General features: G+C 39.2%; 2 protein-coding genes and 1 pseudogene across 4 annotated transcripts; 1 reads left to right on the top strand and 2 right to left on the bottom strand.

Annotated features, from left to right (window-relative positions):
- Window positions 1-3,895: 3,895 nt before the first annotated feature.
- On the bottom strand, window positions 3,896-10,636 carry FAM237A (family with sequence similarity 237 member A). The gene is made up of 3 exons (XM_053597949.1): window positions 10,567-10,636; window positions 8,502-8,917; window positions 3,896-4,031 (listed from the first exon to the last, which is right to left on the bottom strand). The coding sequence occupies exons 2-3, from the start codon at window positions 8,911-8,913 to the stop codon at window positions 3,898-3,900; spliced, it is 546 nt and encodes a 181-aa protein (XP_053453924.1). The 5' UTR covers window positions 8,914-8,917; window positions 10,567-10,636; the 3' UTR covers window positions 3,896-3,897.
- Window positions 10,637-36,790: 26,154 nt separating this feature from the next.
- ADAM23 (ADAM metallopeptidase domain 23) lies at window positions 36,791-209,600 on the bottom strand. 3 transcript variants are annotated; one of them, XM_053597754.1, is made up of 26 exons: window positions 209,070-209,600; window positions 207,712-207,929; window positions 166,932-167,008; window positions 123,518-123,581; window positions 111,945-112,027; window positions 110,826-110,889; window positions 107,474-107,546; window positions 106,602-106,675; window positions 100,326-100,391; window positions 92,822-92,893; window positions 90,530-90,693; window positions 89,415-89,499; window positions 88,275-88,365; window positions 85,472-85,520; window positions 83,338-83,437; window positions 79,649-79,720; window positions 78,957-79,046; window positions 77,591-77,671; window positions 70,929-70,979; window positions 70,106-70,169; window positions 68,395-68,500; window positions 65,732-65,851; window positions 63,648-63,816; window positions 60,666-60,777; window positions 51,964-52,054; window positions 36,791-40,279 (listed from the first exon to the last, which is right to left on the bottom strand). In XM_053597754.1, the coding sequence occupies exons 1-26, from the start codon at window positions 209,278-209,280 to the stop codon at window positions 40,231-40,233; spliced, it is 2,496 nt and encodes an 831-aa protein (XP_053453729.1). In that variant the 5' UTR covers window positions 209,281-209,600; the 3' UTR covers window positions 36,791-40,230. The 3 variants fall into 3 exon arrangements, with proteins under 3 accessions (XP_053453729.1, XP_053453728.1, XP_053453730.1); XM_053597753.1 differs by lacking the exon at window positions 51,964-52,054 and adding an exon at window positions 47,634-47,724; XM_053597755.1 differs by lacking the exon at window positions 51,964-52,054 and having other exon boundaries at window positions 209,070-209,593.
- A 15,082-nt stretch (window positions 209,601-224,682) lies between these two features.
- LOC128590553 (heterogeneous nuclear ribonucleoprotein A1-like) lies at window positions 224,683-225,642 on the top strand (annotated as a pseudogene).
- The last annotated feature ends 37,837 nt before the right edge of the window (window positions 225,643-263,479 follow it).

The raw sequence follows: 263,479 nt of genomic DNA, 5'->3' as shown, positions 1-263,479 counted from the left end.
TGTATGTCAGATTAGGTTACAGGTCCTTTACTTAATGTCCAAAGTAATACCTAACCATTTTTTACTGTTAGAACACTTAGTTGCTAAGCACTTTATATATACTATGTGTATAATTCATTCTTCACAACACACTAAGGTCAGTGTCACATTTTATGAGAAAACTGACGTGCAAAGAAGTTTAATAATTTGTCCAGTCATTTGGCCAGAATTTGTAATGTTGGGATTTGAACCCAGCTCCTGAGTCTGATTCTAACCACCATTTTGTGCTTTATCTCAATAAATATTGTTTTGATTTCAATGTTTTTGCCTATTCTTTGAATATATAATTCCTGATACTATTTACAGAGTGAAATAATGTCGCATTGGATGGGATTGGGATGAATCTTCCTATTCATTTTCGTCTTAAATTTTTTTTTTTTTGAGACAAAGTCTTACTCCGTCACCCTAGCTAGAATGTAGTAGTGTCATCATAGCTTATTACATCTCAAGCAGTCCTTCACCTCAGCTCCCAGGTAGCTGAGACTACAGGCATGCACCACTATGCCTGGCTAATTTTTTTTTTTTTTGTAGAGATGGGGTCTTGCTCTTCCTCAGTCTGGTCTAGAATTTCTGGCTTCAAGTGATCCTCTCATCTCTGCCTTCCAAAGTGCTGAGATTACAGGCAAGAGCTACTTCGGCTGGCCTCATCCTAATATTTTTTTTCTTTTTTTTTTTTTTATTGTTGGGGATTCATTGAGGGTACAATAAGCCAGGTTACACTGATTGCAATTGTTAGGTAAAGTCCCTCTTGCAATCATGTCTTGCCCCCATAAAGTGTGACACACACCAAGGCCCCACCCCCTTCCCTCCTTCCCTCTTTCTGTTTCCCCCCCATAACCATAATTGTCATTAATTGTCCTCATATCAAAATTGAGTACATAGGATTCATGCTTCTCCATTCTTGTGATGCTTTACTAAGAATAATGTCTTCCACATCCATCCAGGTTAATACGAAGGATGTAAAGTCTCCATTTTTTTTAATGGCTGAATAGTATTCCATGGTATACATATACCACAGCTTGTTAATCCATTCCTGGGTTGGTGGGCATTTAGGCTGTTTCCACATTTTGGCGATTGTAAATTGAGCTGCAATAAACAGTCTAGTACAAGTGTCCTTATGATAAAAGGATTTTTTTCCTTCTGGGTAGATGCCCAGTAATGGGATTGCAGGATCAAATGGGAGGTCTAGCTTGAGTGCTTTGAGGTTTCTCCATATTCCTTCCAGAAAGGTTGTACTAGTTTGCAGTCCCACCAGCAGTGTAAAAGTGTTCCCTTCTCTCCACATACGCAAGTCTATAAACGTTATCCACCATATTAACAGAGGCAAAAATAAAGATCACATGATCCTCTCAATAGATGCAGAAAAAGCATTTGATAAAATCCAGCATCCTTTTCTAATTAGAACACTGAAGAGTATAGGCATAGGTGGCACATTTCTAAAACTGATTGAAGCTATCTATGACAAACCCACAGCCAATATTTTACTGAATGGAATAAAACTGAAAACTTTTCCTCTTAGAACTGGAACCAGACAAGGTTGTCCTCTGTCACCTTTACTATTCAACATAGTGCTGGAAGTTCTAGCCAATACAATTAGGCAAGACAAGGAAATAAAGGGAATCCAAATGGGAGCAGAGGAGGTCAAACTCTCCCTCTTTGCTGACGACATGATCTTATACTTAGAGAACCCCAAAGACTCAACCACAAGACTCCTAGAAGTCATCAAAAAATACAGTAATGTTTCAGGATATAAAATCAATGTCCACAAGTCAGTAGCCTTTGTGTTCATCCTAATATTTTTTAATTTGCTTTTCAGACTATCATAAAATTTTATTTTGATTTTGTTTTTTAACATATTCACTCTCATTACCTCATGCCAGTTTGTTCCTTACAAGTATGATAAGCATGCCTTGATCAGTAAGCTACATCTCATGGGCCAAATTCTGCTCACTGCCAATTTTGTACCAGCTATGAGTGAAGAGTGGTTATTACAGTTTTTTAAATGATTGAAAAAATCAAAAGAATGATATTTTGTAACACCTGAAAATTGTGTGGATTCGAACTTCAGTGTTCATAAACAATATTTAATTGGAACACAACTGTACCCATTCACTTGGGTATTACAATAGCTGCTTTAGTTCTACCAAGGCAGAATTGACAAGTTGTGACAGGAGTTGATGGCCCACAAAGCCTTGGGGATTCAGGACCTGACTTGACAGAAACATTTTTCCATTGCCTTTTGTGGAGGGCCAAGGTGAGGGAAGAATCAAGGGCAGGTTCCTCTACAAGTTTATTCTCTAGGCTTGGTATCTTTTCAACAATTTGTAAGAGGTAATAATGAATTTAGGTGATGGTTTTAAGGAATGCAATGAGAAATATTAGAGAAAGTAGCATGAAAGCAAAATTATGAGGCTATATGGAGAAAATAGAACAGCAGTATTTTAATACGCTTATTCTCTTAACCTACCAAAAGCTGAAACTTCTCCCCCATCTTTCCCCACACTTCCTTTCCCTATTGTCAGGACTACCTAAACCTCAGATGAAATTTTGTTTTCTGATAGGAAAGGAAGCCCATTGCTTCCTTTGGACCTAGAAAAAGCAAAGAAATTGCTAACATATCTAAAATTCAAACTCAATGTCAGTCACTGGTTGTAATGAAATGATTGGAGAGTTGGGAATTAATAGAGATGACAATAGGATAATGTCTGAAACTCAAATAAATTTGCTAATTGCATTTCTCTGCTATAAACTTTCTTCGGGCCTAATCATTTTCCAGGAAAAAATTATGGATTCTTCTCTTATAATGTTCATTTTACTTTTATTTTGCATTTTAACACAAAATGTAGCCACTTATAGAGTTTTGATATTTAATCAAATAGCAAATATGCTAATTAGGAAACAATTTATACCTGCTTATACTTCCACTATTTTATTAGAGGCAGGGTCTTGCTAGTGGTAACATCAAACATTGAAATAAAGAGACTTCAGTAACATTACCTAAGGTCTGGAGCTTTTATTAATTTTGTTTCCATTGGAAGTATTCCTTATTTGCCAGTGTTTTTTTTTTTTTCTTTTTCTTTTTTGCTTCATTCCGTATTTAAAAATATTCTCTCAAAACAAGATTCAAGTATCATAGATTTATAAGTAACTATTAAATAATTAATATAGTCCCTTATGCACCTGTGCAATAGCTTGGAGGTCATGCAATGCATTCAAATTAAATGTGTGCACTCTAGTTCATTAACAATGTCAAGCACCCCCCAAAAAAAATTATTTAATGAACACAAACAATCTGAGTCTCCCAGTTCCCAAATCATCCTTGGAAATTATTTAACTCTTTTTTTTTTTTTTGGAGACGCAGTCTCACTCTGTTGCCCTGGATAGAGTGCCATGGCATCATAGCTCACAGCAACCTCAAACTCTTGGGCTCAAATGATCCTCTTGCCTCAGTTTCCCAAGTAGCCGGGACTACAGGTGCCTGCCCCAACACCCAGCTATTATTAGAACGGAGTCTGAGTCTTGCTCACGCTGGTCTTGAACTCCTGAGCCCAGGCAACCCATCTGTCTTGACCTCCTAGAGTGCTAGGATTATAGGCAAGAGACAACATGCCAGCCCTAATTATTTAACTCTTTGAGACTGTGGGATGGTACGGCAAGAATGTCATCATTTGAAGAAACATGCTAGCAGCCTAAAAGAGGAAGCTTTAAATAAGCACGCCAAAAGAATTTCACTTAATGTTTATCTCTAGACCTTCCCACTATTTAAAATTAATGGAAGAACAATAGTTAAGAAAAAATTATGTGCGTGTATATATATACATATAAATTCCAAAGGACGAGTTAGCTCTGAAGCTGGATTTATTCTCCTTTTGTTTCCAGGTTCACTTTTCCAATGAACGTAGACCCACTCTTGCGTACATGCATGCTTATCAAATCTTCAATCAATTCTTTCTTCTTCAGGAAAGGCGTTCTTAGGAGCTGGGAATATATACCTGAAAGTAGAAAAAAGGAACTTTCTAAGATCACCACATTACTTTCAGTTTAATCAAATATCAAGAGATTGTTTTTAGAAAGAAAGTTTGATGTTTCTGCCATTCTAGTATCAAAATTCTATATAAATTTATTGAAGGGGTATATTTATAAATTTGTATTTATTCAAAGTTTTGTGTTCTTTGTAGTTTAGTTATATAATCTAAGCCAAATGAATTATAATAAATACATATCTTGTCAGTTAATATACATTAAAATATTTGTTTGATAAAAAAATGGCCATTATATAATTTTAATATAGAAATATAAGGGAAAAAATTAATCCACCCATAATATAATTATCCAGAGATAGTCATGGTTTTTGTGCATACAACACTTTATACCATCATTTATTTAACCATTACCCTATCGTGGAACATTTAGATTATTTCTAGATTTTCTGCTGCTATAAATAATATTACAATGAATAGCCTGGAATATATCATTAGCTGCATCTCTGAGTGTTTCTTAGAATAGATTTCTAGATGGGTAATTTCTGAGTATATGGCTTAGAAAATTTGTTGGAGTATATCAAGTAAAAAAGTAAGCATTTGTGAATCTAATTATTTGTTTCTGAAGCATTGTTTTCTCCTTGTGTTTAGGGTTTAAACAGTAAGCACTGTGAACATTTGCCTGCTACTCAGACGCCAGCTTCAAATATTATCAAATTATAAATCTAAATTTAAATTGTCTCATTACAGAGGAAAAGAAAGACTTACAACTTTTCTAGAACATACGACATGCCAAACCCAGGAAGGTAGGTTTTTCTGTTTCTCTCAGTGGCAGAGCAAGGTTTAGTAAAGGAAGAGACCATAATCATTTTTGACACAAACTAGGATGTACTTCAAAATTTCTTCATTTGCCTTGAAGCCTTTATAAACTCATGAGTTAACTTCGCTTTTGTTATTTTCTATGTTGGAATTATCAGTGTACTCTTTCCCTAACTCGCTCTCTCTCTCTTTCTCTCTCTCTCTCTCCCTAACACACACACACACACAATCAGAATTTAGTGGTTAAACTTGAGTACATCCTCTTCACTCCTTCCTTTGGACAGTTCACCACTCAACAATTAGTCCATGTCTTTCTAGACTAAATGACAAAGATCTTTAGAGTCTTTCCTCATAATGACGTCTCTAACGTCCTTGCTCCTAAGCCTTCTGTTTCTGCTCATTATTATTGTAAGCAGCCATGGTGTCCAGGTTATCAGTCAACTTTTCTTGGGATGAAGCTCTTCCGGATTCTTCCCATAACTAAATAGGTGGTTCTTATAGCATCACAGAACATTAGAATGGAGAAAATGGAGAGATTTTATGGATCATCTACTTCTTTCCAGATGCTTCCTTTTCAGGCAAGGAAACTGAGAGCTAAATAAATAAATTAACTCCCTCAAGGTTACATAGCTATTTGGTATCTTTTCTTTTGATATTTGTTGACCCAATATTAGTGATATGATATATTAACGTGCAAAATTATATATGAGTTTTATGTGCTTAACAAAGCATGATTCACAGTAAGATTTCACAAGTGCATTTAAGCTATTTGATTTGAGGACATCAAAATAACAAGAACATTTTTGCATATTATGTAGATGCTTATTTTAGTTCTTCTTTCCTTCTGCCCTGATGATGTGATTTTACTGAGAACTATAGGGACAAACACCTCTTCACCTTCATTCCCATCCCAACGTGACAGCATATTATCCCCTGGGACAAAAGAAAAAATTATTGCAGGATCCATGCAGGTACATCCAGAGCCCCTTTGAACCACTAGAGATTTAATCAAGCCTCTTGAGATTCAATCTCAGTGTTCCTACAACTATTTAACTTCTGGACATGGTATCTCCTTGACCCAAGGCCCTCTTTGACTGTGATTAAACAAACCAAATGGAAAGTCTTATTTCCTGACTGTGTCAAACATTAAAATAACTTCAACAAAGTGAAATGCTCACTCCTTACACTTGTCTACTTGCATAGTAACTCTCCCTAAAATTTGCAAACCAGCTGAGTCAATAGGAACTCTATGGCCAAATGAAGGAAGTAGCTTCCAAAGCCAAACCTGTCTTGGAGAAAGATTTTATATATATACACACATATATATATATGTATTCCCATTTATATGACATACATGTTATATAATATATGTCATATAATACACGTGAGTGACATATATTATATATACATCTTTTTTTTCTTGAGACAGAGTTTCACTATGTCGCCCTCGATAGAGTGCCATGGCATTACAGTTCACAGCAACCTCGAACTCTTGGGCTCAAGCAATTCTCTTGCCTCAGCCTCCCAAGTAGCGGGAACTATAGGCACCCACCACAATTCCTGGCTATTTTTTTGTTGCAGTTGTCATTGTTGTTAAGCTGGCCCGGGAAGGGTTTGAACCTACCATCTTCAGTGTATGTGGCTGGTACCGTGACCACTGTGCTATGGGCACGGAGCCTATATATAACATCTTAATGTTCTGCTGAATACAACTATTAGTTTCATTTGTTCTGTAGACATTTCTTTGAGTTATTCAAAGTGAGTGCAAGATAGAAAAAAATGTTGATAATGATTTGAATAAGACAGCTAACTGTGATAAGATTGGAAGAAGAGGCCCTACAGATCATTCTTACAAGTACATAAGAAGAAATATATGGTTCTTACTGGTGCCAACGCTTAGGAAGCTTCAGTTCAAAATATTTTTTTTCTTGCAGCTTAATGTGAGGGTACAAAAGCCAAATCACAATATTTGAATTTGTTAGGTAGAGTCCCTCTTGTAGTTATGTTCTGCACCCAAAAGGTGTACCACATACCCCTACAATGTGCCCATTCAGTGAGAGCACCCCAAACCCCCTTTTCCCTCTCCCGTTCTTCCCTTATTCTCCCTCCTCCCCAACTTGAATTGAAATGAGTTTTTCTTCTATGTGGGCATGAATTAGATCATCTACTAGCTTCATATTAGTATTGAGTACATTGGATATTTGCTTTTCCATTCTTGTGATACTTTACTGAGAAGAATGTGTTTCAACTCCATCGAGGCTAATACAGAAGACATGAAATCACCATGTTTATAATATTCCATGTTATGCATACACCATGTTTGTTAGTCCATTCCTGAGTTGATGGGCATTTAGGTGATTTCCAGTTCAAAATATTTTTTAAATGTTGATAACCAACATTTGGAGAGATTCCTTTTGTATTTCTACTTTAGTACTAAAGCTGATGAAAGAATATTGTTTCTCATAAATGAAATTGGTTTTAAGTCATAGTAACATTTATCAAGATAGTAGACTTATCTATAAGTAATAGCAGTGGAGCACTGTTTACTCCCTGGGCTCTTTGACTGTGCTGCTGAGATTTTCTCTTCCTCTGTAGCCAATTGCCTTCTTCCTAAGCCATGGTTACTGGAGAGGACACCGTCCACACAGATGACCCAGAAGAGTTGGAACAGATCCCAAAATAGTACCCCATGCTTCAAAATTATCTGGTTTTTATGGATCAGCAAGTAAATCATGAGAATTTTTAATTACTGAAGTTAAAACAAACGATGCATTAAAGAGTTAATGCCATCCAAAAAGCCCTTGCTACAAGCTTTGGGAGACTCAGGTGGTTGAAATGACAGCACAAAAAGGGAATGAAAATAATCTGAATAGGGTTCAAGTATCTCTCTGCTTACTCACAGGGGTTTACTCACTTTCAATCTAATTCTATAAGGAATTTTCTTTTCTATATCCCTAGAGAAGACTATAATTGAATATAGTATTTACTTCTATAAAAATCTCTAAGTTTATAGGAAGTTCCAATTTACTAAACATTAATTACTCAGCTTGCTGGAAGTTAATTACTTATTTGAGAATCATTCAAAAAGCACCAAGAAGTGAATCTGCATGCCAGCTGATGGTTTTTACTCTTTACTTCATCAACTAAGTACCTCTCAAAGAGTCCCTCTATTTACATGAAAGCAAAGTGTTGTTATTTTGGGTATTTTTTTTTTTAATTTTAAAGGGACAAGAGTTTGTGTGTTGCAAATGTGCCCCAGTCTTATATTCAAGTCTTCCCAATTCTACAGCAAGTTAACACCCCGATGATGACCACCAGTATTCCTGCTAATTGTAAAAAATCATGTTGATCTTGAGGGATCCCTTTATACTTTTGTATTGTATTTTGGGAATCATACTTCTCCTAACTTGTCTTTCTGATTCGAACTTGATGCTGTTCACATGACATATGAGGATGTTGATATAAACAACTACTATGAAATTCAAATAAAGTTTCTATCACTCCTATATGCTCTTGGAGTTCACCCCTTGAGAGGAATTCCTACAATTCCCTTGACAATTCCCTAATTCCTGCAAATCCCTTTAGATTCCCCTAAAGCCATTTCCCTCTTCCTCACAATTCAGCTCACTCATACTTGACTGACATGGGAGCTCAGGTGACTACCTTGTTTACTCCCTGGGCTCTGTGACTGCGCTGCTGAGATTTCCTCTTCCTCTGTAGCCAATTGCCTTCTTCCTAAGCCATGGTTCCTGGAGAGGACACAGTCCACATAGATATCCCAGAAGAGTTGGGATAGATCCCAAAACAGTGCCCCGTGCTTCAAGTTCTCAGATGACTTCAGGTAGATCATAAAATTCCAGAAGCCTAAAACAGTGTTGGAAATGCGAGGCTTCCACATTTCCAGGAGGAGTATTGAGGAGGATTCCCAGCACTGAGGATCAGCTTGGTTCAGAGCCAGCAGATCTGTGTGGCTATGACAGAAGAAAGGAGACACACAGCACATTCCCACAATGAGCAGGGAACAGGTGAGGCTCAAGGGGCCGTGGATCCCTCCTCTGTTCCCAGCATTGGCCATGGCCCTAAAATGGTACAGGATGAAAATATTTTAATCAGTCTCTGCTTGTGCTTCATTCAGTAAAGAAAATAAGTATGCCCTAAGAACCTTAGTTTCAGCAAAGGAAACACATCATTTTCACTAAGTAGGGAACATCTTAGCCCAGCTCCCATAGCACAAACCCCATTCTATCTAAAATGACTCATTGCCAAGACAGGTAGTGAGTGTAAAACCAAGAGATTTAGGCTAAGAAATATTTGTTCCTAAGTCTTCCTTTTTAAGATGAATAAGTGAAACTTGTTTCCCCTGGTACAAAAGGAGGTAGTTTAAAACAGTATTAAGAAAACATATACAATCTTGATGCATGGCTTTAATTGTTCTATAATATCTCAATTAATCCAAGCTAGCCAACCTAATCTAGGACTCTTATTCAACTAATAATCTGAATACACTTTACCTTTGAAAGCATTCCTATTCACAGTGACTTAACTTTTTTAAAAAGACATCAGAATTATAAAATGTTATAACACAAACACCATGTAGGGTGCTGAAAGTATGGATGACCATATGGGAGAACCTTGGGGACATATGTTCAACCCATTAGAGTAGAATCAATAGACACTTTACACACATCTGAAATGGTCCGCAGTTCCGATATAACTTTTGTGAAGATTTTTTTCTAATCACTCTCTTCTTGCTATGAATCTCAAATATTTTAAAGAAGATATTTTCCTCTTATTCAACTTTTCTGGATCTCAATGCCTCTTGCAATAAAATCAAGGCATCCGTACACCACCTTGAAATTATTATGTTACCACTTTAGACAAGTGCAATGAGAAATGATGCCCTTAAAAAAATAAACTTTCTTTTTTCCAAGAAAAACTTTTATCTCCCTCTTAACAGACAATACAAAATGTATATCACACTTAACTCTAGCAAGAGGGGCACATGCAGCTCCCTCTCAATTTTATCTTGTATTTCCAAAGCTTTTAGATGTTAGGATCACAAAAGCAAGCAAGGGGCAGCTGAGGGAAATTTTCTCTGTATAGAAACATTTAATGACAGCATCATAAGGTTGAATTGTTCTCTTCTGTACAGCAGCAGGATAAATCTTTCAGAAACTGTCTTTAAACATGCCTGCTCCTGTTCTGAAGAGGCGTATTTGAGATACAGGTAATTGAAAGATTTCCGTTATCATTATTTATATATTATCTCTACTTTAACAAAAGCATATGTGTTGTGTTCTTTTCTGAACTAAAATGTCCAGGTCCCCGAAAGATTTCCCTTAAGGGATACATCTAGGCTATTTGCGCTAAGTTTTTAGACGTTGGAGGTCGGGGTGCTGTCCGGGGTGCTGAAGTTGCCACTGTCGGGATTCCGGGTCTGCTCGCGCCGGAGCGCGCAAAACCAGCTCGTTCAGTTCCCTGCCTCCGGGACTGGATTCCCCGAGCCTGGAGAGGGTGTTTCTCCAAACTCCTCAACCCTGGGTCCCAGGTGTGCCCTGATACAAGCCCCGCTCTGTGCTTGGGCGTGTCGCCCGCCGCACCTGGCTCTGCAACCTCACCCTTCCTCGGGACGGAGCTGCGGGGAACCCGCTCTGCTTCCTGGGCCCCACTCCCTCCTGACTCCGTGGCTCCGCTCCCAGGGCGCACAAGGGCGTCGCTGCTCACTCACCTGCCCGGCCCCTCTGGGTTCCCTCGAACGCGTGGAGAGGAAGTGCTCAGGCGGCTCCCGAGCGAGTGACTGTCCCCGGCTTCCGCGTCCTGAAGGCTACTGTGCCTCTTCTTAAACAGTGGGAGTGTGGGCGCCTCTCCAAGTCTACGTCAAAGCGCCTGGAAACTGCCGCCACCTCTCGCCTCCAAGTCCATCTCCCGCTCCCTCCTCTTCCCTCCCACCCTGAGGATTCCGGTTCGGGAAGCAGCAGGCTTGGCCACGCGCACCTCCCTGACCCTGCCACGCTCCCACCCTCCCCCTGGCGGAGCGGAGCCTTCGTGCAGTGAGACTTCCCGGCCCCGCGCCGGGAACTGGAAAGTTGAGGCCCAGCTCCGCGCCAGTCTAGGGGAAAGTGGGTCTCCCGGATTCCCTCACTCCACACGACCCTGCTCGGAAAATAAAGGGATGTGAGCGAACACTCTGAACTCTGAAGGGATAAGGCACTCTCCCCGCGACCGGTAGTGGCTCGAAGGACTTCAGGCCCCCAACCAAGATAGTCCGGGTGTGATTTTTCCCGCCTGACGGTGGCCCTGGGCTTAAAGAAAAACACCCCCGAGGCAGAGTGAAGTGGATAGGGACGTAGCGCTATGGACTCTGGCCTGGGTCACCCCAAGAGCCTCGGTGTTTGCTGGTATGGCTTTCACCAGCCTGCTGCTCCAGATTTCACAGCAGGGGTCTCTACTTCCCAAGAAGGGGAAGCGGGGACCTGGGAATCCTTTTGCTTCTGGCCTTACACCTAGTTAATATCTCAGTCCCGGTTTAGGTCTCCGTCGCTCACTGCACAAGAGCTCTGCCGAGCATTGGCACCACCTTAACTGAAGCACACCCAACCCAGGGGTTGAGGCTGAAGGCCACTCTGGGTTTTGCCCCATGCACTTGTAGTTTCGACTGAAGGCTTTTGTACCAGCTCAACAGTATCCATGGTTACCTTCCAGGGGGGCATGGGGCTTTACTGAAGCCAGTGAGAAGTGGCCCCCTCCCCAAGTGGCAGGAAGGAGGAGCTCTGAAGGAGTCCTGAGGGACTCTGAGCTGTTCCTCCTGCTCAGAAATGATGGAGTGCGTGTCAGTATCTCCGTCTGTGAACTGGGAAGACTAATGCCTGATTAGCTTTACCCCCTAGGGATGTGGGGAAAGACCAAGGGTGAAGCCTGGGGCTTGCTTCCGGAACTTCAAGGTTATCAGAGAAACAGGGCCTTTTAGCACAGTGTGTTGGCACAGAGATAGAGACTGATAAAGAACCTTGAGAAGAAAAAAGGGCAGGAGGGAGCAGAGAAAGCATCTTGCAAGTGACTGATGAACATCTCAAAGAAGGGATTTCACAGATGTGGGGAATAGTCTCCCCCAGGGGTAGAAGTCAGCACCAGCAAAGGCATGGAGGGAGTGCTCCAGCAGTTCCCTGTTTCTGGGGGAGAAAGTCAAGGTCAGGAGGGTAGACAGGAAAGGCAGAACAAAAGTACAGATATGGAGATTTAATTCTGGTTTGGGACATGTTGCTAGTTACATTGCTCTTGGAAACATTTATCAATGTCAGTTGCTTACTTTATTTTCAAGTGCTTATGTGTTAAGCACTATTTTACATGCTATGGATACAGAGGGAACAAAACAAAGTTCCTGCACTCATGGAAATTGTATTCTAGTTAGGGAAAAAGGAAAAGCAAATTTTATATTTATATTTTGCGATTATATATATATGATTCATGCTTCTAGTTTCTCTGTTGATGATGAGTTTACAGCTATGTACCAAAAACATATACACAAGTAGCTAAATAAATAAGCAGATAATGCCCGCATGAGTTAATGAGCCTACCTATCTTTCTTAAGCCCAATAAAATAATATATGTAATGTGTCAGATGCAATTTTTAAAATGCCACAAAAAAGATGGGGACTTTTATCTTTTAGATTTACCTGGAAGGATTTGGGGAACATTTTCCTAAGTATCTAAAGAATGGAAAATGAAGTATCCCATGTACTCAATACTAAGTTGGAACTAGTAGATTAACAACTACAGGCCCATGTGAAGGAAAAACACAATTAAATTCAAGAAGGGGAAGGGAGGAGTTTGGTAGGCTCCCACCTATTGGGTACAATGTACGAGTATAGGAAACACTTCCTGGGTGAAGAACTCATCTACAACTCAGATTTTACCTTATAAACGGAAACATTGTAATCTAATCATATGTACCTTCATATTAGCCAGAAATAAAAGAAAAAGTAAAGTAGGATTAGGATGGGATAGTGGATAAGAAGCTCTTAAACCCTTCCTGATGAGAAGATATTTGAATAAAGGCCTAATTAAATAAGAGAGTAAATTATGCATAGTTTAAAATGCTCCTGTTACAGAGTGAGAGAAGGTACAATGGCTTTGGGACCAGTGTGGTGTGAGAAGAATGTTTTCAACATATAGTGGCAGGACGTAAGGTCTGAGACGTGGTCAGAATTGATTTGGGTTGTTCAGAAGAAAACAGATTAGTGGGCACCAAGGTTTGGCATGCTAAGAGCCCAGTTGGAAGGGGCCATAACAATCCAGGCAAGATAAGATAGCAGAATAGATAAGGGTATTGGCAGTGGACACAAAGTGACCAGATCCTGAATGTATTTTTATGGTAGCAATGACAAGACTTACTAATGGACTTGATATGGACTACAAGATCAAGAGAAAACTGAAGATAATTCCGGGTTAGGGAGCTAAGTAATAGGAAGGTAGGAATTACCAAACTAAATGTTTTAAGGAATAGGTTTAGGAAGGTGAAATCAAGAATTTGGTCTGGGGGCGGCACCTGTGGCTCAGTGAGTAGGGTGCCAGCCTCATATACAGAGGGTGGCAGGTTCAAACCCAGCCCTGGCCAAACTGCAACAAAAAATAGCCTGGCTTTGTGGCAGGTGCCTGTAGTCCCAGCTACTCAAGAGGCTGAGGCAAGAGAATTGCCTAAGCCCAAGAGCTGGAAGTTGCTGCGAGCTGTGATGTCACAGCACTCTACTAAGGGTGACAAAGTGAGACTCTGTCTCTAAAACAAAAGAATTTGGTTTTGAACATGTTAAATGTGAGATGATTATCTGTATCTCAATGGAGATACTCAGTAGGTAGGGATGAAGTTGGAACTGGGGCCAAACATTTGGGATACAGTGTTCAGGAAGGAAACCCCAATTGGGGATTTTGTGGACCTGTAGCAATAGTTTAAAACATCAGACAGAAGCATGGAAAATGAATACAATAGTAGCCTGAGGATAGTATCTAAGACATGGCAGCATTAAAGTGATTAAGAACAGACAGATAAAAGAATTCAGAAGTGTGATATTGTGGAAGACAATCAGATAGGGCTTTTCACAAAGGGGATAAATCAACCACATCACAGAAACTCAGTGGGAGAGTGTCCATAAAATGAAAACAAAGAATTTCCATTGGGTCTAAAAAATGGAGGTCACTAATGAACTTATTGAGGGCAATTTCAACTGAGTGTTCAGAGAGAAGATATGGTAGGCTGAAGATGATATGGAAAGAGAAGACAGTGCCTGTGGATCATTCTCTATGAAGTTTAAATAACAATAATGAGAAAGATTGGAACAAAAGGTTAGGAGTTGGGTCTTGATCATGTTTATAGGCTGAGGGAGAGAAACCAACAGAGAGGGAGGAACTGAAGATCCAAAGAGGATGATTAATAATCTCAGATGAAACAATTGGGGGTGGGAGTTAAAAGGATAAGGAGGGGCCAGCATCTCATAAGAAGGGAGGGAGCTAGCTCTCTAAAATGAAGGGAAGAAGGGAGTCTCTCTGGAGATATGGACATGTCTGCAGGTAGTGTGGTGAGTAGTAGAGCAGGGGTTGAGAGACACAGCAACTGATGGTCATCCACTAAAAGTGAATGAAGGGGGTGTTACGTAGGAAGCTTAAAGAGAGTAGAGAAGTCTTGGAATAATTGTAGAAGGAAGGAACAGAGAGGAAAGAAGAAAGTGAAGAAAGGAGACAGACAAAAGAAACATAACTAAAAGCTCAGGGACAGTGGCTCATGTTTGTAATCCTAGCATCTGAGAGGCCAACGTGGGCAGATTGCGTGAGCTCACAGGTTCGAGACCAACCTGGGCAAGAGCAAACCCCCTTCCCTAAAACTAGCCAGGTGTTGTGGCAGCATCTGTAATCCCAGCTACTTGGGAGGCTGAGGCAAGCGGATCACTTGAGCTTAGTAGTTTGAGGTTGCTGTGAGCTGTAGCCCATGGCACTCAACCCCTGGGCAACTGAAGAAGACTCTGCCTCAAATAAATAAATAAAAATAAAAGCTCAGGTAAAGTTTGAGCCCCTGATTTTGTAATAAACCATTCTTTTTATGATGTAGAATAGCATAATGATAAAGACTATTGTGCTCTGGATCCCTACCAGCCAGGTTCACAGCGTGTATCCCTCAATCAACACATGTCATTGATTCTTAGACGCACTTTTTCGTACATTTAACATCACTGGAATCAGAATACATCTGTTAACTGATGGCATCTTGCAATTGCAGAATTTTCTATTAGTTATAATGGGAATCTACAATTGATGGCATCTTTGACTTGATGTCATACCTTGGGAACGTTACTTAACCTTTGTAAAACAGATTTCTTATCTGTAAAATGGACAAAAATTTTTCTCTTGATTAGTGAAGATAAAATGAGATTGTACACAGAAGACATTTAGAATGCTGCTACACATAGCAAGACTTGACAAATATTAATTATTTGCAGCACTCATATACTGAGTGTAGGGAAGAAGAATTGTCATTAGGGCACTGGTTTAAAGGGAACCCAGGGTATAATCAGGTTAGAGAAAGAAGAGACTAGGCATAGGGAGATGAGAGACTGGGAGGAAAGAGAAGAAACTGGAGGTCTCAATGAGGGGGCAAACAAAGGGGAAGCTGAACGGGAATTTCTTGTCAGGTAGAAGGAGATTCAAGATTCACCTTTTAAAGGAGGAGCAAATTTTCCAATTTTGGTGTCTGAATCCACAACTGCTGAAATGCTTGGCTGAAATGGAGTGAAAGTGAAAGCCATGGTATTCCTGTAAGTCTGAAGATAATAAATTGAAATGTCATCCCTGTTTTATAGAAGCTGATAGCATGTGATACCACTATCCCAACCAAATGGGCCAGAAAACTCTTGACAATGGTAGTAAAAGCCCTAAAGAATATTTTTTAATGTCTAGTAGGTGTGTGTTCATATATTTTTTCCTTTCTCAATTATAGTCATGGAGATCATTTCAGTCAATAACAGACTGCATATACTTTTGTGTTTCCATAAGATTATAATACTGTGTTTTTACTGTACTTTTCTAGATTTGGATACACAAATTCTTCCTATTGTGTTACAGTCTTCTAGGATATTAAGTACAGTAACATACTGTGCAGGTTTGAGTCTGTAAGGTGTGTGGCATGCCCTATCATCTAGGTTTAGATCATTCTGGAACTCTAGAAGATTCAAACAATGATGAAATCACATAATGACACATTTTAAAGAACATACCCTGGTCATTAAGCAATACATGACTAATAATTACTTGGAATGGAAAGGTCTGACCTTCAGTATACTGTCCTCCTTCCACCCTGGAATAGAATGCCCTGATTAAACATATTTCATAAATACAATTTACCAACTTACACTTGAAAACTAGACATCTCATTGAATTTTTAAATTTAGAATAAGATCCTAACCACTCCGTACTCTGTTGTAACATATATTTATATTCCTCAGTATTCAGAGCAAATTGGAGAGATTCTTGGGAAGGGGAATGTATGTTTTTAATCTTGAACCTCATTATCAGCTTGATAATTGCAAGAGGAACATAACATACTAATTTTTGCACCATCAGATCATTTGACTGAAATACTTCATATTCTGTTGAGCACATGAGGATGCCTAGTTTAATATCTTATCCTTCTGGTTTCATTTTCACAGACTAGACTCTCTCTAGCAATAACTAACATTTGGTCAGCACTCACATTTTACAAAATATTATTTTCATATACACATGGTCTCAGGTGATCCTAACAAAACAGCACTTTTACCCTCCCCTTTCCCTCAAATTTACTATTATCTTAAGGGATTTTCCTGGGGTCACCTAGCTTTTAAGAGTTAGAGCATGGTCTTGTTTCCAAAACTTAACTTTATTCCCTGCCAATTATCTGTCCTAAAAAGTGTACACATACCAATACTTGGAATATCTGCCATTCTTTATTCTCTTCACTGTGTAGTCTGTCTTAATCCTCCACTTGCTCCTCTATACTAACTGGGAGGGAGCATATGGTGGGTCCAGCTTGCAGAGAAAATATTTAACAAGTTGCATCTGGACTCAGTTCATCACATCTTCATTCTGATTTGTCTAAAAAGTATTCTGGAAACCAATGGGTCATTTAAAATTACATGATGCTAAATAACTGGTTTAACTGGCATTTGTCATCTAAAGAGTTGTTTCAACTCTATGCAGTGGCAGCTCAGGGCTAAAGGCTGATGAGTTGAGAAGTAAATTGCAATTAGCTGAATGTGCCCCATTTCAGCTAAAATGTGTGTAGATTTTCTGATTTTTGCCACTTGAAGCAATTCTCAAAGACATTAAAAAGGACTTCCGATTAGTTTTAATGAAATTCGACAGCAGTTACATAGTTTGCATCTTCAGCAGTGCATTAATTTGCAAATTATGGGGACAACCTTTAAGAATAGGGTGCTTCTTTAACATTTGGGATCAGATTGTAAAAATAATTATTTTCTTCTCATTCTTTTGTGCTTTTCCATCATTTAAAGATGGCAATAAACAAGGATAATTTCCTGGAATGCCCACTGGGTAAGTGGATGAGTCATTCCTTAAGTGTTATCAAATTCATAAGGACAAGTTGCAGTGAAGTAGTCAGATGATACTGGACATTGATTCCAAAATGTGTGGGGAAGGAAAGTTACTTGGGGATACAGGAATTGTTCATTCATACTTTCCCTGCTTGTCCAAATGAAGACACTGTAATTGTAAAGATAAGTGTAGTGGTGGTTTCATTCCAGGATATTATCAAGATACTTCCATCCTTTTCCCAGTCTTTCCAGTAGGTTGCAAAGCTTGCAAGCATTCCTAGGGCTTTGTCAAAAGTTGTGGTTATCTCTTGCAATTATCCCAGCAAGTTCAAGAATGACCATTGTAGGCACTGACTTTAGAATTGTCCTATCTTTTGGATATTTCTAAAGGCTACAATATAAGTGATTTGTTTACAAATTGGTGATCCACATACCAAGGCAAAAATGACAAAAATTTAAGGTTTAATTTGTTGTTTTTTTATTTGTTTTTTGAAACAGATTCTCCACTCTGTTATCCTGGGTAGAATGTCATGGCATCATTTTAGCTCACAGCTACTTCAAACTCTTGGGCTCAAGTGATCTTGCTGACTTAGCCTCCAGAGTAGCTGGGTCTACAGGCACGTGCTATAGCACCCAGATGATTCTTTCATTTTTAATGGAGATGGGTCTCACTCTTTTTTAGGCCAGTCTTGAACTCCTGAGTTCAAGGGATCGACCTGCCTTGGCCTCCCAGAGTGCTAGGATTACAGGCGTGAGCCACCACATCTGGCCCCAAAGTCTATGGTTTTGCAATTGTAAGTTTCTTTTTCCTAAGGCTTCAATGACGATGGAATCTTTATTTCAACATATAGGTGGAGCAGAAAGATTCAGAAGTCAGAAGTCCAAGGATTCAGTCACAATCACAGACATTGCCAAGAAGAAAACATCTATGAAAGGACGAGGATGAGTGAGCCATAGGGTCCTGGGATGATCAACTTCTTCTGTATTCATGTGTGTCTAAGGGAGTTGGTTCTGTAATGCTCCAGATTCTCACACAATTCTACTCATATTTTCCTTATTTGCTGACTAAATTCTGTTAGATATGTCTGTCTCTCCTCACCTTTCCCCCACCACTCCAGTTAGGCTGTGAGTCCCATTGGAGAGGGAATGTCAGACTGTTCTCAGCCTTACAGTCTGACACACATATAATAGTTTCTTAATAAGAATAATAATAATAAAATAAATGTTGATTGAATTTTTTATGAGAATAGCCCCATTTTATCCCAAAACTGAAGTAGTGGATGTAATTGACCCAACTTTGATGAATTTTCTTTCGCATGTCTGGATAATGGACTGAAATGTCAGTCAGCAGCTTTAGGCACTTTTTTCTTCATCTAGTGCCTGAAAGATGTAGGCTGAGGTCTAGAGGCGAGTGGAGATGTTCAGGCCAGTGTAGGAATCATGGTGAACCTGCCCTTTTCCCTTGGATGTCCGCTGAAAGATCAACTCACAATCACAGTAGATTAATAAGAGAAAGGTTTATTTCCAGATATCATGTGCATGGAGGGAACCATAAGAATGGTTAGCCAAAATCTCAGTGATGGTCAAAGACCTTTATAGATGCCTTTTGGAAGAGAATGTGGACAGTATAGGTGCAGCAAGTGGTTGCCAAGGGGGGAATGTGTATATGGGGAGATGTGTGTATGGGTGGAAACAGACTGATTTGTAGATTAACCTGAGAGACAGGTATTCTGCTTCAAATGGTGCTGGGGCCAACTCTATTAGCATGTAATAAGGAAGTCAGCAGCCTCTTTTTTGATTCTTGATCAGGTTACTCAGGTTTTATGTATAGAGAAAAGGTCTCTTTTTCTTTTTTTTTTTTTGAGACAGAGTCTCACTATGTCACCCTCAGTAGAGTGCTATGGTATCACAACTCACAGCAACCTCAAACTCTTGGGCCTAAGCGAGTCTCTTGCCTCAGCCTCCCAAATAGCTAGGACTACAGGTGCCTGCCACAATGCCCAGCTATTTTTGTTTTTGTTGTTGTTGTTGTCATTGTTGTTTAGAAGGCCTGGGCTGGGTTCCAACCCACCAGCCCCAATGCATGTGGCCAGTGCCCCAACCACTGAGCTATGGGCACCGAGCCATAAGGCCTCTTTCAATGCTTCCTGATCATAAATGGCCTTTAATTTAAAATATTCTTTATACCAAGGAGTCTTATTTTGGGGACAAAATTTCCTTAGCTCCTTCACCAGGTTTATTGAAAGGTCCAGTCCTCAGTGACCTGGGTAGGTGGTGCAAAAAAGGTGTCTTTGCCTAGGGGGCAGTTAGAGATCCCTTTTATATGGGGTGTTAGGGAGTAGGGAAATTCCAGTTTGCCCAGAATACTTTGGTGAGTTAAGATCCTTTGTGCAAGCTGAACTTCAGGGGTGGGGCTAACTAGGTCCTTTGTGCTCTACCTTAGGAAGAGGAAGAGGGCAAGAAGGAGGAGAGAGAGGAGGGGGGATGACAGAGGTGAGGGAGTAGGAGGGGAACGGTTCTTTGGGGCCACCTTAAGTCTTCCAACGTTGTCTAAATTTTTAATTTTGCTTTTGCTGAATGAAGATATTTCCTTAATATGATCATGGACACATCCTCTGAAATGGATGCTTTGATTAAAAGCTCATAATCTTAAACATAGATGCCAAATAGGAAAGTATAAAATCACTTTTCTCTGATTGCAAGAGGGACTTTACCTAACAATTGCAATCAGTGTAACTGGCTTATTGTACCCTCAATGAATCCCCAACAATAAAAAAAAAAGAAAAAAAAAATCACTTTTCTCTGAGGAATAAGAAATCACAATTTTTAAAAATTTCAGATGAATATAAAGGTATGCATGATTAGGTTGTGTTTGCATTTGTCAGGTAAAGTTCAGGTTGTATTTGAACCCTTCATTCAGGACATGTGCCATAGATCCCTATATTGTACCCAGGAGGTGGAAGTTTACTGAACCCTCTTTCCCTTTCCCCCATCCCCATTTCTTGAATTTGTGGGTCTGTCGGTGTTCATCTACTAGTTTCAAATTAGTATTGACTACATAAGATATTTGTTTTTCCATTCTAGAAATATTTTAACTAAGGAGAATGTTCTTCAATTCCATTCAGGTTAATACAAAAGATGTAAAGTCTCCATCTCTTTTATGGCTGAAGAGCATTCCATGGTATACACATACCATAGTTTATTAAGCCATTCATGGATGGATGGGCACTAGGGTTGTTTATACATCTTTGTGATTGTGAATTGAGCTGTTGTAAACATTCAAGTGCAAATGCCCTTATAGCAAAATGATTTTTTTTTCTTCTGGGTAGATAGATACCTAGTAATTGGATTGTGGGATCAAATGAAAGGTCTACTTTTAGCTCTTTGAGGATTCTCCATACTTCCTACTGAAAAGGCTGTATTAGTTTGCAGTTCCACCAACAGTGTGTAAGTGTTCCTTTCTTTTCACATTCATGTTAGCATCTGCAGCCTTGGGTCTTTGTGATGTGGGCTATTCTCACTGGGGTTAGGTGATATCTCAAGGTGGTTTTGATCTGCATTTCTGTGATGCTTAGGGATGATGAGAATTTTTTTCATGTGTTTGTTGGCCAGTCTTCTGTCTTCTTAGGAGAACATTCCTTTCATTTCTCTTGCCCAGTGATTAATTGGATTGTTTGCTCTTTTCTTGCTGATTTGCTTGAGTTCTTTGTAGATTATGGTTATTACTCCTTTGTAACATGCAAATATATCTTCTCTCGTTCCAAAGGTTGTCAATTTGTTTTGCTTATTGTGTCCCTAGCTATATGGAAGCTTTTAAGCTTGATCATGTCCCATTTATTTATTTTTGTTATTGCTGCAATCAGTAATGGGGTCTTCTTCATAATTTTTTCCCCAGGCCTACATCAGGCCTATAAGAATTTTTCCCTTGCTTTCTTCCAGAGACAGTTTCATGTCTTAGATTTAAATATTTTATCAGGTATAAGTTAATTTTGTAAGTGGTATAAAAGTTCAGCCTTTTACATGTGGCTAACCAGTTCTTCTAGTACAATCTTATTAAATAGGAATTTTTTCCCCCAGTGTATGCTTTTGTTTGATTTATCAAAGATCTGATGGCAATATGAGGCTGATTTCATCTCTAGGTTTTCTAATCTGTTTCATATATCTATGTCTCTATTTTTATGTCAATACTATGCTGTTTTGATTACTATAGACTTGTAGTATAATCTGAAATCTGGCAACATGAATTTGTTCATCCAAATTTGTTTTTATTTCTTAGGATTACTGGTTTATCTGTTTCTACATGAAACAAGGGGTTTATCTGGTTCTGTATGAAATAAAGAACTATTTTTTCAATACTAGTGTTTTAATGGGGATTGCATTAAATCTGTAGATTGCTTTGGGTAGTATATAGATATTTTAATAATGTTGATTCTTCTCAGCCATGAACATGATATATTCTTCTCTTTGGTTTCTTAACATCATCTGCTATTCCTTTTCTCAGGGTTTCATAGTTCTCTCTGTAGAGATCCTTCACAAGCTTTGTTAGGTATATGCCAAGGTATTTCATTTTCTTTGAAGCTACTTGGAAGAGAATTGTATCTTTGACTTAAGTCTCACCTTGCCTGTTGTCATTTATGAAGGCTACCGATTTGATAGCCTGAGATATTACTGTATTTTTTAATCACTTCCAGGAGTCTCATGGTTGAGTCCCTGGGGGGTTGTATCATCAGCAAACCAATGACAAAATTTTAAATTTCAGTCACTAGGAAATGATAAACATTCTAAATCTAGTCTGGGATAACTTTTGTAACATGGGATATCTGCTAGGAATACAAGCATCAGAAAACCTGACTAGAATAGCTTAAACAAAAAGGGCTTTATTTTTCTTATCTAATAAGAAGTCTAGAGACATTTGGCTACTGATGTTAGTTCAGTGTTCCAAGGATATCAGGTCCTATATTTTAATTCTCTTGACCTTCTCTAGACAAACAGGTTGACTGGCACAGCTTCAAACATCACATCTACATTACAGGCAAGAAGCAGGCAGGAGGCTGCTCTGGCCCAGCCACATCTGCCCCTTTTTAAGCAAGAAAGTAAAAGCATGTCTTAACACTTATCGATGGACTTAGGCTTGAAATTCATGTCCTATAACTAAGTCACATTGTCATTTAATGCAAGTAAGTCTGGGAGAAAGAATACCAGTGAGAAAAGTAAACTACTTTGTCCAAGGAGTTGGGAATGGCTGTTTGGGGGAGGCCATTGGCAAGATTAACCCCACAAGGCAATGTGAGCTGATGAGACACTATGTGTTGAATAAACTCAAGTTTAACTCTAAATTGGAATAACTTCTTTGCTGCTTATCTTTTTATTTTTCTTAGTCTTGACTTCTTATCTTAAAAATGGAAGTTTATTATTACTTACCAAACATTATCTATATGGGAATTGAACATTCTGGAAAGAATGTAGTGATGGTTCCATAAACTATCAAGAATATGCCTAAAAGTCTATTTTTGATAGGACTTTGAGTTAGTCATTTCATCTTTCCTGTTCCTCAGAGCTCTCCTCTGTAAATTGAGCAGGTCTAGATTCTTTCTATTCCTTTCTATTTAATAAATCCTATCTTATCACTGGAAAAAATAAATAAATAAAAAAGAAAGAAATTGAGCAGGTCCAATTAGACAATCTCAAAATTCTTTCTTGCTGTCTCAATTTATTATTGTATGATTTGTGTCACTAATCCATTAATTAAATAAATACCTCAAAATCCTGGTGTTTAATAAATTATTGAAATTAAGAATTAAAGTGGTAAAATCACTATAGAAAAGAGTTAAACATTGAGATTTCCCCCGAGTAGGCAATTTCACTCCTTGATATTAACACTACAGAAATTCTTGTACACTAACAAATATATACAAGAACATTCACAGAGACACTATTCACATAGAAAATACATAGAAACAAGTCAAATGCACAAGATAGGGAATTAATAAACAAATTGTGATATGCTTACACAATACATTATTTCACAGCAGTTACAATGAATGAAGTACAGTTAGTTGGAGCACTATGAATGGATTGCAGAAAATAATACTGAGAAGGAAAACACAACCCCAAAAGATTACATACAGAATGTCATTATGTTTTTATAAAGTTAAAACAACTAATGCAAAACCACACATTTGGGAAGTGCCTGTAGTTCAGTGAGTAGGGTGCTGATCCCATATACCAAGGGAAGTGGGTTCAAACCCAGCCCCAGCCAAGCTGCAACAAAAAATAGCCAGACATTGTGGTGGGCACCTGTAGTCCCAGCTATTCAGGAAGGTGAGGCAAGAGAATCACCTAAGCCCAAGAGCTGGATGTTGCTATGAGCTGTGACGCCACAGCACTCTACCAAGGGCAAAAACGTGAGACTCTGTCCCTAACAACAAAACCAAACCAAACCACACATTTATTAATAATATGTAAAAAAAGAAAAAAAGGAAAAAGAAAAGGCCAGGCACAGTGGCTCATGCACTTTGGGAGTCCTGGGTAGGAGAATCACCTGGGACCAGAAGTTCAAGGTTGCCCTAAGTTGTGATCACACCACTGCACTCTAGCCTGGGCAAAAAGAAACAACCCTATCTCTAAAAAAGAAAGAATTGTGCAAAAAAGGATATTAAAAATACATGTATATTTTCAAAGAGCAACAAAATGGTTATTAACAGAATCAAGGTAGTAATGACATCAGTGGAGAAAGGGAGAAATCAGTGGATATGAGGGAGATACCAGTTTATAACTGCAGTTAATTTTTTTGCAAAGGTTCTATTTTTTGTAAGTGTTATTATATGCAATGGTTTGGGCATAGAAAAGAAAATGTATTATCAGGCATAGAGAGAAATTTCTACATCCAATTAAGAGTAAATATAAGTGAAGACCACAGTGTTCTAAATGTAACATTAGCTATCCAACATCTCATATTAGGATACGGGATACCTCCCCCCATATCCTAATAACCCAGAAACTGTCAGTTACTGTCAATGTTCTAATTATCATGCTGGCTGGTAGATTCATAGTCATTTATGACTTTAAATATATAAGCAGTAAGTATATAAATACATATATACATACAAAAGGCCATTCTGTGCACCTAAATTTCAAGTTACAAAAAAATTAGAAGCTTGTTATCATCTCTGGAAGGTCCTTATGCTCAATTGATATTCTTCTTTCCTCAGGTAACACAGATGATGCAAAAACTTATTCACCCTAAATAGTGATATTTTCTTGGTTATTTAAGATGTTTTCTATTAGAGCACCTCATGACTGAACTAGCGCCAACAAAACAAATAGGAAACCAGAAATATATCGCACACTGCCCTGAACCCTCGTTTCTTTTGGGATGACAAAAGTCACTATTTGCTGTGACTCCCAGCCTCACCTTTATGTCCTTCCCTGGAGTGAGTCAGGACAGTGAGATGGGAAGGTCCATTTACAGCATCTTCCTGAGCAGAGAGAAGATTGTTGAGATGACTCAACACTTGCTACTTCAAAGCACAACCTCTACTGGGTGCCATGAGAGATTATCAAGGTATGTTTTAAAATACTGATGAATCCACAAGCTAATGGGGAATGCAGCAGACAAAAATAGGCAAAGAATAATGTGAATATAACACACACATCCAAAAAGCAATTTTTAAATAAAAGCAATTCATTTAGTATATGAATGCACACACACACACACACACGCGCACATGTGCCACTCATGGTTACGGACATGGGGGATACATCAATAGGAAGATAAGCAAAGTCTTTGTTCTCTTGGAACTTACCTTCTAATGGAGGAGTCTAACAACATGTAAGTAAACAAATAAACAAGATAATTTAAAAAAGCAAAAATGAAATGAAGGCAATAAAATCATGTTTTATGATAAAGATCAAGGAGAAAAACATTGTTTTAAGAGCACAAACAACTCTGATCCTTCCAACTTTTTTAGATCTTCAATCCATGCAAGCTTTGAAATTGCATCAATACTCATTTGAACCAATCACAACTTTAGATGCTTACAAATTTGACTTGTATCATTCAAATTCATGTCATTAGGCATACACATCTGAAGCCACTGAAACCTAACCAGTGTGTGTGTGGAAAGCATAAGCCTCTTCACCATTCAGTCCCTCTGCATCAGGCCCTTGCTTAGCATCCTCGTCTTCCTGGGAAATTTTCAGGAAGATAGGCGACCCACCTCTCCTGTGACAACTGGCAGCTACTGAAGAAGAGTAAACTTCTTTTAACAGGCCCACACTTCTGACATGTCTGAGAGTCACATCCTAGGAGAATTTAAATATACATGGAGAGGCATAGATTTTTGAAAAGCATGTTACATATTCAAAGAACTGAGTGATATATATTCGTATAAATGATCTCCATCCAGGCTGAGTGAGGTAGCTCACGCCTATAATCCTAGCATGCTGGGAAGCTGAGGCAGGTGGATTGCCTGAGTTCAGAAGTTCAAGACCAGCATGAGCAAGAGCAAGACCCCATCTCTAAAAATAGCCAGGTATAGGCAGGCTACAGGGAGGCTGCGGTAAGAGGATCACTTGAGCCCAAGAATTTGAGGTTGCTGTGAGCTATGATGCTATGGCACTCTACAGAGGGCAACTAAGTGAGACCCTGTCTCAAAATAATAATAATAATAATAATCTCCATCCCATCTAAAGATACCGTATGTAGGCTAAGTTTCATACCTAACACATACCTTGGTTCACTTATGCATACATGGCTTTAGCAATCCTGCAGAAAATTTTCTAGACTCTGAGTTATGACATCAGTGACATTTACAAATTCATTTACCTAAGTTTCATACAGAAATTTGTGATTTTTTAAACTTATAAACCTAATCCAGAGTTACTATCAGAAAATTGGCTACTTCTGCTTCAAATCTAATATCTGCATTTGATATCCAGCAGAGTGTATCATCCCCAGCAGAAAAATAAAGTTATTTTAGACAAGTTTCTTGAATTTCTAATTCAACACCTCCTCTTCACCAGTTAATAGTTGTATGTAGTAGTATTGTCCAGGAGCTCTATTATACAACCATCACATTAATCCATTTTAGGGCCAGCAAGATGCCAGACAACAGCCTATACTAGAATCATAATTTCATAGAATGTCTGGCTGCGTTTGGGGATCTTCTGGTTGTAAAGACTGTTGAACCTCTTCCTTACCTTCCCCACTTGTAAACATTTCAGACAGACAAAATCCCAGAATAGGGGAGGAAATCAAAAAGCAAACAAAATAAAGGTAAAGCCACGCTCATCTGCTAATAGACCCAAGGCTGCTTTCCCTGATCGTTTTTGAAAAGTCATACTGACAAGTATGACCCAACTCATTTCTTTTTTTTTTTTTTTTTTCTTTTTTTCCTTTTTTTTTTTGGCCGGGGCTGGGTTTGAACCCGCCACCTCCGGCATATGGGACCGGCGCCCTACTCACTGAGCCACAGGCGCCGCCCGACCCAACTCATTTCTAATCACTGTAATTTTAAGCATATTCTGTACAGACAATGGTCTCCAGTAGCTTTCCAGATACCAGACTTCACTCTTTCTCTAAAACCACTCCCACGGCAAGGGTTGACCTCAGAACGTATTCTCTAGGAGAGCCTTCCTCACACCAAACAGCAGGGGCGGAGGCATTCTCAGGACCTCATAATATCTGAAGACAGGGAGAGTGTTATACATGGTGGGGATTATTTTTCCCATAGGGAAGAATACCACTTGTTTCAAAACTAAGATTTTGCCATTATTTTTAGCTGCCAATCTCTTTTTCTGCAAGTAGGTTAGTTTCAGGTATTAATCACTTTTTTGTGAAAGAAACTCAAAAATTCATCTTACTATAATAAAATTCATCAAAATTCATCTTGCTATAATAAAAGTAAGTATACAAAAGATTTTCTGACCAAATGAGTTGAAAAGCTACTTGGCTATGAAAACACTGTAAGTCAGCCAGAGAGATTACTATTACTGTTACTATTGCTATTACTATTACTATTTGTAATAGTCCCCTAATGTGAGTAATTTGTGGATATAGCAATGGGCTGCACACACATAGTCAAAGGACTTCTTGGAGATGTTTATCTGTAATTCATTCATCTGAAAAAAAGCTAAAGGTTTTTTTTTTTGTTGTTTTGTTTTGTTTTAAGCTAAAGGTTTTTTAATGCCTTAGGGGCAGCTACTCCTTTGGTGTATTTCCTGAGAACAAAGCAAAACTGGACTGAATTGACTACATTTTCCTCCTTTCATCTGAGAGTTTGGTCTCATATAAATCCTGGAATACAAGGTTTTCTGAGATTTTTTTCAGTTTTAATAAAGAAAAAAATATTTCTTTACTTGCAATCATAGCAAATTAAATGCAGCTCCAGGCAATATATCACCAAGAACAGGGAGACCATACAACTTCCCCGGAAATCAGTAAAATCCATCCAGAGCCACCCTGGTTGCCTGTGCCCTGGCCTTTTTGCTTGAATTGCCTCTTATTTCTTATGTTTAGCTTTCCTTTTCTTTTTTTCCCCCAGGTCATTTATTTATTTTTTATTTTTGCAGTTTTTGCTAGGGCAGGGCTTGAACCTGCCACCCCTGGTATAAGGGGCCGGCACCCTACTCCTTGAGCCACAGGCGCTGCCCCTTAGCTTTCATTTCTATAAATACTAAGTACCTGATGAAATGCCTCAAGCTCCTCACCTTTTCTGTGTATGACACCAAGAGTGTAATCTGGAGACTCAGAAGCAATTACAGCTTCATGTTCTGCTCACGCCATCCATCTGGTCTTATGTCATAGTGGGAAAATGTCTTTTCTGCAGAGAAGTATTGTGATGTTATTGATGAACAACTACCCTACTGATAAATCAAACTTGGCTCCTAATAAGTACAGGAATGTCATTCTTATCTCGTGATCCTGGAATGCCAAAATCCTTGTGATTTCAGCTTTGGCCTCAAGAAAGTACAACTGTGGGTCTAGCAATGGAAGTAAATGCTCCTTTTTAAAAAACATTCTTTTGCTACACAGAGATGCCCTTTGTGACTTTGACTTTGTATTGGTTAGAATCATTGACTTTGTATTGGTTAGAATCGTGGCTGCAGCAGGAGGATCTGATTCACCCTTTCTTGCTAAATTCTCTCCTTAGGGCTACAGGTCTGCTGTCAGTAATCTTTTAGCACACATACCCCTCACTATACTTATTCTATATATTCTCCCAATTGCTTCAGCCCCCTCTGTCCTCCTCTCCCTTTCTTTCTTTGTGACACCTCCCTCAGACATTGCCTTTTAAGTTTTTATGGCTTAAATTAAGTTACGGCTTTAATTATTATGTCTTAAATTATGACCAAATGTTATGCCTGTAGGTGGTTCTCAAGTACGTCTATGATGAGTGCTATTTCCTCACTAGCTTGCTGGGCATGCTCACCTAGGCTTCTCACAGCCCTTCAACTCCAACACAGTCAAAATGGGACACATCTTTGCTCTGGAAATCTGGATCTCCTCTGGACTGGCCCCACTGTCTTGATCACTGAGTGTCCAACCCAGCCTTCATCTTTTACCCTTCCCTCTCTCTTGCTCCCCTCATCAGCCCCCAGTTGGGTTGATTCTACTTTGCACCTTCACTTTGCATTGCCAGAGCCTGTCATTCATTGTCCGAGATCTGTGGTGTGACCTTAGCTTCCCACGGGTTTGCCCTCCGCCTGCCCCTCTTACATAGTGCACCCTGTATTTACGGCCAGATTTCCTTACTCTGGGGCTCAGAAACCTACAGGATCCAGTCCACCTGGGATAGTTCAGTACCTCTACAACCTCACCCAAAGCTGCAGTTCATTCCTCACTTCCTTCCTTCCCCTTTTATATACTCTGTACTGTGGTGAGACCAAACTGGTGATTGTTCCAGATAGGGTTTCCCAGGAAACAGTCTTGGGACAGGGAGGAGCCGGCAGGAATCGGGTTAGGAGTGCTTTTCTGCCTTGGTGTGTGTCACACTTTATGGGGGCAAGACATGATTGCAAGAGGGACTTTACCTAACAATTGCAATCAGAGTTACCTGGCTTATTGTACCCCCAATGAATCCCCAACAATAAAATAAAATAAAAAATAAAATAAAATAATAAAATAAAATAAAGGAGTGCTTTTCTTCAGCTTTAGAAGGCGGGGCAGATAGGGAAATAGGATTGAGCCAGAGAGAGATGAGCTTCCATGCAGGCGCAACAGAGGCAGAGCTTTGGGAGCTTGAATGACTTTTCAGAGCTGTCTTGAGTTAGGGTGAGAGGGCTGGGCCTTTTGAGCCACATGTTAAGCCATCCATCTTTGGATGCAGTCTACTTTGAGGAAGGCAGTTTTCTTCAACACACAAATTCCCCAAAAGGCCAACAGCTGATGACAGTCTTTCCTTGATACTCCCAACAGATAGAGAAACAAACACCGTGTAACCCCTTTCTTCCTCAAAAGCAATCTGAGCAGCACATCATGGCATGCTCCCATTTATCCGCACCCACCTCCACCGTCCCCCCAGGGGCATTTTCTTTAAGCTCGGTGGTGGGCCGCTACGTCTCACTGCCCCTTTCTAACCTGTCTTTAGTAACACCACTCCCCTCAGTTAATCCTTTGCTTGTGTGACTGAGTTCTAACCTACGCATGTGATAAAGAGTGATCCATACAACTGCCCGATTGGTACCAAGGAGACCCGGTAGGCTTTCTGTGTCTTCTCCTTTCCCTCCAGCTTTGTGGAAGGCAGACCATGTGGTGGGAGCCAGAACAGCTCATCTGTTCGAGATGGGAGCTTGTGCTAAGAATTTCACAAGAAGATGGAAGGTGTGTGGAGGCATCAGACAGCTCTACATGCCGGAGCTGCTCATGCCAGAGATAAGAACTTTGGTCTATTTTAACCAGATGGTATTTTGGGTCACTGTTATTTCAGCTGAACTTGTATAGCCTACCTAACTCAAGCTGCAACACTTTTTCCCTCATTTCCATACCTCCATACTTCACTAAGTGTGCAGGAGTCAGCCAAATGCAATCTCCTCCATTGAATTTTGTTGATCTCTTCTGTACATCTCTAGAGCAGGAAGTGGGATTTTCCTTTGTTGACTTTCCATACCTATTTGCCTTTATTTTCCTTAGGAAGTATGGCATTTTCATCATAAATGAACTTATTTTTCCAGTTTTCAGCTTCTCTACCAAACTGCTATCTGGGTATAGTATGTTCTGACCCCTATGTCTAGCAAAGAGTCTTTTACTGAGTAGATATTTGAACTACTTATTGACTTGATGAAATTCTCATCAATTTTGTACAAATTGTTTCATTCATCAGAGGCAACAACAACAAAAAAAATCCTATTTCTTCTCTCACTTATCCTTATCCCTACGACAGAATGTGTTAAACTGACTAACATATTCCTTCTCAAGTGGAGTGGCCTAGGAATATATTTTCAACCTTTCCTTGGGTCTTACTATCTTCTCTCTCTCTCTTCCTAATAAAACATTAGAACTTATATATTAAGAGTTAAGTTTGCCCATAAAAGACCCTTTCGTGATGGCTGTGAGCAATATTTCCAACAGCAATGCCAGCAGAATTAGCCCACAGAGGTAGACAGCAAGGGATTCTGAGGATCTACTGTTTTTCTCCCTGGTGCACACAAGTGAGAAAGAGAGAGAGAAATGTTCTATGTTCTCCTGGTTCCAGAAAAGGATCCAGGAGAATTGGAAGCACATGGTATGAGCCTGGCCCTGCTACCTGCTAGAATGGGGATCTCAAGGAAGATGCTAAACCTCTCCAATTTTTGTCATCTATAAAATGGCAATAAAGTGATGTGATCAGAGTGTGGGCTCTGAAGCCTAAAATACCAGGGGTTTCATTTCAGCTCCCCCTTTCTCTGTATGTAATTAGAAAACCATGGAAAGATCAAGAAAGACTTCATGAAAGAAGTAGTAAATGTTTGGAGTGCATGGGAACTGGGGAATTGGGGAGTAGGGAGTAAGTCTTCCTAGCATAGGAACTAGGTTGAGTCAAGGACAAAAGATTTAGAAAGTACTTTTTTTTTTTTTTTTTTTTTGAGATACAGTCTCACTCTGTTGCCCTGGATAGAGGGCTGTGTTGCTATAGCTCACAGCAAACTCAAATTCTTGGGCTTGAGCAAATCCTCTTGCCTCAGTCTCTCCACTAGCTGGGACTATAGTATGGACCACTATGCCAGGATAGTTTTTCTATTTTTAGTACAGACAAGGGTCTCACTCTTACTCAGGCTAGTGCCAAACTCTGTGCTCAAGCAATCAGCCCACCGCAGCCTCCCAGAGTGCTAGGATTACAGGCATGGAGCTTCTGCGCTAGCCAGTAAATACTTCTTTGCCCTAAAGATACCATCCAGTCCTGGAAGGAGCCAGTAGAACACAGAACATGGCACATGGGATAGACACACTCATGGACACACATACCCACCCATACACACATAGATGAGCAGTGGAGGGGAAACACAGACCCTCTGAGGGAGCCACTGGCTGCTGGCCTTTGCAGGCTGCTTCTGTGATTGTGGGAAAGACTAAAGAAACCAATGTACTCAGCCCTACTATGAAACTAATTTATGGCTTTCACATGTAAGCTATAACCCAGTTATAACCTAAGAATAGGGGGAAGGGGGAATGGAGGGAAGGGAGGGAGAAAGTGGACAGAGGGAAGGCGAATGGTGGGATTACACCTGCAGTGCATCTTACAAGGGTATATGTGAAACTTAGTAAATGTAGAATGTAAATGTCTTAACACAATAACTAAGAAAATGCCAGGAAGGCCATGTTAACCAATGTGATGAAAATGTGTCAAACGGTCTATAAAACCAGTGTATGGTGCCCCATGATCGCATTAATGTACACAGCTATGATTTAATTAAAAAAAAAAAAAGAAAGAATGAGTCCAGAAATTAACAAAATATTAATGGAGATTATATCCTGATGATTAGACTATAGTGATTTAAATTTTATTCTTTAAATTTTTCTTTTTCTAAATATCCTGCAACACATGGGTCTTCATAATTATCAGAAATGAAGAACAATAACTTAAAAAAATGAAGTGGTTCCTGCCTGCTGAGTTTTTCAACCTCTGCATTTCTTTACTCCAGAATCTTTTCCTTATTTGCTTAGATGAGGATTAGTACATGGGGCCTCTGGATTAGCCAGATTGGCTGATTCATCCCTACATCCAATTAGCCTTGAGACAGAAAGACCGGTTTAAGATATGTGAGGCTCTAGCGAGGCACTTCTGGTTGCCAGGTAGCAGACATCCTTAATCAACCACAGCACTTTCTCTAACCAATGGCGGGTGTGGTTCAGTGTCCAGGCGGCCACTAGGCTGCCTTAGTGAGCCGTGGGACAGCTCGGTGGGCAGTGAGGAATGGGCCCCGATTTGCAGTTGCAGGTTTGGTTCATCTCCCACAAATGAGCACATGTGAATAAACTTAGCATACAAAGCACCATCAAAATAAATTCTTTTTTGGCAGGCTCTTTGATATTCTGTGGCTTTCAGAGGTGGCCGATTATCCACCCAGAACAGCAGTAAATGAATAGCAGGGAGGGTGGGGCTGGGGATGGACACACTCAGGAGAAAGCCTGCGACTCTTCACAGGGCAGTCTGTAACCCAGACTTGAATCAAGGCCACATCTTCATACTTATTAGTGCTACTGGACAATTTCAGGGGGCTTGATATAAAACGGTTCTACTATTTTATGCAGAAGTTACATACTAGGGACCAATAGACTCAATCCTACATAAAGACAGAGTCTGTTTTCACCATCTTGATACACAGGGTCTTAAAAATATAAACAGGCTTCACCGTTTATAAAAAGGGGAATTTTATATTAAAACCTAAATTTCTGGTAGCTGTGCATGGCAAATTGCACCAGCTAGTTGGGAAGCTGAGGCAGGAGGATCACTGAAGCTCAGGAGTTTGAGGTTGCAGTGAGATATAATAACATCACTGTACTCTATCCAAGGCAACAAGAGACCCTGCCTCAAAAATAAACAACAACAAAAAAATATTAACCAGTTGCAGTAGCGTGTGCCTGTAGTCCCTGCTACTCAGAAGGCTGAGGAAGGAGGATCACTTGAGCCCCAAAGTTTGAGGCTGTAGTGAGCTATGATCATGCCTCCACACTCTAGCCTGAACATCAGAGAGAGACTCTGTCTCACCTAAAACAAAAAGAAAATGATCTGGATTTCTGGCTTCTCTAGAAAAATATAATGGAATGGGCAATGACAGGCTCCCTTTTCCACGTGGTGACAAATGGCTGGAAGGAGGGGTTGCTCCCTCCAGGGCAGGGTGTGCACTGTCCAGCTCAGCTTGGCCTCTCCCTCCCCTCCTATCTCCCACACGACCCTGTTGCACTCATTTTGGTAACTGATTGGGGCCTGTAGACTAAGCTTAGGGTATGAGATCTTTGCTTTGTAGCCATTTTACCTGTGTAGAAAATGCAGTTTCAGGCTACTGCATACAGTCCGTCTGCTATCTCCGTGGAGGTTACAATCACTATACCGCACTGTCTGTCGTCGCAAAGCAGAGGCCCTCCTGATGTCATCGACAGCCCAAGCTGCCTTTTTCTGTCCTTCTCCAGAGCCCTGAAGGAGCTCTTCTGCAAGTTCATTTACCTCCTGGAGGCTGGAGGCTATTTAAAGCCCCAAAGAGATCTGAAGAACTCTCCATATACTCTTGATCATTCAGAAAGATATTTTTGTTTTGTTTTGTTTTGCCTTGTTTTTGTGGGACCAATTGATTTACTGGCCCAATTTGGCTTTTGACGATCATCACAGTTAGATAAATGTTCTCCTAAGGGTGGACTCTGTGGGGTCACAAGTACCGTCTTTACAGTCACACCAGAGCAACTGTGTGCACACACACAGTCAGCCGGCAAAGGAGTACCCACCAATCCCGCAGGAAGTCTGCCTTTCATGTGATGAAGAGTCATGGAAATTCTTTCTCTCCAGAAGCCACACGTGGCTGAGAACTTATTCTAGTTGGAAAGCCAGACCTACTAGTAAGTTTCTGAATGGACTGGGGAAACTCCAAGGCAAAACAGACATACCCTAACTTTGGTTGACCGGCAGTGTGTCTACACTTGGAAAATGATTTTGACCCCTAACTAATGGACTTACTAAATGATGCTTTAAAAGCTTTTATGGTTTTTCTTATGCATCCCCTCACTCCAGACTGAGATTAGCCAGGAATCGTTATGCTAACAAATATTAGCGACTCACAGGTCAGGTCAAGCTCTCTTAGTCATTACTGACAGCCCCGGGCATTTGAGACAGCTCTGTGATGAGCACATCAGTGGGAAATATATAAAATTCTAAGGTTTTAACAGACATCATAACCTTCACACAAACAAAAGGCACCCAGAGATCAGGAGTAGATAATTAGATATTTGCATTACTGGTTGTTCTACATCCAAGGCATTTATGAATGAACTTCCCACCATCACTGCAAAAAATGAGCAATCCTGGGTAACCACAAGGAATCATGGTATTAAGCCCAACTGTACGGGTGCAGCCTTTTGCTTAAATGCCACTACCTCTGTGAAACCCTCCTTGACCTTAGGACGAAGGATAAAATCGTATGCCCCTCTTCTTCTGAAGCATCTAATATTTATGTCTATTATGGTATTTATTACTTTGTATTTAAATGTTTCATCTTGCTTACAAGATTGAGAGCTTGTCATTGTGGTTCTGAGGGCCTAACCCAGTACTGTGGGATTCTTGCAGATCAAGAGTTTGTGAAAGGTAGAAGGAAAAGACGAAAGGAGGGAGGAGCTAAATGAATCCAGCATTTAGCTCTACTTACCCCAAGGGCCTGGGCTCCTCCTCCTGGGTCTTGGCTCACACACATTGCTTCATGTGCCATTTCATTAGACTGGTGAACTCTTGTCATCTTTCAGGGTAGTTCAGAACTCACTCTGTCAGGAAACCTTCCGGCATCCCTCTCCCACCTTCCCAACAGTTCTCTTCTTTTCACTCCCAGCACAAGATTGACTTACTTACCCCTTTGGAATCAGAGATGTTTTTTGTTTTAAACACATGTCTCTTCCTGATAAATTGTGAGCAAGTTTAGGCCAAGAGTTTTCTTTTGTTCCTTCCATTCCTGGGAGTTGTAGGCATGCCACAGAGGCATAAAAGATATTTGCTAAATGAATAAATTAATGATTGGACATGTCTAATCCTTGAACCTTAACCTAAAGGGCACCTACCTTAAATTTTAAAAGTTATTTAGGAATTCTAGCATGAAAATATAGATTATTTACTTGATTATTTACATCGAACTTTAACTGTAGGGCTGCTGTTCTTTTATCTAGGGAGTTTCTGGGTCCCCTTTCTCATGGAGCAGAACTCATTTCTATGTCAACCTCAAAAGCAGAATGGCCTTAAGGAAAACATAAAAAACTCAGACCATTCCTTTAAAACCAAATATAAATGTCACTCTGGTAAGTTTTTTTTTATTTTAAGTATAATGTTCACAGTATTTTTAAGAGTTCCTATGTGTGCCTTTTATTATATGAAATGACATTGGAACAAATGAATTATGGATAATGGACATAAAATTTAAATTAGATTATTCAGCCTTGGGTAGAGAGGCACTTTTAAGGAAACTGTAATTAGGATGACTATGAGAATCAATGGGGCCAGAAAAGCAAACAGGTGTGAGGTCAGGAAGGCAGGCAGAACTATGTCACTACTAAGTTTGGGCTTTATCCTATAGGAAATGAAAAGACCTGCAAGACTTTCATCGGGGGAATGGTCAGATTAGCGTCTGCACACGTCAGTGCAGTAGATCCATGTGGCTGTCAAGGTCAAACCAAGGCATGACCATCGGGATGGAGAGGAGACATCCTGCAGACGTTCATGAAGAAGGACTACGATGTGGCGGCCCACTACACATGAGTTGTAAGGAAATACCTTCCTTAGAATGTTTTTGATAACACAATTTATATCAATGACAAGATTTTCTTCTCCTTTCTTTGTTGCTTGATTATAAATTTGGTACCAGATCAAAAGTGTGGAGTCCTTCCTAGCCATCCGCTCTTTAAACTTGGGAAACAGACAATGAAGAGACAATTGATAGTGGTCTGATCCTAAAATGATTTTCCCCCTGATTTATAAAAAGCAAAGAATTTCCAACGAATCCTATAAAAGTGAATCCTAACCAAACGTGTCTGTATCATTAATCAGAGCTTTTATTTTGCACTATTGACTGCTTAAATTTTCAGTGAGCCTTTGATTGAGACCAGTACTAAAACGCTGATGGTATCAGGTGCATGGCCATTTAATCAACAACAATACAAGAGAAAACAGAACAAGGATTTAAGAGAAATGATCAACACATAAAGCTACAGCATTCTATGTTAAAAAAGTTTTAATACACACTTGACTAAAAGATGCATACAGTGACTCCTGCATCTCCATTCATAGGCAGCCAACAAGATACGAAGGAATTTAATAGCTTCAAACAAAACTGTAGGTTGTGCGCTAAAAGAATTACAAAGCACTCAAAAATTAAAATCAACTATGGAAGCAACAAGGACTATAAAACATGATGGGATGACTTTAAAGAAAGGGTTCAAGTATTGTCCGTAAAGTTCTTTAGACACTAGTCTTTGAAAAGTTTGTGCATTTCTCATCTTTGCATAGTAAAAAAATAAAAACAAAATACAGCACTTGGTAAAACTCCGCAGCTTGGTGTGATTCATGTTTGGTCACATGCACCGATGTGTGTACTCAGTTATCCCGTAGGTATAGCTCTAACTCGACGGGCTCATGCACTATCAGGTGAGCAATGAAGGCAGCGCATGTCTCCTCATCCAGGTGTCATTAACTAAGCAGCAAAAGTATAGCCGGTGAAATGGGAACTTGGTCATCACGTCACACTAACACTTGTTGGGTAACATTAAACGGTGATATACTTGTGCTTGGAGCTCAAATTAATAACAAGGAAAACCCACACCATAAAAGGAGGCGAATGAATGGCATGTACAAGAGAAAATAGAGCCAAGAGTTTGAAACTACATAACCTATACCACCGAAACTATTGCGATCCATTGTTTATAATTGATAGGGTTGCATTCTCCCTCATATTCATCCACACATAGTTTAAAGCTTGTGTATTTTACATATACACACAGGTAATTTAACATTGGAGCATAGGTGCAATTACCTATGAAACTGCCAGTGTAACAAAAAGTTACGCTGACATTTGCCATATGTACATAGTATTTGGGGACCACTGTGGTCTGATTCAAAACATAACATTGCACATTGACAATGTTGTCTGTGAAATGCTCAAAAGTTAATAGAGATTGGACGTGTTTTGTAGCCACCATGGTTTCGTTGCTGTGAGGTCATCACAGCGCCTCTGGAAGAGTGGTGAAAGGTATACAGTGTGCTGAGCACCAGCTCAGCACCTAGAGAGGGCAGGAGACACTCGGCAATGCAGCAACAGGAAGAGACGTCAAGTAATCTGAGTTTCCTTCAAGCTTCCTCCGAGCCGAAAGAGCCACTGCCACTAAGCAGAGGGATGTAACTGGGTCTTAGGAAGCCAGGGGCAAGGCTGAGAGACCGTGTGGATAGCCCTGTCACCACAGTACAGACACACAGCTAGTCCTAGAGAAAGTCCCCTACCTGTGTAGCACCTATTCCTCCAAAAGCAACAACAGCAGTGAGATGGGAGGTGACAGTCTATTGTCGCATATAGAAATCAAGGTTTCTGCTTTGCGACTATGATACTTACACAACCAAAGATACCTTAGGGGGAAAGTCATTGTTTTAAGCAGTGCATCTTTAGGAAATAATCCTTTCCAAAGTCAAAGAAAAAGTTCTAAAACTTAGGTCACGAATCTTGCAGCAAAGGGGACTTAGAGCTAAATCTAGCAATGGATTTCGTGTCATGAAGAAGTAAGTAGTATAGTTCCATGTCCTGTTCCTACAAAGAGGACATTAGTTAAGTGGGGGCCTTTGGGGGGGCCTTTAGTGAAGCTCATCTCTAGAAGGATGCTCACCAAAGTGATCACGTATGAGTCTGTGCATTCAAAACAAGGCTGCAACCACATTTCTTTATTACCTCAATTACATAACACTTGGACAGAAGCTATCTTGACCGTAAATAGAAAAACGAAATCGGTGAAAGTGCAGGAAGCTTAGAGGGACTTGAGAACCTCAGATTACATCTGCAAAATCTGCCTGATGGAAAGAAGACAACGGTGACTTTGTACAGAGTAAAGTCCCACTATAATCCAGCACAACCCGGCGTTCCAAGATTGGATGTTTTTGCAAACACAACACACAGAATGAAAGCCTATTATGACAAGGCTTTAACCAGGTGACTGCTGCTTCTGCCCCTCAACCACGTTTGCAATGGGCTCCTACCATATATATTTTGAGGCAGGAAGATGAAGCATGAATGAAATATTGACACTAACAGATACAAATAAAATGGAAAGCTTAATTTTCCCCAAGCTTTTAACACTTAAAAATTATTATTATTATTTTTTTATTTAAGGCTTTAAGTTTATCCTCCTTTCACATTAAAGACAGGGAAAGAAAGCTGAGAAAAATAAAATCATGAGCTTGGCACTTTTGTGATTACTTTGAAAGGGTTTCTACTTTCTTACATTATATACATATGTTTATCATGACATCGAAACATTTTAGAGACTTGTGAGTACACATATTTGCATTTACATAATTGTGTTTTTGATGCAGGTTGTTTTGTTTTTTCTCCCCCGCCCCCCCCCCCCCCGCCTTGTCTATTTTTGGTTACAAGCATACCAACTTTAAACTGCATCTATTTTGTGCCCAAACTCCCTGCATCTGTGGCTTCATGGGTCTTTTTAAGCAAGCCTGGTTGTCTTTGTACACGTTACAAGAAAGAGGGACAAAGTCAAAGAAAGAGAGAAAAGAAACAAAACAGATGAGAAGCAAACGTTAAAACAAATTCACAAAGAACCTTTACAGGAAAAATATTTCAATACAGATGAGTGAAAATGAGGTGTCGAAATCTCTTATTTCCATATTTACATTTATAAAAGAACTATACAATAGCATCAGTGTTCAAATTCCAGCTCCCATTTCAAAGGATGCTCAGTCCCGGGGAAATAACAACTGAAGAAAGTCGATCAACAAGTGCGTGGTCCATGGAGTTCTGCCATGGCCTGGTCTGGAGCGGGGAGTGGGGGTTCGGGGTGGGGGGCCTTAGGGAGTCGGGGGGTGGAGAGGCATTTAAGTGAAGAGACCCAGGCAGCGTGTTCGTCCGTCATCTTCACCTTAGGAATTCCGTTGCAGGGTTGCTGAGATTGGCTTGCTAGCTTGTTGTTGTAGATATGCCATGCAGTTTTTACCCTTTCAAGAATTAGATCTTCATGCCACTGGAGTTTTGTCATTGGTAGTAAAGGAAAACAAATCATGCCAAATCATTTAGGAGATATTAAGTGCCAGGCTGAGGGGAAAGAAATCATTTGCTATTTTTTAATGGTTCTTTTATTGCACTTTTTTGTTGTTATTGTTCCTTTTTTCTTTAGTTAGAAAAAAAGATTCTGAAACAGTTCTTTTTATAACATGGTCTTTTGCTCCCCTTTATTGACAGGTGGTGGGAGGGGTTCTTTGAAATTATTCCCAAAGGGGACAGCTTTCTTTTACACCATCCCTGTCCCCCCAACTTTAGCTGTGGAGTTGCTACCACCCCAGGTCCTTGTTTACAGACTTAGCAGTTCTGGCAGCACCGCTGTGAGTACGTGAGACCCGGCCTCCAGCCACGCCAGGGGGAGCTCGTCCAGGGAGGCTGGTTCAGATGGGGCCTTGCTGAGTGGGGTCGAACCTCCTCTTCTTGACATTTCTTCCAGAGTGCGTCAAAAGAAGATGCAAGGGAAGGGGAGGGAAATCCACAATATTAATCAGATGATGATGGGAGAAAGGGGATGAAATGACAGCGATGCTAGTTCCAGAGAAAAGCAATCAACTCACACAGAGGCAGTCTCGAGAAAAACCTGGATGTGAAATAGAGCAGCTAACGCTTTTGAATGTCTCCACGACACCCCCCTAGAGCAGGTTCTTCATCCTTTTGTGAAGATCAAAGAAGGTTCAAGCTGCTCATTTTAAATCACAGGAAGGCTCCACAGCCCAATTTTTCTCTTATGTCAAAAGTAAATAACATTGCTAATGCACCAGATTTTTTTTTTTTTTTTTTTTGCGGTTTTTGGTGGGGGCTGGATTTGAACCCACCACCTCTGGCATATGGGGCCGGCACCCTACTCCTTTGAGCCACAGGCGCCGCACCAGATTAAAATTTTTATAGGCAAGCCTCTTCTGCAAAGGGGGCTCTTGGAGATCCAAGGAAAGCTGAAGGGTTTTCGAGTTCTGGATCCATGGATCGGCCTTTGCCAAAGTGGCAAAAAGCCCTGCTCTCCTCATTTGTTTTGCTGCCTTGGGCGTGTGAGTGCTTACTCCACTATGGAACAAACACGTTTCATATCTAGAAAGTTGTAAAACAGGAGTGCACAGTAAGACGGCACACTCAAAGGAGAATGGACACAGGCGTGGGTTAGTTAAGCAATTGCAGCATTTAGCTTAGTTGAAAATAAGCAAGTTAAAATGCCTTGCTCACAGTGTCCAGTCTCCTAAAAAGTGGTTCCTAGGTTTGAAAAGAGAAAAGAAAGAACCAGCAAGACACTACAAGGCAACAACAGAAGTTGGTTGCAACCTCCCCATAGTCTGGCTTCATGTGGGGCACCAAGCAGGGGGCTCATGCATTTAGTTCTGCATACTGGGCGGGTGCAACGCTGCTGCCACCAGGGCGTCATGCAAAACTGGAGACCAAGGAGTCCCCAGATCCCTCCTTCCCCTGCCAATTCACTCTGGGCGAGCTGGGTACCCTTACAGGCTCAAAGTACCAAAAAATTTACAGTCAAGTCCTCCCCCTCCATAAGTAATTCAAAATAAAAGAACAGTACCAAAGCTTGAAATAGGTATGTAAAGACATCCTGCAAGGTTCTGCTTTTTCCCAAGATGACTCCTTTGATGTTTCTCTTGTGTAATATCAACCACAAAAGTCTTTAAAGTAAACTTCCCTTTTCTTTAAGTTTTCATGAAAGTGTCTCCTGACTGTCCTATGCGTGTGGCTCAGTGGCCCAGCAGGTAATCGCTTGCACCAAACACTACTTGCACAGAGCTATTTCCTTTTCTTCACCACTCCCACGTCACCCTCTTTAGAGGTGATGAAAGCAGACATGGCCAATGCTGTCCAGGAAATAGAGGTGAGGCCAAAGGGAAGTCTCCGTAATGAATCTCCTACCAAGTTGAGTCTGCCAGGCGGCAGGATGTGCACCCACACTCACACCCCTGAAGGCGGAGGTTTAAGGGACCATATTTGCTCTTGTGGGTCAGGGTTGAGAAACAGACATCCCTGACCTTATGAAATGGCCCTAAAGCACTAGAGGCCCAACCTCATCAGCTGTGTATCGCTGGAGCTCAAGAGAAATGTCAGACTAAGAACAAACCAAGCTAGCTCTGTGCACGCAAATGTCTACACTGCCACATCGAAATTTCTTCAAATGCAGGGAATGTCAGATAAATAGCCATCTCCAAGGTCCTAACGGCAATGAGGTCTGTTTTTAAATAGAGATATAAAATTCCATTTCATCCTGGCACGTGGGCAATTTGTGTCTTTTTAAAAGTTGGGTGTTGGAAGCTCAGGTTGCACTTTCATATAAACAATGTTCTACACGATTACTGGGTTCCCAGGTCAGACCATGAGACCAAACCCCCCTGCACAACCATCTTTCCAGAAGATTGGACTGTGCGCACTAACGGGGAATTCCAGGGCCTGGGCTTGTTGGCTGATGTCCCAGCGGGGGGTGGGTGAGCTGCAGTACCCAGAAGGGGCACTCGGTGATGAGATGGACACCCCAGGCAGGCTGCGAGGGCTCCTCACATATAAACCGCAAAACCACCAAGGACCACTGTACGTTCAGCAGGGCATGTCCTGTACTCTCTGTATGAAAAAAATTCTTTCTGTTTCGCTTTAATGTGAAGGTGCGACTATCATGAGTAGGTCTTTGCAGTTTTCCTTCCACAATCATTTCCTCTGAATACCCTCTGTCCGCTAGGATTCTGAAGGCGATTAACTTTCTCATCATAACCTGTAAGGTGAGTCTGGATCATTATAAAACACCAGTGGAAGCCAAAAACCTTACAGTGACATAGTTTTCATCTATTTTTACTACTTCTGAAAAATCTAGACTTTCTTTTTCATCTACAATATATTACATATCACACCCCTATACATCTATACAAAATTAAAACAAAACTCTTCAGGTAGCAATAGCCTTCTCACCACCTGTGAAGCCTGGAGAGCAGCGGTTCTCAACCTGTAGGTCCCACAGGAACTGTATTAAAGGGCCGCAGCATGAGGAAGGTTGAGAACCACTGCTTTATCTTCTTTCAAGGGCAGAATATTTATCTACTGCTATCGCGTTCTTATCATTCTATGCTGAGTCACCAGCACTTCCACTGAGAACCCCTCGCCCAGCCTCAGGGACCCTTAAACTGAGCTCACTTCCAAAGGCGGCTGAGTTAGGGAAATACCCTGCATCTTCCTGGCCAGCCTGGCACCACCACCACCTGCTAAAGTCAGTGAGAAGTGCCAAACCCACTTAGTTGCCCTTAGGATTCAAGGAATCAGGCTTCTTATTTTGGGACAAGGTTATGGAATGCAAGCAAGCAGTAATCTGGTTATCTTCTTCATGGAAAAACTAGCTAAAATTGATTTCATTTCCTAACTCCATAAAAATCGAAAGCCAAAAAACTCCCACACATTTACTCTTTTGAGAAGATACGATTAGCAATACTACATTCCTTTCAAATTTCATCCAATTTGACACCCAATTCAGTGAACCTTCCTGGTAAAAATCTAGACATAGTCCTTTAACTTCCATTTCTGTGAGGTCATGAGCAGTCTTTTCTTTATCATGTCCAACAAAATGGAACATCGACCAAACAGGATTTCTTAGATCCAAGTCAGGTTCTGTATGAACTACTAACCCAAGTAATTTCTCAGAGAGGAGAAAGCTCACGTGATAATTACACAGACTTATTAAATTAATACCATTAGCGTCAGCAGTAGCTATGCCAGGCCAGTATGGGCCCTGCTGGGGAGGAGGGAAAGCCACTTTGCCACTGAATCTCTGGACAGAGCGAGAGGACATGGTGACCAGCTTCTGTGGGCCAACACACTATAATCTGGTTGGAAGAGTGCAGGATTCATCCCTGAATCCTTTTGGTTGGAACTGTTAACAAATCGTCACTGCTACCTGCAGGCTCTTTTCCTACCATCACCTAGAACTTCTCTTTTTCTAACACAATCACCTACTAATGTGGATATAAATGACCACCTTGCCCACATTTAAATTCCTACATTCAAATTTAGGGAATGTCGCATAGTCACATCCAAGGTGAGAGGGCAATCCTCTTCATTTTTAAATGGAGATAGTAACTCTCTCTTCAGATACTTTTCACCTTTCCAAAGCTTTAAGGAAGATGCCGCTAAAATGATCCCTCGTCTACCCGATTTTCTCCAGTGTCCAGTAAAAGCAACAGCTGTCATCATGCAGCACTGGGTCATGGTCACAATTGTCCATGAGTCAACCAGGACAGAGGTTTGCAATCCTCTACACCCCACTTCACAACTCTATTCTCTGTGTGTCTGTGATGGGGAGGAAGAGGAGAATGATGAATGGAAATAGATGCAGATATGGGGAGAAATCGGACAAGTTGGCATGCCACATGCCCATGTTCATTTTTCATAGGATTTCTCAGAGAAAAGCCTAAGACCCTGGGAATCCACAAACTAAATCACCTCCTAGTATCCTCATACTTCTGGAATATGGTATTAAGCAAAGTTACTAAAGGTATACATACCCACTGCATTATCTAATATGTCAGAATATGCTTAAAAAGATTCCACCAAATAAACCCTATTTTTTAATTTTCAAGAATTCCACAACCTTGCTTGTGGAAGACTTGTTTACATTAACCAAAGGTTTTTGGCTCAACTCTTCTGCCACAAAAAAGTAGGTAATCTAAATTTGTATTATTTGTAGATCATGATAATTTCGATACATCTTCATTATCACTTTATACATAGAAACGTGCATACATTCACACATGCACACACGTAAATATTCATGCTTTTTACCACCCACTACAGAGGAAATATGATTTAAGAAAAGAACCATAAAGAATGCTACACCGTGTCGTAGCTCAGGGCATAACTGTATTCTCAGTTACACTTGAGCAGGTCATGTATGGTATGATACTTCTTCCATGTCTAAACTACTGAGTAACGCCTAAAGAGATGCGACATTAAGAAAAAGCAATCTTTTGCCAACTTTTCTTTCAGTAATAAAACATCGAATACCACAAGGGTTTCTTGGTAGTAATAATTAGAATCATCTTTTTTTATAAATTATTTTCGATTTCTGATTCTACGAGAATCTCTTTTTAAAAATTTACATTGAACTCAATGAAACACTCAAATGATACTTCCAAATTATCTTACACTAACAATCTCCAAAACTGACCAAGTGGTGGAAAACCTAAAAAGAAATCACTCAGCACCTAACGCATTTTACTGCAAGGTAGAAGTAGCTATTTAAAGCTCAATACAAATCATGTAGCTATTATTAAAATCTAAAGGCTCGGCGCCTGTAGCTCAAGGAGCTAAGGCCAGCCACATATACCAGAGCTGGCGTGTTCGAATCCAGCCAGGGCCTGCCAAACAACAATAACAACTACAACCAAAAAATAGCCGGGAATTGTGGCAGGCACCTGTAATCCCAGCTACTTGGGAGGCTGAGGCAAGAGAATCACTTAAGCCCAAGAGTTGAAGGTTGCTGTGAGTTATGACGCCATAGCATTCTATCCAGGGTGACAGCTTGAGATTCCCTCTCCAATAAATAAATAAATATAAATAAATAAATAAAATCTAAAGCAAACTATCAACCTCTTGTTGCAACCAACAGCACAAGAGGAGCAGTTTCTCCACATTTTACCTCCCAAAGTTGTATGTTCTAGAATTATTCTTAGTCTTCATTTTTCCTTTGCTTTAGCACATAAAATACTTCACCCTATTGTGTGCCCTTCTATAAAGTTTTCCCTTATAGTGATTGTGAGAGTCTCAGGGCGTGGGAAGGGGCTTGGACTCAACTCAGCAGTACATACTGGTCCCTACATAGCAACCTCCAGGCGGCAGTCAGCAAAGGCTCTTTCTCAACTCACTAAGTGAGCACTAATTGCCCACCTTTGGTTTTCTGCTCTTCTGATGATGAGACATCCCTCTCAGACATAAATAATCTGAACAGAGCTTAATCCACTTATATACACAGTGATAAAGGCTTTTCCACTGTTCCCCAAAGAAACATGCAATTCAAGCTGTGAGCTAGGCCAGGCCACTGTTTTGTGGTCCTGCTACAGAATAGTGTGCTCTTGTCTCCAAATGCTAGTAAGGTAAATTTGGCACTGCATGTGGCTGGATGGCAAAGATGCATAGTAGACTGTTTCCAGGCCTTTGAAACGGAGATGTCTTAATGCCATGAAAGTATAAGCCTGGGCGTGAGTCAAATTTATTTCTCTGGAGGCTTATTTATGAAAAACTTCAAGTTAGCATTATGCAATGGTAACAGAGCATGGCATTACCACAATGTACAATGACTTTTTTTATAGTAGTGAGAAACCAAGAAATGTTTTTGTTTGAATTAGCTAACCCAAACAAAGCTATACTTTTTATTAGATGCCAAATGAGCAACTCGCTGCCTGGGCACTGTCTTGTCAATGCCAAGACTAAAAAGTTCAAATGTAAGTTGCTCATATTATGTGTGTGTTTTTGAAAACACACTGATGCTAAAACTATTTCACTAACTAAGTCTAACTTTATAAATATCCAAATAGAAAAGAAGTAGCATTTGATAATACTTTTCTAAGTTAAAGTTACTCAAAAATTATAGGCTTGCTCACTAAATGTTAATATAACAAATTAGAAGAAAATGCTAAATTTATCAAAATAATTTTAGTTCGTTTTTCTTTTATAATCAGCTCCCAACAATATTTAGATGGCTTAAATATACTGAATTCAAGATTACAAATATAAGATAGAATGAAGTTCATAATTAAGGCAATTAATTATTCAGATAGTTCAGGGCAAAAGCTTCCTCTATTGAGTAACCAGATGGAGCCAAAGTGGGTTTTGGGTTCCGATAATGGTTTTATTTCCCATTTAAATTTGTTTCTCTAGATCTGGTTGAAACTTAATTTATCACAGGGAATATTTGGCACAGGAGGGCTTTTATCTACAAATCATCAAGTCACTTTAGCATAAAAAGGTATAAAAAGTGATTATCCAAATAATCACTTCTGGAGCTTAAAGTATCCAAACTGGATAAATCAGGTTTAAAATGTAATTGTAATTAAAGTTTATTTGTAATTATCTGGTGTATCTATTTAAACAATCTTGGCTGAGTGGTCAGTGCAATCCAAACTGAAAGGCCACTATTAAGACACAACAGATCTACCAGTCATGTCAATATTTAGCCATTAATTAGAAAATATTAAGTGTTACAAGGCCATAGACCTCAAATTCTAATTTGAAACCAATTCAGTTGATTGGGAAATCAATGCAAATATTTTTAAAATCTGTTTTTATATAATCAACCTTTCTACCCACAAAGCTACATAAAATATATTACAATTGAAAAAAATAGGTAATGACCATGTGGTTACTTGAGCAGTAAAATTTCAAAATATCAGTGGAACAGAAATCAGTTTCAGACAGGTACAAGGAATAAATTTACATTTATTTATTGCCAGCTAGGTGGCTTCCTCAGTGGCCCATGTATAAATCAGTGCATCTTAGAATGTTTGCTCTTTTAAGCCGGAATGCCTAATATTGAAGAACTTCCACTTTGTTTTCCTTAAAAGTGAATGTTTGCGAATTCCTTCAACATTTCCTTCCTGCCTGAAGATGACATTTTGAGGATTCATGTTTCTCCTTCTCTAACCCATTTCTGAATTCAAAGGTTTGCTTTTGCAGTTTGATTGTTAGAAGCTAAAATCTTGTAGCAGGAACTCAAAACTTGGTTATGTAAGCAGAAAAGAGAAGTGCCAGAGCCACCAAGAAGAAGACATGCGGCGTTGCTTACTTAAATCCCCAGCCTGTGCCCCCAAGGACAATAGCTGCTACCAGGATGGCACCAGCGATGGAGCCTATTATGAGATTGGTGGCACTAGGACCTGTGACAAAGGATCATGGGGAGAAAGTCATATGAACCAACCACTGTGTTACCACGAGGGAAAGGCAGTTAAGCGGTTTCAGGAGGTAAACAACCCTGATTAAAGATGGCTCAATGTTTAAATCGTCTTTATTTACTTAGCTTAATCACACTTTTAGATGCTATGATTAGCGACTGCTTGGATTTATATGCCTTTAAATCTCAAGTTTCTGCACCTCTGACAATTATGTTCCCTTAAATTCACCTGTCACAGGATTCGGAGCAGATTGGCCCCCTTTGCTACCGTTGTGCATCCTCTTTCTCTTCCCCTCTCCCAGGATCGTGAATCAGACGAGTAAAGCCCAGAGAACGCATGCTGCGTTAGAGTGAGCTCGACCTGACTGACGCAGGGGGCGTGGAGAGAAGGAAAAACACTCCACTAAAGCCGTCTTCCAAACAGCACCACAAACTGCTGAATGCTAACTTTTTTTAGTCCCCCACTAAAGGCAGCTGAAATTTAGAAGTCAGGAGGAGGTTACCAATAAAGATCTGACTTCAAAGACTTCCTCTGAAAGATACATTTCTTCCTGGTCTTTACAGTGTTAAATGCCATAATGGGGTCCCAAAAGGAAGATACAAACAAAGCATTAAACTCTTTGTAACAACCTGAGGGAAAGGGAAAAAAGACTCTTTAGATTCAATTGAGAATAACTTTTAAGTTCCTATTTATTACTAAAAGAAATTTGAAGCTCAAAGATATTTAAAAAATGAAGGGAGTCAAAAGACAGAAAGAAAGAAAATATAAGGTGGAGTTTCTGTTTGTTGTGGAGTAAGAGCTGATCAGTATTATAGTAGTTCCTCTCCTTAGTTCACCTTTAAATCTAAGCAATGTGAGATTTAGTGTAATACTCTAAATGTCACATCCTTCAGGATGCTAAGATGTGGGTACAGTGCCCCCTAGCAACAAAATACTTTCAGTCCTAACTATACATCCCTGTTCCAGAAATCACAAGGCCAATTTCGCTAGTTTCTCTGAGTTTTGTGTTTACACTGATTTCTGTGTTAAAAATTCTCTTTTCTGCTCACATCAGTGCAATGCCCTCAACTGTGTACATAAATGGATGCCACTTTGGGCAGCACTAAAATTGCATGCCTGACATGTTTTTCCTTGGAGACCACCCAGTGCTTGGTGGGCAGGTGCAGGACCATTGCGATGGAGTCCCAAAGATGCAGGTCTCTGCCAGCTCTGGGTTTGTGACACACTTTTAGGATTAACTCCTCAGACTCTACAGAACACAAATCTCAGTTGCCTTTAGAGCTATACCAGTGATAAAAAATAATAATAAGAGCAACTAAAGCAATTTATCTACTGTGTATTGAGAACTTACTATGTACCAGGCATAGTTCTGAGGACTTGATATATAACACTTCATTCAATGCTCAAAAAAACCATGAGGTAGGAACGATGACTGTCCCTGTTTAACAGATAAGGACACAGAGACTTCCGGAAAGTAGTAAGTGACAGAGGCAAGATTTGAACACAAATCTGGTGATTGTTAGACCCTAAAATGTATCCTATAAATCAAGGGTCAAATCTCTGGCCCTACTCCGTTTTTGAAAAAAAAAAAAAAATTGTTAACACAACCATGCTGTTCGTCTACATGTTGTTTATGGCTAAGCAGCTGTCGTCTAAGAGGTAAACTGCTTTACCATAAACAATGTCTTTTCATTCTAAGAGGGCATGGTAGAGAGGCTGTGACAGATACTCTGCAGCCTAAAAGCCAAAACTCTTTACCATCTGGCCCTTTACAGAAGATTTGCTGATCCCTGCTCCAATGAAACTTCATCCCATTCACATGCATTTCCTCACGGCATTTCAATGCAGAATCAAAATTTGAAACAAATATATTTACAAAAAAAATTTATATTACCATGTATATACTTCATGCTCTAGATAAAACTTGCACTGTGCTAGAGTCAGAAAATGCAGGCTGGAATTAGGATCTATACATAATCCACAAGAAATGATTTCTGATTGATAATTATAAACTAAGCCATAGAAATTTTAAAATTAAAACAAAAGCTCTTACCATGAAATCCTTAGTGACTAAATGAACATTACACTGTCAGTGTTAAAACAACTGACATTGTACTATATGAATTTTATTTTTTAAAAAACTGTATTTACTAGTTGAGCAATGGTGGCAACATTTAGATTTTGAAGGAAACCATCAGTAAGCTAATAGATAAAAATAGCTCATAAACCCAAAATCATAAATCTATTTTTAGGAAACAGTTATATCTATACACTTATATAGACTTACCTGTCAACACCAAAAATAGCCAGAAACCCAGAACACTGGAAACAGTGACTGACAATGAACGCTGCGGCAAGGGCTATGTCTTACAACAAAGGCCTTTTTGACTTTGCCTATCTCTAAGACTCAAAGGAAGGGTTCTTAAAATTCATCCTAATATTATGGCCAATAAATAATGTAAAAAATCTATTTTGGGTACATTATTAGAAAACTGTTCTTCAGGGAGGAATTTCACATAAATGTATGTATAGAATTGTCCCCAGGAAAAGACTATTCTCCCAGTGAACAGACCCACGGTGAAATTTCACAGGACAAAGTTCTCGTGTCCAAATATTTACCTCTGTTATATTCTTAATCTCTTTCCTCTCTTTCTATTATAGAAATAACCAGAGGAAGAAGACAATTCTATCCTTTAGCTTCTCCTGTGCTAGCTCCACAGACCATTCTGATGGGATAAGAGTTGGAAGATTCGAGTCTAAGAGAAGTTCTTGAAGCTAGGGGACAAAGGGTTCCCACCATGCTCAACGCAGTATATGATCTATAGACCTGATCCCCTCTGCGTGCTATTTTGGTGCCCAGGCCTCCCAATTCCAGGATGTAAGAAGAACATCCATGTGTTCCAACTAATGGGACTAAAGAGGGATGTGTCTGATATCGACAACATGCCATGATTTGGGCATGTTATAAAAATATCTGGTGATTCCTTAAGACATTAGTAATTTATTCCTGAGACTCTTGAAGTGTTACCACCACTACCACCACCACAGCAAAGAGAAAAGACAATGTAGGGCTTTGGAGGGCTATTTCTGTCTTTTACAAATGCTCTCTTTGTGATTAGACACAGAATAAAACTCCTGATAGTCTTTTAGTCTACAGGTTAGCAACCTCATGAAGCAGCATCCCATGGAGAACGGATAGCTATTCTGAGGACATGGTCCAAGTACAGAGAAAAACTTAAAGGCACCAGGAGATCTTTATTTCTGGGAGAGCTCAAGGGCAATCAACACACAATATATTTACTTATACACTGGCTGCTTTTGAAACAAATCCACCAGATGATTTGCAGGTTTTTGTTAAGGTTAGGCAAGTTTGTATTAATTCCAATCCAATGTTTCTGCCACCTGCATTCTCCCCAGCCCTTATTTATTTTGAATGGGAAAGAGGTTGGTGAATTACTTGAAACTCTCCTACAGTTTCAAAAGAGAAAAACATAAATATGAACTCACCTGATGATTTTATTATCTATTTTAGTCTACATAAAAAATAATTAAAGTGTTTTTATTTTTTGTCCTACACATGATCAGAAAGGATTAAATATATTTTCATTCTTAATGCTCCTTGCTTCTAAATATTTATGTAAACCTTGAATCTGAGTTATAAACCTGTTTTATAAGAAAAAAAAGAGGGCAGTATCTCAAATATCTCATTAAAGAAATTAAGTTGAAGCCTCCTATGTCATTCTAAATAAAAGGAGAAAACATTAGTGGCTGTCATCCTTATTACCTATAAAAGGTGCTACAACTGTTAATAATTCTTAGTGGTGTATATGGATCTATTTAACTGGTGAAGATTAAATTTATTATAAAAATCCTATTAAAACACTCACATGAAAACAATTTCTGCCAATAAATGGCTTAAAAAGAAGTCTATATTTGAAAATTACTTTTACAAAGTAGAGGAGCAGTGGAAGTTTTAGAACTGCTGCCTTAATTGTGAAGTTCTCACAAGCACCCCCAATATTATTGTATGCCCCACATTGTTCCAGACAGGAGAAGGTTCTACATGACACGGGAAAACCACAAGACACAAACACGTCCACACCACAGGTTACACGACCACAGGAAACACAGTCAATGGGACGAACACAGAAGGGTCGGGGACAAGTGTCACCTCACACACCAGGCACCATACAGAAACACTCTGAGATGCACAAAGATGCTTACTCTATTCCCCACCCTGTGCCTCCAAATATCACCCCCAGGGCCAGAATGGTGCCGGCCACGGCCCCTATGAGCCTGCTTGTGGCCATAATCACTGTGCGGAGGGAAAACGGAGATGTTGTAACAAAGGAAATGACACACTAAACATTCAAAACAATATACTCAGGAAATGCTGTGAAAGTCTGTTGGATACTGAAATCGTTGCCTTAAGATTATTAAGATCGACGCACACACTGAAGAGATCTGAGGATAATTTTGAATTTACCTTCATACTCCTCACGCCCTACTCAAAACATAATCTCTTATGTTTTAAACACATACATAATTCAGTTTGACTTATCATTCCTGCCAGACGTGAGATGAAATTAAATTATCATTTAAACAGCATTCACAGCCAATCAGTATTTCAATTACAAAAGTAATGAACCATTAGCCTATATTTCTACAAAATTCTCAAACTGTAAAATAGAAGCTACACCTTTTCAATATTTAGAATCCATTGTTCAGTTTCATGAAAATCCTTAGAAATCAGAAACAGAATAGAATTTATATTAATTGCATGCATTACCTGGGAAGTTACTGAAAACTAGATTCCAAATAACTCTGCGATGTCTGGATTTCTGTCATAGTACTTGGCCATTTTTGGTTTATAAATGATGCACTGACAGAAGTTGGTCTTTAGAAACTGTATTAATTGCTTCAGACCATCAATTGGTAGATTATTAAAGAGTGAGACTCTTCAATAGCCATATATCATTACATCTGTGTATAGATTTCATATATTGAAAAATGGGGCTGGAATGAGTAGAGCCCCCCAAGTTTGATGTTCAGGTAGGAAGGCATGTGTTTTAGAGTTGTGTGTCTGTATGCACACAAAAACGTGGACATACGTACTTTTTATCTCATATTTCTATATAAGTCAAAAGTGCTGGTTTCAAATCACCTTGCCAATGAAAACACAGATTGGCTTCGACAGGGCAGCTCTTGACACAGACTGTGTACTCTGAGACACAGCAAAACAAAACAGAGAACCAGGACTCCAAGGCACAATTCTTTTTTTTTTTTTTTTTTTTTTTTTTTTTGCAGTTTTTGGCCAGGGCTGGGCTTGAACCCACCATGTCTGGCATATGGGGCCAGTGCGCTCCTCCTTTGAGCCATAGGTGCCGCCCCCAAGTCACAATTCTTATAGGCTTAATATGGGGCTCACTCATCATCTTAGCTAAATACACTCCCAAAGGAAGAGCAAGAACCTGGGATCTGTGACACTGGGGAGCGAATGAATAATTACTTCATTTTATCACAGGGTAAACAATAGGAGTGAGGAATTCTAGTTTTATCATTTAACCACAATATGAGTTGTTCTTAGGAAAAAAACAAGAAAAGATGGGGGCACAACAGAAAACAGAGAAAGTCCATTGAGAGTGCTGAGGGGAAAGGAAAAAGACCAACATATAAAGGGCAGCAGTGTTATCCAGATAGGACGATACATAATAGTTCAAGTCATTGAAGCTAGGAGAGGCAAATATCGGGATGCGAAGCTATCCCAAATATTGCAAGACCTTAGAAAATCATTAATTTCAGAGTTCTTCAGTTCTTCCCCCCTTCCAGAAGCTCTGGTGCTTTTCTGTATTCCTTTCTAACTTCTATTAAAAGTCCTATTTTACCAGTAAAAAAAAAAAAAAAAAAGAAAATCATTAATTTCAGAATACTATACCAACTAGGATATGTTATTTAAAAACTTTTTTAATTTTTTTTTTTTTTTGCTTCAATTAGGCGCTGACTCTCAGCACTGTATAACGTAAGAGTCCTATTACTTCCTCAATTTTCATATAAGCCATATATGCCAAATATAGGGGGGAAATGCCCCTTTCCTTAAAATGTAATGTTAAATGAACGTGTTAATTTTTAAAAAATTAGAACTGCAGGAAAGATGAATAAATGTACCAATTTTGAAAGGGTTTTGTATTTGCTACGGGTGTTATTTCTCCCCACAGAAACAAGAGGAGACAACCCTCTGCACAGATGGGGGCAAGACATGATTGCAAGAGGGACTTTACCTAACAATTGCAATCAGTGTAACCTGGCTTATTGTACCCTCAATGAATCCCCAACAATAAAAAATAAATACATAAATAAATAAATAAATAAAAAGATTTTAGAAATAGCCAGAGGAACAAGACATTTCTATAGGCACTTCAAATAGATACTGAAGATAAACAGATATAGTCTGTAATCTCCACTGGGCAAAAAAAAAATTCCCTCCCCCTCCTTAACTGATAAGTACTCTTGACACTAAAGCAAGATAAAAGAAAGTGGGAAGAAAGCTTTTACAGAAGTGTCCCCTGCCCTCCTTGTTCTCTCTCCCTCCCACTTCTTTCATTTTGGGAATACTGCCAATGTGTGGAAAGTTCCACTTGATTCTTTGATGTTATACTTAACAGGGTTATCTCTTCCAGAAGCGATTCAACCTGTTTTCAAACTGGCCTAACTTAATTGAGTGGCTCACAAGTGGGTGGATTTTTACAGGGGACATTTGAAAACTGAATTTACAGCTGCTTTTCACAGCAACAAAGAATTTATCACCTCATTGAAAACAATTTCCTTGGACCTTTGGGGGCCTATAATCTAGTTTTACGTCTATATTAATTTATCTAGTCTCTAACTGGATTTTTGTATTAATTAATTAATTCATTATCTACTAAGTGCCTTTTCAGAAACGATGCTGGGCAAATAACACAGCTTATTTTCTCTTCATCCTACCAAACCTGGAGCTGGAACTCTTTAACCTTCAAGCTGGTAAGGCCATCTTTGTATTAGGGATGTAACTGTGTTCCCTAACTCTTTGACACACTTACCTTTCATTATAACACATTTGTGAAACCTGTTTATCACCTAGTAGTTGTTCTCACTTTTGTTGCCTTGTTTATTTCTGTCATTTGTTGGTTTATTATTATTTTTAGTTTTGATCCCTGTTATCTAGATTCACTTATGCCAAAAGGAAGAACTTTTGATAAGTATGTAATACCAAGATATAAACTATACATTTTCGCTCTTTCTTAAGATTTTCTGTTTTATATGTAGAATTCCTCTATAGAAACGTCATGTTTCAGACATTCTGAAATTGTGCTCTTTTAAAATTGAGTGGGGTTTTTTTTCTTATTTTTAAAGAGTTTCTGAAATAAGAAGGTGCATTATTTCACCCATAGGGTTACAAAAATGGCTAAAATCCTGTATCCTGAAATACTTCAAGAGTGACATCAAAACCATCATTTGGACCAAAGTTCTTTCGGTAGAGATTTATTATTCCACTAAAATTTAAGATTAAAGTAAATATTGGCTGGCCCAGCACTCATAACTCAGTGGTTATAATACTGGTCACAAGCACCAGGGGTGGTGGGTTCGAACCCAGCCTGGGCCTGCTAAACAAAAATGACGACAACAACAACAACAACAAAATAGCCAGGCATTGTGGTGGTGCCTGAGTCACAGCTACTTGGGAGATTGAGGCAAGAGAATCGCTTAAGCCCAAGAGTTTGAGGTTGTTGTGAGCTGTGACACCACAGTGCTCTATCGAAGGTGACAAAGTGAGACTCCATCTCAAAAACAAAAGAAAAGAAAATCTGGACTAGAAGTAAATATTATTAAATGCTTTATACTTTTTATAATAGCATTGGCATCCACCTCCATATTTCAATGCTACGTAGACATATAATCAAATCTCCTTACCCTTTTCCACAAAATAAAAGAAATATTTCAAGTTCATTTCTGGATACATGGAAAAATGTCTAAAAGGATGCAAAATAAATCATTTCATAATAGAATATATTTCAGACAGTTATGCTGTCAATGAAAGTAGGGAGTTTTTCTGAACCGAAGCAAAATAAACTCAGTTACTGAAAATTTGTTTATTTATTTGTTTATTTATTTATTTCTGAGACAGAGTCTCCTTTTCTTGCACCTAATAAACTGCCGTGGCATCACAGCTCACAGAAACCTCAAATTCTTGGGCTTGAATGATCCTCTTGCCTCAGCCTCCCAAGTAGCTGGGACTACAGGCGTCCGCCACAACACCTGGCTATGTTTTAGAGATGGGGTCTCTCTCTGGCTCAAGCTGGTCTTGAACTGGTGAGGTCAGGCAATCCATCCATCTTGGCATCCCAGAGTGCTAGGATTACAGGTGTGAGCCACTATACCCAGCCCTTGAAAATTTTAAAAAATTTAAAATTTTATTTATTTATTTTTTTATTGTTGGGGATTCATTGAGGGTACAATAAGCCAGGTTACACTGATTGCAATTGTTAGGTAAAGTCCCTCTTGCAACCATGTCTTGCCCCCATAAAGTGTGACACACACCAAGGCCCCACCCCACTCCCTCTGTCCCTCTTTCTGCTTCCCCCCCCCCCCATAACCTTAATTCCTTAAGTTATTGTTGAGGCATTGTTAATGAGAAAGATGCCTGGGTGACACATAGTTATACACGAGCATATCAGGTACGATAAACATAACTTCTCATACCTAATTCTCTGAACTACAAAATCAACAGTTTGTGTACTCACAAAGTCACCAGAAAGATACACTGCAAAAGGTAACTGTAAATAATACTCCTCAAGGTTAATACCTTAGAAAGCAGACTGAAAAGCTGTTATTTTAAAAATACTAACTGCTACTAATATAATACTTTCTTTTTTTCCTCTAATTTTATAAAAACAACCATGAATAAGTAATGGTCAGCTAATTAGTTTGATAATTGCTTGGTTATTGTTTTGCCCTTTCTACTTAATATTGTGTTACAAGAACTAGTAGAATAACTTAATGCTCAGCTTTAAATGAGGCAGAGTGGTATACTAGAAAAAAGTATTTGGCTCAAGGTCAGTTGATTATACTTTATTTTTTGCTCTGCCACTAACTGGCTGTTAATGCTGATAATTAATTTAGTCTTTTCATTGGTGAAATGGCAAGTTTGGACTGAATTGCTTCTAAGGCCCTTTCTATCTCTGACTTGATGACTATGATCACAATGAAAAGGTCCGACCAAAGCTTCCCAGAAACAATGTCTCTGCCTCAACATATCACTGACAACATCTGGCATGATCCAGTTTCTTCTCTTCCCTTTATAATGGTGATGTAAACCATCAAATGAGAAAAGTTCCATCATATTCCATAACAAGCACCATGTAAAGATGACGACAGAGTGACAAAAGTTAAAGGTACTTGACAAGGATCTCCCTACACTAGGTGGAAATTCTACACCTTCTAATAGAGTTGGAATAAATTCTATTCTTGCAGAATAAACCAAAATAATTTCCTTCAGTGATTTCAATGGAAACAAGGAAAGGCCAGAAGAGTTTTCAGATGTGAAATAAATGACCATGCAGAAAAAGTAAAGTAATATAGAAATCTTTTCAAAAAATCTTTGCTCACATGGTTTGTGTTTTGAGAGCCTTTCAATAATTTGGTTTGAGAAGCTGAAGTGAATCATCTAGAGGCTTGAAGCTGCGGCTCGATGGAGGACAAGTGTTGTTAAGTGCCCAGTGGCCACAGTAGTAATGCTATCAGGTATGCTGTTAGTCCCTACTCCAACGCATAGGCTCAATGTTTTATTCTCCTAGGAACTTATAGCTAAAATAAAAGAAAAACCCCAAACACATGGGTTTGTTCTGACATTCTCCAATCAATGAAAACAGAGTCACAGAATTTGCCTGTATTTTTGCTAATTTAGTCTTGATCCAAAGGGCAACTGGGTACAATTTATCTTTTCTGCCCATATTCATTACATAAAGGGTAATATTTTTATCATGATTCTTGTATTTTTTTCCCTATCAAAGAAGCACATTGAAATTAAATAAAACTAAACATTTCCAATACCCTCTCACTGCATCTATACAGAAAACCTTTGTCTACGATGTGACTGGCGGCTAGACCATCATGGGTGTCACTCATTATATGTGAACATTTGGGGAGGGCCCAAACACTGTGCCCAATAAGGCAAGTGCCAACTAAACCAACTGAATCATGAGAAAATACACACAGCATGGAGTTTCAAGGAAAACTCTGGCACCGCCCACACTGTTGAACCTACAGTTAATAGCATACTAATTGTTACATTATTTTGAGTTCATTACCTGTTACTCGTCAGCAAAGCTGGATATACATAAACTGAAAATCAGCACTATGATGCATTTCATTTCCTTTATATAAAGGGGAAGGATATGATATTTATTGAGTGTCTACTGTGTGCCAAAGATGTGCTACCTTTTAAATAGTAGACAGCCAATAAATATTTCCTAAATGGATTAAAATAAAACTGAAAGTATGTAGTTTCTCACTTAGCTTCTTCTTTTAACCTGAATATCAAAATTAAAATCATAAAATCTACAACAAAGCTTTAAAATGTTTAATATCTGTTGTTTCCCATTTTACTAGCACATTAAAAGAGTTTTCTCTAGAGGCAGCAAAAATATAAATAGATAAATATTTATAGACAGAGGTTTCACAACACTAAAATTTTTGATTTTTCTGGGAATGTAAGAATTTAAAGAACTATTTATTGAGTGACGTATTTTCAATTTAATCAAGATTATTAGAAATTCATAAGGATTTCAAGAATTTTAAAATGACTTCAAAAATTTTAAATGACTCTGTTGTCTTCATTAAGAATGAAAAATTAGCAGAAAGAGGGATGGAGGGAGGGGGTGGGGCCTTAGTGTGCATCACACTTTATGTCTTGCCATGATTGCAAAAGGGACTTTACCTAACAATTGCAATCAGTGTAACTGGCTTATTGTACCCTCAATGAATCCCCAATAATAAATAAATAAATAAAAAAGAATGAAAAATTAAAACATGCGATAGGAAAGAAGTATTGCAGAATGCTTACAACGATTATCTCTGAGTTGTGAGATTAAGGGCGATTTTTATTTTCTTTCTGTATTTCTTTTCTGTGTTTTCAAATTTTTCTACAATTGGCATGTCTTACTTGAATGACTGAAAATTTTTTGTTTTGTTTTTTTTTTTAGAAAAAGACAGTAGAGAACACTACCATGTTAAATGGGGAGAAAGCAGAACAAAGGCAGCTGTGAGTGCCCTTTTTCCTAGGAGGTAGAGCTGTTCATGCCTCCCAAGTAACTTTTCTAGGATGGGAGGGTGAAGGAATGGAAAATAGACAGAACAATAGTTAACAATCCCCTCCCTTCCCAAAGAAAGGGCACAGAATAGGTAAACTCAGCTCTGCTCATCTGTTCAGGCAAGATGCCACCACTTGAGGAAACAGCATCTAAATCTTAAACAAAAAAAATATGGAAAGAATGAACCTCTGCTTCTCTTGTCAGAGCCTAAATCTTCTCCAAATCTAACTTTAGAAGGTGGATCTAAGACTTTTGTGTTCTAAAGTAACAAAAGCCTAAGTATAAAAGTGGAATACGTTCCCTGTTAGAAATAGAAGGAGAACAAAAATAGACTGTGAGGAAGTGATTGTGATTCTTATAGAATCTTCCTATCATGGCCACGTTAAGCAAATGCAAAAAATGTGTTTCAACACACCCACTGTTAGCTGTTAATTCACAGGCACCTGAATCAGCCTGAGTCTCTTCAGGAACTGAGGACTGCAGAGCTTCATATGCCTTTCAAGTCCTGTTTTCCCATGTGAACTATACTGATGTTCAATTTAAATGAACTTTCATCCAAAGCTAAGCTGATTACTATGATACTATTCCTTTATTTATTTTCCTACCTGTAGGAGGAAAGCACGGTGGTTACTTACAAAGTACCATTAGCAGTATCATGAAAAAGAAGCTAATGTACACTGTCACTGCTGCTGTATCTAAATTTGTCCTAGTAATTTTTTGGTTTTTCAGGTATAGGCTATTGATTCTGTAGTAAGCCTATTGTGACTGACGGCTTTTCTAGGTATGTGAGAATCATCTTAGGGTTGGTAATGGAGAGAATAAGAAGAAAACGACCACTGCATACTCCATTATAAGACGATGTGTGATGGAACAGCAGAGAGCATGAGTCTGAGATCAGGCCCTGAGATCCCCACTTTCCTCCTGTTCCCTGAAAATGATGTCACCTGAGCTTAGGGCCCAGGCATTCTCATCCGCAAAATCAGAGGATGGTCCTAGGTAGTCACTGAGATGCCTTCTAATTCTAAAATTCTAATTTCTCTCCTCTTAATGATCGATTAAAACAAAGGTACAGATCTTTCACATTTTTCTTGAACAATTAAAGTCCTTTGAAAAATTCCAACTCCTTCCTAAGCAAGTGAGTATTTAAAAAGAGCTTGGAAGGTTACAGCTTCTCTCTAAATGGATTAAACTATGGAGAAATGACCAGAGTCTCATGTCACAGAAAAAGATTCTAGCTATTAGAAAAGTTGCATAGCGCCTTAGGCAAACTATAATGTAATTAGCATTTGTGAACATAGAAAAAGAATGATGTTGAAAGGAGGAACAAACTATCTTAAAGGAAATGAGTATATTTACTTTTTCCTAATCTCAGCTCTAGACAGAGAGGTAATTCAAACACATTTTTAAGATATGATCTATACAGAACACTTAATTCTGCAGTAACATGAATTATACATTTTAATGGTAAAAAGAGCTATTCTAATGCGTTTCCTCTCAAATCTATTAAAGAGTTATAATGGTATGCTGGAGCAGTGACAATGAGTTCCGTATGCCATGTATTGAAACTGAAATCACACAAACCCTTGGGTCCTTCATCCTTGGGGGGGTGAGGATTCCTAACTGGATCCCGGATACTGCAATCTGTCCCAGCCCAGGTGAAATCACAGATGCAGGTGGCTTCATTACTACACACCTGTGAAGAAAAAAGAACAGTGATAGGGCACCTTCACTGAGGTTTGTAAGGTCATGGTGACGCAAGTAAAACAGACAGGGGACAGGGAGAGGAAGCTTTAAAACCATTCAAAATATGTTTAAAAAGTTTCCCCTGGTTTTAAGCACTAGACGAGAGGAAATGATACACAGACTAAATTGCTGAATGATTATCTTTCCATTAATTATAGAAAAATAAATAAGAAAATTCTTGAATCTGAATGATTTGTGTTGATGTTAATTACATACACAAATGTCTGACATGGTAGTTTGTGGGGTTTTTTGTTTGTTTTTTTCTCAGCAGTAGCTGCTTCTAGAAACATAGTTTAAAAGCACAACTGCTTAACTCAATGAATCTTGGGCTCCAGAGGCTCCCGCAGAGGTACAAAGACCAGGAGATACACGTCACCAATGCACGATGTTATCTGATGGAGTCAAACATCAAACTCACTTGTTGTGCCAAACAAGCACCCTCCTGCCTTCCTGACAATTGTCATTCTGCTGCTCTCAGCCAGCCAGGCCGGAGACCCAGAACGATCTTTCTCTCTTTTCTCTCTTTCTCTGGGCACCCAGCAGCGTGCTGGAATGGACTTGTAATTTAGATGGAAAACAAAAAGCAAACCCACCTGAGCCCTTATCTCCCTGTGAAACACATTCAGAGACAGATTTTTAGAGATGATAAAGTGAAACTTAGAAGCTTTCGTAATCTTAAACGCTATAATGCAAGGATTATGATTAACAAGGCTGAAGGTGGTTTTTTGTTTTGTTTTGTTTTCTTTTAACAGATGAGAAAGTGGGAGTGGGAGTGAACAAGAACTTAGGGCCTTTGTATGCATTAAGTATTATGTTTTCAGAGCAAAAACTGAAATAACTGAAAAGACTGCCTGGTGATTTCACTTTAATATAGTAATTGCTGAGTGCTTGCTGTGCGCTGCGTACCTCTGTTAAATGCTTCATGCAAAGATTTCATGTAATCCTCACACCAGCACCATAATGGCTGAGAGAGGATTAAGTGATTTGAGCAAAGTCAAATGGGATGGCAAGAAGCAGAGCCAGGAATGCAGCCCCAGGATCCTTTCTCGCCCCCAAACCCATGTTCTCAATCACTAAGCTATCCAGCCTCCATGAGCCCATGATTCAACCAGAACAAAAACTCTGGATTGTTGCTGGGCACAAGCTTCATGGGCCTTGTTCTGCTCCACATCATGTGCCCATCTGTCCATTTGGGGTTATTCTTACTATTCTAGCATCTGCCTTTTATATTAATATTCTCAGTTTCTTCACATATCTTTATTCCATTTCTGAAGTCTATATACATTTTGAAAGGGTTTCTTTTTGCTAGGCCCAATTTAAACAATTATTAAATTTAATTTTCGATGGGAAGCCTAGGCTTGCAGTAAGGGCAACTAGTCCAAACACTTTGTTCACAGAATTACAGGTATATGCAAGTATGAAGAGGGACAGCATCTTCTCTTTGGGTAACAATGGTCCAACCATAACGGTACATCTCTACACATGAGAATCACGTCTGTGATTCAACCTCTAGTCTAGTGTAATCCTGTACATACAGACACTCAGTATGTGTACTGAGAATTAGCTCAAAGTGAATTAGCTCAAAGTGAATTACTGAGATGGTTTAAGTTAGTTGTTTTTTTGTTTTTTTGAGACAGACTCTCACTTTACTGCCCTCAGTAGGGTGCGTGGCGTCATAGCTCACAGCAACCTCAAACTCTTGGGCTCAAGTTATCCTCTTGCTTCAGCCTCCCAAACAGCTGGACTGCAGACACTCTCCACAATGGTTGGCTATTTTTAGAGATGGGGTCTGGCTCTTGCTCAGACTGATCCTGAACCTGTGAACTCAGGCAATCCACCTGCCTCAGCCTCCCAGAGTGCTAGGATTACAGGTGCGAGCCACAGCGCCCGGCCCTATTTAAGTTGCTTTGAATTGCACAAAATAGTCACATGGGGTTCCCTTAGGAATCATATCAGTTTTCTTCCAACTCCAGATATTGGGATAATTCATTTTACATGTCCAGGTGAGTAGGCCCTGATGCAACTATTTCTGGGCATGTCTGTGAAGATGTTTCTAGACAGGATTAGCATTTGAATCAGTAGACTCTATAATAAAATTCACTGCCTTTCTCAATGTGGGTATGTACCATTCAACCCATCGAGGGCCTAGAGACAAAAAGAAGAATTGAGGAACTTGCCTCCCTTTTTTCTCTGCCTCACTGCATGAGCTAGGACACTTCATCTCATCTTATCCAGTTGATGAGATTTACGTTATCAACTCTGCTGGTTCTCAAGGATTTGTACTCAGACTCAGTCTCCCTGCTACTCCCTCCTCCATGGGCCAGTTCTTTATCATGTATCTCTTTCTACATATACTGTATATAGCTATATTATATATATATATAGATATTTTTTAAGCAACAGGAGAGAGTTCATTGATGGCAAGATTGATAAGCATGATCAGCGAAAGAGGGGAAAGCAAAGGAGGGGGAACAGAACCACTGGCGGTGGTTGGGGAATCCAAGTGGGAAGCCCCCAGCTATGTCTCTATAGATCAATCTCCAATTTGTCCTGCTCTCTGAGAACGTTGACTAATACAGATGTCAAATTATATCTGGCGAATATAGAGAATACAAATAGCCAGCAATAAAAGAAATAACAAAAGTGAAGCTAAATTAACACAAGGTTTATTCTTACCAGATAAGGGTATGAAGAAAATTACCATAATCAGTATTAACAACAGCAATGACATGGGGATGGCAGAATTGGAAGTCTAACCACCGTGAACTTGGAGGATACCCAATAACGAAGGTTCCAGCTGGAACACTGACACCTACTTACCCCGTGGCCTGAACAGACTTTACCCTTGGAATCAAGCGGGCAGCTGCTCATATTTAGAGCTTGAATCTGTAGGCACTTCCGATCTAAACACATCATGGACGGGCCACATGGCGTTCCATCTTCCACATAGCCCACATCTGTATCATCATCTAAAACTACATGAGCACCACTAAAAGGAGAAAAATATCCATAAACCATTAGCACCACATTTAGAAACAGAACATCAGCATGAGGCTTGCTCTTCCTGAAATTAAAGAGACTGTCAGTGGACCTGGGTTTCTCCCAGCATGTCCCATTCTTCTCTTCCTCTTTCTCCTTTCTCAACTCTCTTTAATAAAGAGCATTAGGAAACGATCTTTCATTTTCATTACTACACTGCACATCATCAGGAAAAAATGGCATTCATATGAAGTGTATTCTAAATCTTCACTTGTTTTCAAGACCCACAGAAAGCGCAGGGGAGGAGGTGTGTAGGAGAACAGGAGCAAATATGTCATTAGCTCTCCAAAGCTTTCAGATGTGTAGAAATAAGCAGATATTGGGGAAAACAACAAAAGGAAATTATTATTATTACTTCAGAGGATTTAATTATCCATGATCAAAAAATTCCTAGTTCTTTTCTATTAATATTTACCGTCATGCCTCACTTAATGACAGGTTAAGTTCTAAGAAACATGTCACTGGGTGATTTCAACATTGTGTGTACTTACTTCCACAAACCCAGATAATAAAGCCCACTACACACTATAGCCCATTGCTCCTAGGTTACAGGCCTCTAAAGCACGTGACCATACTGATTATAGTAGGCAACTCTAACACAGAAGTATTTGTGTATCTAAATACATAAAAGGTACGGTAAAAATTATTGTATTATAATCTTCAGAGACCACTGTCCTATGTGCAATCCATCATTGACTGAAACATATTCTCTCACACTTTAGTGCATGACTTATGCTTGTAAAATTTCAAAATGAGAAATAACTTGAACATGAATGATAATCAATGCCATAATTTCTAATAGAATATCTTGCTGGATATTTTACAAATAATTCTTGTTTGGTTTACAACAATATAATTTAATAAGTCCATTATATCTAAAGACATATGAAAACACACCCATTGAAGAAAGGTTGTGTGCACCAAGGTAATTAGCTTTGAAGACTACAAGTTTATTCCAGAAAGGCTCCCTTGGAGTAAAACTCAGTTAGAATTGCCACCAGAGTCATTTAAAAGACAGAAAAGCAGTAACCATTTGACCAAGACAGTACATTGTCCAATTTGGAACCCAATCAATTTATTAAAATTTGTTCAAAATTACTTTTGGATAATTCTCTCATTTAAGGTGGAGCTTTGGTATTCTAAGAATATTAAAAATAAAAACTTTCAGATGTTGAAGGCAATTCTGTAGGCAGAATCCCAAAAGTGTTTTGAGCAATACCCACAGCATGAAGTAAGAGAACAGCATCTAAGAATTATGGCTACTTGGAAGGGGATAATCCTCATTTGGAATATAAGATGATGCCCTGGTTAAAAACAATAAAAATCATGCCACGTACTATTTACTTATAGACAAGTGGATACCAAATGCTTGCTTGCAGATATAGATAACATTTTAATAAATATTTTTCATCTGTTATTGGTATTTGATAACCCAGCTTCTAAGCCAGACACATGCTACATGATATGTACTTGAAACTTTTTTTGGAGGAAGGTGGGTCACAAAAGTAAAACACATAGTGTTCAAAGAATGCCAGTTTCCAATGCTCAAAAACTTTAACTACAGCTTAAAATAAGTATCATAATTCTGCTCTAAAGATTATAAGTCTCTTTACTAACAACTAGTAAAATTTTGAGCAAATGTGATTTTCAAATCAGTATATAACTACTTTTAAATTTACTCTCAACATGAAAGGTGATAATAAAATCTAAGCCAACTTTCCTCTTCTAAGAACTAAAAATAATCTAAGCCAACTTTCCTCTTCTAAGAACTAAAAATATCATTGATTATTGTTCTTTTCAGATTTTAATTTTTTTAATTTGTAATTCTCACATTTTATTAGGTTTTTCAACATATAATATGTTACCTGCAGTCAATCACCCGGCCTTGATGGTAGAAGGAAGTTGGGATGATCTCACCCTGAAGTTGACCAATCCGTGGAGCTCGAGTAAGATTGGTACAGAGTAAAAATCCACAGAACACATCACTGAACATGTTAAAAAAAGAAAAACAGACAAGTTAAAAAAATCAAAATTATCCAGTCCAAACATATTTTAAAAATTTAAATATCTTGTCTCTTCTAAGCAAAATCACTTGTTCAGATATCCTTGGCTGGCTATAACCCCCTCTTTGCTTAGTAAGATCATGGTTTCGTTGGAGCGGCAAAGTGCCCACCCCTGAAAGACAGGTTATGACTAGTACCTAAGCTGGTCATGGCACTGACTTAGCCTCCCCGCACTTTCCTATCCATGCCACTCCCTCCTTCCTAGAGTTAAGAGTGGCCCTTGTGCTGTAAAGATATGAGGAAAAGCCAGCCAGGAATTTCTGGGGCAATTTTGCTTTCTGACAGGGAGAAGATCTTTTTTTCCTATTCCTACTGCCCACCCTTGAATGTGCAGCTTCCGCATCGACCTCAAAGTCCTGAGTCCACAGCATGAGGATAAAACCTCAACACGCTAAGGATTGCAGAGAGGTAGAAATCACCTGGGTCCCAAGTGACACTGTCAAATGACTCACTCACCAAGTGGGTGTCTACCTCCAGTCTATCTGTTAAGCAAATAATAACTCCAAAAATACTTGTGGTGGCCCATCACAAAAAAGGAAATCCATGTCCAATAAATGTATGCAAATATGCTAAAGTCCATTTGTAATATGGAGAAATACATATTAAAAGCAGAATAATACAGCAGGTCACACTTACCAGACTAGTAAAAGTTTAAAAAGTCTGACAATAACAAGTATTGGTGAGAATGAGGCACAAGAAAATTCTTAAATGTGTAATACTGATGGTAGAGTCTACTATGCAGTCATGGTAGAAAGTAGTTTGACATCATCTGATGACACTGAAAATATACATTCCCTAGGTCAACTTTCTACCGGGGATAGGCCTTAGAGAAACGCATGCAAACGTATATGCACAGAATGTTCCTGAGAGCCAAAGCAAGGAAGGAACCCAAATGTTCACCAACACGGAACAGAGCACTAAATGGTAGTATGTTCATATGTGCATATAGAAAATAAAGCACATGAATGACAAAAATAAACAGACAGCTAAACACATCACAGAAAACTTATAAAATGCTAAATTTAAGAAGGAAAATACAAAATAGCACATAAAATATTACAGATAAAAACTTGGGCAATAAAACTGTTTTTTAAAAAAGGCAGGAAAGCAACTGCCAGGATGAAGTCAGGATGAAGGTACCTCTGGGACAGAAGGACCTGGGAAGGGACATTAGTTCTGGGGAACTGTGATTTCTTGATCCAGGAAGGGGTTACATAGCAGTTCACATCATAATTATTCAGTAAAAAGTCTATTTGTGTCACTCACTTGTCTGTTTATGTATTATCCTTCATGTTTTTTTAAAGTCTTAAAAAAAAAACACATGACTAATTTTCCTTCACTCATTAGGGGTGGGGGATTCTATTACCCGAGAGTCCAAGGCTATCTTTTACTATAATGCAAGGCCTCCCAAATGTTTTGAAGGCACAGAGACCCAGAGAAATAATTAGTCCTCCAGGACACGGAGGCAATGAATGCAGCTCATCAAGTTCAGAGGAGTTCAATCTCGTGGGTTCTGACTGCTTCAGACCCCCTTTCTTCCTACTTTCTGGAACCTTAAGGACTGGGGATCAGCATCTGGGAACATCTGCACCTCATCTACAAGACAACACATGTTTAGCTCTGTTCCCCATTATTTTGGTTGAATGTTAAAGATTTATTGCCTTTTAAGGCCTTATTCAATATCCAAGACTTGGAATTGTCAAGTCTCACAAAGAACAATGTACATATCACTGAACAGAGAAATGAAGCTGCCCATAAATCCTCGCTCCGCATCAAAACTGGGAGAAGAATCTTCCTTGCTATGGAAGGAAAATGGAGGAGCTTTGGCCTGTAACTTAATGATTCCACAGACCTAAGTTATTGAATTAACCTTAATAACCCACTAAATTAGATTTCTAACTTTCCTCACCTAATCCAAGGAAAATATCACCAAAGTGTCCTGAGGTAAAATGCCTCCAATATTCACTAACTAGATTCTTTTCAGATGGGGGGAAAAATATCTGGTATAGTCATTAGATGTCTGATTAAATGGTGTTAAACTTGTGAAATGATCAAAAATGTTATTATTTCACTTTGAATGGTCCCCAAAATATATACGTCCTATATATTTTGCCTCCTAAACTCTGCGTATACTATATAGGCCGTACATTCTAGCAAAAGTACACAACTAAAACCTAATATTAATTTGTTAACACTTTGGCAAAGTATCTTTTCAGAGTGAGAATCAAGTAAAATACAGCATGTGAGAAATTTTCTGAATTTTACAGAAATGCCATGAGTCGGTGGCACCGCAAACAGTTTAGTCCACAGCCATGGCCTCTAGATACACTAATGCACTTTCAAAATATATACTTTAAATTTTTGAATAATTCAAAATTCATAAAGAATCGGTAACTTTTATTTTTTGCTCATTTTGCATTTGCCAAGGGCTTCCAAGTCCAGTCCAGCCAGAGCTGACCACTCACTGTTTGCTGCACTGGACCCATCGGTCTCCGTCCTTCCCACAGTTTCCCTTCTCGGTGCCTTCTGTGTTCAGCTTCTCATAGCAGAACTTGTCAGACCCTGCAGCCTCTTTTGAAGATGGACAAGAGAAGAAAATTAATTATAGTTCTCTTTGTTGCCCCTAACCAGTAATGTGCCAGTGAAAGGTTAACAACTCATTCTCTGGAAAATGAAAACAAGAATCCTAATCCATAGCATTTGTTAGTTTCCATGATATAAATGTTCCACGGATGATAGAATATTTCAAGCTATCACTGTGACATCTACTGGCTTGTAAAATTCCTAAAAATTTAACAATTGGCTCTTGTATGCTAACACAAGCAAAACTCCAACACAACACTATTTTTAACCTGAGAAATAGAGTTCTTTCCAATTCTCTTTGGTGGGTTTGAAGGTAGGAGGTGGGAATAATTATTAGCAGGAATTAAAAGATTCTTTCTTTTTGAGACAGAGCCTCAAGCTGTCACCCTTGGTCGAGTGCCATGACATCACAGCTCATAGCAACCTCCAACTCCTGGGCTTAAGCGATTCTCTTGCCTCAGCCTTCCAATTAGCTAGGACTACAGGCGCCTGCCACAATGCCTAGCTATTTTTTTTTGGTTGTAGTTGTCATTGTTGTTTGGCAGGCCTGGGCTGGATTCAAACCCGCCAACTTTGGTATATGTGGTTGACACCTTAGCCACTTGAGCTACAGGCGCCGAGCCCAAATAAATATTCTTAATCCTGTTTTTTAATAATTGTAGGACATTGATTATAAAGTTGTAAACCATTAGATTTTATGTTGGTACCTGGGTTTTGATATTTTAACTTTTAAAAGACAAATGTGTCTCTGTTATCTTTCTTCTGGCAAAACTGAAAACGCCGATTATAAATCTTTTAGAGAAATGATATTTGCCAAACTCTGAAATCACTTGTGCCTGGGGCCCCATTTTCCTATTGTGTGCTTTCTTTTCCTTTGGGGGAGCCCAGCCTCAGCCAGCAAGGCTAGTAAAGTCCAAGGCTTCTCACACTTCCCCGCTGGCCCTCCTGACCAGGCGTTCATTGGAGAGGCACTGCAAGTGTGGGGAAGAGAACACGTGTTAATGTTTAGGCAAAGGACTGAGAGTCACAATCGTGTGCCTGTTGCACCTCGGGAAGTATCTGTATTTCACTTTGAACTGGTAGTGTAAATAAGAGAATTAAAAAAAAATAAGTCTATTACTCTCCTGGGACAAAAAAAGAGAAAGCTAACTGGTATGTGTTAGTGGGGAGAAGAAAGGGCCTAAAAGTTAAATCCAAGGTAGTGGATAATGAATATAACCTCTGCACTCCATCCACTCACTACAAGTGACTACAGACAGCGGTTCTAAACCTGTGGGTCGCGACCCACAGGAACTGTATTAAAGGGCCACGGCATTAGGAAGGGTGAGAACCACTGGGCTACAACATCCCTTCTCTGAGAATCACAGCCACTGAAGGACAATGTTTGGCTTTGATGACACATCCCAACTTAAGTGGTTGTTTTCTATAGTTTTTGTGACTAAGATTCACAGTTCTCTTTATTCTCACCCTTTTTAGCTTTTTTTTCTAAAATATTAATCCAAGCTGTGCATTTCTTTCAGCAAGACTGGCAGAGAAGAACAATGTTAAGAGGTAACTGTAAGTGTGACCACTGAGCAGGAAGATACGACCTACTTGGTCCCCAGATGTACTGGCACTGGTTGTCCCTGGTCTTGCACTCGCCGTTGTAGCAGCGGCCCTGAAGACAGAAGTGACATGTGAGGCACACGGAGTCAGCTCATTCTCCCCAAAATTTTTACCACGAGATTTCATTCTAGTTGACTTAGCTAAGGTTTCTTTTAATTCCATATCCTAATATAACCATAGTGACCAATAAGAATCACAAACCTCTTAAAGAGAAGCACAGCAGTTACAAATTTGAAACTCCTGCCCTGTTAGCACAGTAGGTAGTGTGTTAGTTTCACAGAACTCAGAATAGCCCTCCTTGTATGGCACTTAAAACCCAAACTAATCATCAAAAATTTTAAATTTTATGGAGAACAAAAATTGGTACATTTGATTTTCCATTCTTGTGATACTCTACCCACCTCGGGGGGAAAAATGGTAATTTCTTTGAGTGATATCAGAATCATTTTTAACTTCTTCTGTGTATAAATGCTTAGATTGTAACATAGCTTCAGGGGAAAAAAGCATAGAAAATTGCCATACGTCCCCACAGTAGACAGGCTGAAATTAATGAAAGATGGTCATGACTCAATAAATTAGTCAAAGATTCCTAATTCCTAATTCTTCAGCCATTACATTTTTTTTTCTTGTCTCTCAATCTGGATCAGAGTTAACTATATTTAACATTCAGTATACATGAAGGAACTGACTTTGAACCCCACTATAATGATTTGAATAAATTTCTCTTCAAATTTACATTTACCAAAAAGAAAAAAAAATCTTTCCAACTAATCCTTTTAAAATTACCTTTAAAACTTACAGCCCAGCGTACCTGATTTTGATTGCATGCATATCCATCTTGCTTATGAAGATTTGGTGGGCACTGAAAAACATATCTTTTTAGTTAATGTTCAGCATGCTAAATACCTTCAGATCATGTGCACAATATGTAAAAATGCATAAACATGCAAACACAGTGAATTAAAATTTAGGAACATTTAGAAAAATGCATGTAGCTCCTTAAGTAGGTTATCCAAATTGATTCTCCTGTTATTGGTAAAAATAAATTAGTCTCATACAGTAGATGCTTTTTATATATTTGTCTGTTTACTTGGAAGGAGACTAAAATAACAAATTACATTCGATTACCTATGGAGTTAAAAATAGAAGATTTAAAAGGGACAATGAAGGAAGTGAATCAGCTTGTTATACATAAGTGGACATATTCAAGAACTAATTTACGAGACCTCGCTTGGCACTGTGAAAATGTCAGTGCTTGACCTGGTGACATTCACCTATAGGTTACTGAAACCAAGTAAACCCTGGCCTTTCAGATCAATGTGAGAGCCATCTCTCTATTATATTTCTAATTTCTCAAACTATAGACTTGTTACTAGAACAGTCTGTGATGTGATGGTTACTTCTCTTACAGGTCTATTTACCAAATAACTTTATCAAAGAAATCATTTTTCACTTTTAGCTAAGATCAAGTGTAGATTTTATAAAAGGATACTTCATTTTCCCCAAAAGTTATCCCATGTAAGTTAAGATTTTTGACTCTGTGCATATTATTTACCACATTTAAAAGAACTAAAAGAAAAAGTCAGTCTCTACCTAGTGTTCAGAGCAAATATGAAGAGAAAATAATACACAGTCATGGCAAATAAATAGGAAACAATATGTACCAAGGTCCCCCCTTAGTCTTCACTATGTCAGTAAATGACATCCCATCCTTCCAATGGTTCAGACCAAAACCACCGTCATCCTCTGTCCCTCTCTTTCTCTCACACTGTCCCTCCATCCAGTCTGTCAGTAAATCCTGCTGGCTCTACCTTCAAAATACAATCAGAGTCTGACTACTGTTCTCCACCTCCACTGCTCACACCCTGTCTAAGCCACCACTACCTCTCATCTGGATTATTGGCAGTAGCCTCCTACCTGAGTTGCCTTTGAGTCTATATTGCTGCAGTCTCTATCACAGTGATCCCTTTAAAAATAAACATCGGATCATGCTGATCCTCTGTCAATACGCTCAAATGGCTTCCCAGCTTACGCACTGACCTTCGAAGTTCCATGTCATCCCCTCCCACCCACCTCTCAGCATCTCACTTTCTTTCTTTTTTTGAGTCAGAGTCTCACTTTGTCTCCCTGGGTAGAGTGCTGTGGCATCATGGCTCATAGCAACCTCAAACTCTTGGGCTCATGAGATTCTTTTGCCTCAACCTCCCGAGTAGCTGAGACTGTAGGCACCCGCCACAATGCTTGGCTATTTTTAGAGATGGAGTCTCCCTCTTGCTCAGGCTGGTCTTGGACTCCCAAGCTCAGGCAATCAACCTGCCTCAGCCTCCCACAGTGCTAGGAGTACAGGCCTGGCCTTGATCTCCCTTTCTACTTGTCCATGGATGAGGTGACAGCAGGTGGATACACCAGACATGCTGCCACCCATGGCCTTGGCCTTCACTTTTCCTTCCATTCTACCCCCGGATTTCTGCACAGCTTGCTCTCTCGCCTTCGTTGGAGCTTTGGTTAGGTATCATCATCTCAGAGAGGCATTCTCTAACTGTGCTCTGCAAAACTGCAACCCTCTCCCATGCTGGCATTCTCTGTTTCCCATCCTCCACACAAGCAAGATTTTATACATTTTGTTCCCTATTGCCCCTCCCCCCAAGGAGCATGCAGCAAGTGTGCAATTACCATCGGCTGACTATGAGAATGCACGAGTGACCTACACAGTTACAACTAGGTCATTCTATTCTGCACGTATCAAGCTGTTTATCAAGTTTACCACAGAAAGATGACAGAACTAATTTTGTATTCCTAAGAAGTGGTAACTTCCTCAAGAACACCTCAAGGTGAAGTGCTTTGGTTTTACATCTTTCCAAAGAATAACTGACTCTCATACAAGTTGCTTTCAATTTGATTGGGTCTATTCAAGGGCCGACTACAAAAACTTGGAGTGCACAAAACTGGGCCAACCGCACAAAAGCAGAAATCTCTGGGGCCTCTTCATCCATCCAGATCCACTCAAAACGCAATCATTTCATCAATCAACTGTTGTTAATATTCACTTACTCTTTGCAACCACAGTCAACAGGAATGCAGAATTAATTTGTTAGATTTCACTTTTGTGTTGTTTCAATGGAAAAAAACTCATAGAATTCTTCATTAATTAATAAAAAAGCTCTTATATTGTATACAGACTTTCATAGCCACAAGTGAGATTGCTAATCAATTAGTTTTTAGTTTAAGCTATTAAATGCCAGTTGCTTTCCATGTTTAACAAGGGAAATTATGGGACATCTCGTGTTCTCTAGGGACCTTTAAAACAGAAGAACCATAAATCTGTGTACTTTATTCAGCCTGTGAGTACAGCTTTGAATTCAGTCTCCACAGACCATTCCAGCCCCCATTTTTATGCCATACAAGAAGGTTCACTTGAGACAGGCAGGCTTCAATAGTGGTTGCACTTAAATGTGTTTATTTTAAATTGTGTTACACCATCCATTTAGATGGCATATTTCACAGCACTAACAAAAAACATTTCCCACATTTTTCAAATATCTTTATTGTATCAGCCAGCATTATTTGCCAAAGATTCCTCTCAGTTGCAAAAGTATTCTTAATTCTGTCATAAACTGTAAACTTAAAAAGTAGCTCAGAGGCATCAGTAAAATGATATCATTATTAAGCAAAGATAGAATAAAAAGATAAAGTCATGATGTCTCCAGTAAATACTGACTCTCAGAAAGGCAGAGATTCTGATTTCTTAATTATTAGTAGTATTAATTAAATTCAAAGTTCACTATCTCTTAGGAAATAAAAGGGAGGGCTAAAATCCTCTATTCCAACTATCTATTTTGGGTTCACTCTGATCATGGTAAGAAATTATTAGCAAGAATATTCTATTCTAATATACCACTGAAAAATTAATTTTACAGTATAATTTTCACTTTAGACACATGATGTAAGAACAAAGAAATGTTTTACTTAGACAATAGAATATCAGGTTGAACAAAGAGCTTTCATCATACAAGCCTTATTTTCAATAAATGTCAAGGCAAGTCAGGAGTTAAAGGATTGGAATGAAAAATAACCTTCTAAAAGGGCTGAATACACAGAACTAAAATCATATGTGGTGGATATAAAAATGGTAATATTCTAAAACTAAAAATGTAGTTCAGTAAAATGGTATATCAGGATTGTTGGGAAGCTTGTCACTACATACAGAACCCACAATTCATACATTATGTCACTATGTTATGGAAAAATTGCAAATAACACTATTTACATATAAGAAACAGATATGCATAAAAGTCACAAACACAAAACATTTGCCTGGACATATTTCACTGTACCATGTCTTTAAAAGGGTCACTGGAATTAAGCCTCAGATAATACACATCAAGACCTCTCAGAAAGGTTAATTGGGAACCGTTTTTCCTCCCTCCTGCTTCTTTCCAGGGAAGGTTACTGACTTACTGTAACTCCAGCTACGCTGCACCTTCACTCACACCCACCACTGGGCAGTGGAGGGACTGGCTGAGAAGCTTGGCGGGGAGAACTAGCACTTCTGCCATTCTTCTCTGGGGAGCAAGCCTACCCAATAAATCACGGTCTCCACTGCTCCCTACACTACACGTGGTGCGAGGGCCTGCCTCTTCAGGGAGAGGCTGTTCTGGACGCAACCTCGTCAGGTAACCTATTACTACAGCCTGAACTGGGGCCTGCAAGGAGACCCGCCCGGCACTCACATTAAGCTACGGCCTTTAATGTGCATTTCAGTAACACAACCTGGCAATAGGTAAGCCCACTCCTGGGAACTTACCCTAATCCTGAACAAGAAACATTCTTTTAAAAACGCACAAAGATGTCTACGTCCATACTAAGTAAAATAATAAAAAGCCAAACCTAAGCACCCAACTGATAAGTCCACATGTTAGATTCTCACGTGGTCGTGAAGAGGGTATTCACAAAGACCGCAGGAGTAGAGGGAAATGCTTTTGAAGTAATGTCAGAATGAAAATGAAAGTGGAATGAAATCCAAAATTTTCACCATGGTCTACAAGTGCCCCCCCCACCCCAATTCCTGACTTCCTTCTGGAAATGTTTCCACTATTCTCCAACTCTTCTTGCGTCCATGCCATTTATTGAAGGAGCCAAGCGTCTGCCCTCACTGTTTACTGACCAGCTCCTTCTTATCTGTGTCTCTCTGTCAATGTCATCTCCTCCGGGAAGAGACACTTGACCCCCCTGCTAACTCTTCACATCACCCTATTTTATGCTTTGTACTTACCACCATCTGATATTTTTGCTTACTTGTCTTTCCACCTCCAGCAGAAGGCAGTTTCCATGAGACCCAGCACGTGTCTATCTCCTTCCCCGCCATATCCTAGAGTTTCTAGCAGTGTTTGACACGTAGCAGGCACTCAATAAATATTCATGTGAATGAAAAATAAAGACTAAAAATAAAATAAATAAAAGCATAAAAACTACATAAAGAAGGAAGTCTAGAATGCCACATTAATGATGCTGTAACAATCTGAATGGGAAGAAAATCATGCCAAAGCCATGAAGTCTATGTGTGTGGGACACAGGTGGCAAAAAAGATAAGAAAGGTGGACTTAATTGGGACGTCCCAGCCGCACTTCGACCAGAGTAGTGCTGCGTGTTCTTTGTTTTCTACATAGGGTTTCCATCCAAAACGGGTTAGAAGAAATGATTTTGTGGTTTTAAAATACTTGAGAACTATACATTAACACTTTATCCATGTGAATATACTCTTTAAGATGTGAGGACCAGGAAAGAAAAATCAGTCAGTTGAGTATCAATCACATGAAAAGGACTAATTATGATGGGGAAATTTGAAGGAAAAGAAGACCTAGGACAGGGCGTGGTGGCTCAAGCCTGTCATCCTAGTACTTTGGGAGGCCAAGATGGGTGGATTGCTTGAGCTTAGGAGTTCCAGACCAACCTGAGCAAGACTGAGACCCTGTCTCTAAAATATAGCCAGGCATTGTGGCAGGTACCTGTAGTCCCAGCTACTGGAGAGGTTGAGGCAAGAGAATCACTTGAGCCCAAGAGTTCGAGCTCAAGAGGTTACTGTGATCTATGATGCCATGGTACTCTACTGAGTCTACTGAGGGTGACAAAGTGAGACTTGGTCTCAAAAAACAAGAAAAAGAAAAGAAAAGAGGACATCTAAGTCCAAAATAAACCACACCAAACTTTTCTAAAATAAAAGTATGGTGAAGAGCTAAAAATAACAAGAAAACAAAGTAAAGACACAACATAAAACAAAAAGAACCAAAGGATATTCACACATGTAACCTATACAGAAAGCCTTAAAATGTTTGAACCAGGTCAAACATCCCTAATCCTAAATGTGAGCTCTGAAATGCTTCAAAATTTTTAAGTGAGAACAAGATGGTGAAGACACTGTTAGCAAGGCAGGCGAAGTGCCTATAGACCGCATGGTGAAAATGTCTGGTGGGCTTACTGAAGGACTAAAGCAGTGTGCATTCATAACAAGATAAGAAATCATGTCAGTTTATAAAATCAAAGAGACAACAATTGTGTTAATGAAGCAGAAGAGTCTGGAGGGAACATTCAAAAAGGCATCCAGCAGAAAGCCTGATCAGCCCCCGAGGACCCACTTCCTAGTCCCTCAACTGCTTCTGTTGTTTCTTCTCATCCAAACAACTACAGTGTACAGAAACCTTTCAAAGGTTCAGAGCACAACATCCGCAGTGCAGACTGAAAGCCTATTGTTTGTTGTTGCTGTATTTTAACAGCTGATACGGGTTTCCTGGTTTTGCAACCAAGCTGTTTAGTTAGTCTGAACATTATTTTTTCTTTATATTAATGGTATGTCACATTTCTTTTTTTTTTTTTTTGATAAAGTATAATTTATTCATTTGTTCCAGTGAGCTTTTTCTATTTGATTAAATTGGCTAGTTTGTGTCATTCAAGGAATTTATTATACATTTATCTAATGTCAAACTTATTGGCAAAAATTTTACTTCACTTATTAGCAAAAATATTTTTCTAAAAGATTCCCTAGGTATGTCACATTTCTTAACATTAAGTACTTAAGTGTGAACTAGTGTAAGAAATTATTATCAGTAGCATATAAACTCAGAGTCAGGAATGACAGTGATGGCAAACCACCGCAGATAATCCACATGAGTGGCTGAGACAGTGACACCTGCATTCTGACAGTTCAGCAATCACAAAATTTGTTTCATGCAAAAAAATTATTTTAAATGTTATATAAAATTACCTTCAGGCTATATGTATAAGGTGTATATGAAACATAAATGGATTCTGTGTTTAAACTTTTGGTCCCAATGCCACATTTTTCATTATGAATATTCAAACATTCCATAATCAAAAAATCCAAATGTAAAATACTTCTGGTCCCAAGCATGACAGATAAGGGAAGGTCAACCTGTATTTACAAGAAAAACGTACTACCTAAACTACAGTTTGTCATACCTGGCCAGAGTCTCCAGTACAATATTCAGTAATATCACACCCATTCACAGCATCCCGACATTCATATCCTCGTGGTTGAAACTGCAAATCGAAATTCAATATGAGGAGTTAGTATTAACTAATATTTCGGGTTAGCATCCTTGTATTCACCATCAGTCATTATATTCCCTCATAACTATCACAAAATCCTTTTTATGAATGAGTGAGACAGTATAGAATAGAAACAAGACCCAGATGCTACCCTCTGTACTAAGGTGAATCATCAACCAGGCATCAAATGCTCAGGTTTAAAAACCTACTATCTCAAGAGTCTTATTTCGGGAAAACAGTATGATAGAAATTACATACAGAAGAAATTCTGATTTGGCATAAGACAAAAACAGCAGAACACTGTAACATATCTCTCTGAAGAACTGATATATACACCCAACTTTCCCTAATTTATCTATTTAGCTTGGATATTCATCTAGCTTTAGCTAAACATGCACAAATTCCAACGAATTCATAGGAATTATCTTCAGCCACACCAGAGAATGCCTGCTGTATATAGACTATTTAGTTTGTCTAGGGAAGATGTGGGTAAAAAGATGGAAAGGTCCCATTACCCTTAGGCAATTTATAATCTGGCTGAGGATCTGAAGCAAGTAGAAACTAAGCTAGAACCTTCTAGAATACCATAATGTATTCACCCTTTGGAATTGAAAAATTAATAAAAATTATATAATTTTATGGTTATAGGTAATATTACAGGTTTTATATATGAGAAAAAGGAAAATTAAAAATATTTTTCAAAAACCACTAGAGGTCTCTGCAGATGGAAGCCTCCATGTGTACACCACACACAGACTGTGTGTGCACACATATAAACATACATACCTGTATCACTTGTCTATCTAGCTTTCCTGCCTTTATAGGGTGCTTTAAAAGCCCAGTGGGAAAACATGAGCACCAGCTTCTATGTTCAGGGTCTAAAATAAATTAGAGTAAGTGTTGAAGGAAAATGTTATAAGTAGGTCATATTATTAAAAAGACCACAGGAGTTGTGCCTCTTCTATGCATCAATTTAATGTGGTTTTCATCCATTAAGTAGGGCAACTCTCAATGTTTACTTGGGAAGCAGTATAGTTATAATTTCTTAATGAGGCATTGGAGGGTAAGGTAGTTGATAGTGAATAATATAGAAAAGATAAATGTTGTGACCTTCAGAATTTGAATAGATTTATTGATTCTACAAAACTGCCAGGCTAGTATGTGCACCGTAACCAGCAAAGTTTGTGACAAGCTATAAAAATGCTCCGTGTACACATGGAGATAGTTTGGCTAATCTCTCAATTAAAAGAAAAGATGCAACTCTCAGGGAACTCACAAGACAGGACGTGTTGTTACAGCAGGGCCCGTCGCTGCAGTGGGCGCCGTTGGAGAGAGAGCATTTCTTACAGCACAACCCATAACATTCCTGGAGAAAATACTTCGTGTGAGTCAGTGAAGAACCGTACCTGGGAGTCCTGCAGTATTTTCTCCACACATGACACACATAAGCCAAATGAGTAGATTTATACAATGGTAAGCAAATATTTGGGGAATTAATTGCTTTCACCCATGACAGATTCCTTCCTGCCATATTTCTCTGCTAAGTATGATCTTCTATGAAAGGGCTTCTCTAGCTAAAAGGAAGCTTATTTTTTAGCAGATGACCTACCCCTGATTAGCTCTACTACATTATTAATACCCAATCTAGTTTTATAAGGACAAAAATAATACAAAGTACATGGAAAGAATGTTTGATGATTTAGTAAAACTTATCTTGAGCTGAATATGAGCTATAAATTTTTAAGAGGTCAGGAACCTGATTAAGAGAATCCATTAAGTTTTCTCAGACAAGGCCATAAGGACATAACTAATTCTAACATGTCTGAGCTGGGATTAAGCATTGATCAGTGAGATCAAAAAGGAAGCAGTGAGACCACAGTGAATGATAGCACGGCCTCTTATTAATGCTCTTCTGTCTGCTCTGGGTAAGCTCTTGTGCTGCAGGTGGGGAAGGTCTCTTATACCTACCACGTGGAAGCCACAATCACATTCCTCTCCAGCTTCTACGTAGCCATTGCCACATTCTGTGGGCTCAAACAGCTGAAAGACATCAGAGAAAGAAAAAAAAGATTTTTCAATTTATTACAGATAATCAACACACTATCCAGGCCACATCCATGGTCCTATAATCAGCTACCAGATGATATTCTTTTGTGATCTGTTGTTACGGCATCTTATAAGTGATATCTGTGCAGAATATACTGTTCACCTATTAATAATACTTTAAAAAATATTTGAAATGGGGTAGGCTGAGCATGGTGGTTCACACCTGTAATCCTAGCACTCTGAGAGGCCAAGGAAGGTGGATTACTTGAGCTCAGGTGTTCAAGACCAGCCTGAGCAAGAGCGAGACGCCATCTCTACTAAACAAACAAAAGGTAGCTGGGTATTGTGGCCGACACCTGTAGTCCCAGCTACTGGGGAGGCCGAGGCAAGAGGACCACCTGAGCCAAGAGTTTGAGGTTGCTGTGAACTATGATGATGCCACAGCATTCTACCCAGGGTAACTGAGACTCTGTCTCAAAAAAAATAAAGAATATATCTCTTGGTGGGATTCTCTGGTGATGGGCTCTGCAGACAACCTCTAGCATTAGAGGTACTTTCTATGGAGATAAGGAATAGATCATTTTTCACATTTGCTAATGGAGCTAAAATGCATTGCTAATAAGACTCACAGATATCTAATCTGCTGTCTTGTCTCAAGGCAGCTGAGAAGCCATAAAAATTGTCAAAAAGAGAAATATGCTTCATTTACAGCCAAATGTGATATATATAATCAAGTAAATGCAAATAAATATACAAAAATTTTTTGCTAAAAACACAAGCCCATCATCGTCACTGAAAAGAAATCTGCACTGTCTGAAGCATATTAAAACACATGTATGGACACAGAAAAATCTCTCCATCATTCCAGAGCAGTGGAAAAGTCAAGTTTCTGGGATAATCCATTCTGCTGGTGCCGTGGACTTGCTTGCCAAATAAACCCAACTGTGGAAGTAGTTAGTTGTTTATGAGAAACGTGCCTATTTCCCCCGCAGCTAGGGGGAAGGATTTCTGTGGGCATGATCACCACATCTGAATGAAGACTGGAGAAGCACATCCCTCTGTGGTATTTAGAATGGCAGGCAGGAGAAAGCGGGAAAGAAAAATGCTGGCTAGAGCATGACCAACCACTCTGGACCCGGCCTCCCAATCTCCCAACTCTAAGGACTCTTCCTCTGTGCTGAGATGAGTCACTGTCACAAATATGGCAGTGGGAAAGATTCCCAAAGCACAGAAAATAGGCACAAGGATAATGTAAAAATCACATATAAAACGTGCATATACATACATTCCCTGACTAAAAACACTTGGGGAGAAAGTCTGTTCTTTGAAATACGCATATGAACTACTCTACTGGAATCCACAGAGTTTTTTAATCACTGTGGTAGGTAGTTTAAAACAAGAAATAACTCCATATCTACTAACTTTTGGAATTAAAGATGTATAATTATTGTTATTTAGTTCCCAAGTTATTGTAATAATTTTCTTCTGACTCACAGGCAATTTCAGAAATCCACTGATGGATCGTATGTGTCTGTGAGACACCTTAACCTTTGCAAACAAGTTACAGTTGTTTCTTCAGGCGTGATGTTTATAATTGCCTGGTAAGCTGCAAGGTAGGGACAATTAGTCTTGTATACTGCAATTCAAAAATGCCAGCAGCTCATATTAGTTCAATATCACTTATTTCACCTATTTTAAACACTCGGAAGCTTTCAGATTTCTGCTGCATTGAGATCAATGCCGTGAAAGGCAGGCGGCCAATTTTAATGAGGCAAGGTCGCTTGATAAGTCCTGTTTCTTTTTCCACCTTCCTGAGATTTTTACACAGATGTCAGACATCAAACTACCATCTTCTGACTGCAGCAGTATCACTTAATTATGGGTGTATAGGAATAAATTATTCTGTCAGTTATCCACATTAGTCACTGATTATTTTTAAAAGGTTAATATGGTATCACTGCTCTCTCAATTTGCAGAGTATTAAACATTTTATATAGCAGTAAACTATGTTCCAGTAATGAAGTACTATTTTAAAAGGAAATACGAAATTTGCCATTTTAGAATTTCTATACTATCTGCGAATTAGCATCAATCCTCTTTTTTTGCCTCTTGAGCAGCTTCATCTCCAGATACGCTACTATAGGTCTATAATCCCTTATTTGAAAGCTTTATAGCCGGTGAGTTTGAGAATTCTAGCTTTGCCAAATTTTGTAAATCATGATGCATTTAACGTGTTCTACATAATAGTCCCAAGGGAGGCCAGGCGTGGTGGTTCACGCCTATAATCCTAGCTCTCTGAGAGGATGAGGTGGGAGGATCTCTTAAGCTTAGGACTTTTGAGACCAGCCTGAGCAAGACAAGACCTCATCTCTACTAAAATAGAAAAATCAGGCTCGGTGCTCATAGCACAGTGGCTATGGTGCCAGTCACATACACCGAGGCTGGTGGGTTTACAACACCATTGTTGGCTAAACAACAATGACAACTGCAACAACAAAAAAATAGCTGGGCATTGTGGCGGGCGCCTATAGTCCCAGCTACTTGGGAGGCTGACGCAAGAGAATCACTTAAGCCCAAGAGTTTGAGGTTGCTGTGAGCTGTGACACCACAGCACTCTACCAAGGGCGACAAAATGAAACTCTGTCTCAAGAAAAATAAAATAAAATAAAATAAAAAATAGAAAAATTAGCCGGGTGTGGTAGTGGGTGCCTATAGTCCAAGCTACTCAGGAGGCTGAGGCAAGAGGCTTACTTGAGACCAAGAGTTTGAGAGTGCCGTGCTGAGGCCATGACACTCTAGCCTGGGTAACAGAGTAAGACTTTGTCTCCAAACAAAAGTAGTCCCAAGGGGCCTCACTATACCCTATAACCAAATGCAGTAATACTTCTGCAGTGAGATTTATGAATATTTATACTATGAGATATAAATAAAGATTTTCCGTTTAGAGAAGTTGTGCTGTCAAAGGTATTTTCTGCAAATGCATAAAAAACACTTTCGAAAGTTTTTAGAATTTTTTGAATTAAGGATTTGTAGATAAGGTATTGTTGCACAGCACATACAAATTTTGATGAAATGCCACTTGACAACACGAGCCTTTCCAGGTAAAGATACGATGTAATATAAATACATACACATGAGATCCATAAATACTTGGGCCATTTTTTGCCTGGCTGAGACTAATAATGCCACCTTCCCAGGAAAACAGACCATTAAAAAAAAAAAAGTCAAGAAGTTAGTTAGGCCCTTGGAAAGAGTATCAACAGGAAATGGGATTTTTATCAGCAAGATAAAGTAATATTTTATCTTAATTTAAGCAGCAGAGTAAAATAAATTAATACGAAAATTTCAAAGATATTTTGAAGGGATATATATAGCTGTTTGTTTGTTTTTTGAAGGGATATATATGGCTGGCACTGGAAAACACTCAGAACACTGAATATATAGTTTGTCATTCATTTAAACCAGTCTGAGCCTTCAGCATGATATAGCTTTTTATAACAAAATACTAATCTGATTGACAAGAAACCTACTTTTCAAGACAAGTATCTGATAATCAACACTGTTCCACTGTAAAACACTGGAGACTTAATTACACTTGGTAAGTCACTAACCTTTGTTGGCCTGTTGAAAAGGCAAGCTCCACCCCCTCTCTGTAAGAAGTCTCTATACTCCAAAATGCTGCACTTTGAGAATTTTCGGGAATGGGATACCCTGAAGAAATAAAGAATCAATTATGTAAATAATTTACCAAAAGCAATCATCAGAGAAGAAAATTAAAACCTTTGGATTAGAACAAAATGTTCACTCTGGAGCTAGATACACAAATTTTGACAAGGCACTTATGTTCAAATTGTGAAATAATTGTGTGTGGCAGAGTTCGCAAAGATAGGAAATCAAGGAAAATCACAGATTTGGGGACTAGGTTACAATTTCCTCAGCTGTCAAGACCTTTTGTGACCTAGCTTGAAACCGTTTTTGAAAAGCTCATTACAAAACCTTTTCATCTAAGCTGTATTTTAAAGTGCAGTGATTTTGATTTGCTATGACTCAGTAAAAGCAAGCACTTTTTTGTCTCTGTTGTGAATAAAAGAAGCTCATGAACCTACTAGGTTTCACGCTGGCAGAGAGATTTGTGAGGGCCAATTTATTAAAAGCTATGTGATGCAGGCTTCAACACTGCAACACAGGTAAGCAAGGAGATGGTACAGAGATGTGTTAGACCACATATGTAGGGTGTGTACATACAAGTAAAAATTTTTAGTGTGTAATACATACAAGAATTAAGGCAAGCTCCCATGAATAATAGCTCTTTATTCTCAATTTCAAATACTATGTAGTAATATTCATGATTTAGCAGGAATATAAAATGAGCCTCTCTGTGATATACTACCTCTATTCAGTACACAGGAGACTGTCCTATACATACATGGTCAAGATTTAAACTGAATCACACACACCTATTCCTTGGGAATAGCATGATTTGAGAGTGAGCAGGCCACATTTTCTAGGGTGTGATCCAATAGTTTTACGTATTCTGCTGTATGAGGATAGTTTACAGAAGTAGGAAAAACTTGCCACTTATTCAAAGCGCCCTCTTACAAGAACTATACAGAAATGTAGACTTGAGAAAATATATACTAACTTTAAATAGTTTTATTAAATCCTATGCATAGTCAGTCCAAAAACTCATTTGGAAATTGAGAGTTTAGAAGATATCCTCCTATAGAACCAATGTTAGAAATGGTGTCACCTTCCCATAGTAGTCCTCACAAAAGCCAGGTTCAACCATAAATTGCTAATCGTAATTTATAACATAAACTTATCAGACATAAATTACTACTAGCAATAGTAAGGGGACCATGGAAGCTAAGAGTTTGGGGTTTAAACTACTTTTCTAGAAAGGTGTTCTAATGCAGAATGGCGGCCTGCGTGCAAACCCTCCTGCTCACTCGCCTCTTCCCCCAGGGCTGGACTCGTGGGAGGGTCTGGTGGAAGAATAAGGATGTGTGTGTACAAGGAGGTCAGGGCCTCTAGCAACCGGGGCTCAGAGGATGGGAGGAGGACCAGAGGGCATCTCTCCTGTTACTGTAAGTGGGTGATGGCTTAGGGGCCTGGGGACAGTGGCTCCCATGGGGCAGGGGTTCCTGGGAAAAGTGGCAACGTTTGTAGACAGGTTCACTGAGGGCCTAGCAGTTCTGGGGCAGCAATTCTAGTTCCCAAAGTATACACACAAAAAGAAAAGACGAGTAATGGAATCTTCAAATGTCTGTCCCTAAAAGACTTCCTAATTTAGATATAATAAATGTCTTAATTTTTCAAAAAAGCTTTATTGATTATATAAGCAGTAGAGTAAAAATTTTATTATTGTAAATATAGATATTTACGGGTTCCTTAAAATGTAAATTGATGACTAAATTGATTTTCTCTGCTTCAGGTAGACAACCAGCTTTTATTCTAAGTGTACTAAAAAATTAATGCCTTTACTAAACTTAGATGCATCTAAATAATGTGCTTCCTTCCTTTAAGAGTTAATAAGAAGTAGTTAATACATTTTACTGTTATCACCAACCTTACATGGAAAATTAAAATATGAAGTAAATTAGCCCTTTCAGTTTTAAAATATCAGATAATTCATTACTGAATTTATACTGTACTTAGCTTAGTACCTGCAAGATTGCGTTTCTAATTATATTCGGCAATTTTAGTAAAAGGCATATATCAAATGCACATACGATGAAAATTTACCCTGTTTCCTCCATGATGCAGCCACCCCAGGATTCTGTGCAGTCACATTCTAGTCCAATGAAACAATAAAAGCAACAGAAGAAAAAGGAAACAACAAAAGTCACCTCTTTAATCTGCATTACACCTCCTTACAATAATTCTTAATTACCAATTCCAGTCAGATAGGTACAGTGTGTGAAGTCTCATAGAACAAAATTTATTTTTTTTAAATCAGTATTTCCTTATTATTTTTCAGAAGCACCGGTCACTGCCTTAAAAAGATAGTTCACAAGAAATAAAGTTGTGCCTCTCTTCATTTTTCTAACTCCTACACCTCAATTAGGTTCGTATTTCCTGTGTTTAGTGACAAGCACCCTTGTCTAGGAACTGGAAAGCCTGAGTTCGAGGCCAAGTTCCACCACAGGAGAGAGTCTGATAAGCAAGTGACTTCATGTTTCTTGGGTCTCAGGTTTCCACCTGCCTGTCTCCCAGAGTGGTTCCGGGGTCCACAAGAGATGGTGTGACTGTGTGCTCTCCGTGACTCGTAAAGCTCTCTGATACACAAATGCAACAAATCACCATTGAAGTTTTCTTTTCTTTTTTTTTGAGACAGAGTCTCACTATGTCACTTGGTATAGTGCCCTGGCATCACAGCTAACAGCAACCTCAAACTCTTGGACTTAAGCGATTCTCTTGCCTCAGCCTTTCAAGTAGCTGGGACTACAGGTGCCCACCACAACGCTGGGCTATTTTCTTGTTGCAGTTGTCATTGTTGTTCAGCAGGCCCAGGCCGGTTTCGAACCTGCCAGCCTGGGTGTATGTAGCCAGCGCTGTAACCACTGTGCTACAGACACCAAGCCACCATTGAAGTTTTCTAACAGAGCATATCGTAAGTTAAAGAAAAGAACTCAATTTGCTAGAGTCAAAATGACAATCGGCCACAGACTTGAAGAACACTATGCTAAAACATTTAGTAAAAGAGAGCAATCTAAAACAGAAGTGTAGACAGTCAAGTAACAATCGTAGACCTAACTTAAATACCAGAGACCAACATACTGATATTGTGATGGGCTCTTTTCACTCGGTTTTTCCTATTCTCTTTTCTATCATTGACAAAGATATTTTAAAGAAAGACTTCCAAGTGAATTTCTTTTTAAAGGTGGCTTAACATCACGACTTCTTTTTCTTTTTTTTTTTTTTTAATTGTTGGGGAATTCATTGAGGGTAGGAAGAACCAGGTTCCACTGACTGCATTGTTATGTAAAGTCCCTCTTATAATTGTGTCCCTCCCCCCAAAGGTGTGTCACACCATGATCCCCCACCCCCTTCCTCCTTCCCTCCCTTTGCTCTTTTAAAACAAACTTTATAACCCATGAAATAGTTACTTAAACAAACAATTCACAAAGGAATAAGAGGAAGAAACTACAGCAGGCATTAGGAAGGAATTCTGTTTCTCACTCCACTGCACCATCCAACTCAGTAACCTCTCTCACTGGTCTCTCCTCCAGGCCCCAGGATTTCCGATCAAGCATGTAAACCTAGTCACACTCCTTTTTGATTTTAAGGTATCTACGCCAGCTGTTGAAACTCTAAACCTCCTTTAGTGTGAACTGGGTGTTTCTTTGGGAAACCAAATACTCTGAGCCAGATAATAAATGAAAAGTCTCTGGGGATTTGTAAAATTCCAGCAGACACTTGTGCTAGCCACGTTACTCAAAGACCTCATATACCTTTAAAAGGCATCAAGAAGTTTGTTGATATACATTTTATTTCAGTTTTTTTATAATACTCTGCATTAATGACAAAAAAGTATAAAATGTAGGGTGATATTAAGGTCAATTTTGTCCTTTTCTTCTTTAGTGAGGTTGGGATAGAAAGGGAGGCCTGCCATTTTCACAGAGGGATTTCCACTTAATTTCTAGTTAAATAAATAATATGAGTGAACATACTGGTTTCTCTTTCCACTGGAATACACTTACGTGGGCTTAAGGTATTCAACCATAAAATGTATGAAAAATGTGTATTTTACTACTCTGTGGGCATAAAGAGGAATATAATCCAGCTTTGATTTTAATCTGATTTTAAAAGCAACTAAGAATTTTCAAGGACCCCTAAAATTACCGTGGGCCCTTGACACTTAGCCCACTATACAAATCAGCCCTATTTTTCCACCTACCTCTCATATGATTAATGAAAAAAGTTAACATCTACCAGTCTTTGGCCATGTTTTTTACTGGCTGAGATCTGTGGTCCTGTTTGTACTCCCTCTTGGACGTGCCTGCCCACTAGTGGAGAATCCTAGTCTCTTCCACTTGTTTCCATGTTTAAAAGACTCTGGGGGAGGTTCCGCCTACTGGGAAGCCGCCTTCTCCAACTTTTCTAGTGTGACTAGATGGGTATGTTTAACTAGAATTTAAATATAAACTTGTTTTTGACTCTAGATCTAAGCTATTTCTCAATGCTATTGTAACTTGACAATTATGATGGAGCCTCATCTAGCATCTTTCGTCTATATGCAACTGTCAGAATCCAGAGGGTGATTACTCCCCACCCCCAATCCCAACATTCTGCAGCGTAAAAAATTGCTGAGTCACACCCTGAGAAACTAAGATGATTTTATGGATCTAGAAAGGGAAATATTTCTACTACCCAAAGATATTAAGAATGATCTCTAGTTGCTCCTTTTGTAAACTTGTTTTAGAAGAAGGAGCTATACTACAATTAAACTGTAATGACTTGAATGAAAAATATCTAGTTACTGACTGGACATGCATTATACAGAAGAATGGCACATGAAAGTGAGAAAGAAGGTCGATATACATACTTGGCTTTCTGCTAGAAGGTTCCCATTGGATTCCAAGGTTTTGAGCCAGGCTCTGCGATAACACTTGTGCCACTGCCATTGGAAGACCATACTGTTTTTCAGAGTTGGAAGTGTGTGGGAAACATTTGAGAGAGTGCACAAAGCTAGTTATTATTTCTTGTTAGCACACATCATCTCAGTTCCCTAAGTAGAGCCTCACAGCATCTAAAGATGGAGTATACTCCTTCTCACTTCCTCTTTACAACTGTGCCCAAGAAGCAGAAAGTCCCCTCTTACGAGGTGGCAGCTCTTAGAACTTAAAACTCTCACATGGAAACATAAAATACAAGTCACAAAAGGCTGGGCTCCAACAAAATATTGCTGATTACTGTAAATTTCTCATACCAATTTAAGAATAATGTCAATGTACAATAAATACATCAAGTGAGGTCACCAGTAAATGATGTCTATTGGGATAAACTAGTATAAATAGGCCAAGATTGACCAGGGTTTAGATACAGATGGTTAGGCTCTTGGGGGCTGTTGCCACCTGAGAATTTCCTTTATAACAATAAAGGTATTAAAAGTCAAATAATGAGATTTAAAAAATATTTGAGTGCTGTTGCCACTTAAGTATTTCATTTATACTAATGAAGGTATTAAAACTTAAGCAATGAAATTAAGAAAATATTTGTTTGAACTCATTCTATAGATAGGTGGATAGATGTTATAAAATTGAAAAAATATACAGAGGGAAAAAAAGAAAAGATATATTAATATCATAAGCCCTTTATTTAAATGAGTTAAATCTAACATGGGCAGAAGAGCATTTACAACTAAAAATAAAAGTTATAAAAAGAAGGATTAATAAGCTTATAAAAACTTAACATCCTATCTACAGAGCCTAAAAATCTGTGGGCCAATCTTCAGCTTGCATGTGCCTGATAAATCTGAAAAACGATCATTATAATAACCAAAGACATCATTATGAATCCAAAGGACCATCTGGGGTTCTACTTATTAACAACATAACCCACTCGTGCTACATAATTGATGTCATCATCCTAAACACTCATGAGAAGAAATGTAAACTGGGCCACAGGGAAGAAAGAGAACAGATGCTAAGATAAAGCTCTACTTTAAGAAAATGATCAAATTTACCTCATTCACACCAACTCCTCTTGTGCGAGAACAGACACCTCCAAAGTAACTCAGACTGCTTCTCTTATAGTGGAACGTCACCCGCCTTCCGAAAAAGAAGTGCTATTAGAACACCAAGGTGGTGACCATCAAATAAACTCTCCCCAAATATACCTACTTTCCTACACTGAACACTCCAGAACCATCCTCTTCCAAGAAATCAAAAACTGCATGTGAAATACCTTTAAATTTATGTTGTCATAATTACCTTTCAACTGATGTGATGTTAAATAATTTTGGGTGAGCAAAGATTAACTGAGTAGCTACTGAGCATCGTGTTCTGGCATAGGAATTGAAAACACAAACATAAACAGACCACAGCCCTTGACTTTTTCCTAATAGAGAATATCCAGTAGTTATACAAAATATTACTGATTATTGTAAGCTGTTGATTAAAGACTGAAAGAAAAGAAAGTACATGTTAAAGGTAGAAGGAAAGAAAGGAATACTTTGGTTAGTTTAATTCCAGAACAGAACCCTGAAGAATTGTCTGTAAAGAGCTTTGCTATGAATGCAAAAGGGAACAACTTATTATAGAAATATAATTATTAACAAATTATATTATTAAAAAGAAAATACAGAACCCTTCATCCTAAGTGATCGAAACTTAATTTCATTCAATGGTTCATCTAAAAAAACCATATTTCTAGCCTCTCTTGCAGCTAGGAATGTACATAGTACTACAATATACGATGCTGATAAAACTGATGTGTGTAAGCTTACAGGAAATCTGCTTTACAGAAATTGGCTTGGCTAAAAGGAGCACCCTTTTGCCCTTCTCCCTGCCTGTCATTCCTGTAGCCTGTCATGAAGACTGGAGCACCAGCAACCTTCTCAGATGGTGAGTTGACCCTGAAGGTGGAAGTTAAGTATGTGCTCTAAAGGTAAATCTAATAGCCACAGAATCACCAGCATCCCAGCACTGGACATCTTGTCTCCGTCTTCTTATATAACAGAGCAATCAACAGCAATCTTGTTCAATTCACTATTTTCTCATTTTAAACTTACTGACACAATAAAGGGGTAAAGATAAATGTTAAACTGAAGACTGCAACCAGAGCTTACGCGGTACATACGAGATGAGGTGCACAGCATCGGCATGCTGCTTGATGCGCTGCCGGTATTTGGAGAACTCATGGAGCATCTGCACAGGGTTGGTGGTGATGTCAATATGATCCTTCTCAGTCCAGGTCTCCACAGCCACCAGGACGACCCTGGTGTTGAGCTGCTCCTTGTAAATCTGAGGGTAGACAACAGGACAGGTGCAGGAGGAAAACACTGGGTCAAACATGCACATTCAGTGAGTCAGAGTCAGTGGAAGGACAGGAAGGGGGAGGTGAGAGGGGAACATGGTCACATCATTAGCTCATCTCAAAGAATCTGCTCTTTCTTCTCTTTTCGAAGAACAGAAAGAAAGCACATCACAATTCTGTCTCATGTCACCAACTCTCCTTATAAGGTTATTTCAATCACAGACCAAGACATTGAAGGACCTGGCATCTCACTAAGGGATAGAAAGCAGGGAAGCTTAAATCAGAACATAAATTGAAAACAGGGCTCCGACCAATCACCCTTCCAGACCTCATGGAGGTTAACAGTTTGGCGCCTCACTCATGAGCTCTGAGTAAGTAACCATTTATTCCTGCAGTATTGGGACAGGCCACTAAACCTTCAGACAAGCACCCAACAATCTGGCTGGCTTGCCCTTCAAGGTCAAGTTATGTGGAAAGTAAAACAACATTGAGAGAAAGCGAGAAAGAAAGAGAGAGAGAGAATTACGGATCTGAGGCCAAAAAAGAGTAGATTTATAATCATTCATCTTACCCTTGCCACAGGGTGGGATCACTCAAAATATTTACATTGTCACCTTTTGTGGTCTTTCTTTACTTTTGGGCCCAGTAGCTGAATAATTCACACAATTTAGCACCTTCAAATAATGCTATCATTTTGTCCTATTTTCAAGCTAATTAAGAAAACATGGATGATCTCTAAACGCACTGGGGAGAATGTCATTATGCCTAAATCAAACTGAAGCTATGATGACTTCACAACAAAAGCAAGGTAAGTCTTTTAAAATTAATGGTCAGCTTCAGAATCCTATAGGGTAACCCAAAGTAAAATTTACACTTCGCAAGATGTGATTCTATTTAAACATGCTGAAATGACTAAGAAAGAAATGCTACCAAGAAAATAGCTTTCAGAGGGAAAAAGACGTGTTGAAGATACTTTTTTCCATATTCACTTATAGTTTTCCTCTGAGAAAACTTACGAGAGCTGAAATTTAAAAAAATTAATAAACCAGGTATAAACCGGGTCTCCAAGGGTTTAGTCCCAACTCTATACAGTGTAATCTGTGCATATCCGCTCATATCGTACTTTGCTCAGTTGGGCTTACCAAGCACATAACCTACTTATGAATATTTACGTGATCACAGGTTGTTGGACTTTTAAAAGGCAGAACAGAAAATATTCCTTTGGGCTAAATAAACATCATTTAAGTGTTTGGAAATTTATAAAAAGATTCTGTTTCCCTTAAGACAGAATATATAATAAATACCACATAAAAATATATTTAGCTGAACAAAACAGCACTTCAGAATATATAAAGTAGTATGCTATAATATTTAATTTATGACTAGTTAAACTGTTTTATTTATTCATATTATGGAGTTCCTACCTAAGGCATGAAAAAGGATGAAAATCTTAACCACCATTCTCTGTAACTTACAAAATGGGGGGACATGAATATTGATGATTTGCGTATTTAGAAGTCTTCAAAAGGAAATACATATTTTATTGTTTCAAATTAGTTTTCATTTGGGATTGACTGATATATTACATAATTTTGTCAACTAGAAATAAAGTCTGAAACATTTCACTAATGGGAAAACTAAGAACATGAATTTGTGTCATTTAAAAAAAATTTTTATATTATCTATATTCTCTAAACATACTCTGCCTCAGTCTATTAGTTCTTCTCTGTTAACAACATAAATGTTTAAACATATCAACTGGTTATTAACCAAGTCTCACTTACCAAGTATAATGTCTACTCTTTTTCTAGCAAATTTTCCATTGTTTTGTCCCCCATAAACTCTGGTGATAATAAAGTCTCCCTGTCACTTAGAAGCAACATTCATGCATTTGGGGGATTCTGAGGATAAGTCCACAGTCCTCTAAAACTCTGAGAGCACTACTCTTTGTAAAGCAGATCACCTTATACTTTCTTAGCCAGATGAGCTTAAGGATCACATGTTTACTTTTGTCTAAGAAATAATTAAAGTAACAAGTAAGCCAATAGAGAGAGAGAGAGATATAAACCATTCCATCTTGGTAAAAAATAGGTTCAAGAAAACTAGGATACTTACGGAATCCACAAGGTTGACCACAGACTTTGCAAAGTTGTTGGTATGCGCAGGAGAAAAGCGATGCTTCTTATACTGGTGGTAGGGGGCAAAAAGATATGCCAGTCACTGCCAAATCATAATTTAATGGTAAATTTCAAAATTCTGCAAAATCCAAAACCTCACAGCAAGAATAGATAATGAGGATAAAAAATACAGAATTTAGTAGCATTTAGTTTGTGCCATATTGGATATGGTGGTGTTCTTTTTTTTTTTTTTTTTTTGCAGTTTTTGGCCAGGGCTGGGTTTGAACCCACCACCTCTGGCATATGGGGCCGGCTCCCTACTCCTTTGAGCCACAGGTGCCGCCCTATGGTGGTGTTCTTATCTTATTTCTTTGTTAGGCAGCAAAATTCAGACTATCCAAAACACCCACGATGTCCTGAGTAATGGAAAGGGCCTATGGAAATCCATGTGAGAAGCTTTACAGTCGAGAAGTAAGTTTTTAATTTCATCTTAATGTCTTTTGTTTTCACAGCTTATACCAAAAGCTTCAACCAAAAAACATGTAGTCCCAACTGGACACTTTCATGTTAAACTCAAGGCCATCAAGAAACTTTCTTAGGCAGCACACTAGATACTATCCATAAGATGGAAAGTGTTTGTTACACACTTAGTATATCCCTTGGGAAAAATGCCTCCACTAAGTGAAGCCTTTTCCTTTTGACGAAGAGGATACTAGTAAATATGAGGTATGCTGACAGTTTATGGTTGTTTACAATTACTTAAGAAAATGTATGAAAGTAAATTAATAGAATACATCTAGAACAACATCTGGAAAGCCACGTTTTTAGCAAGAACAGTATACTTTGCTCAATAATGTCTTCAAGAGGACATCTGAAGTCTACCCTAGGAAGATTACGCCCTCTACTGGTCCATGAGGCTATTGTTATTTTTACAAATCAGGAAAAATAAAAATATACTTAAAACTACTGATTCAGATTTGCACCACACGTCTTTGAAATTTGTTTTCAGTTGTAATTATTAACATAATGCATCCTTCATGAAGATTAAAAATATTCTACATTGGAAAATCATGATATTCTTTTTTTTCTTCTTTGCCCACTTTCACCCCATAAATGTGTCTGACCCCCTCCATTTCATTCTCTCTCTACTCTGTGACTATGTTTTTTTTAAATAAAGAATATATGTCTCAACGCTTACATATCTGATGTTTACCTTTTATACTGAGAATATCAATGACACATTATAAAAATGCAATAAATCGATAATACTGTGCTAACAGTAGTGTTCATGTATACATAACTACTGGTATAGCATTACTGTTACTGTTCATGTTATTGCAAACACTGTGCATCATAATCTAACCCAAACTATCTTTATGTGTACTTCTAAAGTAAACTTTAATATATGCATGTAACTGGGTCCTAAACATTGTATTCATCTAAAAATTTTCAAGCATTTTATCTGGTTCTGTAAACTTAGCATAAAGAAGTTTCTATAGATAGCTCAGCATTTTAAGTTGCCTAGAAAAATTCCACAAGCTGAAAAGTCTCAAAGATACCTGTAAGAGTAAAAACAAAAGTGTTAAACATTAAGTTCCTATGGGGTGATTAAAATGTTTTAGAATAGACGGAGGTAACGATTGTACGACAGTGTGAAGTACTAAAAACTACTGAATTGTAGAAGGAAAAAGAAGGAAGAATATTAGCTGATAGCTCCTATAATGCAGTGGTGTTACACTGTCATCTATTAAGATCAATTTTATTTTGCTTCTGAATATTACTTTGTGGTTTTTTGAGACTTCTCTTTATAGTATAAGCACAGAAAACACAACATCCGAGTTTAAAAAAATAAAAGGAAGCCTTTTTAAAGTCTACCAAAATGAGACATCTTTCGTTTATTTCTTATTTGTAATTTTCAAACCTTAGACGTTCTTTTTGGAAAGATGATTCTGCCTGATGCATGGTGAGTGAATTAGAGAGAGTCAAGAATGGAAGCAGAGATGTTTGTTGGGAAACTCTTGCAGAAGTCCAGGTAAGAGGTAAGCGAGGCTGGATGATTGTAGAGAGAAGTGAATGGATTCAAGAAATACAGGGGCAGAGTTCCAAGGCTTGCTGACGAAGAGGATCTGGAAGGTGAGGAAAGAGAAGATAAAATAGATGGGGGACGGCGGTGCCATTTACAATAGTGAGAAAGACCAGAGGAAGAGAAGTTCAGAACTAAGAGTTCTGATTTAGAAATGTCAAGTTGTGAGATGCCTATCCAAGCCAGTATTGAAATAAAGTTGTCAAGGAGACAGATGATATATGTGTTTGGAACTCAGAAGGCTAGAGGCATAAAGCAGAAAGTAATGAATTCACAGTCGAGTTAACTATTTAAAGACGTGAGCTTGGAAGCTGTCACTTAGGGAGAGAGTATAGAAAGAAAAGAGAGCCCTGATCCAAGCCATAGGACACTCCCATAATCTAGAGGTCACAACTAAAAGACTTACACAAAATAGCCGGTGAGGTGAAAGAGATATTGTCACAGAAGCTGAGAAAATATTTCAAAGAAGAAAGTAATCAACAGTGTCCAACATTGTTGAAAGAGTAAGATAAGGACAGAACAGTGGCCACTAAATTTGTTAACTTGAAGTCCATTTCACTGAGCAGCTAGGATATATTAGGAACTATGATATATGTTTCAGCTGTGGGTAGTGGCTCATGCCTGTAATCCTAGTACTCTGGGAGGCCAATGTGGGAGCAGTGCTTGAGCTGAAGAGTTCAAGGCCAGCCTGAGCAAGAGCAAGACCCCATCTCTAACAAAAATAGAAACATTAGCTAGGTGCGGTGGCACGTGTCTACAAGTCTTAGCTACTCAAGAGGCTGAAGCAGGAAGATTTCTTGACCCCAGGAGTTTGAAGTTGCTGTGAGGTAGGCTGAGACCACGGAACTCTAGCCCAGGCAACAGAGCAAGACTCTGAAAAAAATTATATACATATATTTATTTATTTATTTATATTTCTCCTATGACAAATATTTACTCCTCATAACTCTATGATATGGATTTTATTATCTCCAAATAACTTATCCATCATCACTCAGCTGGAATTAAAAGTCTACTCTGAATTGAGAGAGGAGACAAATTTGTTCCATTTAGCAATTCTTATTAAATGGTTTATGTACATTACTAAAAACCATGATTATTAATGAGAATTCGTAATTTGTTAGGTATACATAAAAATGTAGCGATTTTTATTAATGAGTCATCATCTCACCCTAGTTAGGATGATTATTACCAAAAACACAAAAAATTACAAATGCCTGGCAGGATGCAGAGAAAAGGGAACTCTTTTATGCTCTTAGTGGAAATGTAAACTAGTACAGACACTATGGGGACTCATAGATAAGTTCCTCAAAAAGCCAAAAACAGAACTACCATATGATCTCACAATCTAATTGCTGTGCATTTATCCAAAGGAGAGGAAATCAATATATTGAAGAGACATCTGCACCCCATGTTTGCTGCAACACAATAGTTAAGAGATGTAATCTTCCTAGGTGTACAAAAACAGAGAAAGAGATAAAGAAAGCGTGGCATACACACCCAATGGAATATTAGACCATAAAAAGAAAGAAATCCTCTCAATTGTGGCAACAAGGATGGGACTGCAGGACATTATGTTCAGTGAAATAAGCTATCAACAGAAAATTAGACACTACGTGTTCTTTCTCATATATGGAAGCTAAAAAAGAAAAACTGACTTCAGAGAAGTAAAAAGTATAACAGAGCATACTGGAGAATAGGAAGTGTAGGGAGAAGGGAGGAGGAAGAAATGATTTGTTAAAAGATACAAGTTACAGCCAGACAGGAGGACTAAGTTCTAGTGTCCCATAGCACTGCTGGATGCTGTAATGAACAATAACATTCAAGTAGTTAGAAGGATATTCAAGGTTCACAACACAAAGAAATGGTAAATGTTGGAGAGGGTGACATGCTAACTACCTTTAGCATGATCACTACATGATGATCACTACACATTATATGTCTTGTGACATCTCTATGAATTGCATGAATATGTACACATATTACATGTCAATTAAAAAATTAAAAAGTGGTGGTTTTTAAGTAAGAAAAAACAAATGAGGTTCCAGTTGAAAAACTTTGAGTAATAATCACATAGTTAGTCTTACTGACTCAAACTTTAAGAAAATTGTAAGCAAAACATTCGTTTTTCATGTATTTTAAAATATCTCAACCAATTTTCTATTAGAATAAGGTTTTTACTATTTATTTTTTGGTTTATGTGGCTCAAAGAAATGTTTGCAGACTCTTATCAAGGATATAATTGGCTTGCAAATGAGGTTCTGCCAGCCAGGTACTGAGATGCTTTCCATCAAATTAAGGGATTTTTCTTTCCTAATTGAAAGCCACTAATAATGCTATGCCTATTCAAAATAAAGATATCTGCATTTTTCTTCTTTTTGAGATAATCAGTAATAGGCTACTCTGAATTAAAGGGGTAAGTTTGAATGCAAATGTAGGTAGAATGTTTCTATTTCTGCATGAATGAGAACTAATTTTGTATATAAAGAAAAACGTGCAATCTCCATTTATGATAAAACTTACTTTTACATTTTCCAATCATTAAAAACAATTTACATTTAAGCTGGAAAATTTGCTTTTCCTTCCTGAACAAATGCAATCCGCAAGAAATTTGCCTTTTGAAAAAAAATTAAGATTAGAATTTGATTTTCAACCCAAAGGTAACAGTTATCAAAATAACTATGCTGAATCATACGATTTCAAGATATTAAGATGATCACTCTCAGTGGGACAATTATTCCAAAGCCAAAAGCAAATCTTCAAAAATGAATGTGTTAGTTATTCTAGTTCAGTTTGACTTTCAAATGTGAATTTAAGTACTCTGACCCAAGTTCTGGTTTACTACTTTTTTGTGTCAATCAAATTCAAAACTTATCTTTACATCATATAAAGCATACTTCATAAAAGGAATTTTCTCAACTGTCAAAAGAAAAACAACTCTTAACAGAATGACATACATATTTGGGAACATTATAGACTAGAAAGCAACCTGGTCTTCAGGCAAAGGGAAGTCTTCTCTGATAGTTCTATCAGAAAAGAAATAATAGATCTTTAAATAGTAGAAATCTTCTTAGATAATTTCTTTCTATTTTAGACATAATTTCCACCCCAAAACAAAAGCTTTCAATTTTTTTTCCTTTCTTAACAAGTATTTCCTTCAAATTTACCAGTACAAATTATGGTTCTTTTTTTCTGCTTTTAAAAGTAGATGAACATATGGGTGGCACCTGTGGCTCAAAGGAGTAGAGCGCCGACCCCATATACCTGAGGTGGTGGGTTCAAATCCAGCCCCAGCCAAAAACTGCAAAAAAAATAATAATAAAAAAAATAAAAGCAGATGAATGTATCATGACTATTTCTCATGCATTTTAAGAATAATAATATAATTACCAAGATTTACCAGTGAAAAATTTTGATAGCCTGAATAAGGTTAACTTTATTATAAAATATGTAATATAATGTGTAAGACAATATTTTAAGAAGGATGCTATTTTATTTTTCATAAAATAAAGACAAGATTTAAATGTCTACCATTTAAAGGGTTAAAAAATTCAAAATATATGATGTTTTTAAAAATTATCAAGTTTCCCATTTTGCACAGTTACCTGTTATGTGCTCTCTGAATGAATGCTTCATGTACCTTCCTGATATATTAACAGCATAGTGGAACAAGAGATTTAGAAATGCAAGTAATGGTTTGAGTACTGATTTTATCAATTACCACCCATTTGGGAATGCACTTTGTACATTTGCAGACTATGTTTGTATCTTAATTATCATTTCCATTACTTTAAAAGTATTTATCTAATGGATGTTGGAAAACGTGAGGCTTCAAAAGCCATAATTTTGCAACATGCCGCAATGCTTAGGACTTGGAAGTAAGCTTGAAAACAAAATCTCAATTTTCCAATCAACAAAAATAATTCAGATGAAAAATTATATTTGGGTTTTAAGCAAATTAATTTTCTTTAGGAAGTCATATTTTCGCCTTCATTGTCTATAATGACTGCCTACACATTTAGTTCTCCTTCCCACCAGGAAAGACCTCTCCCAAATTGTATGTAATTCTGATAAAATAAAATCTACTTCTTACTAATGTATTTCAAGCAATGCTTTTAAGGACTACTGGTACAGAAAATAAATCTTCATGCAAAGTAAGAGGTGTTGTATTGAAAAACTTTATATTCAACATAATTGAACTGATTATCACTCAAAAACATCCATTAAGGTAGAAACTCAAAAGTTTAAATACAAATTAAGTCACCATTTTTTAAAATGTATAAGTATGGGTCTGCTGATTAGAATTTCACACAGTCATTTCAGCATGAAACACAGCTTTGTCATAGTCTACTAATCTAATTTTGGTTTAATTAAAAGAAAACAAGGGCTTAAAGGTATTTGCAAGGCAATGTCAATTTTTTCCCAATGTTTTTCCAGAAATGTAACTTTGTTTTCATTAAAAACAATTACTCTGTCTTGTATGCAATTTTTAAAATTCAATTACATAACTACAACAAAAGTGACAACAGCAGAAACAGTCTGAAGAGTGTGGCAACAGTGGCTGGTACCTCCTCCCACCAGTTCACAAGAGCCAACTGGCCACTACTTTTCCTGATCCTCATTTGACGATCTCACTTTGATAGCTTGAAATCAGGTATAGTGGGAATATTTACACCATGGATATCAGCAAAAATTATAAATCAAGAAAGCTAAGTGCTAAAATTTACCCGTATACCATTAGTATTAGGTATACTAGCATGTAACTCACTGACCAAGACTCTTATAGGCTTCAGTCAAGACATTTTATAATGGAAATTATTAAGTAGAGTATAATTAACAGAGTTTCTACTTTATCTTCAAGAAAGGCCAGTGGGGAGCAATGATTGTTTTTCATTTTCTTTTAAGTGTTACTGAAAATGACATATTCAATCACCTTTTACTTCCACAAAAGTACCATGATATTATTCATCTTTCTAATATTTAAAGAAGATAAATCATCAGTTAAAGGTAGACTCTTTAAATAAAAGGGTCTCCTGTAATTGCATCTACCACAAATCATAATAATCGGTAAGAAAAAATAACATATTGGCAGAACAAAGGCATATAATAAAATTAGAAAGCAGTGACCAGCTACACAGATAAAGAAAGGCAGAGAATAAGAATTTTAAGGGAAGACAAGTGCAAGATGCCAAATAGCTAAATCCATTAATTACAATTATTATTAAACACAGGGAAAGTTTAGAGTTATGAAAATTTTATAAAACCCAGTCTCTCTAAACACCAAGAAATGAATGAACGGATTTATTCTCTCTAAATATATTGGATTCAATAAGTAACAAATAATGATTAACTATATAGTGAAATGTATTCTTTCTTAAGTAGACTATTGGTCTAAAACCCACTGACTCTATAATCTTACCGTTCTGTGATCATTAACAATCATAAGTTCCAAATACTTCATTTCTTCAAATACACCACGAGATGGCTATGAAAAATGAAAATATATCGTCAGAATGGTGATTGATATAGAATATCTCTAACGCTCACTGTTAATCTGTAGATCAACTTTGAATTTCAGAACTCTTTGCTGTCTACTTCATAAATATCTTAGAAGAATGTTGGTCAGGGAAATCAAAAAAAAGTGATCTTAAAATGTGGGTAAACATACTACGCAAAATTATTTACAGATTCAATGCAATCTCCATCAAAATACCAATGTTGCAGTTCACAGACCTAGAAAAAATAATGCTGTGCTTTATCTGGAACCAGAAAAGCACCTGAAGAGCTAAAGGAATCTTTAAGCTAAGCAAAAAACTAAGCTGGAGGCATCACATTAGCAGACTTCAAACTATACTACAAGGCTATCATAACAAAAAACAAAGCATGATACTAGCACAAAAGCAGAGTAGACCCATGGAACATAGCAGAGAATCCAGATACAAAACCATCCACACACAGACAACTAATCTTTGATAAAACAGACAACAATATACACTGGGGAAAAGAAGCCCTACCCAATAAATGGTGCTGAGAAAATTGGATAGCCACATGCTGAAGAATGAAATAGGATACGTATCTCCCACTACTCATAAAAATTAATTCAAGATGGATAAAAGACTTAAATATAAGGAATGAAACCAGAAGAACATGTTGAAAAACCTCTTCCAGAAATTGGCCTAGGCAAAGAATTTATGAGAAAGACCCCAATGGCAATCACTGCAGCAATAAAAAATGGGACAATGAGACTTTATTAAATTAAAAAATTCTATGCAACTAAGGAAACAATCAACAGAGCAAACAGATAATGTACAGAGTGTGAGAATATATTTGCAAGTTATACATCTGATAAAAGAATTTACAAAGAATGGAAGCAAATAAGCAAGAAACAACCCACCCCATTAAAAAGTGGGCAAAAGACATGAACAGAGGCTTTCCAAAAGAAGACAGACAAAAGGTCAGTTTAAAAAATGCTCAACATCACTAATCATCAGGGAAATGCAAATTAAAACCACTGCGAGATATCATCTTACCCCAATTAGAACAGATTTTATTAAAGGTTCAAAAATAATAGATGTTGGCATGGATGCAGAGAGAAAGGAACACTTATACATGTTGGTGGGACTGCAAATTAGTACAGCCTCTAGTGGAAAATAATATGGACATTCCTGAAAGAACTAAATAGTAGACTTATCATTTGATCCACCAATCTTACTACTAGATATTAACCCAAAGGAAAAGAAGTCTCTTTATCAAAAAGACACCTGAATGTGAATGTTTACTGCAGCACAATTCACAATTGCAAAGATGTTGAGTCAACAACCTAAGCGCCCATCAACTCATAAGTGGATTAACAGAATGTGGTAGAGGTATAGTGTGGAATACTACACAACCATGAAGAAGAATGAATTAAGGCTTTGGCAACAATTTGGATATTCCTGGAGACATCATCCTAAGTGAAGTACCTAACCAATAGAAAAACAAATGTCACATGTATTCACTATCAAATTAGAACTAACTAATGAGTATATATGTACACAGAGGGAAGTAAAACTCAGCAGTAATCAAGTGGGGAAATGAAAATCTACCTAACAAGTGCAATGAACACTATCTACAGGATGGGCACACTTAAAACCCTGACTCAAGCATAACAAAATCGACACATGTAACCAAAAGCACTGTGTGCCCATAATATTTTAAGATTATAAAAAAATTCATTTAAGATTAGAAGGTAAAAGTATTCTTATCTGTAAAAATTAAGATCAATATTTCTAAAATATTTTGCTACGTAATTTATAAGATTTCCTCCAGGTCTCAGATCCTGTAATTCTAATCAACACATAGAAAGAGTTTAAATAAGATAAAGAGATATATCAATATGTTATCAATATATCAATAGTTGGTTATTGCAAGATTTTATGGATTTAAGAAACCCATATTTAGTCTGTACTCTTTTACTTAAATTTTGCTTTCATGATATTTTAGTGAAAATATTTGCTGGAATAAAAGTAGGTAAACATTCAGTATTCAGAAAAGAACTGCATTTAATTATTATTAAAGTGCTCATCAAGAGTTCATGCTTCATGAGTAAAAATATTCTGGAGAAAAATTTACAGAATAATTCTGTTAAAATAAGAAAATTCCAATTTATTTCACATTAAAATGTGATAAACATTCTGTTTACCAAAACTTTAAAGGAAAATCTACATAAAATTCATTTAATAAGAATAGCATAAAATTTTTGGCACACTGGAGGCTCGGGCTGTTGCCCTGGGTAGAGTGCCGTGGTGTCACAGCCCATAGCAACCTCAAATTCCTGGGCTTGGTGCTGCCTGGACCTCCATAAGATCTGTGCCACAACCCCGCACCAACCGAACCTCCACATGCCCTGACCAGGAACTGCAGGAGCCGTGCAACCCTGTGTCCTCCCTCCTGTGTCCTCCCAGCCTCCACACTGGCCCACTCATCTGGCCAGGGATACTGGTAGCTGCGTGCCCTCTGGAGCCCTCCCTGCCTCTATGCAGAGCCCTTCTCCTGGCCAGAGACTGCTGGAGCCTTGGGCTCTCTGTGCCAAAGTCACTGGGTGCCAGGCACTCCCAGGACTGTGCACACCACCTCCCACCCTGTTGCTGGATCCGGGTGTGTCACACGCTGGAGCTGCTTCCACAACCAGAAGTCCCTAGCTGGAGCAGCCCCAGAGGAACTACACAGTGTCACTCCTTACAAAGATCAAGCAACAATAGAGTGATCCCACTGGGATCTAACCTTGGAGAGACACCTACCCAACTCTGAGGACAGCCAGAGGCAATGGTGAAAAACAATCATGAGGCGAAATCAACAGAAAAACTCTGGCAATATGAAGAATCAGAGTAGATCAACTCCCCCAAGGATCAATGGGGCAGACACAGCACAAGATCCCATGCACAAATAGCTGAGATGTCAGAAATCGAATTCAGAATCTGGATAGCAAATAAGATTGAATTAGAACTCCAAGCAGTAACCCAAAAGATACCTCAAGAATTCAACAAATTCAAAGACCAAATGACCAAAGATTTTGACACATTGAGACAAGAAGTTGCAGCCCTCAAAGATCTGAGAAACACAGTAGAATCCCTCAGTAACAGAATGGAGCAAGCAGAAGAAAGGATTTCTGACATTGAAGTTTTCGAACGCTCCCAAACTCTCAAAGAGGATGAGAAATGGAGGGCAAAAACAGATCACTCTCTCAGAGAGCTCTGGGATAATTCGAAGAAAATCCATATTTGTCTTATAGGGATCCCCAAAAGTGACGAAGTGGCTTCACAAGGCACAGAGTCTCTTCTCCATGAGATTATGAAGGAGAACTTTCCAGACATGCCAAGAGAGTCTGAAATTCAGATAGCAGACAGTTTCAGAACTCCAGCACGACTCAACCTGAATAAGACATCCCCCAGACACATCATAATCAATTTCACTAAAGTTAATATGAAGGAGAAAATTCTGAAAGCTGCCAGATGAAAGAAAACCATCACCTACAAGGGCAAGAATATTAGAATAACTGTAGATCTCTCTGCTGAAACCTTTCAAGCTAGAAGAGGATGGTCATCAACTTTTAATCTCCTAAAACAAAATAACATAGTAAGTAAAGCAAGCAGACAGCCCTCAGAATGGGAGAAAATATTTGCAGGTTATACCTCCAATAAAGGTCTAATAACCAGAATCCACAGAGAACTCAAACATATTAGCAAGAAAAGAACACGTGATCCCATCTCAGGGTGGGAAAAGGACTTGAAGAGAAACTTCTCTAAAGAAGACAGATGCACAATCTATAAACACATGAAAAAAAGCTCATCATCCTTAATCATCAGACAAATGCAAATCAAAACTACTCTGAGATACCAGCTAACCCCAGTAAGAGTAGCCCACGTAACAAAATCCCAAAACCAGAGATGCTGGCGTGGATGTGGAGAAAAGGGCACACTTCTATACTGCTGGTGGGAATGTACACTAATACGTTCCTTCTGGAAGGACGTTTGGAGAATACTTAGAGACCTAAAAATAGACCTGCCATTCGATCCTATAATTCCTTTACTAGGTTTATACCCCAAAGACCAAAAGTCACAATATAACAAAGACATCTGTACCAGAATGTTTATTGCAGCCCAATTCATAATCGCTAAGTCATGGAAGAAACCCAAGTGTCATCGACCCACGAATGGACTAGCAAATTGTGGTACATGTATACCATGGAATACTATGCAGCCTTAAAGAAAGATTGAGACTTTACCTCTTTCATGTTTACATGGATGGAGCTGGAACATATTCTTCTTAGCAAAGTATCTCAGGAATGGAAGAAAAAGTATCCTATGTACTCAGCTCTGCTATGAAGCTAAATTATAGCTTTCACATGAAGGCTATAACCCAACTATAGCACAAGACTATGGGGAAAGGGCCAAGGAAGGGGAAGGGAGGCAGGAGGTTTTGGTGGAGGGAGGGTAATGGGTGGGGCCACATCTATGGTGCATCTTAGAATGGGTACAGGCAAAACTTACTAAATGCAGAATACAAATGCCTACATACAGTAACTAAGAAAATGCCATGAAGGCTATGTTGAACAGTTTGATGAGAATATTTCAGATTGTATATTAAAACCATACATTGTACCCCTTGATTGCACTAATGTACACAGCTATGATTTAACAATAAAAAAAATTAAAAAAAAAAAGAATAGTGTAAACTATAATAACTTCCAGGTATATACCTGAAACAGGTAGAGTCAAATAAAAACGTTAATTTCCTGGAGTGAAATTCTAAAAATAATGTACCAATTTTTAACCACACTTGTAAAGCACTGCCAATTATCGTATTCTAAAGTCTTCTAAATTTTAATAATTACTAGATAATCCTTTAAGAGTATTAAGCATTTTAGCACTCATTTGTACTTCTATTTATTGATAACAGTTGGAAAATTAATAATGGTGGGTCTTCTCTATGTACATAGTCACTGAACAGTTTATATTTGATGGAGGTAGACTGTAGCAGAACGAACAGCAGCCCAGTTAAACTTACTAGTACCAAGCACACCTTCAAGAGTAAGCAAACAGATCTCTAAGTATCCTCTCACCACAAACGTATCCACAATCACCATAATAAGAAGTTCATGAAATAAAGGATGATTTAACCCGAACTTACGTTTTCTGTGGTTGGTAGCCTAATTTTTTCACACACACAAAAGAACACATTCAGCAAAACATTATCTAAAATGTGTAGTTTCTACAATAATTACTCATTAAGTTATCTAGTAAATTACTATGTAATCCATAAACTGTGGGATTAATTCTGAGTTACACAGCATTCACCATGTAATTACTAAACAGTCCCCATCATTAAGCTTCCTAACCTACTATGAAAAAGACTAGAAACATAAATTTCAGTTACAAAGCCACTATACATTTAGCAATACGTGTGCGGTATATGACAGTAGTTGATGATATAATTACAAGATCTTTATTTAATTACTCTTCATATCACTAATGATCAGATAAATTCATTCTCTTCTAAAAAGCACATCCAGCTTCAAAGTTTGGTGTAAAAGAGTTTTTTAACTTGAAAGAAATAAAAATAAGCATGATTAGGCAACATTTCAAAACCTGATTCTACTTTTTTGTTGTTGTTGTTGTTGTTAACAGAAACATTTCATGTGATGTTATATAAGCCATGGGGGTGGGGAGGACCTGCTGCACTTTAAATAGAAAAAAATACACTGCGATTTTCATAAGAAAGCATTTTGTAACCTGGTTTATTGTACCCTCACTGAATCCCCAACAATAAAAAAAAAAAAAGAAATAAAAGAAAAGAAAATTAACTACATGAATGACAACGGAGTAAATACTCCAATTAAAAAGTAGAGATTGTCTGAATAAATAAAAAAGCAAGATTCAACTATAAAAAAAAAAAGAAAGTATTTTGAAAATAAAGCTGAGACAATACACTCTTTATAAGGCATCAGGATTCATTTGTTTCAATCATTAACAGAGATGAATAAAAAGCAGTATGTTGATGAAGCTCAATTCATAAGAGTTTTTTGTTGTTGTTTGTGTTTTTAAGCAAAAGTTCCCCAAATCTAAACTGTTTGGGGTATTCATAGACGCAGTGTGATGATAGGCACACAATTTAATTGAGTAACACAGCCCCACCTGACGCTCAATGGCACACTCACATTCACTGCTCTCTTTCTTCTTTTCAACCACTGTAATTCAGATAGAAATGGCCACTGGTCACTGCCTTCCATAGCTGTGTAAAAAGAAAGGAACACGAAAATTTGTGTTTGACTCTATTGGAATAGCAGTGTTTTAAAAATATTATGTGAAGGAACAGGGGCACTGATAGTATCTTAAAATCAAGATAAATGAAGGTAAAAACCAAAAGGACACTGATCATTAAACACTTCACACTCTCATGGTCACAAAGACACCTCAAATGTGTACTTTGCTTCCAGACATCATGAAACCAAAAACAGTTGTTCAAGGTTCATTAGAAGATACATACTCAACCTACAACCACCTGACAATATCTGAAAATTTGAGAGAATGCCACTGGGTTTAATTCATTTTAAAATTCAAAATAATATGTGCCATCAGCTTTTGCATAAATTATTAAAGACTTTTGACATTAATATACAACAACATCACATACCCCACCAATCCCTGAGAAGCTTATACCTACATCAGCCTGCTTGAGATGCCTCAGAGCAGAGCATAAAGAGGAGGCGATCCAAGCAGGCTACAGAGCATCAAACTGCCAGGACAAGTAAAGGATGAACCTCACTATAAATCTCTCTACTAAATTTGACCCCATTCTCTTGTTCCCAAGGCAGCTTTACTCCTGGGCTTCAAGTTTCCATTTTTCTGTTGGATATGACTCTCCAAGCCCCATTACATGAAAGCCACAGTCCACTCCAATGCCCATCCACCCTGCTCACCCCAGATCTCACGCCAATTCCACCTCCCAAGTACCACGTCTACCAAGTTCCGCAAGTTATAGCTCCCATTACATTTATAAAATATAATAGCTATTTTAATTTAAACCTACTGAGATTCTTCACGTGCTTAGAATATTGTCCCGCCAAGGTTTTCTGGATTATATGTGGTCGACCTGTACTTTTCTGAAACAAAAACAATAATACAAAATCAGAAAGCAAGATGTGAACAAGTCTCTGTGAATTATTGTTAGAACTTTCTCTGATGTCCATCCTAAAATGGGAGTATTTATGTGGCAATCTTTTATTTACCAAAAGTGAAAGGTATGTCTTACAGAAATTTTAATTTTTTTATTTAGAAATTTTAATTTTAAATAAGATACAGCATCATCCAATTATCTCAGCTTAGATAAAAGCATAATTTTATTAGCTACTCTTAAACCTGAGCTTTCTTCAAAGGCATGAATAGGAAGTTCACCAAGAAACACAAAAGGTCAATAAACAAATGAAAAAAAATGCTACACACTTTAATAGTCCTTCAAAATGGAAATTTCTTAACACAAAATATCAATTTTTGCCATCAAACTGGCAAAGGTCTAAAAATTATGATGTCCATAGTTCACTACTTTGCAAGGCAAAAAGCACTCTCATGTTGCTGGTAGGAAAAAATTGGTAGCCTAGTTTGAGAAAGAAATTTAGCAATGTCTACTAACAACCTTGAAAATATTCATATCCTTGCCCTAGAAATTCTACTTTCAGGAATGTTTTCTTACCATTACCGTTATTTCTATTAGCTTCCATTACTGAGCACCCAGTAATTGTGCCAGGCACTGTTAATGTATATATTATCCAATTTGTTACTCACAAAACCCCCATATTTTCATATTTTATCTTCATTTAACAAAGATATTGGGGCTCAGAGAGATACATTACTGGTATAAAATGACATTACAAAATAATGATCCAATTTATTAAAAAAATATGTATGGGAATATATCTCTGAAAACTGGCAGAATACATACTGCAAGGTAAAGACAGATATCTCTCTTCGGGAGATAGAAAAGCAGACGATTACTATTTAGTTAAGTATTTGTTTATTTTGCTTTTCCAAATTTCCTGTAACACAGTGTGGGTTTTATGATCAGAAAAATAGTTACACAAATGAACCTTCTTAACAGGTTACATATAAGACATTACAAGTAAGAGTTCTGCTATTCATTTCTTTCTTGAGCGATAACATGAATTTCCATTAGAAGTACCTACCAAAAGTACTTAACTTACTGCAAAGCATACTAACATTAATAATAATAAAGATAGAAAAATCTAAATGCAATCACAGTAAGTGCTTAACTCTGGTAACAGATGAAAAGAGTAATGAAATTCACAACTGGATCAGCAACACAATTTTAAAAGAGTTTCAAGCACTGACCCTTTCCTTCTATCTAACCTAACGAGGATGAGGACAAATCATTACATGAATAAAGGCAGGTAGCAGGAAGAACAGACAATTAGCATGTAATAATCAGCCCCTGAATAATACAATCACAGAAAAATAATGCAAAGCTGCAAAAGCAATGCTTTGTTATGATAATAAGCTGTCCTAATATGGACGCATTAAAAAGTTATCTCATTTTATACATTTAAAAAACTCTAAGCCTTAGAGAGTTTCTATTCTGGTTTCTGTGTTTTGTTCTTTGGACATTTGGGGTTTTGGGTTTTTTTTGTTTGTTTGTTTGTTTGTTTGTTTGTTTGTTTTTTAAGTAACAGGGCCATTAAATGCAGAGATCAAAGTCTGACTTTTGTTAAATGAGTCCAGTAATTTTGCCATACACAGGTTATCAACCAACCATTGGATTAAGGAAAAAAATATTTTACTTAATCAAAATACGCTAAGTCGTCTTGCCCTCATTATCAGGTAATTTTTATAATGAATTGTTACAAAATGATACAGGTTTATTCAAATATTAACCACTTAAAATTTAATGTTTTTTCTGCTTCAAATTTAAAATTTATTCTATATTCATATACATATTGCCACGACCAAGAAACTAAAATTTGTCTGCTCAACTGTTATTATTGGTAGCCTGGATGACTATTACCTATTCCACAATTTACTTTATCCAAATTTGAAATCGCTTTTAAAGATGAAAAAATGTTTTCTGCTCCAATTCAAATGGCTGCAATATTCTGATATCACACTCAAAATACTATTTTCCCGTTAGAGTTCTTTTCCCTGATCTGACTTCCCTTGCCCTGCTGCTACCTCTCAGCGCCTTTATCTCCTGCTATTCTCCATCCATCACCTCTCTACATCCTAATGAGCTTACCCCAAAGCCTGTAGAACATTCCAGGCACACTCCTGCCCTGGGGCCTTTGTATTTGCTCATCTCTTGGAATATTCTGCCAGCTCTCTAATTTCTATAAGCTCTTTACTCACAATTCACCTCCTCTTCGTAACCTTCCCTAGACGTAAGCTTATATAAAAGTTTAACTCCCCCCCTTCCTGGCTTCATTTTTTTTTCCTCCTTAGCATATAGCACTGTCTAACAGGTCCTATATAATGCCACATTCATTCTGTGTATTCCCACCTGCCCCTTACAAACTGTAAGCTCCATTAGGCTCGGGCTCTATGTCCATTTTGCCACTAATGTGTTCCCAGCATCTAAAATAATACCTAGCATGTAGTAAGCCCATGATAAAATATCTGATGAATATCTATTGCATTTTAAATGTGGCTATATTCTATTAGCAAGCAACACTATTAGAGCATATGATTTCTTGTCTAAATCACTGACTAAATCACATGACTCTAAACATTATTTTTTTCTTATCTCTAAAGAAAACTAAACATTCTATAATGTAACCATATTTCAGCCCACAAATTTCCCCACTGAAAATTCTCATAAAAGTTAAAGACATGCTTATAGTCATTATCTGAAAAAGAATAAAACCCGGTTTAAAAGAAAGAAGCTGACCTGGACTAAACAAAATGAGCTCTCTGTTCTCCCCACACTGGGAAGAACTGGCCTTTCCTTCAGAAAACCTAGGTCCAGTGCCTCTTATCAACCCTGACTGGTGTGAGGGCCTGGCTGTGCAACTTAAACTTCAAAACTCATGATACCACTCTAAGTTTGAAGTAAGGTAACTTGTATTATTTACAGGGCACAACTACAACTGAGACTTTACCTAACAAATGCAAACATTATAACCTAATGGTTTGTACCCTCGTATTAATCTGAAATTAAAAAAAAAAAAGGAAGAAAGAGATTTATATTGCTTTTCCCTTTCCTGCTCAAAGGCAAAGATGCCAGAAGAGTAAAAACACCATCAAGAGAGTGTTTCAGGGCAGCGCCTGTGGCTCAAAGGAGTAGGGCGCCAGCCCCATATGCCAGAGGTGGCGGGTTCAAACCCAGCCCCGGCCAAAAACTGCAAAAAAGAAAAAAAGAAAGTGTTTCATAGACTCACCTCTTCATGAATCAGTTCCAGCGGCTCTATCATGTACACATAGGTGTTGTCTTCAAACATACCACTAGAACAAAGAAACCGCACAGGGAGGAAATTTAAAAATACAGCAAATGGCAAGAAATAGCAGGTGAGCTTCATTCCTGTGCCTTTAAAATAAGAGATCCCTTCATAATCCCCCAAATCTAATTCATTTGTCTGTGGCCCTAGCACTCCCTACTAGATAGCATGTATGCTATGAAAATGATAAAAGTACAGACCAAGAGCACATAGGTTATACCCAATATAATTAATTTTTGAAATTAAACAGACAGGAGATTAATCTGGGATGGGGTGATTCATACAGGGATAGTACCTAAGTTGTTATTTCCAGAACAAGGTACAACTAATGCAAATTTCTGGTTAGGCCAATCCAGCATCATCTAAATGAAAACATATGGGTCCTTCATAGATAAGAATAATCTAAAACCATCTGATTCTGAACAGGCACACAGAGGTATCTTTAGTCTTATAAATTGTGAATTTCCATCAAGCAGTGTGACTGAGTCACACAAATCACACTTAATTTTGAGAGACAGGGAATTTTTATAAAGGGGTGAAAAGAATTTCAATTTAAGATCTTTTGTCATCACATGGCCCAAACTAGTTCTTTACTTGAGGTGCTACCGTGTTTGGGTGCCTACAGAGAGTCTTTTTAGAACCTGCCTCTGTGTCAATGCCAGAGTATGTCTCCTCACCTGCGCCCCCACCCTTGCCTGGCTAACTCCTACTTATCCTCAGGTCTAACTGATGTAGCTTCTGCAAACACCTATGGGAATCTCCCTGGGCCAAGTTTGATAACTTCATAAGCCCCTGTTCACCCCTGTTCTCGCACTTTGCAAAATGGTAACTAAATACTAATCTATGTCATCATTTGTTTAATCTCTGAACCTCCTACAAACGCTAAGTATGAAAGAGGACAAGGACTTTGCGTTACTTGTGCGCCACTGCACGTGTAGTCCTCAGCATGGGAGAAGCACAGAAGAGTCACTAAAATAAATATCTATAAAAGACAAAAGGAAAAGGGTGGACGGGTAAGAGCAGCCTTGGAGGAGAGGAGGACCCAGTAAGAGCCTCACATACTGAAGTCCATTGCAGGTCGACAGGGCCACCTTGGAGTCCTTGACGCCTCTGATGGTTCCGTGGTAGTAACAATGCTCTCCGCCCTACCAAGCAGAAGGTTGACTGGTTAGCGCTTTGGCATTGCAATTCATTCTTTGGATGCTTCAACAAATCAAAAAGAAATTCAAAGATGGGAATGTATGTGCGCTGTGTACTGACAACCCTAGAAACTCCTCCTATACCAGAGGTTCTCAACCTGTGGGTCGCGACCCCTTTGTCACAATGAAGATACATCCTGCATATCAGATATTTACATTACGATTCATAACAGTAGCAAAATTACAGTTATGAAGTAGTAATGAAAATAATTTTATGGTTGGAGGTCACCACAACATGAGGAACTGTATTAAAGGATCGTGGCATTAGGAGTCATTAGGAAGGTAGAGAACCACAGTCCTATACGAAGTCACAAATAGGACCAGGCAATTTTTCAACTTTTCTATAACGAATATGTGTGTATTAATGAAAGAAAAAAAATTTAAAAGGAATGACACCGATACCGCTGATAAAAATTTATGCGTACTTCCCAAGCATGTTATTACAGGGGGAGGCAGTTACCAAACATTGTCAGGGAACAAAGACCTGAGACCCCACAAGTGTTGTTTATAATCACTTTCAGTGATACATAGTTTGATGGGAAACTATACAAAATCGTATTGCTTTCCTACCTTTTAAAATTAATTTTAGAGGAGTTTTTAGAAACAATATATGAACTTACTTTTCCAAGTTTTATTCTTTAGAAAACACAGCAGTTGTCTTTCTCCCTCCCTCCCCACCCCCAAGGCAACCATGTTTCTTAACTGTTTCTTTTGGAGTTTCCCTGTTTATTTTTGAATGGAATATTTATTTTCCTGGGTCCTAATTGATTACATTTTAGAAATTATCTTCCTTATATAAAATCTTAAAAACCCCTCTCACCCCCAATACATTCCAATATGGATTACGAGGTTTTGGTTAAATTGATATATAGTTTACATTATGAGGATGCAAATATTGTTCACAGCTGTGTCACTATAAATTACATTTTCTTTCTTGCTCCATTTTTAAATTTTTTGAGAATTTTTGCTTCATTTTCTTGTTTCCTTATTTTTTCACATAGCACTGAAACAGTCCCTATTACCTGAGAATATTCTAACACTCTGTCAATATGGTCAAACCAGATAACGTGTTACATCCATTTGTCCCTGGAGACACCCCTCTTATTTCCCTCCAACCTCCTGCTTTCGTCCACCCTTGCCACATCCTAGGCCCCATGCACAGCTGCTGAGCAGGACTTCTTTGCGGCCTCCCAGAGCTCTACATTGTTTCTGCATTGGATCCTAGATCTCACATCTTCCCCATTTACAGATCTTGGCCCCCTATTTTGGAGGCACATAGCCTCTGATACTCTCTTGAAGAAGTGTATCTTTCATGGAAGATAAATGTGCCGAGAACCTGCATGTATGAAAATTCCCCTTTCTGTCCTCACACAAGACCCATAATTTGGGTGAATATAAAGTGCTAGGTTGGAAATTATTTTCTCCTTGCCTTTCAAAGGCAGTGTGCACAGTCTTCGAGTTTCTAAAGCTGCTGCTGAAACTTGGATATTATTTTAACGGTTGACCTTTACTATAAAATCTGTTTTTGCCCTTTGAGAAGACTTCAGGAAATTCTATGCAGCCCCAAGTGTGTGAAATCTCATAATGTACCTGCGTGTGGGTCTTTGCTCCCCTTCATCGTACTGGGCACTCTGTTTTCTTTTAATCAAGAAAACCATGCATTTTAGTTCTGAGAAGCTGTTTTTTATTATTTTTCTCAGAATTCCCTCCTCTCCATTTTTCGCCATAGACTCAGGCCCCCTCGCAGACTAGGAAGGGGTAGTACCTGCTTTATGGGGTGTGGAGTAAATCACAGATTTAACTATTTACGCTCATGTAGCCTTTCAAACCTCTTTCCACTTTCAGACGCCTTCAATTCCTGAGCTTTTCTGGGATAGTGACCTAAGTTGAGCTGCTTCTTCTTAGTTTCCTCTCCCCTACTCCCTGGTAGAATTTAGCACAGCCAGGAAAGCTCAAAGTGAATAGTCACCACTTTTCATCTGCTTTCCAACTCCTGATGTCTTACAGACACTTCTCACCTGCTGTCTTCTCTTCTCTTGTTTTTGTTCTTGTTTCTTATATCCTTCTTTAGTCTTTAACTGTTATTTAGGTGGGTTATTAGGAGGAAATAGAGATATACACCCATTTATACAGTTGTCCCTTGGTGTACACAGGGATTGGTTCCCAGGACCCCACATATACCCATATCCACACACACTCAAGTCCCGCAGTCAGCCCTTCAGAAGCCACATATGCAAAAAAACAGGCCCTCCATATATGCAGGTTTCACATCCCACATCGTTTCATTGAAAAAATCTCCTCATGTAAATGGACCTGCACAGTTCAAACCCATGTTATCAAAAGGTCAACAACATATACATACTTAATAAAGGCTGCTTTTCTGTTCTCAGTAACAAACTTGCATATAAATGTTGATTTGTATGTGTTAGGTTTCATTTGCGTATGCAACTCTGGAACTTGTAAGGACAAAATGGATCACACATCTCAGCAAATTGAGAATCCAAGTTAATATTCAGCCATTAAATTTCAGACTCTCCACATGATTCTAAAAACAGCCATAGATAACTGTAAATTCCATCAAACTAGCTATCTAGCACTTACATCACACCAAAAGGCCATCTTAAGTCAAGTGATTGTTAGAAGTAAATGCCCAGCAAACTGTCATATTTACTTGACCTTTCTGAGAAAAGCTGTTTCCAGATTTTCCTAAAAATAGTCATCTTTTCCTCAGAAAATATTTCCAATTTTTTTCTTAGATATAAGCTTTATTCACTTGCAATCAAAACCAAAGGTTGATGCTTTCCCACTATCAGGGTCATCGTTACCTACCTGAATTAAAGGTAGCATATTATCTGAAGGAAAATGCATTATCTGAAGGTGCAACACTGTATTTTCTGGACCTTACGCATTATAAGACTTGAGGTAACATCCAATCCCTGATGTTTCCCACAAGAAAGCTTTAATACAGTGGTTCTCAACGTGGGTCACAACCCACAGGAACTGTATTAAAGGGTCGCGGCATTAGGAAGGTTAAGAACCACTGCTTTAATACCTAAGCAATTCAGCAGCTCCTAATTTAGTACTAGCAAGAGTAGCAGAGGATTTTCTGAATTTCTTATTATGAAATTTATACCAAGATTTCTTGAAGTATTACAGAAAAATACTATTTGGCAACTCTTCAGACCTATGCGGCAATTTATAAATACTACTGCAGACATCTCGTATAAAATAAACCATTAGAGAGAAGAAGCAATCCCTCCTGGGTAACAAGCACAGCAGTAGTGGGCCAGCACAGACAGCCTATTTCCAGAGGATGTCAGCAACCGTGACTTTGGATAGTCAGCTCCAGGGGTCCAGCCATCTTGAACAACCCTATTCACAGTCACCCCCATCTCCACGGACAGCAGGGAGTCAGGCACCAAGTGCTAAAGGGCTTTGCTAGTTCTTTGCTCTTTGCCAAGACAGGAAAAAAAAAAAAAAGAAAGAAAGAAAGAAAGGGGTTTACCAGAAACAACAAAAGGCCAAAATGAATCTCACATCTTCAGGTTCTCAAACTACTGTTTCTTTTTTCGATGAGGAAGGCCTCAGACACTTTTAGAAAGCTGGCTAGTGTCACCACATGTGAGTGGGTCACAGACGTGTGACTTGGCAAAGGGTAGCAGGGAGAACCAAAAAGGGCTAATTCAGCACATGACACAAGCCTCTGTGCATCCCCACAGACATCGGCATTTAATTAAATTCAACAAAAATGGAGCATCTGATAAGGGGAAGTTATTGGCTATTCAAAGGAAATTAAAAATCCTAGTCGTGGGCTTGGCACCTTTCTCCACCCACCATTTCCACATAGCTGAACTCTCCACAAGCCAGACAAAGCTCAAATAATAACTGCTCCACAAGTTTACCAAGCTCAGAATCCCTCAAATAATGGAACACCAAAGCCATGTGCATCTTTTTTTTGAGACAATGTCTCTCTTTGTTGCCCCCTGTAGAGTGCCATGGTGTCATAGCTCACAACAACCTCTGACTTTTGGGCTCAAGCTATTCTCTTGCCTCAGCCTCCCGAGTAGCTGGGACTACAGGCGCCCGCCACAACGCCCAGCTATTTTAGAGATGTGGGGTGGGGGTGGGGGGTTGTCTCACTCTTGCTGAGGCTGGTCTCGAACTCGTGAGCTCAGGTGATCTGCCCACCTTGGCCTCCCACAGTGCTGGGATTACAGGTGTGAGCCAGCACACCCGGTCTGCCATATGCATCTTTTAAAACACTTCCTACTCAGAAATGGCTGAGGATTACAACTTTGTGACATTAGTGACAACAACTAGGAGGGGGGAAAAGATTTGTCTCCCTGATAGCACTAATCTAGTAACAGGAACTGTTTGATTCTACTTTAATGGAAATAGAACAAATGATTTCGATTTAACTTTTTTAAATTTGCCCCACCTTTGTGTCTGTTTACTTACCTTATTTGCTTCATAAAGTTCAGTCAGCCAATTCTTATTATGTTCATAGTTTGATTGCAAGAGGGACTTTACCTAACAATTGCAATCAGTGTAACCTGGCTTATTGTACCCCCAACAATGAATCCCCCTCAATGAATCCCCAACAATAAAAAAAAAAAAAAAGAAATTCCCATAAACTTGAACATACATAATGACCAAGCACTGATATTTTCAATGGACTCCTGAAAGTCTAGGTAAACATTTCAAAAGAAACTACACAGGCCTTCTCTAGGAAATGTGTATATTATGATATCCAGGATATTCATATGGTACAATATCCATAATATGTGATAATATGATAATATATGAATATCCATATTCAGAATGCATATCTTTAAATATTTCAACCTTATCAATTAGCAGGATGTGCCAATTTATTTTAAAAATCAGTGAGAGGATAGCAAAAGAGATATGGAAAAAAAAAAGATATCTATAATTAGACACATATACCCAAATACTGCAAAATAAGGAAATGAAAAAAATAATTTTAGAGAATTAGGGAACTTGAGACTTGAACACCAAATTTAATTATTTACCTTCATTAAATTCAGTGGGGGGAAATGTTCTTGCAGTAGTTTAATAAAGTATCAGAACAGTTTGGCTGTACCAATGCTGCATAAATTTTTAATAGTTCATATAAATTATACTATTCAAACTTAAAATAGCTTTGTGAGGAGCCAATGTCATGTTCTCTCTTGATTTCATGAGGCATTTTTCAATCCCTTGTTTCTTTCAGATTCCACAAATATGCTTAGACTGTTGCCTGGAAAGGCAATATGTTGAATGATGAGCAATAATTATTTCTACTTTACACTCAAACTTTAAATAACTGATAATCTTGCAGTTTAATGAGTGGTTTGGTGTGGGTAGTTATTACTCACTGTTATTACTTACATGATTTATTATCTACCCAGTGGTGAGCAACTTCAAAAAAAAAAAAAAGGGATATAAATTCAAAGACTAAGGAAGAAAACTCTAGTATACACAAAAGTAGAAATGTCATTTTAATTTAATGTAAATTACAGACTTTAAATTATCTAATTTTTTGGTAAAGAAAGGACACACAAGCATAAGTTTTTAACTCTAATTTTGGCAAGCTGAAAGGTAGGAAAAGAAGAAAGGAAAATGGACAAAGAAAAATAGTCCGGGAAAATTCACAAAATAGTAATAAAGAAAGAGGGAATGGGGGAAAAGGAAAAGATGCAGAAAAAAGGGAAGAAAGAAAAAGTCAGAGAAGGGAAGCCAGGCAGACCTAGGTGGCTGTCAATATCCCGATCAGACTCAGGCAGCTCCACCAGCTGCTGCAGCGCCCACCCTGCCCTCACACATGGAGGCAGCGGGGTCCTCACAACCCTCCCTCTTCAGATCTCAGCACAATCCCTGCTCTCCTGCTGCCAGAAAGCCTGAGGAGGGAGCTGACGCTCAGATAAGACGGTGTTTGATAAGGGAAGTACAAAGAACATTCTAAAAGAGCATGTGGTTATAGAGATAAAGAAAAGAACAAAGACAAGAAGAGAATAGAGAAGGGGGGTTATCTGTTTGATTCATTGATACTACATCTAGAATCTAGAATAGGAGCTAAACTAGTCATAATAAGAGCTAAAGCAGTATGTTTTTTGATTTTTTTTTACAAATTATATATATCTAAAATACACAACACGATATTTTGTTATAGTGAAATGATTACTATCGTGAAGCAAATTAATGTCTTACTACCTCACGTAGAAGCCTGTTGTGTATGTGTGTAGTAAAAGCACTTGAAATCTACTCTTTTAGCAAATTTTCATCATATGTACGTCTGACTGCAGTCTTCATACTGTACTTCCCATCACTAGACTTACAGCCTGCATATCTGCAACGCTGTGCCCTTTCACCTACCTCTCCTCATCCCTACTTCTCCAATCACCCCTTCTACTTGTGCTAATCACTGTTCCCTCTGTTTCTATATATTGGACATTTTTTATTCAACATATAAGTGAGATCATGCGATATTTTTCTTTATGTGTCTGACTTATTTATACACATACACACACATACATATATATACACAAAAGAATATTATTGAGCCTTATAAAAGAAGGAGATCTCACCATTTGCAACAACGAGGAGGGCATTATGCTAAGTAAATCCACATTTGTTTAATGAATGAATAGGAACTGTTTATTCATGAGCATCAGTGACAAGACCACTCTTAAAGGATTCCAGTTTGATGAAGGGAGTGAGTAAATAAAGTCCTGTTCCCCACATAATGGTTTTTTTTTTTAGATATAATTCATAAACCATAAAGTATACTTCTAAAGTATAAAATTAAGTGGTTTTTTAGCATATTCGTAGAGCTGTGCAACCATCATCATTAGCTAATTCTGGATTGTTTTCATCAATCCAAAAAAGAAAATTCTGTACCCATTAGCAATCATCCCCCGTTTCTCCTCTCCTCTGCCCCACTAGCCCTTGGCAACCACTACTTTCAGCCTCTGTGGATTTGCCTATTCTAGACTTTTCAAATAAAGCAAATCATACAATACGTGGTTGTGTAGGGCTCCGTTCACTTAGCATAATGTTTACAAGAGTCATCTATGTTATAGTATAGATCCATACTTCATCCCTTTTTATGGCTGAATAGTAATTCCATTTTGTGAATATACCATATTTTCTTTATTCATTCTTAAATTGAAGAACAATTGTTGGTTGTTTCCAATTTTGACTATTGTGAATAATGCTGCTATGAACATTCATGTAGAAGTTTCTGTGTGGACATATGTTTTCAATTCACATGGATTATACCTAAAGTGGAATTGCTGTATCATATGGTAACTCTATGCTGAACTTTCTAAGAAACTGTCCAAATGTTTTTCAAAGCAGTCACACCATTTTATATTCCCATATGCAGCACATGAGGGTTCCAATTTCTCCACAATCTCATCAGCATTTGTTATTGCCCATCGTTTTAATTATATCCATCCTAGTGGGTGTAAAGTCGTATTCACCCAAAGCACAGGCAACAAAAGCAAAAACAGACAAGTGAGACTACATCAAACTAAAAACCTTCTGCCTAGCAAAGTAAACAATCCACAGAGTAAAGAGACAACCTACAGAATGGGAGAGAGTACTTGCAAACCATACAGGTGATAAGGGTTAATATCCAAAATATATGAGGAACTCAAACAACTCAATAGCAAGAAAACAAATAGCCTAATTAAAAAACGGGCCAAGGACCTGAATAGACAGCTCTCAAAAAAAAAAAACAGACATACATACAATGGCCAACAAGGACATGGGAAGGTGCTCAACATTACTAATCATCACAGAAATGCAAATAAAAACCACAGTGAAGGCCTGGCTCAGTGGCTCATGACACCAGCACTTTGAGAGGCCAAGGCAGGAGGATCACTTGAGGACAGCAGTTCAAGGCTGACAACATAGGGAGATCCCATCTCTATAAATTTTTTTTTTAATTAGCCAGACATTGTGGCATACCTATAGTCAGCTACTCAGGAAGCTAAGGCAGGATGATCACTTGAGCCCAGGAGTTGAAAGCTGCAGTGAGCAGTGATCACACCACTCTACTCCACCCTGGGAAATGAGATCCCATCTCTTAACAAAATAAAACACACTCAATGGGATAACACCTCACAGCTGTTAGGACAGTTATTATCCAAATGACAAAAGATTACATGTGTTGGGGAGGAGGTGGAGAAAAGGGAACCCTTGTACACTGTTGGCGGGAATGTAAATTGGAACAGCCATTATGGAAACAAGAGAAAGGTTCTTCAACAAATTAAAAATAGAAAGGAAATATGAATGTCAAAGAGAGATCTTCACTGCCTTACTCATTGCAGCATTATTCACAATAGCCAAGATATCAAAACAACCTAAGAGTCTGTGGACAACTTACATATACACAGGTCCTTAAGTTGCACATCTTAAATGTATATAATTCCTATTTTCCAATCATACCTTGATAAAACTAGAAAAAAAGAAACCATTCACAAAGGCCCACATATTATATGATTTTATTTATGTCCGGAATAGGCACATCTATAGAGGAAAAATTAAGTAGATCAGTGGTTATCTACAAAGCTGGTGAGAGAGAAGGTGAAGAGCAACTATGACTAGGTTGGAGGGGTTTCTTTGTGAGGTAATAAAAATGTTCTAAAATTAGATTATGTTGAAGGATGCATAGTTCTATAAATATACTAAAAACTAATTATACACTTTATGGTATATAAGTGATGTTTAAATTTTTTTATTTAAACAAAAGAAAAATAAGTAAGTTGCTTTTAAATTTAGTTTTTAAAAAAATCAACAAAGTTGTTTCATAGCATACTGTGTTCAAAGCACTGGTTGGAAGTATGATAAAAGTTATCAGTCTGTTTGGTGCAAAACAAAAACAGCTTCCTTACCAATTGCCACCTAGTAGTTATATTTAGTATACTTAGTTAAATTAGTATCCTTAATTTTTTGACCTGTCCAGTTCCCATATATAGTTCACATGAAAAGAAACCCCTTTAACTCACTTCTGCCCAGTAAAAGCCAAGGCATTCTTCCTAGCAAGAACTGGGAGCAAGGGAGGAGCTTCGTAGTGGGAAAGTGGGAAAACCTATACACTCGTCTTTTCAAAATGTGACTTTTGTTTGAAGCTAATTTCCAGAACATTGTCACTGTCCACATTTATATTTAACTTCATAGTCAAATAGGCTGTTTTTCTCTGGTCATGTGAATAACACTTGTGTGTGTGTGTGTGTGTGTGTGTTTTTCATGTACATGTACTTTAGCTGAAATAGCTTGAGATCTTTGGAAGAAAGGCTGAATAATGTGTTTATTCTCCAAGTTTATTCTCACCATTCTTACATATTAATTTCCTTTTCTTGTACTTCTGTACAAAAATTTTCCTAACTAACATGGAAGGCCATTTTCATGGAAGTTTATTTAAACATGCTTTAAAAATATGTCTGTAATGGTAGTGAATTTATATCAACTTTCAGAAAGAAAATTTGTTAATAATATGTGGTGTAAATACCAAAAGCCTTCAAAAAGGTACCAACTCCTTGACTCAGAAAATTCCATTTTCAGAATTAATCTGTAAGCAACCCTAAGGATATATTCAGAAGGATTTGGAAGGCCTTTCCTTAGAGTTATTTGTATAGCGAGGCACTAGAAACAATCTAAGTGTAAGTATGGAATTTTAAAACAAATTATAACAAATGAATTAGAAAATTATCAAGCTTTTAAAAATAAATGTTTAGAAAATTATTTAGTGCCTGCTGAAGTATTTATAACATTGTTAGATTTTTTAAATCCTGCTACAAGACAGTAGCACCATGTGATCTTGGGGTTTGGGGCTATGTGTATAAATAAAGATACATAAAAAGCAGATGTTCATTCATTATCCATGAAGCAAGTATGTTTGGATATATGAACTGTTGGGGAAAATGGGTCATCTGTGAGAGAAGAGCAGTGAACACAAACATAAACTGCCAGAGTTGAAATGCTTTTTGTTTGAAGTTTTAGTTATAATGTCTATGAAATTTGAACCACCTTATTAATAATAAAGGCTCCTGTTGGGACCTCAAATGACCTCTGGAGGCCAATTGGCTAGTCTGCTTCTTAAAAAAAAAAAAAAAAATTGACCAAGCTTCTTAGTGAGACATTTGGATCAGGTTACTGCGTTCTGCAAAGGTGGCTCAGTTGCTGAGTCTATAAAGTTCTGTGCAGTCTTGTCTACTCCAAGCTCATGATTCAGCAACCGCAGTGTTCAGGGCCCTGGCACAGCTGACAGAAGCTCTGGCTTGTACAAATGCCAGAAAGCTCCATCTTGCACTTGACTTAGCATTTCTGCTCCCTTTCCACAGCATTAACTTTGAGGGAAGTTCACCAACCCCGAAGATGCAACTTCAGGCAAGAACTGACAACTAGGAAGAATAATATATGAAAGATCTCAATCTGTGGTATGAATTCCAAGTCTGGAACACACTTGAAATTATAAATATGTCAACTGTTAATTAGACAGTTACAAATCCTGAGCAATGCTATGGCCTCCTGGGCAATATTTACTATTAAGGCCACCTATACGTATCGGTTAAGAAGCTGTCAGACTGAAAATTTCAGTTCTCTATGCTGCATAACTCGGCAAATCCATATGTGACAAGTACTACTTTTATGCCAACACTTGTTAGCAGTCTAAAAAAAAACATCCGGCCATTTTTTGGGTTCCCATTTTGTTTGTTTCCCTCTGTTTCCTCTCCCACGCCCCTGGCATCTGTGGATACTGCTTAGGGTGGCACTCTTGTTGATTCCCTAAAAGTCAGAGTTCCCTTACAGATCCATTCCAGAGATTTTCACCCTAATAAAGATCAGGGTGTTTCTTGCATACACTCTCTCTCCTACTTTAATCTAAATCTACTTGCTCCTTATTGATCCTCCATGAAGAGAAGAAAAGTTAATCCCCAACTGAAGGAAATTCAATTACCTTTATATTACAATGCTCAGTGGTGCTGAGCAAGTTTATTTGCCCTCTCTTTGTCTCAATTTCTTCTGTTGTACAAGGATAGTAACAGTCACCCCACTGTTCGGAACATTAGGAGGAAAATACTCCCCACATCTTACTTCTCCACCTGTTCTCTGCCCTTCCTGGTAAACAGTCATTCTAATAACCCACCCACTCTTCTAGTGCAGATTTGATGACCACAAGCCTGGTCCTTCTTTATATCACAGTTCTTTATATCATCACATAAGGCACCCTATGTATAACTAAAACAAACATCTCTTGATTGTCCTAAAATCTCTAATGTTGTCTCAAACATTTGTAACTTTTAATAAATTTCTCTGCTATGTCTGAGGCAGGTGATTTTACTGAGATAGACAACAGAACAAGGTCGTGTGCATTGATCAGTTCCAGGAAAAGTACACCACAGGATTTCCAGACGCTAGTAACCGTACCTTAGAGTACTGCGGTTTCCCATTTTCGTAGTGAATCTCCACATAATCAGAAGACAACAAACCACTACAAAGGAAAGAAAATAGAGTGATTTCTGCATCTATGACACGTGGAGGTTTAAAAATAACTAGCTCAGTAAATGAACATGAGCAGCATGCAAACCACAAATAGCTGCAGTCCACAGCTAGTATGAAAACAGGTTAGCAGCGGCAGCCTCAGACTCCATCCAGGAACAAACCATTCCCCCGTCGGTTAAAAAAAGGTAAGATGTAGATGAAGTAAGGGTGAACTTTCATACACAAACTATTCCGTATCTAACTGATACATTAATTAATATGGAACAAATCAAAGGGCAAGTGACAGGAAGAAATAGACCCTGTTAAAAAAATCAGACAATTATGCTTTCATTGAAATTCCATGAAATGTAATCACTGAGGAAGAATACAGAACAAGGGTCCTCGGGTTGTTTCTGTAAAGGCCAGAGAGTAACTCGTAAGGTTTTGCAGGCTGCGTGGTCTCTGCTACAAGTACTCCACCCTGCTGTGATGTCATAAAAGCAGTGACAAGCAATACGTGACCAAAGGAGCACAGCTGCACTCCTAGAAAACCCGATGGACCCTGGAACATGAATTTCACAGACTTTTCATGTACCGCGAAATGTCATCTTTCCTTTTATTACTTTTAACCATTTAAAAGTGTAAAAAAAAACCTCCTTAGCTTACAGATTGTATAAAAACAAGTATAGCCAGATTTGGCCCATGGGTCATAGTTTGCCAACCCCTGGTCTACAGTAATAGTTAAGAACAGACTCTGAAATCAGACAAAACAGGGTTTAAAACCTAGCCCAACCCCTCACTCGTGGCGGGAGCACATTCATGTGTCAAACAGAGGCAGTCAAGAGTGTGACTCTTGCGGGACATTGTGAGGTTTATAGGAAACCACAAGTAAGTAACAGTTCATCCAGGAACTAGCACAGAGTGCACAGGAACAGGCATTGAGGATGTCATTATTTTTATTTTAACTCTACTTACTAAGACATCTTTCTCCCTATACAATGTGGAAATACAAAATGTGCCTGCTAAAGAGTGTTAGACAGTTATGGCATCTAGTTTCCTGTTTGGGCTCTGCCACTAGCAATACTGATAACAAATGATAACTCGCATTTCCTGACCACCCACTAAGTCCTGAGCACTGTTCCAAGGGCTATAAAGGTACTAACTCATTTAATCCAGCTGGTAACTGAGGACAGTTGTATGTCCTACATTTGAGTCTTTATTTCCTCTTATGCAAAATGAAGGATTGGAACAGAAGACTGCTAAAGTCCCTTCCTGCTCTAACAGTCTGACTTTCTATAATTCTGCCTAGTAGTAGGCTTTCTATATAGGAAACCTGGACGCTGATAGGAGAGGAAGGCTTTAAGCAGGAGACTGGGAAACAGCAGGGAGAAGAAGGGGGAGGGACTTCTTTAGAGCAAGCTGTGCAGCCATTGGTCACTGGCTGTTGCTAGGCCCCCCGCAATGCCAGGGGAGGGACTTCTCCTGGGGATTGGGCAGAAAAAAAAACAACAGCACAAATAAAGGGCTAATCAATAGAGACCAATTAAGATGTAAAGAAACCAATCAATGTTAAGTCATGAGGTTTGAAGGACCCAATCAGTGTTTGCCAGCAGGTTAGGACGAACAGACAAAGAATAAAAGCCCAACCCAGCCAAGCTGCCAGGGCAACCAGCTCCTGATCCCTGCTTCCATAGTGCTGGAAGCTTTCCTATCTTCTAATAAACTATTGCTCTGTTGCTACTGCTTGCCTGTGGTCCATGATTTCATTCTTCTATTCCTGAGACCAAGAATCCCACCAGGAAGAGAAAAATCCACTATCACTACTTCTTTAGCTGACTCAATGATTTTGCATCATTTTGAGAGCTGCGTCAGATGCACTCTAAAATAACACAGCAAAGAGGGCTGGAAAAGGGGTGCCTAGCGCCAGTCAGCAGAGTAACAGGGAGTCTCCTGTGTACATCCAGCATGGTTTCCTGTGTGTCCCAAAGCACCTTTACAACCAGCAAATGCTTATACTTTAGACATGTTTTCCTATTGCAATCACAGATCAAATGTGTATCCATTGATATTTTATGTTTGAAACTAAATTATGGAATGTCTACGCATTCTCTTCTAAAAATCTAAGTAATAGTAAAAGTAATGACAATACTTAACTCTACATACATGAGAAAACCTGAGAAGATGCAGAAACTTCTTTCACTGTTTGTTAACTAATTCAGCTACCAGCGCTGTGAAAATACACAAACAGGGCTGTGGCTGGTCACCTTCCTCTGAGGAAAAGTTCTGTTACACCAAAAGGCAGAGAGGTTTCCCTAACTGCATTCTAATTACATCTCTTTACAGGTAATTCATTATTTTCAAAATATTCAACCACACAATCACTGGAGCAATGTCTAAGAGTTGGAAATAAAGTTATTTTAGATCACCACTTTTGCTCCTAATTACAAGGGTAATTCTAACCATCATCATCAAATCTGATAAAGGTTATTTTAATCATCCCATTCCCCCTCTTAAAGGATCGCTTTCTCCCACGGATATTTCTAGTATCTTCTGCATTTGAGAATCTTAAGGGAGAAAAACAGCTACTGTTCAGGGTGCCTGTGACAAGCAGGGAGACAGCGCCACACCTTATGCGCCCTCCTCCTGCACCTGTCCACTCTCTCAGCTCCTATAAATAGCACACCTCCCTTCTGCTCCAATCTTCCCTTCTGTCTGACCACAACCAGCCCTTCCTTGAAACTGATCTTTTCCCTCATTGCAGTGTTCCCACCTGCCATAATGCCCAGTGCATAGCAGGCCCTCAATAAATATTTGCTGAGGGAGCAGTGAACATCTACCAATACCCATTGCATGCCAGGCCGATGCCATGTGCTGGGAAAGAGATGAAGAACGCAACCCTGTGAAGTTGAAACGAAGCACACTCAGCACAAATGCGCAAGATTGGTCATGTTACTCTAAAATATTATTTGTAGTCTCTTTGAAACTAAAGTAATGCCAAATGAAATGTGATCTAATTAATTATAAGTAATTGAAGTAATGTTGAGATGAAATTTGGGATGATGGACAAATATTAGTGAAAAGGAAGCACCGCATAGTTGATTATGCCGAGGTATCTCTCCAGCCCCACCCACCAGAGACGACACGGGTAATCTCCTCCTCCGCGTGACTGAACTCCCTGCCGCAGAAGCTGAGTCCTTTCCTCTGCCTCTGTTCTCTGCAGTTGCTCCAGTAGAATTTTCTGCTAGAAACACAATGTTCTAAATGCCAATATTCATCTGTTCAGCAACTGGGGACCCAAACGAAAATTGGCATTTTACTTTGTTGATCAGCCAATGGGGTATTTGGCTCCAAAGTCTAATAATCTATGGGAACTGATAAAAAGCAGCTCCTGGACATGCCAAATTCTAAAATAATCTTTTTTTAAATCACTTAAGTTACAGAAAAGCTATATGCTAAAGTTACTACCACACTTCTCATGTAGGTTTTGTTGTAAAAGGGGGTGACCTCTGGAAGTGAACGGATGATAAATGCAGGGTGGAAGTTCAAAGCTAGGGGGAAGAGAACAGACAAATAGGAACAAGAAAACACTCGAATCTACACACTGTGTACCTTCATGGTGAATTTGCAACACCAACGTAGTGAAAAGAACAGGAGCCCTAGAATCGAACTCGATCAAACTAAATGTAATTTTTTACTCAAAATATGAAGAATAAGGATGATGACCTTTAAGATGCCAAATTTTAAGAGCAAGAGTATGGTAAGACTATTATAGAAAAACTTGACAAATGGTCAATGAAGGGGCCTGTGGCAGAAATAATGCTGTGTATCCACCAAACGCCGTTTCATTCCTCCCTTCCTGGCATGATACGACCACACTTCATAGCTTCCCCGGCTGGTAGGTTAGGGCCAAGAGAATGGATTATAGCTAATAAGAGAACAGGAAAGTGATGTCTGTCTCTCCAGTGTGACCATTCAAATCCCTACAGGATTATCCAAGCTCTCTCTTCCATGGTAACACTGGAAGCCAAATACTCCAGATGGCATCCGTGCAAGATGGAAGCAGCCTAGATCCCTACATCACGATTTGGAAAACAATGGCCTAAAAGAGTCTCTCAATTGGTATTAGACCATAATGTGGGAAAGAGATGAAATTTTATAGTGCTACGTCTCAGATTTCATGTTTGTTACTGAAACACCTCCTAATTTCAGGATTTATCACAAAGAATTCTATTAGAAATTTATGTTCAAAGAATTTTTCAATCATCAGCAAATACACAAACGTAGCTGCTATTATATTTAGACATTTCAAATTCATACACAGAGAAAGATTTGCCTTAGGAAGGTTCTGCCTATACATATGTGTGTATATTTATAGCAAAAAATATATGTGTAGGGCAGTGCCTGTGGCTCAAAGGAGTAGGGCGCTGGCCCCGTATGCCGAAGGTGGCGGGTTCAAACCCAGCCAGAGCCAAAAATGGCAAAAAAAAAAAAAATATATATATATATATATGTGTGTGTAAATGGATATATGTTTATTGGAGTCTTTGAGTTTGAGAGTTACATGTTTAACATAACTAGACACACAGATAACAAAGTGGTCAAAAGTTTATATCGCCCATTTCAGGTGGGCTCATTACGCAGGAGCCAAGACTCCTAGTAATTGGAAAAGTTACTTACTGAGATTCCCTAGTGCCTAAAAAAAAAGTTAGTAACCAAGAAAGGTAAAAACTTCCAGTTTTTTAGAAAATAATTCAAAATGAGTTATTTTAAACAAAGAATCATATGCTTTCTTCGGAGCAATTCTGGTCAGTAAAGTTTGGGGCGGGCTAACCCAGCAAAATAATAGCTCAGAATGAGATAGCATGGATGATGGGGCCGTGGGGTACATGGAAGGCTACTAGAAAAGACATACATTGGACCACACAGGAAACCATCGTTCAAATGAGTTAAAATCATTCACTTCCTTGTAAAAATTAGTTGAACTATTAGTCTCCAGAAGTCCTTTCAAGTTCTAAAATCTGCATTCTCTGAAGTTATTACATTAAGCCCTCAAGCCACCTATAATCAGGAAATTGACTGAGTTGCCAAGAAAAAACAAGCTCTTCTGCAGGGGCATGGAGGCCAGCACGGTGTTCCTTCACCCACACACACAGGAGGATTTTAGGTGTGCTGTGAAAAATTTTAAAGATCAACAATTAAATTATTTTCAAAAGAAGTCCAAAGCATAATAAATATATTATTGTTTCTACTCTTTTTTTAGATCAACATAATTTAAGTGTGCCATAGAAGTTTAACTACAGGCTCAAGTGCGCCAGGAGATAAAAAAGGTTGGAAAACACTGGTCTAGATGAATTGGTAGCAAGCTTAACACCTGGATGGCCACATAATTTATTATCCAAACTAGGCCACATAATCTATTATCCATTTCTGGGAATGAGAAGAGGCCTATTAATAATTATGCCGGGACAACACAAACATAAATCAGGGTGGATTTTCTTGGGAAAACTGGGACACATGGTCATCCTACCTAAAGGCCAAATTTATGGTACACACATCAAGTTCTACATGGAGGGTCAGACTAGTCTACAAGGTGAAAAGTGCTCCAAAGCTGAAGGCTGCTACACACGTAGTCTGTATGTCTTCTCCTCCTGCGGCTTTTGGGTTCTGTGATTGTGTTTCATATGGCCACTGTTTTAGACCCTCACGCTCACAGTGATAACGTCCGTAGGTCAATCTGGAGGAGAGGAGCCAGCAGTCTGAGGTGTGGGAGTCGGGAAGCTACGAGTCAACATTCACTGCAAGGCAGGGGACTCATGAAGTCATGAGCAGCCACACTCCTGGCCACACAATGTCTTTATTCTTAGGTGAAGAGTAGCACAAATATCCTAATTCAATTCTCAGTAGTAAAACATGAAAGTAACTTCCATGTGTGTTCAGATTGCAACTGGAACAAAGAGTAAAGAAAGTAAGTGATATCAAGAAGAGGCGTTCCAGGGTGTCCATTTCCATAACACAAATTCAGTCGTCTCATTATCTTCTGCTAGACAGTGCTTAACTTCTAGTACTGAGAACCCTGTGCAAACCCGCTGGCCCTGACAGATTCATCCAGGAAGTCCCCTGCCCACCCCCCACGTGGTCCACATTCATCCACTTAATGACTAATGTTGTCATTGAGGAGGACCTTGACGTACACAGCCTTGTGATCAGAACATCATACGTGAAGTACCATGCCCATTCCCTCTTCCCCCCTTTTACACACATATTTTTTATTTATTACATAATGACCATAAGAAGCAATAAAAACAAAGAATTTAAACTCGATACATTCATATGTACATAAGCTTGTAACCTACGATTATGTTTCTGTCACATAGCTTCCCTTTTTGAAAACAACAGACTTAAAATATACAACAGGTTTTCCATCACAACTTTTCCAAGTTTTTTTACAAAGTTTATACCACCTAAAATAGTTTTTATACCAAAAGTCATTTCAGCTAAAAAATATAGAATCCTTTGAATGTAAACAATACAATAAGACTTTTAAGCTATGTTGAAAGACTGGAGACAGGAAGAGGTTGGAGTTTAAGAGTATAGCAATGACACGGTAAGTGAGTGAAAATAATTATAGATTGAACAGAGACTGTGTTAAGTCAGACAAAGACGGCACGCTAAGCAAGGGCTGGGAGAGTGGGCATGATTCATAGGAACAAAGCTGTGGGCACAGAACATTCCTAACACCAACGAGCTGTTGCGGTTTCAGCTTCTCTGAGGTCACAATGGGAATTTAATGAGTTCCTAACCACAGGAGAGATGGCAACAGAAATTCAACATGTAGGAAGTCCTGCGTTTCAGGTGATAGTCCCCTGAACCATAATGCAGTTTAGAAAACCTAGTATAATGAGGACAAGAAACAGACAGGGCTGCAAGTTAGAAGCGGAGAAAAAAAGAGTTAGGAGAGAAATGGGGGATGGATTTAAGGTGTTAAAAGAAAAACAGAGAACCCGGCTCTGATAGCTTGATCAACCAATTAGAAACAAAGGAGTCTTCGCATCTGAGAAGGTGGGATCATAAAAAAAGCCTTTTAAATAGAAATTAAAAATGTCCAATTTCATTCTCCTAACTTAAAGCCGGACCATATGAAATGGTAGCCACATTTTTCGTTGTGGCTACCAGTGCTTCTATAAGTATTCCAGGAATTCTGAGATTTCTTTATGATAGAATCATGGATACTTTCACGATTTAGTCACACCCCCAGATATGATGAAACAAATGAAAACTTAAACGCAGGGAAAACTGAATCCAAATAAAGACTCTATATCTTTTGAAGAAAATTACAAATGACTACAATGCTATGATCCACAAATTTCAAAACTATAATAATGAATATTATAGTTTGCTGAATATGGCTCAACTATAAACCAAATATCACACACAGTGAAACCATAGAGGATGGACAACCACTCATTAACAACCTTGTCTTTTGGTAACCCTATACAGAAGACTCTTCCAAGTCAAGTTCTTGCACATTCTATCAAAGAATTCCCTACTTCTTTCATTTTTCAGTCCATACCAAAAAACGGCACATTCGTTTATATAGGTTCTATTCTTCCCAGGTATGTATGAAATGCCCAAAATTTTTAAAAGTCAAATGAAAAACTATCACAAATGATAACAGTTAAGTCAGGCGGCTGTTTATAAGACAAATACGCAGAAACAAAATATATTCTGCATGCATCAGCAATGGAAATAATCTGAAGGGAAAAATTTCTACTAACAACAACAAATTTTATAATTTTACATCTATAGATGGATATACACACACATCTATATCTGCATATATATGTATAACGTACATGGAGGTACGTACAATGTATATGTGCATATAAGCATATGCATACACATATATAAATAATCTAAGAAAAAATCTGGGTTTAAATACACACAAAGACGTGTATATGAAGAAGTAAGCTGAAATGCAAAAGAAGTTGTGGCTGACTGAATCATAGTTTCTGATTCTTTGCAGTAATATTCAATGCTATAAAGATGTCTATTACCCTCAACCTACTCTGTAGTTTTAATATAGTTTCAAATGAAATATCAGAAAGATTTTTTTACTTGATAAAATAACTCTAAAATTCATCTTTAATGGAGACTTTACCTCTTTCGTGTTTACATGGATGGAGCTGGAACATATTCTTCTTAGTAAAGTATCTCAAGAATGGAAGAAAAAGTATCCAATGTACTCAGCCCTACTATGAAACTAATTTATGGCTTTCACATGAAAGCTATAACCCAGTTATAACCCAAGAATAGGGGGAAGAGGAAAAGGGAGGGGAGGGAGGGGGGAGGGGGGCGGAGGAAGGGCGATTGGTGGGATTACACCTGCGGTGCATCTTACAAGGGTATATGTGAAACTTAGTAAATGTAGAATGTAAATATCTTAACACAATAACTAAGAAAATGCCAGGAAGGCTATGTTAACCAGTGTGATGAAAATGTGTCAAACAGTCTATAAAACCAGTGTATGGTGCCCCATGATCGCATTAATGTAGACAGCTATGATTTAATAAAAAAAATAAAAATAATTCTAAAATTCATCTTTAAAAATATGCTTAAGACTAGTCCAAACATTTTTTTGAAAAAGAGGATTAATAGTAAAAGTACATTACTACTACAGTAACTAAACATACAGAACACTGGCCTAATTAGATAGATAGCCCAAAGGACAGAACAAAAAGTCCATAAAAAGACTCAAGTTTCTATCAAAAACTTAATATATAATAATAATGGCATTTTAAAGCCATAAAGAAGAGAATAAAGAATAAATGTGGTTGGGACAAGTGAATAAACATTTTGGGACGGAAAGTAAGATCTCTAAATCACGTTTTACATCGAAGAATGGTACAAATGTTAAATGTGCATGTGTTTTAAAATAAATCATAAATTTACTCTCAAATTATAGCTGAAAATCAGAGAGAGAGGTTTCTTAAGAAGTCATAAAGACAGATAAGACTATAAAAAAAAGTTTAAACTTCCATGAATAGTAAATAAAAAACATAAACAAAGTTTCAAGGCAAACTGAGAAAAAACATTTGCAAAATACATGAAAAACAAAGGGTAACTATCCTAACATAAAGAGGATAGGAACTATTCTTGCCATAAGAACTAAAACCAAATAAAAACAACAACCCAATAGAAAATGGACAAAGGACACATCCATGGCATAGAATATGCAACTTGTGGAAAAAGAAAACAAGAAATTCTAATGGTGATCAATCATCTACAAGGGTACAGTTGTACTAGCAATAAAAGACCTATAAATTAAAATAATGTAAGAGACCATTTTCCCCTGACAGTTTAGAAAATGAAAATGAATGATAGTAGCCAGAGCTGGCAAGGATATAAAACTGGCATTCCAGAGGGCAATTTGGCAACGGGTCTCAAAGCCCTGAAAGCATGTTCACCCTTTATCTATGAGTACTACTTCTATGAGCTTCCTGAGGAAATGACTAGACAAAAACAAATTCCACATCTAGGTCAGAGCAGCTTTCACTGTGCTTTTAAAGACACTCGGAAAGATGTTCACAACACCCAGCAGAAAAAAACAAATGAGAGAATACTTCAGTAATTTTTTAAGTATGTTTATAGGTATATTCAGATATAGAAAATGCCCGAAAAGAAATACACCAAAATGTAACTGAGAGCTACTGCTTCTTATAAAAACTTTCAACAGTTTTTATTTTCTTTCTTTTGCTTACGTATAATATAGTTCTTAAAATTTTTTCTTAGGAATCTATATTACCTTTTTAATTGAAAACCACAATACAAGCTATGTTTTTTTAAAGGAAGAGAAGCCCTTTAATAAAGGAATTAATTAATGTGTAATATAAGGTCCTGGAAAGTCAAGGAACCACAGACCTTGACAAAACCGCTACCCACCTCTGCATCACCTCAACTTGATGAGATGGGGGTTCCCTGAACATCTGGAAGCTCATGATGGAGGGAGTGGGCAAGGACAGAAGGAAACAAAATGCATTCCCACCTCGAGGTGATTATAATCTCGTAGCTAAAATAGAGCATAATCACCTAAATAAACAACGTATCAAGCAGCCACCCAGGGGAAAATTAATTTCAACTAGTATGATCAGGAACTCTTTCGTAAAGAAGCAAGGCTCAGGCGGGTTCCATGGCACAATGTGGACAGGCAAATATGGGTAGCAAAGAGCAGATGCTATAGACGGGGATCAGTCTGTACACACACGTGGAACAGTAAAAGGCAGGCAGGCACATTCAAGGGAAAAGCTAAAAGGCCGCTTTGGCTGGGGCATCACTGATAAGGAGCAACGGTGCTGAAAAAGTAGGTTTAGAACCACAGTCCACTGCCTTGAGCATGGAGTTCAAAGGAAAAGGCACTCTAGGAGCAGGAACTCAGAACTTGGAAGGCCATTTGTAAAGGCTGGGCCTGGGAAGGGCTAAACATAGATAAGATTCTCTTACTGGGTCAATTAGAGCCATCAGCGAAGTTATTAATGTGAGCAGCAGGAGAGAACGGCAAGAGACCAGCAAAGAAGCCTGTCCACATATGAAAACCTGCAGCTTTAACTTTCCCTCACTCATTCAATTAGTGGTGGGAGAGACTGAATGAGAGCAAAAATAAAGAAGATGAGAATTAAAGAAACATTAAAAAAGTAACATAAAAGTTACTTTTTACCTACATGTTTTCATTTCTTTAAATGTTTCTTGCCACTGTAAGTTATGTTGTCTTAAAATTTGTTACGCAAATGCTAATAACTGCTTTCAAATTTCATGCTGATTTAATAAAGGAAGGGTAAAATTTTGAGGAACCACAACTGTCTTGTGTGTGCTCTCTTCCTCCTTTTTTGCCAACCTAGAAGGAGCCTAACCCTTGATTCCTCCTGCCCTCCTACCAGGCCTGCTGGCTGAACTGAGACACAAAACTGCAGAGCAAGTCCCCACGACACAGACAGAGGACAATCTGCATAGCCCTGTGAAGGAAAAGGCTTTTGAAAGTGTCACCCTAGAGTCTCTGTACCATGCAGAAAACATTCTGTGCAATCATGGTCCCCTTCATACATAGAACACAGGTATTTTGGAGATGATAATGGTAGTCCTTCTTAGACAATAGATTAAGAAATTGTCACAGTGTAAAAATTAGAAACATGCTTCTGCAGTAATGTCAAATCCTTATGGCAGATAAGGGGAAGGAGGAAAAGGAAGTTAAAAAGAGGATTTTCTAAAGGTTTCTTCAAGCAAGTAAAAAAATTACTAGCCTACAAAATAGCACCTATTTTTTAAATTGCTATTTAGAAAAATGACCTTCAAACAATTTCATTTTCTGGGCACATTTCATGGAATCAAAAAGTATATATATTCACTGGGCGTTCAATTGTTTTTTTTTTTTAAAGTCGTATTTGCCTAAAGCACAACTTATTTCTTTAACCAAAGGGAATTTTCTTTCCTCCAAATTATGAACCATTAAAATAAGAACAAGGCAAAAGACCTTGGAAAATTATAGAATTTATTGGAAAAACTACCATTTGTGTACACCTTGGAAAGGGGAAATTCTTCCATCTGGTTTGGGCTTTCAGATTCAGCACAGCTTATTAGAGTACTCACTAGGATTTCTTCATTTTGCTCACTGTCGTATCCTTGGTTATAGAAAAATGCCTGGACTAAATGGGCTCTCAGCAGCCAACTACCTCTGAGATCTGGAAGAAGTTCTTAACAATGTGGACCTAGATTTCTCCCTTACAAAAAAAAATAAAAGAACATTGTATTATACAATTTCTAAGGAAATTCTAAAAGAGTGAACATGACTGTCATCAGCCCCTTCCCTAAATATATACCTGTGCTAAGCTGAAAGTTGGGGTTTTTAACCATCTGTCTTATCTGTGCTATGTCAAACAATTGGCTATTGTTATACTGGGATAACTTCAAGCCAATCTTTTTCCAGAAGGTGCTGAAATAACAGTTCCATCCGTATTACCTATATACTGAAAAGAGCTCCTTGAATGTTTTTCTAATTCTACATATTTCTATGTACTATTTGGTACATATGGTTCTCTTATGAACCAAAAGAGAACACCTCAGTTTCTAAGAAGTGATCCATTCTTTACCTGGATTAATGATTACCGAAATTCTTTCACAGGGAAACTAATCTGAGAGCTGATGATCAAGATCTACTAAAGCTACATTTGTATTAACAGGTAAGCGCTCCGCTGAAAATCAGACAACACAATTACAAAACCATTTCTTAACTGTAACTAAAACAAATCAAAAACTCTACAGTCATACTAACAATTTTTTTATCATAAAGACAATAAGAACCAAATATGACAGGGAAAAATAAGTACTCCTCTTGCAAAAGTATCTAATAATAAGCAAATTTGATGACGATGGATGTCTCTTTGTAATACATGTATAAAATAGTGATTAGAGGTGGGTAATTAATCTATTCCCATCTAATTACAGACTCTAGATATTTTGCATAATACTAAAACTGAATTTTTATCTTTCAAAAGCTACTCAGATCATTTGCACTTTATTCTCTAACTATGTCATAAAATCATTTTAAATAACTTACAGGCAGACATATTTCTTCTACACTAATTAAATACGATGTGGCAGCAATAAAATCAAATCGGTGGTAGAAAAACACAGAGCAGATCTATAAATCAGTATTTTAATACAATTTCTATAAACAAGACAATGCATGAGATGGTCTTAAAATTTTAAGTCCATATAGGAAATCTTGCCCACATTCACAAAGTGCCTCACAATGTTTGGATCAAAAGCAAAACCTTTATAAGATTCTAGAAGCAGCCAAATCCCAGAGAAACTGACACAGAAAAAAAGGAGAAACTATTCTATTTAGGTCTTTCAGTGGGACTATTTTTAATTTAATCTTAAAACCAGACATTTTTAGAATCCTGGTAGAAATTCTACCATTAACTGTATGTGATCCATAGTGCTGAGTTACTATCAATATAAATGGCAGGACCCTGAGTGGTTAGGATTGGAGATGTTGGGAAAAGAGAAAAATCTTAGAGGAACTGATTCACATCCAAGAAAGCCATAGCAAGGTTGGTAACTCATGACGGAGGTAGAAAATGAAGTAGACTCCTCTGGGAAAATTCCAGAAGCTTGCAGTCTGTTAGCGTCACAACCCTGGGTCAAGGCTCGGTGCGTGGCTCATGCCTGTAATCTGAGCACTCTGGAAGGCTGATGGATGGACTGCCTGAGCTGAGGAGTTCCACCAGCCTGAGCAAGAGCAAGACCACATCTCTATTAAAAATAGAAAAATCAGCTTTATGGAAGGACTGAGGGTGGGGGTGTGATTTTTTAATGAGCTATCTATCATCATTAGTAAGAGAAGGAAATGCTGCTGGCACATATCACCAAAGATCAAGAGGAAATAAAGTCAGAAGAAACTGCTGCCCTCAAACCAATAGAACATGATAGGAAATTTCCCATGATTCCTTGTAACATCAGACAAGGGTATGCTGCGTGTCAGCCAACTGAATATTTGCATTGCAGAGGTTTGAAATTTTCTTCTTACACTAATTCTAATTTCAGTAAGACAACATAAATAATCAACATCCATCAGGAGTGTTATTATCAATCAAATGTTTGTGCACTCCCAAGATTCATATACACGTAAAAGCTCTTACTCTCAATGTGATGGATGGTATTAGGAGGTGGGGCCTTCAGGAAGTAATTAGGTTTAGATGCGGTCAAGAGGGTGGGGTCCTCATGATAAGATTAGTACTCTTTTAAAAAGAGATCAGAGACCTTTCTCTCTCCCTATCTCTCTCTCTACCACCTGAGGACACGGCAAGAAAATGGCCATTTGCAAGCCAGCAAGAGAACCTTCACTAGTAACTAAATCTGCTGGTGCCTTGATCTGAGACTTCCCAGCCTCCAGAACTGTGAGAAATAGACGTCTCCTGTTTACGCCACCCAGTCTATGATATTTTCTTACAGCGACCTGAGCAGACTAAGGTAAATGCTATTCCTCCTCTCAATCCTTAACAAAAATTTTCATAGAGTGCTGGGAAAAAAACAAGCATCTACATTTTCTTTTATTTTTTTCCTGAAAATTCTATTGTTATTACTTTGATCACTATTTTGCCTTTTTTTTTTTTTTTTTTGGTAAAAATTCTCAAATCTCCTACAGGAGGAGAGGTTGTCTTGGTAGGAAGGGAGGACATGTGACAGAGAGGCCACGTGGACAACTTCAAAGACATTAGTAATGTTCTATTTCTCAACTTGGTTAGTGGCTATATATGAGTGTGCTTTTTATTATTCTTCTTTAAACCGTCTGAATATATTTCCCTTTATGTGTATATTTCATAATTGTAGTAGAGGAAAAGAAACCAAAATATCTATAACTGAAACAGAAGAGCCCAGTCTAATTCTGACATTAAAAATTTTGACTCTGAGACAAATTGAGCCAGAAACAGACCAAGGGGGAAAAAAACCCTCTGGAATTAGAAAGCGGCCACTACTCTAAGACCAGAAGGGAAAAAACTCCATAAAGAACGTGTGGGAGGTGACAAGCACCGAGAGAACAAAAGGCAGCTTGTTCCTTCTCTTGAAATAGCAGGCGCATTAGGCCACTTTTAGATGCCAGTGTTCTTGTAGGAGTCTATTTCTATAAAAAGAGTGAAACTTCTAAGAAAAAAGTTGTTCTTGGAGGACACCAAAGTATGGAAAACTAACGTTGAGAAATTTCATAAAATAATGGACAAAACAGGATTCAAACTATATCTGACTTTATTACCAAAATAGTGTGCTCTCCTACTAGGGAGCTGAAGGACCAGAAGATTAACAGGTGGGACAAACAGGATCCTTCCCCAGGCTGGTTTTCCACAATGCTACCGTGGATTCAATGCAAAACTGGATCCAAAATAAAATGGCAAGGGATATTAGCCTATCCCCTTCCCTGGAAGAACCTACAAACTTAAATTATTTTTTAAAAAAATACAGGGACCAGCCATGGTAGCTCGTGCCTGTCATCCCAAAGCTTTGGGAGACAAAAGCACCAGGATTCTCTAAGGCCAGGAGTTTAAGACCAGGCAGGGCAACATCGCCTATAGTCCCAGCCAGCAGAAGGGTGAGCTGGGAGCACCGCTTGAGCCCAGGAGCTTCAGGTTACTGTGAGCTATGACTCTGCCACACAGCCCAGACTGGACCACACAGTGAGATGGTGTCTCTTACAAAGGAAAACCTCATTTTCAATCAATAAAACTGTCATGGCTACAAAATATCACTCGTTTGTTTTGATAATCATTTTAAAACGTATTTCTGAGTTCATAATGACAACAAATGTCTTCCCTTTATCACTCTCCCATTCTCCCTATTAAGGATGGGTTTGTACGCCAGAAGGTAGAGTTCATAGATAATAACACCAACAGTGAGTCTAAGGAAAAGCAAGACCCCTGACCACGATGACAATGAGTTATAGGCATACCTTGGATATCCTGCAGGATCAGCTCCAGGACACCACAGTAAAGCAAATACCACAATAAAGTGAATTCCACATGTTCTTGGTTACCTGGTACATGTAGAAGTTACATTTACACTAGTCTGTAGTCTTTTAAGTGTGCAACAGAATTATACCTAAAAGTGCAACGCACATACCCCAATTTGAAAATACTTTATTCCATGACTAAAGCATTGTAATAGTCATCCATGCAACCAAAAATATCTGCACCCCCATAATACTTTGAAATAAGAAAAATACTTTATTGCTAAGCAATGCTAAGATCATAAGCCTTCAGCAAGTCATAACCATTTTGTTGGTGAGGGTCTTGCCTCCATGTTGGTGGCTGCCTGATCAGAATGGTGGTCGCTGAGGTTGGGAAGTTTGCTAATTTCTTAAAATAAGACAGTAGTAAAGCTGGCTGCATGGACTAACTTCCTTTCATGAAAAAATGTCTCAGTGGCATGTGATGTTTGACAGCATTTAACCCTCAGTAGAACTTTTCAAAATCAGAGGTAATCCTCTTAAACTCCGCCACTGCTCTATCAACTAGTTTATGTGACATTCTAAATCCTTTGCTGTTATTTCAACAATATTCACAGCACCTCCACTGGGAGTAGATTCCATCTCAAGAAACCACTTCCTTTGCTCATCCGTAACAAGCAATTCCTATACACTAGAGGTTTATCATGAGGTTACAGTTATCTTGCTATTTCCACCACATCTGAAGTGACTTCCTCTACTGAAGTCTTAAACCCCTTCAATATTATGAAGGTTGGAATCAACTTCGTCCAAATGCCTGTTAAAGTTGATATTTTCAGCTTCTTCCAAGAACCATTAAATGTCTTTAATTGCATCTAGAATACTGAATCCTTTCCAGAAGGTTTTCAATTTACTTTGCCAATATCCACTATTAGAGGAATCACTCCCTATAGCAACTTCAGTTTTATAAAATGTATTTCTGAATTACTAATACTTGAAAGTCCAAATTACTCCTTTCATGGGCTACAGAATGGATGTTGTGTTAGCAGCATGAAAACAACATTCATCTCCAGCAGAGCTCTCTGGTGACCAGGTGCATTTATGGTCAATAATATTTTGAAAGGAAATCTTTTCTGTCTGAGCAATGGTTTCCAAGAATCGGCTCAAAATGTTCAGTAAGCCATGCTGTAAACAGATGTGTTGCCATCCAGGCTTTATTGTTTACAGAACACAGAGTCGATTTAGCCTAATTTTTAATGGCCCTAGGATTTTCAAAATGGTACATGAGATTGGCTTCAACAGAAAGTTACCAGCTGCATTAGCCCTTAACAGAGAGCGAGCCTGTCATTTGAAACTTTGAAGCCAGGCATTGATTCTTCTCTCTCGCTATGACAGTCCTAGATGACATCAGCTAATGGAAGGCTGTATTGTCCACCTTGAAAATCTGTTGTCGAGTGTAGCCACGTTCACCAATGACCTTAGTTAGATCTTCTGTAGAACTTCCTGTACTTTCTACACCAGCACTTGCTGCTTCACCTGGCACTTCTATGTTATGAAGACAGCTTTTTCCTTAGGTCTCACAAACCAGCCTCTGCTAACTCCAGACTTTTCTTCTACGGCTTCCTCGCCTCTCTCAGCCTTCCTAGAATTTAAGAGAGGCATGGTGTGGAGTAGGCTTTAGCTTAAGGGAACATTGTGGCCAATTTGATCTTCTATCCAGGCCACCAAAACTTTCTCCACACCAGCAATAAGGCTATTTTACTTTCTTGTCATTCATACATTCACCAAAATAGCATTTTTAATTTCCTTTGAGAAATTTTCCTTTGCATTCACAACTTGACTACACATCTGGCACAAAAGTCCTATCTTTCAGCCTATCTCAGCCTTTGACACGCCTTTGTCACCAAGATTAATCGTCTCTAGCTTTTGATTTAAAGTGAGAGAGGTGTGACTCTCCTTTCACTTTAAGAACTTAGAAGCCATTACAGGGTTATTAACTGTCTAATTTCAATGTTGTTGTGTCTCAGAGAATAGAGAGGCCTGAAAATAGAAAGAATGGCTGGAGAAGGGCCAGCTGGGGAAGTGGTCAGCACACACGCTGCTCTGACCCTCTGTATTCTGCGGGTGCAATTCACGAAGCCTCCCAATTAGAATAGTAGCACCAAAAGTAACTGATTAAGGATCACCGTAACAGATCTAGCAATAGTAATAAAGTCTGAAATAGTGCAAGAATTACCAAAATGTGACACAGACACAATGAAGGGAACAAATGCTGTTTTAAAAAATAGCGCTGTTAGACCTGCAGGGTTACCAAAAAACCTTCAGCTGTAAAAAGTAGTGTCAGCAAAGCACAATAAAGTAAAACCTGAGGAAACAGGTATGCCTCAGAACTCACAATATACAGTTCAAGTCACTTGCAGATGTTCTTTGCCCAACAAAAGAAAGTCTTTTTCAAACTCCCCATTTTCCATTAAAGACAATCTATGATGGTGTTAGAATAGTTAGAACATCCAATAATTCTGAAAAGGGTTATTGTAGGGGAGTTTTCACATGCATGCTTAGAGGGTCAGATCATTATTATAAATTACTCTACTTTTATACACAATTTTTTTAATCCAGAGGCCATGTAATGGCACTTAATAGCCTTTTCAGATGACTATAATATCTAAAACTGGAGGACATTTTTGAAAGGGCTATTAATTTAAACACCCACACTAAACTGCCATCCAAAATCAGAAAGGATGAGTGAACTAATAGCTTAATGAGGGTTTTTTCCCTTTCTTCTGCGCCTCATGCCTAATCATTGCTATAATTCATCACTAGAAAAGAATTTCAGTTTGCTCATCCTTTAAGAGGATATTACATAGCTCATTTCAAAAATTAAAATAGCTCTGGTTTTTAACTCCACAACCTCAGATAATATGCATGTGGATATGCGTTCTCTTTAGCTCCTTTACTTGGGTTCTAGGCATTGCACACCATTTCCTAGAGTTACCTGAGTTTCACCAAATGTGCCTTTGAAACCACCTTCTAACTACCCCCAAATCCCAGATCCTCCACCTAGTGCTGGATAACTCAGTCAACGCTCCTAGTTAACAGACCCTCATTGCTACCAAGTCACACAATGCTGCCGCCACTGTAACGTAACTAAGAAAAATACACACTGGTCAAAGTACTTCCAAGGACTGAGAATTTTTCCTCCTTCTCATTTTCTGTCTTAGATTTAGACTCATTTTCTGAATTTACTTCTATCATTAATTTTTCCCTGTTCAGATTCCTTTCAAAGATAAGCTCTTACTAAACAGTAACAAAGGAATAAAAAAGAGGAGCAAAAACCTACTGCACATTCCCTATAAAAAGAAATGACCCTAATTTCAAGTTACCAAAGCTAAATACTGTGAAATCTAAGGCAACACAGATCTCCCCAGAATCTGAGCAGGTCAGAGGACCTTTCTGTGGTGGAGTGAGGGAAGGTGAAAGTTCAAACACCTGCACATCACAAAGAGCTCCAAGGAGGCTCTGCTGTGAACTCCAGAGACCTGTCATGCCCCCTCCAGTGGAAGAGAAAACAGACTGCTGAAGAGAGAGACCAAAGAAACAAACCCAAAAGGAGCACCTCCTCCCCATTGGCTCTCCTCTCTGCACTCTGCTTCAGCAAACAGCCGTCCTGGGTGTGGATGAATCACAATGAGAAGAAGAGAACAGGGACCTAGGCATAGATCCGCAGGAAGAAAAGAAAGAAGGAAAGTGGCAAAGCCCAGCGGAGATGAAGGAGCAGCAGCACCAGAAACAGAGGATAGGTTCAAATTCTATGGCCTCAAAGAAATCATAGGAATAACCTCTTTTTTTTTTTTTTTAAGGAGCTCAAACATCATAAAAGATGATAAAAAGTAAGCTGGCAAAGCTCAGGAAGAAAAACATAAAATAAAAATAACAAGGGTGCCAACCAAATTAGAGGGAAAAAAAGGAAAAATGTGAAAACACAGTAATCAAGATAAAGTGGTACAGAGATAATAGACAAATAACATGCACACATTGCTATTGCTCCTGAATAAAAGAATAAAATGCCTGGAAGAAGAAAAATAGGTAAAATTATAATAGCACCTAAATTTCCCAAAATTAAAGGAGGACTGGAATTTGTAGGTCAAAACCTAAACCACGTTCCTGAAAAAAACTGGTAAGGCACCATTAACATAAGCAGTGTTATTAATCCTGGTGAAGTTACTGATAAGGAAAAAAACCACACGATTATCTAAGTCTGAAAAAGCAAGGTCTCTAGGAAAACTAGGTTGCTTCAGAATTACTGAACAATTTTCAAGTTCAAAGGCAGTGAAGCCATTTCTATAAAGTCCTAGGGAAAGTGTGATTCAAAATTTCATATCCAGCCAAGTTATTCCCCAAACATTCTCAAGTGTTCAAGAACTTGTGAAATATAGCACTCAGATGTCTGTCACAGACAGTCCACTTTTTAATTAATTCCAGTCAAGCTAAACACAAATAACCTAGAAAGAATGGTGATACCATGGTAAAAAGACCCATGATGAACCTTTTAAGTTACTTTGAGTTAAGAATTAATATTGGTCAGGTAAGGTGGCTCACACCTGTAAGCACTTTAGGAGGCCAAGGCAGGGTGATCACTTGAGGTCAGAAGTTGAGACCAGGCTGGACAACACAGTGAAACCCCATTTTTACAAAAAATTTATAAATAGCCAAGTGTGGTGGTGCACACCTAAAGTCCTAGCTACCCGGGAAGCTAAGGCAAGAGAATCTGTTCATTTGAGCCCAAGAGTTCCAGGCTGCAGTGAGGTGACAGAGCAAGACCCTATCTTTAAATAAGTAAATTTTTAATTTAAAAAATTAATATTTATTGTGGGAATTGTGGTTACTAAACAAATTACAAATCTTACAAATCTTGCTGATATAAAAAGCATATTCTAACTGACGTGAGGATGAAGGAAAACTGAAGAAGTATTAATATGTTAATTTCTTCCCTTTGTAAATACATAATCTAATTAAGACATTTCTTTTTAAATGACTTCTGATCATTTCCTTCAGAACTTTCATTGGATGTTTTTAGGAAATCATATCTTTTGTTATGAAGAAATACAACGCTCATCTGACCTTCACCATTACTTTTAATTTCACTTGTTTTGTTTTCTTTTAAATTCATATTTATTAAATCAAAATTTTGTTAATCCTTCATATTTAAATATCATTACAGAATAATCACATTTTTGTAAACTATCTACCAAGTCTTCCATCACTAAACACGGAGATTTCTCTGAATTAAGTCTATAAACATTACTAAGTTCACTTTGGAACAGCAAATATACTTTTCCTTATTTTTTTTTTGTATTGACTTGAAATTTTATAATGCACAGTATCATTTTTACAAGAATACAATATTTTTTTCAAAAAAATTACTTTCAACTTTGCAGCTACCATTCTACGTCTCAGAAGTACCAGGATTGCTGACAATGAAAAGGAATCTAGTCTAAATATCCACCATTAGCTTCTTTTCATGTGGGTCAGTAACAACATGTAGCTTCAATAGTGTGGCTGAACAAGTAACTTAGGATATCCGCTGCTTCACCATGGCAAGCACCATTTTAACAAACCCTTGCTTTTGGATGGAAATTGGTAAGACTAAACATTGCCAGAGGTCTCAGAAAAATTGATGGAATTATCCATGGAGCTTCTGTTACAAGTCTTACATTGTTGCTGCTGTCTCAGAAATAAGACAAGGTTTTTATTACTCAAATACGAAATTACTACTTCAACACCTAGAACTTGGTAAGTGCTCCATGAATAGTAATGTCTAGATTAAGTGATATCTGAAGATAAATCTTTTACTTGTCTAAGGCCAGTTAGTAAAATAAATTAAAATGAACTAAGTAAAATTTTTAAAAAGAAACAAAACACAGTACCTCTTCATCTCCTCCCATTCCATCATATCCTTACCTACATGGGAAAACGAGACTCAGAAATGAAGGAAGACCAAGAAAGCTACACGGTGATCACTGGTCTGCACCTTTGCACTCCAATAATCGCCATCTGTCCCCAGCTTATAAATACAAGGACTGGAATAGAATTTATCAGGAAAAAAGGATACTCCTGCAAAACTTAAAGACAGTTAGAAACTTAACAGTATGCTTGCATTTTTTATGTCAATGAGACCAAACAAAAACATAAGACTGTAACTTAAAAATACACAGCAGTGGACATTTAGACAAAATCTTAAGAGAAATGCACTTTGGGCTCAGGGCCTGTAGCTCAGTGGCTAGGGCGCCAGCCACCTACACTGTAGCTGGACGGTTTGAATCCAGCCCAGGCCTGCTAAACAACAATGACAACTACAACTAAAAAATAAAAATAGCCGGGCGTTGTGGTGGGCGCTTGTAGTCCCAGCTACTTGGGAGGCTGAGGCAAGAGAATCGCTTAAGCCCAAGAGTTTGAGGTTTCTGAGGGTGACAAAATGAGAGAGAGAGAGAGAGAGAAAGAGAGAGAGAAAGAAAAAAAGCACTTTTGAATAAAGCATCTGGAGAAAATCCATACAACAAATCCTACTACGTAACCAACTTACTGCAACTTGTCACAGCTTTATCCACTGTCAAAACTTTAAATATACTTTCTTATAGTTTATAATTTAAAAAGCCCTACCTTTATTTCTTACTATGTTAATGTTGAAAGCAAGACTCCTTAAAATTGATGTGAATCTTCTTTTATTGCAAGATGAGGCATAATCCAATCCCACAATGTTTTTCAAATCCTCTGAGCACCTCTTGGCATTTTAAAACGTGATTTCAGCCATGCCACCCTTTTTTATTAATTTTGACAAAGGCCTGCTGTTTAATGTCAAAATACAAGTATGACTAACAGGAAAAGACGATTTTTCTCATTCCACTTAGTCAACACTGAGGGTCATAATGACACACCCACTTAATGAATTAGACTATATTGTAAACAGCAGAGAAGTTAAAAAAAAAATTTGTCAAGTAATAATTAATCATGAGAGCCTATGTCCTTCAGAAAGCGACTGCTCACAAAAATAAAAACACTGCATCTGCAATACTAGAAGGTAAAATTCAAACGAAGGTAGTCTGTTCGCCTTGACAATATAGATTTCAAGCTGTAAGTGAGGAAATGTCTGCAAGAGGAAAGGTCAGAGAGTGGGAACCTAGGAATATTAAGGTCCATGACAGCCTGTATTGTGGGTAGAGGGACAAGCCCTGGAGAAAGACTTCTAAATGAATGTTGTCTACCTAGCAAAGCATCAGCCACAGTACAGGTGAAGCTTAGAGCAGAGGCTAAAGACCATCACATTTCCCTTTCCAGCTGAAGTAACTACCTTCTGCACCCTTACCCTTCTCCCCTTTATCTCCCCCGACCATACTGAAGGGCCCAGAGTCAGAATGTGGTAATTTATCCCTTCCCATAAGCCCTTTCCTCTGCAAAACTTGCTCAAATGTGACATGTACAAAAAAGACTGCCTTTTGTTTGAAGAGACCGTAGTGGTTGAGAACATCCTAATTGCTTGTCTAGAGTCTTGGTAAGAAATTCCACAGAGCCTGGTGGACATATGAGGGGCATATGTTAATTTAAGGGGAAAGAAATGATTACATTTTGTATGAGGAGTCTAAGCTCTAAAGCTAACCCTTCTTAATGTGATGATCTTTTTTTTTTTTTTTTTTAGAGACAGAGTCACTCTGGGTAAAGTGCCATGGCATCATAGCTCACAGCAACCTCAAACTCTTGGATTCAAGCAATCCTTTTTGCCTCAGCCTCCCAAGTAGCTGAGACTACCTGCCACAAGTCTGGCTATTTTTTAGAGACATGGGTCTTGTTCTTGCTCAGGATGGTCTTGAACTCGTGAGCTCAGACAATCCACCTGCCTGGTCCTCCCAAGTGCTTGGATTACAGGCATGAGCCACAGCACCCAGCTTTGATGATCCATTTTAAAAGTGTCAACACACAACTAAAGAAAGGTCAGGGCTTCCTGGGAATCAGTGTGAATTTGTATTGCCCCCATAATACCACAGTCTTTCTCTTGAGAAGCTAAAGCTGGGTAAAGACCTGGATTTCCTTTGCACTTATAGCTACATGAGGCTGCCTCTTTAGAGGTCAATGGAGCTCTAGAGCTGACCAAAGCCCAAGGCTATCACTGCATAGATGTGCAAGCTTAAGATGGGAGGCCTAACACCTCCATGTCTCAGGGACACAGGGATAATAAGAGTAACTATCTCCAGGTTGTTGTGAGGATTAAACGAGTTGGTTACTAATAACATAAGGCACTTTGGACACAGCAAAATGCACACTGGAAATGCTCAATACATTTATTGTTATAGCCATTTTTGTCTAAATTCCAAACCCTGCTTAATCTGAGCTAAAATTTTTATTCTGTTCCGATAATTTCAGAGGTGAAAACCCAGACTAAACTATCATTGTTAGAAACTCTAGTTTGCAAATAAATACTCACTTGCAAATTCTTTTATTAGTAGGTTGGGTAGCCCCTTCTTGCACTGCAAGCCACCTGCCTCTACTAAAGTCAGAAAGAGGAAGGCTGATAGGAATTAAGTCTGGTATTAAACACCTTGAAACCTACATTCTCAGTCCCAGAACCTTCATCAAAGTTCTTATATAGTCATTTAATCTTCACTATTTAAATATTCTGAAATATTTAGGTACAGAGAGTACAGTTTAATAATTCCACAAACATAATCTAAAGCTCACATGCAAAAGAGCCCTACAGGCAATACTCTCCACAATAGGGAAGAAGAATGATGAAGACTATGGGATGGAAGTCCACAGTCCTAAATTCTAGGGCTCAACACATTCCAAGGTGACCTTGGGCAAAAGAGTCCATTACCAAATCTCAAGGTCTTCATGTGCAGATGGTAGAATTGGGTGCAAATTCCTTAACTCTACAGATCACAAAGTATGTAAATTAATAGCTATATTTCTAAAGTCATTCTGTTATAAAATAAAATAAAACCCCTTGTTTTCTAGGCCTCTGATTCCTGATACTCCTGAGCACCTGGATCATGGCCAGAATCCATGATACAAAGCAAAAAAAGGCTTATGAGGTCTCCAAAATCCCTGGGCAAGCCATTGCTAACACTTAGCCCCGAAAGACCTCAAGTCTCTATTCAAGTTACTAACTCTTGATTTACATAAAATGCCAATGATTTTGGTTATTTTTTATTCTGGCCCTGAAATATTAAAAAGGAACAAACTAACCTGATATAACAGGTTTACTAAGCAAAAATGATAACCCAGACAAGAATGTAGTTACAGAGCCTCCGACATCACTGGCCAAGCAGGCACAACAGTGACCCTGCATACTAAGAAAGTAAAATTACATCTAATGTACTCTTTCCAAGAAACATGGAATTATAGAATACCTTTTAGAGGACTTTTTCAGAAATGACTCTTTCTAAAAAAATAAAATCAAGGGTATATCACGGATATATGAGTTATATCAAGAAATACACCTTTTACCTAACAAGTGCATAGTAACTTTATTGTACCCTTGTATTAATCTGAAATTAAAAAAAAAAGAAAGAAAGAAACTTTAGTCACCTGGAAAACTCAGCTAATGGGGAACAATCCATTCCCAGAAACCATGTATAAAATGAGGCTTCACAGTATAAGAACTTTTGAAATAGTCCTTTATAGGTTTTAGGAGATGGGGGGGGAAATAGGTCAAAATTTACATAGCCACAGCGTATACAATTGTGTAAGTGAAGCCACTATAATCTTGAGTGACTTTTAAATAGAACCTTACTATATTTTCAATCGTTTCCATGAGTAGCAAAATAGAAAATAAGAGACTGTTTAGAAACTCCCAAACTTGGGACAGTTTTGCAGGAGAAATTGATTACTGCTGATCAAGCAATAGAAAGCATACTTTGCCAAAGGTATAGAATGCCCTATTGAGTTCCTAGGACACGCCAGTCCCTTCACAAGCTGCAGCTTGGGTAGCTCTCTGTCAACCTCAGTTCATGGTTTCATAAACTGAGGCTCAGAGTGGGCTCATGATTTCCCCTAGTGACAAAGTGAGAATGCAAATCAAAATATTTAGCTATAAATTTACAGCATACTTTCCCCCACACCACACTATTACCCTGTTTCCCTGAAAATAAGGCATCCTCCGAAAATAAGACCTACTTACAGGAAAGATAAGACGTCCCCTGAAAATAAGACCTAGCGCATCTTTGGGAGCACACCTTAAAATAAGACACTTATTTTCGGGGAAACAGGGTAATTCATTCGTTATACACATATGGAGTGAGCCTCTACCCTGAGCCAGGCACAGTTTTAGGAGCCAATGGGCAATGTATTCTTTCTTCCCTCTTCCTTTTCTCACTTCATATCTCCTCTCCTCTCATCTAAATTTCAGACAAGTGCCTTCTTAAGTTGTCTACTACAAGAAATCATCCATTCAAACTTGTATTCTTATTCCACACATACCAGGGGCTCTCTTGGCACATAGTCTGACACCTGGCTTTAAATAAGTATGAGCTGGGGCCAGGTGCAGTGGCTCATGCCTGTAATCTCAGCACTCTGCAAGGTTGAGGCAGGCAGATCACCCGAACTCAAGAGTTCGAGACCAGTGTGAGCTACAGAGAGACCCTGTCTCTAAAAATACCCAGGCTAAAAAAATACTCTGTCTAAAAAAATAATAATAATAAATGAATAAATAAAAATATAAATAAGTATAATAATGAATACATAATAAATAAATAAATAATCCAATTCTTTAAATAGGTGCCTTTTTTTTTTTTAAAGAGACAGAGTCTCACTTTGTCGCCCTTGGTAGAGTGCCATGAAGTCACAGCTCACAGCAACCTCCAGCTCTTGGGCTTAGGTGATTCTCTTGCCTCAGCCTCCTGAGTAGCTGGGACCACAGGCGCCCGCCACAACACCTGGCTATTTTGTTGTTGTTGTTGCAGTTTGGCTGGGGCTGGGTTTGAACCCACCACCCTCAGTATATGGGGCCAGCACCTTACTCCCTGAGCCACAGGCACCGTCCAGGTTCCTCCTTTTTAATTATGCTAACTTTTCAAATTCACACCATGACACCATCAGACAACAAAGGCACTAGATGAGTAAAAGTCCACTGCCCTAAGGATCGCAGTGGCCTGACTAAATTAATGCAGTCCCAAGGGAACTAATTTACACTAAAAGAGATGCTCCTTCATATCATTTCATCTTAAATTTCTGAAATCATTAACCAATAAAAATAAGCAATTATCTTTTCAACAGACAGAGAATAGCTATGCCTAGAAAAAAACAATCACTAGGTCCATCTTCAAATAAATACTAGATTTGAATACTCTACTGAGCATCATGCTTTGCTCATGCATAAACCAGGGCAGCCTTTCTAGAAGACAACCCCACAGCAGTACCTCATCCAATTAAGTGTACACCTGTCCTAGATACTATAACCCAACAATCCTGCTTCTGAGAAATTCCTACACAGTTTCCTGGACCATATGCATACTGATTTATACATATATATGACAATATGACTTGTGGTTGGAAAATGACTAAGGAACTCTAGATTTCTCCCCTTAAGAAAATTATTACTCTGACACAGATATAAAAGACACACACAGTTTTAGCCATTCATCTTCAAACACTGTGTTGAGCAGAAATCTACACCGTAAGACTGCCCATATGAAAAAAATTACATGCACAGAAAACTATAATAGACATTTTTATAAGAACACATATAAGGCTGGACACAGTGGCTCAGACCTGTAATTCTAGCACTCTGGGAGGCCAAAGCAGGAAGAGTACTTGAGCTCAGGAGTTCCAGATCAGCCTGAGCAAGAGCAAGACTCTGCCTCTACAAAACACAGCAAAATCAGCCAGGTGTGGTGGTGTGCCCCTGTGGTCCCAGCTACTCTGGAGGCTGAGGCAGGAGGATTGCTTGAGCCCAGGAATTAGAGGATGCAGTGAGCTATGACACCATGGTACTCTACCCAAGGCAACAAATATCTCAAGGAGGCAAGAATCCCAAGGTATTTTACATAATCTTTTAGGTGTAGGTGTTCATTTTTTTCTCCCTCCCTCCCTTTTTTCCTGCCTTTCTTCTCTCTCTCTGTTACCCTGGCTAGAGTGCAGTGGTGTCCTCCTTGGGATATGGGCAGAAAAAATAAGAAGGTGACAGGAAATAGATAAGAATAAAAACATTAAATAATATTGGGGCCTTATGCAGATCAATGATGTAATATACCATGAAGGAGAAACACGATTACTGCAAAATCCTCAGTACCTGAAATTCACTGCAAACTAAAGGACTGTCAGCCATAGTCACCCAAACATGCTATTTACAAGTGCTTGACTTCTTTTCTACCGCTCTTCAAAGTCAATGGGAAATGCCACCAATATCTGTATTACACATTAAAAATTCAATGAACAGCACATTATAATTATGAAACAAAACACGAACATACAAAAACCTTTCAAATCCCCCCACACACAGGAAAAGTTTCTGCAGGCTCACAGATAACACAGGAGAAAATAACTAGAGTTACTTTCAGGATGTTTTCAGATGAAGTCTTCAGAAGGTGACCTATTTTGACCAAAACAATGACTAGACAGTTTAAACAGCATGCCCTTATACACAGGTGCCTGCTGTGTGCACACAAAAACTGAGTTTCCAAACAGATTTGGATGTCTTATGTGTTAAGAATAATAAGTAATGATTACAAAAAATATGGTATGTCATACCCATGGTTTCTGTATTATTTTATGTGCCATGATCACTTCCCAAATTAAAGCCAAGGTTGTTAGTACATTTTTTATACCATTCTTCCCAATACAATCAGATCAAATACAGATAAACTTGAGGCATCAAATATGATTTTTACATTAGCCTAATAACTTTCTCTAAAGAGACACTAAAAACATATTTAAGTTGCTATATTTCAATTCTAATTGAAATGTTAAAATATTTTATCACATTTCCATGCATTATTAGAAATAAAACTAAATTATATTTAACACATTGGATTTTACATGTATTAATGGATAGTTATTAACTGTTCTCTTAATGGACTACATTATGTTCAGCTCATCTGTAGAACTCATCGAGAGCAAAAATCTGGAAAAATTCAATCTGAGATTGCTTTCAGATTGCAGAAAGTTCTTGTGGACTTCAAAATATCCTTTTGCAAATTAGAAAACCTCTTGCTATTTAATAGCATTGAACACTGGCAGGGAAAAAAACTGTAAATAGCTTCTTACATTCTTAAAATACAGTATTTTTCATGTATTAGAAAAATTCTTTTTATAACTTACCAATCTTTTCTTCTTAGAAAATGATGTATATTCTTACTTTGTATTCTAGGGGAACACATGTGAACAGAATTCTCTATTTTTTATTTATATTCTTTTTTAGCACAACAGCAATCTCAGGAGTCAATTTCCAGAAAGTGCTGATAACTGAATGAAGTAGACTCACATTCAGTCTCCATGAGCAGGTGGCTCTCAAATGCAAAAACTGGGACAGGGATAAAAAAAATTACAGAATGACAGAAAGAAAAAGGACTTGACAGTGGTCAGCACAGTCAGAGAATCAGCTGTTGCAGGCTGGCGGTGTACCGGAATATTCCAGAAGAGTGTTCAATGGGGATAAGAAGGGATTTGAAAATCAGAGAGCTGGACTGCATAACTTTTAAAGGTTTATCTAACCTCAACATCTCATGATAAAAGGAGGCTCCTTAAAGAAGCTATAAGTTGTTCTTAGACAAAGGAACCAAATACACAAATACACATGTAATGCTTTTGCACTAAGGTGTCACAACTAAAGCTTTTTTCATTGATCAGCAGTCTTTATAAATCCTTCCAACTTCAAAGTGGAAGATTCAAAAGTTACACACTTAGCCAAGTCAAAAAAGGTAGATGCTCCCCTGACCCTTAACCTCCTTTCATAAGAGAAATAAGACATTTAAAAAGAAAATTTGTGTCTTGACTTCAAACTTAGAAAAACACCAGGGCCAAAAATATCCCATGGTTAAGTCTTTGAAAAGACAAGTTGTGCCATGCTTTCTTCAATAGTAAGAAAATGTTATCTTCTACTTTAAAAACAAGAAAAGTGTGAGGTTGTGATATTCAAAGGCCCTATCAGAAATGGAAGATGATGGAGGAGGCGTCAACAGTGGATGCAAATGCTGGCAGGGAGTATCCCCCAGCTAGCCACGGGCCTCTCTCACAGGTGGAAGCAGATGGCAGCAGAAACACCCTCAGGTTCTTGAAGATTCCCTGATGACAAGGGCAGAGCAAGGTCAAAACTGAACCTCTGGATAGTGCACAAAGGAGAGGAGACGGGCATCTAAAGTGCTCTACAAAAAGCGTTGCTTGTAGAGCTGTTGGTAAACTAAGGAAAACATTTTGGTTCCAGGCCCTGTATCATGCACTGCTAAGGCAGACACAAATCCCGCGAACATAAAGGGTTTTATTTCCTTCATATCAATTTCTTTATTTTCCTTATTACCTGCATATCTGTGTTTCACACATGTGGCATAACCCACAGGAACTCTGTTCTTTCTGTACTTAAGAGCCATGTAATTTAATTATTATTTACCAGGAAGTGGCCTCCAAAGAAAGCCAGATATATTGGTTTTCTTTTGGCTTTCTGTATGGCCTGGCTATATGATGATGAGTATGGCACAGGACAATGGGTATAAGCTACTCTATGCTGACATTAGTATCTGATAGACACAATCAGATTGCATTAAGCAAATCTTATATTCTGGGCCTTACAGAAAGAAAAAAAAATTTTCTGCATTAAAAAAAAAGCAAAAATAAATTTTCACATTCATGCAATGTTTTAATCATGAAAAAGAAATACTTCCAAACAGCAAACCTTGAAGAGAGATATAAACTCAAAACAAGGAAAATGTAGTATGGGGATTCTGTTCAGGGCGCTGGGGTGCAGTAACAACATGCTGCCTTTAATCCACAGCCCTGGAAACCTTGCCTCAAACTGCTTTTATGAAAAAGAATATCTAACAGCACCTTGCAGTTTGCTCACGTTTTATAGTTCACCAAATCAAAAACAGGGACATAAAATAAAACCCAGAAATTCACAGGGAGACTTACTATTTACTTTTGAAAGCACTATTGTCACTAAATGTCTACACTCAGTCATCAGTACATTAATGATTTCATATGAACGGAGCCTACTAAACGTCTCAAAAGAAGAAGGGCACTACACTCTTAACCTCAGTTAAAATATCAAGACGACTTCATTTTTGCGGCTTATAGAAATTTTGGCTGTTAAAGGGGTATCAGGTAGAGATACTAGTAAGGAAAAGATGCAAACTAGCTACCTTGTGTCAGTAGCCCACCACGTGCATATATCCAGTGAACACTCCCTATCATTGACTCCCCAGCAAATATAGATGCTCAAAAAGTTATTAGCCCCCACCACCTCTAAACGTATTGAACTATCCTTCCCTGAATTACTCACCCTTCAAAAGAGCTCAGCTGCCCCTCCTCTTTGTCACTTTCCCTCATCCCGCCACAGATGCTGGGGGCCTCTTAAAGGGACAGCCTTTTATTCTTGTTTCCCCATAACCTAGCACAGTGCAGAGAGAGGCAGGGGGAGCAGGTGCTAGCAGTCATACAAAGAAACCCTTTACCACTGTCTGAATAGCTTTACAGAGCAAAGCATCTTCTTAGGGTCAAGCACCAGCTAAGCACCAGGTCAGTGCTTAATGAATAAACGCTAACAGTAATGAGGAAGAGCCTCAGACACAACTAAGTCTCCAAGAAATCCTTGGTTGGTCAGAGGGTTCCAGTTACGTAGGATGAGTGAACACTGGGCGTCTAACGCACAGCACGGTGACTGTAGTGAATAACACTCCATTGTATACTTGAAATTTGCAAAGAGAATAGATCTTACATGTTCTCACCACAAAAAAGAAAGGAAAAAGATAACCGTGATGGATATGCTAATTAGCGGGGATAGTTAATTATGCGGTGATCATTTCACAACATACCCCTGTATCAAAACATCATGTTGTACACCTCGGCTATGTACAATTTTTATTTCTCAATTACACCTCAATGAAGTTGGAGGGAGAGTCTAAGAAAAGAAAGAAATCCTATAGATTTATAAAAGATATGGTTTGTCTTTCTGTTGAGAGATCCTTCGAGTCACACAGTTTAATCTGAGTTGCTGGATGTGTGAAGTCACTTGGGCAAAAAGAGAAATGAGCCCTCTGCAATGTGTTAAGAGACTTTCATTCTCTTCTTTGAAAAGTATTCCTGTTTAAAAAAAAGTTATCTTTTTGATCATTTTAACTTCAAGTACTTGAAACGTTTTGCAGAAATGGTTTTATTTACAAGGCTGTGTAGATTGTTTTGTTTTTAATCACAATCTAAGTATTCACATAACCATTATGGTAGATGAATTAAAACTGGCATTTTATTTATTTATTTTTACTCTGTACTGAAAATAAGTAGTTTATTTTTTTTCCTTTTTCTTATTGTTTCAGGTTAATTGAGGGTATAACGAATTAGGTTACATTGTTCACATTTGTTAAGGAAAGCCCATCTTATAATTGCATCCTGCCCCCAACAGGTGCGCCCATTAGTTGGCGCACACCCATCCCCCTCCCCTCCCCCAGCTTCCCTCCTTCCCCTTCACCTCACCTGGAATTGATTTGAGTTTTCCTCTTATGTGGGAGTGTATTAGACTACTGGCATTTTAAAGAGAATACTTTTTATAAACAACTCATAATAAACCATAGTTAGGATTTTAATATTGGGGATTCTAAATTACCATTAATTTTAAAACATGAAGGAAAATGCATCTATCTGATGACTCTAGTCTATGAATCATCAAAAAAAAATGGTTCTAGAAATAACATAATTCTTATTGGCAGGAAATGACCAGTGAGAATCTTACTGAACCATTTAATGTGCTATCAAGACCTTACTGTATACAAATCTATACAGAATCATGAGAAAAATTTAATGAATTATTATTTGGGGCTAGTTTTATGTAAAGAATATTAGTAGTGAGAATAAAGCAGACTAAACCAAAAATGAGATAAAGGCTTTTATTATTTCTCTAAGGTTCACCTTTGTAGAACTTTTCAAACATACCTTCAGTGAAATTTCCTTGTCATTGAAAATTGTCTGCTGTGGTCTGAATGCATGTGCCCCTCCAAAATCACAATGGACCTTAAACCCCCCAGTGTTCGTATTAAGAAGTTGGGGCTTTAGGGAAAGATGGGTCCATGAGGGGTCTACCCTCACAAATGGGATTAAGGTCCTTCTACGAGTCTTTAGGGACATCTAATTCTCTTTGCTTTTCAATTTTTTGCCATGATTCACTTCGGCTGGGATTTTTAAACATCACTTTGTCTTCAAAAGACCAAGAAGTGCTCTGAAGAATGAATCAAGCTGAGGTTTTACTTGCCAACATTTTGCATTGCAGTGGACCTTGCTAAGGGTCTTCTTTTATCCGTCAGTCAAGAAATAGTCTCTTGATTCACTAGATGGGTCTTTTATAGCCTAGATTGTGGGAGGTAGATCAGCTGACTCTTCAGCAGAGTGCCCTGCCTCAATTCCAGGGTAACCAAGGAGAACGCCTGCAAGTGGGCAGTTCCTGGGGGTTCTTTAGAATCATAAAAAAGGAACAGAATCTGAAGGCCCATGCATTTGAGAATCAACAGATGGGAGGGATCAAACTCTTTTGGAATATTTAGTTAAACTAGAAAACCTGGTCTACTTCCCCTACCTGAACAGAACGAGCTTCTCCTGCCTTCTCTTATTTAAATACACCACTGGCTGTTGACCAACCCCCTGCCACTTACTCCGGCTTTCTAGGAACTTTCTAGGAACTTGGGATTCTTTCAACACTATCTTTTGCATATGAACCTTTGTTAAAAACGAATAAAAACCTTCTGAAGAAGCCAGATGGTGCTGCATTACCTTGGTCTGCCCAGCCTGAGTTAGTGTAAGCCATCTCCAGGCTTCCTCAAAATTGTCTTTCCCGAAAACGGGTGTTGAGTTAGGTATTTCCAGCGTCATTTCCCAGCTGGCATTCAAACCAGGTCAGGTTCACATATCGACCCCCAACACTAGACAATATAAACAGTACAATGTGATCACACTGATAATTAGATACCTTTGATTCTTCCAGAAATTATTAGTTGCCATATTTTTTTTCTCCTTGGTGCCAAGGACTATAACCATAGTCTTCTCTCTCTGGATAATCACGGTTTTCTCATCTCCCAGAACTCAGAAAAATCTAGCACCTATGGCCCTCCTGATTTCCCCAGCCTAGTGTTTCATCCTCCTGGGTCCCGTTCCTCCACAGTAATTACTGTCAGCAGGCAACGGGGATGGGGTAAGGAAGTCCCCACTATACTTACTTTACTACTCAGGAGTTATGCTAGACCTTGTCCATCTGTGAAAATCAAGAATCAGTATATAAACATCAATGGCTTGGTTGTGATTTAATTTGTAACATAATACTGTTATTTTGTGTAAAATTCATTTTCAAACCACTCTGAAAGTAGGTAGGATATCCATTCTAAATAAGAACTGGAACCTACTAAAATTTCAGGAATATTCGTTTTATTTTAAATTTTTCAAAATTTTTATTTTAAAATTTTCATTTTATTTTAAATTTTTCAATGAAACACCAAGCTGGACCTGATCTACCATTAAAAAAAAAAAAAGAGTTTTCAAAAATAAATAAATAAAATAAAATAAAAATAAATGAGTTTTCAAAAGCAAACCAAAGCATCCAATATAGGCTTAACTTTTTGACCAGAAATGCCTGAGATAAGATCTGATGAGGTACATACCTGACCAATGAAAATATGGCAAAAAGAAGAGCTACCTGGTTCTGCAGAATCGAAATTTTTAGAACTAGAGAGAAAAGGATGCCTTTGGGAGAGAAATCCCACATCAACTCATTCCTACCAGCACTAGAAAGCTGAAAATACTGCTGGGCCTCAAGGACGTATAAAATGCAATATTCGCCTACATAATACCACACAGGGCACAATGGCAATCAACATTTACAGCAACTTTGGGGATCTTTGCCTCTTAAGATGTTTTATTATCAAAGAAGCCTTTTCAAAACCACCAAAATAGTTCCAATCTTCCTAAAGTGCCTACTTGGAAAAGATCATAATCTCTCAAACCAGTACTTAGAAATTACAATATAAGAGACAAACAGATTTACCATTAACAAGCAGCACTCGAGGCTAAATGTTTCAGTGCAATAAGAAAGCAATAAATGAATGAGGATGGTGTATTAGTTTGCTAAGGACGTCACAAAGGACGTCAGGTAGAAAGCGAGCTGGATCTAAGTCCTGTCGAGAAACAAACTGAGTGTGTTTCCTGTTTCATGTAGCATGTCCTGGGGTTATTACCAAACAAGAATAACCCATTCCAAGTTTTAAAGTAAAAAAAAAGGCAAGAAGTCATGTGGCCAGATTTTTTTTAAAGGAATAAAAAATAAAATGAAAATACAGAATAATCAAAATAAAGTATGTCACAGACTGGCTTAAACAAGGGAAATGTATTTCCTCGCAGTTCAGGAGGCTAGAAATCCAAGATTGAGCGTGGGCAGGGCCGATCTCCTTCTAAGGCCTCTCTCCTTCACTGGAGGGCAGCTGCCTCCTCACTGTGTCTTCACATGGTCTTTCCTCCCTACACTCGAGTCTGTGTCCAAATTTGCTCTTCTTATAAGGACAAGGCCCTAAAGACTTCATTTTAACTTAACTGCCTCCTAAAAGACCTTATCCCAAACACATCCTGAGTTACCAGGGGTTAGGACTTCAACTTATGAATGGGGTGGGAGCCAATAACAGGTGGTTCTGCTCAGCAAACAGGATTATTTCAAAGCCTAGTGGGTCTGTCTGCATTTTCTTTATATTGTTAAAAATTGACCAATAGTAGTTCCATTCTTGTTCTCAATGTGAACAGATCTGCAGTCATTAGAATTACGCCCAGCTCATCTGTGAACTGACAGTCCTGTGCTGTGACCACAGCAGCGTGGGGAAGGAGGCTGTAGGCAGAGAGCCTGCACCGATCCCAGCATGGGACCGAACCTCAGCAGGCCTCAGGTTACTCAGCAGTAAGATGCGGATGATCATATCTTTCTCACGGGGTTATTAAAGGAATTTAAATCGGAAAAGATAGGTAAAGGGCTTAACACGGGTTTATCACCATCATTACTACTGCAGCAGAAAGCCTTCCTTTGTCTGTAGAGCCCTTAAAATTAGGAAATAAAGCATTTAGCCTCTGAGTTAGCAGCCTTGTAATGACTCTCTGAACTGGAGAGCAATGTGCACATCACCTACTCCAACCCCTCCGGACTGGAGGCCACAAAGGCCCCCCACCCCCCCCACACACACACCCCACCCTACCCCCCCGGCACCTGAGCTGAGACAAACCCCCAGTTTGATGCCTTCCCAGATTCCCTTTCCCGGAGGTGGGAGGAATTTTGGCAGTGAGACACTGGGGCTGGCGATGACACACAGCCAGCCAATCTGGGCTCAGGAGCCACAAACTCATATGCTGAGACCTGAGGAAGACAACCACCTCGCAGCCTCAGGCTGGCCCAAGTCCCCAGCCACATCCGCTGATTTGGGTCCTCCCACTCGCCAAAGGAAAGCGTGGCGGGAGGTCTGCTGCTTCTCCTCATGTTTCTTTGTACAAAGCAAGTTAAGTTTAATCTCCAAATCTGCAGAACTAAAAAAAAAAAAATACGAAGAATGACGTTGAAATTCCCCTGTAGAACCTAGGGAATCCCCATCGGTGGTCTGCCTTCATCTGCTGCTCAGCAGCTCGAGCTTCTCTGGGGACTCGGAAGCCTCCATGTACTCCAGGGGTACGGCGCTTTCCTGCTCCCACACCTTTGCCACCACCAGCCCAGGTGGTGTGCACCTCCCTCCCTCCCAGTCTTTCCAAATGTAAGGAAAGAAGACCCTTGGCCTGAAAGTGTTATTTTCCTACCCAGGAGGAAGTAGGAAAGAGTTAGTGCCCTGAAAGTGCCCTCAGCCAGTAACAGACTGGCAGCTCCCTGCCTCAGCCGGCTCCTCTCCAGGGTGATGTGATCCTCAGAGCCCCAGGGCTCCTCAGAGGGATGAGCCGCAGATGCCCAAGCAGCAAGCAGTTAGGACTCAGTCCTCCCTGGCTCCTTTCTCTTCCCCATCTCACTTTCCCACTCCCTCTCAGGCATGTTCTGGAAGCTTCACCCAGGGTCTACTATCAGAGGTTCCAAAACCAAGAGTATCTGGCAAGACCCCCACCAAAGTCCACCTTCCCCAGAGACCCTCCCTCCTCACCAAGGTCTCATAAGTCCCTTTCCATCATGTTTTAATGCTATTCGTAGACATTTTCATCTCCTTCCCCTACCATGGGCTCTTGGAAAGGAGGAATTCACGCCCAGAGCTCTCAGTTCCGTGTTTCTCAGCACAGTATCTTATGCAAATGGGATGCTCAATCAATGTTTGTTGACTGAATGACTTAAAGTGCCAGTCAGCAAGAAAGCTGGACCTGAACCCAACTGAAAGGACATCAAGAAAGCTAGACCCAAACCCAACGGAAAGGACATCCAGTGTGGCTAGTTTCTTCTTTCACAAGCACAGCATGAACTATTTTTAATGAGAAAATTACTGTGCACATTTATTTCTTTAAATAAGCATCTTCCAGATATTCCATCTTAAACACCTCTGATTCCCAGAAAATCAGAACAAAGATCTTTTTCCAAATTCAGAACTGCTTTACTTGTCCAAGTTGTCAGTCCACGCCTCAGTTTTAGGTCTCAGCCACCCAATGTGGATGTTGTCCACTGCTCCCACCCCATCAGAGTTCTCCCTGGGCACCAGTGGAGACAAAGGGACAAGAAGGCTTGCAACGCCCCCACATGGTTGCTCCCTTAGGAACACGCTGCGACCTTATTAACCAAGAAGGCCTTGCCCTTGATGCTTGGTGCATCCTGAGAATGTGTCCCTCTCTATACAGGAAAGAGGCTAACAGAAGCACAGGGATCTCACTTCACACTAAACAGGACAGCACGCTGAGGGCCTGTGCCTTCACCCCAGACCCAGGCAGATGGCCTGGAATTTAAATATCCAGAAATGCACTGGCCTGCAAGTTTTGCCACGTTCTTTGCTGGATGTGTAGTAGGCAGCTGTAGGACTGCTGGAGAAGCACCAAACGTATCCCACACATACCTTCAGTTCAGTGGAGATATGTCCTATGACCTGGGCTGCTCTCTCTAGACCACGAGCCCCATGAAATTAATGACTCGTATTCAATGCTGCATCCCCCATCAGCCAGTCCTGTGACTGCCCAGCTGCACTGACAACAGTTAGCTGTAAATACAAATATTTATTGATCATGCCCTTCTGATTAACAGACACGTGGAAGTACCACACATCATCTCATTTAATCCTTATAACCACCTACAACTTCAGAAAGAAATGAAAGCTTCAAAAGTTAAGGATAGATCCCCACACAGGTGTATCATTCAGCTACAACATAGATAATCCTCGAAAACATTATGCTAAGTAAAAGGGGCCAGTCACCAAGGCCCCACATTGTATGAGTCCACTGATGTGGAATGTCAAGGATACTCAAATCCACAGGAACAGAAGAGCAGAACAGAGAGCGACAGGAGATGGGTAAAGAGTTTCTTTGGGGGATGATAAAAATGTTCTGGAATTAGATTGTGGTGACAACTGCACAACTCTGTGAATATAACTAAGAACCACTGAATGGTGTGCTTTAGAGGGGTGCGCTTGTGGGGACAGTGGTAAAAGTAATAGAGAAGAAAAGGAAGAAGTTAAGAAACTTGCCCAAGAGCATACAGCTAGCAAATGGCAGGCCTTAGACTCAAACCCAGGCCTGTTTGGCCACAGAACCATACTCTCAACCACTATGCAGCTCTGATCAAGTGTTCCCAATAAACACTTGCTGAAGAACACCAGCAAAGATAGTTTCATAGGCTTCGGCATAATTCCACTCATACACACAAAGGAGGCACGCTCAGACTCCTGGACTTCCAAGGACTGATACACAGTAAGAATTGTTGCTCCAATGTCAATCATACCACCTCAATAAAATGAGTTTTTAAATAAAATTTTTTTAATTTAAACTGTTTGTTTGACACCCCAAAAGAAGAAATAGGGACTTAGAAGTCTTTTGAAAACCTACGGTAACTTGGAACAATGACTGTTCTGGAGGAAAAAAAAAATAAAAATTTTTAAAGAGAGTATTCTAACAGGAGCATGACTAACGGTCCTCTTAGGCACAACTAGGTGCTCCTGGGCTAAAAAAAAAAAAAGAAGAAGAAGACCCAGCTGTGTCACTCCCACACTTCTTGCCCTCCAGCTTCCCACCCAAACTCCTCACCACAGCACACAGTCCTGCACAGTCTGGCTACACAGCTGCTTCCCCTCTGATCTGGGCTCCCCGGCTTCCCACCAGCCTTGCCCCTCCACTGCACTCTAGTCAAGACAGCCTCCTTCTAGAACATTCTGTGTCCTTAGCACCAGCTGCCTTGCTGTCCCAGCTGTGTGGAATTCTCGGCGTCTCAGCGTTATGTGATGGCTCCTCTTTACAACCAGATCCTCAGCAGACAGGCCTCTGGCTTCTTCCGACTCCACCTGCAGTTCTCCCTCCAGCCCAGTGGTTTCTTCTTTAAGGCACTCACCTCCGCCTGCCTCCTCCTCTGCAAGGAGGCTCTCTGGGGACACAGGAATCTTGTCCTATTCCCATCAATGGCAGCACCTGTAACGCTCACAGGCATAGAGCAGATGCTCACCCAGCATTTGCTGAACAAATGAGTAAAGCACACAGCACTTCCTTGAGACGCCTCCTTGTTCACTCAATCAAAATACCCATAAAGGCTCTTATCCCAGGAACTTACATCAGGATAGGCCCCACCAGCTGGTCTTCCAGGCCTGGGAGGTCACGGGCGGTGTGGATGCTGTGGCCAGTGCCCAGACCAGCCCATGGTAACATCTTTATGTGCTCATTCCTCCACACACCAAGCCTGCAAACTTACCCTGTACCTCTGCCTTTCCCTCTTCTGGTGATTTAAAATCATTGCCTATAATGTGCCTTCCATGGTGGAAATGAGATTCCTCCTTCCCCAGAAGTTCTTTTGATTCATCCATGACTCATTTAAACATTTTCTTGACTCTTTAACTTTAGTCTAACATGGACCAGACTTTTTAATCACTTAACACTAGAGCCCACCCCCACAACACATCTCACTCTGTGACACCTGCTCTTCTCTCCAAGTCACTGCAGCTGTATCGCACGCCCATGTTGTACTCAGAAGGCTCAGGACCACCCGGAGAGGTACCACACAAAGCCACCCTCATGGCCTCCCTGCCATGCATTTATCACTCCAGAGACCTCTGTTCCCTTTCTTCCCCAGACCAGATCCTGATAGTAACGACCTGAGTCACTCACCAGTGTACCAAGAGCTCTGCCTGCACAATTCTGTGCTACCACAAAAAGTGGACCCTGGGTCCACACCTCAGTCTGCCTCCTTCTCTCACAGGAGCACCCTGCTCTTAAAGTGGTAACAGGAGCACCCAGCTCTTAAAAAGTCGTAAATAATATTATGTAAAAATAAAATTTAAGTAGTCCAGGTGTGGTGCCTCATACCTGAAATTACAGGCCAGGAGTTCCAGACCAACCTGAGCAATATTGCAAAACCCCATCTCTACCAAAAAGAGAAATAAGCTAGGTGCAATGGTGCATGCCTATAGTCACAGCTGCTCACAAGGATGAGGCAGGGGTATCCCTTGAGCCCAGGAGTTAGTGGGTACAGTGAGCTACAGTGGTGTCACTCACTGCCCTCTAGCCCAGGTGACAGAGTGAGACACTGTCTCTCCCCCACCCTCCAAAAAATAAAAAATAGACAAAGACACACATCTGACACAAAGGTGCTTCATGGTCTTTAATGAAGGTCACGCCTACATTCTTTAACATGGCCCTGGTGAGCTTCCTCACCCTTTCCTCCCAGCAATTAGTACAAATTTTCATCATTATCCTCAAACACACCATCCCTCTTCATCCCAAGCCCTATGGCAAACAATGCTGTCTCCAAGAAGAACATCTTCAGAGACATGTTTCTTCAACTCCATCTCCTCACCTGCCCACACTCCAAAGCCTTTATAACCATATAGGATGAGCGGTCTCTCCTGGTTCAAAACTAAATTCTGCCCTTGTGCTCTGATCTCGCTCCCTCTGCCTGCACCCAGCTGTTGCCCTGTGGGTTCTCTCCTCTCTCTCCTGTACCTTCAACCGCTCACCCTCCTCAGCTCCGTCTCTCAGTCGACCCACTTGCTCCATGATCACTAAAAAGCTGCACCTTGGACCCCAACACCACCTTCTAGCTCCAAATGGTGTGGCTGTCTCCACATCATCCCTCTCATCCCCTCTCAGTCCCAGCCCACTGGGACCTAAAACTGCCACTTCCAGACCACAAGTCACCACTTACTTAGCAAATCCAAAGGGCAATTTTTGCACTAGATCGTTCGACTGCTATAAATCACCTTTCCATTTTGAAACTCCATTTTATCATCCTCCTGATTCTCTTCCTCTTCTCTGACCACTCATTCTCAAGTCTCCTTCATGGGTTCCTCTTCCTCTCCCCCCTCAAAACTGTCTTTCCAGCTTCTCTCTGCCCTCCCTGAGCAACCTCATTCACAGCCAATTTGCCTCCAATACTTATTATAGAAAATAACTCTCAAGTCTTTTATCTCTAGCTCCCACCTCTCTTCTGAGGTTGTGGCCAGCTACTTCCCAGACATGGTCTCATGTGTGTCCCAGAGCCCCTCAGATCATGTCTTATCTGACGTCACATTCTCTTCCCTCCACCATTTAATCTGTCCGTCCTCTGGTGCTGCCCAAGTTGGCCAAATACCACACCCTCCACCCAACCGACCAATCAAGGCCCCTCTGTCATCTTTAACACTTCTCTCTGCCTTGCCATCCACACTGAAGCAATCCCAATGATGTTTATCAACTTATGATTTCTTAAGAGTTCCCTCTCCCTGCATCTCAGCATTTCCTGAGAAATAGAACTCTGCTTATTTCCCAGACTTGACTGTTCACAGTCTCAGAGATACTGGCCAAGAACTTGAGCATGAAATACCAGATATTCTAAGAGCTGACCTGTCCCTCGGCCTACCTCTCCCAACCCATCTCCTTTTGCCTCAACCTTGTCATTTACAAGGAAGCTTCTGGAAAAGACTCGTGTTTTTGCAACATGGCCCTGCCTCCACAGACACAGCACCTCACATGCCTACAACACACTTCTCCAACATTTAGTTCAAGCATTGCCTTTTCCCAGATGCCTTTTCACACTCCTCTACCCAGAAGAGCTGCATCTCCTAGGTGCTGCCATAACATACCACATTAACTTCTAGCACATTTCATTTCTCACTCTTCTAAAATTACATCAGTATCTATGAGACTCTAAATTCCTCAAGGCAGGGACTACGCATAATAGGTGCTCAAGTTGACTCCTTCACAGGATAAATGTTACTGACAAGTAATATCTGACACATTTCCAGAACACTAAGTCCCTGGAAATCCCTTATGACCCTAATGATCTAATATCTGATTGGGAAATTCTGCTATGACTGTGATATTTTATTGTTCAAAACACACAGCAGTGTTGATTGTTGCCATCACATTACAGTTTGGAATAATGGTCTCCACTGCAGTAAGAGTTAAAGGAATAGAGGACTTTAACTAAAATTAGCCATGTCCTGCTATTTAACATAGTCTAAGATTGGGCAAGACAAATTTCTTAGGCAGGCACACTGCTGACACAGCGTGGTGGAACTGAACTCACCCAAAAGGAAAAACTGCAGTACCTTCAATGCAGGGAATTCTGAGTTCTGCTGATTCACTCTGACTTGAAGCTGCAGTAACACTTGAGTAAGGAGCACCCAAGCTGACTTGCATTTTTTTTCTGCAGAGCTCACAGAATTTGGCATATGAAAAATTTAATAGTTGTTCTTTACAATCCTGTGCAATTTCTCAGATATTGGCTGTGACCACCTATAGTATACAGCGTTTGATTGCTTTAAGTGGTATCTTTCTTGCAAAGATGAAGTCCTCATCGACATACTAATGAGAGCTTAAAATACTGACTGGAGTTTTTGTAACCCAAGAAAACCACACAGAAAATTGTTTACACCCAAGAAAGGCTCTGAGTTAGCTCTATTTGAGACTGAAGAGCTCTGGCTCAGTCACCAGCTCTGGGTCACACCTTGTACAAAGATGTCTGTACAACTGGTTCCAAGCGCATTTAAATGTAATGCATGCTCAGAGACAATCAGGCAAATTTTCATCAGGAACAAACTTTCTAAGAATCCATATGAGAGCAAATTATAAAGCAAAGAATCTTCTCAAGATAGGTATTTGCAAGTCATCACTTACCTGGTTCTTCCTACAGAAGTCATGGGAATTGCATTGTAAAGGGTAAAATGGAAGAAGTTTCTTGACCGAAGTTAAATTATATTTTAATCAGTAGTTTTGCATGCTTCTTATATACACTGATGACTATAGTTAACATTTAATTAACTAGCATTACTTCAAATATTTATTCCATCTAAAATCATAACATTAGCACTGCATTTGAGATATTTAACACAGTAAATGTTAAATGTCTTTTCTTTCAAGGAAAAAAAAATCATTGTTCAGACATTTATATTTTATTTTATGTGCCGTGTAACATATGATCAGCTAGAAAATATCAGTTGCATCAACAACAGATGTTATTCTGACTAATCCAATATTATAAAAATGAAGTTTTGTTGTACCAGGTTTCTCAGAGGATTATGACTAAATACTTACTTGTTCAGTATGAGGTCAAGAATGAATTTGGAGCCAAAGGCTTCAATCTGGAAACTTGCCTGGGCCAGGTGGACGGCCTATGGATTGAAAGACGGAAAGAACCTGCAGTTACTTTCCTGTCTTTAAGAAAGATTATACTCACATTAAGAATAACATTTAACAGGAATAACTTTTATTGATTCATTTCCTTATAAATCTTTATGGAGCAATTCATTTCTTTAACAGACTAGCTACATTGTCATGGCTTTGCTGGGAAGATCTAAGTATCTGTACCAAAAAGAACTAATAAGATGACTGACCACTCCTTTCAAATGAACTCATTCTGATAAAATCAAGAGCATATTCTGCTGGACTTCCAAAGTGATCATGATGAATTATGCAAAAGTCTGTCTAATTAAAGCTTGATTTCAGTCGATTTTGTGTACAAGGCTAACCAATTCTTTCTGCACACCTAAGTAAAAAATCATGTCTGTGCTCTGCTCTTTAGCAGGAATTGGATCTTTCTCTGGAACTTTCTCTAAATGATGTATCAGCAGAACGTGACAGTAAAATGGGATAGCGCGACCTTCTAACTTCAGAAAGCACTTGGAAGCTGGTCCTTTCTGAACACTCAGAGTTTATGTCTCCCTTTAAGAGTCACACATTTACAAGGGTTGCCATTATTACATCTTCATTTAAAATACAAACATAATTCCGTCTAAACATAAATCTTATTTACTAGGTGTTAAAGATTAGTATAGCTCACAGAAGCATCTTGAATAATGTAAATTAACAAATCAATGCATTTTCCTCAAAGTATTATCCAACACAAAATTCTCCTTTCTCACTCTATTAGAAAAAAATAAAAAAAAAGAACAAGGATTAGTGCACACCTATGCCCTCTGCCACCTCCACAAATTTTGATTCTAAGGCACAGTGGACACCACACAGACACACCAGGCTTCCATTCCCAGCACATTTTTTTTCATTACATATCTTTTGTTTGTTTGTTTTCAGATGAACATGGGTATAAACAATTAGGTTACAATGTTCGCCTTTGTTAGGTAAGGTCCCTGTGGCAGCTGTGTCCTGCACCCAGGAGGTGTGCCATGTGCCCTTACTTTGAGCCCATTAGGTAAAAGCATGCCAGTCCCCCTCTCTTCGTCACTCCGCCCTCTCTCTTCCCCCTCCCCCGAAATTGAATTAAATTGTGCTTTTCTCTTGTGTTTTCCCGGCACTTTCTGTTCCCACCTCCTTCAGGACAACCCCATGCTCCTCTTTACCCCCCCATTTTTGATTATCAAAGCCCTCCCCATCCTCCACAGGCATCTCACCCGCACTACTGTCCATTAAGTCTTCTTCATTTGTACCTCCTTTTGTCTGGCATGAAGCGTGCGCCCTTCCCATCCCTCCCCGGGCAGAGAGCTCCACAACACACATCACACAGGGCTTACAAACAGGGCACAGATTAATGAGCCCGCCCCCAAATATCTGACCTTCCAAATAATTCACCAAATGTTTAGTGTCATGGTTATTTTGTCACCCCAAACCCATAAAACTCTATAAGCAAATAGTGACTTCAAACAGTCAAGCACACTGCTGAGTCAGATCGCAACTCAATAATAATAAATAAAATCTAAGAAGAAAAATCAACAAAAATTAATTTTGTTGTTGTTGTTGCTGCAGTTTTGGGCCGGGGCCAGCACCCTACTCCTTTTAGCCACAGGCGCCACCCCAAGAATTAAATTTTAAATAAAAAACAGGGAGAGAGAAGACTCCTGAACGTTTAACGCCAGGCAGGGAACACCAAGTCAAACTCCAAACAAGTGTGTAGAACAGAGTCAACCATAGTGGTCCTGGGCTTCCTGCATCCACACTATCCCAAAGAAAAGGAAACTTCTGCTGTGGCAAGGGTGGGCGCCACCTTGGGCAGCAGAGCCTCTGTGCATTCAATACAGATATCCATTCGTCTTTAATGTAAACTCAGTCTGTACCTTGAAGCATTAATTTTTGCATAAAGGTATTCATAATGACAAATAATTTGTACAAGGAGAGGTTTTTCAGTTCTGGATCCTAAACTTAAAAAAAAATTGCTAAAACTTACTTCCTGAGCATAAGACAGGTCCTTAAGCATATTTTTTCTTGAGAATACTGTATCACAGAAAGCGTTCACTAATGGCAGCCTGGCCTAAACGAGCTGATAAATATACCTCCTTGAGCATCTTTTATAGTCACTAAGGACCTGAAAGTGACCCAGTAAAAGGCTCATTTACAGCAAAAAAGCAATGGGACAAATACAAGCACCACGAAGCTCCTGCTACCGAATAAAGTCGCCTGGTGGAACTGCAGTACCTCCCTTTCACTGAATTACTAGGAGTTACACAATTTTATAATGGTTAAGGTACGTTTATACCAAGTCAAGGCGACACACTTGCATTAAAAGAATTTAATAAAAGAGGCAGCAAATAATATTGGGTTTTCCTTTTGTTTTTTTATTCACTCATTCTGCACACATGTATTAAGCCCCACCTCTCTCCTAGAGAGAGGACAAGGACACAGCCTGACCTCAAAGGAGTGACAGTGTCCAGAGAAGCATGTAGAGGTGCTGGCCTCAGCTTGTCCACGGGGCCACAGGGCCAAGGCTGAGCCCCGGGGAGGAGCAGAGGCGCAGAGAGGCTTTACTGACAACGTGCTATCAGGAGAAAATTCTCAAAGATGATTAATAATCCACCTGTCAGAGGAAGAAAAGACATTCAGGGTATGGAGTAAAACATTTACCAAAACAGACTCAAAGTGAATGTGGAAAAAGAAACCTTAAGTTTTTAAAAAATAAATATGGCCCATAGGAAAATGGCTTTCAGAAGAAATAAAAATGTGAAAAGATGAGCTGGAGACTGGAGAGCTTTTGTGTGACGAGCTCTGTGATAGGTATAATAGCAGATACATACATGTGGCTGAGACAGTGAGCTTTCCTCTAAATGCCCATTCCCCCCCTTACTCGGGAACATATCTGGCACATGCATTACCACCACCACCATTATCACTGTCATCATCATCACCATCAACATTATGGTCCAAACATGTGAACAGATTACTCTCCAGAACAATCGAAACAACATACAATGCCAGCAACATAAGAACCATAAGAAAAAGGAATCTGATTTTATTATCTTTATCATTAAGAATATTCTAGGGGCCATGCCTGTGGCTCAAAGGAGTAGGGCACTGGCCCCATATACGGAAGGTGGTGGGTTCAAACCTGGCCCCAGCCAAAAACTGCAAAAAAAGAAAAAAGAATATTCTAACATTGGGGTGGCTCCTGTGGCTCAGTGAGTAAGGTACCGGCCCCATATAGCAACGGTGGCGGGATCAAACCTAGGCCCGGCCAAACTGCAACAACAACAAAAAAAAAAAAAAAAAAAAATAGCCGGGCATTGTGGCGGGCGCCTGTAGTCCCAGCTACTCAGGAGGCTGAGGCAAGAGAATCGCCTAAGCCCAAGAGCTGGAGGTTGCTGTGAGCTGTGACGCCACGGCACTCTACCCGGGGCAACAAAGTAAGACTCTGTCTCAAAAGAAAAAGAACATTCTAACATTTTAATTTAATTCTAAAAAGCAGCACATTTTCTATAAAAATGATGTAAGATTGCTTCACCATATTCATCTTTGCACACGTTATCAAATGGAGCAGTATTTTCACCTACTACATTTGTATCCATTTTAAGTCATTTTGATGCATTAGTGCGTTTTTTTTACATTCTGTTTCTCTTTCCATTTCTACATATTCCACAACTATGGAGAGAGTACAGCGTCGTCCCTCTACCAAAATAACTACCTGACAAGTGCTACTTTTCTCTATCATTCTGCTCTTTCCCCCTGGTCTTAAACACAATTAAAATAGCTTTTAACTTCTGGATTCTGTTATTCCATTTAAATTCATCACATTTTCTTTAACAAAATACTATATGGTTTTGATAAATTTCAATTTCAAATATGTTTTCAAATCAAGTAAAGTGAGTCTTCGCCATTATTGCTTTATAAATTACATTGTTGGTTATCTCTTTTCTCCACAGAAAATTAGCCCATTCTTCCAAATGGGCTAATTTAGAAAATTTAGAAAAATGGCTGAGTACAAAGTTTTGTAATATATAGCCATATTACCCATATTACTTTTGGTTGATATAATTTGATTTTAGAGCTGATTTGCCGACCAGCATCACTAAAAATACAGAAACTCCCTACAATATCGTTCCTCACTACTCCGTGAGGTTTAGAAATGTAATATTCAGTAATACAAAATCAGATCTTAGGAACACTTTAGAGAAGAGTTCATGAACCACAGACATTAGGACATAATCAATTATTTTCTCCTTCAGGATATCTATAAAACAGCATTATTTTTATAAGGATATTCACTAAAATAGCACTGTAGAAGAGTGCAGGGCCTTGCAGCCAAAGAGCATCATTTCTCAAGAATGAGCACATCCCGGGGCTCAGAACTACCCTGAAGGACAGAGAACAGCTGTTGCCTAAGTACTTCGGTATTTTTCTTTTGACTCAGAATCTGGCATAGGGAAATTACAGGAGCTCTGTAAACAAAAACAACGAAGCTCAATTATATACACAAACCTCCTTCACTGAAGAACAATTTACACATCTTAACAAAGTGCTTTTGCTTTCTATTTCTAGTAGACAGTGCCTAATGGGGTACTATTAAATAACTTTAAAAAACTGTTAAGTTCCCCAGCTAAGGCTTATTTTGTGCCTCATCATCAAGGAACGTTGTGCTATCAGGCGATCACACAGCTCCACTCCGTGTGTGGCGATCCATCACATAAGCCCAAGAGACAGTTATGTTTTCTTGGGAGTTATACTCGAGAATAGCTAATACAGACCCGAAAACAAGAAAAAAAACTACTTACAGAAATAAAAAGCCAATATTCACAGAGTATACATGTTTTCCTCGAGTATGCTTCACACGTACTAGGTGTCAAAAGGAATTCTTTGCCACCTGGCAAGGATTTGTGAGTACCCACAACTGGAACTAAAAACATGAAATGAAAAGTCTACACTTTCCCAGAATTCAAAATATATCGTGAGACTGAATTTAATAATTAAATAGAAATCAAGCAAGTTGGAGAACTTGCATCTATGCTGTGAATCACCACATCCTCTGAGCATATATTTTACCCAAGTATGCTCTAAACTCTGCATGATCTGGGAAAAAACAAAATTCGGAAGTGGTTTCCCTGCTCTTCAGATACACAAGAATTTATTTTGTGAGCTATTCATGAAAGTAATGCAGAAAATATGCCCAGAGTAGCCACAAAAACACTTTACAAATGCAGGTTAGCAGCCGTTTCGGGTAGCAAGCAAGCCCACTGCTTTCAGCTCTGCTCCCTAAAGAAAAAGGCTGTGGATGTGGGCTTCTAGGAGGAATGGTGCTAAAAAGAGCAAAAGGCACCAAATTGGGGTTAGAAGCCAGGATTACAGAGCTGTCTTCTTTGCTGAAAGCCTTCGTGATTACCAGTGAGACAGCAGATAATTTTTCTCTTGTTTTTATTTTCCTTGTTGTTAGGATAATGCGATGTTTATTCTATGTTTATTAAAATATTAAATACAGCCGAGCACAGTGGCTCGCGCCTATAACCTAGCACTCTGGGGGCCGAGGCAGGTGGATCCCCTGAGCTCAGGAATTCAAGACCAGCCTGAGCAAGAGTAAGACCTGTCTCTAAAAATAGCCAGGCATTGTGGCAGATGCCTATAGTCCCACCTCATTGGGAGGCTGAGGCAAGAGGATCGCTTAAGCGATCCTTGAGAGTTTGAGGTTGCTGTGTTATTCTACAATTCACTCCACGGCACTCAATCCCAGGGCAACTGAGTGAGACTGTCTCAAAAAGAAAAAAAATGCTGAATACAATTTATATGCTGTGTGAATGTGCAGGCATGTGTGTAAACTATAACGATTTCAAAAAGTATTTTCCTTATCTTGTTGAATACAGTCACTTCCTTTGCTTACTCTTACGGTTTTTGAGAAACCCTTCAAAAATTTCTACTCCATTTTCTTTAAATACAGTGAAGAAAGGAAGGTCACGGAATATTAAACAGCACCTTCATTTGAGGTTTAGGACATTGTATGATGTTTCAGAGAAAACAGATTTGGAAATGTGCCAACCATTGAGATGGGAGGAAGAGAGCCGGTTATCAGACGCTAGAAGGAGCCCGTCTTGCGGTGCCAGGTTGAGCTGCTGAAGACGGAGAAAGACACGTCACGGGGAGCCCTTGGCCAACGTGTTGCTTTCGTATGTTTTTGTTTTTTACGTAAGTAAAACAAAACAAGAGACACAAAACCCAGTAACTCAAATAATTAAATGCCGATGAGAAGTAAAATGTAAGTTTAAATTCAAACAAGTTTGAGGAAAATAAGTCATTTTCTTCAGATTGTAAAGGCTTTTCTAAAGACTAGTCCGGATCTACCCTGCAGCTGGAGAAACACCAAAGTCCAGCTTGTGGATCTTTTCCCCGCATAATGCAAAAATCCAAGTATGTGAATATACCTTAGGAGATTTAAAGTCCACAAGAAAATATTCAGCCTCTATTTTTAATTGCAATTTGGTTCTCATCCCTTGCTCAAAGTCAGAACATTGTTGATCACACAAATACATGTTATAATAAAAATAATAATGTCGTATATTTCTTACGTTTTGATCATCTCAAAATACTGTCAGGTCTATCCAGAATAATACAGCACCCCCTGAAGTGCGTAGGGCAGACATTTTTATTTCAGTTTAAAGAATAAAAACATTTTTAAAAGGCACAATGAGATGAAGTGGTTTTGTCCAAGGTCATACATCAAAAAAAAAAGAAAAGAAAAAAAAAAAGAAATATGAGGTGTTAGCTTCAGCTCAGGGAGAAAAAAAACAGCCAAGTTTACATCAAAAGTGCTCAAGCTTCAATGTCCTGGTTATTAAAATATAAATAATAATTGATCACCAACAGGATGTATGTGAGGATTCAGTTATACAGTATTGTAACAAGAAAGTTCCTAGAAAAGACTGGCCACGGTGAAAGAGCGCAAAAATACAGGAAGAGGCAGTAAAGCACAAAGAGAAAGCAAAAAAGAGAAAACTAACGTAGCCTTTTGGAAAGGGTACCTATCAGCCGGTTCCACCTGAAGAGCCTCCCAGCATAGCTGGCCACCTGCTAACAAACTCCACTGTGCATTTACACTCTGTAAAATTTGAGAATTTTGTATTTTTTATTACTAATTACCATTGAACATTATGCTTTAACCTTCTACAAGTAGCCGTGTCTTTAAAATAATATGAATCATTTTCCTAAGAAATGAAACAGCTGCAAATGTGACATGAAAGCAGTTTTGCAAATTAAGGTAATTTGCTGAACATTCTTGCCAGGATACATTTAAATATCATCATGTTCCCTTCCAGCATGTTCCAATTCTCAGTATTACGGGTTAATCCATGAGCGAATTTGCATTGAATACCCACCTCGTATGAGACATCGTGGCAGATGTTAGGATAAAGAAGAATTAGTATTTATACCAAAAAACACTTACAATCCAGTTGGGCACATGAAATGAGAAAGCACAAAGAGTGAAAAAATACAACATGTCAATTAAGTAATAATAAGTATTATTTATAAGGATGCCACATACAATTTATGCATGATTAATCGCTAAATTTGCAGTATGGGCAACAAGTGTATTTGAATCTGTGGAGTAAGACAGCAGGGGGCTGGAGAGAGCTGAGAATGGCGTATGGCAGAGCCCTTCTCGGCATTTAAAGATAGATACAGGCCAGGTGCCGTGGCTCACGCCTATAATCCCAGCACTTTTAAGAGGTCAAAGAAAGAAGATCACATAAACCCAGGAATTCAACACCAGCCTGGGCAACAGGGCAAGACTCTCACCTCTGCAAAAAAAGAAAAAGAAATTTTAAATTAGCCAGGCGTGGCACCAGGTGCTATAGTCCCAGTTACTTGGGACATTTAGGTGGGAGGATCACCTGAGCCCAGGAGTTCAAGGCTGTATGGAGCTATGATCACACCACTGCACTCTAGCCTGGGTGACAAAGGTAACAAAGGAAGACCTCTGACTCTTAAAAAAAAAAAAATTGAACAAGCTCTAGCATTGATTTAACAGGATGAAATTGCAAAGTGTTTCTAAGTGTTTGCTAACAAATAAAGATTAAAAAGCATGCATGTGAAGTAAAACACAGGATGCCTTCCATTCTGGAGTGTTACGCTGCACTCTGGATTGTGCTGAGACTTAAACATGATATTTTATTATAAAATAAAGCATTTCACAAAATCAGCAAGTAATGTGAACACAGATGCGTCTGAAAAACGGTAACGTATTTTGTAAGCAATCTGTCTTTTCAGCCTTAAATTAAGAAGCTGAAGTTGTACCCTTTGAAGACAATTACAGAAACAAGACAAAAACATCAGCAAAGGACATTCTTCTCTCTGGCCACAGATCTGCATTTCCTAATCAGAGAAGCAGGTCATGGTCTGACTTTGTTCTCTGTGCCGACAGAGCCAAGAAAGATGGAGTTTCTCTGAAAGAAATCTAGCCAATATTCAATTATCCAAAGTGATGATATGGGAAGAAGGGAAAGATGGATTTATGCAGTTGGGAATTTTAAACTCCTGATCCAATCTTTTACAAGTGCTCTTTTCTAAATAAATCCATTTTTTAAAGATTCTAGACTCATCTTCCTCCCTTTTCTTACCTTCCCTCAGTTTGAGGTCCTCTTAAACTTAGACATATACAAAGGACAGACACTGAGGGGAAAGAAGAACAATAAGTCAGGTTAGCTGTGCTAAAATTTTCTTTTCAAAATTCCTCATGGGCAACCAAAAAAGAGAAGCTGTATGTTTTTAATATGTGGTTGGGGGGGGGGCAACCTTGAAGGTTTCTGTAATAATACACTTTCGCTTTTGTACATTTACCCTTAGTGATTAACGGTGGCCGGATATTAATCTGACAGTGCCAGCAAAAGAAAGATTAAATCTCAAGTCTTCAGAGCACTTGGCATTTGAAAATGCATAAGGCAATACAAGTCTCACTATAGCTGTATTATTTAGCTTTCATATATTTTCTGAAAGATGAGTAAAATATACAGCTATGACAACAGTTACCATGGAAGCGGTTCCTTTCTGCTGCCTTCCTGAACAGTAACATTTAATTTGACGCATTAATCTTCTAGCTGAAGTGTGATTCACCGTGTTCTTTTCCCTCATCAGTCCCTACATCACCAAACTGCACAACTCCGAGGAGTGCTTTTCTCCCTGCTAATGCTTTTGTCATAAAGCAAAAGCATATTTTTGTCTTTCTAGCCAGAATTACCAAACACCCACTAAATAATTTAAATAAAGGAATAGAAATAGGATATAAGTTGTGGAAAGCAAAAAACATAACCAAGATCCGCACTTAATGTCTGTGACTCATTCCACAACAGATTTTTTTTTTTTAATTTGCTTCTATAATGTTAATACTATCCTGAAAGAAAAAAGCCTCCTTTAAGGTAAACGCTCCAGGAGGAGTCCTTCTTCCCTCCGCCTACTCTGGTCCCTGGAATTGGGCTATGACAGCGTAGTGGACTCAAGTTAATTCAAATATCTATCCAGGGCAGAGGAAGTTTCTTGAACTTAAGTCTTTATGACCACATAAGGATTAGTTAAGAATGAATAATTCTGAAATATAAAATGAGGATTACAGCACAGCAATTACACAGTTCACTTGAGCGTTGATATGTCCAGCAAACCATAAATGATACAGAGTAGATTCAAATATTAATTTCCAGTTCTCCCTAAGAAACCACTGAAAACACACACAACCAAAGGCTGAGCAGTCCTGGTTGATCTCTCTTCTCCTGAAATACCTTGATTCCACTGATCCTCATGGATGGGTCTCATCCTGTTCCTGCCCAGGGATTTCTGCTGCGGTCTCTATACCAGGGCTATTATTTCTGCGTGCAAAAATGTTTCAGGCACTGCTTATGAGATGGCTCAAAATTCATCCTAAATCTATTGCCGTTTGGCATCTGTACTCCTAAGAGGTTTTTACTTTCCTCAACTTCTGCCAGCAAAATGCATGTCACCAGTTACGAATTACTGGGCAAAGCGTCCTTTTGTCCACAGGCACCCACAGCTACAAATTAGAGAAAGTCATGTTTTCTCTGGTCCTCAGCTATGCCTGGTTCTATCCTTTGTTCTGAATTCTAACCTTATCTAGGACCACGGATGGGCTGTATTCTGCCCCTCTGGGTGGAAAGAGTAGCTTTCACATTGGAGGTCAGGTCAAAAATGGATTTCCCAATTTTCCAAAACTGCAGGTGCCATTAGACTTCCCAAATAACACCATTAAGGCCTGTTTGTAGACAGAGAGGCTCACATTTTTCCTGTTTCACAATTTTACTCTAAACAAATATGTGTACCAAATGTACTTTACCCTGAGCTAGACGTATAAAAGCTAATATTGATGTGACCTTGTGTTCTCTAACATCCACCTTCCGTAGAGTTCTGCAAAATATCAACCACTCAGCTTGCATTCATGCAATTTTCAAATGTAACACTACAATATACACCACTATGCAGAACGTCTTACCCAGCTGAGCAAACAAATAATAGATCTTACCACTTCCATGTAGTGTTTGGGATTTATTAAAACTCCATTTTTATTTCCAAGTAAGAACCCAGAAATTGTATGGAGTCTTGAAGACATATAAAAATAAAAATAGTACTGTGGAATCTGTTCATATCCTCAGATTATACACTACCTTGCTGCTTTCTATATCATACATGAAATCATTTAGTCATACAACAAATAACTACGTGTGCCTACCGCATTTCAAGCAGAAGCCCAGGACTTTAGGAGTTTTCATTTTATTGTGTGTATTTGGGGGTGGGTGGGTAATACAACAAACAAATAAATTTAAACCAAGTTAGACAGTGGTAAGTGCTAGAGGTGAAACAGTTAAAATAGGTAAGAGTCGAAGGGAGTTAGGGACTGGCAAACACAGGGGTGACAGTTTTAAACAGGATGGTGAGAGAAGTACTCTTTGAAGAGGGGGCATTTCAGCAAAGATTCGGAGGTGAAGGTGCCAGCCATGGGAATACCTGGGCATAAGAACAGTGATTTGTGAGAACTCTGAGCCAGGGTCACACTTGTAATGGTCAAAGAATGTCAGTGAGGCCAGTTTGAGCCAAGTGGAGGGAGTCAGGGCAGTCTGTTAGACGCTAGAGAATGAATGACAGGTCAGTCACGCAGGAGTGTGCAGGCCACTGCAAAAACTAAGCAAAGTCAACAGGAATCATTCACAGAACAGATACTGGTTATGGATGAAACAGAGGAAGGCAAGGAAAACTCAAGTTTTGGGCCTGAGTAACCAGAGAAGAAAGCAATTCATCGAGATGGGGACACTGCAGGGGAAGGAGGTAGTGGCAGAGATGCAGGGCTCTGTGTGGGATCCATTAAGTTCGATGTGCACATCGTACATCCAAGTGGAGATGTGGAATGGGCAGTTAGATCTAAAGCATATATCCTTTATGCTACTTGTATATGTATCCTTTAATCAAAATCATTTAAATGAAGACTTCAAGCAAACTTTTCTTTCAGCTTTCCATGCCAGTGAACACTAAATTAGCCAGCTTCCCACAAAATAAAAATTACAGCATCTGCAAGAATGCTGTAGTGCATATGTTAGAGCAGTAAAAGGCTCTTAGCTCAATGTGCAAATAGATATAATGTCAGAAACAGAAAGATAATAGATGCCATTTTCCCAATTTACAGGTTTACTAATTCAATTGCCGGATCTCTCAAACTCAGCACGATTAACGTTTTAGGCGAAATGCTTCTCTGATGTAAGGGTACTGTCCTGTGGACCGTGGTGTGTTTGGCAGCATCCTCACCCTCTACCCACTAGATGCCAGTAGCATCACCTTACCCAAGGGGTGACAAGCTCAGCTACCTCCAGACACAGCCAAATGTCCAGGGATGGGGGGCTGGCTCTGACTGAGAACCCCAGGTCAGAATGAATAAGAGACATGTGGATTTATATAGATTCCACTGTATTGTCTTTATACAAATGTCTATCTTATTTTCAAAGCACATTTGCAGCTGTCACCAAAGCCCTTGAAACAAAACAGCAGGAAACAACTGATACAAACAGAATTAGAATTCTTCTAACACTTAAAGTACATTTTTTTCAACCAATACATTTTTTAAAATGTATACTCACAGAAGTCCCCCCAAATTAAACTACAGCTTTAAATCTGTCAAATAAGCTCACACGTATCCTTCAGAAAATAACGAAGGAAGAAATATTGCAACTATCTACGCAGTCCAGAAATTTGATCTTTTAACAAGCTGCTTAATAATGTTCTCTTTCCTCCCAAAGTGGCAGCTCCTTATTATCTTTTGAAATGTCATTGGTGACTCAAAAGAAAACAACTGTAATTTAAACAGCAAGCAGTGAGAGGGAGTAAGTTGTACGTGGCCTCTGTTGGAAGTCGCTAAGCCGTTTTTCCATGACTCATCCGATACACTCTGTACATAACATTTACCTGCTGAGGGCTCCCACGTTTCCATCTCATCCCCACCTTCCCCTGGGCCCAGGGCCAGTGAGATCAGCAACACAGGCACAGAGACGACCTACAGTCTCCGACAGGTCCTGTCCTCTCAGCTTTCTACCAAACCTCCTTCTTCAGCCCTTCCAGTGGGAAACAGGAGTGCGATTCCCCAGGACAAAGCTCAACAGTCATTCTTGACTCCTGCATTAGTTTCCTATTGCTGCCCTAACAAATTTCCTTAAATTTTATGATTAAAGACATCACAAACTATTATCTTACATTTATAAGGGTCAGAAGTTCCCAATCAAAGTCTAGAGTTTAAAGTTAAGGTGCTGGCAGGGCTGGTTACATCTGGAGGCCTCAGGGAAGAACCTGTTCCTTCATCTTTTCCAGCTTTTAAAGGCCACCTGCGTTCCTTGGCTTGAGGGCCCCTCTTCACAGCATTCAAACCTCTGCTTCCAACATCCCATCTCCTTCTCTGAATCTGACATTTCCAGGGGCCCTGGTGATTACACAGGGCACACCCAGATAATGCAGGATGAGCTCCCATCTCAGGGTCCTCAATCACATCTACCAAGTCTCTTTTAACATAGGTAACATATTCACAGATGTTGGAAATTAGGATATGGACATCTTAGGGGGACCATTCTTCTGTCTATAACTCTTCTACTTTTCTAGGCCACACAGCCCCAAACCATCAGCAACGTGGAGGCTCCACCTCCAAAATATACCCCAAATCTACTTCCCTGCCATCCATCTGTTCCCACCCCAGCACAGGCCACCTGGTCTCTACCTGCACAACCTATCTCTCTGCAGACACTCCTGCCCCCTCCTAACCACCTTCCATAGAGGTGCTAGAATGATTTTTCTGAAATATAAAGCAGGTAATGTTATGTATTTCCTTATTTAAAACCCAATTGCAACTTTAGGATGTAACCAGGATAAAACTCTAATAGGCCCTTCAACCTCTGGTCCACTTTTACCTTTAAAAAAGAACAGAGCAGGCAGTGTGCAAATTTTTCCTCCATAAAATATCTCTCCATCCCTCACCATCAATCTTCCAAGACTTTGTAGCTAAGAAGGAGCAAATCTTCAGGGGAGGTTCTTGGGTTCCAGCTGTTCTTCCTGGGTCTTTAAGTTTACTTTTCTCCCCAGAGGTAGAAGACAGCCTCCTACCTCATAGTTCTAACCCTAAGTCCTGTCCCTCCAAGTCCATTTAAATCATTAAATGCCAGAGAAGGGCCGAGTACGTTGGCTCAAATCTGTGATACTAGCATTCTGGGAGGCTGAGGAGGGTGGATTGCTTGAGATAAAGAGTTCAAGACCAGCCTGAGCAAAAGTGAGATCCTGGCTCTACTAAAAATAGAAAAACTAAGCAGCCATCATAGAAAAACTAGCTGGGCATTGTGGTAGGCACCTGTAGTCTCAGCTACTCAGGAGGCTGAGACAAGAGGATGATTAGAGCCTGAGAGTTTGAGGTTGCTGTGAGCTAAGATGATGCCATGGCACTCTACCCAGGACAGCAGAGTAAGACTCAAAAAAAAAAAGACTGTGAATACCACCGAAAATGCATGATATGTAAGAAGTAAAGATCACCAATCATCCCTTTGAGGATACAGGGAGTCAGCAAGGGATTTCTGGACCCCAAGAGGAAGATAAAAACACAGGAAAACTGGGAAGTGGTTGCGTGTGTTCGACTGACCTAATCCCGCTGACAGCCGTAAGTACAAGCAGCAGTGAAACTAAAAACTGGAAAGGCCTTACCTGTGAACTGTTTCAGTGTTTTTGGACTTGGCACTCAGTTGAACTGCCTTGGGGAGAGCTTGAGCAGGAGTGCAGAGAACTTTGGGCATTGTCTAGGGCCCCAGACTGAGCCGCTGAGCCGGACGGAGCTAACAGTGTTCCACTGTGGGCCACAGGGAGCCATTGTGAGAGAACTGCCTCGGCAAGCTCCACCCTCAGGGTCGCAGAGCAAGGATCGGGTGGAAGATAGTAATCCAGTGACTGAGCAGCCTAAAGGCGAGGAGGGGACGGAGCTGCCTTACAGGCTTACCCCTCAGGGGCAGAGTGAGAACAGTTTTGGCACACTGGAGCATCAGGCTGTTGCCCTGGGTAGAATGCCATGCTGTCACAACTCATAACAACCTCAAACTCCTGGGTTTGGCACTTCCCGGACTTCCATAAAAGCTGCACGGCAACCCCCGACCCACGACCCCTGCCCGTCGGGCCTCCACATGCCCTGACCAGGAACTGCGGGAGCCGCGCAACCCTGCATCCTCCCTCATGTACCCTCCCTGCCTGCACACCAGCACACTCATCAAGCCAGGGACTCTGGTAGCCGCGTGCCATCCAGAGCCCTCCCTGCTTCTGCGCAGAGCCCTTCTCCTGGCCAGAGACTGCTGGAGCCTTGGGCACTCCGTGCCAAAATCACTGGGTGCCAGGCACTCCCAAAACTGTGCACACCACCTCCCACCCTGTTGCTGGACCCAGGTGTGTCACACTCCAGAGCTGCTTCCACAACCAGAACTCCCCGGCTGGGGCAGCCCCAGAGGAACTACACAGGGTCACTCCCTACAAAGATCCAGCAACAATAGAGTGATCCCGCTGGGGTCTAATCTTGAAGAGACACCTCCCCAACTCTGAGGAGGCCAGATGCAACGGTGAAAAACAATCATGAGGCAAAATCAACAGAAAAACCCTGGCAATATGAATAATCAGAGTAGATCAACTCCCCCAAGGAACAATGGGGCAGATACACCACAAGATCCCATGCACAAACAAATAGCTGAGATGTCAGAAATCAAATTCAGAATCTGGATAGCAAATAAGATCGAATTAGAATTCCAAGCAGTAACCCAAAAGATATCTCAAGAATTCAATAAATTCAAAGACCAAATGCCCAAGAATTTTGACATATTGAGACAAGAAGTTGCATCCCTCAAAGATCTGAGAAACACAGTAGAACCCCTCAGTAACAGAATGGAGCAAGAAGAAGAAAGGATTTCTGACATTGAAGACAAAGCTTTGAACACTCCGAAACTCTCAAAGAGGAAAAGAAATGGAGGGCAAAAACAGATCATTCTCTCAGAGAGCTCTGGAATAACTCAAAGAAAATCAATATTCGTCTTATAGGGATCCCCAAAAGTGACGAAGTGGCTTCACAAGGCACAGAGTCTCTTCTCCATGAGATTATGAAGGAGAACTTTCCAGACATGCCAAGAGATTCCGAAATTCAGATAGAAGACAGTTTCAGAACTCCAGCACGACTCAACCCGAATAAGACATCCCTCAGACACATCACAATCATTTCACTAAAGTTAATATGAAGGAGAAAATTCTGAAAGCAGCTAGATGAAAGAAAACCATCACCTACAAGGGGAAGAATATTAGAATAACTGCAGATCTCTCTGCTGAAACCTTTCAAGCTAGAAGAGGACGGTCATCAACTTTTAATCTCCTAAAACAAAATAACTTTCTACCCAGGATCCTGTACCCAGCTAAACTGAGTTTCATTTATGATGGAGAAATTAAATACTTCAATGACATTCACATGTTGAAGAAATTTGCCATAACTAAACCAGCTCTCCAGGATATTCTCAGACCTATCCTTCATAAAGACCAGCGCAATCCTCCACCACAAAAGTAAACCCACCCCCAAAATTTTGATCAAATTCCAACTTCCACAGTTGCAAAATGATTAAAAATGTCCACCGGACTCTTGAAAGGCTTATCAATATTCTCAATTAATGTGAATGGTTTAAATTGTCCTCTAAAGAGGCACAGGTTGGCTGCCTAGATACAAAACTCAAGCCAGATATCTGCTGCATATAAGAATCGCATCTTACATTAAAAGACAAATATAGACTCAAGGTGAAGGGATGATCATCTATACTCCAGGAAAATGGAAAGCAGAAAAAAGCAGGCGCTGCAATCCTATTCGCAGATGCAATAGGCTTTAAACCAACCAAAATAAGAAAGGATAAAAATGGACACTTCATATTTGTTAAAGGTAATACTTGATATGATGAGATCTCAATTATTAATATTTATACACCCAACCAGAACGCACCTCAATTTATAAGAGAAACTATAACAGACACAAGCAACTTGATTTCCTCCAGTTCCATAGTAGTTGCAGATTTTAAAAACTCCTTTAGCAGTGCTGGATAGATCCTCCAAAAAGAAGCTAAACAAAGAAATGTTAGATTTATACTTAATCATTCAACATCTGGACTTAACAGACATCTACAGAACATTTTATCCCACAAAACTGAATACACATTCTTCTCATCAGCCCACGGAACATACTCCAAAATCGACCACATCCTAGGCCACAAATGTAACCTCAGCAAATTTAAAAAAATAGAAATTATTCCTTGCATCTTCTCAGACCATCATGGAATAAAAGTTGAACTCAATAACAACAGAAACCTGCATACCCATACAAAAACATGAAGCTAAACAACCTTATACTAAGGATACATGGGTTATAGATGAGATTTAGAAGGAAATCACCAAATTTTTGGAACGAAACAACAATCAAGACACGAATTACCAGAACCTCTGGGATACTGCAAAGGCAGTCCTAAGAGGGAAATATATAGCACTGCAAGCCTTCCTCAAGAAAATAAAAAGAGAGGAAGTTAATAACTTAATGGGACATCTCAAGCAACTCAAGCAACATTTCAACCCCAATCCCAGCAGAAGAAAAGAAATAACCAAAATCAGAGCAGAATTAAATGAAATTGAAAACAAAAGAATTATACAACAGATCAATAAATCCAAAAATTGGTTTTTTGAAAATATCAATAAAATAGATAAACTTTTGGCGAACCTAACCAGGAAAAAAAGAGTAAAATCTTTAATTTCATCAATCAGAAATGGTAATGATAAAATAACAACAGACACCTCAGAAATTCAAAAAATCCTTAACGAATACTACAAGAAACTCTACTCTCAGAAATATGAAAATCTGAAAGAAATCGACCAATACCTGGAAGTACGCCACCTACCAAGACTTAGCCAGAATGAAGTGGAAATGTTGAACAGGCCTATGTCAAGTTCTGAAATAGCATCAACTATACAAAATCTCCCAGGACCAGATGGCTTTACATCAGAATTCTACCAAACCTTTAAAGAAGTACCTATATTACTAAACCTCTTCCAAAATATAGAAAAAGAAGGAATATTACCCAACACATTCTACGAAGCAAACATCACCTTGATCCCCAAACCAGGGAAAAACCCAATAAGAAAAGAAAATTACAGACCAATATCACTAATGAATATTGATGCTAAAATACTCAATAAGATCCTAACAAACAGAATCCAACAACACATCAAAAAAATTATACACCATGACCAAGTGGGATTTATCCCAGGGTCTCAAGGCTGGTTCAATATATGTAAATCTATAAATGTAATTCAGCACATAAACAAACTAAAAAATAAGGACCATATGATTCTTTCAATTGATGCAGAAAGATCATATCCAGCATCTCTTCATGATCAGAACACTTAAGAAAATTGGTATAGAAGGGACATTTCTTAAACTAATAGAGGCCATCTACGGCAAACCCACAGCCAATATCGTATTGAATGGAGTTAAATTGAAATCATTTCCACTTAGATCAGGAACCAGGCAAGGTTGCCCATTGTCTCCATTGCTCTTTAACATTGTAATGGAAATTTTAGCCATTGCAATTAGGGAAGAAAAGGCGATCAAGGGTATCCACATAGGGTCAGAAGAGATCAAACTTTCACTCTTCACAGATGATATGATCGTATATCTGGAAAACACTAGGGACTCTACTACAAAACTTTTAGAAGTGATCAAGGAATACGACAATGTCTCAGGCTACAAAATCAACACCCATAAATCTGGAGCCTTTATATATACCAATAATAACCAAGCTGAAAAAACAGTGAAGGACTCTATTCCTTTCACAGTAGTGCCAAAGAAGAGGCAATATTTGGGAGTATACCTAACAAAAGACGTGAAAGATCTCTACAAAGAGAACTATGAAACTTTAAGAAAAGAAATAGCTGAAGATGTTAACAAATGGAAAAACATACCATGCTCATAGCTGGGAAGAATCAACATTGTTAAAATGTCTATACTACCCAAAGCAATATATAATTTTAATGTAATTCCTATTAAAGCTCCACTGTCATATTTTAAAGATCTTGGAAAAATAATACTTCGTTTTATATGGAATCAGAAAAAAACTCGAATAGTCAAAACATTACTCAGCAATAAAAACACAGCAGGAGGAATCACGCTACCAGACCTGAGACTATACTATAAATTTTTTTTTATATACTATAAATTGATAGTGATCAAAACAGCATGGTATTGGCACAAAAACAGAGAAGTAAATGTCTGGAACAGAATAGAGAACCAAGAGATGAATCCAGCTACTTACCGTTATTTGATCTTTGACAAGCCTAAAAACACTCAGTGGGGAAAAGATTCCCTATTTAACAAATGGTGCTGGGTGAACTGGCTGGCAACCTGTAGAAGACTGAAACTGGACCCACACCTTTCACCATTAACTAAGATAGACTCTCACTGGGTAAAAGATTTAAACTTAAGACATGAAACTATAAAAATACTTGAAGAAAGTGCAGGGAAAACTCTTGAAGGAATCGGCCTGGGTGAATATTTTATGAGGAGGACTCCCCAGGCAATGGAAGCAGTATCAAAAATATACTACTGGAACCTGATCAAACTAAAAACCTTCTGCACAGCCAAGAACACAGTAAGTAAAGCAGGCAGACAGCCCTCAGAATGGGAGAAAATATTTGCAGGTTATACCTCCGATAAAGGTCTAAGAACCAGAATCCACAGAGAACTCAAACGTATTAGCAAGAAAAGAACACGTGATCCCATTTCAGGGTGGGCAAGGGACTTGAAGAGAAACTTCTCTAAAGAAGACAGACGCACGATCTACAAACACATGAAAAAAAGCTCATCATCCTTAATCATCAGAGAAATGCAAATCAAAACTACTTTGAGATATCACCCAACCCCAGTAAGAGTAGCGCACATAACAAAATCCCCAAACCAGAGATGTTGGCGTGGATGTGGAGAAAAGGGTACACTTCTACACTGCTGGTGGGAATGCACACTAATACGTTCCTTCTGGAAGGATGTTTGGAGAATACTTAGAGACCTAAAAATAGACCTGCCATTCGATCCTATAATTCCTTTACTAGGTTTATACCCAGAAGACCAAAAATCACAATATAACAAAGGCATCTGTACCAGAATGTTTATTGCAGCCCAATTCATAATTGCTAAGTCATGGAAGAAGCCCAAGTGCCCATCGACCCATGAATGGACTAGCAAATTGTGGTACATGTATACCATGGAATATTATGCAGACTTAAAGAAAGATGGATACTTTACCTCTTTCATGTTTACATGGATGGAGCTGGATCTTATTCTTCTTAGCAAAGTATCTCAGGAATGGGTATCCAATGTACTCAGCCCTACTATGAAGCTAATTTATAGCTTTCACATGAAAGCTATAACCCAACTATAGCACAAGACTATGAGGAAAGGGCCAAGGAAGGGGAAGGGAGAGGGGATGTTAGGGTGGAGGGATGGTAATGGGTGGGGTCACACTTACGGTGCATCTTAGAATGGGTACAGGCAAAACTTACTAAAGGCAGAATACAAATGTCTACATACAATAGTAAGAAAATGCCATGAAGGCTACGTTGAACAGTTTGAGAAGAATATTTCAGATTGTATATGAAACTAGCACATTGAACCCCTTGATTGCACTAATGTACACAGCTATGATTTAACAATAAAAAAAATAACAAAATAAAAAAGAAGTAAAGATCAGGAGGGAGAGGAAAGAAAAGAGAAAGCACACCCTCCTGGGACTTCCTCTTCACCTTTTATAGCAGGTGAACAAAAGATAGTATCTTAGGTTACAAAGAACTGAAAAGAAAAATGTAACAGACCGGGAGAACTAGGAGAGTAACTTTCACTCTTCACTCTGTCCCTTTATAAATTCTGAATTCTTAGGCCATTTAAGTAAATACATTAGAGTAACTACTAACTGTAAACAACATCTTTATAATTCTTTTATAATGTAAGTATGCGCGCTTATGCAAATTGGTCATCAGTTGCTTGCCTATGTAGCAATCCTTCATTCTGGTTTCCAGCACTGTTCTTTGGAATTCTCTCACCAGCCAATTGTCTTGCCAAGGATTTATTGGTGGCAAATCAGGGGCAGTATGATCCCATCCACAGCCTTTCTGCTGAAAACTGTTCCTTAGACCCTCCCTCTGCTTCCATTTTTCAAAACCTCTTCTTTCCCTCAATCTTCTCACACTAACCACTTCTGAAGCCAGCCATATTCATTTTCCAATATTAACTGCCTACACTTTATAATTCCTGCTCTCCATCCAACATGCCTGTATCTCAGGAGGCAGCTACTCCACCAAGTGAAGTCATTATAATCCTAACTCAATGTTGTCCCATTCCACATTTCTTCCCCGATGAAAATCCATCACCTCTTAGTGGAGAATATCTCCATAGAAATTTAGGGCCATAAGAGGTTCTAAAGAATGGTTCAGTGCCTATAACTCAAGCAGCTAAAGCGCCAGCCACATACACCAGAGCTGGCAGATTTGAATCCAGCCTAGGCCTGCCAAACAACAATGAAACTACAATCAAAAAATAGCTGGGCATTGTGGCAGGTGCCTGTAGTCCCAGCTACTTGGGAGGCAAAGCAAGAGAATTGCTTAAGCCCAGGAGTGGGAGGTTGCTGTGAGCTGTGATGCTACACACTCTACCCAGGGTAACAGCTTGAGGGTCTGTCTCAAAAAAAAAAAGAGTTTCTAAAGAACAAACACACTCACATCAAAATAACCTGAGAATTATAAAAGTACAAACTGCTGGACCCCACACAGACCTGAAAACTCAAAATCTTTTCAACAACTTCCCCCAGGTGGTTCCAATGCACACTAAAGTTTGAGATCCCCAAATCTAGTTCAACTCCTTACCTTTAAAATCAGGACATTTTAATTCACAGATGTAAGTGACTTGCTCAAAATTGACTACCTAATACACAGCCAATTAATTTTTCTATGCATGGTCTGGTTTCCCTTTTAAAAGAACTTGTGAGACAACCATGCAAAAACCAACAGAATAAAACTACCTCAACATACATAAGCCATATATCAAAAACCCATAGCCAGCATCATACTCAATGGTGAAAAGCTGAAGGCCTGTCCTCTAAAATCAGGAAGAAGGTAAGATGCCTGTTTCTGCCACTTACATTTAACATAGTAGCCGAAGTCCTAGCCAGAGTGATTAGGCAAGAAAAAGAAATAAAAGGCATCCAAATTGGAAAGGAAGACACAGGGGGGAGGAAGCAAGAAGGCCAACTGCAGCCAGCTTTCCATAGAGGCTCCCGTCCAGAAGGACAGAAGTTTATCAAGTAAGCTGATGGTTTGGAGCTGAGCCAAGAGAGAAGATTGAAGAGCGCACATCACCCCTGATGAGGTGAGCTGTGACCCAAAGGAAAGGAAGACATAAAGTTACCATTGTTCACAGATGATTTTATATGTAGAAAACCCTAAAGACTCCATTTTAAAAAACTAATGAATAAATTCAGTGAAGTTTCAAGATACAAAATCAACACTCAAAAATCAGTTCTAAATCTATACACTACTAACAAACAATTGAAAAGGAAATTAAGAAAACAATTCCATTTACAATATCATTGAAAAGTACAAAATATTAGGGATAAACTTGGTGAAAGAGGCAAAATATACTGAAAACTACAAAATGTTGCTGAAAGAAATTAAAGAAGACACAAATAAATGGAAAGACATCACATGGTCATGAATTAGAAGCATCTTACGTAGTTTGGATATTTGTCTCCTCCAAATCTCACATTAGAATTTGATCTCCAGTGTTGAAGGTGGGGCCTGGAGGGAAGTGTTTGGGTCATGGGGGTGGGTGGCTTGGTCCCCTCCCCACAGTAATGAGTTCTCCCTTTATTAGTTCATGTGAGAACTAGTTGCTTAAAAGAACATGAGCATCGCCTCCCCACTCTGGCCCCCTCTCTCACCATGTGACTTGCCTGCTTCAAATTTATCTTCCACCTTGATTGGAAGCTCCCTGAATCCCTCACTAGAATCAAATGCTGTTGCCATGCTTCATGGATAGCTTGCTCAATTGTAAGCCAAATAAGACTCTTTTTTATTCAATTACCCAGCCTCATGTATTTCCTTCATAGTAATGAAAATGGACTAAGAAAATGCCAATATCACCCAAAGTAATCCATAGATTCAATGCAATCCCTATCAAAATCTGTGACCTTTTTGGCAGATACAAAAAAAAAAATCTATCCTAAAATTAATATAAAATCTCAAGGAACCCCCAAACAACCAAAGCAATCCTAAAAAAAGAAGAACAGAGTTAGAGGTCTCACACTTCCTAATTTTAAAACTTACTACAAAGCTACAATAATCAAAACAGTATGGTACTGACATGAAGATGAAGACCAATGGAATAGAAAGCCCAAAAATCAACTCTCAAATATATAGTCAAATAATCTTCAACAAAGATGACAAACAAGACCTTTCATGAGGGAAAAGATAGTCTTTTCAACAAATGATGCTGGGAAAACTAGATGTCCACACACAAAAAGCTAATGTTGAACCACCACCTTATACCACCTAAGAATTAACTTAAAAAATTACTCCATGGCCTAAACATAAGAGCTAAAATAACAGAACTCTTTGAAGGAAATGTAGGGGGAAAACTCTTTGAAGGAAATATAACACAACAGGATTTGGCACTGAAATCTTGAATATGACACCAAAGGCACAAGCACCAAAGAAAAAGCAGATAAATTGGACTGCATCAAAATTAAAAATTTCTAGGCCAGGTACAGTGGCTCACATGTATAATCCTAGCACTCTGAGAGGCCAAAGTGAGAGGACTGCTTAAACTCAGGAGTTTGAGACCAGCCTGAGCAAAAGTGAGACCCCATCTCCATAAACTAGCCAGGCATTGTGGCGGGTGCCTGTCATCCTGGCTACTTGGGAGGTTGAGGCAAGAGAATTGCTTTGAGCCCAAGAGTTTGAAGCTCTTAATAATACCACAGCACATTACTAAGGGCAACAAAGTGAGACTCTGTCTCAAAAATAATACATAAATAAACGAATAAATAATAAAAAATAAATTAAAAATAGAAAACTTTTTGTAGTATTCAGTGAGGTTATTAAGCTTATTAGAGATCTTACTTTTCTGATTCTGGTTAATCAGGCCAAGGGTTTATCAATTCTATTTATCAAAGAACCAACTTTTTGCTTCATTAATCTTCTGAATGGTTCTTTAATTTCATTAGTTCTAATGTGATTTTGGTTATTTCTTTTTTTCTGCTGGGTTTGGGATTGTTCTTCCTTTTCCAGTTCCTTGAAATGATTCATTAGGTTGTTGATTTGTTCTTTATGATTTCTGGATGTGGGTATTTAATGTGATGAGGCCAGGCACAGTGGCTCACTCCTGTAATCCTAGCACTCTGGAAGGCCAAGGCGGGTGTACTGCTGGAGCTCAGGAATTCAAGACTAGTCTGAGCAAGAGTGACACACCAGTCTTTACTAAAAATAGAAAAACTAGCCAGACCTTATGGGGGGCATCTGTAGTCTCAGCTATTAGGGAGGCTGAGGCAAGAGGATCACTTGAGACCAAAAGTTTGAAGTTGCTGTGACATATGACGCCATGGCACTCTACCCAGGGTGACAGAGTGAAACTCTGTCTCAACAACAACAACAAAAAAAGTGATGAAATTTCCCTCTAAGAAATGCTTTTGTAGTATCTCACAGGTTTTTATAACTTGTGGCCTGATTGTCCTTTTATTCAAGGAATCTAATGATTTCCTTCTTTATCTCCCCTGACCCAGCTATCTAAGTAATAGGTTGTTTCCATTCCAGGACTTTGTGTGGGGATGAGTGTTTCTGTTGAAACTGACACCTGGTATTAATTTCTAATTTTTTTAATTTGTGTCCTAGGATATACTCTATCTTGGAGAGCTATCCACAGGCTGATGACTAGAATGTATTTTCAGTAGTATTAAAGTTACATGTTCTGTTGATATCTGCCAAGCTCATTTGTTCTAGAGTCGTTTTGGAGAACATTCTCCTAAGCAAAGCATCATAAGAATGAAAAACAAGCATCATGAATACTCAGTACTAAATTGAAACCAGTATATTAATAACTACAAGCTTGCATGAGAGAAAAACTCAAGTAAAGTGAAGGAGGGAGAGAGTTGGGTAAGTTCCCACCCAATGGGTACACTGAGGGGTATATGGTACACACTTCCTGGGTGAAAAGCACAACCACAACTCAGACTTTAACCTTACAAAAGCAAACTATGTAACCTAATCATATGTACCTTATATTAATCTGAAATTTAACAACAAAACAAATAAGCACAAATACAGGCGATTGCACTAATGTACACAGCTATGATTTAACAATAAAGAAAAAAAATAAGCACAAAAAAATAAACAAAATAGAACAAGGAGCTGGGCATTGTGGTAGGCACCTCTAGTCCCAGCTACTCAGGAGGCTGAGGCAGGAGGATTACTTGAATCCAGGAGTTTGAGGCTGCTGTGAGCTCTGATGATGCCATGGCCTCTAGCCCAGGCAACTGAGTCAGACTCTGTCTCAAAAAAAAAAAAAAAAAAATTGTAAACTTTCATTCATCAAAGGACTCTATCAAAAGAATGGAAGTCAACCCACAGAATAGGAGAAAATACTTGTATATCATACATCTGATAAGGGATTGATAACCAGAATACAAAAATAACTCCTACAACTCAATAACAAAAAAAAAAAGCTAGATTAGAAAATGAACAAAGAATTGAACAGACATTGCTCTGATGAAAATACACAAATGGCCCATAAACACATGAAAAGATGTTCAACATCACTAGTCATTAGGGAAACACAACTCCAAATAAAAATGAGGTACCACTTCATAGTCCTTACGAGGGCTAATACTTTTTAAAAAACAGAAAATAATAAAAGTTGGTGAAGATGTGGAATAACTGGAACCCTTGTGCATTAATAATGGAAATGTAAAAATGGTACAGCAGCTGCAGAAAAATGTTATGGTAATTATGTGATCCCTCAAAAAATTAAAAATAGAATTATCATGTGATCTAGCAATTCCACTCCTGGGAATGATCTATGAGCTGAAGAGAATAATACCCAAAACAATTGAAAGCGGGACACAACAGATATTTGTACACCCATTTCACAGTAGCACAATTCACAAGGGCCAAAAAGATGGGAGCAACCCAAGTGTCCATCAATGGATGAGTGAACAAAACAAAATGTGGTACACACATACAATGGAATATCATTCAGCCTTCAAACCTTAGGAAATTCTGCCATATGCTACAACACGGATGAACCCTGAAGATACCAGGCTAAATGGAACAAGTTGGTCACAAGAAGACAAATAGCATGATTTCACTCATATGAGGTACTTAAAACAGTCAGTTTACAGAGACAGAAAGTAAAATGTGGTTGCCAGAGGCTGGGGAGAGGAAGAGGGAGTTAATGTTTAAGGAGTACAGGGTTTCTGCTGGGGTGATGGCAAAGTTCTAGAGATGGATGGTGTAATGGTTGCACAACATTGTGAATACACTAAACGCCACCGAAGTGTACACTTAAATGGTCAAAATGGTAAATTTTAATGTTGTTATTTAACTTTGCCACATAACACAAAGGTTTTACATCATGCAAAAACTGAACTACTCATCCTTCTTTATTTCAAACATTATTCTCACTTGTTTTATTCATCTAACCAAATCTCAACTTCCAGCATAACACTTCCAAATATGCTTTTGACCAACTTGCTTTTCAGAACTTCAGCTTGTCCCCACCTTTCTGTGGCCATCATCTCCCTAGAAACACAAAAGCTTGCAGTACAATCTGTTTCCTTAGGCCATAAGTGGCCCCCTTCCAAAAATTCTGTAAAAACTCTTGTCACCGCCATGACGCACCTCTTCTTTGATCTCAAGTAAATCAAGAAGAAAATGCCACTCTTCATGGAAATAAAACTGTGATACTCACTTCTAGAATAGCAATAATCCTTTCCTTGTTTAGTTCACTGTTTGCTGAACTCACAAGCCATCATCTCTATACCTCTGGGAAATAAGAAGGCATAATCTTTTGACAAGCCATTGATAGATCAAAAGCATTTTTTGGACAACAAAAAAGTAATTTTGAACATGTCACAACATCAATGAATATGTTTGGGTGTTGTTTTTGTTTTTTATTAGTATAATAAAAATACCTAATTCATTTTAATTGCCTTGTCTATGACTTGAAAGTAGAAAAATCAAATTTTTTAATTAAAATGAATGGGACAAAGTAGGCAAGTCCTATTTATTAAAATATTTTTTTTTTTATTGTTGGGGATTCATTGAGGGTACAATAAGCCAGGTTACACTGATTGCAATTGTTAGGTAAAGTCCCTCTTACAATCATGTCTTGCCCCCATAAAGTGTGACACACACCAAGGCCCAACCCCCCTCCCTCCGTCCCTCTTTCTGCTTCCCCCCCCATAACCTTAAACCATCAGTGAAAGGGATACTTTATTTCTTATTAAGTAGGTATTTAAACATACAAACATAAAAAGCACTTCCTGCTGTCCAACTATAACAAGAAGTAATAATTTTCTTCAGTGACTACATTATGATTGGAGGGGGAACAAAGTCACTCAGAGTAGATGGGAAACCCCTGAACGCTGAGCTGAGAAGTAACGTGATTGGAATCAGAACTTAAAAGGATCACTCTGCCTGATATGAGTTAGGCAGCTTGGAGCAGAGTGGTGGGGGCCAGACAAAATCAGCAAGAAGAGTCAGGAAGACATTACACAAGAGATGATGGTGGATGAGACCATGTTGGCAGCGGTGGGGAAGTGGCCAGATTCTGGATAGCTTTTAAAGAACAACAATATTTGGTGGCTAACAGTGATGCTTGGGAGAAAGAGAAGGGGAAACATTCTCGGCCTGAGCAACCTGAAGATGTATTCCATTTACCCAGGTAGGAAGCATGTGAGAGGGGCAGGCTGGGGGCAGGCAGTACTAGAATCAAGAGTTCCATTTTGGACATATTAGGCTTGAGATGCCTATTAGACATCCAAGTGGAGATACAAGATAAACGCAAGTCTGGGTGTCAAAGGACAGATTACATTCTGTGCAGAAGAACGAAGATTCTCAAATGGCTACATCGCAAACGAGCGTTTCAAACAAATAAGTCAAATACGTTCATAAGCTTTTAACCTAGTAGCGTGAAAACAGAAAATCCAAAAACTCTGGAAAGCTACAATGGAGGCACATATTGAAGATGTGATAAGCAGACAGGATAGTTTATACTATTTGGTTAATAATCCTAAAAGTATCAATAGGTCTTTAAAGGATTCATGCCCCCAAATAAAAGAACAAATGAAAAGAATAGAAGAATATATACAAGTAGTTAATTAGAAAAGGAAAAAATAGTAATTAACCATTTCCAAAAACTATTTTCCACACCACTGCAAAGCCACAAATAACAAGATGACATCATCCCAATAGCACAGTGGTTCCCAGGGCAACAAGTGATGGTGTTCAGACAGCCCAACAGTGACAAATTCTTCTAACTACAGTGGGACATTCCGCAGAGCTGAAAGGCCATTAAGTCATACAGCACAGCACAGGGCAACTAGTGAGAGCTTATCAACTGTTTTAGCCATAATTTATAAGAGGAGGAGAATCACTGTATGAACTCTTCTTCATTAAAACAGTTAAGACACAAAGCCCAAGACTTGACTACATCCTGGTCACAGCACGTTCAATTATATCCCAGCATCCAAATAAAAACAGAATTGCATATCTGACATTTTTACTGTTAAATTTTTTCTGCTTGGGAGGTCTATCTCTAATCTATTTGTCCCCGGTTTTATAATTGTTACATTTCATTCCAAAGCCAAACAACTATCAATGGCAGATAAAAGTATTTCTTGGGGCGGCGCCTGTGGCTCAGCGGGTAGGATGCCGGCCCCATATGCCGAGGGTGGTGGATTCAAACCCGGCCCCGGCCAAACTGCAACAAAGAAATAGCCGGGCGTTGTGGCGGGCGCCTGTAGTCCCAGCTGCTCAGGAGGCTGAGGCAAGAGAATCGCCTAAGCCCAGGAGTTGGAGGTTGCTGTGAGCTGTGTGACGCCACGGCACTCTACCAAGGGCGATAAAGTGAGACTCAGTCTCTACAAAAAAAAAAAAGTATTTCTTGGGTTTGTGTTTGGTTGGAGAGTTGGGGGAGAGGGAGAAATGGGTTGACATCTAATTGGGGTACTTCTTGGGTAAATTATCATCTGAATATGTGCTGTTTATAGTGCAAGTATTTGGGGCCACACCATACCCACCCTTGCCAATTAGCTCCATGAAGAAAATGGCTCACCTTACAACTCCCTAAAATGCCTGATTTCCAAGCATGTTCTGGGGTGCCCTGATTATTGGCAAAGGTTTAAGGAAAACATCTACACCTTCCTTTTTTTATACAAATCCTTTATTGATAACAGAGCATTTTACAACTTGGGTTCCTGAGGCCTCTGGTCAATAATGAACAGGTAACATTTCCTGTGTACCAGGCACTGTACACACCGCTTTATGTGGGTATCCCGTTTGGCACAGGCACAGCCTTTGGGGTGGACACCATTATTATGTCCAAGTGATCCATAAGGAAGCTGGGGCCCAGAGGAGGCAAGTAACCTGCCCAAGTCCAAATAGCAGGTAACACCAAGTCTGTCAGGCACCCAGACCCTTGACCCCCAACATTATTCTGCAGGATCAAAGAGGAATTTCTAACATTCTAAACGGCCCAGCACAAATCATATTTAACCCACACATAAATGGCTAGACTGGATCATTAAAATGCCAATTTACTTGCTTTGCACTGAACTATCACAGCAGTGTAGAAACTGGTCCCACTATGTTTCACATGCTGACAAAAAGTTTAAATTGAGTATTGTCATTTCTTTAGTTAAAAAAAAAATTAAGTGTAAGTTAACTAGCTCTTGGGCGGCACCTGTGCTCAGTGAGTAGGGCAGGCATCCTCAAACTGCAGCCCGCGGGCCACATGAAGCCGTGTGAATTGTATGTGTTCCTGTTTTGTTTTTTACTTCAAAATAAGATATGTGCAGTGTGCATAGGAATTTGTTCATAGTTTTTTTTTTTTAAACTATAGTCCGGCCCTCCAACCATCTGAGGGACAGTGAATTGGCCCCCTGTTTAAAAAGTTTGAGGACGCCTGGAGTAAGGTGCCAGCCCCATACACCGAGGATGGCAGGTTCAAACCCAGCCCGGCCAAACTGCAAAAAAATAGCCAGGCGTTGTGGCGGACGCCTGTAGTCCCAGCTACTCGGGAGGCTGAGGCAAGAGAATCGCCTAAGCCCAAAAGCTGGAGGTTGCTGTGAGTTGTGACGCCACGGCACTCTACCAAGGGGGACAAAGTAAAACTCTGTCTCTAAAAATAATAAATAATAACTAGCTCTTATTAAATTCAGTTTGCTTTGAAGATCTATTTCTTCAAATTGCATAATCCTATCTTAGAGAATATCTTTCCAAAAAGAAAAGCTATTTCTAGAATGGTTCAAATGTCTGACATAGAATTTGGAGACACCAAACATGACCATCCTTTTTCCTTATGTTCAGTAAGGAAAAAGGAAAATCTGCTGGGGAAAAAAAAAAAAGAAAGTTAAAGAAGATTAATAAAGAAGGCTAATAAAATAGATAAAATAAGAAAATAGTCCGAAAATGCCAGCAGTTTGAATAAGGTAGCTTATCTGGAGTACTCCTTTAGGAAAAGAACAAAAAGGACAAGAAAATTAGCTGGTCATAGAGGAAGGCCAGGGGACAATGTACGTGTGTGCACACATGTGCACAGTTCAGGCGTATTTAGATCTTAGGTCCTTATCATCAAGAGGGACGATGTCTACAAGGGACAGAAACTTCCCTATTCAACCCACAGATGTGGAATAAAAGAACAAGGGACTGGAAGTTCTGGTCATTTTAGTTAGGTCAATAATTCCCAAGACCTGGAGCAACTGACTTGACCTCTCTGGGCTTTTAAATCATCCTCTGGGTGAGTTTTCTCCTTCAGAACACAGAAATGATAATCATCTTGGCAGTCATGATATGAGATCATAGATTTTTAAAATGCCTCAATGAACTGTTTAGGTTCCATACAAAGGCTATATATTATATTTGTTATTATCAATGCATTGGAGAGTTGAATTGCAGGTGATTTCATGCATTCTGCTTACCTGAAGAAGTAAAGAGCAAAGATAAACATGGGGCGGGGGGCTCCCCTGAGCACTACGGTTTCCATTGTCAGTGGAGCCCAGCTGCAACACAGCCATTATAGTGTATGACATTAAAAGGCCTGTTTGCAATTAAAACACAGCACAGTGCACCCATCTGAGTAGTCTAGGCTGTACCTGGATGCAGCAAATTCTTAAATGTCCACACTAAGGGAAAGGAAGCTCTGGAACAGATGCTGGAATCCAGCAGATGCTCAAAAATCACTCTCTCTATGGTTCTGAAATGTTTTTTATGGTATGTCTCTGGCTGAGCTTAGATTTGACTACTTCCACATTTAATTGTCAGCCCCACTGAGAGCAGAAGACAGTCCAGGAGCATGTAATTACCTTGTTCCCACTGCCCAACTAGGATTAAAAATATGGCAGGATGACTCCCTCGAGTGGACACTACCATGCAGATCAGTTAAGGTGAGTTTCCCCAACTGTATAATTATAGACCCAAGCTCAAAAGCAATATAGTCACCAGCCATAGGATCCTATTTACACTTGTTTATAGGTGTGATTGAACTGAACCACTCTGTAATTAGTGTCTCTCAGTAGTGGAGATGTGTCTGAATTTCCATTTCAGTTTCTAAGCAGAAGGCTTAGAAACATTTAGTGTTAAGGTAGATCTTGTTAACCAATAAATATCCTTCACAACAGAATTAAAAGCGGAACTTGAGCTCATCAATTTATAATGGTCTAGATGAGGAAATTAGCTTCTTTCTATTCTTTAGCCGAGAAAGATACCTTTATAACGAAATCTTATTTGAAGCATTGCACTAATTCATAGGTCCACATCCATCCCAGACTGGGTGCCCAGTGATGGAGAATGTGCCTCTCGTGTTACTTTATAGAAAGCAAAAGTCTTATCCGAATTTGCCAGAAATGAATGGGGGTGTTTTTAGTTTCTCATTTTTCTGAAAAAAATATGAAAACTGGATCTATACTTTTTATAATAGAATTCCGAGAATTATATTTGATTAAAATTGTACTGAATTTATGTTAAGTTCTAAACATAAAGACTCTCTTGTACAACTGCAAAATTCAGACACTAAATTTTGAATGATGGAATTACATAAAAGACTGAGTCTTTCATAAGGTTAAAGGGTACCCATATCAATTATGAACTGAATACTTTGTTTGAATAAAGCCTACGATTATGTACATTCTTGAAAGGAATAAAATATTTTTAATCAGGAAACTCATACTCTAGGAGCAATTAATTACTCAGATCTTAAAGATGATGGTGACAGGATCTTCTGATGCAAGAATTAAGCAGAAATTGGACTGAAAAATCTAAGAACGCATTACTGACAAACTGGGTTCTCGCGCCCTAGTCACGAGGGTTTTCCAAAACCAGCCCCAGGGTTTGGACAGACATGAATGGAATTATCCAAGACATGAATAGAATTATCCAGACCAAATTACCTCCTGCCATGGACTGACCTTTGGATAAACAGGCCCAGAAAAATGCTGAAAGGAGACGGGAACAGCACGTGAGGGGTAGAGGAAGAAAAGCAGCATTTCTTCTCGAGCGTTTTCCATCCTCTCCCTCACTCCGCAAGGAAAATTTATCTAGCTGAAGTTATGCTTGTTGGATGTGGTTAAAGGGAGTCGCATGATGAAATAAATGTTCCACGAAGATTAATCTGTCAGCAGTGGGACTGATGGATTGACAGAGAGAGCCGAGAGGCGAAGACAGGAACACGATGCAGAGAGAGGAGGGAGGGAGCCAGGGAGAAGCGGCAAGACCTCACAAGTGACTATTTATAGGCAGGAGAAGAAGGAGGCAGAGAGTCAAAGACGACTCCCAAGGTTCAGTCTTCCATGCCTGGGAGGACTAAGAGGACCGCCCTCTTCCTTCACCATGGGTGATGCCAGCAACCCCGGGCAACGCCACCAGGCAAATGCTCCTGGGTTATCCTTCAACTGGCTGTGAAGAAAGGGCAGCGGCCCACTCTGTTAGCAAAGCCTGAGAATAACTGAAGACGGAATGACACCAGTAGTTACTTGGTTAGCAGGAATCAATCGCCCATGAGCACAAAGAGCAGAAAGCGTTACTTAGGGACTCACACTGAAGCAAGACTTTCCACAGCACAGCTCAGCCGTGGACTACCAGGGGAAATGACCAGAAATGGTCTAGACTTTGTAAAAGTGAAGAATCAGAGACAAGGGTCCAAACCCAAATGCCCAGAGGAGCCAAGCAAGTAGGAGAAACGAAAAAGGGTGAGTGTTAGGCCTCAAGGAATGGGGGACCACAGCACACAGCACTCAACTGCCGCATCTAAAAACATCTACATCACTGAGGTTTCTAGAGGAATTAAGTAGGATTCTTCAATACTGATTACAAATGTTACACATTTGTAATCACATTCTTTGTGATTTCCCACAGTTGGGTTTCCTCTTCCATACTCACCACACCAAACACCATATTGCTACTCAGCAGGCCAGGCCCTTATACCTGGAGCCTCTGCTCTGTGGATTCTGCAGATTCTCCTCTCTCCACTTGCTCACGTCTCACTTTTTTTTTTTTTTTTTTTTTGAGACAGAGTCTCACTATGTCACCCTTGGGAGAGTGCCGTGGCATCACAGCTCACAGCAACCTCCAACTCTTGGCCTTAAGTGATTCTCTTGCCTCAGCCTCCCGAGTAGCTGGGACTACAGGCACCCGCCACAACACCCGGCTATTTTTTTGTTGCAGTTGTCATTGTTGTTTAGCAGGCCAGGTTCAAACCTGCCACTCTCAGTGTATGTAGCTGGCGCCGTAACCACTGTGCTACGGGCACCGAGCCTCAGGTCTCATTCTTGTTCAGGCTGGTCTCAAACTCCTGACCTCAAGCAATCCACTGGCCTTGGCCTCGCAGAGTGGCAGGATTACAGGACACGAAGCACCACAGGGCCTTTCTTAATTGCTCCTTAACACAGCTCGGTTGTTCCCCTCTCTGTGCCGTCTGTTCTTTCCTTAGGGCGCCTATGGCCTTCTGCTCTTTCCACCAGTCACTGCACTGATATGAACCCCACCCTAGCAGCTGTCTGGATTTTGACACCGCACCAGAGGGGAAAGGTGGGGTAAGGTGCTATGCTTTATCATTTTCCCCAGAGTCTAGCATAGTGTCTGATTCAAAAGAGGTATTCAATAAATGTTTGCTGAATCAAACAAAACTGAACACCTACCAGATGTAAATCTGATTTATTGGAAACTACATGGATAGAAGATACATCTTGCTCCAACACCGAGCAACAAACCATAACAATGACAAAAACGACGGTTCTTGACTATCATTCTTGACTATCATAGTGATGGTGGGCAACAGTGATAAGGAAAATCTAAGAATTAATATAAGTCTTTTCACTTTAGGTAGTATACGCATACAGTAAGTGTAACTTACGCAGTGCGAAAACCTCAAGATCAAAATAACCACTCCCTTGATTTGGTACAGTGCCAAAAACACTTAATAGCATCTTGTGGTTCTTTTTGAACTTCACTTTGATTAGAACATACCATTTCATGGGAACCACTGTGCTCTATCTAATATGTGAGTGTTCTATCATCAATTCATTCCACAGATATTTACCAAAGATGTACTACGTGCGAAGCATTACAAATAAAACCATCACAATCCTAATTTTTACAAACTACAAGTTTGTAGTGACCACTTAGGGAGACCCAGAAAACTTGAGAGGAGTGTTGCTGCCAATACAAAAGTTTGTATGTAACCTAATAGTTGCTGCTCTATCAAAACTGAGAAAGGGCCTGTGACAATTTGGACTTACCAAACAATCAAATCCATTTGATTAAGTTAGGAAGCAGCAGCTATTTCCACGGTATATACCATAAGATTTTATAAACACCCGGGCTTAGTGGCTCACACCTATAATCTCAGCACTCTCAGAGGCCAAGGCAGGTGGATTACTTGAGCTCAGGAGTTAGAGACCAGCCTGAGCAAGAGCAAGACCCCATCTCTAAAAAACAGAAAGATCAGCCAGGTGTCATGATGGGCACCTATAGTCCCAGCTACTCAGAAGGCTGAGACTAGAAGATCACCTGAGCCCAAAAGACTGAGGTTGCTGTGAGCTATAATGCCATGGCACTCTATCCAGGACCACAGACTCTGTCTCAAAAAAGGCTTGGTGCCCATAGCTCAGTGGTTAAGAGTGCTGACCACATACACCCAGGCTGGCAGGTCAGAACCCAGCCCAGGCCTGTTAAGCAACAATGACAGCAAAAAAATAGCCGGGCATTGTGGTGGGCTCCTGTAGTCCCAGCTACTTGGAAGGTTTGGAAGGCTGAGGCAAGAGAATCGCTTAAGCCCAAGAGTTAGAGATTGCTATAAAGTGTGATGCCATGGCACTCTACCAAGAGTGACATAGTGAGACTCTATCTCAAAAAAAAAAAAAAAAAAAAAGATTTTGTAAACAGCTCTTCAACTAAAACCTGGACTTGTCAAAAGAAACTTCCAGAACTGAATTTTCTTCTTATGTTCCATGGTATACAATTTTCTATTGATTTTTTTAAATTAATTTCTGGCAAGAAGGGTCATATGTATATTTCAAAATTCAGAATTCTAAAAAAGTATGATGACACCTCATGGAAGAGTCCTGGGGACCCCTTGTCCCATGCTCCTCTTTCTCTTGTGCCATACCAAGAACAATGGAGCAAGAAGCTTCTGGAAAATCAAGAAACATAGAACCATTCTTGTCCGAAAATAGAGTAGGAAGTAAAAATAATCACCAAATCCTAAATTCATTTAAACTCACTAAGACATACAGGTGGACTAAGGTCACCTTTTCCCGAGGTCCTGTCCTATGCATAGTATACTCCAATCCCTTCCCAAACTAAGGCTTCCTTAACTTTCCTCGGAACAGACTAAGTAGGATTATCTCGGAATGAATGACTGAATGGATGATGAATCTAAAGTGCTTCTCCTACATTATAAATGTATGGTCTATTTTGTTAAAATATTGCATTATGAGTTAATACAATGCTGTGTTTAATAATCATGTAATTCCATTCATGCTTATAAAAGTCTCTACGAGTTGAAAAAGATGTCTTGATAATAACGTAAGAGAAGGAAAAAAACACAGTGGTTTTTTTTTTTTCTTACTTCTCTCTTCTCACACAACACTTCTGACACCAGATGTATGGGGTGGTTTTCCCCACACACCAAGCAATTTTGCAACTTCTCCATCAGATGCCACCTAGGTGTCCTCTAATTCAATTCACTTCTGACAGTATCGATCCGGAGACAGCCTCAGATCCCACAGGTTGAAGGCTGTCTCATAAGCTACAGATGCCAACTTCAGATGCCAATCACAAACCCCAGGGTGTGGCCTATGCTTGGGACAGACTGGCTATAAACCAGTGTTCCCACAACCCTCTCCAATCAATTTACCGGAGAGGCTCACAGAACTCAGAGAGACACTTTACTTCCACATGTCCATTTATCATAAGGCTGTTCCTGAGAATATACACGAGCAGCCAGATGGAGGGTACAGAGGAAGGAACTTCCTCAAAGGAACTTCCTCTAGGAACTTCCGCATGTTCCACTATCCAAAAGCTTCCAGAATTCAGTCTTTTAGGGTTTTCATGGAAACTTCATTTTATAGGTATGACTGATTAAATCACCAGCTATCGGTGGTCAACTCAACCTTCAGTCCCTGTCCTTGGAGGTGAGGCTGAAAGTCCCAACTCTCTAAGCAAGCCTTGGTCTTTCTGGTGACCAACCCCAACCTGAAGCTACCTAGGGCCCCCCTGTCACCAGTCACCTTATTACCATACAAAAGACACTCTTACCACTCTTGGAGATTCCTAGGGTTTTAGAAGCTGTGCACTAGAAAACAGGATGCAGACCAAATATATATTTCACAATAATCACACAAAGCAAAATTAAATTTTCTCTGTTTCACACCCCAATATTGCTACTCAGTGGTAAACTGACTTTCTAGCTAGTAAAAAATAATTTCTAATAAATCATCAGAAAATGAAACTGTCTACAAAGAAACCTGAATTTGGATAAGCACCAAAAATCACAGAGCATTTAGATTCGAGATGTCAAAACTCCCTGTCTGCCCTCGGCTGTTGATGCCCATGATCCTGACATCATCACTAGATACAGCCGCTACAACTCTCAAAAATGGCACAGTTTGGACAACTGGTTACATATCATTCCTTGACAGAGAAGAATTAAGGTTTTCTCACACATTAGCATATACAAAGGTACTTTCCACAACCGGCTTTTAAACGTTCAATTTTGAAAGAGTTAATAAACATTCTCACTTTCACAGCCGTAAAGTTATGAGGATTGATCAACACTGAACATCTATGAAATTTCTTCAGACATAAATGTGGAGCTTGGCTTAGCAACCTATATTTGGGATCGCCCCCCCCCCACCTCTATACCCAATCTAAGGATCCATGAAAACGGTACAGTGATTCAGCATTTCTAAGAAATTCATGAAAATGAGCTTCAGTGCAATGAAATCAGGGGAGGAAACAAGGGACATAACACACAGATATCAAAATCAAAACTTTTTATAATAGCAAAAATGATGAAATTCTATACTTATACTGAAACATTTGTAAAGCAGCAGAAATGACAAGTGTGTCTATCATCACTGTTATTAGCCAAGTCATCCTAAGATACAGCAGAAAGCGCCTGGAACACTTTTTTGTCCACTAGTTCAGGAAATGCTCAAAAATAGAAGTAAAAGGAAAATTACAAAACACAAAGTGAAATTGCATTCAGCAAATAAGAACACTGTTTATACCTGCACAGGTATACTTTCTTAGAATCTAGCACATCTCATTTTGGGTCTCCTGGAGGACAGACTACGTCTTTGTTACTCTTATAACCCTTATCTCATTCAATTCTTAGTATACTGTTTTGCACATGAAAAATGTGCAAAAATGCTCGTTGAATTAGAACAGAAAAAAAAATGCTTTCAAATACAATTTCTGTGTAAACATTCCTTTCAAAGTACAGTATAAAAGAAACCCAACCACCATGAAGGCGTGGGAGTGGCGAGGTAGAATAGTTCCAAGAGCAAGTAGGTGTTCATAGTGAGCAATCTATTCCTCTAGGTAAGTGATGGGAAAAGGTTTAACAAACCTTATTATCACAGAAAATCAGACACAGAAAGTCAAGCCATGTCCTACCAAACAAAACCACCACTGAAGGTTAGCCTATCCAGCATATATTGAGGTATAGCCCCCAAACCCAAGCTATAAAGAAGTTCCGCTGAAATTTGTTTCAAGTCTCAGCAGAGGAGAGTTTGAGCATTCTTTAAAACAGGGGTTGAGGCAGTTTGTTTTCTTCCTTCGGCACCCTAAGCAAAGGCATTGGAGTTTAAGAACAAATCCACTTAATCGTAGAAGATTTCATTCATAAAGAAATCTATAAAAGGGACTTGGATTTCTATACATTTCATCAAAAAAGACTTGGATTTCTCTTCCTTAAAGATAACACTCACTCCTCCTATCTCTAAGATACATGGGTAGACATGATCTAGTTGTCTGCCCATTAAGTTTCCTAGGAGCTTACAGTGGAAAAGTCTGCCAGAGAACAGAGAGCCATGTATCTCAGCCAGGGTGCACGGCAGTCACTACACAATCTTGTGAAACAAAGTTAACTTCTCTCTGGGAGGCCGAGGCTGACTACCTGAACAAACAGGTTCGAGACCAGCCTGAGCAAGATCAAGACCCCATCTCTAAAAATAGCCAGGCGTTGTGGTGGGCAACTGTAGTCCCAGCTACTCAGAAGGCTGAGGCAAGAGAATCGCTTGAGCCCAAGAGTTTGAGGTTGTTATGAGCTATAATGTCAGGATACTCTAAGGAGGGCAATAAACTGAGACTCTGTCTCAAAAAAAAAAAAGTTAACTTCTCTAATAATGTTCAGTATAAAGGAAGAATTTCCTCAGAAATCTAACTATAAAAATAGTAAAAAAAAAAAAAAAAAAAGTCAGGGCATGGTGGCTCACACCTGTAATCCTAGCACTCTGGGAGGCTGAGGCAGGCAGATAGCTTCAGCTCACGGGTTTGAGACCAGGAGATTCAAAAAGTGAGACCCCATCTATACTAAAAATAGAAAAACTGAGGCAAGAGGATCACTAGAGCCCAAGAGTTGAAGGTTCCTATGAGCTATGATGCCACCGCACTCTGCCTAAGATGACAGCTTGAGACTCTATCTCACCAAAAAAAAAAAAGTAAAAAATATTCAGGCCTCCCAAATTTTATATTAGCTGGTTTACAACTTTAGGAAAGCCACTCACAAGCCTTAAATTTTAACTCTGTCTTACAAATGGGGATAAATAGTGTTACCACTTATCTATACTTTAGAAAACTAATAAAATGATGTAAGCCATGGATACTTTCTTAAATTCTAGATCTCTGAATAGCTACTGCCCTTCTAAACTGAACAGGTATAGTTCAAAATGAAGCATTTAATATACAGACTCTATATTTTGCTGCTAATAAAGAACAGAGGTACTGAGACTTCACTGTGCAAATGTGCTTGGTTCCAGAATATTAATTCAAATAAGGGAAAAAAATATTTCTTAAACTTTTTGGATATTAAATATATGTCTTCCACCGAATACCTTTTTAAAAATCAGCACCACAGTGATCAGTACATGCAGATTGAATCTATTTTTAATTAATTTTGTTCTAAATCTGATCCATCAATCTTGTGATCTTCCTTGGTCATTGTTCATGCACTTAAAGAATGCTTGCTTCTCTTTCTGATTGGGAAGATAATGATTCTTGTTTTATAATGTTAGTAAAATACTTAAAACAAAAAATTAAAAAGTTACTGTCACAGAGCAATACCCTCAAAAAAATAAAAATAAATAAAAATCAGCTCCACTTTCTGAACTAACCTGAAAGTAAAACAATTGCTCCCAAACATTGCAGATAAAGTCTTGAAGGATTATGTCAACCCAAACTTGACTTCGTGTTATGCAAATAATTTGTTTCCATAATCTTTTAAAATGTCAAATTGTTTACCTACTGAAAATAAAGTGGACAAAAAGTTTTTTTCCTACTCACCAGTTAAAGAAAGCAAAAGGTTTAAATTTAAAGATGGAATTTCTAAGTGGAAAGACTAACAAGGAGCCTGAATCCAAAAAGCATCTTATAGTAACCTTCTGTGTACAGATGGAGAGCAATTTTTTATATCATGGAAAGGGGAACCCTGCACCCTTACATAAAGCCTCACAGAAACCAGTCAGGACCATAAGCGCATTCACTTAACTATTATACAATATTGTGCCCAATGCTCCTGAAAGGTACATAGACCCAATTTCAACTGTTAAGCTTCTAAAGGCATCAGAAAATTTCACTTCTGGCTCAGCGCTTGTAGCTCAGTCGCTAAGGTGCCAGCCACATACACTGAGGCTGGAGGGTTGGAACCCAGGCCAGGCCTGCCAAACAACAATGACAACCACAACAACAACAAAAAAATAGCCCGGTGTTGTGGCAGGCTCCTGTAGTCCCAGCTACTTGGGAGGCTGAGGCAAGAGAATCATTTGAACCCAAGAGTTTGAGGTTGCTGTGAGCTGTGATGCTACAGCACTCTATTGCCCTAGTGAGACTCTGTCTCAAAAAAAAAGAAAGAAAATTCCACTTCAGTCACAGCAAAGAGACAAACAGCAATCCTATCCCAATAGATACCAAGTTAATTCCCTACAGTTTCTCCCCTATTGTAATATTAAGTGATTTCTTAATAAAATGCTGCAGTAAAATTTGTGAAATCAGATTCTGGCAGAAAATCAAATCAAAGGAAAACTGCTCCTGGCAGCTACTTTTACGTAGTCAGCCTTCTGCCTACCTTGTTATGCTTTTGCTGGTGTCTTGCCTTTGTGTCAAGAACATGATAAGGGCTCTCGGAGTCTTGGTTGATGTAATATACAAGTCTTGAAGGCCGTGTAATTTCTTTCTGCATTACGTTGCTGTAACTGATATTACTGCTGCTATTCTGTTGCAATGTATTGTCTTCAACTGCCAGGACTCCCAAATTTTTTTCTGCAGTTTCATTCCAAAGCGGAGCTGGGGGAGCAGGAAGCACAAACATATACAAACACACATATATATGTACCCATAAATGCAGAAGCACTAAAACTCACTTTCCCATTAATTGCAAACATAGAGTTCTCTCTTTATGAGCAGTAAGAAGTGGAAAAGCAGTGAAACAAGTTATTTCAATGCTGTAATGGCCTGGATAGGTTAATAGCCAGTAAGACTTACACAGTAAGGTACTTTTTATTTGATTTGTTCTTTATATGTACTCTTTCTAATCAATCTTAACTCTATACTTCAAAGTTTGGGGGGAGGGCACTAAATGGACTACTCAGGGGTCCCACTTCTCATCCCCATCCCACTTCCACTCACTCCTCCTGCAGTACCCCGTGTGAGAGCCAAGCAAACTCCTAAGAAACCTTGAAGGCTGAATTCATAGACACGAAACGTTAATTGATTCCTTTAACAAAATGGACAATTCATTTCTCTTTGAACTTTAAACTGAGCAAAATTCCTTTGCCACGTTGGGATGCAGGTGCTGGCAGCTTTCCAATTTCTTTTTATTTTCCTACTAAGGCCTGCTTTCTGCTTTCAGTGATTGCCAATCATCAATATAGTGAACATTAATTGTTCGTTATAATAAGAACCACTTTGAGAAATCACAACCAAAGGTTGTACATGAAGTATGTCTTCCACACCTTAATTCTCTGGTCCCCAAAGTATGCCTCCCCCACCTTCATTCCAACAGCAGTGACTATGCCCGGTAGGAAATTTGAGGAAACGACCCAGTGCCACTATTATTGCATCCTCCCTGCATCCACATTAAGGCTCCCCACGCAAAAAAGCAACTTGCTCCCTGACTGCATTTCCCATCCGCTGGTTTCCCCTCAGGAAGTTGCATAGAGAACGCTGAGGGATCCACCATCCACTAAATACTTCCCAGTGGGGTTTTAGCGAATGCAAAACAGAAACGGACTTCCAAAAGTGAGCTAGAATGAATGGGGGGGTTGGAAAAAGAGAAGGGTGGGGAGGCAGGGTGGGGAGGCAGGCTGGGAGGGCCAAAAGGCCGAGCCCGGGGGACACGTCCGGAGCGCACGGACCCGCACGCCCTTCGCTTTCCTCCGCAGGGCCCAGCGGGGAGGCAAGCGAAGGGCACGGGGCCATACCCACCGCTGGGCGCAGCGGCCCCCCAGGCGCGGGGCCGGGACGAGGCGGCGAGCGAAGGCAGCAGGAGGACCAGGAGCAGGCGGCAGGGCGGCGCGCGGGCCGGGGCGCGGGCGGGCACCGGGCTGGCGGGGCCGCGGCGGGGGCCGCAGCAGGCGCCGGCAGGGCTGCAGCGGGCCAAGGGCGGCCGCCGGGAGCTGCTGCCGGGCGGCTTCATGGCTCATAGCTCCCGGGCGCCGCTCGGAGTGGCCGGCGAGAGCGCCGGGCTGGGCTGCGGGCGGAGCCGGTCACGCCGGCTCGGCGCGCATGGTGCGGCGGCGGGCAGGGGGCAGGGGACAGGGGGCTCCGGGCTCGGGGCTCGGGACAGGGCGGCGCCCCCTCCCGGGCTCGCCTCTCAGCCCCTCCCGGGGCGGGCCGCAGAGGAGTCCGGGGGTCCTAGCCGCTCCGCTAACTTGGAGCCTCCCCAGGGGATGCTCCCTCCCCTCGGCGGGCGCGGCCGCTTCAGCGACTGCGGGGGCTGCCTCCGGGCCTAAGGATGCTGAGGCGGCGCGCGGGAGCGAGCGACGCGGGGACGCGCGGCGCGGGCGTGCGTCCCGCCCCGAGAGCGCGCCTGAGCCGGGTTCGGGCGCTGGTGCTGATGCTGCTGCTGCTGCTGCTGTAGCCTGGCACGGGACGCACTGCGCATGCCATATTGGGGTGCGGTGGGGGGGGGAGCCGTGATACAGCATCCCAGGCACCGTCAGAAGTAGCAGAGGCACCTCCAAAGATGGGGGCGGGGAAGGAGGGAGCTGGCAGTCAGGGATGAAACCAGAGAGAAGACTGCGGGGGCTTCCAGACCAGAGACAGGAATGGTCGGTAGAAAACAATCAGCCAAGAAAACGGACTTGCCTTTTCCACCACTCAGACTACACATCCCCTCCTATTCCAACCCTTCCCTGCAAACTAAGGCCAAGCATTTCCTTCTTAATCCTTTATTTATTTCCTTCCCACAAGTAAATATATAAGCACTGCAAACGGGAGGTAAAAATAGCTCTGCTCCTCCCTGGTTCAGCTGGCCGGCGGCGGGTGGCACCGCGGCTGGGAAGCACGTTTGCGCTTCGCAGGCTGATGGATGCGCTGCCCTGAGCGCCAGGAATCCTCAGCCCAGGGGGGCTCCTCTTGGCCTGGGTCCTCCCTGCCTGTGCCTTTGAGGGGGCTTTGAGGAAAACAGACGGAGCCAGAAGGTGTTTGCTCAAAAGTTCAGAAAGTATGTCTGGGCGTATTCAGGAAGAACTTAGAAATTCTGGCGGGGAAGAAATACGGAAATGAGAGTGTGTGGCAGCTATCTTGGGATATGCGTTGTCAACCAAGGGGTGGGCATGCATTTAGGAGGACACACTTCTATTTTTGAGATCCAGTCCTGCCTTCTGCAGAGAAAAGAGAAGATTTTCTCTGGCTACTGTAAAAAACGTAAATCCAGGGGTCCCTGACTTAGGTGGGTTAGCAGCCACTAAACCTATGGCTTCAAATTTTAGGGCCTATGGCATATTTCTGCCCCCAAACTCCCATAATGTCACCCTCCCAATGACAGTCTGAGTAATAACTACGTTGTTTTACTCTGTAATTTGTATTTTTTTTTTATTTTGAAACAGAGTCTCACTTTGTCGCCCTCAGTAGAGTGATGTGGCATAATAGCTCACAGCAACCTCAGACTCTTGGGCTCAAGCCATCCTCTTGCCTCAGCCTCATGAGTATTTGGTACTACAGGCCCCCCCACCATAATGCCCGACTATTTTTCAGAGACAGGTTCTCACTCTTGCTCAGACTGGTCTCCAACTCATGAGCTCAAGCAATCCACCCACCTAGGCCTCCCAGATTGCTAGGATTACAGCCGTGAGCCACGGCGCCTGGCCCGGTTATTTGTATTTTAAATGTAGATAATAGCATCTACTGCGGGTGGAAGGGAATCAACAATTTTATGCTTAAAAGAAAGAATATGGGCATACAGCTAAAACACCCTAGCCGGGACAGAACCCACTTAACAAAGAGGAAGAGAGACAAAGACAGGCAGAGACACACACAGCCCTAAGATTACACAGCTGTCAGGAGGTTAAATGCTGGTTTCAGTTCTTCTTTTCTGTGTCAGAGTTAAGATATTAATATCAGATATTTTTTCGTGTAAACTTGTAATTGATGACACTTCCCCATATGAAGGGAAAACAGTTTTCCCTTTTGTTCACCATCGTGCCCGAGAGCCTAGCAGTGTTTGAGACACAGAAAAATCTCTTGCAAAATATGTAATAAGGGAATAAATAAATGGGCAGTGCACATGAGTGGGAGTCACACTTGAGGCAAGCTGGTGAACACTCCACTGTCCCTGAGTTTCCTGGTTAAAGGTCAGCGTTCCCAGGACGCAAAACAAGCACGTCCTGGCTAGGTTTTCCTAATTTATATTTGATGCAATATAGATCCTGAAAGAGGTTCTGACAGAAATAAAGCCAGAAAGGAGTTATACAGGGAATGAGAAGGGAGGAGGAAATGAAAGGTGAAAAACGCCAGATACAAGGTGCTTGACAAGCATCTCTTATAACTGAGTGACAGCCTATCAAAGTCTGCTCCAATAAATAAACCTACCAGCCATCCTGGACTGACTCAACACACACCAGTTACAACCCACAATTTCATGCATTAGAGGGTAAGGAATTCTAATAAGGAATGGGTATGTTTACAAAGAGGGATGTTGTCTTATGTACTATAATCAAAAAACTGCATTTATTTACAGAACTTCAATGTTTACAGACATTGCTAGAGTCCAGATAATGTATCAGAAATGAGATAGTGAGTCAGAGAAAATCACTTCAAAAAATTCATTAGAAGTTTAGTACTTAGACAATATCTTTAAGGGAAAGTTAAAAATAGAATCAAATACTCTTTATCTGGTCCATTTGTTAGATTTAATAATAGTCTTATTAGGTCATTTGGCATTTCTATTGTTAGAGAGTTTACTGCTAGATATTCCCCTCCATGCTTTTATAATCTTTATGATTTCATTAATCACTTAACCACCTTTCGCTTTGCTGTGCATTTATGTATGTGCAAATCTTCTTTTCCCTATCAAAAACTACCAAGAACAAAGCTGGGTCTTGGTCATATCCAAACCCAGAGCCTAGTATAGTACTTGGCATAGAGTCAATATTGGATGAATGTGTGTTGAGTAGAAGGGCCCTTCGTGGGAGGAAAGGGAGGGATTCAGCAAGCAAGAATCAAGAAAGAAATGCCCTGTGCCAGAATCCAAAGCACCATAACGGCTCTGGTTACAAATGCATGTTGTACCTCAAGACCATCAGAGGTCCACTGAAATGAGGTTAAGGTGGTAGACTTCTATGGCCATAGGTGAAGGTGGGTGGCCAGAAGGTCTCTGGGAAGGAGATTACACCAGGCAACATGGACACCAGGTGAACACAATGAAAGGTCCAGAAAGGGTGATCGTAGGGTTCACAAAACTGGTTCCGTTGGTCATGTGAGGGAGGACACCAGAGGACTCTCCTCACACTGTCTCTGTCCCTTTCTATTTCGGGTGGCAGAACTGGACCCACTTTGAAACCAGTAAGAAAATTGAGCCCGGGCAGGAACAGGCAAAGACAAAGAGTAGGAATATTAGATCTGGAAGGCGTCTGCCTCAGTAAGGCTGAGATTCTGGGGTAAGGCAAAAGGAGAGGTCACAGAAGAGGGATCAAGAGAGAGAAAGAAGCTGAAAAAAAGAAAATTAAAAAGGAGAGCCAGGCAGAACAGCAGACTCAAAAGAGCAATTAGAATGAATCTTCATTTGGCCAAAAAGCCAGGGTCAAGGAAGGTGTGCAGCAAATTGGGCTGGTGGTGACAGGCAGAGAAGTCTAGAGAAGTGAGAGTGGAGCACAGACACGGGTGGGAACAGCAGCAGCTCTGGCTGACGGCAGCTCCCACCAGAGAGCCCACTGGGGCAGCTTCTGTTGCAGAGTCCGCTGAAGAAGGTTCTCAGCCTCATTTAAGATCAGCTGAGAAGACTGATACTTCACAGTGGAAAGTGGATACTTCACAGTGGATATTTCAAGTGGAAATTGATACTTCGAAGAAGAGAAGACAATGCATTTCTCAGTGAAAATGAAAAATAAGTGAGCTATTTTGTTGTACCATTGTTGATACTTTCCATGTGGCTCTGGGATCAGCAAACATTTTCTGTAAAGGGCCAGATACTAATTATCTTAGGCTGTGGGCCGCGTGGTCTCTGTTGCATATTCTTTTTTTTTTCTTTATAACCCTTTAAAAATGTAAAAAACATGCAGCCTGTAAGCCCTCGTTTGTCAGTCCACCATGTTTACATATAACGCACACACAGTGTCCCAAAGCTCGCCTATAAAGTCATCACACAGAGAAAAATGGAAGATTGTAGCTAAACTAGCTAAACATACCTTTACTTACAAAAAGTTCATCACAAAATTTTTAAAAATATATACAAAATATTCTCTACGTGTTAGCCACCTTGTTATAAAATTTTATAATGAATATTTTGCAAATGAATATTCATTACAAAATAAAAATTTAGCTACATTATAGCTAAATAAATATTGAATTACAATTTCCCACCTTCCCTATAGAGACTTCACGGACAACCTTTGGGATATATTGTGTTTGTGTGTGTGTCACACATGCACATGTCACACACATGATTCAAATGCTTTCACAAGGTGGTGCCTGTGGCTCAGTGGGTAGGGTAGTGGCCCCATATACCAAGGGTGGTGGGTTCAAGCCCGGCCCCAGCCACCTAAAAACAGCAATGAGAATTGCAACAAAAAATAGCTGGGCATTTTGGCAGGTGTGTGTAGTCCCAGCTACTCAGGAGGCTGAGGCAAGAGAATCGCTTAAGCCCAAGAGTTTGAGGTTGCTGTGAGCTGTAACGCCATAGCACTCTACCGAGGGCAACAAGGTAAGATTCTGTCTCAAAATAAATAAATAAATAAATAAAAAATAAAATGCTTACATCTGTATTATGTCCTATGCTTGTGAGCAGCAAAAATGAAGAAAACATGTACAACAATATACATGGCTCTAATACCAGAAGAGATTGTTCTTTATTGTAATTCAGCTATTTGTTTCATCAATAAGTAGTCTCTAATTTCTTAAAAGGCTTTGTCATGTGAAGAGATTCCTAAGAAAAGAAGCATTTCTCCTTTTAAAGTTAATTCCCAGACCTAGATAGGGTGGTGCCTGTGGCTCAAAGGAGTAGGGCACCAGCCCCATATGCCAGAGGTGGCGGGTTCAAACCCAGCCCCAGCCAAAAACTGCAAAAAAAAAAAAAAAAAAAATTCCCAGACCTAGATATTGGGGGAAGTGTCAGAAATCTTTGCAAAACAAATATATATATTATATATATAGTTGTTGGAAAGATTCTAGATGTTTCTTTTGTTTTGCCAAGCTACATTTTCTGGTGAGCAGAGAAATGTTGAATGCTTACTACAGCCATGACAGGTCGAAGGAAGGAGTACCGTGTGCACTGACAGCCCTTCTGGGAGCCTGTCGCCACCTGGGACTCCACACTGAAGAGCTGCTGTGGGGCAGGGAGCACACACTCCAGACACAGAGCGGCACCCCATGTCACAGGCAATGTTCAAGTCCATGAAAAATAGGGCTGCAAGTCTGTGTTGATTACACCCCACAGATCATGATGAAGGATATAGACCACAGTGGGACAATTTTAAAAGTCACGCTGTGACTGATTCTAACACTACTGGGAAAAGAAAAAGTATTCATTACCAAAAGTGCAATAGTCATAGACATTTATAGTAGAGCAGTGGAACACACAAAAATGTATCCAAGTGGCAAGCACGAACACGTCCAAAGGTAACCACTAAGGAAACCAAAAATTAAGTTCTTTAAAGACATTTTGTTAGATGGAGGTTAATTAGGAATTCCTGACAAAGTAAGAGAAATTTGAAAAACAGTTGATCTTTCCCCCATTGAGCAAACATTGGGTTTGTTTATCCCACAGTTCTGCGTGTTTACAAGCTGTGGCACAAAGGGATAAGCAAGCATGTCATGGTGATTTGTGGCGATGCGATGTGCTTGTAAAACTTGGAAGAGTTGTGTTTATTAGGAATAGTCACTGAGTCCACACGGCCCTCACTGGGTCACAGAGCAGCGCCAGGAGTTCCTGCAGAATAACCACATATGAACTTGGAGTGCGGGGGCTCAACTACTTTTAGAGACAGCAACTGGATTTCATCTGAAAAGGTTAGGACTCCAGCAACAGAATCAACATGTGAACGATCCGTGATAACAATGGCTAAGCCATTTAATAAGGCGCGTTTAATTATTCCTGTGCATTAACACACCACAAAGTGCTTTTATGCGTACTTTTTTGTGATCCTCAACCCTGTGACACAGAGAGGGAGGTGACTATTACTCTTTTTAGGAGCTCCATTTTGGGTGTGAGGACAGTACATCTCACAGGCCTTTGCAGTTCTCAATTCTTCCATCCTGGTTGTACATACAATCACCTAAAGAGCTTTTTGTTTTGTTGATTGTCTGTATTTTAGGTGTATAACATGAAATTTGTCACTACAGCCAAACAAATTAGCATTTCCGTCAACTCTTTCAGTTACCCATTATGTGTGTATGGTAAGAAAACCTGACATCTACTCTCCTGGCAAATTATCAGCATACGATACAGTATTAATGACTGCAGTACTCACACTGTACGTTAGATCTCTAGATTTATTCTCCCTACACAAATAGCTCTCTGGACCCTTTGACTGACCTCTGCCTAATTCTCCCCTGCCCCCCACCTCAGGTAATCACAGTTCTATTCTCTATGTCTTCAACATTTTTTGTTTAGATTCTATATGTAAATGAGAGATCTTGTATTTTAAGACTGATTAAAATTCAATGAAATATATATATATACACACACATATATACATACACAGAGGGTGCCAGAAAAATGAATACACATTCTAAGAAAGGAAAAACTGGATTAAAATGGTAATACATGTTATTCAATATACACCAATAAAAAAGAAGATGTCATGTTGAACACCTCTTGTAATTGCAGAAGTCAAATATGCCTTGAGTATTATAAATGTAATATATATATATCTTATGATATGCACATAAATATAGTATATAGGCGTTTATAATGGCTATTGTGAATAATGCTGTAATGAACATGATAGTGCAGATATCATTACAAGGTAATGATTTCACTTTCTTAGGGTATATGCCCAGAAGAGGGATTGCTGGGTCACACAGTTGTTTTATTTTTAATTTTTTAGGAACCCCCATACAGTTTTCCACAATGGCTACACCAGTCTATCTTGCCACTAACAACATAACAAGGGTTCCTTTTTCTCCAAACCATCACCACCACTTGTCATCTCTTGTCCTTATAGCCACCTTCACACATGTGAGGTGATATCACATTGTGATGGTTTTAATTTGCATCTAGACAGCTTTGACAACCTTCTGATGCATGAATATTTAGGATCTTCAAGACCAAAGCTTGGCATCAGTGTTTTTTTAAATCCTCATAGATTAATTAAACTTGCAGCCAGAGTTAAGCTACACCAGGTTAAAAGATTTCCCCAGCAGGAAAAAAATAAATAAATAAGTAAAAGATTTCCCTAAGGTCACATAACTGCTGAGCATTAGAAGTGGAATTGGAGGAGACTTTACATCTTTTATGTTTACCTGGATGGAATTGAAACACATTCTTCTTAGTAAAGTATCTCAAGAATGGAAAAAAAAAAGGCTCGGCGCCTGTAGCTCAAGTGGCTAAGGCTCCAGCCACATACACCAGAACTGGAGGGTTCGAATCCAGCCCAGGCCCACCAAACAACAATGACAACTACAAACAAAACATAGCCAGGCATCGTGTTGGGCACCTATAGTCCCAGCTACTTGGGAGGCTGAGGCAAGAGAATCACTTAAGCCCAGGAGTTGGAAGTTGCTGTGAGCTGTGATGCCACAGCACTCTACAAAGGGCAACAGCTTGAGGCCCTGTCTCAAAAAAAAAGAAAAAAAAATAATGGAAAAAAAATCCAATGTATTCAATACTAATATGAAACCAATATATAAACAACTACACGTCCACATGAGTGATAAAACACAAACATAGTCTGGCAAGTGGGAAGAGAGGGGAGGGAGGGGAGAGCAGTTGGCGGGATCTCACCTAATATGCACAATGTGAGGGTGTCCAGCAGCCCTATGAGTGAAGGGCTCAACTACAACTTGAACTTTACCTTAGAACTGAAAGCAATGTAACCTAAAAATTTGTGCCCTTGTATTAATTTGAAATTAAAAAAAAAGAACTAGAATTGGAATCCTTAATTCAAATCCTGTCCCTATCCCTGCTCTTACCACAAACTATCTTTGAACAGAAAAATAGAAAATCAGTTTAACATAATTGCTGTAGAACTTAAGAAAGTATAGAATTAGAAAACTTGCATACCGGAAGTTACTTCTGAGACCATCTAAGAGTCCACACCTATTGTACCATTGTGAAAACAAAGGCTCAGAGTTTAAGCTGCTTGTCCAAGACTACAAAATAATCTGAAGAGCTGAGACTAAAACTTAGATTTCCCTTTTCCAGGCTTTCCAGTACTTCCCAATGTGCTTCGTACACAGTTTGTTTTAAAAAATTAGCTTACAGGAACTTCACTCAGTCTGCAATGTAATTCCTTTCTGGTTACCCAAATGTTACTCTATGAAGAAGGATATAGCTATAAGGTCAAGGTCCCCACATGATCAGTTCCTCTACGCCCAATTCCATAGTTGGGCAGCATAAAATAGTCTCATCATCCACATATGCTTGGAGGTATTCCACCCAAATAAAATTCCTGTCCTTCTACTACTTCTCTTTTGTGTAGCAAATATTTCCAAGGAACATTTTTTCCTACCTTTAGTATATGTTACAAAGTCAACAACTGCAGCTTCTTAAATCCTGCTTCACATTGCATTGAATTTGGTGAGAAACAAAAAAGAATACAGGAAATAATAAAAATAAAATAATAACAAAAAGGAGGAGAAAAGAAAAGGAATTATTTATGTAGCAGCTACTAGGTGCCAGATCCTGTGTTAAACGCTTTAGCTGGCTGATCTGACTTACTCCTCCTCAGACAACTCCATAAAGGAGCAACTATCATTACCCTGTCATTTTTACTGATGAAGGAACTGGGGCTTGGAAAAGTTTAATATTTTGTTTAGGTCTAACAAACAGGGCTGGTCAGGAATCCACATCTACCTGACTGCAAAGCAGAACTTCCAACCACCCCATAATGGCTCTCCAATACTATCAGTCTATTGAGTGTAATAACCAAAATCACACCCCAAAAAATGCTAAAATTGAATCTTCTACCTATCCCACACTTAATTAACAATTAATTTTTTAATGGAAATTTTAAAAACACCGACATTCTATAATCTATTTGACCACATCCCCAAAGCAAAACATCAGAAACAGTCTCTTCAAAGGAACTGTAACACTTTTTTAAGGCTAGTCGAGGAAAAATAACATTTTGCAATCAAGGTACTTGGCTATAAACACAATCTGAAATTTTATTTTTTCGGTTTAAAACCATTGACCCATTTATCCCGCACACAGAATTTGAATTACATTTCTAACTTTACATTAAATATTTTTGAACACAGCCACTCTATAAATTGTGTATTTCCAAAAGAAAAACCTACTTATGGTCCAGACATTTATTTCTTACCATGGAGTAGCGCTCCACAAAGAGGGCCAAGATCTTTGCTTACCAAACAATTTAATTTTTTCTGAATTAGAAGTCGACCAACATAGCCACCCATTACATTTAGTTTAATATGATCGATTATAATTAGCAACATTTATCAACCACCTACCCCGATCAAATAATAACATCAGCTTTTGCCATATTAAGATGTTTAGATTTCTGAAGATACAGCTATGAAAGTTTAACCTTGGGCAGGAGTCATTAAATCTTTTTATTCCATTGATGTCCTAAAACAAAAAGTAGCTTCTTAAATCATACAACATGCTTTTGCACACCTTATGTCACTTAGTATAGATCTATATGTAGGTCAAAGTGGAACTAGCTGTACTATTTTGGTCGGATTGCCATTGAATTAGACTGTTCATGTTACAGATATGGACGTGGCTTAGAGACAGGGATCAAAGGACAGAAACAATCACTTCTCCAGAAGGACAAGATAAACTCTAGGATTCATCAGGGTCCAGTTCTAAGACTTTCTATTAGCTATTTTGATAAATTATCTAAAAGACTGCATGGTGAAATGCCCAGTCTTGCAAAAAACATTAAGTTCTTCCATGTACTAAAATGTTTGGGTGAACAGGGATAAACTATAAACAGATTTCCTGAGGCGGTAGGGCATGGTGGAAAAACTGATACCAGAGTTTTAATATCAACAAGTAAGTTCTGGAATAAAGTAGTCTAAACTATTTATATGTCTCTAAATAGTCATTCATCCCACCTGGAAACTGCACACATAGATTATTATTCAAATTACAACTGTTAATAACAGACACACATTCCAGTATGAGAAACAGAGTATGGTGTCAATATTGACTATTCCTTGATTAAAACAACTTCATCTGAAAAATGCCTACAAAACAATGTTGGTAACCAAACAGAAAATATGATCAAAATTACACAGAACTCTGATGTGCAAACTCTACAAAGAACAATGGACACAATCCAGAAAAATGCATTTTAAATGACCAAGCTGGTGCTAGATGAGCCGCCAAAAAGATAAGAACCATACCACCTGGCAAGATAAAGAATTAGGACATTTTCAAAGGTTTGAAATTTTACATACACCTAAAGGAGAACATAACCACCTAAATCCTAAAGCATTTTAAAGAAGGAGCTGCATACAAAACTTGAGAGAGAAATTTGGGACAAATGACAAGTAGCATCACACATGGTACTAAATTAACTTGTAGTGGGCCCCTCTTGGGGAACCTTCCCTGCTCAGATACCTTCCCACTTCTGAAAACACTCTGAGGTGTAGGTCCCCTTGCTGGGTCTATACCTCAGGCTTCTGCTCTCCCAGTTCCCCCACCCTAAACCCAGTCATAGCTCATTCATGCAAGGTCTGACACCTGACCCAAGCTGGACCACTCACAGGGCTTCGTTTTCCAGCCACCACTAGATTGGCTCCGGGTGGCCAATCAGAATTTTACTGGGGACTTTTTTAAAAGCAGATCTGGGAACAGAGAGTGAATCCCTCTGGGGATGGAAGACTAAACAGCTTTGTTTCCCATTCTACAGAAGTTGGGGCTCATGTCTATCTGCAGTGAGCAGCACTAGGAAAATTCTAACTGAGGAGACCAGATATGTCATTTTCAAAACTGTGACACTTTTGAGAGCAAAAGGGATAAGACACATAAACCAGAAAATATCTTGGACAAATTCAGACATGTGATCCCTCCAGTCCTCTTCAGTACAGTCTCTGACAGAGACAACAACGGGAGGAACAGACAGCAGCTGCTCTTAAGTATTTATTTATGTATGTGATATTTGAATATCCGAGGCCAGTTTTGAAAAAGAAAAACTTTCACCCTAATTATAGTCCTAAGGTTAATTAAATGATGCTTTTATTTATTTATTTATTTATTTGAGTCAGAGTTGCCTTCTGTAGAGTGCTGTAATGTCACAGCTCACAGCAACCTCAAATTCTTGGGCTTAAGAGATTCTATTGCCTTAGCCTCCCAAGTAGCTGGGACTACAGGAGCCCACCACAATGCTCGGCTATTTTTTTGTTGTAGTTGTCATTGTTGTTTAGCAGGCCCGGGCTGGGTTTGAACCTGCCAGCCTCAGTGTATGTGGCCAGTGCCCGAGCCGTTGATGCCAAGCCTTATTTATTTATTTATTTATTTATTATTTTTATTTATTTTTTTTGTAAATGATGCTTTTAATATTTCTGGTTGTGATGGGGAAACATTAAAAACAACAACAGCAACAAGATGCCAGGACAGACATGGAATTGGGCTGTCCCAGTATCCCTCAAGGAAGTGCTTATTGCCCAGCCGCTGGCAGTGGTACCAGCAAAAAGCCCTCAGTTCTCAGCCTCTTCAGGGGTTGCTTCAGCAACAGAAAGTTGTCACGCCCCTGGGCCACACAACTCCTGGAGTGACTCACATCCGTGTAACTGTTTGAAGGGCAGATATAAAGGCCTGGCCATTTTAGATAAGCTTTCCAGATTTAGGAGATAAAAATAACAGAACTTGAATTTCAGATAAACAATGAATCATTTTTTTTTAGTATAAATATATCCCATTCAAAATTTGAATCTGAAATTCAAATTTATCTGGGTACCCTGTTTTTTACCTGCCAACCCTAATTTTGCCCCAGTGCAATACAGTTCTGCTGGACCATTCTCACTCCAGGGCTCTCTGTGGGGTGTGCCAAGCCACCTCTCAGGACAGCTTGCTTTTTCCTTCTGCCTCCCTCTTTCCCAAGGTCATTCCCTTTGAAAGAAAGTATCCTGTATATAAAATTCCATCTCAAAGTTCGCTTTCTGGGGAACCCAGCCTGCCACAGAGGCACTAACATTCTGTTTTGCCCAACTTCTGAAAAATGCAGATTGTAAAATAATCCCCCAAAAGGTTTTCAAGGTCTAAAATGTGAAGAAAATGATCACTAAGTAAATGTTTTGTTGATGGTTGTATTTTGAAGATTTTGTTAAATATATTTATTTATTTATTTATTTAGAATAACATTAATACCCATTACATAGTAACAGAAATAATGTATGTTTATAAAAACAACTATTTTCCCATAAACAGTGTAGTGAAAAGAGTAGATTCTTTACCATTTTACATTTTGCAGGTCAATTCCTGTTTGTGTCATTAGAAGACATGAATTTTCATATCTGCTCATGCATTTAATGTTATTTTGGTTAAAACATGAAAAAAATCCTAGGGCGGCGACTGTGGCTCAAAGTGGTAGGGCGCCGGTCCCATATGCCGAAGGTGGCAGGTTCAAACCCAGCCCCGGCCAAAAAACCCACCGAAAAAAAAGAAAAAAGAAAGAAAGAAATCCAGCCTTCCAGAAATATGTGCAAGTATTTTTAATAACATTGTCAGATAATTGTGGATAGTCATCTTTGACATTAAATTAAAACTACACAAGTGGTTGTTTCTTAAAGATTAGTTGTGATGTAAAACCTAATAAAGTTGTACTCTGGTAAAATGCATACATCTACCTTGTACATTTAAAGGGTGGTTACTCTAGTGAACATATTCACTTAAGATCAGTTGCATTTATGATACAGCAAAGCTAAAATTTTTCTGGACTTCATATAAACTTTGTATTTGAGCCTTTGTGTAGTCAATACATATAGCATTTCTTCCCATGTTATGGAACTTAATTTTATTATTTTTAAAAAAAGAAATACTGCTAGTCCATCTTTGGTTTATTTGATATGAGATTACATGGTCTAAGCCAAGAAGGCAACACTCAATTATACTGTTGTTCTTTTGGGAACTCCCAATCCATTTTGTGGTGATTTGCTTTACTAAAAGGTTTACAGGAAATGCATTTTAGCAAAACTCAAGAACAGCTGAGAGCAGCAGAAAGGCAGTGCAGTGCAGTGGCAGGAGCGGGCGACTCAGGACCACAGGGCCCAAGGTCAGAGCTCAGCAGAGTCTGATGAGGAGTTCAAAAACTGGCATATGGGAAACTTTAATGTACTGAGAATTTGTCAGTTTTTATATTATGGCATTTACATTTAGTTAAATGTGTGTTTGCTTGTTGAGATAAATTATATTTTTTTTCATTTTTTTTTTTTTTTTTATTGTTGGGGATTTATTGAGGGCACAATAAGCCAGGTTACACTGATTGCATTTGTTAGGTAAAGTCCCTCTTGCAATCATGTCTTGCCCCCAGAAGGTGTGGCACACACCAAGGCCCCACCCCCCGCCCTCCTTCCCTCTCTCTGCTTTTCCTTCCCCCCCATGACCTTAATTGTCATTAATTGTCCTCATATCAGTTTGGCATATGTCTCTAATATTTAATGATATTTTTATGTCATGAAAGAAAACCATTCTTTAGTGTAGCCTGAACCTTGGGACAGATAGATCTTGAGCTGTAGTCTGGTGAGACCCAAGGACACATATTCTGTTTCATTTTCTGGGACATTTCCCAGAGATGGAACAAGATTTGTGAGCTGAACATTCATCCAATGAGTTAAATGTAGTGGTTGTATTATTAACACGCTTATCCTTTATGGGATAAAAGAGCTTTTAGAGGCCCTTCTCCCTTTAATATAACAGCAAGGTTCATCTATTTTATTGGTTCTCTGTCGGTCACTATAAAGAAATGAGATTCATACAAGACATGCTTGGTCAGAAAGTAAGGTAACAAAATAGCCCACCTCCAGTCCAGCACCATACTATACATAAAAATGATAGTGGTGACTGGAATCCCCAAATTCATTGTGCACCCACTCTACAATGTACCCACACTTTGCTCTATCCCTCCCCTTCCTTATCACCCCACCTTAACCACCTGCCCCCCATTTCTTTCCCTTTGAAAGAAAGTATCCTGTATATAAAATTTCTCTTGCCCCCTCAGCATCGTTTTCATCTCTCCTTAGCTTCTCTAGAATCATATGACTTACCTACTCCCTCGTGGATCAAATTTCCTTGTGTCAGGCATGGGATATAGACCTCTCCAGCATGGTTCTATATTCCTTCTCATACATTAAGCCTGTGCTAAGCAGTTCAATAGGCCAACCAGGGGCCATGCAGAGTGCTGTGAGGTCATGCTAAGCTGTGACTAAGGAGAGAAAAGCTGGAACAACAAGGCTCCAAGAGCAAAGTACTCCAGGGAACCGCTAGTCCCAGTGAGTGGGTGCCGAGTGGGAGAAGCAATGCCTTCAGCCAACTTGGCCACTTCCCCTCTTGGCCTGGGATCTGGCCTGTCTGCAGATTCTGTTGGCCATTTTTGTGTTGATGGACAGATTAAAAACCTCACACAGTGGTTACCAACCAAGAAGAAATACTACTAGAACAATAAGAATGTATGGAATAAAACTCACCAAAAAAACCTGGTTACAGTTAAGATGAGATAAAGTTAGATACAATGGCCAGGGCGGCACCTGTAGCTCAAAGGAGTAGGGTACCGGCCCCATATGTCGGAGGTGGCAGGTTCAAATCCAGCCCTGGACAAAAATTGCAAAAAAAAAAAAAAAAAATAGACACAATGGCCAAAGGTTGTGGGATGAGAAATGCTGTGAGAACTCATCCTCCTCCTCAGTGCAGGGATACCCTGTAAAACAAGAGTGGAAAACTCAAATGCCTCCAGGAACAAGCAGGTAATGAAAAAAGTGAAGGGACCAGACAATAAGGAATGATGGGGACTGTGGCAAACAAGAAAGTGTACACCGTGTCTACTCAGACACCCTACACAGCTCCACCTCATTGTTATCTCCAGGCTAATGAACCCAGTGCCACTAATTTTTTTATTTTTCCCGCTTTGTTTTCTGACTTTAAAACTGTTAAATGTTATCTCCACTTTCTAATGTTAAAAGCTGCCTGAAGTCCCTCTCTGCCTATGGACGCGGCCAAGGAAGCATCGTTTAAGTCTTTCTTCCCACTGCCATGATGTCTGAGTCAGAGTCTCCTAAAGAGCTGGAACAGCTGCAGCAGCTCTTCATTGGAGGGTTGAGCTTTGAAAGCACTACGAGAGTCTGAGGAGCCACTGTAAGCAGTGGGGGACGCTCACAGACTGCGTGGTAGTGAGACATCCGAAAACCAAGCGCTCCAGGGGCTTTGGGTCTGTCCCATATGCCACCGTGGAGGAGGCGGATGCAGCAGTGAATGCAAGGCTACACAAGGTGGCTGGAAGAGTCGTGGAACCGAAGAGAGCTGTTTCCAGAGAAGATTCTCAAAGACCTGCTGCCCACTTCACTGTGAAAAAGATCTTTGCGGGTGGCATTAAAGAAGACACTGAAGAACATCATGTAACAGACTGTTTTGAACAGTGCAGGGAAATGGAAGTGATTGAAATCATGACTGACCGAGGAGTGAAGACGGGCTTTGCCATTGTTACATTGACCATGATTCTGTGGATAAGACTGTCAGAAATACCATACTGTGAATCGCCACAGCTGTCAAGTAAGGAAAGCCCTGTCAAAGCAAGAGATGGCTAGTGCTTCGTCCAGCCAAAGAGGTCGAAGTGGTTCTGGAAACTTTGGTGGGGGTCGTGGAGGTGGTTTTGGTGGAAATGACAACTTTGACCATGGACAAAACTTCAGTGGCCGTGGTGGCTTTAGTGACAGCCGTGGTGGTGGTGGATATGGTGGCAGTGAGGAAGGCTACAAAGGATTTGGTAATGATGGAAACAGTTTTGGAGGTGGTGGAAGTTACAATGATTTTGGCAATTACAACAATCAGTCACCAAATGTTGGACCCATGAAGGGAGGAAATTCTGGAGGCAGAGGCTCTGGCCCTTATGGTGGTGGTGGTCAATACTTTGCCAAACCACAAAGACAAGGTGGCTATGGTTTTAGCCTCTAAAACACCAGTAGCAGCAGTAACTATGGCAGTGGCAGAAGGTTTTAATTACTCCCAGGAAACAAAGCTTAGCAGGAGAAGAGAGCCAGAGAAGTGACAGGGAAGTGACAGGTTACAACAGATTTGTGAACTCAGCCAAGCACAGTGGTGGCGGGGCCTAGCTGCTACAGAGAAGACATGTTTTAGACAATACTCATGTGTATGGGCAAAAAACTCGAGGTCTGTATTTGTAATTAATTGTATAACAGGTTATTTTAGTTTCTGTTCTGTGGAAAGTGTAAAGCATCCCAACAGAGGATATTAATGTAGTTTTTTTTTTGCACCCATGCTGTTGATTGCTGAATGTAATAGTCTGATCATGACACTGAATAGATATGTCTTTTAAAAAATAAATAAAATAAAACTGCCTGAAGTCAAAGAAAAGATGAAAATGGACGAGACCTGGCTCACAGAAGTGACTTCTGCTCTATGAAGAACCTGGCTAATGCCCCAATACACATGACAGCAACTCTAACCCTGAGCTCTTCCTTACACTGAATTGAAGCCTATATTGGCATCACCTCTGCTTTAGACTACACAGTTCTACCCTGTGGATCAACATAGAATAACTGTCCTCATATTTCCTGTTTTGTTCTTAAAATGTCCCCCAAAACTATGTCTAAGACTTTGTTACCTCTTAAGTTTTCTAATCCGTCTACTTTTGCTCCCCAAACTATTTTTTTTCTTTTCTTTAAATTGTTTTCTTTGTACGCCTTCTCAGGTATCTACAGTGACTTCCTGTTGCCTTTCAAATGTGTCTATGGTCTGACCCATGGTTACCTATTTAAATCTCACAGTTTGTACCTTCCACAGTAACATATTGCTAGCTGAAAATGATTCTTCCTTTCCTGATGTTTCTTTCCAAGCGGCTGGAAGTCTATTATGTTTCACTCCTCTGTCCTTTGCTCTTTCCACCTCTGGAGTATAGAAGTGATTTACTTGAGCAAATTTGAGAAGAAACTGGGCATGCTCACATCAGCTTGCTTTTCTCCTGCCTAGGGTTTCCTTTCTACTACTAGAATTGAGCTACCCACAGAGAACAGAAATCTTCCATTGGTAAGAGTGGTGTTTTAGCCTCTATGTGTCTTTCAATTTGTACAGAACTTAGTTAGAGAACTGAAAGGCTATTCATTGTGCCTTCTGAAAAATGCAATTCATCATGTTCTATCCCAATTCAGGAGACTCTGAAATACCACAAATGGTATTTCATACAGCTAAAAGGTAATGCCTTTTACCTTGCCCAGGGTAGTCCTACAGCATTTCAAAGAGCTTAGTTAAGGCCAAGCATGGTGGTTCATGTCTATAATCCTAACACTCTGGGAGGCCAAGGAAGGTAGATTGCCTGAGCTCATGAGTTCAAGACCAGCCTGAGCCAGAGTGAAACCCCATCTCTAAAAATAGCCAGGTGTTGTGGCGGGTGCCTGTAGTCCCAGCTACTTGGGAGGCTGAGGCAAGAGAATCGCTTGAGCCCAAGAGTTTGAGATTGCTGCAATCTGTGATGCCATAGCACTCTACAGAGGGCAATGAAGTGAGACTCTGTCTCAAAACAAACAACAAACAAACAAAACCCAAAGAGCTTAGGTAAGCCCACAATAAGGAATACCGAGTTTTACCAAGTTAGTTATATTACAGATCATAGAGGATGTGAGTGTGCCCCCACCACCATCAACCGCATGGGTGTGTGTACATTGGTGGCAATGAGGAGGGAAGCGTCGACGTATTTTTTCTTGCCCATGAAAATGTATTCTGCAGAAAACAAAGACCTGGAAGAACACCAAGGTGACAGGAAGGCAGTGTTTTGCAGCTTTTGCCTCATCAGGGTCCAAAAACAAAGTCTGCTGTCTGCCAGAAGTGACCATCCTAATGGTTCTGGTCCCCTCAGGCCTCAAAGGCCAAGGGATTTGATATCTTAGCACAACAACATGCCTACGCATATGAGCTGAAAAACTGCCTTAAGATCAAGGTTCATAGCTAATTAATCTTTATTTTCCTAGAATTTAGCACAGGGCTGCAGCACTGCAGAATGTTTACTGAAACACAGACGCTGAATTTGCAGGCTCCTTCTGACCCCAGAGAACAGAGGGTGCAGGATGCAAATAACTGGTGTTCTCAGAACACTGGGCTGACTGTTCAGAATCAGCTTGATCAGAGAAACTTGATATTGGTTCTCATCTATCATTTGCATGGATTTTTCTACAGTAATAAAATGTAAGAAACACTGTGAGGCAGGCACACATTTATTGCTGGTAGAAATATAAACGGGTGCCGCTACTCTGGAGATGTGAAACATACACCTTGAAATTTTGATATTCTTTGACTTCAAGAATTCTTCCTAAGGAAAAAGTCAAAACTGCAAACAAAAATTACACCCAGACATGTTTATTACAGCATTATTTTGCACAATAACAGGACATTGCTTAAATAAATTATCATGTGATGGAATTTTATGAAGTTTTTAAAGCCTCATTAATAAAGAGTTTTTTATAACATAGGAAAATGCTTCTGTTGCAAGATTAGGCTACTGAAACAATGCAAGATGGTGCATGAATTATAATTTCAACTATTTTAAATATATCAATTTTCAAAAAAATAATCAAATAACCATTGCGTGATGATGGGATTATAGGCAATTGTTTTCTTCTCTTTGCCTTTCTGTATTTTCTAAATTCTTTATACTCATACTTCCTTATTTTTATAATTATAAGATTATAATAAAATTATGTTTATGGAATCTGCAATTAGATGGACAATTAGAGTAAGCAAAATTAAGAAGCTTGGTTGTGATGTCTAGTATGATTACCACCTTTAAATGTAAAATACATATCTATATTTAAAAAGGGAAACTCCAAAATAACTTGATATTGGCTCTCATCTGTCAATGTGGTTATAACTCCCCAGGTAATAAGATGGAGTAATTCTCATTCTCCTTTTCTGCATTTCTCAATTTCACCCAATAAAAGTAGATTAATTTTATGGTGATAATAACAATCAAAATTCATATTTTTTAATTCAAAATTCAACCCTTAGGCTAATCTCAGTAGGCTTTTCAAAGTAGAATATTAAGCAAGGGGAATTTGGAGGAGGATCTAATTATCATGTGAGCAAGAAATCTTTGGCAAAAACATCAGTGAGACTAGAACAGTCTCATTGTAGCTTGAAAAAGACTCCATTCAACTCCATTATCATAGTCTAGCCTGTGGTCACTGTTAGACTTGAGAACAGCAGTTAAACTTTGACATTTTCTATACTACTGATTTTTTTCACGGTTCTAATAACTTACATCTAAGTCCATTTTTAAATTTAAAGCATTTCTAGAAACAAGATACTGTTTAACAGACAAAGACAAAAAAAAAATTGCAATGTCTCCTTGTTGTCATTCTCATCTTCAACGTGTTTTAGTAAGATTCATTTATCAAGCAGTGACAGATGTGGAAAGTTTACCAAAAAAGGACGCAGCCCTTAGCATATAGTCAAGGAGACTATCTTTCTGCTGATTTGTGTTGACATTAACTAGCAATATGGTTGGTTGACATTTCCTCCTATTACTGGAAAATCTTTCTTCCACTTCATAAATCTGACAGCGTGAGCTTCGAGAAGCTTTATTACTATCTGGCACTATCTCCAGCGGGCTAGAAATTAAGTAGCTCCCTGTTTATAAGGACTCTTACAGAAAGGGGTGGAAACAGAAAGGACCTGAGGGGGCTATCAAAATGCAAAATAATTCAAGGGGTGAAATTTATTTCCTCTGTTTTTCAGAATATAATCTGTCAATCACTTTCTATTTTAATGTGCCAGGACTGAAAAGAAGAAATTAATATCAAACAGCATTTTAGCTGGTAATGAATCATCTATTTTAACTAAGGCTTTTTCTTTCTTAATGGGAAATTCACTATAACCAGGACAGTATTTACCAAAAACCTGCCTTCCCCACATCCCATCCTGAGGCCATAACCCCGAGCCACTTTACCATAAGCATAAGGGTTCGTTGATACACTGGGAGTTCTTATGAACTCCGTCTGAACATTTCTCTCTATTCATTTTACTCACACATTCTAATATTAAAATGAAAAATAGAATGTATATACAGAAAAATAAGTGTCACAGTCCTGTGGAGTAAAACATAATGAATAGAAGAAAGAACGTTGTGGCAGATGGTAGTAGTTGTTCATCATCTCGCTCTTTTCTGGGCACTCAGCTAAATGATATTTCCCAGCCCCCCTTAAGCTGAGAGTAGAAATGTGACTGAGCTCTAGCCAATGGGATGCAGGCAGAAGAGAGGGGCATCTCCTGGGACCTGGACCACTTGCAATCCTGCCTCTCTTGCCTCACTTGCAAATGGAATGGAAAAACGGTGGCTCACACCTATAATCCTTCTCTCCACAAAATAGAAGAATTAGCTGGGCCTGGTGGCACAGGCCTCTATCTCAGCTACTGGGGAGACTGAGGCAGGAGGAATCACTTGAGCCCAGGAGTTGGAGGTTGCAGTGAGCTGCAATGATGCCACTGTACCATAGGCCCAGTGACAGAGCAAGACCTTATCTCAAAAAAAATTTTTAAAGGGCAAGGAAATAAGATAGGAAGTACAGATGGAGGACAACTGTCCAGAAACTGTTCATTAGGGAGTACCTATATTTAATTATTACATCAGCAAAAATTAAACTACTGTTAAGCCACAGAAATGTTTGGGTTATTTATTTTAGCAGTTATCTGACCCTGACTAAAACAAGCAGGATTACATACCTTTAAGTAATTGTTGAAACAGGCATCTACAATAGAGACTTACACCTAAGTTATATCCATGATAAAAACAGAAACTAAAAACAAAGTTTATGGTTTCTCTCTTAGCCAAATAATTCAAATTACTATCTGATTTAGCAAATCACCTGTTCTATAAATGTGGTTAAACATTTAAAACTTTTTTGTACAACTCAGTGGCTGAGGACGCTATATAAGTCGTGATTAGATTTGGTGGACGCCATCACAGAAGAGTTAACATTTCAGCTCCATCTTGAAAGATGAGTCAAAGTAAACTGTGTGTTTAGTGTCCTAGAACTTTAAACAGGAAGACGTTCTTACAGATGAGAAAACCAAAATCCAGAGAAGTTGGAACTCATCCAAGGTCTTACTGCTACTGTGCTATAGCAATCCTTGGTTTAGAGGAGGAATCCCTTGGTTTCCAGGCTAATATTTCCCGTATTTCTCATTTTCCCCATATTGTTTCCTCTAGCAAAGTGTAAGTATTCTCTGAATTATCTGTCATAAGGTGATGACTGCGTGCACTTCCAAATTTTTGAGTATCTATCTGTAGATATACACATACATAATGCACTTTAATGTATATGGGGAGGTTCCCACCTGAGTTAAAGCAGACTGCTAGCACAGTAATGCCCATAATTAAGGAATATAACCTAATCCTGATATGTTCAAATTGCAAAGATGTAGCCTCATACACTATGTGGTAGCTCGTCTCCAGAGATGGCCCCCAATGTGCATGTCTCGTGGTACCCATGTCCTTGAATGTCCTCTTCTCCACTGATTCAAGATTTCCAAAAAATACGGCCAAAGTGGCACAGTTTCAGCCTTTAAAAGGACTGGCTGCTTCTTCTTCCTCCCTCTTGGGACATTCCATCTGGGAAGTGCAGAGCCACAGTGTAAGAAGGACAGGTACCTGATTAGAAAGAATGTACAGAGAAGCCATATGGAGAAGGAGAGGTCTGGTACCACATGGAGGAGAGAGGCCTGGCTGGACTCCTAGGAGTCCAATCACAGCCCCCACATCTGATGGCAGCTAACATCTGACAGCAGTCACAAGACCCCAATTCCTTTAGAAAGGCCTAGTCAAGCACAGAGAAATGAGAGATGATAAAATGGTTGTTTTTGTTTGTTTTTTGAGACAGAGTCTCACTATGTCACCCTCATTAGAGTGCTGTGGCATCACAGCTTACAGCAACCTCAAACTCTTGGGCTTAAGTGATTCTCTTGCCTCAGCCTCCCAAGTAGCTGCCACAATGCCTGGCTATTTTTTTGTTGCAGTTGTCATTGCCATTTAGCAGGCCTAGGCCGGGTTTGAACCCACCAGCCTTGTGTATGTGGCCAGTGCTCTAACCACTCAGAAGTAGGCTCTGAGCCTAAAATGGTTGTTGTTTAAAGTTACTAAGTTTCGAGGTAGTTGGTTACACAGTAATAAATGACCAAAACAGAATTTGGTTCATACAAGTAGAATGTTGCCATAACAAAAACCTAAAATATATGGCATTGGCTTTGGCATTCAGTGGCAGACAGAAACTGGAAGAGTTCTTGAGAAGACCAAGGATGAAAATGTGAAGGACACTGAAGAAATTGCTATTGGAAGCTGTAGAAAAAGTGATCCGACTTATGTCTAGGCCAGTTAGCAAAACTGTCACTTGTAGCACGTAAGATAGAAAGGGTGTAGAATAAACTCAAAGATCTGGCTAAGGAATTTCCAGTCAGAATGTAAGGGCTATCTGGAAAGTATCAAGCCATGTAATGTGAAACATAGAAATATACACCGCTGTTTATAAAACCAATGTATGGTGCCCCATGATCGCATTAATGTACACAGCTATGATTTAAAATTAATTTTAAAAAAAGAAAGAAAAATAGAAATATACCTGGCTAGATAAGTTCTGGACAGCACTGATACCCTCCAGTTCTGCGTCTGCAGTTTCTACATCTGTGCATTCGACCCACTGTAGGTTGGCAATATTTTTTTTTAAAGGCAACTAAAAAAAATACAAATTTTAAAAATACAGTATGATGACTACTAATAAAGCATTTACATTTGGATTAGGTATTATTTTGTTTTTAGACAGTCTTACTCTGTCACTCTGGGTAGAGTGCAGTGGCATCATCATAGCTCACAGCAACCTCAAAGTCCTGGGCTCAAGTGAACCTCCTGCCTCAGCCTCCCCAGTCACTGGGACTACAGGCACTCACCACAATGCCAGGCTAATTTTTCTAATTTTTTATTAGAGGTAGGATCTCGCCTTACTCAGGCTAGTTTTGATCTCCTGAGCTCAAGCAATCCTCTCACTTCTGCCTCTCAGAGTGCTAGGATTACAAGCTTGAGCCACCACACCTGGCCTGTATTTGGTATTATAAGTAAGGATGACTTAATGTATACTGGAGGATGTGCACAAATTATATGCAAATACATCATTTTATATAAGGGACTTGAGCATCTTTGGATTCTGATATCTGTGGGAATCCTGGAACCAATTCCCCATGGAAACTGAAATATCAACTGGCTTCTGGATTCTTTTGGCTGCTTATGCTAACGTACAGGAGGATCATAAGGAACTAAAAAAGTAGCTCCAGTTTTCAACCAGAAGTTGGAGAAAATATAAAGGATTTAGGACTTTTCTGTATTCAAAAATAAAACTTTCTCTTTTTTAGCTTTTCCAGGCAGCAAAAGATTCCAGAAGAGATGGTCTCAGAGCAAAGACATATCCAGGACTCTTTTAGCAGAATATGATCCCAGAGTCAAATTTGTAGCAATGGTGTAACTCATTTGTTGAGATATCAGGAACATTGAGAGGTCCCTCATAGACCCTTCTATCTATACAGAAAGGCTTCTAAGAACCTTAAGGCTGTATCTCATAGATTTTCTCAACCAGACAATAGCCCTTCCAAGAACACTAAGACATGTCCCGCAGCACCTTGCTTCTCAGCCTAGGATAGAAAGGGGTCTATCTCAAGGACAATTGTGCACGTAACTTTTGCCTAATGAAGTGAACTTCTGTATGATTTACAGGGAATTCACAAAGTTTTAAGAAAACTATCCACACAAAAATACTATCAGCTTGAACTAAAAGACACAGACATCAGGCAGCGCCTGTGGCTCAAAGGAGTAGGATGCTGGCGCCATATACCGGAGGTGGTGGGTTCAAACCCAGCCCCGGCCAAAAAACGCAAAAAAAAAAAAAAAAAAAGACACAGACATCATTTAAAATGAAAAGAGGTCTCTGGGCCTCAAATTTATAGTGGTGGAAAGGAAAGATGCCCAGTGGGTGAAGACGGGAGCCTAGGTCATGGAAACAAGAGCCCTGCAGGACCATTCTAGAGAGTAGAAATGGGTTTTAGTCAGAGTTTGCAATAATTTCCCAACTGAACTTTAGGATTGCTATGAACCAGTAGCAGCTATATTCTTTCTATTTTCCCTTTCTTAAATAGGTTTTCTTAAAATACATTTTTAAAATCACTACCTCGCCATTGTTTGTGTGTTGGGTAGGAGTCAGATTATTTACCTTTTACTTCACTAGTCTTCAAATTGATAGGAGGTGAACCTAAGGAAATGGGTGCTTGCTTGGATATGATTTAGATGACCAGATTCTGGATATAAAATCTAAACCTAACGCCATAGTATGACAAGTTTTGTTTTTTTTTTGTAGAGACAGAGTTTCACTTTATGGCCCTGGGTAGAGTGCCGTGGCCTCACACAGCTCACAGCAACCTCCAACTCCTGGGCTTAAGCGATTCTCTTGCCTCAGCCTCCCGAGTAGCTGGGACTAGTATGACAAGTTTTTAACAGCTTTGGAAAGAAAAGTGTATTTTGCATGTGAAAAAGACATGAGTCATTGGGAACCAGGGTGAACTGTGGCAGCGAGTCCCAGGATTCACGTCCTTGCACAGCACCTTCCCACACTGAATCCGGGCTGGCCTGTGAGTTGAGTTAACCAACCAGTAGAATTCAGCAGAAGTAATGCTATACTATTGTCAATCCTAGCCTTTAAAGGAGCTGATACTTTTATGCTTCCTCCATCTCAGGATGCTTGCTTTGGGGAACCCTAAGCTGCCGCAGAGAAGACATGGACTGACTCGTAGTAACAGACGGGGCCCCCGAGTCTACTTGGCAGACGAACAGGGCCCAGTGATCTCAGATAAGTCAAGATGACTCAAACTCCAGCCACCATCTGACTGCAATCACATGAGAGATTCCAAATGAGACAAGAAGAAACACTCAGCTAAGCCTAGTCAATCAAGCTACAGAACTGAAAGATAATAAAGTAATATATATATAAATATACTTTTTTTTTAGAGACAGAGTCTCACTTTATCGCCCTCGATAGAGTGCCATGGTGTCACAGCTCACTGGCCTTAGATGATTCTCTTGCCTCAGCCTCCCGAGCAGCTGGGACTAAAGGCGCCCGCCACAACACCCGGCTACTTTTTTGTTGCAGTCTGCCTGGGGCAGGGTTCAAACCAGCCACCCTCCGTATATGGGGCTGGCGCCCTACCCACTGAGCCACAGGTGCCACCCCTGAAAGATAATAAAATAATATTGTTTTAAGCTGCTAAGTTTTAGAGTTGTTTGTTAACAACCAAGTTTATTAAAACACACTGATTTGCACAATGCCTAAGGACTCCATGGGTATGAGTTTGAACCTATGTACTATCATGGTTCAGAAATATGTAGGCACGTTCAATGGACTTGGGAAGAGGCCACCATGAGCCAGACTCCAGAGAGCATTCTGCCGTAGCAGGCCAGAGTTGAGGGTAAGTGCTGAATAGGAGGAAACAATTGTTATGAGTACAATGAGATCAACTTAAGCCACTCTGATCCAGCTACCTGGCTGCCAATATATCATGGAGTGAAATGACAAGATTATCAGGAAAAAGTGAAATAAACTTATTACTATAAATCTTACAATTCTGCTGCCAGATGTCCTTTTCTCCCCTACCTCACTCCCATCCCTGTCTCCATCCCTATCAACAAGCTGGAGAAAGGAGTGAGCACCAAAGATTGGGAATAGGTTAGCTACCCTGGGTATGCAGCCCAAACAGACACTGGGCACCACCAGTGTGGATGAGCTGAGCAATTCTGACCAATTATTAATGAGGGACAATGAAGGAAGCCACCATGGCAGAGGGATGGCAGGCATAGGCTGTGGACACAAACTGTATGTGAAACAACCTCCCATTTTTTTAGATTCACAGAGAGAAAAAGATGAGAGCAAGGTGAGGGGAGGGGAGGTAGGCTACTGATCAAAATATGTATAGCAACAAACACTTGAAGTCTTCTTATCCAGGAGGCAGAAGCCTGCTGGAGACATGTCAGGTGCCTATATGAATCTTTTTATGAGGTTTGTCACAGTGAGCAAATACCAAGTCTTCATCATTTTTGTATCTATATTCCCAGCCCCATGTCTGGTACACAGTAGGTCTCAATAAGCATGTGCAATCAGAAACACATCAAAAGCTATAGTGACCTCAACTGGAGTCAAGTATGCATAATGTGGACTTATCTACTCTTACTTAGAATGGTCCTTTGTGTTTAAATCAAACTGCAATTGTTGTATGTCAAGTGAAAAAGTCATTAGTAAATACTACGGGTAAACTATGAGTCCTCCCAATCAACAATGGATCTGACTTTGCACACAGCACTAACCTCCCATTTATTAATTAAAGTTATTTCTCAAACTAAGAGATGGGGATGACAGAGATACAGTCGATGAATGATGGTAGAGAAGTGTGACGAAGGATTTTTCCACTGTTACAGGAATCAATTTGTGTCATCAATCACCTTCTGTGTGCAGAAATCTAAGGGGAATAATACCGTCTCCTTCTGACAGCAATGACAGATCAAAACCAAGAACACAAACATATTGAGAACCAGTTTACACAGTGCAGAAAAGGTCTTGTTAATTATGTTACTTCTCCTGAGACCTTCTTTTAATAAGCACCCTGAGTTGCTGGGAAAACATGAAGAAATCAGAGCCAGTTTGACTTACAAAAACAGGAAACTGTATTGATCTCATGACACCCAGCTCCAGGGTTCAACTTTAATAAAGGTTGTATGAATCATATCCCGGCCTGTGTCACAGTATTTTTCACGACTCCTGCCCAGTTCAGTTTCTCCCTTCTATCACCATTCAAACTACACACAAAAATAATTAGGAGGATCATTATCAAGAGAGGTGGTACAAACATAATCTGTACCACAGACTGCAAATATAATCTCCAATTCAGTTTTTACAGGGTAGGTATGCAAGGAACATATCTTTTTATCCAGTTTTATTGAAGTATAATTGACAAATATAATTTACATATATTTATAGTGTGTGTGATGTTTTGACACATGTATAAACATTGTGAAATAATTACCATAATCGAGTTTAATCAACATATTCATTAACTTACATCAGTTCTTTTTGGAGTAAAAACATGAAAGTGTACTGTCTTACAAATTTTAAGTATACAATTCAATATTATTAACTATAGTCACGATGTCATGGAGTCGATCTTCATGACTCACTCTCCTTCAGTTCAGTTCTGTTCATCTTCTGAAGTCTAATCCGCTGTTCTTTTCTTTGGGGGGTCTTCTACCTACCCTTTAACTCTGGAAAAACTCCCAGAGGGGTCTGTATCTTCCCACATCCTGGCACTGAATCACACTGTGTTGGTAAGATCCCATAAACACTAACTTTACCATAAGCCCTCAGAATTATTAACTACACACCAAACATGGTAGAAGTGTATAAGGAGTGTCTGTTGGTTTGGCTACTTCAAATCCATTTACCTTCCTCCAGTAAGTGAACTCTTTCCCAAGCACCATCTTTCACCTACTTCCAGTACATAAATTTCAAAAGAGTTGAGCTCAAACTTGGCTCAGAGATGTGCATATATTAATAATTTAGGTTTAACTAACTGGAACATCCCTGGCCACAGTGACTGGCCCATTGGTGGGTCTAGTATTCAATTAAAGCCAATTGAAGCTAATTCTGGAAATCTGGTAGAGCAACTGGGAGAGGGGCCTTCCTCCCATCCTCCCACCATGTGAGGAGAGCTTGCCTGAGAAACCTATATAAAGAAAACAAAGCTGACATATGAAGAAAGAGACCTTGGTGACATCCATTCTTGAACTTCCCAGGTAGGTGAATCCATAAATTCTCCCAGAGATGGGTGTGCTCTCACTGAACGGGCACAATGTAAGGGCATATGGCACACCTCTTGGGTGCGGGACACAACTACAAGAGGGACTGTAGCTAACAAATGCAAACATTGTGACCTCGTTGTTTGTACCCTCACGTTAATCTGAAATTTAAAAAAAATAAACTTCTGAAATTTAAATAAATAAATAATTCATCATACTTAATGTCTATTTGAGTTGAGTCTTCTATAATTAAAACTGAAAGTTCTCTGATATAAAGATATTTTAAAACGTCCTAAGACACTGAGGAAGGTAGAAGTCACTGAGGATTAGACAAACATTTGAAAGGGATGCAGGGGCCACTTGGAAGCCCAGAGATAGTATGAAAATTATTTGAAGCTGAAGATATCTGAGATTCAACAGATGCAGAAAGAAGCCTTCTCAAAACTTCCCTACCTGAAAGCAGCAACTTGCAACTTTTGGGAATGAGGCTGCCATACATTCCCTCCTCAGGGCAAGTCTACTCCCAGGATGAGAACTGAGAGTGATCTTCCATAAGTCCCCAATCTGGGGGTGGTTCACACCTTGAAGAGAACAGAAAGACCAGGGGTTCCTGCATAAACAGACATTATTATAAATTTTATCTCTTGCTTAATTCTTCTAAAAACCCATTTTTCATTCCTAAAGAAACCTGTTTAAATTCTTCCCATGGAAGCCTTTTCTCTCCCTTCCCTTTCTGCTACTGGATTAGGTCATAAACCCCTAACTTCACTGATTTATCAAGCTAGCTACTTCTCTTGTTAGCTCCTACTTGAATATGAATAAACATTTTCCTCCTGTTTTAATTTGCAGGCCCCGGGTATTGAACTTAACAGCGTAGAAGAAAATACTTTTCCTCCTCAACAAGGACAAAGAGAAGAGGACAAAACCTGAAGTATCTATGGACTGCCCATTACAGCCTGTCCCAATTCCACCTGCCTATGTGTAACTATAGGACCAGTCCAAACTGGGCCTACTCTATTGATAACAAAATGTCATGTTACCTTGTAGGTATAACAGAGCCAAAAACTGCAAGCCTGGGCACGCACAATAAAGAAAGCTTTGACTTCTAAAAGCATCTGGAACCAATGATTCCTCCTATTAGAACAAGAAAACCAGGACACGCCTGGAACCTACTTACTGGAACTCTTTCAGAAGCAAAGGGTCTGTTAACTCAGAAGATCTGGTGCTAAAATCTACCTCAACATATCATCCCATCTGGCCTAATTTAAAGCTCTCAGACTCTGCCAAGCTGAGATTCCTGAATTCTTTCCTTTGCCCTCAAGCCCATAAGCTTGCCCCATACCCCAACTTGGGGAGAAGGATTTTGCCTCCTGTCTCCTCACTGGCCAGTTTTGCAATAAAGCCTTTCTTTTTTTCAAAAAGATAATGCCGTGTTATTGGTTTCCGTGTGCATCAATAACATGTCCACCTCTAATCTTAACCCATCGAATTAACCGGGGTAATTGAGAATAAGTGGACTAAGTCAAGGAAATATGTACTTTAAAAAATGAGTAATAATCATTGTAGCCTGGTTTCTTGTACCCTCAATAAATCACCAACAATAAAAAAAATTTTCAAAAATAAAAAATAAATGAGTCATAACTTTTACTTTAAGAAAATTTTAAAGACTTTAAAGTAGTTATAAATATTTACTTAATTTCTTGACTTGGCATTTCACCATTTTTCTTTTTCTTTTCCTTTTTTTTGAGACAGAGTCTCACTTTATTGTGCTCGGTAGAGTGCCATGGCATCACAGCTCACAGCAACCTCCAACTCCTAGGCTTAGGCAATTCTCCTGCCTCAGCCTCCCCAGTAGCTGGGACTACAGGTGCCCACCATAATGCCCGGCTATTTTTTTGTTGCAGTTTGAGGGGCAGGGTTTGAACCTGTCACCCTGGGTATATGGGGCCAGCGCCCTACCAGCTGAGTGACAGGTGCCATCCCCATTTCACCATTTTTCAAACTATAAAACGAAAAGTGTATTATCTGGCTGAGGATGGTGGCTCATGTCTGTAATCCTGGCACTTTGGGAGGCCAAGGCTGGAGGATTGCTTTAGGTCAGGAGGTCAAGATCAGCCTGAGCAAGAGTGAGGCCTCATGTGTATAAAACAGAAAAATTAGCCAAGGGTGGTGGTGTGTGCTTGTTGTCCCAGCTACTCAGGAGGCTGTGGCAGGCGACCAAGTTGCAGTGAGCTATAATGACATCACTACAGTCTAGCCCCAGGGACAGAGGAAGATTTTGTCTTAAAAAAAAAAACCACTGTGGGGCGGCACCTGTGGCTCAAGGAGTAGGGCGCTGGTCCCATATGCCAGAGGTGGCGGGTTCAAACCCAGCCCTGGCCAAAAAACCACAAAAAAAAAAAAAAACACTGTGTTAGCATGTGTTATCTGGAAACATGCTAAGGCCTCTCTATTTATTCATTGGGAAATGGCCTTCATCTGAGAGATGGCAGACTCTATACAGGTCTGCTATTCATATGTTTTGCTGACACATGATCCTCCCTCAGGCTGAGGTCTTCCAAACTGGCTACCTGGTGCTTCTGCTTAAAGCCTGAGAAGGGAGCTGATTATCCTCACTCTTTTATCACTACCAACCTCCCAGCACCTGTATCCCTTAGTGACCATCTAATCTGTAAGTTTCCTTTATTTGAATGTGGAATCTGTCCTAGAAATATTTCCAAGCCATAGAATGTCTTATGACCAGCTGGAATTAAAGCTATGCTAACAAATATCTTGGCACCTTCTCTTACAAGTTGTAAAGTTACATACAATAATGCTCCCTGAATCTCCAAGGTCGACTCTGTCTTTATTTCCATAGTAAATATTTTTAAAAGCTAGAAATAGTGAAATGAAATAAAGTTCATAAATTGATGCAAATTAAAAAAAAAATTATCGGCGGCGCCTGTGGCTCAGCGGGTAGGGCGCCGGTCCCATATGCCAGAGGTGGCGGGTTCAAACCCAGCCCCGGCCAAATTAAAAAAAAAAAAAAAAAAAAAAAAAAAAAAAAAAAAAAATTATCCATAAATGTTCAGTCCAGAAACAAAGAAAAGAATAACATAAGCAAGATTCCCCTATATGCCCCCTTCAGATAATTTCCTACATCCTCCCGGGGTGCAGAAAGTTTTCATTACAATTCCCCAAAGGGGTACGTATCCTAAGCTGATCTCTGTGGTTTTATTTTTGTCTTTTTTCCCCATCCTCTTTCCCTATTCTTTAGGATGGGCATTCTTACTCAATGCCCTGATCTCTGTAGACTCTGTTCTTTGCCAAATTAACTTGTAGATGAATTCTTATGTCATGCAAATGCTTTTTCATGTGGACGGATTTTTGTTAAGAAAATATCTTCATCTAAATGAATGGGAGTTTTAGGAAAAATAGAAACTGATGGAGAAGCAATGTAGGGACAAAGACATCATTCAGGTGTCTGTCCCTCAAGTATGTATATTCCACTGGCCTGGCAGCAGGAGAGGATGCAAACTTAGAACTGAATCACCCCTTCCCTACAGAATTCACCTTTTCCTGACCACGGATTAGAACAATCGTTTTGCAGACATTTTTAAAGTTCTTGCTTTCAACTTGGCTTGGTGCCCATAGCTCAGTGGTTAAGGCACCAGCCACATACACCAGGGCTGGCAAGTTCAAATCCGGCCTGGGCCTGCTCAACAACAATGATAACTGCAAGAACAACAATAAAAACAGCCGGGCATTATGGCAGGTGCCTGTAGTCCCAGCTACTTGGGAGGCTGAGGCAGAAGAATCGCTTAAGCCCAAGATTTTGAGGTTGCTGTGAGCTGTGATGCCACGGCACTCTACCAAGGGTGACATACTGAGACTCTGTCTCAAAAAATAAATAAATAAATAATAAAAAATAAATAAAGTTCTTGCTTTCAAGTTGCATAAGAAAGATTACTATATACTATGTTTTGAACAGCAAGGAAATGTAGGGGTCCAGGCCAGGACAAAGCCCTTGAAGGTTGCTTCCTTACCAAAACTTAAGGGCCAAGGTCACAGCTGCCACCACTCCTACACCTTCAGCCTCCATGTTCCATTTCCAAATCTCTCCACATTTTATGCCCCTCCTGTAGCTCCCATGCGAACCTTCACTCTCTACCATGTCTCCTCCGACTGCTGGCTCAGGGGGACGTCCAGCTTTTACTCCCACTTCTCAGGATGCTGCCTTGTGATTTGCTCTCTGCAGCTCCAAGTACGGTGGCTCCGCTGACAAGTCCTTCCTCACTATGAATCTACAGAACTATGAGAGACACAGTGTACATTAGTGAGCCATTCACATATTCTTCTGAAAGCAAAAACGACTTCAATGAACTTCCTCTTTCTCAAGTATAAAGCAGAAAACCATTAAAGCCACACAAATTCAGGCTAACTAAACATAGCTTGCATAATGAATGAAAATATGGGATTCATTTTTAAATGAAATGTTGTGCTTAACATATATATAGTAACTTAAATTGAGCTTAACATCAGATATAGGTTCTTTTGAACGTATTTAAATGAATAAAGTAAGACTTTGGTTTGTGTCCCACCCGCTCTGATCTTCCCTACTTCTCTTAGCTTATATTTTCTTTCCTTTTTCCCCCACATGCGGCATTTCACTTTCAGAAATGCTGTATGATTTAATGATTTATTTTTATTAATTTTGTCCCCCTTATAGAACAGAGCTTATAAGTAGTGAGATTCTTTGTGTTGTCCATTGATGTCTCCCACACACTTAGAGCAGTGTCTGGCACATTACAGATCTATATTGGAATGGATCGCTTGAATGAATGAATTTGTCCACTGATGCTAAGTATATTAAAAGGGCTTGAGAGGTTTGGGGTTTTTTTCCATTTCCCCTGCAACACTTTTTTCACGTTATTAATTGACATATCACTTTTATTGCCAAAGTCTGAATAATCACTTCTTTTTCTCTTTATCCTTTTGAAGATCCAAAGCATAATTTTTAAATCACTCGATATTTTTCTACAATTTTGTATTTCATTAGGAGGGAATTCATCACCTGGCAGATGATTCTGTTGGCTGACTTTTTGAGTGGAGGTTTTCCTCGTGGTGATTTTGTATTTGGGTTAGTAAACTCATCTGGGTGGGGCTGGTTTTGGTTGTTGTTTGGCTTGGGTTGTTCTTTCCCTCTGTGCTCACCTCTCTCCAAGTGTGAGTTTCTCTGTTGCCTCTGCTCAGTTCCCAGGGAGAACCACCTCTCAAATCCAGAACCAAATCCTACTGCAGAGGTGCGGGGCTCCCAGCCCAGAGGGGTGGGGTAGATGTAGTTAGTCAGCGAACAGGTCCTGCTGCTGGGCTCGCTCTATTTCCTTCCGTCCCCTACGGAGATTCAGCTTTATAAAGCCACAGCTCACGTAGTGGTAGTGATCGGAGCTGTCCCAACCTCCTTTCATGGTCAGGACAGGCCCACGGTGATGCTGGCTCCGGTGACCCACCACATGTGGGCCGCTTTGGTTTTCATTGCCCTGTAGGAGTCACACTCCTAACTCTGCCTATTTCTGGACCCATAGCCCAGCAGGCCTAACTGCAGTCTCAGCTTACTGCTGACTGTTTCCATTTCTGGCCCATGAAAATGTTTAGTTTGGGGGTTTTTTTCCTCCTCACAGTTATGTCTTTTAAGTTTGGAGCAGAGAAGAAAAATTTAAAAATACAATCACAATGCTACTTTGGGAAGTCTGGAACACAGATAAGAAAAAGTATAGTTATAGATAAACCTGTAGATAAAGCTTCAGAAGTCAAAGACCATCACAGTTTTGCTAAAGGCTGGCCCTGCTCCCAAAGACACAGAAATAATCTAACCAGACGAAGCAGGTGTGTCAGCTGAGGAATGAACAATGCTAAAACACCTATTTACTGTAAAACTCTAATAAGGATATATCCTAAAGAGGAAGAGGGAAAAGAGAAATAAAGGATCGACCAGGATGTCAGTGAATCCATGCAAGTGTCCAAGATCCATCCTCACCAACCTCCGCCACCTTAAACTCACAAGAAATGCAATCAAGAAATTTATCATGATGCTGAATTTCAAATTTCATTGCAAAACCCATCACTCCTACAGAGTAGACTGATGCTTCTTCTTGCTCAATTCAGAAATTTACATGAAGGGTCTCACCGATCTCTAGGCTGAAGTTTTTTCTTCCCTGTTTGTGTTCATTTTGCATAATAAAAATTTCATTTGGTTTTATATTTATTCCTATGCTCCTGATGCCCAGATGCTGAACTGAGCTGGAGCCCCATCTATGAGCACAGTGTCTGCATTCAGGCAACAGCATTTCGCCTATTTAAAAAGGTCTCTCCAAGCACCCAACGTTCCTGCCCATAAATTTCTCAGAGAGCCAATTTCCTGTTTCTCTCTATCTCTCCATCCCCCACTAGATAACACAGTTTGTTTGTTTGTTTGAAATCTGATAATATAGTTTATGTTGAAGATGCTGCTGCTTTATACTTTAAATTTTTAGTCCTAACGATCCTGTTTCCTAGGTTAGATCTCCCTTCTAGCTCCTCATTTGAACCAGCTGGAGAATTCTTCCAGCAACACATTTCTAAACTGAAATTATTGTTGGTGATGTTTCTCAAGCCTTTAGCGATGCAGCAAAAAACAATACATCTTCTCCCGTGTGTTTTCTGGCTTTCTTTCTGGCCAACTGAAATATTGCCTTCTCTACCCTTTTTCTGCAGCAGCACAACCTAACTCTATTCCCTACGCCTGTGTTCCATTTCCATTTCTCCCCCAGGATTCCCTATTTCTTGCAGGCAGATTCGTCATTTTTTCCAAACTTCCGGCTGTTCCTAAAGTAGTCTCATTTCTCCTTTACAACATATAGACTTACACTATTTGTCTGATTGATGTCATCCTTACTATTTTGTTCCCCTTCCACTTGATCTCAAGAGAAAAATCTATTTTTAAAGCTAGTACTGTTCCTTTCTATGTTCCAGACTTGCCACTTCCAAAGCCCAGCAATATTTTTCTGATCTCACATCACATTTTGAATCCTTCTTCCTCTTTGTAGTGTTTCCTTTGCCTCTGAGAAACCTGATGTCTAAACCCCAGAATATCCTGGTGCCATAGGCCTTTATATTTTCCAAGAAGAAGGCACATTCCTGTACAGAAAGGGTCCATTTAATTAAGTATATACACTCATAGAGTGGAGGCTCTGTGAGTTGACCCCCCCAAGGGACTACAATAAGCTGATCAACATAAGAAACTAGTCCTAATGTAGTAATACTTACATGTGGTGCATTCCTGTCTATGAAAATTAGGTCAACGTAAGGAGGTGGTCCATGTAGGGAGGTGGTCAATGATGGAGGTTCTACTGAACACATATGTGTATAGACATATGGAAAGAGAGAGAGCTAGAGATGCATATAGGTAGAAACAGATAAATATCCTCATGAACATAAAGTAAAGAAGATTCATTAAGTAAGAAACTGAAAGCAAAATGAAAAAAAATGGGGGGAGAAAAGATTGGTCAACTGGATTACGTTAAAATTTAGGTTTGTAGACCAAAGACATCTTGAAAAAAGCTGAAAGATAAGCCAAGTCGATTAGGAGAAAGTATATGCAACATAATTAACAAAATATTCTCTTATATATTAATAAGAAAAAAGACAAACAATATAATGGAAATGTGAAGAGAGATTAGGGACACATGAGTTGTAGAAAAGAAAATACAAATAGCCAAAAGATGCTCAATCTCACCAGAAACCAGGGAAAGGCAAAGTAAAACAACAAGGACATACTGTTCCTCTCCATCAATTGGCAAAAAAATTAATTTTATTAATTAGTTTTTGCAGGTTGTTTTTTTTTTCTTTTTTGGAGACAGAGTCTCACTTTGTCACCCTTGGTAGAGTGCCATGGCATCAGAGCTCACAGTAACCCCAAACTCTTAGGCTCAAGCTATCCTCTTGCCTCAGTTCTTCATTTTCAGTAGAGTTGGGGTCTCACTCTTGCTCAAGCTGGTATCAAACTCCTAAGCTCAGGCAATCCACTCTCCATGGGCTTCCAGAGAGCTAGGATTACCACCGTGAGCCACGATGCCTGGCCTTTTGCAAGCTTTTGAAGAACTAGATCCTGTCAGATAATGCTGTGAGAGTATAAATTGGTTCAAGAAATTTATACATTCTATAGCCTAAAATCCAGCAGACACACATACAGATTTCTATTTGAGAGAAACTCTGGCGTATACACACAAAGGCATGGCTTTATGTGAAAGTTCCATGCAGCACAGCTTATCATAGGCAAATATTAGTTAACATTTTAACTGCCCAAGTACAGGAAAGTAGCCAAAGAAATTATAGATACACAATAGCATATTACATAGCAGTTAGAAGAAATATACTAGATCCTTTTGTGTCAACGTAGATAAATTTCAAAATATCAATGCTAACTGAAGAAGGCAAGCTGCACAATAGCATGCGTTACCCACAAAAGCAATACTAAGATGACATTCTTGTAACCTCTGGGAATTAAGAAGAAGCGCTAGATAGTGTTTAAGTCCTTTACAAATATTGTTACATTTGATCCTTAAACTACCCTATCAGGTAGGCATTAATGTCCATTCTCCAGATAAGAAAATTTAGGCCCAGACAGAATAAGTAATTTGCCAAAAGTTGCACAGCTGATTAGACAAATCTGAGTGTAGGCTATCTGCCTGCAGCCCTCCCTTAGGTACTCTGCTATAACACCTGGGATACGACATTCGGATAGTAGGGTAGTGCTCAAAAAAGGACTTCACGGCAGCTTTAGCAGATGTTTCCAGTGTTTTGGAAGGAGAAAGTTTTCAGGAATTACCTATGTAGTTATAAATCAATTTCAAATAGGAAAAGCAATCATTAATACATCTTAGATGGAACTACCTCCAAAAAAGAAGAGAAGAATAAATGAACAGAAGAAAAGAAGAAAGGAAGGGAAGAAGAAAAAAGAAGGGCTTTCACTCCTCTTCATCTGTTTAGTGATGAATTCCACAATTCTGGTCTATTGGGCACTTTTAGTGCTCCAAAATCCATGCCGTTATCAGAATTTATCTCAGTCCAAGTTGAGAAAAAAGAGAGAAAAAGGAAAACAAAACCCTGCAATTATCCCTCCTGTCCACCAATGCCAGCACCACCAAAATTGTCTGCAGAGAAGCTCTGTTTTGAGATGGGCCTTCCTTTGCCCTTGAAATTAATTCCTAACCTGCTACAATCAGTTCTGTCTCATTACCCGGAGATGTTGCCTGGCCTGTAATCATCTTCATGGTTTGGCTCTAATGGAAAGAAGAAGCAATTCCAATCAAAGTGCAATTAAAGCAAGGAAGGAAAAGTTTTTCTTAGTTCCTAGAAACCATTACCCCAAGAAGTTCTAGGGGGCAGCAGGGTATGTGGGTCTAAGCAGAGCCCTTATCCTCTTATTTACTCCAGTAGGATGAGAAGCCAGTTCTCCTAAATAGCCAATCAAGGAGAGAAAACTCTACAAAATGAACTAAAGAGAAATTTTGCCAGCAGGAACCATGTTTAACCCTTCCCTCGGCACAGATAAAGTTTCAGGCCCAAGCATAGTGAAATAACCCATGTTCTTGGAATTGGCCAATCCATTATCAGCGGTCAGCTTCTTTGTGGGTGGAGTAACAGTTGAGGGACGTGAGATTTGAGCTCCCCCCGGTGGCAGAAGCCTTCCACTCACTCCGATGGGGTCAGTGGGGTTGTGCAAACTACGCTGAATTTCTCTGGTCTATGTGCAGTTATTTACTTATCTTCTTTGGGTGTAAGTTTTTTATAACATTTTTTTGAAATAAGATTTTGTGACAGAGTTCATGTCCTACAATATTGAAAACTACAGTGATTGTGACTGGAGTTAGCCCAGAATATTTTCTCAGTAACAGACGGTACAATCTGTTTAGCCCTATCTGTTTTTGCCAACTCACACTACACTTTTCGTGTGAACTCATTTTTTTGAGCAAGCTTTTATTTTCAGGGCTGTGTTACAACTGATTTAGTATCTGATGATCCAAAGACTCTATGACCGAGGAGAAAAATAAATCTAGTGTGTATCATTATTTCTACGGCAGTCCTCAAAATTGGGCATTTAGTTCTATGAATAAGAATAAAATAAACCCTATTGGGTTTGATACACTCCCAGAACATCACAAGAATACAAAACCAGAAGTCCTTGGCCAAAACTTCCAGGATTTCCTCTCTTCAATGTCTTAGGAACTCCTTCCAGATATAAAACAAGCCTTGAATTTGGCAACACTTCTTGCTGCAACAGCATACTTTCTCCTTCCCAAGAAAATGTTCTTTCTTTTAATGAACAAAATGACCAAAATTAAAAGGCAAGCCACAAACTGGGGAAACACTACCCGTACATACAATGAAGTACTTACATAAAACTATCAGAGAAAGCCTACTGAATTGAGAAAAGGATGTAAAGATTATTTGCAAAAGGGGCGACAAAATTTGGAAATGTTTTATCCTCTAAAGAAACTTTAAAAATAACAAATTAAAGCAATATAACATTTTTTCCTTGATCATATTAACAAAGATGTTTAAAATGCCATAGTGTTATATCTATATACAATAAAATAGATAGTGGAACATTTGCTTTTGAAAACAATTTGGAAAAAATAATAACAAGAGCCTTAAAGATATTCCTAAATTTTGCCAAGAATGTAATACAAGATAAGGGAAAAATTTTTATGCACAAATGTTTTTTATTAAATATTGTAGCTAGAAACAACATAAATAATCGCTTTTTAAGGGGTTGGTTACTGCCATAATTTTCTTAGCCTAATGGTTTTCATTTCTGAATCCATATTGGAGGCACTTGGGGAGCTATATTTTCACAATAATGATGCCCACTCATCAAATTGAAGAACTGAATCAAAATGCTGTGAGACCAGGCAGGCATATTTTTTAAAACTTTCCAAGTGGTTCTCATTTGTAGCCCATGTTGAAAACCATTAGGCTAAGGAGACTATGACAGATTACTATATAGTGAAATATTTATTATGTGACAAATAAAAAATGCTTACAGAGTTTTGAAAAAAATACACTTTATTCTGAAATAATTCTAAACTTACCAAAAAGTTGCAAAAGTTGACACAAAGAACTCTCATTTACCCATTGTCCAGAGGCTCCATTCAAGTTTGGCCAACTGTTCCAGAAAGACCCTTTTTAGAATAGGAAACCATTCAAGCTCTCACAGTGTTCCTAGCTGTTCTAATACTTTGGATTTTCGTGACCTTGAAATTTTTTTAGGACTATAGGACAATCATTTTGCAGAATATCTGTCCATGTGGGTGTGTTGAGTTTCCCAAGACCATCCCCAGGTTTGATGCTTGGTAGGAGGACTCACAGGGCTTACTGTATAGTCACACTCATTACTATGATTTATTATAGCCAAAAAGAAAAAGTAAATATCAGGAGAGGCACAACTGGTAAACTCCCGAGGAAACCGGGTGCAAGTTCCCAAGAGTCCTTTCCCAGTGGAGTCTCACAGGACATGCATAATTCCCCCAGCAGGGAGTTGTGATAACACGTGAAATGCTGGTCTATCAGGGAAGCTTATTAAAAACCCAGTTCCCAGAGTTTTTATTGGGGTTGGTCATATAAGCACTCTGTCTAGCAAGTTCCAAAATTCTAGACTCCCCAAAGGAAAGTAGCTATTAGTATAAACCATATTCTTTATACGAACAGTTTAAGCACAGTAAGCCACTCGTATCAGTTCTGTGGTGGAAATGCTCCTGAAGTTCAAGTTTCCAAATGCCAACCAAGGGCTAACCTTGCAAGCTAGCAGCTTCAGGTTTGCCATGTTAACTCTTACCTCCATAGTGGATTTGTTTGATGTTTCTCATAAGAGACCCAGGTAAGGTAATTTTTTCTTCTCTCTCTGTCTTTCTTTTTTTCTTTCTTTCCTTTTTTTTTTTTTTGAGACAGTCTCATTTTGTCACTCTTGGTAGAGTGCCCTCGCTTACAACAACCTGCAACTCTTGGACTCAAGTGATCCTCTTACCTCAGCCTCCCAAGTAGCTGAGACTACAGGCACTGCCCCAACGCCCAGCTATTTTTTAGAAATGGGGTCTCACACTTGCTCAGGCTGGTCTTAAACTCCTGAGCTCATGCAATCCACCCACCTCCACCTCCCGGAGTGAGCCTCTGCTCCCAGCCTCCAGGTAATGTACTTTGGGGCTGGAATATCACAGATGTTGTATTCTTCTCATTGAAACTATTGGATAGAACAAAGTATATATTGGTCTGAAATCTGGTTCTGTTTTTGATGTGTGACTGCTGACAGCTTTAAAGCCCCACCCCTCTCCTCCTCTGCCCCACATCTTGGCAAGCTGATAAGAAACCTTGGGCACTTCCTTCTTTGGTGCTGGTAGAAAATTTAAACCACACAAGCCCCAGCTCAGCACGTGTTTGAGAGCACTCACCCCAGCCCCACCCCATTAACCACAATGAAAGCCAGAGCTGGTCACCCCCTTGCCTTCTCAGCCATTTTCAGACCTGTTTGGGAGCCTGCTCTACCATCCCCAGAAAGCCTCAGTATATGAGTAATAAATCTCTCATCCTGAGTCTTGACATCTGAACCAACCTGCAGGGAGTGGGTGTATCTTGCATCCATAAAAGTCCCATTACTGGTGGTGTAAACTTGACCACAGAAAACAAGACAGTGTCTGCCAGATTTCTAAAACTGGAGAGTCATGTTTTTCCCCTTTTTTAATCAATAAATATTTTTGTGGAGAGAGAGCAATCTGAAGCTGTGTAAAATCTCATTCTTCGCCTCTTTCACCCACTAGTTTGGGCATCCATTGACGTTAATTATTACTGTAATTATTACTAAATGGAGGTTTTCTCGTATCATCCATCCCTCTATATGTATCATTGGCTTTCTACTCTAAGGAAGTCTTTCCTTGTATTCCCGTTTACTTATTCATTTATTTCTCTTATCAGTGTGGAACCACATGTTTGTATTTTATCCAGTGGGTTATAATCTATAACTACCATTATTTATCTTGATGCTCAAATCACCAGACTTTGCCAATGAAAGCCTCTTTAAACTGGCTTGTGAGAACATTTGTTACCCCCTTATCCCAGTTTGAGGATTTCTTTGCTTTCCAGAATTCAAGATTCTCTTCTACTTCGCCTGTCTCTGCCCCAGAATTAGCTGTTTCTCCACAAATCCCTGATTTCTTTCATTGAAGAGAGATATTAAGAAACCAAGATCTGGATGGTAAGCGTCCCTGCTATAACTAGCATGTGATGGTTCTGGGACCTGTCTGTGGATATGAGTTAGAATATATATGAGATCTCTCTATATTTCTATACTGCACACATCAGTGATATGCAACCGGTGTGCCGTGACAATTTTTAAAGATCGTTAATTAGGTTATTTTTGAAAGAAGTTCAAAGCACAGTAAGTACAATCTTTTTTTTTTGAGCAACATAATTTAAGTGTTCCACAGAAGTTTAACTATAGGTTCATGTGTGCTGTGAGATTTAAAAAAAAAAAAAAAGTTGAAAAACACTGACATACATAAAAACCATGATGTTCACACTAATTGTACAAATCCAAATCCAAAAACACAGACTTCATTCTGGTTTGCCTTTTAAATTTTTTTTCTATAATTGTAGTCAAATCCAACAATGAAGAACCTGGATTCTATCATAACAATCCTGTAAAGAATCAGTCTTTCTACCCGGTCACCCTCAGCAAAAGTCCTTATTTGAACCTGCCTCCCAAAACTGCCTAATTTGTTTGAATCTGCCTAATCACTTTCTGTTGCATAGCTTTATTGAGGTATAATTGATATACAATAAGCTATATATATTTAAGTGTACAATATGGTGAGTTTTGACATACATACCTCCCCATAAAGTCATCACCACTATCAACAGATAGATCAATCACCTCAAAAAACTTCCTTGTGCCCTTTTGTAATCTGTCCTTCCTGCCCCTCTTAACAACAATCCCCTATGTTCCCAGGCAGCCACTGACCTGCATCCTGTCACCATACATTAGTTTGCATTTTCTGGAATTTTATAGAAAGGCACTCATCTTTGGCTTCTTTCACTCGGCACAATTATTCTGAGATTCATCTATTCTGTCAGATGGATCAAAAGTTCATCCCTTTTTATTGCTGAGAAGTACTCCACTGTAGGGCGGTACCCGTTTCACAGTATTGATCCATTCATCCATCGAAGGGCATCTGGGTCATTTCTAGCTTTTGTCTATTACAAATAAAGCTGATATGAGCCTAAAATCTCTGTGTGGACATATGCCTTATTTTGTCTTGATCAATGCTTACAGAAGAATGGCTGGGTTGTATGGTAGGTATCAGCTTAAGTTCTTAAGAAACCAACAAAATGTCTTCCAAATATGTTGTAGTTTTTTACACCAGAAGTAAATGAAAATTCCAGTTAATTCACATCTATACTAATAATTGATAATTTTACAAGGCTTATATTTTAGCCATACTAGTGCATGGGAAGTAAATTTAATTTAAATTTCTCTAATGACTAAAATATCTAGATGGAGCTTATATACCATCTTTATGTCAACTTTGATATAAGTTTTACCCATGTTTAGGGTTAGAGTTTTGGGGGGGGGGTTGTTGGGTTTTGTTGTTTTTTTTTTTGTCTTCTTATATTTTAGTTGTAACAGTTCCTTTGTACTATAATCCTTTGTCAGATTTGTTTTGAAAATATATCCTCCCAGTCTGTAATTTGCCTTTTCATTTCATTACTCTGTCTGTAATGCACAAAATGCTTTAATTGTGGCGAAGTTGAAATAATTGACTTTACTTTCATACTTCTTGCTTTTTTTTTTTTGCAGTTTTTGGCCAGGGCTGGGTTTGAACCTGCCACCTCTGGCATATGGGGCCAGTGCCTTAATCCTTTGAGCCACAGGCGCTGCCGGATACTTCTCGCTTTTTATGGTATCTTTTAAAAACTTCACCCAAAGGCTGGGCACGGTGATTCATGCCTGTAATCCTACCACTCTGGAGGCCGACGCTGTGATGCCATGGCACTCTACCCCAAGGTGACAAAGTGGAACTCTGTCTCAAAAAAAAAAAAAAAAAAAACTTCACCCAAACCATTATCACTATGATTTTATTCTTTATGCAAAAATTTTTATAATTTTAGCTCTTAACATTTGTGGATACAATCAATTTCAAATTTATTTTCATGTATGATGTGAGATAAGAAATAAGGCTAATTTTGGAGGGCATCAGTCTATTTAATGTTTCCAGCACCATTTATTGAAAGATTATTCTTTCCCCCACTGAACTGCCTTGGCATCTTTTTCAAAAAAAGCAATTGACCATATGTATGTATGGGTCTGTTTCTGTATTCTCTACAATGATCCAATGGTTTATTTTTCCAACTTTATACTGGTACCACACAGCCTTACTGAAATCTGGCATTGAAATCATCCTCTAGATTTTCTTCTTCTTTTATAAGGTTTTTGGTTACCCCAGGTTATTTGCATTTCTCCATATAAATTTGAAAATTAGCATTTATTGATAAATTGCTTTCTTCAAAAGCCCTCTTGGGATTCTGATTGAGAATGACATTTGAAAAGAATTGGTATCTTAACAATACTTAGTCCTTTAATCCATGAACATGGTATATCTCTTCATTTAATTAGGTATCCTTTAATTACTCTCAGTAATGCTTTATAATTTGCTGTGTGCAAGCCATGTACATTCTTTGTTAAATTTGTCACTAAGCATGTCATATATTTGGTTGCAATTATGAGTGGTATTCTTAAATTTCAATGTCTGACAATTTGATATTGGTATATATAAAAACAAATAATTTTGTCATATGTTATTGTGTAATCTTACTAAACTCCCATAATAGTTCAAGAACTACTTAAAAATATATTTTGTACAATTTTCTACATAGAGGATCATTTCTTCTATGACTAAAGACAATTTTACTTCCTTTTCTTGCTTTATTGCACTGGCTATAATTTCTACTGTAATACTGGATAGAAACAATAGGAGCACACATTCCTGATTTGATCCTGATCTTAGAGAAATGTTAGATACTTTTACCATTAAATATAATGGTAGCTATAGGTTTTTGTAAATACCCTATAAGTTGAGTGCATTCCCTTCTGTTCTTAGTTTGCTGAGAGTTTTCTTTTTTTAATTGGTAATGGATGATGAATTTTGGCAAACAAATTTTATATTATATGTCAATTGAGATGATCCATGAGTTTCTTTTTTAATGTTAATAAGGTAAATATTAATAGCATTTTTAAAAACCATTCAATAAACCTTGCTTTCTGTGGGTAAGTCCCACTTGGTCATGACATATTATCCATTTATGCAGGGTGTTCATAAAGTTTGTGTGCAATTTAAAATAATTGAAATTGAGGCTGGGTGCAGTGGCTCACACCTGTAATCCTAGCACTTGGGAGGCCAAGACAGGTAGATTGCCTGAGCTCACACATTCGAGACCAGCCTGAGCAAGAGCAAGACCCCATCTCTAAAAATAGCCAGGCATTGTGATGGGCACCTATAGTCTCAGCTACTTGGGAGGCTAAGACAAGAGAATCACTTGAGCCCAAAAGTTTGAAGTTGCTGTGAGCGATAATGCCACAGCACTCTATGGAGGGTGACAAAGTGAGACTCTGTCTCAAAGAATAAAAATAAATTTAAAAAATAGTTGAAATCTTGTATTGAAATCAGCCTCTATTTTAAATTGCACACAAACTTTATGGACACCTATATATTGTTGAATTCAATTTACTGAAATTTGTTAAGAACTTTTGTATCCATGTTTATGAGGTATATTGGCTTGAAGTTTTTGTTTGTTTGTTTTTCTTGTAGTGTTTTTCTTTAATTTTTGGTGTCAGAGTAATGTTGGCCTCAGAATGAAAAGTGAAGTAATTCCTTGTCTTCAAGTTCCTGGAAGAGTTCATGAAGAATTGATATTATTTCTTCCTTAAATCCTTTGTAGATGTGACCAGTGAAGTACCTGACCCTGCAATTTTCTTTATAGGAAGGTTTTTAACTACAAATTCAATTGATTTAATATTAACAAATGTGGGATATATGTTAATACACATATATAACATATATATGTATAAGATTATTCTGGTTATCTATTTCTTCTTGAGTGGGTTTGGGTAGTTTGAGTCATTCAAAGAATTTGTCCATTTCAAATAAGCTAAATTTCTTGGCATAAAATTAATAATATCTCTTTATCATGCTTTTATATTTGTAGAACCTACAATGATGTCACTGTTCTCACTCATTCTTATGGTAATTGTGTCTTCTCTATTTTTTTCTCATCAGTCTGGCAAGAGGTATATTTATTGTATTAATGTCTAATGGAATTAGCTTTGAGTTTCATTGATTTTTCTCTACTGTTTACCAGTTTTCTGTTTCATCTATTTCTTATTATTTCCTTTCCCTTGTTTACTTTGCATATACTTTGTTCTTCTTTTACTAGTTTATGAAGTATCTTGATGGTATGGATGTCTGACAGAAGCTGGGTTTATCACAGAGCTGGGCAAGGAATCAGAGAAGCTAAAAATTTCAGGAAAATGCAGAGCAATTGCAAGTGCAACCACTGCTTCAGGACAATGAGGTGAGTTAGCAGATAAGAGACAGTGTGAATCACAAACTGACTGTTTCTGACCTCCAAATATCCCATAAGAATTTTTCCTGCAGTTCCGTCTATCAGGAAATATACAAGAAGGGGAAATACAGGAAAGGTAGTTTAGTCTAGCCAACTTGACCCACTGAGAAGCCATCACAAACCTATCTGTGTCTTTATATCAAAAGTGAGTTTCTTATAGGCAGCATATACAGTCATGCACCACATAATGGTATTTTGGTCAACAAAGGACACGATGGAAGTCCCGTAAGATTCTTTTTTTTTTTTTTTTGTAGAGACAGAGTCTCACTTTATGGCCCTCGGTAGAGTGCCGTGGCATCACACAGCTCACAGCAACCTCCAACTCCTGGGCTTAAGCGATTCTCTTGCCTCAGCCTCCAGAGTAGCTGGGACTACAGGCGCCCGCCACAACGCCCGGCTATTTTTTTGGTTGCAGTTTGGCCGGGGCCGGGTTTGAACCCACCACCCTCGGTATATGGAGCCGGCGCCCTACTCACTGAGCCACAGGCGCCGCCCCCCGTAAGATTCTAATACTGCATTTTTATTGTACTTTTCTATTGTTAGATACACAAATACTTAATATGTGTTACTCTTGCCTATGTTATTCAGTACAAGAACATGTTGTATAGGTTTGTAGCCTGGGAGCAATAAGCTATACCATATAGCCTACTTGTGTAAGAGGCTATACCATTTAGGTCTGTGTTAGTACACTATGCAAGAGGCTACACCATCTAAGTTTGTATTAGTACACTATAATGAAATCACCTAACAACACATTTCTAAGAAAGTATCCCTATTGTTTAGCAACGCATGACTATAGTTGAGTCTTGATCTTTTTTAAATCCAATCTATCTCTGTGATTAATGAGGGAGTTTAGAACATTTACATTTAGTATGATTATTGATTTGGTTTTGTTTAATCTACCATCCTGTTTGTTTTCTAATGACTCCATCTATTGTTCATCTCCTTTTTCCTCTTTTATTTCTTTTGGATAAATAATTATGATCCTATTTTATATCTTTTGCTGATTTACTAGCTGTAACTCCTAGTATTGTTTTTGTAGTAATTGCTTTAGGGTTAGCATTACATTACATTATTACATCTTTAATTTACCACAATCTACCTTTAAGTAAAATCATGTTTAATATTAAAACTTTTAACAGGCTCAGCACCTGTAGCACAGTGGTGAGGGTGCCAGCCACATACAGGTGGAGGGTTCGAACCCAGCCCAGGACAGCTAAACAACAGTGGAAACTGCAACAAAAAATAGCCGGGTGTTGTAGTGCCGGGTGCCTGTAGTCCCAGCTACTTGGGAGGCTGAGGCAAGACAATCACTTAAGCCCAAGAGTTTGAGATTGCTGTGAGCTGTGACACCATAGCACTCTACTGAGGGTGACATAGTGAGACTCTGTCTCAAAAATAAAAAATAAAAATAAATAAATAAATAAATAAATAATAAAATAAAATAAAACCTTCAATAGTATACTTGAATGAAACTTAAAATGTAAACTGAAACATACCCAATAAAAAAGGATTACATATTTTGTGACTCCACTTCTGGGAAAATCTATACAGTATGCTTCTATTTCCCCCATCCTAATCTGTGTTTCATTGTTGTTACACATTTTACTTCTATATATATTATGAAGTCCATCATATCTTTTTTTGATTTAAAAAGTCAATAATTTCTTTAAGTTTTAAAAATAAGAAGTAGGGCGGCGCCTGTGGCTCAGCTGGTGGGGCGCCGGCCCCATGTGCCGAGGGTGGCAGGTTCAAACCCGGCCCCGGCCAAACTGCAACCAAAAAATAGCCGGGCGTTGTGGTGGGCGCCTGTGGTCCCAGCTGCTCGGGAGGCTGAGGCAGAAGAATCGCTTAAGCCCAGGAGTTAGAGGTTGCTGTGAGCTGTGTGAGGCCACGGCACTCTGCCGAGGGCCATAAAGTGAGACTCTGTCTCTACAAAAAAATAAATAAATAAATAAATAAAAAATAAGAAGTATATTTATATCGAACCACATAATTATCATTTTCAGTGCTCTTCATTTCTTTGTGTAGATCCAAATTTCCATCTGGCATCATCTTACACCTGCTGAAAACTTCCTTTGTTATTTCTTTTAGTTCAAGTCTTCTGATTAATCTTTCAGTTTTTGATATCTGAGAAAGTATTTCATCTTTATTATTATTATTAACAGCTTTCTTAAAATATAATTCTATATAATTATGCACCCATCACCACATTTCTGTCCTACCTAAAGGAATTCTAACCTTCCTTATTTGTCACTTCCTATTAATTCCTCCCACTACCAGCACTAAGCAACTATTAATTTACTTTCTGTCACTTCTGCCCAGAAGTGAAATCACAGAATATGTAATCCTTTCTTATTGGCTTTTTTATTTAACATTTTCAGTTTCATTCATGCGGTAGCATGTATTAGTACTTCATTTCTTCTTATTGCCTAATAATTTTCCATTACTGTCTTTTACTTGTCACTTCATCAATTGATGAATATTTGCATTGCTTCTACTTTTTAATCATTATGAATAATGTAATGCTGCTATGAATATTTGTATACAAATTTTGTGTAAATTATGTTTTCATTTCTCCTGAGTAGATAAACCTAGGAGTAGAATTGCTATATCATTGCAACTGTATGTTCAATTTTCCTGTTTATGAAAGACATTTTTACTGGTCATAGAATTCTAGGTTAACAGGGCTTTTTTCTTTAAATACCATAAAAATGCTTTTTCACTGTCTTCTAAAATATGTTGTTTCCATTGAGAAGTCTATGATAATTCTTATCTTTCTTTTTCCATATGTGTCTTTTTTCTCTGGCTGCTTTTGTTATTCTTCTTTTTATCACTGGTTATAAGTGATTTGATTGTAATGTTACTCAGTATAGCCTGTTTCCCCGAAAATAAGACAGTGTCTTATTTTAAGGTGTGCTCCCAAAGATGCACTAGGTCTTATTTTCAGGGGACATCTTACCTTTCCTGTAAGTAGGTCTTATTTTCGGAGGATGTCTTATTTTCAGGGAAACAGGGTAGTTGTCTTCGTATGCTATTTTTTTTTCTGTCCTCATTTACCTCTTTTAGGAACTCCTGTTAGGCTACTTAAACTTGTCCCAAGCTCACCAAGGCTGTGTTCACTTTTATTTAGGGGTAGAGGTCTTTCATTTATTTCATTTTCTATTTCTATACTTTTAAGTTTATCAGTGACTAATCTGCTGTTAATTCCACATAATGTAGTTTTATGTCACATAATCATATTTTTTAAATATCTTTCATGTCTCTCCTTAGCATACTTTTGCTTTAATCTAGCTTCCCAAATATAAAAAATATAATCACAATATCTATCTTAATGTCTTTGTCTACTTATTCAATCATCTGTATTATTGTTGAATCTGTTCCCATTTATTGATTTTCTTTTCATTATGGCTCATGTTTTCCTACTTCTCTGCACATCTGGCAAACTTTTTGTTGAATCCCACCCATCATTTATTTTACCTTGTTGGGTGCTGGATTTTTTTCTGTATTTCTACAAATATCTTGAGCTTTGTTCTTGGAGGTAAGTTACTTAGAGATAGTTTGATCCTTTTGAGAACTTTTATACTTGTTTTAAGCAGGACCAGACAAGCTTTTAACCCAGGATACATTTCATCCCACTGCTGAGTCATTGTCTTTCTGGGTAAACTATCTAAAGTCCATAAATTATAAGGTCTATTCAGTCTGGCTGGTGGGAATACAAACTCTTCCAACTCCTACATGAACCCTAGTGATTTTTCTCTAGTCCTTTTGCATAGTTCTTTCCCCAAACTTAATTTCCTCACACACATATGCTGTCAAGCACTCAGATAAAAACTCAAAGGAGATGTTCTTCAGGTCTCCAGACCTCTCTTCTTTGGTACTATACCCCCACCATGAAGCCTAACTTCCAAGGATTCCTAAAACTCACATTACCATCTCCTCATAAACTGGAGGAAAAATCCAGTCCTATTACTCTGTCTTGTTTAAAAGCAGAAGTCTGATAGGAGAAAGAAAAGAAAAGGGAAGGTAAGGGAGGGGAAGGGAAGAGAAAGGAAGGGAAGGGAAAGGAAGGGAGAGAGAAAGGGGGCGGCACCTGTAGCTCAATAGGTAGGGTACCTGCCACGTACACCAAGGCTGGCAGGTTCGAACCTGGCCCAGGGCCAGCTAAAACGACAATGACAACTGCAACACAAAAATACCCAGGTGTTGTGGCAGGTGCCTATAGTCCCAGCTACTTGGGAAACTGAGGCAGGAGAATCACTTGAGCCCAAGAGTCTAAGGTTGCTGTGATCTGTGACACCATGGCACTCTACCCAGGGAAACAGCTTCAGACTCTGTCTCAAAAAAAAGAAAGGAAGGAAGGAAGATCTTTTTTTTTTTTTTTCATTTATTTATTTATTTATTTATTTTTTATTAACTCATAGCTGTGTACATTGATATATTCATGGGGCATCATTCACTAGCTTCACAGACCGTTTACCAAGTTTCACATATACCCTTGTAGGAAGATCTTTTAAAGAAAAAAACATTAAGAGAAGAAGTAAAAGAAGAATTGTTGGCAAAATTTTTAATAACGTTGGAGAAAGCTTATGACAATGCTAATTTTTAAGAAACAAAATTATGTGTACACTATGGTCTCAATTATGAAACAAAATAAAAGCAAATATGGGCCAGGACTGAGTCCATCTTGAGAGAGATATTAATGATACTTGCCCTTAGGACTTTTTTTATTTTGAGTTTTCCAATATTTTTCAAAGTTTTAAAAATAATAATTACATATCATTTTCATGCTGGAGGAAAATATATAACTGAGATAAACTGAATTCACCTTAAAATAAGAAAGAAAATAAGGAGAAAAATGCCCTAAATATTGCAACAATTTATTTTAGAACTTTTATATGTTTTTATTGTAAATGAATGGTTACAAATTATGTTAATTATAACATACTTTAGTATTACATAAGGAAGGAAAACTGATGTGCACTGGTTTGCCATTGTTGTCTAATTCCAACATTAGCTTAAATAAAGTACCTGTTCATTGGTCACCTTGCCATAATTGTTACTAGTTGACTTTTGAAGTTACAGAGTGTATGTGTGACAATCTTTTTAAGAAGAAGAATTCTCTGAGTGTTCATGTTAAGATTAGAATTCCACTTATTTAATTTACCAAAATGTCACACCCACCATCACTAAAATGTAGCACTCAAGTGTCCAGGAGACTAATGATTACAAATAAGATGTTATACAACACTAAATAAGACTATCTTCTCAGTTGCACTTACCTAAAGACTCTCCAATGTTTGTCAGTGGCCAAAGAATTCTGGTATTTGATATGGATACCAGAAATCTGGCTAAATCTAAATTCTTAGTACTTTGATGCTAGGAAATAAATTTTCAGAGTAGATGGTGAACTTTCCAGTAGCATTTAAACGCCACAGAATTCAAAGAAAAAGAGAGAATGATTTTAAATGGTCCAAAGAAGAACAAATGTGTAGGGAGTGACGCACATAAAACCCTGACTCTCTTTGCCAGACTTGTATGTAGCATGTCTCCCACCAAGCTTCTCTTCCATCTTGTGATGATAAATTCAGTGTTTGCTGTATTTAAAAAGACTTTGTATAATGTTAATTTATCTGAATCAACATAAACAAAATAAAAATATTCTTTCTCCCAAAATGCAAACATTTTGCCTCTTTGTTCATTGATTCCCCAGCAAAATTCAGTGTTTCTTCTTCTATGTAAACCTTGTATTTGCTATGGCTAACTCAGTTTTCTGCTTTCCTGTTCATACATATTAAAGGACTCAATGACATAATCGGCTTTGCTTTTCACTCAGTTGCTTAGGGCTTATAAAAATAAAACACAAATACCCACAGCTGTTCTAGGCAATCACTCAGCTCTTTGGAAAGAAAATACAGATATAGAGACAGGTGGTTCTGCTCTAAGCACAACATTCAGAATTAAGAGTTGGAGGGGCCGCAGCTGTGTTTCCAGGGGAAAACTAGCAAACTTACAGGCTTTCTATGCTATATACAGTTGTGTGAGGATACCCAGGATCAGGGGAATCTTGCTTCTCCTGGAAGAGAACCAACTGATATCCAAGGTCAAGATTTCTGATTGCTCAGTGTAGGTGGTTCAGCAGTTCAGAAAATAAAGAGTTGGCTGCATGCTGACTGTCAGGTGGTGAAGTTGGCAAAGAACACCAGGAGGTCTATATGCCCTTCTGATTGCTAGCCTAACTGCAATAACTTGACTTTCTGGATACAATTCAACAAAGGCATGGAGATGGAACAAGGGAAGCTTGCAGCCCAGATAATTTACAAGGAGAGTAACATGTGGCCTTCTGGGCCCTTAAGTATGGCCTTTTGACTGAATCCAAATTTTACAGGACATATCCTTTTATTAAACAGGGTGCTGCAAAGAAAGATAAAGCTTTTCTTGCCTCCTTTGGCAATTAAAAAAGAACAATCTTGAAATCAGAAGGTCACAGATTCCCCACCCCTACTGGCTGCTGCCCCCAAAATGTGAGACCACAGAAACCATGACTCTCGTGTCAGCTCCCTTCAGCTGCCCTAGACCTTGCCTTATGATTCCTTGAATCTCAGTACTCTTTTGCAACTGTTTTTAACTTTATGTATTTCTATGATTTCAGATTTGCAACATAATTGTACTGGGGATCCCGTCTCAATCTCTTGGTCCTATGAACTAGAGCCCCACCTAGAAGATCAGCCTTCTCCCAAGTAGTGAGAAACTCAAATAGCTTAAATTGCTATGTAATTTTTCTTTAATCATCATAAAGTCTTTCCAAATCAACACAGCCATTGATGTATGGCCATATTGGCACTTTTTAAACATTTTTTATGGCAGTCTATCCATCCCACTTATTCCTAAATTTTAGTGGAAAAAAAAGAATTAAAGAAAAATAATCAAGATAACGATACAAGAAAAATATTTAATAAAGGAAAACCCCAATTGTGATTTCTCTTTTTCTTTTTAATTTTCATCTATTTAACTCTATCTATTTAACTCAATGTTTTTCATATATGTATGTTAATAAATATTATCAGGCGAGCAGCTCAATTCACAATCTCACAAGCTCTTGGGCTTCAGCGATTCTCCTGCCTCTGCCTCCCGAGCAGCACTTTTTTTCTGTATAATTTTTTTTTTTTTTTTTTGTAGAGACAGTCTCACTTTACCACCTTCAGTAGAGTGCCATGATGTCACAGGACTCAAATGTATCATATACTTGACATTTGCTAGCAAGTTGATCTTAAACATTTTTACCACACACACCAAAAAAAGGATGTGAAGTGATGTATTTTATTTTTATTTTTATTTATTTTTTTTTTTCTGAGACAGATTCTCACTATGTCACCCTCAGTAGAGTGCTGGGGCATCACAGCTCACAGCAACCTCAAACTTTTGGGCTTCAGAGATTCTCTTGCCTCAGCCTCCCAGTAGCTGGGACTATAGGTGCCCACCACAATACCCAGCTATTTTCTGGTTGTAGTTGTCATTGTTGTCTTCAGCAGGCCCAGGAGTGGGTCAAACCTTCCAGCCCTGGTGTATGAGGCTGGCACCCTAATCACTGAGCTACAGGCACCAAAACAGGTGATAGTATTTTAATTAGCTTGATTCAACCATTTCACAGTTTATGTGTATGTATATATCTGTATACATAGCATATTAAAACCGTAATGTTGTACACTATAAATATAAACAATTTTTATTTGTCACCTTTGTCTTAATAAAGCCAGGTGGGAGGGACTAAAAGAATTAAAGTGAGAAATAGATGATTCTAAAATAACAATTGAAGACTTCTATACTACACTCTGAATAGTGACTAGAACAACCAGATGGAAAATAAGTAAAGAAACAGAGAACTTGAATAACACAACAAACCAAGTAGATCTAATAGACATATACAGAACTCTCTACCCAATCGCAGAACATACTTTCCTCTCAAGTACACATGGGACATTTTCCAAGATTGATCATATATCAAGCCACAAGTAAATATCAATAGATTTTTTTTGTTTTTGTTAAATCATAACTGTGTACATTGATACATTAATAGGGTTCAGTGTATTGATTTGATATATAATGTGAAATGCTTACATTGAACTGATTAACACATTCATCACAATTATATTCTTTTCTTAATAGTTTTGAAATGTACCATTGCACCATGCACATTAGGTAAACCCCCCCCCCAAAATACCCTCCCATCTCCCCTCCCCCCTCTCTCCTCTTCCCTTCTACTTT

The sequence above is a fragment of the Nycticebus coucang genome, chromosome 7 (genome assembly GCF_027406575.1).
Source record: "Nycticebus coucang isolate mNycCou1 chromosome 7, mNycCou1.pri, whole genome shotgun sequence".
NCBI lineage: Eukaryota > Metazoa > Chordata > Mammalia > Primates > Lorisidae > Nycticebus > Nycticebus coucang.
The sequence above is the reverse complement of the archived record's forward strand: the minus strand, read 5'-3'. Positions and strand labels throughout refer to the sequence as shown.

Excerpts from the sequence above, each read along its gene's own strand:
- ADAM23 (XM_053597754.1), bottom strand. The coding sequence starts at position 209,280 with ATGAAGCCGCCCGGCAGCAGCTCCCGGCGGCCGCCCTTGGCCCGCTGC. Across the intron at positions 88,366-89,414 it reads GAGGAGTTGGTGTGAATGAG|TATGGTCTTCCAATGGCAGT; the intron begins GTAAATTTGATC and ends TCTGAAAAACAG. Across the intron at positions 77,672-78,956 it reads GTAACAACACGTCCTGTCTT|TTTCAACCACGAGGATATGA; the intron begins GTGAGTTCCCTG and ends TTCGATTTGCAG.
- FAM237A (XM_053597949.1), bottom strand. The coding sequence starts at position 8,913 with ATGGCCAATGCTGGGAACAGAGGAGGGATCCACGGCCCCTTGAGCCTC. Across the intron at positions 4,032-8,501 it reads GAGCCCAGGGAGTAAACAAG|GTATATATTCCCAGCTCCTA; the intron begins GTAGTCACCTGA and ends TTCTACTTTCAG.